The 275,123-nt window shown below is 39.3% G+C and overlaps 19 protein-coding genes, 4 long non-coding RNA genes and 2 pseudogenes across 32 annotated transcripts in view; 11 read left to right on the forward strand and 14 right to left on the reverse strand.

Annotated features, from left to right (window-relative positions):
- Positions 1–10,008: 10,008 nt before the first annotated feature.
- Positions 10,009–21,603, reverse strand: LOC144658563 (testin-like). The gene is given in 9 exon segments (XM_078519006.1): positions 10,009–11,354; positions 11,827–11,886; positions 12,823–12,971; positions 13,869–14,087; positions 15,829–16,059; positions 16,710–17,004; positions 21,246–21,331; positions 21,450–21,581; positions 21,583–21,603. Coding segments are annotated over 9 exon segments (1,920 nt in total). The 3' UTR covers positions 10,009–10,627.
- A 6,337-nt stretch (positions 21,604–27,940) lies between these two features.
- On the forward strand, positions 27,941–31,284 carry LOC144658607 (iodotyrosine deiodinase-like). Its single transcript, XM_078519065.1, has 3 exons — positions 27,941–28,422; positions 29,624–29,940; positions 30,489–31,284. The coding sequence occupies exons 1-3, from the start codon at positions 28,047–28,049 to the stop codon at positions 30,669–30,671; spliced, it is 876 nt and encodes a 291-aa protein (XP_078375191.1). The 5' UTR covers positions 27,941–28,046; the 3' UTR covers positions 30,672–31,284.
- Positions 31,285–48,938: 17,654 nt separating this feature from the next.
- LOC144658625 (uncharacterized) lies at positions 48,939–50,990 on the reverse strand. The gene is made up of 3 exons (XR_013571751.1): positions 50,598–50,990; positions 49,828–49,928; positions 48,939–49,014 (listed from the first exon to the last, which is right to left on the reverse strand). It is a non-coding gene; the product is annotated as an uncharacterized LOC144658625 (long non-coding RNA).
- Positions 50,991–52,571: 1,581 nt separating this feature from the next.
- LOC144658608 (iodotyrosine deiodinase-like) lies at positions 52,572–56,871 on the forward strand. 3 transcript variants are annotated; one of them, XM_078519067.1, is made up of 4 exons: positions 52,572–52,998; positions 53,999–54,315; positions 55,068–55,281; positions 55,363–56,871. In XM_078519067.1, the coding sequence occupies exons 1-3, from the start codon at positions 52,626–52,628 to the stop codon at positions 55,248–55,250; spliced, it is 873 nt and encodes a 290-aa protein (XP_078375193.1). In that variant the 5' UTR covers positions 52,572–52,625; the 3' UTR covers positions 55,251–55,281; positions 55,363–56,871. The 3 variants fall into 3 exon arrangements, with proteins under 3 accessions (XP_078375193.1, XP_078375194.1, XP_078375192.1); XM_078519068.1 differs by having other exon boundaries at positions 55,068–55,276; positions 55,358–56,871; XM_078519066.1 differs by having other exon boundaries at positions 55,068–56,871.
- A 744-nt stretch (positions 56,872–57,615) lies between these two features.
- LOC144658598 (G-protein coupled receptor 157-like) lies at positions 57,616–62,459 on the reverse strand. Its single transcript, XM_078519046.1, has 3 exons — positions 61,691–62,459; positions 59,867–60,049; positions 57,616–59,453 (listed from the first exon to the last, which is right to left on the reverse strand). Exons 1-3 carry the CDS (start codon positions 62,279–62,281, stop codon positions 59,175–59,177), a joined length of 1,053 nt encoding a protein of 350 aa, XP_078375172.1. The 5' UTR covers positions 62,282–62,459; the 3' UTR covers positions 57,616–59,174.
- Positions 62,460–63,466: 1,007 nt separating this feature from the next.
- LOC144658603 (transmembrane protein 53-A-like) lies at positions 63,467–67,880 on the reverse strand. Of its 4 annotated transcripts, none has more exons than XM_078519058.1 (2): positions 67,842–67,880; positions 63,467–64,903 (listed from the first exon to the last, which is right to left on the reverse strand). In XM_078519058.1, the coding sequence occupies exon 2, from the start codon at positions 64,849–64,851 to the stop codon at positions 63,940–63,942; it is 912 nt and encodes a 303-aa protein (XP_078375184.1). In that variant the 5' UTR covers positions 64,852–64,903; positions 67,842–67,880; the 3' UTR covers positions 63,467–63,939. The 4 variants fall into 4 exon arrangements, with proteins under 4 accessions (XP_078375184.1, XP_078375186.1, XP_078375185.1 ...); XM_078519060.1 differs by lacking the exon at positions 67,842–67,880 and adding an exon at positions 67,729–67,763; XM_078519059.1 differs by lacking the exon at positions 67,842–67,880 and adding an exon at positions 67,511–67,710.
- A 2,511-nt stretch (positions 67,881–70,391) lies between these two features.
- Positions 70,392–73,196, reverse strand: LOC144658591 (G-protein coupled receptor 157-like). Its single transcript, XM_078519036.1, has 3 exons — positions 72,555–73,196; positions 71,612–71,812; positions 70,392–71,169 (listed from the first exon to the last, which is right to left on the reverse strand). Exons 1-3 carry the CDS (start codon positions 73,194–73,196, stop codon positions 70,909–70,911), a joined length of 1,104 nt encoding a protein of 367 aa, XP_078375162.1. The 3' UTR covers positions 70,392–70,908.
- A 2,384-nt stretch (positions 73,197–75,580) lies between these two features.
- Positions 75,581–83,883, reverse strand: LOC144658595 (G-protein coupled receptor 157-like). The gene is made up of 3 exons (XM_078519044.1): positions 83,080–83,883; positions 78,382–78,576; positions 75,581–76,285 (listed from the first exon to the last, which is right to left on the reverse strand). Exons 1-3 carry the CDS (start codon positions 83,725–83,727, stop codon positions 76,070–76,072), a joined length of 1,059 nt encoding a protein of 352 aa, XP_078375170.1. The 5' UTR covers positions 83,728–83,883; the 3' UTR covers positions 75,581–76,069.
- Positions 83,884–84,369: 486 nt separating this feature from the next.
- On the reverse strand, positions 84,370–88,770 carry LOC144658580 (uncharacterized). Its single transcript, XM_078519023.1, has 2 exons — positions 88,529–88,770; positions 84,370–86,932 (listed from the first exon to the last, which is right to left on the reverse strand). Exons 1-2 carry the CDS (start codon positions 88,725–88,727, stop codon positions 85,722–85,724), a joined length of 1,410 nt encoding a protein of 469 aa, XP_078375149.1. The 5' UTR covers positions 88,728–88,770; the 3' UTR covers positions 84,370–85,721.
- A 61-nt stretch (positions 88,771–88,831) lies between these two features.
- Positions 88,832–96,283, forward strand: LOC144658599 (nuclear migration protein nudC-like). Of its 2 annotated transcripts, XM_078519047.1 has the most exons (12): positions 88,832–89,034; positions 89,964–90,086; positions 90,886–91,098; positions 91,358–91,465; positions 91,948–91,965; positions 93,032–93,100; positions 93,628–93,687; positions 93,813–93,878; positions 94,319–94,402; positions 94,897–94,965; positions 95,262–95,311; positions 95,843–96,283. In XM_078519047.1, exons 1-12 carry the CDS (start codon positions 88,957–88,959, stop codon positions 95,892–95,894), a joined length of 990 nt encoding a protein of 329 aa, XP_078375173.1. In that variant the 5' UTR covers positions 88,832–88,956; the 3' UTR covers positions 95,895–96,283. The 2 variants fall into 2 exon arrangements, with proteins under 2 accessions (XP_078375173.1, XP_078375174.1); XM_078519048.1 differs by lacking the exon at positions 91,948–91,965 and having other exon boundaries at positions 91,358–91,483.
- Positions 96,284–98,370: 2,087 nt separating this feature from the next.
- LOC144658621 (uncharacterized) lies at positions 98,371–115,751 on the forward strand. The gene is made up of 24 exons (XM_078519081.1): positions 98,371–98,956; positions 99,524–99,727; positions 101,382–101,511; positions 102,189–102,413; positions 103,151–103,194; positions 103,332–103,399; positions 103,503–103,574; positions 104,260–104,406; positions 104,837–105,002; positions 105,839–106,060; positions 106,337–106,476; positions 107,068–107,242; positions 107,549–107,815; positions 108,824–110,578; positions 110,963–111,115; positions 111,695–111,787; positions 111,825–111,930; positions 112,427–113,115; positions 113,631–113,732; positions 114,100–114,182; positions 114,280–114,376; positions 114,680–114,764; positions 114,974–115,116; positions 115,551–115,751. The coding sequence occupies exons 1-24, from the start codon at positions 98,486–98,488 to the stop codon at positions 115,635–115,637; spliced, it is 5,724 nt and encodes a 1,907-aa protein (XP_078375207.1). The 5' UTR covers positions 98,371–98,485; the 3' UTR covers positions 115,638–115,751.
- A 2,764-nt stretch (positions 115,752–118,515) lies between these two features.
- LOC144658553 (sterile alpha motif domain-containing protein 9-like) lies at positions 118,516–160,650 on the forward strand. 2 transcript variants are annotated; one of them, XM_078518989.1, is made up of 13 exons: positions 118,516–118,549; positions 119,331–119,425; positions 121,635–121,742; positions 122,121–122,173; positions 122,826–122,882; positions 130,723–131,046; positions 133,677–134,042; positions 134,232–134,449; positions 138,593–138,746; positions 139,797–139,887; positions 145,370–145,441; positions 146,175–152,023; positions 157,957–160,650. In XM_078518989.1, exons 3-13 carry the CDS (start codon positions 121,661–121,663, stop codon positions 158,056–158,058), a joined length of 7,368 nt encoding a protein of 2,455 aa, XP_078375115.1. In that variant the 5' UTR covers positions 118,516–118,549; positions 119,331–119,425; positions 121,635–121,660; the 3' UTR covers positions 158,059–160,650. The 2 variants fall into 2 exon arrangements, with proteins under 2 accessions (XP_078375115.1, XP_078375116.1); XM_078518990.1 differs by lacking the exon at positions 118,516–118,549 and having other exon boundaries at positions 118,560–119,437.
- On the reverse strand, positions 126,290–127,131 carry LOC144656613 (uncharacterized). Its single transcript, XR_013571330.1, has 2 exons — positions 126,992–127,131; positions 126,290–126,552 (listed from the first exon to the last, which is right to left on the reverse strand). It is a non-coding gene; the product is annotated as an uncharacterized LOC144656613 (long non-coding RNA).
- Positions 126,415–128,376, forward strand: LOC144656614 (uncharacterized). The gene is made up of 3 exons (XR_013571331.1): positions 126,415–126,533; positions 126,937–127,596; positions 128,046–128,376. It is a non-coding gene; the product is annotated as an uncharacterized LOC144656614 (long non-coding RNA).
- LOC144657228 (uncharacterized) lies at positions 132,565–133,054 on the forward strand. The gene is made up of 2 exons (XR_013571486.1): positions 132,565–132,693; positions 132,764–133,054. It is a non-coding gene; the product is annotated as an uncharacterized LOC144657228 (long non-coding RNA).
- Positions 160,651–163,063: 2,413 nt separating the features above from the next.
- LOC144656229 (uncharacterized) lies at positions 163,064–164,504 on the forward strand. Its single transcript, XM_078516467.1, has one exon. The coding sequence runs from the start codon at positions 163,178–163,180 to the stop codon at positions 164,090–164,092; it is 915 nt and encodes a 304-aa protein (XP_078372593.1). The 5' UTR covers positions 163,064–163,177; the 3' UTR covers positions 164,093–164,504.
- A 2,737-nt stretch (positions 164,505–167,241) lies between these two features.
- On the forward strand, positions 167,242–174,217 carry LOC144658619 (eukaryotic translation initiation factor 1A, Y-chromosomal-like). Its single transcript, XM_078519079.1, has 7 exons — positions 167,242–167,381; positions 167,454–167,537; positions 167,621–167,724; positions 168,518–168,568; positions 168,840–168,921; positions 170,522–170,625; positions 171,452–174,217. Exons 1-7 carry the CDS (start codon positions 167,366–167,368, stop codon positions 171,455–171,457), a joined length of 447 nt encoding a protein of 148 aa, XP_078375205.1. The 5' UTR covers positions 167,242–167,365; the 3' UTR covers positions 171,458–174,217.
- Positions 174,218–174,720: 503 nt separating this feature from the next.
- Positions 174,721–176,144, reverse strand: LOC144658581 (glycoprotein endo-alpha-1,2-mannosidase-like protein). The gene has a single exon (XM_078519024.1). The coding sequence runs from the start codon at positions 176,115–176,117 to the stop codon at positions 174,729–174,731; it is 1,389 nt and encodes a 462-aa protein (XP_078375150.1). The 5' UTR covers positions 176,118–176,144; the 3' UTR covers positions 174,721–174,728.
- A 187-nt stretch (positions 176,145–176,331) lies between these two features.
- On the forward strand, positions 176,332–195,425 carry LOC144658555 (trafficking protein particle complex subunit 10-like). The gene is made up of 24 exons (XM_078518991.1): positions 176,332–176,479; positions 177,506–177,587; positions 178,394–178,550; positions 180,121–180,323; positions 181,570–181,771; positions 182,163–182,274; positions 182,784–183,040; positions 184,033–184,176; positions 184,682–184,793; positions 185,422–185,501; positions 186,252–186,343; positions 187,055–187,195; positions 187,693–187,802; positions 188,271–188,401; positions 188,559–188,745; positions 189,246–189,436; positions 190,028–190,178; positions 191,111–191,466; positions 191,688–191,794; positions 192,550–192,673; positions 193,140–193,194; positions 193,376–193,434; positions 194,075–194,140; positions 194,611–195,425. Exons 1-24 carry the CDS (start codon positions 176,455–176,457, stop codon positions 195,100–195,102), a joined length of 3,636 nt encoding a protein of 1,211 aa, XP_078375117.1. The 5' UTR covers positions 176,332–176,454; the 3' UTR covers positions 195,103–195,425.
- A 572-nt stretch (positions 195,426–195,997) lies between these two features.
- Positions 195,998–203,136, reverse strand: LOC144658579 (collagen alpha-6(VI) chain-like; annotated as a pseudogene). Its single transcript, XR_013571746.1, has 9 exons — positions 203,070–203,136; positions 201,246–201,313; positions 200,117–200,533; positions 199,035–199,194; positions 197,991–198,418; positions 197,250–197,400; positions 196,915–197,091; positions 196,440–196,505; positions 195,998–196,134 (listed from the first exon to the last, which is right to left on the reverse strand). The product of XR_013571746.1 is annotated as a collagen alpha-6(VI) chain-like (transcript).
- A 3,427-nt stretch (positions 203,137–206,563) lies between these two features.
- On the reverse strand, positions 206,564–215,543 carry LOC144658577 (collagen alpha-6(VI) chain-like; annotated as a pseudogene). The gene is made up of 9 exons (XR_013571745.1): positions 215,439–215,543; positions 212,712–212,779; positions 211,473–211,885; positions 210,258–210,417; positions 209,375–209,801; positions 208,209–208,359; positions 207,848–208,027; positions 207,219–207,283; positions 206,564–206,712 (listed from the first exon to the last, which is right to left on the reverse strand). The product of XR_013571745.1 is annotated as a collagen alpha-6(VI) chain-like (transcript).
- Positions 215,544–224,866: 9,323 nt separating this feature from the next.
- Positions 224,867–250,650, reverse strand: LOC144658575 (matrilin-1-like). The gene is made up of 8 exons (XM_078519018.1): positions 250,595–250,650; positions 249,635–250,059; positions 248,225–248,384; positions 247,005–247,432; positions 246,487–246,637; positions 246,004–246,180; positions 225,824–225,953; positions 224,867–225,045 (listed from the first exon to the last, which is right to left on the reverse strand). The coding sequence occupies exons 1-7, from the start codon at positions 250,635–250,637 to the stop codon at positions 225,832–225,834; spliced, it is 1,506 nt and encodes a 501-aa protein (XP_078375144.1). The 5' UTR covers positions 250,638–250,650; the 3' UTR covers positions 224,867–225,045; positions 225,824–225,831.
- On the reverse strand, positions 229,782–234,298 carry LOC144656234 (uncharacterized). The gene is made up of 4 exons (XM_078516475.1): positions 234,177–234,298; positions 233,018–233,334; positions 231,476–232,553; positions 229,782–230,329 (listed from the first exon to the last, which is right to left on the reverse strand). Exons 1-4 carry the CDS (start codon positions 234,274–234,276, stop codon positions 229,782–229,784), a joined length of 2,043 nt encoding a protein of 680 aa, XP_078372601.1. The 5' UTR covers positions 234,277–234,298.
- On the forward strand, positions 239,451–244,607 carry LOC144658583 (uncharacterized). The gene is made up of 5 exons (XM_078519027.1): positions 239,451–240,552; positions 241,221–241,282; positions 241,527–241,618; positions 242,176–242,294; positions 243,280–244,607. The coding sequence occupies exons 1-5, from the start codon at positions 240,172–240,174 to the stop codon at positions 243,844–243,846; spliced, it is 1,221 nt and encodes a 406-aa protein (XP_078375153.1). The 5' UTR covers positions 239,451–240,171; the 3' UTR covers positions 243,847–244,607.
- A 17,519-nt stretch (positions 250,651–268,169) lies between the features above and the next one.
- LOC144658571 (matrilin-1-like) overlaps positions 268,170–275,123 on the reverse strand; it is a 15,179-nt gene continuing 8,225 nt past the window's right edge. The window contains exons 4-10 of the mRNA XM_078519016.1: positions 275,033–275,123; positions 272,959–273,386; positions 271,105–271,255; positions 270,625–270,801; positions 269,983–270,066; positions 269,383–269,508; positions 268,170–269,066 (exon numbers count right to left, since the gene is read on the reverse strand). The exon at positions 275,033–275,123 is cut by the window's right edge and continues 69 nt beyond it. Of these exons, the coding sequence (XP_078375142.1) occupies positions 269,399–269,508; positions 269,983–270,066; positions 270,625–270,801; positions 271,105–271,255; positions 272,959–273,386; positions 275,033–275,123 (1,041 nt within the window). The 3' untranslated portion in view covers positions 268,170–269,066; positions 269,383–269,398. The remainder of the gene's footprint in view (positions 269,067–269,382; positions 269,509–269,982; positions 270,067–270,624; positions 270,802–271,104; positions 271,256–272,958; positions 273,387–275,032) is intronic.

Raw genomic sequence — 275,123 nt, forward strand, 5'->3', positions numbered from 1 at the left:
AGCGTTCTCGGGGGAGTCGAAGGGATGTTTTGCTGTACACGGGCGAAAACGGAAACGATTCGAGTGTGGCTGTAATGTAAAACACAACAAAACAGTACTCAAATCATACGCAATTTTAAGGTGGGGCTGTTAATGGTACTCTTCGATGAACTGTATCCACCTGATTTAATTGTTCCACTAACACGGGATCACGCAAACGGGTAGAACAATGTAAATCAATTAATTATATTCGCTCTAAAATCATTACAACTCAAATGTATTAACACCTTGGATATCAAAACCTTTTCGTGCCTCACGACAGATTTTAGCACGACTCAAAGAAATTTTCTTCGTATTTCAAAGAGTTTCTGTCTGTTTAGCAGTATCTTTTTGTCTGTTGTCAATCATTTTTACCATTTCAAGAGCCATCTGTTGATAAGAAAAGGTAAGGAGTTGTGAAATGAAAATAAAATGGAAAATTTAGTCTTATTTTTCATCCCGGTGAATCTGAAATCGTGACGCAGGGAAGTGTGATTGTTGGTGGCGGTTCATACATGCTCCTCGCCAATTATCGAAAATGTGTAGTTGCGTGCAAGCTGTTGAATCATTTAGTTAACCATTAGTTAATCCACTTCTTTTGACAGAACACAAATTTGACGCAAGGACAACAAAACACGAAATAATTACAAGATAAGCTTCCGGGGCGCGAGCGGTATGAAACAAAATATGTATTGAAAATTAAAGGAGCTAGCCTAAATCGATATTTATTGCCGTAGCTTGATTTCTATTCGCAAATTAAGATATATCTTCCTTTAGATGTTCAAAGATAATGTTTTTTATGGGTTTAGTTGCTTACCACTAATTTCAGAACAGTTTTTAGACCAAAAATCTGCGAAATCCCTGTGACATTACTTTTTCAAGTTGCAATCCGTTTCCATCCGAGCCATCCGCAGCCAAAGACGCTCGTTAACAGTTTCAGTGCTCTAATATAGCAATTTTTTAATAAAAAGGGAATATTATTTTTAGGTTTCCTGCGACACAAATATAAATTTTGGCTGTTTAAAAATCTGGTAAAATCTGTAACATAGTCCCTTTAAGTACAAAATAACTCCTCCCTCGAAGTGACGTAACTGGCTTTTACATCAGACACATATATTCGCTTACCATTCAAGTAATCCAGGCAATAATTGCATGCTCTCTTTATATCTAATTTTTCCTCCAGGTGAAATGTTGTTTTGTAAACTTTTTTCCTTTTTTTGTCGGAGATATTCTTCAGTATTATAAATTAAATTAGTTAACAATCTATCGGAAACTGCACATTTTGTTAATTCTGCAAATTAGCCATGTCTCCTCTTTGTGATTTTTTATTTTATTATTACAGTATTTACTAAAATCGGGGGGAGGGGGGGGGGGGGGGGGGGGGAGGGAGGGGGGAGGGGTAAAGTATCCACTAAGACTGACAAAACCTGTCTACAAGGCATTGCTTGATCCTGTCTATGTTGTCTTTACAAAGCGGTTTATCTCGTTAATTACAGACTTAATTTGATTTATTTGCTTTTTGTGTTACGAAATCAACAGCCAGAATGATCAGAGGGTCAGGTAGTTTCAATGGTAGTTTGGCTATCGGCTAACATGAATTAACCGAGACGAGCAGATGAAAATACCACTTGGGTCGCTACTTGTAACAAGAGCTAGTTCGTTTTTTAAACAACTTGCGTGTCCGCTGAAAAAAATCCAACCGGAATCGCTCTATTTATAGTAAAGCTCAAAACGAAACGTTACTTTGCTTATTAGTTAAACGTAACTGAACATAATCTTCTTCACTTTATGCTCTTTCTTGAGTATATACTTCCACACTATGAACCGATGACCTCTCTCCCACAAAACTAATAAGTACTACCGACCCAAAATAGCTAAGCTCAGGCTTAGTCTATTTTGCACGTAGCCGCATTTTAAATCTCTAAACACACAGACATAAACATCAGCAATTAAAGAAATTGTATTTACTTACGGTTTGAATTGAGCGACTTCATTAAATGACGACATGCACAATCTGTATGGCAAATGAAATCAAGCGAACAGATTCGTAAAGGAGTGTACTAGAACTACGCCTTCTTACGCCAACTCTTTTCTGAAAAAATAAAAGAGGTCAAAAAGTTATATGCGTAACGTAAAGTGACGTGATTAAGCAGAACAGTGTAAACTAACTGAATACTATTGCTCGGTGTTAATTTTCGTGATCAAAAATCTTTTTTCGATCGTTAAAGACGTACTTTGCTACAATTAACACTTTCGTGTAGTTAATAAAAATTTTAGCGTTGACAACTGACTAAATTTTATATCCGCCCATTTAATTCGAATTTAATCAAACCCACGCAGCCGTTGAACTTTATTCAATGGGTTAAAATGCTTGCAACTTCTAGAATAAAAATTTTATGAAACCTAACAATAAGAAAACAATCAACGTAATCCGTCAACAAACCAAACTTTAAAACGTAATGTTTTATTTACTCCCTCGCAGCCGTTAGTCATCCTGTCATTTGCCACTTTAAAGTTATTGGGCCCTGAAATGGAGCATAAGTTTTCTATCAGGAAGTCAAGCATAAAGAAACCTTCCAGAGAGACTGGTCTAAGGCTTCCTGTCATTTGCCACTTTAAGGTTATTGGGCCCTGAAATGGAGCATAAGTTTCCTTTCAGGAAGTCAAGCATAAAGAAACCTTCCATTCCGACTGGTTTTACCATTTGTGTTAAAAATCAAAATTGGTCTCTATCCTTTTCGTGAGAAAAAGCTATTTACTACAATTCTCTATTTATAAACATCATTATCAAATTCAAATTGCAAAGGTCCTGAGGCAATGCGTCGGTAAAAAGCGGTGGACCATGAACTACTCGTTTGGTTAAACACAGCTGCTGTCAGGTAAAGTAAAAATGAACTAAATTTTTATGATGAAACAAACAAATCAAAACTCGAAATAAAAATCAAGAGTTGTTTCCATGGCAACCCAACCGTTAAAGACTGACAAAATGACAGGTACCTAATCGTTCCCTTTTGGTGCGCTTCGGCGGCATATCAGGCGTACCAAAAAGGTAGTTCGCCCTTCACTCCTTCTCAGGAGCATACGGGCCATCAACAGTCTCTCGCCATAGCTTCCTGTCCTGTGCATTCCTCCCTAGCTGGTACCAACTCTTGCCCATGGTACCAAAAAGGCACGATTAGGTATTTACCGTACCCAAATGCGACCAACAGTATGTCGACATCATCAGGTCAGCGACTTGGTATAGCAGGAAATCATAACAGTAGACAACTGAAGGCTTCTGAATGGCTGCAGTTGCGAATTTGGGTTAAAGTGTACCCTTAACCCTCTTTGTCCCAGAAGGTGTATAAAGCTGCTGAAACTTGCATAACGGTATATTAAAAAAGGCCCAGGCCCATAACCAGGATTTGTCACGGGGGGGTGCGTAGGAGTGCTTCCGGCGCGAACGCCTGAGCACCGCAGGCGCGAAAACGTAGGGGGGGTATGGTGGCATCCTCCCCCAGGAAAGTTTGAGAAGACAACATTTCGTACGATTTGAAGACAGTTTGTAAGGAAACAAGGCAGGTAAAAGTGATGGTAGCAACGACAATAATCTGGTACATTTTTTAAAATCAAAAACGTATTTTTTAGAAACTGAGAACCTTGTACGGGTATGGGGTGGGTGGGGTACGGACGCACCCATCGCACCCCCCTCCCCCTCCCTACGGGCCTGGTTATTTTTTTAAGGGCTTACAGTTGAAAGATCAATTTATTTTTCTAGCTTAGAAATAAAAGAGTCGTAAGCTCTTTTATTTCTTGGCAGAACTTTCGTAATGAATCAGAGTTTCTACAATTCGTTATTTGCATGATTGACGTCCGGTTTTAAGAATCGAAACTAGAAATATTTTTACAGAAGTGAGAATTAAAATGTTGGTTTAAGTTAAATTATTTTCAGCACTCTCGGTTAAAAATTGAGAAAAAACTACCATGCTAAAAAAAATATACTACAATGAAGCAACGTTACGGAAAAATTTTGTTGTCACTCCTGTGGCCAACCGTGTAGGAGACGGGGACAAAATTTTTGTGAACAAAACGGCGAAGTCACAAAAAACATATCACCTACTGCATCGAACCGTAAATGTTTTATTTCTTTTAGTTTGTTATATTTATTTCTATATTTTATACTTTTTATGTTTATAATAATGCCGTCAATATCCCCGATGCTCTATATTTTATATTTTTTATGTTTTATACATTTTATGTTTAAAATGTGACGGCCGTCACATTCCGCGAAGGATTTGGGTGCTGTAGTTGATGAACACTCAAGTTTTAACGAACATGTGACTGATGTAGTGTCCAAATGTACTGCTAGCTTGTGTCAAATAAACCGTGTAAAACATCTATTTGATAAACCAATGCTAATAACCACCATCAATTCTCTGGTTTTCAGCAAAATGTTTTATTGTTCATCAGTTTGGGCCAGTACACCAAAGAAAAACATTGCTCGACTTCAGAAAGTGCAAAACTTTGCGGCTAGGGTTGCCACCGGAACAAGGAAATTTGATCACATCACCCCTACGTTAAAGCAACTCCATTGGTTGCCGGTTGCTTGGCAGCTTGAAGTCAGAGACGCTGTAATGGCTTATAAATGTTTGCACGGACAAGCACCAGCATATCTGCGCAGCAAATGTATTGTTAGAGCTGACGTCCATTCTATCAATACAAGACACCGAAACAAGTTGGATGTCCCGCTATTCAAAACAGCTACAGGCCAGCAGTCATTTGTATTCAGAGCATTTTATTGAAACATAGAACCCTTTTAAACGTAACCCTTTTTTATATTTAGAATGATTTTATTTTTTAGCTGTACATTTTTAACATTTTATTGTAATTTGCCCTGAAAAACCATTTTTGGAGAGGTAAATAAAATCTTATCTTATCTTATCTAATGTATTATGTAATGGTCGCAATTTCGCACTGATTTTCCATCTATTGTTGTATACAATAAATAGACCACATTTATCCACGGTCTTCACTCTTATACTCTTACTTCTCCAGATCGAGGGAGCGAGTTCGACCACTTTTGTTCACGCTGTTTTTGAACAAACCTAGACACTATACCCTCCGGCAATGTATCCCTCTCCACCCAGGAATATAAATGGATACCGGCGAAATGTTCGGGCAACCGGGCAACGAGGCTGCATGGGGCAGGACGTGCGATTGACTATAGCATCTCATTCAGGGAGTGTAAGTAGCAATACGCCTTGTTGCCTCATGATACCAGGAAAACCTGGATAAACGCCGGCAGCGGTGCGACTTTACCTATAGTCGGCCGCACATTAATAATAGTAATAATAAATCTTCATTAAGGATACCTAATTCACTCGAAAGTGCTTTACAGAAGGGCCCCCCTACTTAGTTATATTCCCTCATACACTGATAGGTTCTCGATGCTCCCACTTTTTCAAGATCTAACCTAAAATGCAGAGGGGTTTGACTTATTGCAGGAGATAGTCCACTAGTGTTCTCACACATCATGTGATAAGCTCATGTTGACTATACATGACGAAAATGTCAGTGATAAATTCAAATTTCCGATTGTCTTAGTATACGTATTTGCTGGTACGAAACCATTTGGGATTGATACGAAACTGTTTATAAGATTTACGTTAATTTTTGTAAAAATGTTTAAAAAGAGTTCATGGCCACCTGGCACTATAAGAAAGCTGCAACTACACTTTCATCAAGAAAACAAAGCACTTTTAACCAGCTAGACATTTCTCAATTTGACTTACGCGATAAAAAGACATGAACTACTGCAATTACATCACTTTTTAATGAGAATCGAGTTTTATATTCTCTAGCTTCATAAGTTTTAAAAAAGTTGAAACTACACAGGGGAGTAGTGGGAGGCGCGGTCGAACGGCCCGGTTGGACCGGGCGGGGGCGCTGTTGTTTGGGGAAGCTTTCTCTCGCCCTCTCCCGGTATTGTCGTTTGTGGGGCGTACCGGGGGGGGGGATGGGGAGCGGGGGGGGGCGGGAAAATGTACATGTTTTTTTTTTCAAATTTACTTTTTTTATCAGAACTTATCCAATTTTTTGATTCCAACGAACGCCTAAGTCAAGGGAAAACTTCAGTAATTCAGTACGAAACTGCTTTTTAATCCGTTGATATATAATGTCTGGTTGAAACTGGCTTGAAACGAAACCACGTGTCAGAGTGTCTTAACGCGCGTTCCGGGTATTCTTGGAAATGTGAAGTGTTCTCCTCAGTTTGACTTCTGTAGGAAATAGTAACACGAAGTTTCGACCTTATTACTTCATGATTATTCAAAACATAATACACCAAGAACCCATAGATAATTGGCTGAGACCTTCAAATTTCACGTCGTATTCAGGCAAATGAAATGAATTTTGATAAAGTCTTTGCGCTACAGATATGAGAAACCGAAGAGACATACCATAGTTTCAGTGGTCCTTTAGTACTGAAAATATTTTTTCTTTTCGCTCAAGCAAATGCGACTAGGTTGCATGTGTAGGAACTGATAAGACGGAGTCGAAATCATGTCAGAATTCCTCTCCGTACCAGTAGAACTGTTATGCCAACTCTTCAATTCTCTCACAGAACACTTTGTCGGGCACGTCGCGGTGAAAACAACAGAAACTGAAGAAAATACATCGATGCCGCAACTACGCGATGATTTCACCGACAATGACCCGGAAGATACAACATTTGAAGAGTTTGAGAGTCCACAAAATTCCGCAGATCCGACGGCGTGGAAACGTAAAAGGCCATCCATGAAGATCTCTCTGAAGAAAAGTGCATGGTATGCGTTTTTGGTAACTGTTGTCGCTGGTGGATTTGTTGGGTTGGTACTCTCGTCATTATGTACTACATCATCAGCACTGTCTTCACCTGCGAATGGAAAACACTGAAGGATCCGTCTTATCCTCTAGAACTGAAGAGGCGACGTATAATAGGCGAATCGTACAACGAGTTTTCCTGTACTTTTGGCAGCCGGCGCTGTTGGGTATGGTTTTCACATGGCCTCTCCTCAAAGACGTCAATTTACTGACCTTGACGCTTGTTGGAGCTTCGATCGATCTGGGATATAGATTTTTCCTTGCAATTTATGACTTGTACTACCGTCCTTGGATCCCATATCCTCTGAACGTCGTCTACATGGCTACAGTTTTAATAACCAGTATTTCAGTTGCTCGAAACATTTTCAAAACCAATTTATTTTGCGCTTGTTTCTTGGGCATTAAGCTCTGCGCACAATTTATTATAGGCGCAGCTGTGTTGTATATATTCAGTTATGGCCTGTTTCCCTGGTTTGCACACCAAGAAGGGTTTGTAAAAGTTGCCATTCTTGCTTTAGCATTTTTGATCGCCATACTGCCGAAGGTGATCGCTCAGCAATGCGTTCTCAGGTTAAATGGCGTGAATCATCCGGGCACTTCATATGTTCTAGTCTCCACTGCGTACACGGGTTTTAACATAGTTTACCGCATTATGCAGGCAGAATTTAAAAGCCTGTTAGCGTTTGTTGCGTTAAGCATCGGTCACAGATTAATTCACTTGGTTTATGAGTTTATCACTATATTAAAAGAACGCTACAATGAGAAAATGATGTACTCAGAATTGGACCAAGACTTAGTAGGAGGGTCTACTGTAGGAGGGTCTACTGCCACACCCCGAGCTCAGAGGCTAGCCGCTGACCTGACAATACACGACATGATGTCCAATTCTGCCGCTATTGTGCTCTCTGTTGGAATAATCCAGATTTATGGGTTTATTCATCAAAACTTGAGCGTTCAGAAGTACGAGAAAATAATTGAAGAACTTGTAGCTAGAATTGTTTTAGCGCTACTAATTGAGTTTCTGTTCAATATCGTTTCTGTCATGATATTGACTCGCTGTAGAAATGTCCCTGTTCTTACAGTATGGAACTTGAAATGGAAGTCGCATTTGATAGTTTGTATAGTTAGTGTCGTTATGATTGTTATTTATTGTACTGACAAGCTGTTAGTGATAATTCGGGCGCGATATGTAGCCAAGGGAAAAATCATTCCGGAGTAAAAAGAATGTTAGTTAATTTATATGGAGTATTATAATTTTATCGTTGTTATAACCAATGGCGAAGTTCAGTTGTAGAATTATTATATAGCTGGAAGTTTTTTTCCTAACAGTGCGCGCTCTTATTAGCTACTGAATCTAACAATAAAATTGTCAACAAGATATTTATAAATATCTTAAAATAAATAAATAAATTATTTTGTAACGTATTTTGAAAAGGCTTTAATAAAATAGTAAAAAAAACATAAAAACTGTTTGCGCATACAAATCCAATTTTCTATGTTGATGTCTTATTGCATGAAGGGAAATGCTAGATAATTGGCTAACGCGAAAAGAGCAAAAAAAAACCGGAAACGCCTGCAAAACCCGGTGTCATGTCGCCTTTTGCCGTATAGTTGAAACCAAGGAAGTAAGAAGATATTCATTTTTAAACTATCCGACCGATTTACGCGCGAAGAGGGAAAGACAGTAGACTTTCATTAGTAATCTTGGGATGGCTGAAACGAAACCACGTGTCAGAGTGTCTTAACCGTTCGGGTATTCTTGGAACTCAATGCGAAGTGTTCTCCTCAGTTTGACTTCTGTAGGAAATAGTAACACGAATTCGACCTTATTCTTCATGTTTTCAAAACAAATACACCAAGAACCCATAGATAATTGGCTGAGACCTTCAAATTTCACGTCGTATTCAGGCAAATGAAAGAATTTTGATAAAGTCTTTGCGCTACAGATATAAGGAAGAGACATGCCATCAGTGGTCCTTAGTACTAAAATTTTCGCTCAAGAAATCACTAGGTTCATGTGTAGGAACTGATAAAACGGAGTCGAAATCATCAGAATTCCTCTCCGTACCAGTAGAACTGTTATGCCAACTCTTCATTCTCGCTGGGCCCGTGAAAACAAAGAAACTGAAGAAAAAACACGACCCGCAACTACGCGAATTACCGACAATGACCAGAAGAAAATATTGAATATGAAGTCAATCGCAGATCTTATCTTTACAGTATGAAAAGAGGTTGATGTAGTAGTATCGAGGAAGGCGAGCCGGAGGGGCCCAACATTACAGAACTAGTATTTTAAGAATGTTGAATAGAAAAACTAATGGGTAGAACACAATCACTCATAACTGCAAAACATTGCTTTTGATGCAAAGAAATGTTCAAGCTTGTTTTAGAGTTGCTTTGTATAGTGCCGTTTTAAGTTAAACGAAATTCTTCAAATAAGCGCCGCATCGGGGTAGCCTGTTCCAGGCTCTCGGTAGTTGAAGGGGAAAGCGAAAAACGCGGGCGAGCGAGAAAAAAACGAGGGGGAAGGCGAAGCCTTCGTCCCGCCTCATTTTTTCCTCGCTCACCCGCGCGCGTTATTCGCTCTCCCATAACTACCGAGAGACTGGAACAGGCTAATTCGGGGGCGGTGCTTTTTAACTTTTTTGTCCCACATGCGGCGGTTATTCGGGGGAGGCGCTATTTGAGTAAATACGGTATATTTTGTTGTTACAAACCAGTGGCGAAGTTCAGATATCTCTTACTGGCTACTTCGAGGTCACATTGCATCTAACAATAAAATTGTTTCCTGCCAAAAGTCTCAGATCGGGCCTCATTGCAATCTGTGACATCAGAGGGTAACATGACAGTGCACTGTTACCCGAGAATGTTGACCGACGGCCATAGTTGCCGTTTCATATTCTTATGTCTTCGTTGTGCTTTGTTTCAAATCAATATACTGTATATTCGTATTCTCCGTATTGGACTGGAACTAGCGTGCAATGAAGGCTATTGCGGGGAGTATCATTAAAAAGAGCTCATGTATCTGCATTTGAAAAGATTCCCCGCATTAGCCTCAATTGAAAGCTAGTTCATGCGCTTGACAGGGCAATGTTAGATAATTTCTTCAAATTCGTTCTTACTGATAAACAGACAGCAGTCTCGCGGGCGTTTGTCATTAAAAACATGGTTTTATTTATACACACTTTTATTATTGCTTGAGTTAGTTTAAAAAAATTAGACAGTTTCGACAAAGCTCGCTGCCATTAAGGGCGCGCGTGCTTTTTCGGTATAAAAAGCGATTTTACAATTAAATTTAGATTTACAAAGCATAATCCTTTTCAATATCTATAAGTGACGGAGATTGTGTTAATTACTTTATAATATATATTTTGAAAAAAATCCTTTTTCATAATTTGCATCTATTTCTGCACATATTCCCACATTGTGTGAGCGATGTCAGAAAATTAAAACCTCAAAAATTTTAAACTTAATAAAACAATTTAACAACACATAAGTTCTTTTCAGTTCATTCCTTTACGTTAATAAGCACGTTTGGCCTAAAAAATAAACTTATGAGCCACTTTTACGCTTTCTTCTTACCTGTCCAACATTATTTTTGTTGATTTCGAGTATTGACTTACAATCCTCGAACCCAAATTACTTAAAAGCGACTTAGCTGAGAAACCGCCGAGGAAAGAGTTTCTCCATAAACTATATATTTCTAAGAGTCGTGATTACTCGTCTCTGTGGAAACAACGCCTCTTTTTGTTCTCAAGTTGGCTTCCTTTCAGTCAGCACAGCTGGCACATAGAAGTTCAACTCCTTCCCTGGCAAAGCCTTCGTTGGCTAATGAACGCTGACATCGGCTACAGTTAAAGCACTCCTTGTGGAAATTCGCGTCTTCTAAAGTGAAGTATTCCCCTCCGATTATTGGCTTAAAGCACAGCTCGCACTGTTTGGCCAAGTATCTTCCGTAGCACTCGATGCAGTGGCGATGACCGCTGTGGACGGAGAAAGGGCGAGACGCCAGAGACTCGCGGCAGCTAAAACAGCTGAAGCACTCTTTGTGCCACGTTTGTTCGTTGTAGAGGACGCCGCCTTCAGAGAGCGGTTCCCCGCACTCGGCGCAGCGCTTGGCGTGCAGATTCTGATAGCAGTCGGGACAGTAGAACTCGTCATCTTTTGGAACGAATCCACTGGTTCCAATGGCCTCCTTGCACACAGCGCACTTGAAGCATTCCTCGTGCCAATATGTTCCATTGTATTCGAGGCGCGCGCTTCCTGATTCTATCGCATACTGGCATCCCTCGCATGTCTTCTGGAAGTTAGTGATGTAGCAATCATTGCAGAGGACTTGCTCCTTGTAGAAGGTAAATTTGCCGTCTGATCGCAGAGGTTTTCGGCACATGTCGCATAAGAAGCACATCTCATGCCAGTGACGGTCGTCAGCTGTTGACACGTCTTTAGCATCCGGGCCAATTTTACTGTGACAGTGGTCACACATGTTGGCAAATCTGCGTCACGAAAATTGTCAGTTAATATTAAAACATTGTCACGGGCTTAGCTACTTATCTTATCATAGTAAGCGTATATGATGTACCAATCAAATCGAAACTTCAACATCCCATCGCGCAGGTCCCCTGGCAATCCCCAGCCATTTGAGCTTTTGGTTATTCAAATTCCCATTCCCAAGGTCAAAAATGGTCTTTAAAAGCCACACATAATGATTACTGCTAGTTGAAAAGCGTTACTGCGCGTAATATGACCTATGTTGAAAATTACAGCTACAAGTTGCGCGCAGCAGAGGTGAGTTCAACTTTGTGTAGCCCGTGTAACAATGTTACGCGCAATAATGCGTTTCAGCTTATAAGGCAACATTGTTGTCCGACAAGTTACAAGAAAATGGTGCCTACAACACTTGGCCTTAAAGCATCAAAACGACAAAGGAAAACTATAAAAACACCAATAAAGACGAATCTCACTTACATTTGCGTTCGAGTAATGGCGATGTTAGGCGGAAAGATCTCATGTGCCAACTGGTCTGGCCTAAATGCATTAAATGATCATTGAGAGAGCGACAAAATGGTTAGAATGATCCGGTGTGACGTGTGAGTGAAAACAAGCAATCACGGTAGCGAGATGAATTCACTACTCCCACAGATGTTAGTGGTGCGTACCACAGGACAATAGTCAAATGTTAGTGGTGCGTACCACAGGAACACTAGTCAAATGTTAGTCGATGAGTACCACAAGAACACTACTAAAATGTTAATGGTGCGTTAGAAAGGTGCGCATGGAAGTGAGATTCGTTTTGGTTGGTTACCGTAACTAATAAGTTAATATGTAAAGCTAGAATATAGGACTTAATGTAATTCTTCTTAAATTTTTAGACATTATTTTTATTTTTTACTTTTTATTTTTTATTTTATTTATCTTCACATCTGTAATATTTGAGGAAAGTTGGTGTGATGTCTTACGACTTTACGACTAAATTAAATGTAGATGTAGAAGTAGAAAGTATGGCATTATTAGGGACTCTAAGAAAACACGACAACCACGTTAGCAACTGTAAACAAGGCATCGCCCATGGCGTTCAAATCCAAGATGGCGGCTCGAAGTAGCCTCCCACGCAGTCTTTTAACGGCCATCGTGGACGAGTAAAAACGAACGCGTCTAAAACGACTGCGTGGGAGGGTAGGCTGTCTGGGATATAAATGGTAACGCTTTAAAAATTGTTTATTTTGGAATGCTGAATAGGGAAATGTGATACTGTGATAAAGCAGATTTCTACCAAAATTCTCATCCTTCATGCTCAGTGGAAAGATTGTCTCGTCAACCGAGTTACAGTGAGGACTGAATTTGAAACAAGTGCACTTCTAGCTGTCCGCGCCATCGTAGCTTGCTTAGAGTCCCTGCACACAAGAAATGGAACACTACGTAGAAAGTACGGGCATTTGATTGACAGCTTATTTAGTGAAGCACCTTTGATCGAAGCAGTCAGTACATACGGGCTTTTCTTCTTTCACGATAAACTGCTTGCCAGTGATACTGATGTCGCATTCATTGCACCGGAAGTGGCCAAGGTGCCAGCTCTTATTCATTGCTATCGTGTACTCTCCAGTGAAAATCAACTGAGAAGAAAAATAGAGAAAACATGATAAGTTCATAAGCCGAAATTCACCAACATTGGATTACAGATCAAGACAATATCTACTACTTAAACATTTATAAAAAAAAAATTAAACATTTATTTCTTTTCGATACTCGTCTGTTTGATGACTTCAATTTGAATTTCGTCCTTCGCAATCCGTTTTAAATCTCCTCCAATCTTAGGCTACTTCCTCGCTCTGGATTAGTATAACGTCTTTGGTATATTTTTTCCTACCCTAGTAAAGTGTTATTTTTAAGTGACAACTGAAAGCAAGGGACCGCGGACGAAATTGCTGCTTGTACTGTGTACGTAGGAGCTGGCGACAGCTCTAATCAGCCAAAAATAAAAATACAAAGACAAGAACTGCAAGGCTGACACTACGCAGAAATGGAAAAGACTTAACGGGACAACGACATGATAGAGTCCAAACTGAAAGTCAAAAATGCAAACTCTAAAGTTGTTCAGTACTCTATCTACCACATTAACTTATTATTGTTGCTATTTTGCAAATATGTGTTACCCAAACAGCACTACCAATAGTGCTAATAGGCTCTCCTCTCTGTTAAGCCCCCTCCCCTACTTAAAAGGTCCTAAAAAGAAATACTCCCTCAGGAGCTATATAGAGCTATTAGGAACGGACCACCATTTTCTGGGAGGAGGGGGGGGGGTATGAAAAATTTTCCTTTTCAAACTTTTTTCTTTAGTTTTTGAACCTCTGCAAACATTTTTTTTTCGAAATGCAGACTATCTTTTTATACATATCGCCTTTGCAAACAATTTATTTTGACTTGCTAGGCCCTGCAAACAATTTTTTTCAATATTTTGATACCCCCCCCCCCCCCCCCCGCCCTCCCTGTAACATTACATAGTTCCTCACCTCATCGCATCCAAAGCAGCGTTGTCTGGACAGCTCAGCGTGATGTCGTCCACAGTACACTTTGTTTCCATATCGGTAATACGTCAGATCTACCAACAATTCCCAGCAGGTTGAACAGCAGAAGCACGCCGCATGATAACACGCCACTTTATTCTCATCAAACTCAGCAAGGACAACCACGTCACCTTTAGGGATGGTCTTGAAACACGACTGACAAGTCTAAAGAAAAGTAGTAAAGACATCCAGATGAAGTCATGAATAGCGCAGAATCGTACGATTCGTACCCAGCCATCTCTCGTACGCCAGAGGAGATTGCACAGTGATTGAATTTTAAGTGCCAAACATTTATTACTGAGAATACTGGAAAAAATGAGAAGCATTTATTTAGAAATACCACAAGGGTTTTACAATGGTTGCACTCAAAAGCATCAACATTTTAATCTTTTTTTTTTATTTGAGCCACAAGCTAGCATGAATGGTAGGGTAGCCGCTCTTCTCAAACGACCAAAAAAATATTTGGCAATTGAAATGCGACGCACTTTTTCACTTACCCTTGAAATGAAAATGAAATGAAATGAAATTTGAGCAAAACACTTGTGTCTTTAGAAATATCGTTTTAATTATGGAAAGCGGAGTGGCTTGGCGAACAAATCATGAGATACAAAGGCAGTAGTTTGATTCTAAATGGAAGATAGAGCGATTTTCCACTGAGTGCCGTAAAATTAAAGTTATCACTCTGACCAATAACAATGGACACAGACAATCCAGTGAACCAATCAAAATTTGAAGCAAATAAATGTAGCCGGCATGAAGAGCGGGAAAACGTGCGCGAGTGAATCACGATTGGTTTTGGTTTTACTTGGCGCGGGGTTTTAAAACCAATAACTAAGCGAAGAAATGCAAAACGAAAGCAAATGCGAATTACTTTCGACACTCGAGTGAAAACCGCTCTAAGGCAGTGAGACAAATCCTAAATTCGAGGGGAGTGTACATAGATGATTGAGCGTCTTTTTTAGTGCAACTGTTACCAAATGTTTCATAGCTTTTTCTACTTAGGGCCATTTCGGGCAACAGGAGATGGATGGCATTTTTGACTTTTCGCCACCTAAGGGCGTGCGAGATTATAGCAAAGCAGCTCTTTACTTTCCGTGTAAAATGGATTCAGTCCTGACTACGAGTGACAAAATGACCGGATAGGATCTACTGCCCAAAATTCCTGACCTTTTCAAACAACACCAAGTATGGTTACAGATTGTCTTAAGCCATGATATGCTGTATCACTTTCGCATGCTTCATATTATAAAATAACGTTTCATATTAGAAATTAACGTGAATGTTTTAGGTAACGGTCGTTTTCCTAAAAAACACTGTTACATAGCGACCGATATTACTGTATCCTTCTATTTTTCTTTTGGTATCCCTAGGAAGCCCAAAGCTTGCATTTCTGGAAAAGCCTTACAATTTGCAGAATACATAATACATAGCCCTTCCCCAAAGAAAGACAACCTAACTGGTTTCTGGCACTTTTTTTTAATGAATTGTCATTTTAGGGCAGGGGTTTAATCTGGACTAATTACAGCTAATCCATTATTAGCTACTATTTACAGAATTATTTTATAAAGGAAAGCGGATAGTCAGGATAAATCATCAGCTAAGTAGGATTAAAATGTTTTCGGATAATCCGGCTAGCTTATGCATCTAAAGTGTCGCAAGTCCTGATAACGCGACTGCTCAGCTCTCAAGGTAACGAGTCAGTTAAAGTATCAGAAGTATCCCTGATACGTTTCCAAGCCCTGTCATTCAATAAGAAACTAGTGCCAGCATTGTTTTAATGTTACCTCGTTAAGGACTTGTTCCAAACTGACTGATTATTAATTTCAAAACAACGTTGAACGATAACCAAAAATGCAAGTAAACGCTTATCATGTGACATTACGGTGACGTTTTTTACCATAATTACCTCTCGTCTTCCAAGTGGGACTTTAACTCGTCCCGTCCCGCGGGCATTATCCTCATTATTCCAGAACTGCACAAAAGCTTCTCTCTGAGGTTCAGGGATATTTGAGAAATGCACCGGTGCCTTATCTTGCGGCGGGTTTTGGTACATGCGTTGTTTGACATAATACGCCTCCCCTGGGGTATCCGGAATTGGAATTCTATCGTCCGGCAGGGACTTCATGTATGCCTCCACCTAAAAGAAAGTTGATGACGACATAAACATGATGCTGGTGTAGTCTTGATGATAATCGAGCAGTTTTCAATTGAGTGTCGTAAAACCAAAAGCAAAGTAATCACTCTGGCCAATCACAAAGCACACAGGCAATCCAGTAAGCCAATCAATTCGAACTTGACAAGTATTTCCTGGAATTAAAGTAAGGCGAGGCAAATACTTGTCACAGGCACGAAGCGCGGGAAAACGTGCGCAAGCGAGTCACGATTGGTTTTAGTTTTAGTTTTGATTGGTTAAGAAAGGGGCGCAAGATCGATTTTTAAACCAATCAAAGGCAGACGCAAATTACTTTAGACACTCAAGTGAAAACCGCTCTACTGTCTTGTGTGTTGTCCCAACTTAGTACTTGCTGCGCTGAGTGGATGGCACAGATGATAAAACAACATATCGATTCAACCTGCCGACATAGCGTTGCGTGACATCCCAAAAAACGTCTGCGAAGGAGCGAGACTAGCATATCGTTTGCTCTTCTCTAATGCTGCCCTAACTCAATGTGTACTCGTACACCGCACAAGTGAATGAATGAGCTAACGCAACAAAACGGTTAAATTTTCATTTGATGAAAAAAAAATCCTGTTATAAAAACACTACAATTTTTTTGTGTGTTTTACCTGTCCTGCAGTAAGTCCGGGTGGTGACCAAAGGTAATCTGTAGCCAGTGAGGGAGGGGGAGGGGGTGGTAAGAAGTCGTTATCCACAGGGTAGGACTGAGTAGTAGTAACCCTCACGGTTGGGTAATCATTGTTATTTGCTAACGGGGGAGGAGTGGGTAAGTCATCCTCGTTGTTCATATCTGAGTTGATCTTAAGTCCTTTGACTTTGAATTCCACTCCATCCAAATCGACTTCCACATCCACGGAAACGTCATGATTCTCGCGGGGACATTTGCAGTTGGCGCAGACCTTGCTGTTGAGAAAGACAGAAAATTAAGATGGTTTTCGCCAAACAATCGAGCAATACAGGCAAAAATAAAGTTACCAAAAGAGACCTCTTAGCATGGTAACATTTTTAGTACAGCTAACGAAAACCAGAACTTTAGCACTCAAGCTGACCCCGCGAGATTTGAAAAATGGGTTTGAAATTATCTATTTTCTGTTACAACGGACGTTTCACGCCAGTTCAAAACAAAATGGCGCGCGTTTTAAACATTTTTACGAGAATTTGAATTTTCTCAAACAAGTTTCTAGAATTTAATCACGGGGTCACTAAGACAAATGAATTTCAATATTAATAAGATCTTTTAAACAATATCCAAAATATAACGTTTCCGTGCTATGAGTAGATTTTTGGTACTTAATTTTTGCACTCATTGCTCGAACTATCAGCCGAATCCGTCTTAAACCTATCTCGTCCCCAGTCGTCTTGAGTCGCGCAGCTTTTCGCATTAGAGTCAACTGGGGACGAGTCAGGTCTTAAACAACTTGGCCATGGGGTAGGTTAGATTTGTTGATCGAGAGACATACGTTATTGGGCATTAGTTATTCATGTAAGAAATCTTCCTATGGTGGGCAGGTGTTTAAATAATCTACATTCTTGTCTCCAGAGTCTACGATCCTCTGGCTGCGCCAGGGACGAGACCCAGGCCGGCCCAACACCGAAGTCTGCGAACGGACTATGAAATGACAAATATGAGGCTGAAAGAACGAGAACGAGACCGCGCATGCCATAAATAGGGACGAACAGAGGCCGATCCCGGGCAGACCAGAAAGAAGGACGTGGACCTGGGGACGAGAATGAATAATCTAATGCAAGCCCTCAAATGTGCTTGGGAAACCTAGGCCAAGGGCCGTTTACTAGTTTAACTAGAATTTTAAGCAAGGTTTATTACACAACTGGCGGAAGTCTCCCAAGCTCATTCAGCATTATAATGTGACGTTATAACAATGCAGCCTTCCAATCAGGCCCGAAATCATGTGGAAGATACGAACGTCATGGGATATGCCTAAGCAAGTGTCAGACGGTGGCCTATATATGATTGACCCGAGAATAATGTTGTCTTGTAAGATGTCTTACTATCAGAAATGTTATGCGGCGTTTAAAATTTTCCAACTAAACTCTAATCTGCAAACGTTGCCGGCGTCACTGCCAGAACGAGCCAAAAACATGTGTTTCCTATAAACATCCTCAGTCATATCTTGATCGTTAAAGTTATGTAAATATTTACCCTACGAAAAGTCAACAACTTAAATACAGATGATTTTTCAAAAAAATCGATGTTAATGCCTAATTGTAATAAGATTGAACATAACTGAATAAAAATTCTCAAGTAAAACAAAGGTTATAGCTGGAAAGTCTTCCTGTTTTCGAGACGTTGTAATATACCAAGATCACTTTCGTGACGTTTTTAGAGTAAACACTCGAGTGTCGATCCAAAACATCTGTAAATTGGACTTTAGCGTGAGATTCTTGGCACCGGTAGTACATTCTAACCACAAAAAAGAGTTGAATACTCTATAACAGGAAATTTTAACAACAATTTCATAATTTCACGATTTTGAAAGGGCGATATTTCGCGACACAAACATTTCGCGATTTTCCATTTTCGAAACCAAGTCACTCAAATTTTCGTTTTTGGAAAGCAGAAATTTGATGTCGCAAAGTTTCTTCGAAACCAAGCAATGTAATTTACGTGATTTAAAATGTATGTATTTTAGTTACTGTCATGAAAGTTTTCTCTGTACTCTTTTGACAAGTACCATAAGATCATGTCATACGAATTCGAAGTTGTATTCCATCAGTTTATTCGACAATTTATCTTGCGGTCGAATAACAGCCACGTGGCTCTTTAGGCCACTCTCCCGGACTTTTAGCCACAACCATAGTTACACAACTAAGTGAATCTTTCGGCTATATTTCACAATTAACGGATGTCGTTAAGGTGTCAAATAGGACAGGCACTTCGCGGTTTTTTGCCACCATTTTAAAAAGCGTGAAAATATAAAAAAAAATACAACATCTGGAAAACTATTAAAAAAAAAAAAAAAAAAAAAATTTTTTGGGGTGTATTTTTTTTAAAAAAAGCGGCAGCGTCTTTTTTTTTTTTTTTTTTGTAGAAGAAAAAATATAAAAAAAAAAAAAAAAAAGAAAAACCATTTTCTTTTACCCAATAATTTTCCTAAAATATTTTATATTAAAATAATAAATAAAAAGTAACGGATTCTCACACAAAAACTCTATTCAGCCTTTTCAACATCGTGGGAAAACCGCAAACTAGTGTAATTTAAAACATTCCTTTGCAGCTGTATAGCTTCTTGAGAGAACACCGACAATTCAACAAAGCCCGGCGCGAAGGAAAATTGGTCACGCACTTTGTCCGGAAATGCGCGGAGATCAGGGGTAACCCCAACCATTGAGGAACTTGAAGTATGCGCCTTAAAAGGAATACTAAAACACAACTCCATTCAAAACTGATAGTTTACATATGGTGATTAGTCAGGCAGGCAGTTTTTATTCTGACAAAATTCTTTCTCTATGTATGGTTGAAAGCTGAAGCTAGGTAGTAAATAAACTGCTGAGCTTTAAAAATTGTTAGCAGGTTAAAATGTAGTTTGTAACTACATGATTTCTGACTGAGTTTGGTGTAAATTAAAACCAAATCGGCCTGTGTGACACGAAGAACTTTGCGGTGTTTAGTTACAAAACTACCACGATATTCATTTGATGACCGGTGCGGTGACTGATGTCGCGAAGTATTCAGTCACTTTTGTGTTAAAAAGCCTTTACAACGCGCCGCTTCTATGGCAAGGAAAAGGAAAGAGGTTTTTTTTGGTGTTCCATGAGGCTGTTTCGAAAGTTGTAGCCGTAAAACCTCTTAAAACTTTCTAGAATCAAGAGTTATTTTCGGCAATTGACACAACCCACGGAAAAGCCAGCATCCGGATTTTCTGTCCCATTCTATAAAGCGATTTAATTTATACGCAAATGTCTACTTGTCAGACAAAATAAATGAATTCAAAGGACTAGAAATGTCCAAAACATAATGGGACTGTTTTGCAACTACTTAAGACTGTCCGCTTAAAAATAGACGTTTAATCTCAAGCTATGAAACTCCGTTGTCTTGTAGATCCGTGTAGACATCGACCCACCTTCGACATGGTCGACAACTTTGCTAGCGATATATCTGTTCAGTGGTCACGAATTATATATAAACATATCAATTCAATATCACTAGATTGTTCTACGGCTAAGAATAGAATTGCGTCGTCTTGCATTTAAAACTGTTTGTATTCTTTGAATCTAAACTAAACTGGGGCCATGTTTTATTTTCTTTATACACTTGTTTAAGTGAAAAATTCTTATTGTTTTGTTGATATTTGAAAGCTGTGAGGGCAAGAATCAAGTCAGTCCAATTCTTTTATATTCTAGCAGTATTTTTCAAGTTTTGTTTCGATCTGTGTTCATTCATTCGCAAAATTGAAAGAAACTTACCTTATACTGGGTCTCGGTGGTTTTCTCGGAGGTTTTCTCCCCTGTTCTATTCTCGATGTCTCCATGACGAGTTAAGGGAACCTTCTCACGCAATCGAAATGTTCAGAATACGCCAACAAACCGGCAGGGGTTGAACAGAAAAAATATATTCTACGATTCACACTAGCGGTTTTCACATGGATGCAGCTTATGTGTTTAGCCACTGAAGCGATTAATGAATGAAAAGTGAAAGTTTTTTGCCCCGCGGCAGCTCAAACTTGACACATATACACAATGACAAGTCGCTATTGCGTGGCTTTACTGACATATTACTTTATAACCATCAGAGCGCAGATTTCCAATTTCATAATTCCTCTGCCAATACTGCTCAGTGATAAAATGGACAGCTGTAAATGGCAGATGCTTTGAAGACAAGACCTCGTTTACTGCTTATGCGCAAAAAATCATTTCGAACAATAAACTTAAATCTAATTCACGAGAGCAAATAATTTGCTGCATTAGAATTACTCCCGCGGGTGGGGAGTGAAACGGCGCGTGAGAAATTCGAAGTGTTTTATTGTACTTAATTAAGGGACACATAGAATAATTTTTAGTCTAAACAACAGGATTAAAATTTATATTTCATTAACCCGCGCCTTGCTGACAACGCGGCACGGTGTATACCTAAAATGGAGTCAAAAAGTAAACAATTTTAAGATACTTGAGTTTGTCGCCCTTACCGCCACACGTGTAAACTAAATCCAGGACATTTCTCTCCGCACTTTAAGCAAGGCTTTCCCTCATCTAGATTCTGCAATAAAATTCCCTGGGAGCGAAAAACAAGAAACGCGTCACAAATACGTCGGCCATTAACAATCTGCGCCGCATCGGCCAGCAGATTAAAAGTCGTGATTTTAATAATTCAAATTAGACCTCTCGCTTACCTTCTTCGACGCAGATGTACGCTCGGAAGTCAATTTGATCTCATCGTTGCTCAAGAACCGTTGAAAGTTGTCCATTTTATCGGGAGCGTGCGTTTTGGAGTGCCCTACGTTCATGGTCGCATGCACTGGTGAGGTTAAGCGAAGCGCGATGCATTCACGAAATTAAATCTCGTCTTGATATTTATCCAACAAGGTTTTCATATTTCACTCCCTGAGGGCGCGCCGGATGTCGTGATCAGACGCGCGGGCGGCGGACGGACACGCGAGAATCCAAGGAAATGCGCGCGTACTCTGAATGTACGTACGTGCGTGATGCTTGGCGACTCCGGATGTGCTTAAAGTTTATTGAAAGATAAATACCTCAAAGAAAAAGTGGAGATTGACGTTTGTGGATCTGATTTCATTATTTACGCTACAAAATTGTACAAAAACAAGACAACTGTATGGAATTTACATTAAGAAACAATAGAAGTACAATATGAAACAAACCGAAAGTTCTATAAAAACACTTCAAAAGTTTACACAGTGAAAAGCAGACGCTGGGGAGGGAAGAATTTTGTCGATATGATCTAAATCCGGAAACATGGAAGGCTTTTAATTTAATCCACCCTAAGTCACCTTTAGTCTGAATTCTTCAGCGTCTTATTCGATTTTCTCAAGTATTGGTTAAATTACATTGAAGATTGAAGGTAAAATAGCCAAAACTGCTGTTTAATCTCATTATAAGATGTCCTAAGTGATTCTCTTTCATCAAGAGAAAGTAATTGTTAAGCGAAGAAAATATCGACCTTGTATTGAATGTTCTATTGTTATCGTTTTAGATATTTAAAAGTTCAAGCACATGTCGAATTAGCCCTGCACGTTGGCCAGGGTCAAATCAGCGCGGATTTCCTTCACTGAAGACAAAAAAACATTTATATTTGTGATTATTTTTTATTTATGATGTACGCAAAAAGATATCAAAGGTTTAAAATCCCCCAAAAATGATCGACATGTAAAACTTTGTCCCTGTTTTACCGGCGCGACCCCTGTGAATACCAACCAGGTTGCTGCCTGCCTAAATAAAGTTTACCCTTAATTTTCTTAGGTGAATTAAACTGGGCTGGGATATGGTCGCGATGAACCACTAATTTCTCAGAACGAACATAGAAAGATATGGGTGGTACCCTGTAAGAAGAATTTTTGTCTTGAGAACCTCTGACTAATTGACTGGTCATTCGGTGTTTTCTTTCCCATTTAATCCAATTTATTTTACGTATTGTTGGTGTTTTATTATTGTTGTTTTTAGAAGAATTGATGTAACAGTTGTTATGCTAAGGTAAGGTCTTTTGCAAAGTAAATTTAACTAGTTTTGTTTCATTTTTTTTTCCATTGGCTCGGCTCTTGAACTGGGATAAATAAATTATTAAAAATAGTAATAAATAAATAAAAAATAAATTAAACGAATAACTGAATAAATGTCGTCAAAATATTTGCGAATATGTAATTTTTGCTGAATTTTTGAGCGCAAGTATCGGCGTTTTCCCCCCCTAAAAACCCGGGCCAAAAAAAAAAAAGTGTAGGGGTTTTTAAATGTCATCTAGGGTAAGGTAGGGTAAGGTATGTATAAAAACATAAAGTGGACTTCTTGACACATTTATAGAAAGTAAAAAAAATATAAAGTACAGTATTAAAAACTTAACACAATGGATGAGTAACAAAGCGCAGACCTGATGCGAACGAACACACAGAGAAGGGGGAAAGAAGAGAGAGGAGCAGGAAGGGGGCTTGCAGAAATGGACGTCGCGCTCTCCACGCGTGTGAGCGAGTGGAAACTCTCACGCTTGCTGCGGGCGCACCGTCAATAACTCACATCATATCAGTTGCCGACCGACTTATAAATAGCCACAAGGTTCGTTAAGTTTCTTATCAGCTTTTACAGATGATGTCAGGGAACCTAATTATTTTTGTGGACAGGAAAAACCCAAACTGCGACTTAAATAAGTTTTTAAGATTAAATGAACAATTGGATGATAATGATAACTTAAAAGTTTTCCGCTTAAAAATAAAAATAAAAACTATTAAACAATAGACAAGTGAAAAGGTTGATTAGAGGTCAGAATAGCAAAGATGTTACAGCACAGAAATTTCAATTTTAAAGGGCAACAACGATTAAAGGAATTTAAAGAAATTATTCATCAAGATATATTTTACGTGATCATTGGCACAGAGTTAAATTTAGATGCACTTAAGCCGGTGTTGTGTATCAGGTATATTGAATGGGTTAATTGAAAGGTTATCATACGTTCTGAACCACCGGGTAAAACCGATCAGCAATCGGCTCCTGTTCTGAAATATTCTGCATCTAATCAGCAATTAACAAAACGCAGAGCTAAAAACCTTTCAAAACAGAATTATTTTAAATATCTTAAGGCCTTGCTTTACGTTGAGTCAAATACGCAAGTATGCAAACGCCATGCTCATTAAATGAGAAGCATCCATTCCGGTGCTTTGGGGTTGGAAGAGGAGTGGGGTGGACTCATTGGAATCCTTCAGTTTAAGGAATGTCAATTATCAAGTATTTTAAATAGTAGTTAGTGCATTTTAAGTGAAGGAATGTGAATACCGAAGTGAAAAGGTAAATCACATTTGAGATTTGAGACCATCCGTCACAAAATTTAGCATACCGTATTTTCTCATGTAGGAGTCGTGCTTTTCTCTACGTATTAAACGCCGGGAGTGTTTGCATGAAACTCGGACCTGCAGATCTCACTATCTGGGGTCCAACGTTTAACCGAGAAAATGTCACACACTAGATGAAGAATGTCGATTAGTCAACAATGACTTGCTGACTTACGTCCTTGTCGCCCGGAGTGGGGAGGGGGGGAGGGGGAAGGGAAGGGGGTGGGGTTGAAAGGGCCGGGAGCAGCGAACATTGTCGATCACCAGCTCGAAAGGGTACTCGACTTCATTCATATATAAGAGTGTTTTGCCATTTTTTAAATTGTTCAAAAAGAGCGGAGGCTATGATGCACCCACTGATATGGGTCTGGAATGATAACCACTTACAGGAGACACACTGTATATTGGTCAGTGGTCGATAAGCAACGGTGATGGATGAATTCTCATTGCGCGGTAAATTGACGTGAAAACGTTTGAAATACTCGTGCTATTTATAATTGGATCTTATGAAACAGGAATGTCATGCATTGCAGTTTTACAGAAAGTTACCATAAATGGCACTTGTTTTAACATTTTCCTACTCTGGATGTTCTTGTTATTAAAATAATATAAATTTAAGTTATTTTAATGACATTATTTACAGCTACCCCATGCAGCCGGATGGTGGCGAATGGCTAGTGGTGTGAGGGGGGGGGGGGGGTCCGACCGTCTCTAGGGGCTGGTTCAAAATGCAAGGCTAACATTTAAAGGGAAATACTTTAGGTACAAACTTGCGTGTCTTTCACCATGAAAAACAATTACAGGCATTTCGACCAATAGAAAAAATATGTAATTTTATACAGTTTTAGTGCTAGCATTTCAGTTAGCCTAATTCTTTTCTGGTTGAAAGCGACCTGAGAAGAACGTCTAAAATTCAGGCTAGCATTTCAGTGACATTTACATGTAAATATTTCTGATATACTTATTTTTATTACCCCAACATTGCAGTTTCTTTCATTTTCGTGTATAAAGTCACGGTATACTGTTGTGTTTAGGGTTTCTACTTGGTTTGCAAAGTTCTGAAATTCTAAAACCTCTAATAACGACAACAGTTCTCGTGGCATCTTTAGAGAATTGCCGGGAAAAGTGTTGGACTGACCAAAGGAATTATAGGACTGAGTTGTAAGATGCGTATAGACTGGAGCCGACAGAACGTGGTACTGCAAACTTAAAGAACAACCGGGTCGTGCCTTACGGGTCTATGTAGGCTACAGCAGTACATTTAGTCTCCCTTGGATGTTGCGACCCTGAAGACGCGTACCACTAAATTTGAATAAATCGTGCCATACACTCTTTTTTATGTAAGAACGTCCATGACCTCTAATTTTCGGCCAAGGCTGAACGTTCTTACCTTCTTCGAAGATTTGAGCTTAAAATGTTCTTATTTTTCAAATTTCAAAAACAAGGTGGTATTGTAGTAAATTCATTCCTATCCTATTTTCTCATTTATTCACCGAGCTGCATATCTACCATCTTTCATTTATAACACATTTTATGCTTTCGACATTGCTGAGCTTGCGTGCAGTTGCAAGACGCGTGTCACATTATTGATATAAACCTTGTAAATGACCGACCTCACCACGAGTCTCTCAAGCTCACTTGGTTTGAGCGCCCAACCGGATTGGGAGACCATGGGTCGACCCGCGGGACCAATTTTTCTTTAATTGGCCCACGCTCGCGTTACATTTCATATTTTCTAAATGTACATGTTCATGTACATGGTCAAGATTTGAATAAAGATGTATTCATTTCGTTTCGTACGTTTATTTGCCAATCACAACAAATAGGGAAATAAAAATTGTTCTTAACCAAATTTCAGCCTTGGACACGTTCTTAGAATGTTCGTAAATTTTAGCATTTTTTCAGCCTCAACGTGCTAATAAAAAAGGTTCTTATAAAAAAGGGTTTATCTAAAAGAAGATCCGAGGAAAAAATAAAAAAGCCAACGTAGCATATATTTCTCTTCGTCAAGTTCAGTTAAGTGCTATCACTTCCCGTTATTTTGGTGTGGATCATAACTTTTATTGGCGTTGAACTGGAACAAATAAAACCAATGCACACTTTTGTTGACTGCCGATCTACCTATATTACTTTCAAAATAAATATAGGTTGTCAAGCTTAGATTCCGTTCTGTCCGATAGAGTTTTAGAAATTCGAAGAAATGTTTGTTTGTACCTTGTGATTAGGCTTCTGTTTTAGAGAATTAAAAATTCTCTGGCTTAAAACGTTTAAAAATTACGAGCCTTGTGCTGTTCGATCAACAGCCTTCGACGGGTAAAAGTCGTAAAAAAGGTGACCCTTATCGGCGGAATTAAGGAATGGCACCACCTTGATGCAGTGTTTCATTTTTATTGCAGTTTGCTTGCGGTTAGCTTTTATTTGCTTGTTAGGGAAATGTTGCTTAACCAGCAAATAAAAGTGACAGGTGACAGGTGCCTGGAGCAGCAATAAGTCGCGCCGTGTGTACTGCTTCAAAACAAATCGCGCCGTGTGTACAGGCGCGTAGCGGTGCGCAGTGCGTAAGTCGCCGCGAAAGTTGACACGAGGAAAAAGAGAAGACGTCTATTCAATTGTCTCAGCGACTTGTCGAGAGGGTGGGCTGCTTTCCTCATTTTCGCTGTGTAATCGCACGAATCAAAGTGATTGAATTCGCGAAGCCAGACGGATGCGAAAATCAACCTAGGAATGTTGCAGCGTGTCGCCTATGTTTCCAACTCAGTGTAAAACTCAAAAAAAAGGAATTGATTGGCGCAGAAAATTCTCCAAATTGAAAATGCACTTCTCGCACTGCAGAAGATGTGTAAAGAATAAATGACATTATGGGCAGCACATAAGCCAAAATTTGGACTTTTCCCTTGCTCCGTTCCTTTTCGTTTTTCTGTGCCTTCTTATTCTCGCTACCTTTTACTCTGTAAATCCTTTATTCTGGCCTAAACAGTTTTGATCTTTATCAATGGAAAACCCTGGAAAGCAGACCTTGATCAAGTACTGGTATATTGGCCTATTTTACCACCAATTTTGCACCAAAAACTGGTCACGTTTTCTTCGATTAGATCTCTCAGAATGCAGTTGATATTCAAAATGGACAATCGCGTGAAAAGATCTATCCCACCTGTATTATTTGCATTTCACAAGAATCTGCTGACGTGCAAACTGTGATGACGTCACAAGTGGTTGAATGACCATTCCTTCAGATCCCGGAAAAATCCGGGTTTAGCATGATAAGGGTCAAATGTTTAGATTGAAAAAATATTAGGTAAATTGGTTATGAATATTTATTAAAAAGAATGTGATATAGGCCATTTTCAAAAATACCATAATACTCTTTGTTGTCCCTCCAAAATTTTACATAAGCATTGTTTTCAATTTCTCTTGGGACAGCAAAACAATCCTTATGCAAAATTTTGGAGAGGCAGCAAAGAGTATTATGTTATTTTTGAAAATGGCCTATTGCGTCCGAGAAGTGGGCAGAAATTGTTGACCGCTAGGGTTGCCATATATAGTATGCCAAGATTCCAGGACCTTCTGTACTCGGAAACTGCCGTTGTCAGTCACTGAGGCGTTTTGAAAGCCAATGGCTTGGTCATGAGACCATGCATGATTTGCGATTCCTTGAGCCCTTGGCCGCTGTTTTAACATATCGAGTGTGTTCTTTTCTTAGCAAGTTTGTGGTATTTGCGGAAATTCTTACGGTCATGCGGTGGTCAGCGCCCCCAACGTCCCGCTCTGCAAGGCTTGTTTGCATAAAAACAAAACATTTTCACTTGAACGAAAATTTTACATAAATGACTTCCATTACTTGTTTCAAAGACTCGTGTCGAAGACCTACCAAACGAACAGTGTCACGACCCTGTAAACATGGTAAACTTTAGTTTTGGGTCAGTTTAGTCCAAGGTGATGATGGAATTCTCGGCACCTTTTCTCGTTACTTACTGGCCATACATTGCTTCGCTTTTGGCTGGAATCTCCATCGTCCAGCTTATTACAAGACTCCTTCAGGCCCAGACAAACAGTTATACGGTAGATGTGGATCCTTTGGAACAAAATGACATCGCTTCCACGCCACAGCCAGATCCGCTGGGATTTAGAATAACCGCAGAAAACAGTAGCCGAAAGATACCTTATCCCTGGTTCGATGAGCGCTTGACTGAGGACGAAATGGAGCGAGCGTCCGCCGAGTTTTTCGAGAAGATGAACAAACGGCGAAGTGTTCGGAAAATTAGCGACGAAGATATTCCTTTCAAGGTCGTGGAGAACATCATCAAAACTGCAGGTGAATACTAAAACACCCTTGTAGGAAAAGTAATATTCTGTAGTTGACAAATTGGAAATAAGGCAAGGCAGCCCGTTTGAAATAAATATTTGCACTGTGAGGCACGGCATGCCGGTGTCCGTAGTTCAGAAAGCGATTGGGAGCAAGGGCAGCAACCATCCAGATATCATAATTACCTTATTATAGGAATATAACGAAGCATTTTAACAACGCAAACAAAATGTACGCGCTATAAAATTGACGCGAATATTCGAAAAGTTATGTTTAGATACATTTAATTAACGCGAATGTGATGCTTAATGTAGTTCATTTCTATAGGTAACTGTACTTTTCACAAGACAAAACAACAACGTACAACAACAGGATACCGGTAAATGGGAAGACAGAAACACGAGATCTGGTCATGCTGTGCTCAACCGACCACGCAACTCCAACAATGTGCCGAAGAGCCAAGCCCAGTCGCGAACGCCGCCCGACATCACCTGCCCGAAAAACGACCACATCACCCGAAGAAAGAACACACGGCCCGCGACGCAAAGACGCACACCCAAAGCCCCACACACCCACACGACGAACGACACCACCCAAAACCCCCGATCCACACCCGCCAACCGCACACCAGCGGGGCGAGCGCGGTCGCGAACCGGAACAGCACCCCGCTGTGAAGAACAACCCACAACAACCAGCGACACAGACAGAAAGCAAACGAATAGAGAAGCGCCAGAGCAGACGGAAGGCGAAAAAGTATATTATTATTATTATTATTATTATAGAAACGCGATGAACATTTAGCACAAGTTAGACTGTTCACAGCCCTCTTTTGTGACCATTTGTTCGTATATTCTTTCGATCGCTGAGCGCGGGGAAAAACGCCGAGAGAACTAGACGCCAGCACAAAACGGGAGGCGCGAGGGGGTGGGGGGCGGACGGGGAGCGAAAAAAATATTTTTCCTTCGCTCGCTTCTCTCGCTCTCCCCCCCCCCCCCCGCGCCGCGCGACGCGCCGCCGACGACCCCGCGGCGGAAAAGAAGCTGTGGACGTCTAAGCACACCTTTGAAGATGTGAGTTGTTTCTCCTTTTACCCACTCCTACAGAGCTCCACGTAGTCTTTCTGATTGGCTCGGTTACTACAGCGCACGAAAATTCCAAACTATTAATCTTCTGGCCGCCCATTTGAAATCACATTTTTATTAATATTCAGGAACATCTCCAAGCGGAGCTCATACCGAGCCTTGGACCTATGTGGTAGTAAAAGAAAAATCCCTTAAAGCGGCCATTCGCAAAATCGTAGAAGAGGAGGAACAACTGAAGTACGCCAAGAGAAGAGGAGAAGAGTGGTTGAGAGATCTAGACTACATAAGGACCACGTGGTGCAAGTCGTACTTGCTAACTGCACCATATCTTATTCTCATTTTCAAACAAATGTATGGACACCGAGACGATGGCAGTAAGAAAGCGCATTACTACAATGAAATAAGCGTCTGCATCTCTGTTGGTTTTCTTTTGGCGGCTATTCAGGTAAGAATTTCCTCGAAGTAAGTTGTAGAAGAGGAACTTTTATTTGTAGATCTTTCGCCTACGTTTTGTTGTTTTGACATGCATTATTTTAACTGAGAGAAACTGAGAGGTGGGTCTCGCAAGATCTCACATGAATAGCTTGCTACACTTCGCGAGAATATTAAAAGAATCAACAGGAACAATGCGCCTAGCCCCAAAAACAAGGGCCAGTAGAATTACAAGCTTACGAGAGCTGTTGCACTTCTGGCCCCGGTTTTTCGAAAGGTGGGTAACGCTTTTTACCGGATAAATCGCTATCCGGTGGATAGCGTAGTATGTTTTGTCAACACTTATCCACTGGATAGCGATTTATCCGGCGGATAGCGCTATCCACTTTTGAACAATTGGGGCTGGAGAAAAGCCGTGTCCGCCATCTTGGATTCAAACACCGGAAAGAGCCTTGGGACGAGGTTGTAAAAGTATAACGGGATCTGGGGGGACCATTCTGATCAGATGATGAGATTTTACAGTGTCACAATGTGTGTTAGTTTCTTCTCTTGTTTCTACAGAATGCAGGTTTGGTAACAGTCACTTTAACTCCAATGAATACTGGGCCACGGTTGAGGGATTTACTTGGAATGACAGCAAATAAAAAGCTGATATTGCTGCTTCCTATTGGTTACCCGGCGAGTGACGCAATGGTACCTGACATCAAAAGGAAACCACTTGAAGACATAATGATTATGAAGTAGATATTCCGCAATCAATCAATCAAGGAGTTGACAGTTTTACATTAAAATTTGAAGCAATATCTTAGTTTCAATAGGTTCAATAAGACGAGGCTATTTTTATATTTTTGGTGTTTCGACGCTTTTCCCATGAAAAACAAACAAAGCCAAAAACAAAGATGAACAATGCTCTTTAGCATTATTACAGGATTACGTTCTGTTGTTTTAGTTCTTCAGTTTAAAGATAAGTTGCCCTCAATGCAGCCAACTATGTCGCTTAGGACGCGTTCGTTTGGGGATATTCTGGAATAAGAATATATTCCGGAATGGAAATCCACGTATTCCAGAATAGGAAAAGCAGCCAAACGAACGCTAACTCGCATTATTTTAATTATTCGTATTCCAGATTGATCCCAAACGAACGCGCCCTTAGTACAGTGTAACGTGTTTATGTTAAATTCTATTCGCATTACTAATGTAAGATATTTTTTCCTTACTTGATAACGCTGTACTTTACCAGAGTGCACAATACAACATAAAGACATAATGTAAGCCCTCTCCCTTAGTTATACAGTAGATTATAATTATCACAATCTACGAACAAGGAAAATTTTATGCTTTTAAAGTTAATAAATGAAACTACATTTACTTTTTAATAACAACATCGAGCCAGGAGAGAGCACGCAACAGGAGAGGAAGAGAGGAGAGGGAGAGGAAAGAGAAGGAAGGGAGCGCGCCACAGGGGCCGAGAGACGACGACGGGACGCCCGAGACACAGCGCCACGGGCCGCGGGAACCGGCGAACGCGAAATCATGTGATTACCTATACTTATCACTGTTTTTGAACATGTGTTACTAAACAATACTAAAGCATTAAAAAGTCCACCACTTTATTCCTTATTCCTTACCTCACCCCCTCTCTAATAAGCTTCCTTTCTTATAAGCCCTACCCACTCCACCCTCAAACGGTCTTAAAATGAAATAAGCCCCCGGGGGTTTATTAGAGCTTTCATGAAAGTAGGAGCATATAAATTACATAGCGGTAACTACGTACAAGTATTATTAAGGGAGAACGATGATCTTTTACAGTCAGACTTCTTGATCAATAGTCGAAAGAACAATGTCAATTCAAGCCACTTATATGGTAAACTCTCTCTTAACGGACACCTCTATAGCTCTGACAAGACTGCGGCCACCTGGTAAAGACGGACAACGGACGCTTTAAAACCGTCAACGGACACTCGAGAAGTGTCTTTCTTTTAGAAATAGTGAACAATACTTCCAGACTTTGTATTAGTTATATTACATAAGTTAATTAAAAGGTAAAAAAAAAATCAGTCGGCTCCTGTTCTGAAATATTCTGCATCTAATCAGCGTTTAACAATAAACAAAGCTGACATTAGTGAGCGCCTACTCCAAAAATTAAACGTCCCTCGGCGATGGCTGGAATGTGGGCTTTTTCCCGACATTGTTGAGCTTTAATTCTAAACACAAAAATGCTGAACATTTTGAAAAAGATATTAATGGTGCATTGTTTTGTGCAAACCATATTTGCCGTGGCATATTTGAATGAATATTAATTGCGTATAAGAGTTTAAGCGTCATGACACACCCATAATTTTAGTTTTGGTCATCGTTGTTCTGTGAAGCAAACGGCGAACATCTTCCTCCATGTGCTTCGTTCAGTTAAGTCCAGATTTTCTCTCTTCTTTGTTTAAATGTTATTTCTTTAGTTGTTATGTAGCTTTAGTTTTTAAAATTACGCTAGCCTTTAAGTTTCGTCTTTTTAACGGTCTAATACAGCCAAGCAGTGAAGTTTACTTCGAGTTACTCATCGGCCACGCCGCGGAAAACGTTGAAGTGCAATTGTTGAAATACTGAGTTTTCCAAATACGTCAATCATTTTTTCCCGTGAGTAGTTATTTATTATACTGTTAGGCCAAGTGCGGACTGTTTCTCAAGCCGATAACTTTTCGTTCGCAATTTATATAGTATCGTATTTGAGGATTGTTTTCGGTTTTCTAACTTGTCAGTAAGCTGGCGTCAAACCAAACTCCTTCGACGCCTCCTCCCCGTCCCAGACGACGGTAAATAAGCACTTTTGCCTGGTTTAGAATACCATGAATACCTAATACTTATTCTTTTCTTTTTTTCGTCAAATTTAGCAGCTGCAGAGCAGTAGATGTGCTTCCAAAAGAATTTGCAAACAGAGCGGCCATGTTCAGTGTTGACACCAAAAAAAATTATGAATCAGCAGCTAAGCAAGTGTGGAGTTGTTATTCCATCCTCGCGGCCGGCCTCTTTTCAGACTCTTCCGTTACAAACAGTTACAATTTCAGGTAAGGTGATTTTTTTGATGATTGCTGATCAGTTTTCACTTGTCATTCACGAGATCTCGTCTAATTTTCAGTCTGTTTGTAAGCCTAGATGGTGTACAGGGGCCGCACTGATTTGATCTGCTTAATTTCATAACAAGACTGCCCTGAATAATGATAAATTTCAAATTAACTTGATTTCTTTACGTTGAAGGGGGGGTAAATTTAGTGAAGCGAGCTTAAGGATAGCCTCGATTATTTTTAACACGCCTTTTTTACTATTATATTTGCTTTGAAATGCCGCGCAACCATTCTGGAACTTGATTATTACAGTAGCTCGGATTTTTTAATAGCTTCTCCATTCTGGACAGGCGATTTTCTAATATCCAACCATGCATGCTTTTACACTGTCAAATTTGTATTCGGCGCACTTGAATTTTAATTTTATTGTGAACAATGAATAGAGATAACGAGTGCTTTCAGAACAACTTCAGAGATTTTTGGCGGGAAAGTGTTTCATTGTTAGATGTCATGTGACCTCAAGGTAGCCAGTGAGAGCGCGCGCGGCTGGTAGAGTGATTCATTTAACCTGTGAAACAATATCTACCAGTTTGTGCGAACAGCAAAAGGAAACAAAAGAAAACAATGGAATAGTGTCAAAGTACAAAAGTGAAACATTCACGGGTACTGAAACACTCTAAAATATTCCTTATAATAAAAGCTAAATATATAAAAAAAAACTTCAAGGAACGAGAAAACACGCCCACTTTGCTATTAGCTCAGTTGTTATTGTATCTGATTGGCTACAAAGACAACATCTTCTCTAGATCGATAAGAGCATATTTGTACGAGTTACAACCAAAAACACTGCAAAATGTCTACTGATTTTCCTCGAAATTTCCGCAGGCTACCATGAACCGAAAAATATCCAGGAGCTCAACTTATGGATGAAAAAGCTTCTTTTTGTTCAAGTTACTAATTATTAATGTTCTACATCTACAATTATTGAGTTGATAAATCGTGTGCCACATCACATCAACTATAAAAATAGATACAAAATCATTACAAAATGTTCTTATGCATCTATTTTCTACAGCTGGTTGAACAGAGATCAATATTAAAGAAAATGCATCAACTGCAGCTATGGTTTTGGTCGAGGCCTGGTAGCTCTCCTCCTCTGGATCCTATTGACTATTGGATACATCTTATTTCAGATAAGTATTTTTCGTATTTACATTTTTTCGGTACAAAAACGTTTTCTATTACTATATGGTATTGTCCTGAATTACCACCAAGAGGAATTACTGAAAACCAGTAAGAAGAACGCAAGACAGCAGTGGATTATTTAGTGTCATTTCTAGTTTGTATACTGGAAGCAATGATGAGCAAACCAAATCAAACTTGTTCGAAATAGTAACGAGAAATGTGTTCTTAACTGAGGCTAAAAATAGGGATACACCAGACTAGTGTTTTGGGCGTCTTGTTAGCCGCAATGAAAAGTACCTTGAGTAGATTCATATCAAATTATCTTAGAAACGTTTACTAAATGCTTGGGTAATGAGAAAAAAATCATTAACTGAGGGATTGTCTTTCCCACCTTCCATATTATTAATTTTGAAAGGATTGACATAGTGCCGCGTTATTCCAAAACCTATTGAGGTTCTATTATCTCCCGCTTCGCTCAGCCGAATAGAAAACAGATCTATTATAAGTTACGACGCAAACAATTGAACAAACAACAAATTGTGGAGGGAGCCGCCAGCGATCGAGTTTATAATCGAAAACTGAAATGTACTACTACGTAACCTAAATATGTATATAAGCTACACTTGCGTACATAAAGAGTAAAGAAAAATTACACCGGAGTGGATGTCCGTGAGCGTCAGGTGAACACCAAAAGGGACCTGCCTGGGCGCCAGGGGACCCCGGTGATGCGCGGGACCTGTGGAGGGTGACCAGCGAGCACAACTATGTACCGACTCCACGTCGATGGCCGTGGTCCCCGAAAGGCCCGACTGTCCGAGGGGACGACCGAGGTGACGCCGCGGACCCACGCCGCGGAGAGGACAGGACGACCCAAGCCCACCATGGACGCCACCAGAGAGCCCACCCCTGTCCGCCCTCACGGGGGCGAAGTCGCCCACTCGACCCAGTGGACCGTCAACCAACAGAGCAGTGGCGGAACGATGGCATACCTGCATTGGAAAAATTAAATACCCAACAAAACTTGAACGGCGAACTAATTATGCAGGCAGATATATAAAAAAGATGCTCGGCAAAACAAAAGAAAACAAACTTAAATACAGTCATGTATGTTTTTAATAGAGCCTAATTGATAACATCTCTTTGATTAATAAAACATGGTCAGAGCACTGGTCAAGATCTATAAAAAAATACCCGATTCCCTCTATAGCGCGCGCCTGCAAGGAACATGGTAGTTGTATTCATGAAACCATGCGCGAGACTCAGCAACAATGCAGGGAATCGGGTATTGCAAGATTTAAACAACACGGCAAGCAAATATTCTCAATGAAAAAAGGGGTTTAAAGAAGCTTTGTAAAGGGGATTTTTTTGATTGTTGGCCTAAACTGCTCTGAAATTAGTAGTAGGCAACTAAACCCGTGAAAAACATTTATTTCTGAACATCGAAAGAAAGATGTAATCTACTGAGTTTAAACATTGGAGAGAGAAATCAAACCACGGCTATAATATACTTAACATGGATTTGTTGAAGTCGCGCAGAAAAAAAATGAAAACTGTTTAGGCTTCATTTTTCAACTGAGTTGTAATCCATTTTTCCATTTTAGCCATCTACAGCAAAGGACGCTTGTAAACAGTTTCATTGCTCTAATATGGCAATTTTTATTAAAAAATAAACTATTAATTTTAGGTTTTCAGCGACACAAATATATATTTGGCTGTTCAAAAAACTGTTAAAATTCATGACAAAGGCCCTTTTAGTAATACTGATGTTTTCTTTGTTTCTCCAGGTGGAGCAGATATAAAGAAAAAGAGAATGCAAGGGCTCCGGAGTGCAACCATAATTGAGTCAAAGTGACGATGGTGTAGTTGTTGGATTCTGAAGCAAGTTGACTGTTGGCAACTTTGTTTTCTGAAGGTAAGTCCATAGTTTTGTTCCTTCTTTTGTACAGTTTCGGTGGGGGATTATAAGAGTGTACTGTTTCTAATTGAATAGCAATAGTTGTAAAGTATTGCGTAAAGAATACAGTATCATTACTGGAGAGTACTGTCTAGATTATTACGAAATTACTGGCAAAACCAACCGACTAGGAGAATTGTAAGGCAACCTATAAAGTTTGAAATAGCTAAGATCCAGTTCATAATTTTCGGGGGTCACCATGAAATTGCTGAATATTATGTTCACTTTTCTTTGCGTTATGTTAATGTTAGTCGAATGACGTATTGATCGATTAAACGAACACGAAAAAACTGTTGAAACAAATTTCAACGAGAATTCAAACAAAAAACTCTCATGTCAACCCATTCCTAGCTTGCAGCTCAGAATGCATGAATTGAAACTGAAACAGTTCTTGAAACTAGGCCTTGGACTGTTTAGCTACATATCAACTCGTCACTTGAAGATTGCTGAAAATTTGTTTAACAGCAACTATGAAATAGTATAGACATCTCGATACTTTGACTTAAAGGGATCGTGTCACGGATTAGCAGACTAGGGGAATGACCAAAATTTGATGTAAAATAACCTCTCAAACAGTGAAGGAATTAAAAACATACTAATGCAAAAGAAGGACGGATGGCAAAAGTGTCGAAGAGAAAGGAGATGAGGGAAAATGGCGGCGGAACAGCAAGTATCTGTCTGCTGACATATGACGCCGGGAGACACATGAGCGCAAGGAAGCTATGGTTGTCATAGTATCAAATATTTTCTGCAACATAGCATAGCGAATATTGGCAAAATTAATAACATAAGATTAACTTAGCCGTGACATAGTCCCTTTAACAAGAATGTTAGAAACTCATCATTATGATCGTTCGTTTTTAAGAAGAATTTAGTTCAAATCCAAGAGATAGAGTTTTAAATCTAGAAATGAAAAATTATCGTTGTTTCTTATATCTTGTACAAAGAGTAGTGAGGTGATAAACACCAGGGTGAGGATATTATCTTGATGTACTAACAAAATCTCACAAATGTCATTGAAATAAATGTATAGCATCAGTAAGGAGAATAGATATATTGATCTAATATTTGAAAGGGTACATTCAGTTTTCTAAACTTTCTTTGTGGTCCGGAGGGTCATCCATGTGGCGTTTCTATAGTTATTAGTACGAACAAAACCAAGAGCAAATGAACTTGTGAAAACTACACTAAAGTATTTGTAAAGTGTTTGCAAAAACAAGGATTTGCGATTGATCTGAATTCAAATCAATAAAGGAAACATGCAGCCTAAAACATACTGTCTTACGTTTCTTTGTAAAGGATAACATTGATAACTTCCTTCAAAGATGACTGGTATTTTCTTGTAAGACAATCTGCGTATGAAATGAATGAACCTAAATTAATCATTTGTTTTGGAAGGCGTTTCTTTAGTTAATTGTTACTTATTATTAGAATAGAATTTGTACCGGTGATGTGATTTTAGAACCCTGAATTTTTAGGACTTTGGTGACAGAAAAATACAGAGTAGTTTGGTGCGGGTTAACCAACGCATACTTCAAACATTTGTAAACTTATACTCTTCAAAAACAGGGAACAACCAAATTTTATCAGTTTTGCTGATCAAATTTTCCATTTGTCAGTTAAAATAGGACCTTTGAAATCTTAAACACGCCTTCTTACTTATATCAATATTCCCCTCTATAAAGGAACGAAGAGATGAGAGAGATTTTGCAAGGAAATGAATACTGAAGCATCACAAACGTGTATAATGGAGCACGAAGAATGTGTCAAGATTAAACTTTCACGATTCTTGAAAAAAAGCATTGACTGCTATTTAACATCTTTGTTAAGTGTTTAATTTATTTACCAAGCCACTCTTAATGCCGGAATCTACGGAAGCCAACAACTATTCTATACAAAAAACTGGTTTACAGTTGGGTAATGCGACACAGAAATTTAAAGTATCATACGAAATTTAACATTTGTAAAGAAGGTCTACAGAGCAAAATAAAGGAAACCCGATATAACGCTCTTAAAAACCTTCTACAAAATAAAAATCGTAATTATCTATAGAATAAGAAAAAAAGTGGAGCATTATAAAAGAAATGCTCCATCAAAACATGTGTCCTTGTGTCCTACTTTACTTTCTTTAATGTTCCTCGATTAGTTAGAGACTTGAGGAAAAACAGGGTGGGAAGAAACGACTCCCACTCACCCTTCTCCCACTCCGCCAGGAGGAGGAGAGTGCGAGGGGGAGGTACTCCCACTCACCCTTCTCCCACCCGCCAGGAGGAGGAGAGGCGAGGGGGAGGTACCCCACTCACCCTCTCCCCGCCCGCCAGGAGAAGGAGAGTGCGAGGGGGAGGACTCCCACTCACCCTTCTCCCACTCCGCTAGGAGAAGGAGAGTGCGAGGGGGAGGTACTCCCACTCACCCTTCTCCCCCTCCGCTCAGGAGAAGGAGAGTGCGGGGGGAGGTACTCCCACTCACCCTTCTCCCGCTCCGCTCAGGAGAAGGAGAGTGCGAGGGGGAGGTACTCCCACTCACCCCTTCTCCCGCTCCGCTCAGGAGAAGGAGAGTGCGAGGGGGAGGTACTCCCACTCACCCTTCTCCCCGCTCCGCTCAGGAGAAGGAGAGTGCGAGGGGGAGGTACTCCCACTCACCCTTCTCCCGCTCCGCTCAGGAGAAGGAGAGTGCGAGGGGGAGGTACTCCCACTCACCCCCTTCTCCCGCTCCGCTCAGGAGAAGGAGAGTGCGAGGGGGAGGTACTCCCACTCACCCTTCTCCCGCTCCGCTCAGGAGAAGGAGAGTGCGAGGGGGAGGTACTCCCACTCACCCCTTCTCCCGCTCCGCTCAGGAGAAGGAGAGTGCGAGGGGGAGGTACTCCCACTCACCCTTCTCCCGCTCCGCTCAGGAGAAGGAGAGTGCGAGGGGGAGGTACTCCCACTCACCCTTCTCCCGCTCCGCTCAGGAGAAGGAGAGTGCGAGGGGGAGGTACTCCCACTCACCCTTCTCCCGCTCCGCTCAGGAGAAGGAGAGTGCGAGGGGGAGGTACTCCCCACTCACCCTTCTCCCCCCTCCGCTCAGGAGAAGGAGAGTGCGAGGGGGAGGTACTCCCACTCACCCTTCTCCCGCTCCGCTCAGGAGAAGGAGAGTGCGAGGGGGAGGTACTCCCACTCACCCTTCTCCCGCTCCGCTCAGGAGAAGGAGAGTGCGAGGGGGGAGGTACTCCCACTCACCCTTCTCCCGCTCCGCTCAGGAGAAGGAGAGTGCGAGGGGGAGGTACTCCCACTCACCCTTCTCCCGCTCCACTCAGGAGAAGGAGAGTGCGAGGGGGAGGTACTCCCACTCACCCTTCTCCCGCTCCGCTAGGAGAAGGAGAGTGCGAGGGGGAGGTACTCCCACTCACCCTTCTCCCGCTCCGCTCAGGAGAAGGAGAGTGCGAGGGGGAGGTACTCCCACTCACCCTTCTCCCGCTCCGCTCAGGAGAAGGAGAGTGCGAGGGGGAGGTACTCCCACTCACCCTTCTCCCGCTCCACTCAGGAGAAGGAGAGTGCGAGGGGGAGGTACTCCCACCCACCCTTCTCCCGCTCCGCTAGGAGAAGGAGAGTGCGAGGGGGAGGTACTCCCACTCACCCTTCTCCCACTCCGCTCAGGAGAAGGAGAGTGCGAGGGGGAGGTACTCCCACCCACCCTTCCTGGGTTAATTTATTCATATATTCTAGTAGCACTAATTCAAAATAAGGGTGTCTTCTGTAATGTTGGCGTTATCATCTTTGTTTGTTTTACATTTAAATTTTGTTTACTCCCTATCTCATCCGGATTCTTTCTAAAAAAGATTTAACCATAGATTTATATTTCCTTATTTCATCTAAAATTTTCAACCCTCGTTGAACCGGAAATTTAAGCTAGGAAGTTCGACTTTCATCGTCAACCCTTTAAACTCCCAAGGGAAACGATGACTGTAAATTAAAGTTTCTTCTGCCTTCGAATCATCTACTCTCCTGTAAGTTAAGATTTGTAGGGAGAATCGTTTCCTCCTATCCACAGTCGTTCACTATCCCATGTGAGAAAAGTGGTTGGGTGAGTTCTAAACTTCCAATCCAAAGTCCTTCATTCTCTTAGAAGTGAAGATGTTGGGAGGGAGTTGTACTCCAATCCAACGTCCTCCGCTGTCTCACAAGGAGATTAGTTAGATTGGGGAGACCCTCCACTGTCTATTCCTCTTGGAGAGTGGAGGATTATAGATGGGATTAAAAAGGTCCTCCTTATAATCTTCTTCTCTAGAAGATTGAAGATTGCTGATGGAAATTAAACTTCCTCCTAAAATCCTCCCTTCTGTCAAAGTATGAATTGTGGAAGGGAGTAAGACACCCCCTATAACCCTCACTTCTAGGTAACGTGGAGGATTGCGGGTGGGAGTTAAACTTTAATTCAAAATCGTCTCCTCCAGGAGGTTGGAGGATTATGGATCAGAGTTAAATTCCCTTTGGTAATTTTTCCCCCAAGGTAAGTGGATAATTTTTGATGGGATTGAAACTTTCTCCCACAGTGGGCGTATATATCTCTTCTGGTATCCCCTTCTTTTGGCAAGAGGTAATTGCTCATCGGAGTAAACTGAATTAAAATGTAAAAGTTATGGACAGCGACACAAGTTTTACCGCATTCACTTTTCAAGTGATGTGGCACATTTTATTTCCCTATTATTTTTGTGACTTAGTAATGTGACATTATGGAAAAGTTTTAAGAGCATTCGTTTAAAGCCTTTAATCTGCTCATAGTATCCTTTTATAGCCGTGAAGTTGACTTTATTTATATTGACTCATTTATTGTCGTGGTGATTACTGATATGAGTAAGGAATAAGGATGACTCAGTGTACATAAAACTATTTTCTCCGTAAGGTAGTGGGAGCAGACCCACAGTGGCAAACAACAGAAACGAAAAAGGAAACAAAAGAAGAGAGAAAGGAGAGAGGACAAGAGAACGCGCACCCAGAGAGAGCAGGACAGAGAAGGGGAGGCGCCCAGGACGGAAGCGCCACCAGCGGGGAACAAAAGGAACGACGTGAGAGGGAGCAGAGCAGAAGGTGGGACGCCCCGAACGCGAAAGCAGCACCAGGCGTAAAATTAGCAAAGCCATATTTATCAGTTGCCTACACGATAATGGGCGCTGTTTCGACAGTTTCCTAGCACTCTTTATCGAAAAACATTAATATCTAAAAGAACAAGAGAAAGAAGTTATGAAAACAACTTAACTAACATTTTTTTAATGTACCAATGACATTTGTTTACGATTTACCATTGGAGTATATTTGTTTTTTTCCCTGCTTCTTCTCATTGTTTTTTACATTTATTAAAATTTTTCTTTCGCTCGTAAACAATTAATAAAAATATATGTAAATTAAAGATTTTCTATAAGGTACATGCCAAAATTTGAAACGATCCTTTATTTGCACTCCGTGTTTATATCATTATTATTGCTGTAATTACAAAGTGTGGTGAAAAGTCCCTCCTGCCATGAGAAAAAACGTTTGCAAATGTTCTTCTTTTTCTCGCTGATTCACTCAGGCGCTGTGTTATTGTTCATTTTCTCGATTGTTCGCTCCCTGAGTACCTGCTGAGAGGATCAAACATTGACATTATGTTAGAACACATAACCTAGAATAAGGTTAGCAATGTAAGAATTAAGGAAATGAAGGATCATCGAGAAATGTACTCACTTAAGAGTTGAGAAAAGATAAAAAAAATGTTTTTTTTTTTTTTTTTTTTTTTTCTTTTTTTTTTTTTTTTTTTTTTTTTTAATATATATCCATAAATATATATATTTTTATATTTTTATTTAAATATAAAAAATAAAAAAAAAAAAAATCGTTGCTTAATTATGAAATAAGACTCTTTTTTTCGCAAAGAAGGAAACGTTCTTTTACTGACAAGTATATAATTTGTTTTCAAGGAAAACAATTAATTAATACACAAGTTAGAGTGATCAAAATCTAATTTCTCCTTTTTTAAGAGGCAAGAAACAAAATTTAGATAAACAGCTGTCGGAATATTACTAGAAATTGACTACAGAGTTTCAATTTGGACGTATTTAGTTGTTCTACCCACTCTATACCTTGCAAATTTAAACAAATTTCGACAAGTTTGATCACCTGACAGGCTAAACTCAGTACAAGTCTTACTTGTTTAGAGTGCGGAAAAAAAAAACGAAAAAAAAAAAAAAAAAAAACAAAAAAAAAGAGGAATTCTCCATAATAATTATGCATTCGCCATATTTTCCAAAATTTTTCCAAATGATAGAATGAATTTGTTCCTACATCATAACAATACTTCCCAGTTAATCACTTATTAAATACATTGTTCAGAAAGTACTTCATATTTGACAGCGTTATTTGCGATTTCAATATTTTTTTCAAATTTGACAGAATTGATTATTTTCTCATAATCTGTTTTGGAGTAATGTATATTGACACTGAAAGGGAAAAATAGACTATGCATCAAGCTAGGTTATCGAAAAGTGAGGATGTTAAAGGCGCTGTTATTATTGACATGCCACTGAAATCCCTATAAATGTTCTTGAAAGTCGGTGAATACTTTGTATGCATTTTACTATTAATATAAGATACTAGCACATTGTAATCAGAAAATCTAGTTGAGAAAAGCTGGAAGTTCTTTTGATGTTGTTTAAAGATTGTATTTCAGTCAGCATTGTTGTACAATTAGTAAACTGTAACACTATTTTTTTCAATATTGAGAAAAATAATTTGTAACTATGTTAATCTTTCATCAAGTTCGACTTCAGTTTAATGCAAATAATTGATTTCACAAATGAAGCATTAGCACGTTTGCTTTTTGTTTTTCCACGAATTGAAAATTTCTCCAAACGAATGACTAGTATTTTATAAAAAGAAATTTGTGTATTAAAAGTTGATTTAATATGAAAAGTGGAGGGAGGGGTTGGGTGGGAGAGATATGAAGACGTTGAGGGGTATATGCACAAATATGGGGGGGGGGGGGGCTAAGAAAAAATTATGTGGTCACAAGGGGGGTGTAGAGCATTTTTTCTTTTGATATTCACACCCACGTTTTTATGGTTTTTTTTCTTCTAAAATCTTAGCTTATAAATGTCCAGTCCATATCCTGAACACAAGGAGTATATCTAAAAGTTAAGCCTTGACGTTTTATTTTTTATCATTTCTAACAAAAGGTTCAATGACACCCTCCTCGTCTTTTGTCATTTACATCATTGGCTTCACCACTGTCATTTTCAGGAGTCTGACTCTTGATCAGTGATATCATCTGATTTGTCTTTTTTGCCATTTACCACGGTTTCCTTTGCTCATAGTAGGTCTGAGTATACTGTGGTTTGCTCTACGTCGTCCATCACATCTTCTTCGATGAGATATCCCACGGCCTTGATGTGAAACCTTGGGTGGAGCTTGATCCTTGCCAACTTAGCTTTTTGCCGCACAATTTCTGGTTAAGGTCTCCTGACAAGACTGCATTTGCGGGGACTTCACCATAGATTTGTAATTTGCATGCTTGCTTTTTCCCATATTTTTCTGCCGTTTGACGTTTTTCTTCATTACTCTTTGGTTTTTTTTTTCTCTCTCCATTCTTTTCCTTTCTTCAGCAGCAGCTATATCCCAACCAAAAAGACGCCTATATATGTATTTATAACTAAGGCAGCGATGTAAACACTTTATTTACCTATTCAGTTCATTATTTGCCCAATATTTAGGTGTAAGTGCTGAATTATTCAAGAAATTTTTCGGCCCTCCTGAACTATATATGGATATTGGTTGCTCTCAGCTGGAAAACATGTTTCAAGGTGCTGATGAGTACGTAACAAAAACAATTCTGTTTACTTATTAATATCATGGACAGTGTTTTTGTTTGGGGAAAGTTGCAAAGGTGGTGGAGTGGGGGGAGGGGAGGGCTTTTTTTTTTCTGGTTAATTATTCCGCATCTTCATGTCCCGCCCCTCTCCTCCCGTCCCCCTTTCATATTAAACGAATTTTCTTTTAGCCGACTTTTGACGAACAGGTTTGGTCCTAACTTATTGATCAGATACCGTCAGCAATACGATTAGTACTCTAAATTCGCAAAAGAAAAAACAATTACTGTAAATGCCAACCGCCCGAATCAAGACAATCTTCCCTAGTTAATGATTTTTTTAGAACATAATCGACCATGTATCGATGAGGTAAAAAGATTTAAGATTTGATCACTTTTGTACTTAACCTTAATTGCTTTAAATGGAATGTTCCCGTTTATTTTTTTTTAACTGCTTGCTCCCATGTTATTGGCCTATCACAGTGAACTTGTACCGAATGATGCAAGATTTGAAACTGCCGTTTTCTTAAAATAAATTGCAATCGACAAAGAATACTATAGAGTTTCAATTTGGTCTAATTGCGTTCATCTTCCTACTCTATGCCACTTATTGCCTATGGTCCCTTAAGAGACTAAACGCAATTGGTTCCTTTTCAGTAATGATCTTAAATATATCGAAATAAAAATTCTCCACACAATGTTAAATTGCGCCATATTATCAGATAAATTAGATCTCAGAATCTAGAGCTACATGAAGACAATATCTCCCAGTTGACAATTTTTTTTCTCATCACTCTTTTGAATAAATAATGTAGAATTATTTTTAATAGAAAATAGACTTTTCATCTTATCTCGATAGCTGGTTACCGAAAAACGAACATGCTATAGGCGCAGTTATTATTGACATGTCAGTGATTAAAAAAGAAATGGTTTATACTGAATTTTTACATTTTACTAGCTGCATATGTATAAAGCTACTCAGTAACAAACTGTAATCAGAAAATCCAGTCACACCTTAAAACTGATTTATTTTGAGGCCTCTTGTAAGGATTGTATAAATATAGTTAACTGGAATTGGTCGTCACCCTAAACTTAAAGATTTTAGTGTCACAAATTGCTTTCACGGTTTCACGAACACTATGTCATTTGTCATGTTTGTTGTAATCTTTTACTTCCTTTCAATGAACAATTTAAGCGTTAGCACATTTTTGTGATTTGTTGTAGATACTTCCATATTTCTTTCGACCATTTTCTTTGAAACATTTCTTGTTTTGTCGAATTTTTAAGAAAAAAATTGATTCTGGTATTCTAATTAAAACGTCATTCAAACAGTACTCCAATTTTGAACTTATATTTAGAAAGAATTTAACCAAATCGAAATATTCATTCTGCTTCCTTACTGATTACTTTGTATCTTTTTTGTTGCTGGTACATCAAGACAATAAGTCTTCTAGTTAACGATTTTCTTTCATCGGACGCCTGCTACGCAGGCTATAGCTACTTCATAAGTTAATTGACGCAATGTGGAAAGGAGATATTATATTTTGATCACTCTTGGACTGAAACTTTTTATGATAAACAACAGAACAAAAAAAAACAAGATAACTACATATATATGAACGTATCTTAAAAAGATGTTTCTGATGTCATCTTTGGCCAGTGTCAAAGAGCAAATCCCCGCAAAGGAAATTGGCGGCACGTTCTTTAAAAATATTTGCCTTCAACCTGGAGTAAAAAGAAAGCATTGTTAACTTTGGCTATCTTCCTTTGTTTTAATTTGTCGAAAAGTTTAGGAACGATTTTAATTCCCGTTGACTGATCAATACAACATAGGAATAGCACTCTAATATTTTACTGATTATGCGAATAATATTTGTCAGCTTCAAATAAACCAGCTCGAAATATCAATTCTCGAACCTACAATTGACTTCCTCCTAAAGTATCAAGGCTTCATAGCTCATGTGGTAGAGCAACGCACCGATGTCGCGTTAGTGGGTTGTTTTTGGGGCCAGGGTTCGAATCCCGTTGTTTCTTTTTTATGGTAAACGACAGAACAAAAAGACAGAATACGATGAACTTATCTTACATACCACATGTTTCCAATGTCATCTTGCACTTGTTCTTGCCCGAGTGCAAGAGCTAATGAATCACTGCAATTAAAATCACCTCATCCAAATGGCTGCACATTCTGCCGAAATATCTGCGTTCAACCAGGAGAAAAAAAGAAAACATTAACTTAGGCTATTTTTGTTGTTTCGACGACCGTTTAGGAACGATTTCAGGTTCCTTACTAATCAATACGACATACAAATAGCACTTATATTTTACTGATCATGCGTATAATACTGTCATTTTCAAATTTACCAACTTGAAATATCAATTCTTGAACCTACAATTGATTAGTGCTTCATAGCTCAGTTGGTAGAGCAATCAATGGTATCGCAGAGGTCATGGGTTCGAGTTCCGTTGTAGACTTGCATTTTTTTTTTTCAGACCAAACAAAGTACTTGTTTAAAATTGCTTGCTCACTACTAAGATCATTTCATTCATTTCACAATCTTACTAATAGCCCCGCTGATTACTTTCTAACTCTTTTTTTTTTTTTTGCTAGAAAATCAAGACAATATTTCCTAGTAAACAGCTAATAACGGGCGGCTTTTTACAAGATACTTGACAATATATCGATATGGTAAGGAGATACGAAAATTTGATCACTCTTGGACTGATATATTTTTTGGTAAATGACAGAACAAAAAAAAAGACAAGATATGATGAACTTCTTACATAAGATGTTTCCAGTGTCAGCTTGCGCCAGAGTCCAAGAGTTAATGAACCACTGCAATCCAAAGTGACTGTACTTTCTTTCAAAATGTCTGCGTTCAACCTGGAGAAAAAGAAAGTAACATTAACTTATTAGTCGAACGCTTAGAAGGGTATTGATCCTGTTTATGGATTAATACATAATACAATTGTTAGTTTCGCATTGACTCCCGAAAATAACGAAATTTATGTAAAGGTTACTCCATACCTTCGCGATAAATTTCACATAAGTGTGGAATCTAAGCTAATCTATATACCGTAAATTCCCGGTTATAAGACACAATTACCACCCCCCCCCCCCCCCCCAAAAAAAAAAAAAATATTACAAATGATAAAGAATATATTACTTTCCCTTGCTTTTCTTACAGATATTTGAGGAATTTGCAACAGACAATGTGTACAGAATAATAATAATACAAGTGCCGTTACTGGAAGCCCCTATGCACGTTTTATTCACTTCCACTCGTCATCAAAGGTGTTATCGGGTCAAATTCGTTTCGGCTTATAAGCACTGCGGATATCACTGAACCTTCCTCCGTCTATAATGACTCTATAATCCCAGCCAAAATCTCTTGCGAAATACTTTACGTTACGGTCAAAGTTGTTGTTTTCGTTATATTTTGTTTCCAATCGGTACGTTGGAAAGACCTTTTACATTTTTTTTGGAAAAAAAATCTTTAAGTGTGGTTCAGAGCTACGTATTTTTTTCATAAATTTTTAGGTGGCTCTGAACCCACCTACAGTTTGTTAAAATGGCTGTAGAAGTTATTTATATATATTTGTTTTTTAAATATATATTAAAAAACAAAATCTTTCACAGCATATTAGTTATGTTAATAACCTAAAACGCCAAAAATGGGGTATCTTTTACCCTTTTTTGACGTTGCCATGGCAACAAATTTTGACGTCATTTGGATTTGACTGATAAATGGTTTACTTGTTTACAGTAAACGATTTTCAGTGGCATCATTGGGCTAGCCATAGAATACATAGATTATACCATAGAGTGATCAACGGCCTTAAGTATTGTGAGCCAAAAAGTTAGACTTTCGTGAAAAATTTTATTGTTGTTCATGGTTGTAAGGCACAATAATAATAAGGCGTTATCGTTTGTCTAACGATGTAGCCACTTGGCATGCAGTACGCGAAGTTTCGATTGCTTATAATTGCTAGTGTTTATCAGGGGTAAGGGTGGACTGATAAGGCGTCACCATATTTAGCACAATGGTCGGCTGTGATTGGCTGATTTCGATCCTCACTGTCCTGAAAAGAGGCCTTTCCCGACAGCAGTCCACTGCCGTATTGGAGGGCGTCCATGCTTCTGGATCTCAATTAATTCCATTATGCCTGGCCTGTTGATGTTGCATTCACAGGGAATTCTGTAAACCACGCCATCTTGTTAAGTCGGGCCGACAGCGTCCCTTGCTCGCAGCAAGTGTGAGCAAAGTGTGGTGTTGGACTTGAAAACGGCGCTTATGCATTGTTGATGTGAGAGTTCTTCACTTCCATAAAAGATTTATGAACACTTCAGGACTCCTCTGAGAATAGTATCAACATAACGAGCCGCCAAACAAGGAAAATGAGTATTTAGTTAATATTTAGATCTGTATTTCTCAGAATAGTTAAAAATGTATCCTGATGTTTTTAGTGTATAAAGAAGTGTATAAATAAAAATAAATAATTTAATAAATTAAAATAAATAATATGAGCCCTTGCGATAACAGCAAACAGAGTAAGATATTTCGGGGGTGGGGGGTTCTGTTTAGCTTTTATGAGCGTTTTTGTTTGCTTGTTTGTTTAATGTTATTTTTTGCTTTTGTTTTTTTGTCCTTGTGCTCTCGTGTGCGTCTAAACTGAGATTTATTATTTTTGGGAATGTATGATCAAATAGTGAACTTAAATTTGATTGAATATGTTTCTTTTTCCTAAAGGAAACGCAACGAAGGTATGGAGTAACCGCACCTAAACCGTTTTTATTTCAGGCTCAAAACAAAACTTCTCCTTGCTCATTTGAGAGAATTGTTTTTTTTTTATTGTAAGACAAATGATAATAAATTGATATAGTAAGAATACATAACATTTAAACGACAAAACATTACAAACAACAACGAAAGCAGAAGAAACGAAAAACTTATCTGAAATGAGATATTTCCAATTGTGACCAATAGTCAACTTGCGCCAGAGTCCAAGAGCTACAGACTGCAACATAATCAGAAATGGCTGCACTATCCGCTTAACATGCCTGTCAACGTTCAACCTGGAGGAAAAAGGCGGAAAAATCATTAAATTAATGGCTAATTTCTGTGTATGGTTCTGTTCTTCTGATAAATGCCCCATTGAAATATAGGAATGAAATTCTTAAAACTATAGAAACAACAATGTTCGACACTTGTGATTGACATACATTTCTTTAAATTTAAATTTATCAACTTTATTGGTCTCATATAAGGATGTTATTACAAGATGCTATGAGGCATGAGTCTTGATCACTCTTATATTGAACTGAAACCGTACATAAGATAGTCTAAGAAATAAAACTATGACGTACTCAGTTATCTGAAATCAACTGCCATTAGAGTCTGAGAGCCACAGACTGCGATCCAAAATGGCTGCACTTTCTTTCAAAATATCTGTGTCCAAGAAAACAAGCGGGAATATCATTTACAATGTGTAATCATTCTATTTGTCTTTGTCAAGTCGAACGTTTCTGAACAAGTTTGGTTCTGATTTACCGACCATTGCATCATACGAATAGTTCTCTAATAATTAGTAATTAAAAATAACTAGTTGACAGTTTGGATGATGACGATGAGTGGATGCTAACCTTTTCAGTTTTACGGTCGAAATAGAAATTTTAATACCGATTGCCTTACTATTTCTAAATCTTGATTTCTGATATTTTGATTGTCAGTTAAACATCAGTAAATCCACCCTAAATCTAACTACTTTCCTTACAAGACAGTCGAAAATGTATCAGATTTTGATCACTCTTGGACTGAAACCGAACCGTTGACGGGTAAACGATAGAAAAAATAACAAAACAATGGTGTTACAGACTGTTAGTACTAACCTGGATTAAAATGTTTTAAATAGTGAACTGTCTTTGTGCACCAAAGTCCAAGAGCTTCACACTGCATTTCAAAATGGCTGTACTGTGCCTTGATTCAACGTCTGTGTTAAATCGGAGAAAAATAATTGAAGCCACAGCATCAATAAAACATTGTTTTAGCTATTTATTTTTTCTTGGCTAGTTTTCTTTCATTCAGCAAATTCTCAGTCGTGTAAATTTCATAATTTTGCAAGAAAACAATTACTGAAGCATCTTGTAGTGACTTCATAAAGGAAAATCCGATTATTCAATAATAGGCATGTTAGTTCTAAGAATTTGGACCGTTCGCTGGATGGAACATCAAGATATAGGCACCATTTCCGGCTTAGTGTAGTCAGAACGTAATTTATCAACCTCAAAACTGTGGAAACCGTGCATATGACAGAATTTCAAAGAAACCGACCGGACTTCCAAAGTATCATTTTTAAAAATTCAACAACAACAACAACAACAATTTTATTGGTATTCCCATATAAAATGGTATTACCTAAGATAACATTATACAATAGATTAAATAGGATTACAATTTTTTCTTTTACTTATTTCTTCTTAAATATATTAACTTATTTTCTTACAGATAAAAGGATCAAAATATTTTTTTCTATCTCTTTCAAAACTTTATCTAATAGATATTTTATTATAATATCTCTTTTTTTTTTTTTCCTAATATTTCTATATTTCTATAGCGATCTATATTCTAGACAAATCAATGGTAAACAGTTTTCTTTTACCTAAAATTCGACGAAACAAGATGTTGTAGGGACTTTAATGTGTCGTGAAGGCACGCCTACTTCAGTCAATTGCAGTACCTTGCTCGCTGTCAGAAAGTCTGCCGTATTCAGCCTGCGGAAAAAATTGATCAGGTTATGAGAATGAGTAACTGCCGTTATGTCAACAAATTCTCTTTCCAAACTGAGAATTTGAAACCGACCTTTCACGGGTAAAATATGTATACGGCAGTACTTTAAACCAACTGAAATGACGAATAAAAACACTCTAATTACACCAGTGGATTGCTCACGAAGAAAAGTTCTATCTCTGATTTAAAGAGTATTTTTACAACTAAACTAGCTGACGATTGAACAGCAATTTCTTTAAATAGCGTCACCGATAAACACGCCGAAAATTTCACAGCAGAAAGGTTACCAGTTTAACCGTTAAAACGCCAAAATTGAACCGAAAGCTAAACAAAACTAAAAGCTACAAAAACGATAAGAAAAACTGCACTAGACGAATAAATAAACCTGAAAGAGAAAATCGAAAAAGAAATGTTGGCTTACCAGAAGCGGGAGCACATGGAAAAAGATGAAGAACTCAGCTTCACAGCACACAACTCGGTGACACCAAAATGATCGGCGTGTCCTTTGAGACTTCTTTATATAGGCGATTAAAATTCATTGCAGCTTCGATAAATGTGTTTTGTTCAATCAGAATATTTCTTTTAGCCTTTGTGCATTGAATTAATCAGGTTTGGACAAATGTCGCGAGAAAAGCACGCACTTGAAATTTTTAATGAGGAATGTCTTGTTTATGTTAGAAATTTTTGGTACAAGTCACAAAATATGTCGCTTAATTGGCGGGATTTTAAACGGTTAACGAGAGGTGGATTTCCACTGTTGCGTAATTTTGCGTGAATACAAAAATGAGAGATTTTTTTACTTCACCTGCGGCTGACACCTTACCGTGGAGGTGAAGCTTGTGTGTCTCAATGACCCAGAGAGCTGTGCCGACGGGGACTTTGGTCCCGGCAGGTTAAAAGGACGCCTGATCGCAGGTTACTGGCAGGTCTATTAAACCATGCCGGGTTGGTCAGGGACGGGGGGAGAGGTGGGGGGGCGACAGTGACTAAGTGGGGGGGCGAGACCGACGGAAAAGGGGGGGGCAAAGCCCCCAGCCCCCCGGCTCCGCCGTCCCGTTGGTCGATATGTAGAGGCCAAACGAAGAACAGCCCCTGGACCTCCAGGTTGGGAGTTGGGCAGCAGGCTGATAACCCACTCCCGGAAATAAAAATATTTATACAGAAACGGAAACTAGAATTGCCACTGCGCCCTATTGGGAAGCAGGCGTACCAGAGCAACTTACGGAGCAAAGAATGACGCATAAACCGCCTATCAAGGAGATGCAGAGGTTAATAAACAAGAGATAAATTTCTTAACGTTATATCTTTTGAGTGGTAGATTTATTTCAAAAATTTTTTCAATTTTGAGATCCTTGTGAAAGGTCTTTCAAATAGTATTATTAACCAATTTTGTGACGTCATTTTCCCGTTAAAGACGCCAAAATCTTTCAAACTAAAAACGTAAGATTTTAGAGAATGACCAGTTGCAAAGCAGTCAGGATAATCAATTTAACCCTAAAACTCAGGACGTTTTTCGTACAGTGCACCCTTTGGCGTCCTCTGTGCCCACCGTGCCTAAACATCCCTCCTTGACGCTTTATATGGTTAAATCGCGGATTCTTCAAGACCTGTTAAAATGCAAAACTGACGCTGTCTAAAGCCTGTTTTTCACTAGCGACGCAAGCCCAAGTGCAAGCACGTGAAAAGGAGAAATTTTGAGAAATTTTGAAGCTTGGGCGATGCGTTTTCGAACGACTGGGGACCACCTGGGGACTGGATGCCAGATCGCGTGATCGCGTGACCTGAAGTGGAAGGCCGCTGACAAATTTCGGCTTGTGTTTTTACTGCTTCTGTGCGCTGCTTGTTTGTGAAAGCAGTGGGACGTGGTTGCAGCTCTGTTTACCTACCTTTCGCGGTGAAAATGGAATTATCCGCACCTTTTCTTACCACCTACTGGCCATACATTGCCTCGATTTTGGCTGGATTCGTCATTGCTCAGCTCATAAGAAGAGTTTTTCAGCCACAGGCACCGGGTTATACAGTGGATGTTGATCCCCTTCAGGATACTGATATAGCGGCCATTCCTCCTGCGGACCCTCTGGGATTCCGAACTAGTGGGGAGGGCGATGCCGTCCATATACCTTACCCCTGGTTCGACGATCGCTTGAGCGAGGAAGAGATGAAGCAAAAGTCGGCCGAGTTTTACGAGAAGATGAACAAACGGCGAACAGTTCGGAAAATCAGCGACGAAGATATTCCTTTGGAGGTCGTACAAAATCTCATCAGAACTGCAGGTAAACATGACATCAAGTAGAGGCTTCTTTTTTATCCCAGAGGGCATTATATGTAATCACTTTCCCTCGTTCTCCTACAACAAAAAATAGCCTTAAAGTTTTGGAGATGACCCTCTCCCATGATCCACCGCCTCCCCCATGTCGGATAATCCAGTCAAAAACCCCACGAGATGTACACTGTATATGACTCCGCTGCAAGATTTTTCCCACCTATTGCCAATTGAAGTTTACTTTCATCGACTAAAAAAGATCTGACAACTTGTCAGTCCTTTTGTTTTCAGAAGGGCTGACAACGAGACCATCTTTACACCATGGTAGTTTGGTCTGGCTGATGCCATCCCACTTTGCCGTTTTGAAGTCACTTTAATGTAGGTATGACCCCTGCCCAAGAAACAATCCAACCAGCCTTTCCCCGAGACTAACAAACTAACAGTGGCTGAAACATCGATGTAATCTTTGTCTTTTCTCTCTTCTTTCTAATTCTCTTGGGTAATAAAATATAACTTCTGTCCCACCCCTGCGAGCCCCCCATCTACACTGGAGTTAGAAACACTATTGAGAGATAGTTCTGAATCTTGATATACATAATCATCAATGAAAAATTAATATAATTAATAATTAATATAATATTAATTATTGGAGGTGCAGTGGCCCAATAGTTAGTGCGCTGGACTACAAATCAAGGGATTTAGTTTCGAGCACAGACCAGGCACTGCGTTGTGTTTTTGGGCAAGACACTTAGTGCCCCTCCCTACCCAGGTGTATAAATGGGTACCAGTGATGTTACTGGTCGGGGAACCTTGCAATGGACTAGCATCCCATCCAGGGGGGGGGGGGGGAAGAAATACTCCTAGTTCACTTCAGGCTAAAACTGAACCAAGATAAGCTGAGGCCAGCTGTTAGGCCACTAGGCTTGGAACACAGACTTTTTTTTTCTGGGCACAAAATGCATACTTCACGACAATTTGTGACATTTTTAATGGTCATCTCTATTTTTTAGGAACATCTCCCAGTGGGGCTCACACAGAACCTTGGACCTTTGTGGTAATAAAAGACAAAGAAATTAAAGCCAAGATCCGTCAGATTGTGGAAGAAGAAGAAAAACTAAATTACGCTAAAAGAATGGGAGAAAAGTGGTTGGAAGATTTAGAGTTTGTGAAGACAACTTGGTCCAAACCCTACCTGAACAATGCACCTTATCTTGTTCTCATTTTCAAACAAGTGTACGGATTTCGAGATGATGGCAGTAAGAAAACGCATTACTACAATGAGATGAGTGTGTCTATCTCTGTTGGTCTTCTCCTGGCAGCCATTCAGGTAAGATGCAAATATTGGGGGCCTTTCCTTACCCTTATAGGTAATAGGTATGTGCAATGGTTAGGGCACTCCAGCCAGCAGTAAAATTATTAGGTATAATTCTTGATAAATCTCTAGAGAACTGATTAAATTGATTATAAAAAATGAAACCCTTATCAATAATGTTAAAGCAAATTGAATTCTTTTTTTTTAATCTGAAATTTAGATTATCAACATTTGGATAAGGTCTAAAATAGGGTAAGGTATGGGGTAAAGCAAACCCCACCAAAGTTTTTGGGGAGTCCCCTCCCCCCATACTTCATGGGCATGGCTCACCATTTCTAAAATAAAACTTATTCCCTCTGCTATTTGCTTGGATGGATGGATGGATGGATGGATAATCTTTATTTAAAACACAGTCAAATTCATCAGCTTACAATACAACAATCTAATTATAATATATATACAAGAAACAGGGGAAATATAAAAATATATGTACAAAATAAAAAGCTGCTTTCCACGAATGCCGTGCCCTAGAGTACTCGTTCAATTAGTTTTTTAAATTGCCCAAGGGAGTCTGCTTGTTGTTACGTTAATAGGAAGACTGTTCCACAAGATGACGCCACTGTATGTAAAGCTGTTTTTGTAATAGTTAGTGCGCGGTTTCTGTTATCTGTGAGCAGTAACAGGCATTACTGGGCCCAGTAACTTTAAGATGGAAGAGTCTGGAAACATTACTCACAATTAAAATTCTTGATCTTATATTTTTGCAGAATGCAGGTCTGGTGACAGTGACTTCCACGCCCATGAATGCTGGACCACGGTTGCGTGATTTATTGGGAAGGAAAATCAATGAAAAGCTGGTATTGCTGCTTCCTATTGGTTACCCGGCAAGTGACGCAATGGTACCAGACATCAAAAGGAAACCAATTGAAGACATAATGGTTATGAAGTAGACATGATCCTTATTCAGGAGACACAAGTACTACTATCAATCAATCAACAACTTTATTAATGTGTCAGTACAATTCTAGCCTAGAGTGAAACAGCTCTCTACTAATAGGGGACACTATGTCAGTTCTAGTTTGTAGAGTGATAGAATTCTGAAGCCAAAACATTATCCAATAACAGGGGTGGATCTAGGGGGAGGGTGCAACCCCCCCCCCCCCCAAGATGACCTACTGCTTCACATTTGCTGTTAAAATTTGTCTACGTCACCAGTCAGTTACACCATTTCTTAGTGTTAGTGGTGCACCCCCTCCTAAGGAAAATCCCAGAACCACCCCTGGTTTAGAGTCAAGTATGCTAGCTGTAAGGTGCCTTTGATAAACGGTAGAAGAACTCAGAACATCTTTTTTATCTTCAATGTATAAAAGATCATCCATTATACCATTGAAGTGGGGTATTCCATCTTTGAATTCCCCCACAACTATAAAATACTGAGTCAAGCAGTTACCCATGGCTATAACATACATATAGACTCAAGACCTGGAGTCCAAGACTCAAACTGTTTTGCTATTAGTTCTGTGTTGTGTTCTTCAGCAAGACTGTGCCTCTCTCGATCTACACAGCAGTATAAATGGATGTGAGGTAACCTGACAAAATGCTATTGAGAAGTATTTCATCGAGAAGTATAAATGTAGCAATATACCTAATACATGCTTAGGAAAAGAGTAGAGTGCCTCCTGTTTGTTGAGCAATATCAAGACATTGCTCAATATCAAAGTGTACATGTATCAATATCAAAGTGCACATGTATCTGTTAAATAGGACTGACGCGTCCCCAGTCTTCTCTCTGTCACTATTAATATTACTTAGAGAAGCGTGGCCGAGGGGACAACTGGGGACGAGTCAGTAAATAGGATCAAATCAGTTTCTAATTTCTTTAAATACTTCTTTTAATGTAGTACTAGTGAAAGTACAAGTTGTAGTGTAATTAAGTGTAAATTACACTTAATAATAGGTTTAATATATAGCATATAGAAGATCAAAAACATACATTTTAATTTTTTTTTAATTATTACTTTATTGACACTCAAAATAATAAAATTCGAATCAACAAGTTTTTGGAAGTTGATTTTATAATAAAATTGAACACTAAAAAATTAGAACGACGTTTCGACCGTTCAACCTGACGGTCATTTTCAAGTAAGGCGTTAGAATAAAATTACATGTGTTAAAATATAGTAAAAGCGCTAAAATATGTACATACAAACAATAGACAATGTTAGAGAACGCGTGATTTTCCCATACATTTCTCTATATACACAAGCTGTGGCATACACCACGTATGTAGAGTCGGCCGCCCGAAGGGCTCTCAAAAACACATCAAAAAGACGACTTTTGAGCTTGGGAAGCCTGTGCTCAGACAAACTCGCACGAAACATGAATATTCTTGTTGGAAGGATGTTTTGTGTAATTTTATACTGGAACATTAATTTTGTAATTTAACTTCTCGCGTTGTTAAGAAAGGCATCATATAGACATTTTTCAGGCTTTCTTTAGTAAAGCCATAATGTAAAAATTTTAGTCTCAGCTGTAGGTGGTTGGAAGAAATGGCCTAGGATGGCTGCGTAAGTAGAGGAGAGTGATATTTGGGTGGGGGGCAAGCGTCAATGATTATGGTTGGGGGGATCTGTCAATTTAAGAGGCTGTATCTGTATAGTGTCTGCCCGACTGCTGTGATCGCCTAGTAGACTTCATGTACTAACTAAAACACACATGACCGGATCAATCGAGAGATTCGACACCCGACAGCATTGTAACGACCACGTCAAGCAAATACCAAATTTAAAATAATAAAAAAGAACTAACAACTTCTTACCAAACAAACAATACAGCCTGATTTCATCACACCAACTTCACGACATGAGCCGAAAGCAGCAGAGATGACACCCCTATCCACACCGAGAAACAGAACGACCAGATCAACATGAAAGTAGGCACCACAAACAACGCAGCCGAAAGAGAGAAAAAATGCACGCTGACCAACAGCACCCCCTCAGGAGAGAGCCCGCAGACAACCCACACCAAAAAAACAAAACTAAAAGAAGCGCAGACACGGACGAAGAAACGACTACTGACAGCAGGGACTGCCCCGACAGAGAACGACGGAAAGGCGAGAGGTAGTCACCGGTACAACGGTACAGAGACATTGCTATACGGAGGAGTCGCAAGTAGAAATTAAGGGACCGGGCTTCGGGAGGAGGGAGAGCCCAAAAATAAGTGAGTGAGGAAGGGTGATAGTAAGGTAAAAAAGAAAAGTTGAGTAAACATAAAAAAGAGACAGGCAGCGGGAAAAGTGGGGGAAAGAAAGTAAAGAATGGATAAAAACATACATTTAATTAGTCTGGAAACTTTTCCAGTTACTTGATTTCAACTTGATGCTTGCTGACCTTTCAGCAATCCTGTAACGTTGATAGAAAATGCTAATAAACTGAAAAATATTTTCTGCTGTGTTGGTATAAATAATACTTTGGTACGATTCTCAAAACTATATCTGCTATATAAAATTATATAAGTTAAACACTACAAAAAAATGAGTTTTCAAAAGACTATAGCTAATATTTCTTATCTGTTACTTTTCTCTGTTTTCTCTTTTTGTATCATTTTCTAGTTAAACATTTACATCTGATACACAACAATATAAAATTGCAACCATTATATATATTAAATAACTTAGGGGTTTAGTGATGTATTTTGTCAACTGCTGAAATATGCTGACATATTCAGTCTAAATTTAATATAACAGACTTACAGATAACTAAACTAAACTTATTAACCTTCAGGTATAACATATCTTGTGGAACTGGCTATTGTTTGTTCAGTATTGACACTAATTTCAAGGGCTTTGCTACAATAATATAAAACAAACATCAAATTTTATGAACCACATTTTTTTGACACTCATGTTCAAGGCATGCAAGCCTTTAACTAGCATATACCCTAAATCAGTGTATACAAACAGAAAACTAACCCTTGCCACATCCTGACATTTGCTCATTTTACCACTACAAAAATGGGCTAACAGATTTCTACCACCAAGAGAAAATTGTACTGACAGCCTATCAGAAACAATGAAATTTCCCTCCTTCTCCCAATTCCTCAAAACTTGCACTCCAACCCTATCTTTGAAAGGACATGCAAGTCACATATTTTCAGTAAGTACTGTCCAGTACTTTCAGCTTTAGCTGATCACATTCAAGCTTGGTGCATGACAGCTGTCAGGCTACACAGTCATGTATATGCAGTTTTTACTGTGCAGTGATAATGCAGTGTTTGTCCCAAAACTCAACAAAAGAAATTGCACTGCAAATGTATACTTAACTATATGCATTTTGCTCAGGGAAGTACTAAAGGGTATCTTAGTCCGGGGGGAGGGGCACTCCCATATATGAGCTATATATAGTATACCTGCCAACTCTCACAGACACTTCGGACGTCTTCAGAAAACTTCGGACATGGTCGTATCGTCTTCAGAAATCATGGCACTCTCAGGATAAAAATCTCACGCCTTTGACCCAGATAAAGTTGGCAGGTATAAGGTATGTGCCGCTGTGAAGGGTATGGTTTTCAAGGAGTTTAGTCTGGAATAGGGTATAGAAATCAGAGAGTTTTGGTCTAGAATAGGGTGTTGTTTGCTGGGAAACCAATCAGTGGTATGACAAATTAAGTTTAGAATAGGAATAGAAACTCGGAAGAGAAAGAGGCTTTCCTATTAAAATGTAAATAAAGTCTGGGTTAAGGTAGGGATTTTTGGTGTCAAGTCTAGTATAGGGTTGCAAAATTCGGTGAACATGGTCTGGTTTAGGGTAAGGGTTTTAAAGTCCCAGCGGCACACCCCCACCCAAAAATATACAGAGTGACCCCCAGGATATCAGTTAACAATGAATTGAAGAATAATCAGGATTTACATGGCCCTTAATTATAAGACAATCGGTCTCCCTCTTTGTGTTATCTTCATTGATAATTGGTTCTTGTATTGTCACGTCGTCACCATATGTTGCCAGTGAGCTGGATCGGTATATGCTTTGTCCAGTCTTTGGTGCAAAATAGGTTGAACAAGATTGAAGACACCAACGGAAGCGCCCAAGAAACTTCTCAGTGAAAAAGCAGAAAAGAAGAAAGTTTGCAAACCCTGGGGCGTTGTCTCCAATACCCTATTAAAAAACAAATATAAATCAATCAAGACTTGATGTCCAACAGTCTAGTTACGACTTTTAACAAGTGGGCATTTTCATGCTGTACTTTAGTACCAGTAACACTGGCCCTCTAAGGGCTTCTTTGAAGAGAAATCATTGCAGCCAGCTTCAGGGGCTAAATTATAAATTATTGCTACCTCAAGTACATTTGGCACTTCAGACACTAAAAAGAGATGATTTCTTTAATTCTTGTCTTTTTTTCAACCTCCTGGTAACTTGAGACAAAAGTAGTTTCCTGACACTCAACCAAACACTCTAATTTAACCCCCCAATTTCTTGAGCTCCCAATTTTTTTCCCCTGGAAGTTCAAAAATAAGGATATGACTATTTGTTAATATTTTAATACTTAACTCAGTAGTTCTCACACTGACCTGCAAAATAAGTAAGACCTCATATGACTTAGAATCTGGTCCATTGGCAATCATCAGGAAAAATCGTATTGTCCCCCAAATGCGCAGGAAAACAAATATCAAGGGAACAAATATCAACTTCCTTTCAGCCTTCTGAGCCTGTACAACAGTGCTTTGGGTTAGAACTCTGCCCTGGTGATGAAGCTAGGGAGCAAACATACCATGAAAAGTTGACTTACTGTAGCTCAGAGACATGCCAACCCTTGTTCTTGGTTGGCTCACACAGTGAACACAAACACGGCAGTGTACAGTAAAAAATACATTACTCATTGTAACAGTTCCATTTGACCCCCAGCTTTGCCCTAAGAACCACTGGGGGGGGGGGGGGGTGTCCAGTGAGTCCAGTGACCATCCAGCACCACACCACCCTCCTCCTCAACTCAAAAGGCCTTAAAAAGATAGGGGGTACAGGGATCATTAATGTGGCATTTTCCCAGGGGGAAGATTAGTGGTTTCAGAGAGAGGGTAAAAGTTTTGGAGATGTATATATTTTAGAGGGTCTTAAGTTTGGCATCAATAATATAAAAGAGGGTAAATTTTTACATGTCATGGACTATAATGGCAAAAAGGGGAGCAGGTTTGACGCAGTGGTGAGAGCACTTGCCTCCTACCAATGTGGCCCGGGTTTGATTCCAACCTATTACCATACATGGGTTGAGTTTCTTGCTCCAAGGGTTTTTCTCCAGGTTCTCTGGTTTTCCTCCCTCCTGAAAACCCAACATTTCCAAATTTCAATTTGACCTGGATAGAGGATCTGCATGGAAACCAGCTAGCACTGATGTGGCATCCTCTCTAAATATAGCCATTTACCGGTATTTTGTTTATTTACTAGACATCACTGCTGTTGCCAAAAGGATAGGTTGGAGCTGAGACTGGGATAATTGGTCTCCAGGGACCATGCAAAGTTGAGTGAGACCAAATATTTAACATCACTTATACAGTCGAAGCTCTCATAAGCGAACACCCTCAGGACGCGAAAAAAGTGTCCGCAACTGGAGCTGGCATGGCCGCTTACGAGAATGGTTCTTGTTAGCGGCCACTAGAGGTGTAGGGGATAGATGGCCACTTACGGGAGCTTGCCCAGCTAACATAATGGTAATAAGCATGTTGGTGGTGTTTCGAAATGTAACCGGACGTGGATGACGACAAAACAAACACTGAAATATGGTACTGTACGTAATTACAGTAAAATCATTGTGACGAACGGCGATGTGAAGTTGATTAATTAATACAAGATACAGAGGTTTTTTATATGATTTTCTTTGCGGTGTCCGCTTACGGGAGCTTAAAAACAAAGAAAAAGTCTAAGTCGTAATCTCGGAAAGTGTCTGTGGCCGCTTACGGGAATGTCCGCTTAAGAGAATGTAAAAATACAGAGTTTGTATGGGAGTAAAACAGGGTTTCTAACAAGGTGGCCGTAAGTAGAGCTGTCCGCTTACGAGAGTGTCCGTTAAGAGAGCTTTGACTGTATAAGCTTTCATTAAAAACTAGCAATGGTATATTGCCATTCCTGTGTTTTGATCTGGTTGACAGCCAATGGTATGTGAGCTTATATACCATCGACCACAAAAATGGTAGTTCTTAGCATCAACGAAAAACAGCTGGGGAGCTAAAATATTGCAATTCTTCGGGTGTTTTTAATAAAACAATTATTCCACTCAGACTTGTTCAGTTGGATATGAGATCGTTATAGCCAACTCAGCGCTACGGGCCTCATTGGCTATCTACCATCTCATATCCAACACGCGCTTGTGGAATCATTGTTAATTAAACATTGCATTTTACCTCTTTTCTCATATTCCGTTTGAGTAAACCATAGAGTACAGCTATTACAAAATATGCCATTATTTCCCACAATTTTCCAGCTAACAGCATCCAGAGTACTTGGTCATTCCAGTTCAAGTTTTTATTGACCCAGCACCATCCTGCAGAAACTTTGTTCCCATTATCTCCTAGCTTTTTCATGGATGCAGCTAAAATGACAATTAACAAAGGAATTCCCCAAGCACACGCATGAAAAACGTACATTAACCTCTCTGCTAAACTCGAATTCTTCTTGCAAACAGAGATGTAAAGGTACACAGCCATGAACACTGTCCAGTAGAAAGAACACAGCACAGAAAGGGTTCCTATTATGCTTTGCACAAGACAAACTTGTTTGTTTTCACTTCCAGATAACCAAAAATTTGTGATGGCAGCAAGAGTTGCGACACATGTCAAGAAGTCTGCAAAGGAAATGTAAACCAGAATTCGCCTCGACGTAGTTCGAATGTCCTTCCACACGAAGAAAGACACAATAATGAAAAGTGTCCCAAGAAGAGAGAGAACAGAAGTTATTGTCGTCAGGATCTCGTTGGCCATGTTGCGGTTCGCCATTTTTTTGCGTAAACCGGCGCAAATTAGTTTGCCGAATTTAGATAAACAGTAAACGTATGGTTCTAAACGCGGTAATTGCGTAAATTACGCAAACAGAAATATGATCACTGTTGAGAAATCGCGAGCGTAAACAAGCTCGTCTCAGCGCGCTGAACTTGATTTTCCGTCACGTACAACATCACGAGGTGTCATGTTCCGCTTTATACCCTCGAGGAGCGGTACTGTAAGTACGTCCATATGGGGTTGGGTGGGGCAGGGTTTGTCGTAACAAAAGTTTTTACTGGTGATAGAACAGAACACTCTCTTCGATCTCTGTTTTAGCTTTCGGACGACATCTTTTCTTCGCATCCACCTTTATTTGCAACGTCAATAAGTGGACCTTTGCTAGTACAGTACATGCAATTTCTTTATAGATTTTTTTTGTGGAAAATGAAAATGGATAGGTTTTTAGTTCAATTTCATTTTTTCCAGTTTTCATATTTCTAAATTTATTTTTGTAAGTTTATCACTTTCCAAAGAAAAGAATAATGCATTTTTAGAATTCATGAGGAAACGTTTCAAAAATGGATTTGCAAGAAAAATGACTGTCCTTGAACAACTAACACAAAGCTTTCCAAGAAAGCTATAGAAGTGCCGTTATGTTGCTTTCTGGGACAGACTGAGGGTAGGAATGTACTTCAAAATGGGATGGGGTGGAGAAGGATTTGTTACAGTGGAACCCCGATATAACGATATTCCCGATATAACGATGAATATGTTATGTCCCGGCAATAGTAAAATGTATGGGACGGAACCCCGATACAGTGGAACCCCCATATAACGGTATAATTTTACTGCCCCCTTGGCATATCGTTATATCGGGGTTCCACTGTATAAAGAAAAATTTCATCTTTGTACTCATACAAGGTAAAGTCTGTGTCTGAGCCAAGTGGCCCATACAGCTGGAGCCTATCCCAGTTTCTGTATCATTTATAAGTGACTAGGAGTGCTACTCCGCCACCTGGTTGAGATGCTAGTCCATCGCAGGATTACCTCCAGCAGTAAATTTGCCATTACCCATTTATACACCTGGGTGGAGAGAGGCAACAAAATGGAAAATGAAAAAGGATAGTTTCAGTTCAATTTCATTTTTCAAAACTTATTTTAGAAAGTTTTATGTTTTCCAAAGAAAGAAAAGAAAAATGATATGTTCAGAATTCACACCATGCTGGTGCCTTTATCAAGTTTTAATGTAAAGATTGGGTACAAACTTACAATACTGACTACAGAGTAAGATATAGACTGTTCACAGCCCTCTATTTTCACAGTAGAATAGTAGAATCACAGTAGAATCTTGATTTCTTACACTTCCAAGGATAGCAAAACTTTGGTATGAGAAATCAGGAAGTTCTAGAAATCTGAGATCAATTGCAGTTCTCGACAGAGGGAAGGCTGACAACATTTTGTTTGAATTATCAGGAGCTTCAAGAAATCTAGGGTTTGAGAAATTGGGATTCAACTGTACTTTTTTTCCGAACATGGAGAAAGGGTTTGTGAGAACTGGATGCCAGTGTAAGTGGGACAGGCTGTGAACAGTCTAAGTACCAAGAGCTCTACAATATCTGCTAAGAAATAAGAAAGTTAGCCTTCTGTCTTTAAATCTTTGGCAAATTGCACAATTATAACTTAGACGCTCTTGAAGTCCAATGCTGTTTCAAGCAATAGTCCGTAAAAGTGTTAATTGCTCTCAGATATTCTTCAGGGTGATTTTTATAATGTTGTACATGACTGGATACCTCCCAACACTTTGAGAACACTTGGATGTTTCTATTCCTGTGTGAATCAATTAACACCTGAATATTCTCTGCTGGGAACATGGGGTCGTTTTTACAGAACAGGAATAACTCTGGACATCCCAGTGGCGAGGCCATAGACTCTGGTATGATTTTCTTTAAAGCGGAATCAAACAACAGCACTGGTGTACAGACCACAGCCAACCCAATCCACACAGGAACCCTAATCAGAGGATTCGGGATGTTTTCTAGTACTACTGACTGAATGTCTTTCAGATTGTGTATACCAGGAAAAAGAGGACAACTGTCAAATACACAGCCTATGACATGAATTGAATTGAAATACAGCTGCCCTGGGGTGGATAGTGCTTGATTGATAAAGTAATACATGTTAAACCCTCCCATGCTCATCACATAAAAGATAAATGGTCTGTTTTGCTGTGATTTCATTTCTACAAGCACATCCAAAAGTCCCAAGCTAATCTCCTTGACTTTGTTCAATCGTATCAATGTGTTAAATGGGTCTGAAGGTATTCTCACAGTATCAAATCCCTTCTGTTCAAATATTTCACTGTATTTAGCCAGATGTTTATCGGGTGCACTACTCCAGCCCAGGAGAGCAACAACTGGGCTTGTACTTGAACTCTTCGTCCCCACTCTAGTGACAACAGCGCTGATCTTTTTGCACTTGGCTTGAAAATGTGTTGATTCACTCATCTTTCTTCTATGATGAGCTGGCACGAATTGACGAAACATTAGGCACAGAGTAAAGCTGCACTTCTTTGTTCTCAGTGTCATTGTTGCAACGAGTTGAAGACATTGCCATGCCAATTTAGTGTTTTTCAATTATCTAAGGAATAAAAAAGACAGTTTACCCTGTTAGCAAGTTTTCAGTTTCTAATTACTGTTTTCCCCTCAAAACACCCATCTGAATCCACCAGGCTTCTCTTTACCATCAGTTTCAGGATGTGAAATAAACATGCCACCAACACACCCTAGCAGGCTGGATATGTTATACCAGTAATTTCAGAACTAAGGGCTTATATCATGATTTTTCATTAGAAAATCAAAGACATTCTGCTTCTTAAGGTTGCGGGGGATACCTAAAGCATGAATAAATTCATGACGGGAAATTTTGCTTGACCTGCATCTTTTAAAACGCTTATTTCTCAGCTGTTGTAGGTGCGATTAAGCTCAAATTTTACAGAGACATAACGAAATGATGAAAGATTGTGAATGACATCTTTTATTTGGTAGATTGCATTTAATGGCGATGTTATAGCCTCGTTAGTGCCAAATTGGGAAAAACATGATTTTGTGGCAGAGTTTGCAGAACGAGTAGGAGACAGCACACTGTGATCTTGTCAAAACCTAATCATTCAATACCTCTAGAGTGTCATAACAGAAGCGGATTTTTTTAATTTAAAGTTTGCCAGCAAGTTATGGCGGTTTAAGTGCGCAAATTTGAATTTAATGTCTTCTACCTCTTTCTAAAAGCGCTCTTTTAAAATTCCGCGTCTGTTATGACACACTACAGTATTCATAGTTTACCTATCTGCAGTGGCAAGTCATGAAGTTCTGTATCCGTGCTGTATTCTCTGCCACAAAATTGTCGAAAAAGTCCAAACTTTGAGATTTCCGAAGGTGTCCCGACCTAAATACGATCATTTTGCCAAGGAGAGATGTAATTATGGTAATTATATTCCACTCTTTTATGGTGAGAACAATGCGTTTTTAAAAAGGACACGATTGTTTATGTGATTAATCTGAGTTGCAGAAATATTTAAATTTAAATGAAAATAAGCTCAAGACTTCCTACAATCTATATGAACGTATACATCGCTAAGTGTTGGTTTAAATTGGTTAAAATATCAAATAAACAGGGATTTTTTACAAATCACGCGCACGCGCCCATATTTTTGTCCAGTCATAAATATCTCGTAAAGTTGTCGATGTCAGTCGTTGTACTTCGTGCATACCTTTAAATAAATGCATAATGATGAGCCTAAGGTGTCCCCCGCGACCTTAAGAAGTGAAAACTGATTTGTTTGTACTGATCACTATTTTACGTAATAAAAAAATTAATAATACACCCTAGCCTGCGAATACAGCCGCCTCTCATTCGCATCCCGCAACGAAGAGCGAAACACGAAGAGAGACGTCTGCGATTCACGGCCAGAAATTCCATACTGATGACGTTAACCGCTAATTAGATTTCCCACACCACACGCAGTTGGTCTTGCATAATTATATTTTTTGTTTTCAGCCGCACATTACCTGCTTGATCACAAATACTTTCAAGGCAGTGAAGGACACATTTAGGGGTCATTTACACGGGACAACTTCATCGCGAAAATTAGAAATCCCTAAACGAGTTGCACATTAGTAAAATTTGGAAAAATAAGCTGCGAAATCACTAGATGACATTGTTTTGGAACTTGAGCGCAACTCTCGGAGGTGTTGGGCCGTAAATACCGATACCGCAACGATCATAACAATTCTTCTGAGTTAGTTTCTTCTTTCCCCGCTGTTTGTCAAATTAAAATTCTGTTTTTCTGTAGCATTTATTCTTTGGTTGTGGATGGTTCAGGTCGTTCATGTTATCTGTATTTCACATTTTTGTTGCTTGTTTGTTTTGCCGGCTGCCTTTATGTAAAAAATAAAAGTCAGGTGACAAAATTGATCTATTTTTAACGGCCGCTGTGGCGCGTCCTTTCTGTACATCTTTGAGGTCGTTCATCTTGTTATAAAGCAGTTTCTTTTTGTTTCCCAATTACATATGAATTATAGATATTATAGAAATTCTAAGGTATAGCTTTGGTGCAGTTTCACGATCCTTCCCCCGGTCAACTTTTAGTCCGCAATAACATCCGGTTTTTTACCGTTCGTGTAATGAAGTGTTATATTTCGCATACATTATGTAAATTAACTAGCTGACCAATCAGCGCTCCTGTCCGGATTCTGGACAGATTTACGTCATCAGTATGGAATTTCTGGCCGTGAATCGCAGATGTCTTTCTTCGCGTTTCGCTCTTCGTTGCGGGACGCGAATAAGAGGCGGCTGTATTCGCAGGCTAAATACACCCTTATCAAACTTGGGCAGGAGGCACAATGGCCTGCTGTAGCATGCAGAACCTACTCCACATAGTGCGCTCATGGAGTTGTGTCCTTGGGCAAGTCCCTTTACTCTCATAGTGCCTCTCTCCACCCAAGCCCCGGTTGTTCAAAGGATGCATAACACTATTCACTGGATAGATCACTATCCAATGGATTGCAGTGTCTGTGATTTATCCAATGCAATTAGCATTATTCAGTTTTTGAACTCAGATCCCAGTTGCTCAAAGAGTGGATAACGCTACAGTATAATAAAACAGTATGGACTGCAGACTATGGAATTTCGCACAGACCATGGTATAAAATGGGGAATAAGGATTATAAACCGTGTATAAACATAGACCTGCCAACTCTCCTGGTTTGGCTGGGAGACACCAAACTTTTGTCTTTTCTTACTGTGTACTGTTGCATGGTCAGCGGGTCTGGGTAGGACTACAGGATTGGCTGGCCTCGCTTTCATGCCAACATGCTTTTGTGCACATCAGACAAAAGCAAGGTGGCGCATGAATCAGAAATAGTAGTTGATAAGATTTGGCTGGTTCGCATGAATGAGCAAAGTACCTTGCACTCAAAACTTGACTTCGCATTCATTCGTTACACAAACGTCCAAATCAATCGATAGAATTTTAAAATAACGGTTTAGGCTGTAAGAAAAACAACAACAAGAAGTTTACCTCACTTTACGACATCGGCACCATCTAGTTCCTCTTTTGAGCCTGCGATTCTTTTGTACATTTACGTAGCAGCCTCGATCCCAGGCTCTCTCTGTTTCCACCGTCACAGAACCCAAAGGTCTTTTGGGTAGGCATGAATAGATTGTGCTAGTAAATTCAGGAAAAGTTGCTACACAATATACCCAAAAGTTGCTCTAAAGTTGCTCAAATATCAAAAAGTTGCCACCAAAATTTAGAAAAGTTGCTTGCACTCCAGAGACGTTTTGTTTTAGATAAATACTCAAAACGTGTTTGTTTGTTTGTTGCCATTTACGGTAAACATTTTATTAAATATTCTTACAATCATTAAAAGAGGCCAAAAAGCCATTGTTATATGAGATTTTGTTATATGGATTTAAGCGCCCGTTAGATAGATAGCCGCTGTCCATATTTCGTGGGCGTAAAGCAAGTGTTATTTTATTGTCATTTTATTGTATATCCTTATTTTTAATAAAATCAGTTTAACACCAGTTTTAATAAAATCCTTCGAAATGAAACGACTTTTTATGGTTTGGATCGGTTTTACATCAATTTGTTGCTTAAAAGTTGCCAAGGAAGGCAAGAGTTGCCCTAGGTTGCTGGTACTACAAAAAGTTGCTTAAAACGCTAAAAGTTGCTCAAAAGTTGCCGAGCACAATCTATTTATGCCTACTTTTGGGGGTTGAAGGAAACAGTTTTTGAAAGTGAAAATGGACAGTGAAGAATATTATTCTACATGACACGAGCGTGGGACAAAGAAAAAAATCTGAGTCCCCGACGGGAATCGAACCCATGGCCTCCCAGATACCGGTTGGGCGCTCTAACCAACTGAGCTACGTGAGACTCGCTGTGAGCTAGGCCATTTACTAGGTTGATAAGTGACACGCGTCCTGCATACTGCTAGGATAAGCAATGTAGAAATCATCAAATTTGTAGTAAATAATAAAGATGGTAGATTTTAAGCTCGGTGATAAATAGTGAAGAAATTATTCTACATGACACGAGCGTGGGACAAAGAAAAAAATCTGAGTCCCTGACGGGAATCGAACCGATGGTCACCGATGGCCTCCCAGATACCGGTTGGGCGCTCTAGTGTCATGTAGAATAATTTCTTCACTATTTATCACCAAGCTTAAAATCTACCATCTTTATTATTTACTACAAATTTGATGATTTCGACATTGCTGATCCTAGCAGTATGCAGGACGCGTGTCACATATCAACCTAGTAAATGGCCTAGCTTACAGCGAGTCTCACGTAGCTCAGTTGGTCAGAGCGCCCAACCGGTATTCTGGGAGGCCATGGGTTCGATTCCCGTCGGGGACTCAGATTTTTTCTTTGTCCCACGCTCGTGTCATGTAGAATAATATTCTTTACTATTTATCACCAAGCTTAAAATCTACATCTTTATTATTTACTACAAATTTGATGATTTCGACATTGCTGATCCTAGCAGTATGCAGGGCGCGTGTCACATATCAACCTAGTAAATGGCCTAGCTCACAGCGAGTCTCACGTAGCTCAGTTGGTTAGAGCGCCCAACCGGTATTCTGGGAGGCCATGGGTTCGATTACCGTCGGGGACTCAGATTTTTTCTTTGTCCCACGCTCGTGTCATGTAGAATAATAATCTTCACTATTTATCACCGAGCTTAAAATCTACCATCTTTATTATTTATATTTACTGAAAATGGACAGTTTTACATTTTCGATAAAATAAAAATTATAAAATTTCATTTTCCGAAAAAAAAAAAGACGTTTCCAGAATTCATTCAGATTCTCCTATCAGTTACTCATGCGCAAAATGCACGAAGCAGTCTTGGCCCAGATCCATTTTTAATCATTGGATATTATATATAGGGAAACAGTTGCCGTTTCGGTGGATTCTTACCATTTGCCAGCAACCAACCGAAAGGGATTGCGCTTACCATTTCATTTATAATCCGGTTTACAGATGGGAGATTTAAAGTGAAAAAAGGATCCTTGCAGTGAATTGCAATTAAAAAAAGTGAAAAGAAAGAAGCCAGAGAAAGTTCTGGCTTCAACGGGATTCGATCCCATGACCTCCGTGATACCGGTGCAATGCTTCACCAACTGAGCAATGAACATTGGGAGCTAGGACAATTGTGAGTTCTTATTTTCTCGTGATGGGAATAGAATGCGGGCGTGATGGGAATAGAATGCGGACGTATAACCCTTATGGGTTTCTGACAGAAGTGAATAGTGCTTTTCGCGGGCTGATTGGTTAACTCGGATCGGAGGTGATTAGCAAAGTACTATTCACCTCCACTTCACTTAATTATTTCATTACTTTACGTCATCGGATGGGAGATTGGAAATGAGAGAAATGATCAAATAGTGCAGAATTGCATCTGCCAGCGATTGGTGCTGGTCATCAAACGTTCCGCAAAGAGCGTATTATATACCCTGAGACCATTTTGTTTGTTTTTTCTTTTCTTTAATTTATTGTAATCAATTATCAAATTACATAATTGCATACCTCAAAATTTATGATTTACTAGACTGCAAATAGTTGGTCTTTATTCTTTAAATCGTCCGAGGGAAGAGGAAAACCGCTGAGAAGGAGATGTCGCTTCGTATTCGTGTATTCGCACCGCACGCTAGGGGAAAAATACTGTTCGCAGTATAGATTCATCAATGCGTGTTGCAAGAAGTATGTATAAAATATTTACAGTTTTCTTGTAATGTCCAACCCAGTGACCTAACTTTGGCTACTGTATATCATATCATAAGCAATCAGTACAAAAGAAGACTTAGGGAAACGCATATATCAGTTAAGAAAGCTAATTTCAACACATTAGGATCACAGGAAATCGCCACCGTTTTCTTTGACGAGTTTCATCTTATTTCATTTCACCCAACTTATTAAAAGCAAAAGTTGACTCTTTCATTGTTTTCAAGTATTAAAGATTAGTATGTTCAACACAGAACGTGTCACATAAGAAACACACGCACAGGCCGTTTAGGACGATAAGCACTCGGGAACACCATTCAAACGTAGCAGCGTTTACGTTTTCTTAAGCCCTATGTTAGTAACTTGTAGTTTGATAATTTGCCTTGAAGTCAGATGTGCGAAATAAGGAAGACGTTTCATTCATTTCTGAACACTCTCCACTGACAGTACTGTCCCCTGAGGAGGAATGATATGAGCGCTCGCCAGGAATGTTGGTCCGGCTGTCAACACATGGAAAGTGACGATGTATAACTCTCCGTAGGTTCTCTTGAAATTTCTCCGTAAACAAGCAAAACAAAAGGAAATTGGCAAACCCTTGTGCACTTTCGAATACTCCCTGCAAAAAAAGAGAGGCAAATTACTTGCAATTAAGCTTGAGAAGTGACAAACCAGATGTAAACTGTAGAAAAGGTTTTATTACTGGCTCCTGGCTCCTCTAGCCCCTGCGCATATAAACTGCGACCAGGCGCTCTTTTCTTCTCCCTTCTCCGCCCATCTGGAAAAAAGTGGCGCAGGATCATAGGTCACCCTTATATACTTATTCCGGGGTAGCTAGTACTCTATTTAATTTTTATTTCTTTTTTTCTTGCAAATGTAAACTGTGACTTATTTTACTTGAGTACAAATAAAGATTTGTGCGTTAACGGCGAAAAACTACTTTTGGGATTTCGATATCTAACTGACGAAGAAACAGCAGTTGCGACTGGATACGAGCATCAAGACCTAACATGCCCTGTTCCATACCACGCGATGTACAAGTAAATAAAAATGAAACGTACCTGAAAATAAAGCAAAATGTGTTGAGCCTTTCTTGTGGACTCTGATTCATCCATCGATGAGGTCAGATAAATACAAAAACGAAGCATTCCCCAGAATCGAAGAAAGAGTAAAACGAGAGGAACAAATGTTAGCTTTTTGTCGGCTTTCTTTGCTGCCTCTAGGGACGGACTCGTTATCTTCTGTCTTTCGTTGCGATATACCTAAAAAATAAATAAACTCAGGATAAAAAAAAATTCTATGAATAAATCAAGTGAATCTGGACTCCGACATGCTGACCATACCCTGCCATACCTTATAGTTTATTGAAGTTAATTGAGGGAAGTTAACCGCCTAGCGAAGTGACTTCACCGGTCTCACCGGGTTATACGGTGTTATGGGGTGTTATAATCCCCGACCCTCCGATCCTAGAGCAGCCGCCGGATTTGTTTCACCCATTAGCATTGCTTCACACCCTGAAGCAACGGATAAAATCTGGCTGCCAGCCAAGGCTACCCAGCTGGAGAAGAGGGAGGGGAGGTATTTCTCGAAGTTTTGGCGCAGTCTACACCTTGATGCATGAGATCAAACAAAATTATTGCGTTTTTATCATAATTATGGCCAGCTTCGTATTCGTGAGCAGGCAAGGTACGCTGTTATTGGCTGCCTGAGCGTCGCTTAGGATTGGTCCCTGTGTCCAGCAAGAAAAATGATGCTCTTTTGGGACGGACCATTAGAAATAACCAGAGGGGGGGGGGGGGGGGGGGAGGGAATTCCCGTGCATGATTTTTTTAAGACCTACTTGTCTGCAGGATTTTTTTCTTCTGTTGCGTGAATGTTTAAGTTTAGGCATAACCGCTCGCAGTAATTTTTTTAGACAAGTTTCCCTTGCAGGAGTTTTGTTTTGGGAAAAGTCACCCCCTCCGATAATTTCTCAACGGCACTGCTAACAAAGCCATTGTTTACCTCTTGACGGATGTGAAGCTTGAGCAGCCCGTAGAATATTAAAACAAGTACAAAAACCACTACTTCCCAAGCTTTTCCTGTAATCAGCATCCACATAATGTTTTTCTGAACGTTTTTGCCGCGATCCTGCACCTTTATCCAACACCAGCCTGAGCTATAAATATTCCGGTCATTCCCAAGAACATCTTCTTTCAGTGCCATTCCAACGATTACGACAGGAACTCCCCACCCGATGACATGAAAAGCCCAGAACATTTTCTCTGCTGTGCGAGGTTTTTGCCTCGCCACCGTCGTGTACAAGAAAATAGCCATGAATGTCGTCCAGAAAAAAGACCAAAGGTTAGCGGTAGTTGAAAGAAAACTCTGAGCGATGCACGCGGCAGAATCTGTGTTCGGTGGCAGAAACGTGCCAAACAGATAACTCCCGACTACGACGCAGTCAGCAATTGAGATATAGACCAGGATTTTTCTCGAGGTCGTTCTAATGTCCTTCCAAGTGATGTACGTAACAACGATCACCAACGCTCCGAAAAGGGAAAAAGCGGAGGTGATAGTCATCAGAGTGCGATTCAAAGTTGTATTTCCAACGGGACCAAAACCCAATGTGGTTGGTGTTTGCGTCGGTGTTGAGGTGATCGCCATGTTCGAAGGTGTTTGTTGTCTGCAGCTACAAGTATCAGACTGTCTAGGTGCACGACAGTTCCAGAATTTATTGATCTTTGACACGAAGTTTAAAATCTGTTAATATGTGATTTTCAGGGGCGTAGCTAGCCTATATAGCGGCTATAGATCGCTATAGGGCCGGGCGAAGAAATTTTTCTGCGTACTCGTATTTCTAAAGTGTTCAATGCACTTTCAAGATGAATAGAAAGCAGGTTTTAGCATCTTTTAGCATTATATTTTTCGCAACTCCCCATTCCTGATGAGATCATGATCTATCAAGTACAGTCTGTGAAGCCTTCTGGGCTAGCCAGGTGATGGGCAACCACATAACGACATGTGCTAAAACTGGCGTAGTTCCTTGTTCATCCTTGTTATGAAATGTTAGAATTTAGGAGCTATGAGTATCGAAATACACACAGAATCACCAAAAAGTCGGAAAGAAAAAGTATTTCCTAGGGTCTTGATCTTAAAACCTTCCCCGGTAGACCTCCTCCTCCAGTCCTCCATCTCCCCCGCTACCACCCCTCAAAAAGCGGCTGGCCGGGTCTACCACTCTTCGTTAAGCTGGCTACGCCCCTGATATCCACCATACGCTACTGGCATAACACGAGAGGAATATGTCATCTGTTAACAATAATAATAATAATAATAATAATAATAATAAAGATATTTTAGAGGGGGGAAAAAAGGTGTTTGGGGGGGCGGAAAAAAAAAAAAAAAAAATATGATAAAAATGGTTAAAAAGAAAATAAAAAAAAAAAAAGAAAAAAAAAAAAAATTTTAAAAAAAAAATATAAAAAATAAAAAATTTTTTTTTTTTTTCCGGTTTTAAAAAAAAGTTTAACTCTATTATTAATAAAAAAAAAAAAATATATTTCTTTTTCCTAATAACTCAGTTTTAACCCACTCGGCTCCTGTACGGTCCAAGTGATTTGAAAAAAAAACGAGAACTTATTATCTTCAAACGATCGAAAAAAGTTAGTTTTACATTTTCCCTAAAAGCAGAACTGACAGAACATGTTCTGTTCAATGCTCTTCAGCCAGTTTTCGGTTTTCCATTGTTTTCGCTCGCTCGCTTTCTTCACAAATATGAGAGGTTGAAATAGGCTAAGAACATCGAGTTTAACAAGATTGCTGCAAACCACAGCATAAACTGCACATAGAAAAACTGAAAGCAACACAATAGTGAACAATGCACACGCCCACTCACGGAAGTCCCCAGCACCGTTGCGTTAGCGCCTACCCTGGCAACCAGGATATCGTTCAGTGGAAAGAAATCAAGTAACTCTCTCCTATGCAAAGGCCGGGGATTCGGAAAGGCGAAAAAACACGAAAATGAAAAATAAGGAAGCGGAGTGGATGACCCCAAGCGCTTTCGTTGCTATTCTCTCCAGGCTCCGCACGCTTACTTTTCACCTCTCCCAGGGGTATCAAATAGTCTTTGCGAGCATGCGAGCACAGCGTTTTTCGTTGCAAGCACGAGCATTGACAAAAGTTAGTCTTGCAAGCAACAAGCACTTTTCAAAAAGCTACCTCCACTAAAAACCGAGCATGCGAGCTCTTGTAAAAACATGCGAGCACGAGCAAACGAGCACCCACTAAACTTTTGCGAGCATTCCGAGCAAAAGCGTTATTTTGCAAGCACTGCAAAATTTTGATGGACCATTCATGATGACCCCTTCTCCCCCCAGCTCGTACGAAAAAAAAAAAAGGTTGCGGAGGATAGAGTTCAAGAACAATAAGTTTTTTTTTTTATTTCGAACGTAAGTTTAATTGTTGATTGCCAGTAAAAAATATAAGCTTACTAACAATTTAATACAGGTACGTATTGACTTTCTAATGCACTGTAATCCTACTAAAAAGAACAGAAAAACGAATCAAAATTTCGTTTGTTATCTCTGATTATATGTAAAGTAGCTGTTGGCCAAGATTATTGGTATGTAGGATAGTATCCCTACTGGGATGACTGTCTACTGGGATATACAAACCTGTCACGCAGTGGAACTCAAATATAATGAATGTCTTAACATTGAAGTAATCGGTATAACGAACAAATTAGTAAACAGTCCCCTTAAGAAGAGGCTGGCATATTGGAGGATTCCGGAGGCTAAAAAAAGATTGTTTGCAAAATAAACAGTGGTCGTGAAGCAAAGCTTCGAGGACAACTGTGAAGTATTTAATTACCCTCTGATTAATTTCTTCAACATGCTTTACCAATGGTAAAAAGAAAAAAATTAGCGAGCAGAGTGGGGCGACTGTCTTTTTGCAGGAGATTTTCCTCATGAGACCAACCTTGCAATGGGCTCAGATTTTGGGAAACCTGCTCACAGGCTATATTATTCAAAACAACAGCAGTAATTGAAGTGTAAAACTTGTAAAATGTAAAAGGCCCATTTACTTTTCCCGCCCAAGATCTGGGTGGGGGGATGGAGGGAGGGGGTGGTGACAGGATCATGGGTTTTCATTTTAGGGGTGATTGTTTCTGGGCAAATACTAATTAAAAGTTACCTCATTTAATGTGCCCCTGAACTATTTTCTGTTTTCTCTAAAAAACTTTTTTCTGCCTTTTTTTCTGGTTTTCATTTTAGGGGTGTTTGTTTCTGGGCAAATACTAATTTACCTAATTTAATGTGCCCCTGAACCATTTTCTGTTTTCTCTAAAAAACGTTTTTCTGCCTAATTACCATTATATTGGCATGTATTATGCTGAATTAAATTAAATTCATTTGTTTAGGTATCCTTTATGTTATAGAATAGAAATTCTACAGTCAGCTTTAAGCGACCATTACCCTAATTCAGTGATATCATAATTAATGAGAAGCCGGGGTGTGTATCAGACAGTAAGTTTCTGTTCACACACTTCCTAGAAGGTTTGTACTTTCATTTGTCAACGTTGGTTGATGACTTGTTTCATCAGTTTTCTTCCCCCTTGATGGCAGACGGCTTGGTTGTTTCTGGCAGTTCAGAAGGAGTGCATGGGCAGCAATGCGCAGCCGAGTTTGGAATTTTTCAGTGAAAACACAAAACAGCAAGAAGTTGAAAAAGCCTTGGCTGCTGTCACCAATTCCCTAGAGAGCAAATACAATAAAAGCTGTCAGACATCACTGAGCAATTTGTAAGATTAAAAACAGCAGTTGTGGGCAATTACATGCCGTAATTACATCAAACTGCTATGACGACCCTTTACCACTTGGCAATGATATTACAGTAGAACCCCTATTAAGCGGCCACACTCGGGGAAATGGCAACTGGCTGCTTAATAGAGGTTGGCCGCTTAATAGGGGTTTGTCAGAAAATATTAGCATAAGGTCTTTTAAGAAGGTTACATTTTTCCATACAAAATAAGGTGAAACGGAATAACGAAATCACATGAAGACGACAATAAACCTGTGTTTGAATGATTTTATCGGCCGTCACGATCTGAGCTTGTTGGAAATTTATTTAGATATCGTATGGAGAAGCCACGAGCCAAGCAGCTCACACTGCCGGAGCTTATCCCGGTTTCCGTAGCATTAAGCGGCTAGGAATATTTCTACTCCCCCCTGAATGGGATGCTAGTCCATTGCAGGGTTCCCCCCCCAGCATTATGTCGCCGGTACCCATTTATACACCTGGGTGGAGAGAGGCACTATGAGAGTAAAGTGTCTTGCCCAAGAACACAACACAAGTGACCCCGGCCAGGGCTCGAACTCGGACCGCTCGATCCGGAGTCCGGCGCACTAACTATTAGGCCACCGTGCCTCCCATAGATATCGTATATTACATTCTTATTTGCCATTAAATAGAGGTAAAAACGCTCATCGGGACGGAAGACAGGTGGCCGTGGCCGCTTAATAGGGGTGGCCGCTAAAAAGGGGTTTTATTTACAGTATTATACTGACAATATTTTCGGGACTTTAGTAACTGGCCGCTTAATAGGGGGAGGCCACTTAATGGGTGGCCGCATAGGGGTTCGACTGTATGGCAATTCCAAATTAAATAACTTATCTTTTTACTCTTTTTGTCATAAATTTCAGAAGTAGTTCACATTAAGGACTCTAGGATCTGCACGATTACAACCAAATTATTCAAAAGCTAGACAATTGTAGAAAAATTTTGACCGACAGTGTCAAGAATTTCGGTGGCAGGGTGGGTGCCTGGTTGTAGTTACGTACAGTTTGTACCAGCTAGAGAAGCATAGTCAATCACAGATTAAAATGTCTGGCATATACACAAGTCTTAGTTTGCCTTATGCATACATGTATATGTTGCAGTTAACTTTTGATCTCAGTTAATTTCTTATTTTAACTATTGTAATTAGTTTTTTTCTAACTACTTGATTTTTTATACTGGTGGGTAAATAATACCCTAATAATACCCTACCCATACCCTAATCAGGGTTAGGGTATGGGTTGGAGTCATTATTCTTTTAAAAATAGTGGTTCAGCCAACGTTTCTTACATGCAGGGATGCCACTAAGCATTAAGGGTCGGCTGCCAGCTAATTTGACCGGCTGAAAAAGAACTTAAATTGGGCTGAAATTTCACATGAATACAAAAACTTGGGTAAACTTTTGGAGGTACCAAAGCCAGAAAAGCCAGCTGGCCTTGCCAATGAGCCAACTTAGTGTTTCCTTAGCTGACTCTGTACATCACTGTGTACGTGGCAAAGTGGAATAATTTAAAGGGTTATGGACAGCAAATCCAGAAGTTGAGAGTTCAAATCCAGTGCAAGTTAGGAAAAAGAAAAAAAAAATAGATGATAGTACTCAAGGGAGGGGGATAATAGCAGATAGTAGAGGAGGGTAAGTATGGATGGTGGGAGAGGGGAGGTTAAGAGATAGCCAGGGAGGGGAGGTGTTAAATTTTCCACTTATTAACCTAGTATAAAAAAATCAACTACTAAGAAAAAAAAAAACTAACTACCGGTAGTTGAAATAAAAAAATTAACAGAGATCAAAAATTAACTGCAACACACACATATATGTGCAGAAGAAAGAAGTAACTGGATCTCGGGCCAAATCATTAAAGGGGGTCTGGTTTGAAGATTTTAGAAGTAAACAGTAGCCTAACTATTATAAACTCTGAATACATTGTGAAGAATGTCTTTTTTGAGCACGGTACTTTAATTATCAGTTTTTCAATGAAGTCAGATAATACTGCAATTGTCATAGAACTTAACATACGTGAAGGTAAAGAAGGATTTTCTCCCAAACTTTATCTGTACTTTGGATGTCAGCAGAAATGTAAATGATGAAGCGAAGTGTACCCCATATGCGAACCAGAACAAATATGACTGGAACCAATGTCAGCCTTTTATTTGCTTTTAGAGCAGATTCCTTTGATTGTGGAGATGGAAACTGCTTTTGGTGACGATAAACCTGAAAAAGAGGGTGAGAGGGGCAGATTGGAGTTTTTAAAATAATATAATAGAGGTTTGACTGATAGTTTATGTCTTTTACTGTAGAAAAATCTCTCTCTCTCTAAAAATCTTTCACCCACACTTCTTAAACTCATTAATAATACAAATTAAAACAAAGGAAATATGAAGGTTTGGATGCCCGGTAGATCAACTTTTTGTCCGCATTAACATCTGGCTTTTTTCTGTTCCTGTAATTGGTTATTCCAGAAAAAATCCACACACCCCCGACGGATGGGGTCGTTTTTTAACCCCCCTCTCACCTGGATTTCCTGAAGAACAAGACCCCCCCCTTGTCTGGATTTCCAAGACCAAAGCCCCCCCCCCATCCCACCTGGATTTCCGGAAAAAATTATTATGCTTAAATCGAATTAAATTTTAATAGAAAATATGCACAATCACATCTAGAAGATGTTCTTGTTTAATTTCTAAAGCATCAGCTAATATTAAGCTAAAAATTCTATCGCGTGGAACTAAAAGAAGAAAGGAGCAAAAATACGAAAAAGTGAACGAGTGTTTACATTCTTAGCTCATTAAAATCAGTTGCCCTTTATTCTACTCTGCGCTAGATATGGTCCTAAAGTAATACGATTAGTAAAAAATATGATTAAAAGAGTCAAATAGTCATTCCTCTTCGCCTGCTTTTCGAGACATACTGTAAGGTCAGTCCCGTCCACTGAAGATCGAGAACTTCTAAATCAAAATCTTTCGAATAACAAAAGTCTAAACTTCTTTATCGCGCTGGCTCTGGGCACTAGTAGAAATGTGTCAGGCGAGTAGAAATGTGTCAGGCGTTTCACGATCTTTGTTGCAACAACGTTGTGAGATCTTGTAACGGGTTCTCTTTAATTTTGTATCTTGTTTTAATGTTTTCTGTTATAAAAGGACCTGTGAAGGAACTTAGATTATCATTTATGTCAGGTGAGAAATATATGAACAAAAACTTTTTCAGGATCCGAGGGCGCTGAAATGTCACCGAACTGAACGTTCGAAGCGCTTGAATTATCGGTTGAAATGACCCCTGCAGAGGACTTTTTGAAGTTCAACCCCCCCCCCTCCCGCCTGGATTTCCAGAGCCTTTTACCCCCCCTCCCGCGAGAATTTCCAGAATCCCATCAGTCGGGGGTGTGTGGATTTTTTCTGGAACAACCCAATGAAGTGTTATATTTCACATTACGTAAATTAACTAGCTGACCAATCAGTGCTTCTGTTTGGTTTTTGACAGATTTACATCATCATTATGGATTTTCTGGCCGCAAATCGCAGACGTGTCTCTTCGAAGTTTGCACATAGTAGCGGGAGCAGCTGCTGTTTTCACAGGCTATGTAGTTGTCCAACGTTTCGATGTACATGTGTAACTAACATCATTATCAAGGTAAAATGTTGTATCGTGGTGTGAATATAAATTAGTTTGTGGAAAATAATAGACATTTGCTGCATGGTTATGTAAATAGTTTCATGCGGATGGAGTCAGTTTGCACGTTTTAAGTCGGCTTTAGGTCTTGAATAATTAGCATTTTGTTGATGAGACAATCGAATTTGCTGCGACATTTCTTTAAAACTGAGAAGTTGTTAATTAGCTCCGGTTTTGAGATCCCGTGCACGTTCAACATGTGCTTTCCAATTGACGAATTCTGAGAACTGTGTTCGGCAACACGTTAGTGCAGGTGTCGGTTGGTATAACTGACATAGTCCATATCGCATAGCTAGACCACATTTGAAATAGTACACCATGCATTGTTCGCTCACGATTTTAGGTTTCTCTTCCCTGAGTTTTAGAAGGTCTCCTATTTTCCGGCTTGTAAAAACTGGTTGTAGGCCCCTGCCGATTTTGCTGCCCAGTGATTGGAGTTGTTTTCTTGTGTTGTCAGCTGATTTCTGGTCTATGAACGGGATGGGGATCCTGATGGGTTCTTCTTTTGAGTTTTCATTAGACATGCTGGACCTGTTTCTGATGGTTTGGTCGTCGTAAACTTCTACTGAAGTTTTTCAGTAAACCGTTGATTATGTACATGTAGTAATGACTTTACTTTATTTACAGAGGGTAGCACTAACATAATGTCAAAGGATAAGCATCCCTGTCCACCGCACCCCTACTTGGAATTCCTGGAGCCCCCCTTCTTATACACACATAGCCTGTTCCAGGCTCATGGTAGTTGGGGGAAAGCGAAAAATGAGGGTGAGTGAGGAATAAATGAGCGGGATGAAGGTGAGCAAAGGAAAGAGACTCAGAGCCTGTAAGAATTTCTTTAAGACCCTCTTCCACCCACTTTTCAGATAATGGGGTGCTGAATTAAGTAACAATGACATTCTGTCAATAAGCTAGAAACATTCTCCATTTCTTGCACGAGGCCATAGGTCGGCGCCGCATGGTTTCCTGTTTGTAGAGTTTGACACCTCTAACTCAGTAATGAATTTGCTACTAACATGTTTTTCTGTTTGCTAGTGCGGTTTGTTTTGGCTCATTGCTATTTGCAGGATATGCTTTAAGCTCTCAAAATGTTTGCTTTAGAAGGACAGGGTCTGAAATTTATCTGTGAAAATGATGACTACTTAGTACATTTAATAATTCTAAAGCCGGGCCTAGCTGTTTAATTAATATTGTTGCAAGATGCAATGTATCTTATCAAGGATGACAAATTTATTTTTGTCCGGCTTCTCCAGAGACTGTTGTGGCTTTACTTCAAGAAATCTAAAAGTTGGTTTTAGAGAGACACTCTGTGTTGTAAAGGTTATGCTTCTTGCATGAATTTGATTGAGCGCTTTGTTTCTTGAGATCAATGTGGTTAAGGTTTTACCTCCCATGTTTGTTGCGTTACATTCTGGCACTACCGCATGATTCAAATGTAGATTTTATATCTCACACGCACAAGCCTGTTGCCTGTTTAATTTACGTGTTGCATTTGCCACTATACATGTATGGTTCAGTTCCGCCGAGAAATCCAAGCTGTTTCAGCTGCTCAACTAGGTCCCGCAACTCTAAAACCAAAGGACAAAGTAACACATTTCCAATTTCACCGCAGTCGTTGTGGAAAGGGCTGAAAGATTGAACTTTTCCCAAATTCAGTTGGCAAAATAGAGACAACGTCTTTTCCACAAGCTTGGTTTACAAGGCACATTTCTTCCTCCTTTTCCGCGAAAATCTCAAAGACAACCTTGTAAAATGGAACACAATTTGGCTTCCCCGAAATCATGCACGCAGATCATGCCCGCTATCCTTCTGACTGACGCTTGTTCTGACGTTGACATTACTTGTCAAAATCAGCCTATAGCTATCAGAGGGTATAACAGCTGCTGCTATACCAGAAGAAGGTCGTTAAAGAAATTCTTACAGGCTCTCTTTCTTGCGCCTTCTTCCCCTCTAGTTTTGTCTTCAACCCCCTTTAACTACAGAGAGCCTGGAACAGGCTCATATAACGGTGGTGGACAAAACACTGACCCCCAGTCCATGGACTACCCCCCATGGACTACCCAAATGGACTACCTAAAATGGACTACCCCTAAAAAATGGACTACCCTTAAAGTACTATTCCGAGTGTGTGTCACTTACTGAGCTGTTGTTATACACACATAATTTGCACTTACGTCTTACCTTGTTTATTTTCAAGCCGTACGTATCCCTCTTTTTTCGCAGAGTCCGTCGAGCTTGAAGCGAATTTTTTTTAAAGTTTGCGCGGCTTTTAGAAAAAACGCCGCCATTTTGAATATATTATACTAAATGAACATCCGCTGATCACGAAAGTGTAGACTCAAATCAAGCAATCAATCTTTGGACTCATAGAGACAGACAAAACAGGCACTGCACTGCACTACAGAAAATCCAAACTGTTATAAATAGTATCAGATAGTTGCTTGAGACGCATCTTAAACATTTGGTGGCCAGAGAAAATTTTTGAATGAATAACTTTGGCAGCGCAGCGAGGAGAACAGAACCGGTAGGCAGACAGATCCTGAGGAAAAAATAGTGCCGAGTCTGGGCATGAGTCTTTGCTTTTTGAGGTCAGCAGATGTATAGTGTAATTCATTCAAAATGGCGGCTAGAGTTGTCGAAAGTAACCGAAGTAAGTGCAAATTATGTGCGTATAACAACAGCTCAGTAAGTATTACACACTCGTAATAGTACTTTAAGGGGTAGTCCATTTTTTAGGGGTAGTCCATTTTAGGTAGTCCATTTGAGTAGTCCATGGGGTAGTCCATGGGGGTAGTCCATGGACTGGGGGTCAGTGTTTTGTCCACCACCTCATATAACATGCACACACACACAACTACTGACTGATGAGAGCTTGTCCTACATTTTCAAATGTAGGAAGCATCAGTTAAATTATTGTTGTAATACTATGATAACTATTTATGTAAAGCGCATTAGATCATATATGCATGGATTTTGCGCTATACAAATAATAAAGTTAATTATGTTTGGTGGGTTGTTTTTGGTTTATGTTATGTTATGTTAAATCTAGCTTACCTCTTTGCGAATGTGGCACTTCAACATTAGATAAAATGTTGCACTGAGAATATAAGCAGCGATTTCCCAAGCTTTTCCTGTAACCCACATCCACAAATGCTTATCATGGCTTGGCAGTTTTGAGTCAATCCAACACCAACCTGCACTGAACAAGTCCTTGTCGTTACCTAACTTCCCCAATCCAAGAGCAGTGCCTGTTACAGCTAATGGAACCCCCCATCCGATTATATGGTAAAATTTGAGCATTGTTTCAGCTTTCTTAGACTGCTTCATCGCCACAACAGTGTACATAAATATCGCAAGGAACGTTGTCCAGAAAAACGACCAAAGCGAAGCACAAGTTGTGACAAAGCTTTGGGATTTGCACACAGTGGAGTCGTCTCTTGATTGCCAGATGCCAAATAAATTACCGCCAGCAATGAAGAAATCACCGATAGAAATGTAAACAAGTATTCTTCTGGACATCGATCTAAAATCCTTCCATGCGATGAACGTAGCAATGATAACAAAAGTCCCCAATAACGAAAGACTTGCAGAGATAGTGGTCAGAACTCTGTTGACTACAGCGTTGGCTTCGTCTTCGAATCCGTGAGTCGTTGTCGTTGGTGAAGTGGTGGTTAAATTAACGGCGGTCGACTCTTGAAACATACTGCAGGTTGCCGATTAAGAATAGATCAGATTCAATCAAATACGATAATCGACAAGATACTGTTTCGGGGAAAAGTGGCTTTCATAAAAGCCTTTCAATTCGTGCATCAGCTCGTATCAGTTTTCCTGCGTTTCCGTGAACTCATCTGAGCCTGCGATAGTCACTTCTTGTCACGCTGCCGTAACGTGACAGGCATCGTGACAAGTGTCACAACCACTCCTGGTTTTTCAAGTTTGAAGTTAGCACCGACATTAATTTTGTCACCGTATGCCAGAAGTTGTGAGATTTCATTTGGCAAGATTTCCGCACAGCCCCCTACATTAATTATGCATACAATATTCTGACTGATTCGTTCTTTTCATGTTTGCTGTTTATGTATAGTGATAGTATGAAATAGTTGCATACATAATTAATGTAGGGGGCTGTGCGGAAATCTTTCCCTTCATTTTAATTGCCTTATTACAAAGTAATTAATATAAGTTTACAGCCTCCAGTAGTGTTTTCATGTGATGTCAGAGCTGCCATGTTGTGGGAGGGTAACTTCAAAGTTCTGACATTTAACAGAGGAAAAAAATATATGGAAATCATTTAAAATACGGGGATTAAACATTCAACAGAGGAATTATTATGCAATGGGTCTATAAGGTACGTGAGTAGGCAATAAATGTATTGAAGAAATAAACTACTTTATAGCAGTAATGGACAGACCAAAAAAACCATAAACCATAGGAACACTTTGAATTGCCCCCTTCCATCTATCTATCCCTAGCCTGTAGCCAGAAATGCATAAGGGTTCGCAGGCTAATCTATCCCCAACCATATGAATGTTTATTTATGAAAACTGAAATATGCAAATTGAAGTTGAAAACTCTTGAAGTTAGGTGCCAGCTCAGAGAAACATACTTTATATTTCAACCTATTTCATATAACTTTACTATCAATATTATTCTTATAATGTAGCACTTAGTGAGATGACGTAGCAGGTAGCTGGCTTTTTTTTCTATAAACCCAAAAAAAAACCCTATTTAAATCAAGTCACCCAAAAAAATACCTGCCAAATTCTCCTGCCCAAAAAAATCCCGGAATCGAAAATTTCGACCCCAAAAAAATCCTTCGCACATCCCTGTCACTTGGATCCTGGAATACCACCCCTGGGCCTACCTAACCCTACTTTATGAACCTTTCATTTTTATTGTAAACTGAAAATGAACAACAACATCATACTTTATTCTTATGTTATTTTAAAATTCTCTCTATATTATTCCACAATGATACTATTATAAAAGATTTAAAATATTGCTTTCTAGCTTGAGGGTAAAAAATATTAAATATCTCTATCTAATTCACTTAGTTATAATTTCAAAATTTTTTATTAACAACTTGTTTGCAATGCAAGTTTATCTTGCCCTAATGTTTTTGGCTTGATGGAATTTCCAGTTTGTTCATGACGCCTTCCATAAGGTTTGTCTTCATACTAAGTTTAGTCATTGTGGAAGAGCCCTCACAAATTAATCTATTTTCTTAATTCCCACAATCATTATTCAAGAGCACACCGGGGAGAACTTGAACTCAAGTGGCTCTCCTCTGGTGGGCTAATAAGACTGTTGAACATCATTAATATTTTAATGCCACCTTTTTCCTTACTCATATCTTTGGGCCTTCTCTTTTTAAGATTTTACTAATCTGGCCCCATGAATGATGATTGACAAGCAGGGCCATAACTAGAAGAGGCAAGACGAGGCACTTGCCTTGTCTAGATATTTTACCCAAAATTAAAAATAAAATACATATACAGTAGTTGGGAAAACAACTCCCTATGGCCCTGTCAAGCCTGTGCTTATGTTGCTACAGTTATATACCAGTCCTACAAAACAGCAATAAATTTGGACAGAACTTTTGAAATGTACAATGTTTGACATTTAAACTGCACAGCCTTTTTTCTAGTCTTCTCTGATGGATGAACCCACCATTCTCCTCTCCTCCAACTTTCTTGTTATACTTGAAATGAGTATGCCTTCAAAACATCATTAGCCATTCCAATGCAAGTAGAGTAATCACAAACTACTTTTTCAAATCCATTTCCTGCCCTTTGCAGGGAACCACCAAGCAAGGTGTATTTGCTATCTAGAGCTCTTGTGTTTTCAGGCTGACTTGACGATGACCTCATGGCCTTGGACCAGCAGTATGTCCTGATAGAATAATCCCTTGAGCAAGACATCACACGATATGCATCAACATGTAGGCCAGTTACTGGTCCCACGTGATCAGTGTGGGTTTGTAATGCCTTCAGTGAATTTAAATCCCACAGACGTACAGTGTGGTCATGGCCGGCAGACACCAGAGTTGAACCTAAGACACTGACACATGACACTTCACCACGGTGTCCCTGAAAACAGTGAATTTGCTGCCCACTGTCGACATTCCACAGTATGATATCACCGTTGTTGAACCCTGCAATAAGTCGATTCTGTTTACCTGGCACCCAACATAAGCACATCACTATGGCGTCTGAAGGATGCTGTAATGTGTGTAGCTCGGGGCGTTTCCAACACTCTGGGGTCAAGTGTCTGATGTCGAATATCTTGATGGTGCTTTCAAACTTGGATGCAGTGGCCAAGAGATGGTCATTTCGAAGCTTCAGGTAATTCAAACCAAACGGACCTGTTAGCTCATATTGAGAACTTGTTGTTATTCTGTTGTCCCACATCTTTACATAACCATCTCTAAATCCAACAATAAGGAGAGGGTTGCCTGTGTCTTGTCCAATGATATTCTTTCCACACAACATGGAAGTTATAACTGCCTGATGGCTGCCTTGTAATGCAGTGTCCTGCCCTGTGTTCACATCCCATAACTTGATATTTCCTTCGACATCTCCACTTGCCATTAGAGTATCATGGGACACCATTGTTACACAAGCCACTGACGATTCAGAGCACTGCTTCCTCCACAGACTCTTTCCTTCTCGCACATTCCACAAGCACACAGTTTTGTCTTGACTGGAACTAGCAACAATGGGATATGCATTCTTTTCAATTATTTCCTCATTATAGATATCATTGGTTGTGACAAAAACCATATCTGTTACTTGGTTCTTGTGCCCACGTAAGGTTTTGCATACATAATCCTGGCCTGGTCTTCCTGTGGCTACACCAGTTTCAATCTTATTCCGAGCAATAAAGTACTTTTGCCATGTCCTCTCTCCTACAATAGAAAATACAGAAAATAATATTAACATACCACTGTATGGCCCACTGACGCAAACCTACACAAAACTATACTGCAAGCTGATCTATATTAAGCAGAGTGGTTGACCTGAGCGGGTCACCAGTGCAAGGAGGGAAGCAAAGGGAGGGTCATGAACGTGTTTCACACTTTCATGCACAAATTTTAACCAAATTCATGATACATGTATACTTGAAACAGCAAAATTCAGGGAATCAAGAGTCTAGCTATTTTAATGCGTCACAGTCTACTATCTGCCCTATTTTCACGAACTACGGTCTAATTTTTGCCCTTTTCATGTGTCACGCATAAACATTTTGCTACCCTCACCAAGACCACCCAGCCCTTCACACATCAGCAATTCAAAAGGCATTATTATTTACCAGATCCGAACCAAAGTAAATGTTCTATCAGTTGCAATGTACTTGGGGCCTCTTCATATGATCCCGGTTGACCGGGCTGGCCCAGTTACCGAGATCTCGGCTCACTCCTATTTTCTTGTAAAATTTTGGATGTGTTCATATGAGAAGGTGGGCCAGCCCGGTTACCGATATCTTGGTTTCTGCAACCGAGATCTCGGAAACCGAGAAGAATATTTTCCCATATGAACACTCCAGCCCGGTCGCCGGGACGCAACTTTTTTGGAGAAAATAGCTTCCCTTTCGTAACTGGGTGGTCAAAATGGCTTAATTTTGCCTTGTATCTACTTCCACTTCAGAAATATGCGAATTAGCTGTATTAATAAAGTTACAAGGGTCAATAAAGCTACGATAGTCGGGAAAGATGCAACTTTATGTGTCGCCATTTTGGCTTTGTTTCTTGAATTTTATTCCCGTCAACCAGGCTAAAATTTTCCATATGAACAGACGTCAAAATTCGCCCTGGTAACTGAGACACTGAGCCCGTAAACTGGGCTCATGTGAAGAGACCCTTAAACTACTTTGACAAGTACCCCAAAGACTTACATGACCCATCACCCCTCCACCCCTATACCTGCCAACTTTTTCTGGGTCGAAGATACAAGATTTTTATCCTGAGAATGCCAGGATTTCCGAAGAGGATTCAACAATGTCTGAAACCTCCCGAAGACGTCCAAGGTATTCCGAAGACATTCCGAACATATCCCAATCCTAGTGCATGGACGTGTTTTGCTAAACACGACCCTGTTCCTAATGCTTTTCTCGTCAAAACTCTCATATTTCGGGAAAGTATCGTCATTTACTCATTTTACATGGAGTTCTTGTTTCTCACATTGGTTTGAGTTTACATTTTTTTGCAAAGTGTGTCCGTTTTGGTTGTAAAAACTCACATTTTTCGACCAGGCGTGAGAAATTGATTCGTAAGCGTGAGTTGGCGTGAGATCGAAGTTTTCAACTCGCAGCAGCTGTACACCCCATGCCCCACCCCCACCAAAATGATACAAAACAAATGCCCCACAAAATTAATATTGGGTGAAAAAGGCAAGAATTGGGTGATGTTTGATAAGCTTTAAAAGTTAAGCGTTTTTCTACATTTTTTGTTCAAATCAGCAAAAAGAACAACTTGCACGTTTTAAAACTAGCTCACATTCCCTACCAGGTTTTAGTCTCCCCAAGTGACAAAAGTTCCATCGTTGGAAGCAATGCCTTTTCCACAACGAACCAACTTGGGACGCTTCATGCCAATCTCTGCAAACTTGAGCGCATTTGGAGAGGTTTTCTGGCGAAAGATAGCCGAAAATGCTAACAAGTTCGTCGAACGAAAATAAATTCCCTTTCACTTCCTCTGCCATCATTAATTTTTCCTCCTTGACGAAACTGCTTCGCAGTGTTGAGCCGATAGTTTTACAGCGGTTATTGGTGTGAGTAACAAAAGTCGTCCCATACATGAAGTACCTTCCGAAAGCACGAGTTTTTCATGCCAGGAGATTTCACTTGACACTCTATTTCCAGCAGTTTAAACAGTTTTGTACCGCAAATTGGGACTTTATTTTGGAAGAAGGCGTTTTCCTTGTCGAAAAGAACATGGCTGACGCACATTCAGAGCGTTTTGATGGAATGTTGCTCGCGATTGCACAGCAGTGCGAAGGAGGGATTGCTGAGGTACAAAAAGCAGACTAGCTTCAACCAACCCTTATGGGTTTCTGCTTCAACTGATTTCACTTTCAGTTTGCAAGTAGACAAAGTTTCAGTTCTAGGGCAAATTTTGAGATTTAAATTTACCTTAAAGCTCTTATTTTACAATTTTGTAGAATTTGCTAATGCAATTTCTCCAGTAACAGACAGTTCTGCTTTGTCAAGCTAGCTTGGCAAAGAAAATGTTTGCACAAACTTGCCGTTTTCAAGTTAAGGAATTCAGTTTGTTAAGGAAGCTTAGGTGCTTTTTATTTTGCTGTAAGTGTTTTATTACAGGAATTAGATTCATAAAGTGTGCTTTTCCATAAGACGCCAGATTTATAATAGTGCTTCTGTGTCGCTCCAAAAAGTATGATTTAACTTTTACATGCCAAAGTGTGAATACTTTGATTTGACTTTGACATACAGTATATGCTATATAAACTGTTCCCTGACTGGCCAATCAGATGGTAGATAAAACAATACTTTAAGGGTTTGTAGTTTATTTATCTTATAGTTGATTCAAGTTTTTTGTTCCAGCACAATAACTTTACATTTGTAATTATATACAAGTTATATAGAACACACTTTTTTAACTTGTACTGTAACCAACAGTGGGAGGCGCAGTGGCCTAATGGTTAGTGTGCTGGACGCTGGATCGAGCAGTCCAGGTTCAAGACCTGGCCGGGGCACTGCATTTTTTTCTTCAGCAAGACACTTTACTCTCACAGTGCCTCTCTCCACCCAAATTTTCTGCTGGGGGTAACCCCTGCGATAGACTGGCATCCCATCCAGGGGGGAGTAGCAACACTCCTAGTCGCTTAATGCTACAGAAACAGAGATAAGCTCCGACTGGGATAAGCTCGGACACAGACTTATCTTACCTTACTGTAACTAACAGCGAATTTTCTTGGCAGTTGTTGGATGTATTCTTTGGATTTCTGGAAAGGAAGACAGACTTTTTTATTGGAGCAGGGAAAGCAGATGCTGAGAAAATAGTGTTAAGCAAGTTTAGAGAACATCAGAAAAAAATTGAAGAGGTTTGTTGGAATTGGAATTTTAGACCATCAATTGCATCAGAAGAAGTGTGAACACAACTTGAAAAAACATAATTTGTGCGAGTGTCAAAAATTACATGATTAGTCATCAAACATTTGAGGTTTGGCAGATGATGATGCGAACTTTCATCCACAAAATGTACAACACAGTCAGATGGTATTGTCTTATTGAATAATTTGTCAAAATATTTGCAATAAAATATTATAAGTATGCATGAAAATTCAAGCAAGGAGTTTCTTTGTCTAGGAAATTTGATCCTGGTTTGAAAGTTTGTCATACTTATTGAAAACATTTTGATAACTTAATAAAATGTTACCAACTCTGTTGTACAAGCTTGTACAAACTTCAAATGTCTGGTGATGAATCATGCAATTTTTTATAAATACTCAGATATATTTTTTCATGATATGTTCATGCTTTATGCAACTGATGGTAATAATAGCATACAAACTTGAAAAATAGTATTGTTACTGACTTTTTCAAAGAGTCTGAAACAAAATCACCAAACCTGTACAAACTGATAAAGAATTTATTAATTTTCTTTAAGAAACGGAGAGGATCCCTATTGAAACCTAAAGATCACTGTATAGACTGTACACTTTGTACAGAAGCTGACATCAAATGCTGGCATCAATATATCATCTTGCTTCTGAGAGTGCGCCAGGATTGGAAAGGACTTAAACTACCTGCTGAATGTTTTTATCCATTATGGTATTAGATTTTATATGCCAGGATATACAGCTCAAAACTGTTTGATTTGCAATTTTGTCTTTTTTTCAGAAAAAAGAAAAAGAAAGAAAAGAAGCAGAGGCTTTGAAAGCAGCAAAAGCTAAAAAGGAAGCTAAAGAAAAACCAGAAGCCAAGATCCAAGAAGTGACAGATGAAGAGGCTGAGAGAATAAAGAAAGAAGAGGCGAAAAAGAAAGAGAAGGAAAAAAAAGAAACAGAAGTAAAAAATACAGATAATGATGATAAAAAGACTGATAATGGTGAGGTGAGTACAACTTCTCATCTGAGCTGTTAATTGCTTTGTCTTTCATATATGTAGCCTGAAAAAAAATCCATATCTCTTTGGATTTCAATTTATCACTGGAAATTTTATCGCAGTTACCGGTATTTGCATTTATAAAACTAGTTTGTCAAAAAATATAAAACAGCATCACAGTGTGACCGTGACCCTGTTGTGACCAACCCAAAAAAATAATTCAAATAAATATTTAATTAAAATTAACTTTTTTCTGTTGTTCTGTTAGCCTGCCAAAGATGATGCCTCAGATGAAGAAGAAGACGAAGACGCAAAAGGAAAAATGAAACCAAACTCTGGCAATGGAGCTGATCTTCCAAACTATAAATGGATACAAGTGAGTTTTGAAAAAGTTGTAGGATTCACTCACTTGATTTAGTGCACATGTAGTTACCTGACTAATGATTTGCCAAATTCTAAATGAAATGAGATCATTTTTATCTTGATTGTACTACTAGTATTGACAGGGCAAAGGGTGCAAATTCTAACAACTGCTTAAGGCAAATAAAAACCTGAAAAGTGGACAAATCTACAATGAATACATGTAATACTTTCTTTAAAGGGGTTGGTCATGTACATGTATAATGTGTTGTTCCAGAAAATATCCATACTCCCCCCACAGAAGAAATTGGAAATTTCCTGGGGGGTGTGGGGTCTCAACGACCAAACATTTTAAAGAAATGTAATAAAATTTAACTGGAATTTCCAGAGGGGTGGGGGGTTCTTTTAAAAAATCCCTTTCATGGGGGAGGTATGGATATTTTATGGAACTACACAATGTTAGTTGAAATGTGACTTGCCATTTTTTTTTTATTTCAGACATTACAGGAAGTGGAGGTGAGATGTTTGATATTTTGGTAGTAATAAATTAATCAATGCTGGAATGTTACTTGGTTAAAAGGTTTAGGGGAATACCGTAAATTCCGGTTATAAGCCCCCCTGCTTATAAGGCGTCCCGATTATAGGCCCAACTACCTGGAAACAAAAAAATACATCCGATTATAAGCCTCCCTCTGCCAGATGGCAGTACTGAACAGGGCTAAATGTTGCTTTATTATGTGTTTTTAACTTAAAAACGTATTTCGATCAACACTCCCGTAGCTTATTTGAAATGTTTTTTTGTTCCGCTTATAAGCGCTCTTGGATAAAAGCCCCCCATTTATAAGCCCACACAAAACCCCTTACAAAGTTGTATAAGCCCAGGGCTTATAACCGGAATTTTACGGTATTAATGTATTGCTGGAGGATGTTATGTAATGTTTAAATTATTAATGAGCAGCAGTGTTTTATCAAATGTAAAACACGAGGTGCAGCCGAGCGTTTTAGACTTGATAAAACACGAACTGCGAATTTATTAAACGGCTTAAAAATTTTCTGATGTAGATCAACTCATTCTTGCACTAATATTTAGATTTGGGTTTATTTTGGCCAAGACAATTGGACGTAAAGTTTAGCCGTGTCTTTATCAGATATAAAGACACTCATTAAACATTAATTTCTTTTGTATTTTCTTTATGAATTGTTAATGAGTTTTTTAAAGAGTGCTTATTTTAGTAATTTTTGTACATCTTAAGAAAACCATGTACTGCTGTCAGGGCACATGTACAAAAAGGTGAACGTGCAAATTCAAAAAAAGAGAGAGAGAGCTCACATGTACAATACAAGTGTTCATGTGAAACATATATAACTGGTATTTAATTTTGATAGGAGTTTCAGTCAGTGTAGAATGATGTAAACAGTGTAATCATTGAGCTTCTTCAACTATTTCATGTACTAGAAGAAGTGATGATCGTCAAGCTGATAAGATCTGACAATGCTGACTGATTAAAGCTTCCAATTAACAGACATTAATTTCTTCAGATGTGTCATTTAGCATTGTTTTTCTTTTCTGTTTAAATATTAGGTCAGGATTCCTTTGAATGTCAGTTTTAAAGTAAAAGGAAGAGATGTAGTTGTGGATATACAGCAAAATGTAAGTGTGTTTAGCGTTCTTGTCCAGGGCTCGAAAAAGGTGCGGTCCAGTCATCAGCGACAACTAGATTTTTGTTTAGGGCGAGTTACTTCTCCTTCTTACTTGCCCAAGGGGCAAGGGGGGGGGGGGGGGGTGGTCAAGCTGTTTGCCAACTAAATCATACTGAAAAGTAAGCTAAAAGAAGCATGAAATTGCCCTAAGCAAGCTAAATTTGAGAGGTACCTTCCAGAGGGCAAGCTATAATTCAAGTTTTTTTTCAAGCCCTGTTGTCATACATATACAGTACATCTCTTGTTTAATATTCGTCTGTACTAGTGGGAGAAATTTTATTTTATTTCCTGAAATGGTGATCAACTTCTTAACTCTCCATGTGTATTGCTGTCCCAAGGGAAAATTTGCTGATCAATGTTTCGGTTAAGAGGATTGCTAGACTTGTGCTTGAGGTAATCCTTGCCAAATGATCCTTTCATTTTTTTGTAAAAAAGTTTTTTGTCAGTAATGCTAGTTTCCTCTTTTATTCTTTGCAGCATTTAAAGGTTGGCTTGAAAGGACATCCTCCCATTGTCGACGGAGAGCTTCCAAAGAAGGTAACTAAACTCAATTTGCATTTGTTTTAATTTACTTTTGAATTTCTTTTGATCTCAAGAGCGTTCTGGGGGAAATAATTTTTGGCAAACTCATTTACATTGACTTTTTATTATTTTTCCATCAGGTTAAAATTGAAGAGTGTTCATGGGTGTTGCAGGATCAAAAAGATGTTGTTGTCTCACTAGAAAAGGTATGTCTTGATATATTTGAGTAACATTTATAAACCAAGGTAAAGCTTAGCAAAGAGAATGATTACAAGTCAGCAATGGTGGGGTTTATATGGGGGAGACAGGAACCTACTTATCAGTATTTTGGACTCTAAGAGATTTAAGTCTGAGTACTGACCAAGGTCACTGAACTGTATTCTTGGGCAAGATGTTTATCTTACAGTGTTTGAATAAATGGATGACTGCGAACAATTAGTATAACCTGACAAAAATGCCAGGTGTGACCGGCAATGGAGCTAGCATTATTATTCAGTCCATGTGCAGAAGAAGCACTCCTTATCATTGAACTTGCTATACAATAGACACCAAATCTCTGACAGAGCAGGTGACTTCAGTTGGCATGGCTGAAACCTGGCTAATTGTCATTAAATTGACCTTATATATATTGTGTTTTTCATGTCAGGTTAATAAGATGGAGTGGTGGTCGAAATTAATAACAACAGATCCAGAGATTAACACTAAAAAGGTTCAGCCAGAGAATTCAAAGGTGAGAAATATTGCTGCCAGGGCACTGTACTCTGTTCACACATACCACAGTTAATGAACTCCTGTACCCCAGGTAGTGGATGTGTTGTGCCCCTATATAATGATAAGTGTGCTGGACTGAATCAAGAACAAAGTTGTTAGTTTCTAAAGAAACTGTTGTGCTTGGTCAGTGCAAGGGATTTGGCAAAACTGATGTTTTAAGTGTAAGCCTTTCATCAGAGCCCTTGCCTTGTGTTTTTGGCAAGACATTTTTTCCCTCAATGCTTCTCTTTATCCAGGAATTCCCAGGAGTATAAATGCTGAGAAACCCATCTAGCATGGGAGGGGTGGGGGGGGGGGGAGCAGGAGTAGAAACAGTATACTGCTAAATGCTTCATGCTACTAAATCACTAAATGCAGACTTTGCTTTTCTGTTAACCCTGTATATTAACAAAACAGCAACAACACATACAGTATTTTCCATACAGTATGACACACTTTTGGTTTTTCTTTAAGCTTGGTGATTTAGACGAGGAGACAAGAGGGATGGTAGAAAAAATGATGTTCGACCAAAGACAAAAAGCAGTGAGTATCTTGGTGTAAGGGTTGAGTAATTTTTTTTCTCGCACATTGATTTTGACAATGCTTTCATGAGCATGGCAAAACGTTGTTCTCTGCTTCTTTCGCTAGCTTTATTTTAAAATGATCAACAAAAATGATCTATAATTCAAATTTTTGTTGTTGTAATCATGGAATTATCAAGTAAAATAAGTACGGAGTTCATTGAAAAATTCGATTGAAAAACATGACGACTAGTATTTAAGAAAAACTTGTATTTAATCTTGCTTGGACAATAATAACATACTCTTTTTCTCTTGTAGATGGGATTACCCACCTCTGAAGAACAGAAAAAGCAAGATGTCCTTAAAAAGTGAGTACATTTCTTACAGATATGCCAGTGTACAACCATGCTGAAGTGTTTTAAGCCTTATGCAGTTGAGAAAATAGAACCCTGTGAGCAGATTATTCACCCAGAAAATATTTAGAGGGTTTCAAGTCTTTTCCCACCTCTCCATGTCTTATCTTTAAGGAAGTACAATTATTATTATAGCTTGTTAATTATTCTAATGCTTCTAATTATTATTATTATAGCTTGTAGATAGGTAGTCACAGGTTCAGCACACCAGAAATAATAAAGTGTTTACTTTAGTCCGTCCACAGACCCTTGATTTTTCTTGAAAGTTTGTCGAGAGTGCACAAGCAAAATACAAATTGCAGGGGATTTGAACGAGGGCGATTGCAACTGGGTGTTGGTTATGGGTGTGTGTGTGTAGGGGGGGGGGGGGGCAGGGGGTCGCTCATGCTTTGTGCTTCAGTCTTGTTCACTTGATAGCTTGAAAAAAAAAAGAAACGTCTTTGGAGTGAGAGTGTTTACTGTAGTACATTTGTTTCTTTTCATCAGGTTTATGGAGCAACATCCAGAGATGGACTTTTCTAAAGCCAAGTTTTCTTGAATGGAATTGAGCTCGACAAACTCGAAATCGAGTCAAGTTACGAGTACAGTGCTTCAAATTAAATATCAAGCGAGGACTCTAAAGATTGTATTCACAATTAGAACATTATAGTGTGGTTTTCTCCTCTTATTTTATGGAAGACTTAGTGCTTGAAAGAACCGCCTGTTATCTAAAGGACTTTGCACGGTCAGTATTTTTGTGTTTTTAGCGCAAATTTCTAATTGGCTCTCTTTTTCTTTTCAAGGATAAGCCTTTAGATGGCCTAAATAGGTAAATGGCCTAAGTGGTATAAATAGCACTGGAGTACAAAGAAATTAAGTTGAAAATATGTGGATTTGAAACCATTCATACTGACCAATCTAAGGAATTAAAGTCACTTCAATAGATCAGCCTTGAAGTCCGCTTTTCTGTTATATGTCCTTCGCATGCAAAGAAGCTTTCCTTATGCGACTTATGCCTGCTGCACCCAATAAAATCTGGAAAAAGGCCGTGAGAGCCATACCCAGTTCCACCCAACAAGCAAACGTTTGCTCTCCCAGAACTACAGTCAAACCTCTGTTTAGGGACACGTGTATTATACGAACACCTCCTCAGCAGTTCTCTTAGCCCAGAAAAGACCAAAATCCACACTGGTGAACGGAAGTCTATCTCTTTAATATAGTACAGACACCTCCATAATACTTTTTAAACACTTTTCACCTCCGTAATACACCAAGCCCTTTGATTGTATTACATTTGTTAAACGGGTCGAAAACAAAGAAACAAGGATGGTAGAACCCGGTTTCTAGAAGCCTCGATTTCTCTCAACCTCCCAATAAACTCCAACCAAAAGTTGTTTCCCTTGGATTTGCTTCACGAAGTCGATGCTGTAATTTTACCCCTGATTTCTCGTTTCCCTTGGAGGATTAGCCTGCGTGGCCGGCGTTCAAAGGGGAAGGTGAAGGCCGAGAAGGGGAGTTCGAGCGCGATGCGCTTCACCTTCGAACTGCCCTTCTTCTTCCCCTTTGAACGCCGGCCACGCAGGCTATTGGAGGATAAAAAAATACGTTTGTGACAACTTAAAGCAAGATGAAGTCGGGGAAAAATAATGCTCTTGTCCTGTGTGCGGTTGATCTTGTATAAAACTACTTGCGGTTGTCTTGCTCACTGAACCTGGTGTAAGAACCTGTGAAACTCACCAGTGACGTAAAACAAAGAACTACCAAGATAACGAACCCGGGATAACAAAGAACCGTATAACCTGCGATCAGGCGTTATTTTTCTCGCGGCGGTGTAGTAAAACAAGAAAGCCTGATCCCCGGGGGGGGCACTCCCCTATATGGCCTATACGGGGACGTGCCGCTGGATAGGGTATGGTTTTTTACTCCTCCGGTCCTGAACAGGGTATATAATTTCAAGCTCCTCTGTCCTAAACAGGGCCTGAAGCTGTCCTAGACAGGGTATGGCTGCAAGACTGTCGTCCATGTATTTACATTGTTTTCGCTTTTGCTTCAATAAAAAGCATTATTTTATTCGGCCGGATAGGCGTTTTTGTATTTCAATGCTTCAAACATCGCGTATGGGACGCAATCACCATAAAGCGTAAATGATTGTTGATGTTGTCCTTTGTCCTAAATAGGGTCTTAGAATAGGGGGTGTTGTCCTACACAGGGTAGGCATTTTAAGTTTTTATTGTCCTAAACAGGGTCAGGGTTTCAAACCTCCAGCGGCACCCCTATACCTAAACTTAGGTCAAGTACCCCCCCCGGGGCCTGATCGCAGGTTAAGAACCGTAAAGAATATGAAGCAGAAAAACAATAGCTCCAAATCAAAGATAAAATTTCACAGTTTCTTTCTCCTAGATAAACCCACTGAAGCGAGTGTTCTTTATACTGGTACTTTTGAAGAAATATTATATATATCATGTGATAGAGAAACGGAAGAGAACACCCTGTACGCCACCTTGCAGGGTTACTAATGTAGTAGATTCTGGTCCTTTTCTCTGAGTTTCGAAACTACAGAGAAAAAGTCAGATTCCAACCCTTGTTTTGAAGATACCGATAGAAGAACTGACAGACAATATTCACGAGTCATTCGTATAAACAAGAAGCTCTCTCCGCAATTAACCCGTTCAGTTTTCAAGTTCAGTTTAGTTCCAATCAATCAATCAATCAATCAATCAATCAACTCCACTCGCTTCGCTCGCGGAAACCCCACCCGGGAGCCTGTTCCCAGGTTATGCTAATATGCCAAGTTCACTTTCTCTCTTTTTAAGTAACGAATATTTCCAAAATGGATTTTTGCTCCTCTCTGTCCTCTAAAAGATATTTCTTATATTTTTGTTCAAGGAAAAGAAGAAAAGGTAAGAATTTATTTTCCCCGCCAAAACCGAGCAAGATCAAACTTGCCCGCCGATCACGCGCCAGCGGTTCAGTCTGACCAGCGGCGCTTCCTAATGAACCAATCAGAAGGAAGTGAAATCAACGGAGTGGCAATTTCGAAAGTGTGCCTTCATTTCTGTTGATGTCGAGATTGTTAGTACAAATTTCTTTGCTAAAGATTGTCGCATTTATCCATCGTATTCGTTAGGATTTGTTGTGAGCTGGAAAGCAATGTCTGAACAGCAACATAACTGTGTTTCGGACGGCGAAGAAGACCTAGACGAGAGTCAAATCGACCATCCAATCCACAACGATGCCGACATTCGCAAAAATCTCTTCGACGAATTTGACGCTCCCGCAAAGAAGACATCCTCGGAAAGTTCTGGGCGAGAATACATGAAAGCTTATTTGCGAGTCCGCCCTTTTAGTAACGAAGAAATTGAGGCAAATGAAAATCAACAATGTGTTGAAAAAGAGAGCCGTACAAGCGTTTTGATGAACGCTCCGAAGGAATCATTTGCATTCAAAAACAGCACTCGAGCTGGCGGCGAGATTTCGCATCGATTTTCGTTCACCAATGTGTTCGACGAAGAAACAACGCAAAAAGCGTTCTTTGATGAAACAACACTGCCCTTGGTGACTGATTTTATTCACGGGCAAAATTGTTTGGTCTTCACGTACGGAGTAACGAACTCAGGAAAGGTGAGCGATAACGAGTACATGTGAGCTTTGATGTGTGTAAGCTTTACTGAAATTAACCAGAGATCAAGGATAAAATGTCGCTTTAAAACACTTAATATTCAAGCTTATATAAAAAACTATAGTAACAGAGTTTAAACTGGGTGATTTTATGCCCCGAGTGTAAGTGTTAACGTTACCTTTCGCCGAAAGGTAATCGCTCACACTCGGGGCATAAAATTCCGAAAAACGTTCTGAATTAACGAGCTCGCGGCTCAATCAGGCGAATCTTGATTCAGTAATTTCAGTTCGCGTTGTTTATTACTTTTACAATGTTGTGGATGTAGAAAAAGTATAAAGGGCACAGTTTTCAAAATCAGAAATACTCAAGCTTTGAAATCAAAATTGAATCAAAACCACATACACCCCAAATCATTTTTTTTTGCACATCTTTGAATGAACCCAAGCCTAATTCGCTGCAAATTGTTTAAAACTGAACTGAATCAAGTAAAGCAATAGTTTTACAGAACAGTAACTACTGCAATACAATGATAAAATAATTGTGTAATTTGTCCTGATTGTGCATTTCAGACATACACAATACAGGGGACCCCTAAGGATGGTGGAGTACTCCCAAGAAGTCTTGACGTGTTGTTTAACAGTATTGAGGGAAAGCATTATAATAGGATGAATCTTAAGCCAAGATTCTGCACAGATGTAACAAGACTCACAGATGACGAGGAACACAGAGAGAATGAATACAAAAATGCTTTGCTTTCATCTCTCGATAAAGAGGTTTGCTTTATCTTGCATTGTTTATAGATTTTCTCATAGTGATCATGTCTTGAAATGAGAGGGGTATTTAGCTTTATCAAAAGTTTCTTCTCCCAAGAAGGGAATGAAATGACTCTCATAAAAATTCTTGGAGGACCAGGGGCTGTATTTTATTGAGAGTGTTGCCCATGGCTAATCTAAGGGAGTGGTCATTATTTATGGGGAGTGGGGGGTTGGAGAATGGGAGGGGGGGGGGAAGTTTGATCGCCTGTAAATGGAGGACAAAAAAGTTTTCGCATCCCTTATGGGGGGGTCAAAAAAGTTTGGTTGACAACCACCTGATGTCCATTTCTAGTAATGCAAAGGGAAACCTCTCTGTAAATAAAACTCTGGCTAAGGTATAAACACATTGACAAATGACTGGTCAAATTGCTACTATTGGCTTATTTACAATGTCCTATCAACGTTTTTCTATCAATCTCTATCTAGTTAATCTGATATGGGTTGATGACACTCCCATTTAGAGGGTCACCTCACACCCGCTTCTTTAAGTCACCATTTCACAATTGGTATCTGGGAGGCCATGGGTTCAATTCTCAGATTTTTTCTTTGTCTCACACTTGTGACAGATTATCATTTTACCTATTGTTTTTGTTGTTGTCAGGTTTAACTAAGGGTTTGGCTACCCTCTATGGATCTAGATTATCAATAAAATATCAGTAACAGTTTAGCTACATGTAGTCGAATGAGGTGTCCAAAAAAATCTTACAAAGTATTTCTATTTCTTTGATGAATCAGTAAATCATTTACATGATGTCTTTTTGATGCTGAGCAGGTTTTTAATTTAAGTATTCAAGTAGCTCAGTCAGCGGCAAAGTGACCATTTGTTGGTCACTTAGTTTTTGATCCTCTGTTGATTGCGGGTGGGGGGGGGGGCTAAAAAAGTTTGCTTGATCCTAAAGGGGGTGGGGGCATAAAAAGTTTCTGATGTTGCCTCCCATTCACCAACCCCTCCCCTCCCCATAAATAATGACCACTCCTTAACATGTTTGGATCTTCTTAGGGTGTACGCCTCTGCCAAAAAAATTGTGCTGTTTTAGAAAAATTAATATCAATACCCACACCATGGAAGGTTTCTTGGGTTTAACCCTCCCCCCCCCCCCCCCCCACCCCACCGCTTTGGAATTTCCATTTCAGCTTTGTACTTTCTTTTTAAAATATTTCACTTTTGAGATTCCCCTCTCCCTTTACATTTCCAGTGACCTTCCATGTGGTAGTGTGGGTATGGAAAATATCTGGAACCTGCACATACTTCCCTCAACTTATGCCGATACAGTTGTATGAGGTGATGTGTTTACCATTTCCCTGCAAAAAACGGTTGGAATGCCCATTGGATAGTGCTAATTGTCTTTCAAAAATCAGCAAACCAACCAAAAGATTGAAATAGTGTTCAAAGTGTTTATAATTTGGTTTCCAGATACTGTTTTTCTTTTTGAATTTCTAGTTTTGAATTTTTTATTGGTTTGTACCAACAAGGACAAAAGGGTTCTTTAAAACCTTAAATGTAGCCGTTAAATTACCAACCAAAATTACTAGAAAAAAACTGTTCATTCGTTTTCCACCAAACTTCAGCAGGGATAATTTATTGTTGACAGCAATCTTTTGTGCCTTTTAGACTTTTGACATCAATGCTCTTCTGAAACTGGACCAAGATTCCACTGCTGAATTGTCAAAGGCCAGCTGCGCTGATGAATCAGCTCTACATAACACAATCAACTGCAAGAGTCAGGAGGGAGAACATGAAGGTAACTGAAATTTCTATTTGGGTGTCCATAATTAGTTTTATTAATAACTTTTGATTTTGAAATTTTCATAAAAAGATAAGTGGGGGCCCATATTCTGAAGGAAGTTCTGCAAGTAGTTCACATAATAGGTGTTCTTTTTATGTTTGGAAACAAAACTTGCCATAAAAGTTCTATTGATCCCCCCCCCCCCCCCATTTTCCCCTCAGGTGGAGAGAGCCATCTAAAGACCTTTACAGGTGGGGAGGGTGGAGGACTTAATAGAGACAAAGGCTTATTAGAGAAAGGGGCTTATTTCCAACTAGACTAATTTACATGCAAGTAACACATTTTCACAAAACAGTAACAAAGTTTATGCTGTGGACGGGTAACTTTATACATGTTGTGAAAGGAACTTGACTGTTTTCTTATTCATAATTAATATGACCATCTCTCCATCTAGAGAAGAAGGAGGGGTGGGTAGGGGTATAGAAAACATTGAACTCCCAGCAGAATATTGCTCTTGCTGTCATAATGCTGTCCATCCTCGGAGACCCAGGGGCAGTTAGTAGTTTTTGTTGCTACAATTTCTGCCTAATTTATTCCTTCGTTTCGCCCCACTAACTGACCAACGTGTTGTTTGACAGTCGTCAGGATGTCCTAATAGAATAAAATTAATTTTAGTTTAACTGTGATTGCAGATCACCCATCGATGGATATTGATGAAAATATCTCCAGAGTAGCAGATGACACCACGATCAATGTGGATGCCCAAGGACCAGTGAAATTTTCAGTTTGGGTTTCTTTTGCTGAAATCTACAATGAAACAATCTATGACTTGTTGGAACCATGTCCAACAGGTAAGGGCAAAAAGAGGACTACACTCAGACTTGGTGATGATACAAATGGAAACCCCTACATTAAAGGTGAGTTTATTCCTCAACAGCGGTTCTTTTGATTAACAGATTGATACAAATGTAGTTCTATTCTAAAGGCCTGGCCCAACGGAAACTCAAGTGGACGCAAGTTGAAAACTTGCATCTACTCGCATCCACTTGGCACTAGCATTGACTTGCACTCACTTTGGTCAAGATCAAATTTACATGCAAGACAATGCAAGTTTTTCACCGTTTGGCATCCGCAACACAAGTCTTGCTGTTAAATTCAAGTGCAGCACGCACAGTAGCATTGAAATGGCTTTTTGACAACTTGCATGCACTTGGGAGTAAACTTTTTTTGAGTCTGTTGGGCCAGCCAATGTAAGTCTGTACACAAGTTCAACTTGCCTTGCCGTTTGGCCAGGGCTTAAGAGTTTGGAGTGCATCAAAAAGACATTAAAGTGTACCCCGTGCATCCTTCACTGCTTGGAAAAGACAAACTCTTGCTTTCTCATGCTTGCTGAGTTCTGTCTCTGAAGATGGTTATAAAGTGGAGTCGCTTTCTCTTAGTCTAACAACATTTTACAGACTGAGTGTAAAGCAGTTGGGTTTGCTGAAATGTTCTGTTCTGGCTGGTACTGTACAGTTCCTCCCGTTGCTTTTTCAATTAATTTGTACAAGTTTGAAATAAGGCACACACGTAAAGCATTTTTCAGAATTGATGAATAAAAACCAGGTTTGACAAATATTACACATAAGTTCTAATAAATCTGTTTTATTTTCAGGATTGAGAGACATTTATGTTTCTAATGCTGATGAAGCATACAAGGTAAGAAACACCATTTTGTAATTCTTGCTTCCTTCAGTCCATTTCCTATCCTTCCATTTCTTCTTCATTCAATATTTAATTTAATAATAATCTTAATGCAAAAAAATATAATTATAGTAAATGATTTTTTTTTTCAGATTCTTAAGATTGGGCAAAAGAATCAAAGAATAGCATCAACAAAGTTGAACCAGTGCTCAAGTCGAAGGTAAATACTAGTACAGTTAAAATTTGGTTTAACATGTTAATAGTGTATTATTAAACTGTTATTCTGTCTGGAGACTTGACAATATATTTGCTTTACTCTTCAGCCACTGTATCTTCAGCGTGAAGGTTCTGCGAGTTGTGGATGTTGAAGATCCTCATGTTGCACGAGTCAGTAGGTAGGTAATTTACCTGTAGGGAAAAACCTTTTGTCACAGTTTTTCACATAATTGTTTCTACATCCATGTGACTGACCGAATCTTTTATAGAAGCCTTATGTGTTAACTGTATAGACATGTAGCTACAGTGTATCAAGCCATGTGATGTAATAAAAGGTCCATTCTTTGGGATGACCTGGACCAGGATCAATGATCCAAGATCACTCGGATCATGGTGCATCAAAGGAACTGATAAATCCATAAGCCAGTGTGGATCTATCGGTTGCAAAGGAACACACCCAAAATCATGTGTACATGTAATGAGCCATTCCTATGCTATAAGTGGACACAAGGGAGACAGCGTGGCCGAAAAGGGCGCTGTTGTTGTAACCCAGAGGTCCAGGGTTCGAAACCTCCACCCTGCCACTAGCTGGATTTGTTTTCGGTCGTCCCGAGTTCAAATTCACGGTCACTCTTTGTATATAGCAAACTGGTCTGCCTCCTGCCAGTTGGGATTTTTAGTCATGTTATGTTCATTAAGAATATTTGTTTCCTCTGCTATTACCGGTACTCTGTTAGCTAAATTTTCCTCGCAGTATCCCTATGCTCTGCAAATAAGAAATGAAATAATGATAAATCTCCTTTCCCATCACTTACAGAACACTCAGAGAAACACTAAACTAATATATCTTCATTTATTTTGCAGACTTTCGTTTGTGGATCTTGCGGGCTCTGAGCGTTATTCCAAAACGCAGAGCAAGGGAGACAGACTTAAAGAAGCTGGAAACATCAATACTTCATTGATGACTCTTGGAAAATGCCTTGAATATCTGCGATATAATCAGAGAAACCCGTAAGTGATGTATAAGACACTAAGGGCATGATTAACATGATTACATGGCAAATTCCAGCCCAGTTTGGCGGTGGAATTTTGTTTTCGAATTTCAGCCCGGCTTAAACACTTTGAAAACTGAAAAATTATCATGGCGGATTGGCCGCCCTCATTCTCTTTCGTTGAAAACCATCACTGCGCATCCCTAAGCTCACTTTTTAGCCGGGGCTGAAATTTGAATGCGATTACAGGAGGTTTTTTCAGCCCGTTAGCCCGGGCCTAAAGTTGCCTTTTACGAAAGTCACGAAAGAATCCCGTATCCAAATCTTCTCAACCCTCGAGAAGTGAGTAACGTCTGGGTACGTTGTTAGTCACAAAAAAAACCCGGTTCAGCTCGGACGTTTGTCAAGTTGCTATAATATACAGCCTAAACATGATTTTGTTCTTGTAGGACTCAACCCCTCATCATTCCATTCCGTGAGAGTAAACTGACGCGCTTGTTCCAGGGATTTTTCTGCGGTAAAGGCCGCGCGTCCATGATAGTAAATGTCAACATGTGTGCTTCCATGTTTGACGAGACCTTCCATGTCATGAAGTTCTCAGCTATCGCCAAAAAGGTGAGGAATTTGCGGTATTAAATTAATAATCTCGAAATTTAATATCAACGCTAAAAGTATTTTTTTGGGACGAATGTCACCATTATTAAATAAAAATTTTATATGGTACACTATACAGAACAATATTTATAAAAAAAAAAATAAAAAAAAAAATTAAAAAAAAATAAAGGAGGAAAAAAAAAAAAATATAAAAATAAAATAAATTTTATTTTCATTATTTAGATTCCGAATATTTTTTTTTTTTGTATTTATTTTTAAAAAAATTTAAAATTTCCTCGAAATTTAATACGCGCGAAAAAATCATTGCGCGAAATTTAAACACGCGAAAATTAATACAATATTATATACCAAAACAATTGATATTTTAAATGTTTAAAACTGCAACTATCTACCCTTGAAAATATCTTTCGGTCTTGTTTTCGACTAACAAACCCTTCCTTTGATTATTGTTTTCTTCAGCTTGTAAATTGGCCAAAACCTCTTTAGTACACTCACCAAAGTTTCCGTTTGCACAGGCTTCTTATAGGTTACATTGAGCCACACCTTTGTATATTTCCAGTAGATCCTCAGTCTTTGACGACTGATCCATAAAACACTGACAAAATTTCGAAATTTAATACAGTTTTGCTGTAATTTTTCTTGCAATCGCGAAAATTAATACTCGCGAAATTCGGCTCCCGAATTTTCACGAAATTAAGTACGCGGGAAAATTAGTAAGAATAAGGTACTTCGTATGCATGTTAACCGAGGAGTTTTTTTTTTTTTTTTGTTTCCGTTTTATAAAAAAAAAAAAAGAAAAAAAAAAAAAAAATATTCCCCCCTTTCTTTATTTTCAGGTTACCACTAGGGTTTCAAAACCAGTTGATTTACCTCCACCGTCCAAGAAACCCCGCGCTTTGGCACCAACACCACGCTCCAAACCAACAAGGATGTCTGTACCATGGGCCAATGGAGCGCTCTGCACGCCAGCCCCTCCAGATGACGCTCCACTGGTGGAGGAGGACGAAGAGAATGAAGAAGGTGAAATAGGAACTGGAGAGCCTGGTGCCTATCAGCAGGTGTGTAAAATGTGCTGCCGCGGCGGGGAGGGGTAAGGGCTTTTATCTGATTGGTTCAGTCGGATCAATTCGCTCTCGCAACTTGGAGACTTGTATGTACGGCTGTTTCCCCAACAATAAACTTTCTTTTCGTGCATTTAGTTATAGTTTCATGAGATTACTGCTTCTGAAGAGTTCGAAAGTCGCGTAGTTTAAATTAACACCTTTTTTAGCAAAACTGCGCATTCCCCGCGTTGTCGCCGTAATCTAACTTTCCTCCTCTTTCGGTACTTGCAGCAACTTATGGACTTAGTAAAAGCTCTACAAGAAAAGTTAATCGAAGAGAAACGCAAGATGCAGACATTAGAAGTAAAGATACGAGAAGAAGTGTGTCTGGAGATGGCTGAACAGCTTGTCTCAATTGAGAAAGCCTACAGGTAAAACGAGGCACGCCAGACCCTAACCCTAATGGTTGAATGTTATAAGCGAACATAACGAAAGAAGAGCGTTTTAAGAGCCCAGAACCGCCGACGGGTTAGCTCAGTTGGTAGAGCGCCGGACTGTTGTGCAGGAGGTCTCGGGTTCGACTCCGAGACCGGACCAAAACTCAGGGTCTTATAAGAGCTAAGGAGAACAAATTCTGCCTTTGCAATGACATCTGCAAATGGATAGATATTCTAGTCTTCTCGGATAAGGACGATAAATCGTACGCCCCGTTCCCTGTATCTTCAGTCAGTGTTTCACTGTTATACGGTCAGCAAGGGACGGAAAAGAACCCACACTCTTATCGAAAAGAGTAGGGCACGGAGTTCCCGGTGTTGTGGTCTGGTCTTGTTTGACGGGTTCGTACTTCACATAGGGTTAACCTCTTTGGGTTTTTCCCACTTGGACAGAATTGTCCAAGAAAAATTGCAATAGCTATGACTTTGATTAGAGAAAAAAGTTTGTTCGGTGAGCGATACATCTTTAAGCGTAAGGTCAAGGCCATCATCAAAAACTAAGTTTGCAAATGCACGTAAATTTTGCAGTGAACGCGTTAAAATGGAGGTCACCGCTGTCGAGGAAAAGTGTGATCGCAGGATCGAATTGCTGACGCAGTCAGTCAAAAAGACCAGGAAAAGAGCCCGGATTGAACGAGTTGTGGAGGACGACGAGGAATGGGTACCAAGTGTGTTTTTACACGCAGAGCAGACCAAAGTTCGAGTGAGTAAATTGGGCCATCCTCGGAGACCCAGTGGCAGTAAGCGGGGCCGGGCGAGGGAAAGTCAAAGAGCGGGGTAACAGTCAGAGAGCTGTTTGGAACTAACGTGGTATGACTCTTTTCCGAGGGGCTCCTCGCCTTCGTTACAATTTTTCTTCGCCGATTTTCTTCCCCTGCAATTTCGACTTTACCTCGCCTTGCCAACTGCCCCTGGGTCTCTGAGGATGACAAAGAACGAATTCTACTCTCATGATAATAAACATCATGATAAGCTATGCACGAAGAACAATTTCATTCTCTATTTTCAGGAGAAACAACAACTTATAAGTGAACTGAACGCAAAGATCGCCGAGCTCCGACAAGAAGTGAAACAGTTGAAAGAAAGCAGAACAGAGGAGACTGCTCAATCCGAGGCCGTGCTTGAGCTGCAGACTCACTTAAATGACGCTAATGAGGAAGTCACGGTGCTCAAACAGATGCTTGAAGAAGCTGGAGAGGCGTTTACCGAGAAGGAAGCTGAGATTAGTAAACTGAAAGCAGCTCTTGACGAAGAGGAAGCTTGCATTAAGAAACAGGTGGGTTTGACGAGAAACTATGAACGTGCAGCTACGCAACTACTTCAGTGAGTGAGTCCCATAGTCGAATACGAGATCATTCATCAGCTTGACATAAATCCAACCTGCAAAAAAAATTTCACCATGTAACTGACAAATTATGCACGAGACAAAACACATGAAAAATTGTGTCGTGTAACAGGGTCGACCTTTGGCTATTTCTCAGTCCCGTGCAGGTTCTCCTGGGTAACCACAAACAACACGCCTTGTTTGGGTTGTTTTTTGTTTCTTTGTTTGCTTGCTTGCTTTCTTGTTTGTTTCTTTGTTCAGTTTGTATGGAGATTCCATTCCGCTAGGAAGGGAGAAGTAACAAAAAAGTGCGCGAAAGTTCGTATGATTACAAACTAAGCATTGATTGGCTGAATTGACGGGGACACTGTTCTGATTGGTTACAGCGTAAACCAATCAAGACCTAACACACGTTAAATTTAAGCTATAGACTTTTCTCAGCCATTTGTTAATTCTCTTGTGTTCGTGCTAATCTGTCCCCCTAAGCCTCGCTTCAGATTGAAATTTGTTTTGTTTTTTGCACATGCTAACGAGGCATGGCGGTCAGATTAGCATGAATACAACAGAATAACAAGTGGCTCAGAAAGGTCTTTAGACTACAGCATTTGTAATAAACATAACTTTCTCTTTCTTCGCGGGCTTAATTTTTCCTCCACTCCACTTCTGAGATTCGTCCTGAAAATTCCATAGTGATGACGAAGCTTCACAGAGCTCGGTGTCGTGTCTCTGATTGGTTATTACTCGGTTTCGAGTTTTCGCGCGCAAATAACAACCAATCCGAAACAATACACATATTTCTTAACAGCTACCTCATCTGTTGGATTTTTTGCGAATCTCAGACGTGGAGGGATTGAGCGCGCGATAATAAATTTGATGGCAAATTACCCAGGATAAACGTCAACCAGCACCGACATTTTATTCTTTATGTGGTTTTTATGCTGTTTTGTCTTTCCAATGCAGGATGCAGCCTTGAAGCACCTTACTGCTGAACTAGAAAAGGCGAAAGCAGCGCCCAAAGTGATGACAGATCACGATGAGATGTCACGGACGAAAGGAGCTCTTGAAGTCACCATGGCGAAACTGGCCGACACGGAGAAGAAGTTGGAAACAAAAGACTCCATGATGAAAGAGTTGGTGAGGACTTTGGAGGCAACGCGAGAGGAACTGGCACGAGAACGAAGTTTTGTCGCCCAAGCGTTTGATAACGATGAAGAAATGATAAGAATCAAAGATGAGCTGCAGAAAGCCGAGGCACAGACTAAGGAATTGGAGAAAAACCTGGCCACCAAAGACGAAGCTATTTCGTCCCTTAAGAAAGTGATAGAAGAAACAGAGGCACGGAGTTTAGAGAGAAATTCGCAGGCTGAAGAGACGGAGAAAGCTGTTGCTGAAAAGGCTGCCGAGATAACCGCTTTAGCTAAGCAGCTTGAAGCAGCTAAAGAGGAGATGCACGGCACAAAAACTGAATTGGAGAAGATCACAGTTGAGGGCAAAGGAAAAGATTCCCAGATTCAGTTGCTGACGAAAGAGTTTAACGAAAAGGTGTCGGAATTGGAAGATGCCACGAGAGAAATGTCCGATAAAGTGCCTGCGTTAGAAGATATGAAAAGGCAGGTTTTAGAAAAGGAGACTGAACTGAACAAGGTTAAAGAAGAGAATTCAAAGACGACAGCCGAGCTGGAAAGTACAAAGAAAGCGTTGGAAGAAAAGGTCGAAGCCTCGGCGAGGATTCAATGTGAAGTTTACCAAACACAAGCCTCCGAAGCGTTGGAGAAAGGAAATGCCGAAGAAATTACAAAGCAAGCAGCTAGAATAAAAGAAATGGAAGAAGAAATTAAAGAAAAAGCCGTTGAATTGGAAAATGCCAAGAGTGAAAGTGCAAGAAAGATTAGCGAGTTGGAAGCAGAATTGACAGAGTGTAAAAAGGAGATGAAAAAGCTTCAGAGTGGAGATGCTTTGGCGGAACTAGAGCAGCAATTAGAAGAGTCCACGAAAGCTTTGGACAAGAAAAACAGTCAGGTTATTGCAAGAAATAACAACATTAAAAGACTGGAGATGTCGTTAGCTGAGAAAGAGAGGCTTCTGGCCGAAATGGAAAAACTGCCCAAAGAACCGAACTTGAGAGCTAAGGAAGAATTGAAGACTTTGCGACGTCGTCTTGTCCAGACGGATAAAGAAAAAGACGAAAGCAGAGAACTCTTGGGTAAAAAAGACGAAAAACTTGAAGAAGCTAAACAAGAACTCGAGAAGCTAAAAAAAGACGGTGACGAGAAATCCGCCAAGTTCTTGAGAGAGCTTCAGGAATCAAGGACGGAACTTGACGAGGTTAAAGAAGACACAAAGAAGAAACAGGAGCAAATAAAATCATTGAAAGAAAAATTGGATACCCAAAATCTGAAAAACGCCTGTCTGCAGACACAGCTTGAGAATGAGAAGAGAGGATTGCTAGAAAAAGAAAAAGCTGTCCAAGAAGCTAAGACAGAATTAAGCGTCGCAAAGAGTTCATCCGCAACTGAGCTCGATGAGGCGAGAAAGCGGCTAGCTTCCACTGAAGAAAAAGTTCAAGAGTTAGAAGACGAGGCTTTCACTGCTAACGAAACAACCTCTCGAATTCAAGATGAAGTGAAAAGATATGAAAAAGAAATAGTGCCTGGTCTGGAAAACAAAGTGAAAACTTTGGAGGAAGAACTTCTTCACAGCGGCGAAAGAGCCAAGGTATCATTTTGTCTAGTCTAGTGTATTAAAGAGCTGAATTGGCTTATGTGGGAGCAGATGGGAGTGGTGAGGTTCCCCCTTTTTTTTTATTTACTTGACAAAATATGTTGTAAAATACACACTAGGTGACTCGCTAAAATGTTTTGAGTAATTTCATAAAAGAGAGCCGTTTACATCAAAACCAAAGTTATGACAATGGCCAATTACAATAGTCTGAATTGTCAGCCGAGGAGTGGCGCGGGCGACAAGGGTTAGAACGAGACTCAAGCCGTCTGACAATTCAGACTTCGATTACAATAAGAAAACCGGCGGAAAATGTACCAAGCGCGGGACAAAGCTGCGGTTGAGTTTGGGCTAGGGTTACTTTATAAATATTTTTTTTAGGAGGCTGAGGAGAAGCTTGAACAGGAGTTAAATGAAGCTCTATCACGATTGGAGAAAAGGAACGAAGAAATTGAACAAAAGGTCATGGAAATCAACGAGCTGAGAGAAGCTATAAAGACCTCAGATCAAGAAAAGTTCCAGGAATTGGATAAGGTGTGCTTTTGTAGAATTATTATAATTGTCAAACTCCGGGTTTAATATAAAACATTTTTGAGTTTTTTTTACGAATTTACATTCATTTATAGATTTTCTAGTTAAACAAGTTTGTGTAGCTACTTTGTTTTTAAAAGTTTTTTCAGAAAGGTTGTAGTTGAAGGCGTTGAAAACTAAGGTCTCCAGATCGATGTGCTTTACAGTTTTAAGGAATTCCTTCGCACTGTCACCGAAAGTTTGTTGAAACAGAAGGAATGTAACCTGCCATCAGGCGTTCTAAAGAAGGGGGGGAGGGGAGATCTAGGTAGAAGGAATGTCGCTCAATTCTATGGCATAAGACCTTTACGAGTTCTAGATTTAGTTCTAGTAACATTATTTTAAAAAATTCGGAAGCTTTTTTTATTGCACTTTATTAAATTCACCTCGCATCGTATCAATAGTTAGTGACCTCGTCATCTCAATGGGTTCCTGGCATTTTGTTGAGTTTCAGGTGACCTCTATATTTAACGTTCATGTACTTCTAACGCAGGCAAACATTGCGTAGCTTATTTAGTTTTATTTTCTCTTTTATCTTTCCAGGTCTATCAGGACATGATGTTCATGCAGAAAACTATCGAGGAAAGAAACAAAACTATTGACAAACATGAAGAAAACCTTCGTGAAGCAAACTTAAAACAAGGAATCAAAAACTTAACCAGAAATTAGAGGTCAACAAGAGAAGTCGAAGGAGCAGATTAAGACACTTACAGAACAGCTCAAGGCACTTAATGAAGAAAAATGTTCCTTGGAGGAAAGGCTTCGCTTTGTTGAGTCAGGTATTTTTTGAGTCGTCTACGCTATATTGTATTAAAGGCATGCATACACTTACATGAATATAGGCCGGGGGGGGGGGGGTGGGGGAGAGTGGAGTTGTAACAATGGGATAACCATTTTTCTGTGCAAGATTAAATACCATAAGTAGATTCCAAATAATAAGACCCGGATTATCGAGAAAAATTTCAACTAAATTATATCCACGGTTTTCCACTCGCTTAATTAAATAAAAAATTGCCCCAAACAAGATGCTGTCAGATCATGTCATCACTCCCGGAACAAAATAACTGGTTACTTGGTTTCCAACGTTTGTAAATTCGTGGGGGCGGTGACACGTTTTCGCGCACTTTGCACCGCGTACATATGTTTGCGTTGAGTAGCTCTGTGATAACTTTGATTTTGATTTAAAGGCAGTTGTTTAAAAGCCGCAAACAATTTAGTTGAACGAACGGCACAAACGTACCTATTGAATCACAATCTTGTTTTCTTTAGAATTAGATGCTGGAAAAGACAAAGAACTCATTGCCGACCTGAAAAAGGCTTTAGAGGAGCAAGATGGCACGCTAGAAGAGCAAGGCCAGGCCCTTGATGAGCGGCAGAACGAGATAGAAATAGTCATTACGGAGATGCAAGCCTGGCAAGAAAAGTGCGCTCTAACAACCAAAGAACTGGAGATGAAGAAAGAGGAGATCAGTTGTTTAAAAAAGCAAGCTTTGGTCGCAAGCAATGAAAACAACCGTCTGGAAACTCAGATGAAAGATTTATCGAGCAAACAAGAATTAACCGAGTTGAACGTTAACGTGCGCTTGGAGAAAATGGAGGAGGAAATACGACAGTTAAAGCAGGATCGTTTGTCTCTTGAAGCGCAGCTGGAAAAGAAAGATGAGGAGATAAGAAAGGCCCATGATTCAAGAGACACGACCATGAAAACAATGCGTGAAGCGTTTGAAGTGGCCAAGGCTAAAAAGGCAGAGTACGAAGTGAAACTTGCCACAGTGAGAGAGCAGTGTCGACAGGAGTTGAAGAGAGAGATGGATGAGGAGCTACGGAGAACGAAACGGGACTACCAGAGGATGATTGATGACAGGGACAAGAGTCTGGAAGAAGTAAAGAGCGAGAAAGAGTCTGTGGAAAAGGCGCTGGCTGCTGAGAGGGCTGAAACATCAAAGACTGACTCGTCTGCTTCGGTAAGGATATTTAAACTGAATTTCTCCGCTTGGAAAGGTGTCTTGGTGTTTTTTCGACAACTGGCGCCTCCCCCACCCCACCATGCTTCAGTGAAGACATATTTCAGACCCAAAAGAGTGTCCACTTAGAGGACCCTAGTAAGCCCCGCCTTAAATCCGTCTTTTTCCATGCCATTAAATAATGAAAATTGAGAGGTGAAGTGAAAATCGGCGACAGTTGTGCTTGCAGTTTCACGGCGATCTCTTTCGTGTAGACACGCTCTGCGTGAAATATAATACCGAAAGTTCCGTTTGTATGTGGTTACGATTGTGTTTTCGTGTATGCCTAGGGGTGTTGCCCTTTTATTAAATAGAGGAGGCTGACTGTGTAGCATCGCACGTATCATGTGAACATTCGCTAACGCACACCTCTCGAAAGTGGACAGTTTTCTGGGCCCAAGTGTATGCTTTTGCTTTCAATCATTCAGGAGGGTTTTTTTAATATTAAACTTATAAACTCTCTTTATTGTGTTTAGGACCCTGACACTAAAGACAGCACGGATGAGAAGCCATCTACTACACGATCGAGTCAAAAGAAAACCTTAAAGAGAAACAGTAGCGAGATCACACTGGCTGAGGTAACTACTGCTGGAGAATTTGAAAGTCTTTTTTACACGCACTCTGTGTTGCTTACGGAAATACTTTATGCTAATTTGTTTTTGGTCCTTTGATTCGCAAACCAAAGGGGGAAGGGGAGGGGGGGGGGGGAGGGTTAAAAAAATGATACCAGTAGTACTCTCAAGTTGCTGATTGGCTAAGGAAGGGCCGCTTGATTTTCCCGAATGGTGATTTTGCGCGGGAAGATTTACAGGTGAGATTTAGTAAAGGCGGGTAAAATGGAATGGCACGCTCAACCGCTACTAAAAGACAGGGTCGTCACGGCCATAGAAATACAGGGAAACTAAATTTTTTTACTAATTTTTACTTTCCTGTACTCTGTTTCAGCTCAAGAATCAATTATCAGCCTCAAAAGCGCGAAAGACTGGAGACAGCGACGAAGAGTTTACGCCAGGATCAGTTCGAAAAACGTGAGTGGTTTGTAGTTTGATTTAAAATGGATGTGAAAAAAAAAAACATTGTCTGCCTTTACAGAGTAATTCCTATAAATTTTGTTTTTCTTTGCAGGCGAAGTCGGGCGTCGACCAAAAAAGCTGGCCGATCCAGTTCGTGCAGATCTAAACGGACGACTCCTGCGGCTAAAGTTGACATTTTGCCAACGATGGTAATAATGCTTGTTTTAATCCTTAGTTTCAATTTACTTACTGGAGTAACGTATGCCGGTTAAAACTTACGCCAGGTCATTTGCAGGACTCAAGAGCCGATCGCCTGGAGTGGGTGCAGCAATTGTACAGTACGGACAGTCTATTTCCACGATTTCGCACCATACTGCTGTAGTTTTAATCAAAGATGATCATAAATGGGACTTCCAAGAAATGTTCATCTTACTTGGCGATGCACTACACATATCTATTCGGTGTCCTTTAGAGCAATGCATGTCAATATTTTTTTTGTATTTTCTTTGCAGGACGAGACGAAACCATCTAAAGCTGGAGGTGTAGCGGAAAAGAAAAAGTTGTTTAAAGACTTACAAGAAAATATAAGCAGTGCAGGTATAAAGTCATACTCAGAACATTTGTAATTTTGTGACTGTGTTATAAGTCTAATCTTTGGTAAGATGTCCACTTGAGCCAGGTAACCTAATGCCGCAGCATACTTCGTGTTCTCCTATGCGAAGTGTCCCCCACTTGTGGGTAGTGCAACTACGCACACTGATTGCAGTAAGCTTAATGGAATTTTTCTTCTTGTTTTGTTGTATCAGGTGAAGAAAACGACAAAGACTCGGCTCAGTCAATGGAAGAAACAGAAAACATTCCTCCAAAGGCGAGTCAATCCACGACGAAAAAGCGGAGGAAGCTATTCCAGAAACCTTCTGCAGTAGCAGCTTTGTTGTCTCCGGCGACAGTCACAGTGAGTTATTTGTTATTTACGAGGTGAAGTTACTTCCCGGTTCAGGCGTTGAAAATCTTGGATTCGAATTTCGTCTTTCTGTCAAGGGTGGTAACCCCATTAACGCTTTTGCGGGACTTAAACAGTTTTCACCCACACCAAGATCAGGCAATTGCTTTTGAGCTTGATGTATTTTCGCGCAATTAAAAATACTTGTTAAGTCGAACATTTTGACCGGGAATAACCTGCAGTTCGCTAACTCCCAAAGAGCGATTAAGAACAGGGAAAAGTGGAGTGAGCTGGTCACAAAATTGATAGTGATGACCTAACGACTATCCCTCCTCTCCAAACCCCCAGGGTATGGAACAAGTGAAAGTGATTTGTTATTATTGTTGTTTGCTATAAACATTTAACGATGTAGCTAATCGTGTTATTTTGAATGTTTACAGGGAAGCCGGGATGTGAAAACCGAGCAAGATTCCACAAGGAACATAGTGGCCAGACAACTGCGTCCACGGGCTATCAAATATAACTGAGTTTCAATAGCTAGTAATGCCAAGATGAACACGGGAATAAGCATATTTTAATTTCACATCATCAAATTTGTGTTTGTGTAAATAAGCAAATTAAAATGTAGATAGAAGTCATAACCGCTGCCTCTCGTTTAATTTTATCCGTGTTGTAAATAATTACAGTGGAACCCCGATATAACGATATGCCAAGGGGGCAGTAAAATTATATCTTTATATCGAGGAATCGTTATATCGGGGTTCCGTCCCATACATTTTACTTTTGCCGGGACATAACATATTCATCGTTATATCGGGAATATCGTTATATCGGGGTTCCACTGTACAACGTTCCAGCAAGGTACAAGAAATACTTCACAGTTCAAAATGTGCTTCGCCAACTCTCGGAGCATTATGTGGCGTCGTACACCAAGAGTAAAATCTACGGAAGCCTTTAAGGGACATTTGAGATGCGACTTAATTCAAGAAGAAAAAAATTCTACAGGTTAATGCGAGTTAAAAAAAAATGCGAGATGCGAGATAAAAAAAGTGCGAGATGCGAGATAAAAAAAATGCGAGATGGGAGATAAAAAATGCGAGATACGACATGTGCGAGATAAAAATGCGAGATGGAGATAAAAACGGAGATGCGACAAAAAAAATGGAGATGCGAGAAAAAATGCGAGATGCGAGATAAAAAAATGCGAGAGGAGAAAAAAATGCGAGAGGAGAAAAAAACGAGATGGAGATAAAAAATGCGAGATGTGAGATAAAAAATGCGAGATGGGAGATAAAAAAAAATGCGAGATGCGAAATAAAAAAATACGACATGCGAGATAAAAATGCGAGATGCGAGATAAAAAATGCGACATAACAGGACAGGGGCACGTGCCAGTTCTCTAGACACGTCAGGCATGATGGATATTTGTTAATCATCCACTCCTCTCAGTGATTTTTAGCACTGGTTGGGGTATTTTTCCAGCCGACTGCTTATGGTGCAGTTTACAAGTAATGAAAGAATAAGTAATGATGCCAGTGTAAAACTGAGATAGACTACTACTCCGGGGACTAAGTCCCCTACTCTTTACGAAGAACAGGGATGCAGGGGACCCGCCGAGCGGCCCGCGCCGGATCCTGCAGAAACCGACCAGACGTCACCAAGTGCAAACGAGGGGGGCAGAATGAACACAGCAGAGCACCCAGGGCCAGACAAAGTACTGCCAGCCGGACGCCGATGCCACGCCCCCGCCACCAGCTGCAATCAATTGGCTTTACGAAGAGTGTGTGAGTTTTTAACGTCACACAGAATTTATTTCATATGCAAGGCTTGTAAGACTAGACTGACGGTTTATCGTCCTTAACCGAGAAGACTATAGAATATCTTACCAGAACCCGAGACCTTAAGCACAGTAGAACTTGTTCTGAGCTATAAGGGACCGGTCAATATTTATCAGGGGGGAGGGCCACTAAATCTTCGAAAAAGTGGGCTAAAAAATTGTGACCCTCCCCAAATTGGAGTCTAAAAAATTGTGACCCTCCCCTTTGAATGTACACATTCTTGATGTTGTAAAAACCATTGGTTTACAGTTCATTTTATTTTGCTGCGTTCTTTTGTCTGTTTTCTATGTTTTTGCTGTTGTTGATCCCAACCCAAATCTTTCTAATTAAAATTGGCGTTGAGGGTGAGCTTTGGAATTAGCGAAGCTGCGTGCCCTCTAGGGTGGCTTTGTATTCTCCCCCCAAAAAACTTTCGGAATATCAATTCCTCCTAGATCTGTTTTCCGCGATTATGAGCAACAATATTGCCCTTCCAGAACGGCATTTAGATCACTGTTGTTTCTAGCAATTAAAAGTAGGTTACAAAATGAAACTAAAAAGGAGCGATATACCTTATTACATGAAATTTTGGGCATTTATTTAGGTTTAGGTTTTTAAAAAATGTAATTTAAAAAAATTATTAATAATAATACTTTTTTTTTTCAAAAATAAAATATTTTAAATAAAAGCACCACAAAATTTACTTTGTTTGGGCGTTCATTGATCAGGTGTACTTTAACTTCCTGGGTTCAAAATGAACTGTTTCATTAAAAATTATTTCATGCTGAGAATAATTCCTTCACTGTAGAATGCATCTGATTGCATAAGACTCAAGCTTAATGCGTGAGGTCCAAGCAGCCTTGACTCAAACAGCTGTTCACATTACACAAACAAGCTTAGGGGGTCTGGGGGCATGCTCCTTCGTGAAAACTTTTTCATTTTATGTCTTCTAAAATCACAAGAAAATTTACTCAAAGCTGTCAAAAAAAATGAAAAGTTATTAAATTATCCCAGTAAAAAACACCTGTTATCAAAGGTCCAAACTAAGTATTAAGCAATAGTCACTATTGAAAAAATTTTTCTTATAAAAATCACTTGAGGCACTTTTAGAGTTTTTCCCTAAAAAAAGAGAGCCCTTCCCTAAATACAGTTTATAAAGTAGTGGCCCTCCCCAAATTGGCGCTTAAAAAGTAGTGACCCTACGCCCAAATATAGTGGCCCTCCCCCCTAACCGGTCGGCGGGAAAAAATGGGGACGAGGTTCGCGAATTTTTCTATCTCGCATTTTTATCTCGCATTTTATCTCGCATCTCGCATTTTTTATCTCGTATCTCGCATTTTTTTTTTTATCTCGCATCTCGCATTTTTTTTAACTCGCATTAACCTGTAGAATTTTTTTCTTCTTGAATAAAGTCGCATCTCGAATGTCCCTTACAGGCTTCCGTAAAAATCTATATCTACACAAATGCTAAACGTTCAGGACACATTATGCGGGGTCTTACACCAAGTACTTCTTCGAAGTGACTGGAACCCAGCACCTTACCCATAATGCACGGCCATTGCAAGCTTGGGAAGAGAGTTTCATCAGGCGAACCCCATGGGAGCAGCAGTTTACGGCGCGGAAGTACTACGATTTCCAGTTGAGTGCGACGCGAACAAAGTTTGGTGACGAGGTTTCAACATAACAACGGCATTGTTGTCAAGGGCAAACTTTTCTGTTACCATTGGTAACAAATTTGTTTTTGTAACTGTCTTGCTCGACAATCTCGATGCTTAAATAAATACAAACACTACAAATATCGTCAGCAACACTTTATTACGCTTTCAAATAAAAAATATATACACAGAGACAACGATAAAAGAAACAAATAACGAAATATATTATGCCTTAGCTGTTTTATATCGACGGTAACAGATCTGTGTTGAGAGTTGACGTTATGTTCAACGTTCGTCACTTTACCTTCATCGTTAGAGTTACTGTTCAACTGAAATTAATTCGTTGTCCACCTCCAGGGATTTTCTAGCAGCTTTAAGAATTCCTTCAGCTTTAAATAATATATCTTTCTCAAGTGCAAAATGAATAATTCGCGCACTGAAATGAGGAACATTTGGCGCTTCGTAAAGCTGACAAAAGTTAACACCATTTCGGATCGAAATTTCAAAAAATTAGCCAATCACAAAATTGCTCAATTAAAACTGACGCCATCTTGGATCGAAATTAGCCAATCAAAAAATTGCTCTGTTTCCCGAGAGGTCCTCCTTGTATAAAAGAACAATGGCGGTCAGTACCTGTTTACGACAGTTACCAATGGAAACAGAGAAGTTTGCCCTTGACAACAATGCCGTTGTTATGTTGAAACCTCGTCACCAAACTTTGCTCGCGTCGCACTCAACTGGAAATCGTAGTATTGTTTTTCTGCCAGAGAAGTTACTTGGGATGTAAATCAAAAACCTTTACTTGATCACTAAAAGTACAGACCTCCTAGAAACTTCTGACAGGTACGTTAGGAAGTGAGTTTAATGTTAGGGTCGATAAAAAGGGATCGAATTTGAACTGTCTCAAATGCGGCCAGACTTGTTTGTACGTTCGATCGACTCTCAAATATTTAAAAAGTTGTCTACATAGCTCACCCATTTATGAACCAGCTGTTTTACTGACTTCTTTGCATGTAAAGAATGAATAGTACTATTTGTTAGCCACATTTCTATGATAAAGGGAAAAACCTCTGCTCCGGGTAAGAGTTGAATAATGGCGCGAAATTTTCATTGAGTTTGAAATTACTTCTGAGCTAGAGGGCAGTTCCTTTCCTCTGTTATCCCGAGCGCTTAGATACCAAATATAGAGTTCACTTTACTTAGGGAAATACAGGGTTTCCCTAGAAAAAGTGGGTTTTTAACGTATAACCGATTTTACCACTGGAAATTTCTCAGAAGTGTAGCAGCTCTTGTAAGCTTGTATTTCCACCGGTCCTCGAGTGTAGCAGTTGCTATTGTTTTGGGGGCTGGGGGCATTACTTGGCTTCACACTAGAGCTTAAAGTATAGTCTAAGTGCACTTGGAACCTACTTTGAGTGTGAATGGGTAAAACGTACTTACTTGAACTTTTCTTGGTGACAATGGAAACTTTCGTAGTTCAAAGAAGCCGAAGTACGTCGCCAAGTATGGTCTACACCACACTTGAGAACGCACTTGACCAATAGGAAATGGAAGCCAACTGAAAGCGCGCGCGTGCAGCGTTGTCACGATTCTGAAAAACAACTTGCCAGCTGAAATCAGAAGAAATTCAAAATGGACGGCTGGTGTTCGGAGGAGCAAGAGTCTTTTATGTAAGTTAACAAAGAAAGAAAAGAAAAGTCGATGCATATGGTTAAACTTATAATAAACTTATAATCCAAGCCCAAGCCCTGCGGCGATTTCTTTGCCGAAAACCACGTTGTCGAACCATTCTTGAGAAAAGCAGAAGATGTCGCTTGTTCCTTTGCGTTGCTGCCACGTACTCGTTAATAACAAAGTACCTGTGCATTTCTTGTATTGTTGAAATTCTTTGGGTCAAAAGTAACGACAAAATAAATAGGAAATTACAAAAAACTATTCTCTTTTGCAAAAGCGTGCAATCGTGTTTGTGATAATTATGCGTGACTGATTTTACCCCGCGAAAGATGATTGACAGCTTGTACCTCAAGTAATATACTTAGTCATCAAGTGTGAAGCCAGATTTTGTAAAATACGACTTAAGATTTTTAAGTGCACTTGATTCAATTGCTGACTTGAAACTAACTTAGCTTCTAGTGTGAAGCCAAGTATTGTTCCTGTTGTTTGTTCTTTTGTTCTCTCTAAGGGCAGGGAGCCATTCAAGTGAGATAGACCTTGCAAAAGCTGTTACCCAACCCAAATTTTTCCCAGGTAATTTACCAGGGCCCAGGGTAACAGTTATTTTCCTCTTGCAAAATTTAGCGAAGGAATTTTCCTGTTAAGTAAGTCTCACAGGGATTAATAAACATGAATGGCCGAGAGATGTTTGTGCTGTGCTCCCTTTTCAACTGCTTTTGTGGCGATGCCTTACTTTCACACAAGTAATGATTCTTGGATAAATTAAATGGAACTCGATAAATGAGAAGTTAAAAACTCTGTATTGACATAAAGCAAAGTAAGTCAGTGTCTCAAGGATACCAAACTTACTCACCAAAAACAATAAGTATTTGGGCACCAAGGAAGACATATTCTACTTACAGTATTACAGTTTGTAGACGCTCTCAACTTTTGCTTCAACAAGCGAATGCGTTTTTTGTTGTTGTTTTAGTCTTGTTTTAGTTTGCAAAGTGTACAGTACTTCTTGGACTAGAAGCTCTGGATGTTAGTACTCTGCTTGAACAAGTGAATATATAATCATAGACTTGTTACAGGTTGCAACACGTTTGTACTGCTCACTTTTCAGAAGCAGCAAACTATCGATTTGTAATGAACAGACAAGTTGATTTTCTTATATCATTTTTGTCCCAGTTTGTAGTTTTCCCTAAACTAAGCGACTTTACAGACATGTCACGTTACCTCAACTTTCCATAAGGCAAACACCTCTCTAAGACGGACAGTTAGGACCGGTCCCGAAGGTGTCTGTCGTGGAGAGAGTTGACTCTATTTAGGTTCTTCCTCCTGTAGGTTGTTTTTTTTAATATGTGCATGTTTAGTGATGTCATAACTTTTTCCTTAGGCTGAGGCCCGACAGACAGCAGAAATATGATTGCTGATGACTTAAAGCTATTCCTTCACGGCCTTCCTCCAGACTGCCAGGAAAATGATTTGAAGGATTTTCTTGAAGGTACATACAGATCATGGAAAGATAGACAAATTCACCTAGTTACAGTCCTGTAAAAGTTATATATTTATAATATATTAGCAATAAGGGGGGTTCTGCATACTGATTGAGAATGTTGGCAACAAGGTAAATAAAAAAAAATATACTTAATGTTTCCCTGAAGTATAGAACTGACTCTATAATTTATACAGTTGAGGCTAATCAGATGTTAATAAGAAAGTAAAGTCTGTCTCAATCAAAATAATGTGTTTCAAACCAAATGAGAATGTGACTCTCCTGAAAAGTGGCCTATATACACCTTTTATGCTGGGCCATCAGTTCAGTTTAATTAAAAACATATTACTCACTGGTACATATAATTAATTTTGCTTATATTTTCAGGTGTTTGTGGTTTTCCAGGTGCAGTGACTAAAGTTAGCATTCCCACTTCAAAGGTATTAACTACTAACAACTTCAGATATTGTGATTTACATGGACTTCTTAATATTTTTAGTTAGCATTTCTTCTTCAAAGGTGCAACGGGTAGCATTAAAATATTGTGACTTGTGTATACTGTACATGGAAATCTTTATTAAGAATTATTATTTTGCTACCCATGCCCTGCCTTGCAATGTAAGACAGTGTTAGAACCATGAGAACCATGAAAAAAGGAGAACAGAAATATAATTTGTTAGCAGGAAATACATGACCCTAACCACCTAGGACAATTGAATAAATAAATCTTTTTTTATATATTAAATAAAGGAAACCATTGATAAGGTCAATTTTGTAAACTTTACAGTGTAGATATTTTCTGTAATTGCAAAATGTACATTTACTTTGCACCCTTTACAAATTAATTTTTAAGTGAAGTCTTGCATACGCTACATTTTTGTTGTTTTCACTATATATATTTGTTTAATATTTTTAGTGTAGAGTTTAATAGTTTTAGTTAAGTATAATTAGTATAAAAATGTTGTAATCCATTTTTACATGTTTTTTTTTGTAATATTACATAAAATACAACCATCGTTACCAGAGGAGGTAAATCTTCAAGTTCCCCTGTTAGATCATTTTGTTGACATCTTCTCAATTTTTTTCATCCAGACATTTGCTTTTGTGACACTGATTGATACAGAGGTAGCAAACTTTTTGCTCAGAAATGTAAGTAATGCTTCAGGGAATTAATTGCTTACCTGTAGTAAGTTTATTTTATAGTATCATTATACTCAAATGCACTAGTTATAATATAGTTATAATACAAGGAAATTGAAGAACCTCCCAACCTTTGGGTTTGTTTTAACTCTTTCACTGCCAAAGTCGACTTTTGTCAACATTTGGAGGAGCAGACAATGAAACACTTGCAATTGTGACGTCATCAATTTGATAGTCAGCAGATTTTGGTGATAAGCATCTGATAGAGCTAGGTTTGACATTTTCACAGAACTATCCATTTTGCGTATCGGTCGCATCTTGACAGAGCTAATCGAGAAAAAGTCAATCACTTTTTGGTGCAAAATTGGTGCTTAAACAGGCCAAAACAACTGTAATAGATCGAAGTCCTCTTTTCAGGGTTTACCAATGTTTTAATCAAAACGTTTTTGGTCTAAAGGAAGGACGGATACAGTAGAAAGGAGTGGAAATAACTAAGCCGAGAAAAACGAAAAGAAAAGGAGCAAGAAAAATAATGGAAACGATTTCGCCATCCTCTTCCCCAGGGCCACGCGTATTTTTTAAATGACATGACGTAGTGGCCCTGGTAACGGTAAAAAGTATGATTTTTTTGATTGGCTGATAAAAACTGCATGCGTAATTAGGTAAAAAAACGAAACGCTTCTACGCAATTTTGGTTATACTTCCGGTCATCGAAACAATTGAAGATACAGCGGAAAGTTTGAAAATGTTACCGGAAAAAGACCGAATAACACTGGGAGTTTGTTGGAATAACGTATTCATGAAGCAGACCTTCGTGTATGAACGAATGACAAGTACATCTCTTGCAAGGTGTAACTCGGTTGTACTTTTTATTGCATTAAAAATATTGCAAACATTTGCACCATCAACTTAGCTTATACAAGATATACACACTAAATGGAGTTCATGAATACATGAAGACTTTGAAATTCAATGTGATATTTCTTACCGCTGCTCAATAGAATGATACCTCGTCGATCAGCGGCTTTTTTGGTTCTGAATTTTCTACAATACCTCCGCATGGCCATAAATAAATTTCACAGTATCATCAACCATCGGAATGTTATCAGCTGATGATACCCGTACGAAACTAACAGCGCTGTTGCAGCGCTGCAGAATGGCTTCAAGAAGCGCTGCAAAAGAGCTGTGAAATGGCTGGCTGCAGCAGTCGCAAATTTTGGCTGTTCGCGGCAGCCACGAGAAGCGCTTTGACAGCGATAAACAGCGGTTTGGCAGCGGCACGGAAACGCTATCAGCGCTGCAGAATGGCTGCACATGGGCTTCAAAAATTTGAAAAATGTTTATTTAGATAATGTTAATTTACGGCTACTGGAATTGTATCTTAAACTTAAAACAAATCAAGCTCCGCATTGCGGAATAAAATGAAGTAACTACACAGTGCATTGTAGACTACATCGATACGACATAAGTAAGATAAGAATATAAGTTAAAACATTCCTCAGTCAAATAGCATGATCTAGCGATGCAGCAGACAGTGAATCAACAAACCAACTTTGATAGTAGTAAGTCTTTATTTTCATATAACACTGCTTTCATTGAAAATTGTATCACTGTACGCGAGCAGTCAAAATTGCAGCTGCAACGTCTTATTTTTGTTACGAAATGAATTACAAAATCATCAGACAATTCACTATTCAATATAAGGTTAATTTAGAAGGTGCAAAATAAAGATTGAGAGGAAATATTGTACGAAAGTTCCGTTTACGTGTACTCGAACGGTAATCTCTGTAATCTGTAATCGCCTTGTGTATAATTTTGCAATATTTACATTTATATTTTACGCGCGTGCCAACTGCTGCGTTCGGTGAAAGGAAAATGCTACATGGTACCTTGTTGCAAAACTTGGTAATAATTGCAAATCCATTTCAAAAACTAAGTTAATCTTTTTCCCAGATTATACCTCGAAAAATTAAAACATTGTACTCTTCACCACAGAATTTCCCGCTTTGTAAAGATCAACCGTTGAAATCGTTTCATTGCTCTGTAACATGAGCAGGCGGCAAACCGTAAACAATGTACACACTGTCACAAGTAACCAATTACATCGCGTATTTGTCTCCAGGGAATTTGAGATATAACATTCCACAATGCATTATCGTCACGTACACTGTCTCGCGAACTAGAAATTATTTCTTTTATATAGCAGATTTTTGCAGAAAACATTTTATTTATCACCGGAGAACACAAGAAATAGGATAAAAATCCATGTTGCAAATTTTTTGATGCGACTGTTAGTGTAGTGTTAAATATTATTCGAGCAACAATCGAGGAACATCTTTCAAAGATCGCACAGAATTTATCAGGGATTTACTAGCCGTTTTACTGTGAATTTAAGCATAGTTAGCATGCTTTTTCTCAGTCTTTCTGCAGTGGTGAGTACAAAAGTGATAGATTTGCTGTTTTTAGAAAACCACTTTTCTAGCTGCTTTCCAAAACGGTCGTTTATGCGAGGTCATCCTGCCACAACAAATTGGCGATGTGTTGATAGCAGCGCCTTACAGCCGAGAGCAGCTATTTTACAGCCATTTGATAGGCTGCAAAACAGCTGCTTAACGCTGCCAAGCGCTTCAAAGGGCTGCACAGCGTTTCTGCAGCCCGCTTCAGCTGCAGGAAGGCTTCCAAATTGCTGCATCTCGGCTGCAAAAGAGCTGTACAGCTCTTTTGTGGCGCTGTACAGCGCTGCTCGTTTCGTACGGGTATCCACAACTCCATGTACACTATATATAACTCCAATTCCTCTGGATTCTAACTTTTCTATCTGCCATCAGATAATATTGCGTGTAGAGACGACACAACAATGAGACCATGCAATTCAATGAGTTCCAAACGAATCGAATTGCGTAAGTTAAAATATCAACGACTTGAATCCCCGGTATCAGGACCATGGATAGACCATGGTCAACCATGTTTTGAACATGGTTATTCATGGTTGGTGACCATGGTAAACCATGGTCTGTCAATGGTCTGACCATGGTTTGACCATGGTCGACCATGAACGTTAAATTGCACAAGGCTGACCATGGTCAACCATGGTCAAATTGACTGTGAAAAGAACAAGGTCAAACATGTTTGACCATGGTCTAAAAACATGTTTGACCATGGCCAACCATGGTAGCAAAATGACACACCATAACATGAAATAACATGGTACACCATGAAAAAACATGGTCAACCATGTCCATTCTTTCATGCAGACCATGAAAAAACATGGTCAGCTGTGTTCTCTGTTTAGATTCCCTTGCATCATTTTACAAACGTTCTGTTGCTAATTATTATAACAGATGAATATATATATATATAATGCATATAAGGAGCCCAATTAGTTTACATTTGTAGACATAAAAACATAACAGCCATTAAGAACAGCATGAAACAAAGTTTTATTGGGCTAACACTACTTTCTTGTATACACTTTCATTAAATACCTATGTGCATTCAGAAACAATGTCTTAACTCAGATGCCTTTCTTTCACTTCAAAACTTGAGGCTTATGGTTTCTGACTCAGACAAGAAAAAAAAAGACAGACTTAGCTGGTGGCTGTCTTCTGATAAGATGCATGATAAAGTTCAGTTCTTTCTAGTTTGTCCAGTTTGGGAGTTGTCCTTGCTCTACTTTAGCCTGTAAAAATAAATCAAATGCATGCCCCAATTAACTCTTAATTTGTATTTAAGTAGCTATAATGATTTGGTATTCTCATTACTAGAGCACACGAACTTTGTTAGAGCTTGCAAACCTTTAAGATCAGATAGCACTAATGCCTTGGGAAATTTACAGTGTAAAATCCACAATCCACAACAGTGTAAAAATTTACATCGTGATGAAATAAGCTAGTTGGAAAATTTTAATTCGGTATTCAAATTACTCCTTAACGAAATTATAAGCGGGAATTTTTGTAACGGACGTCACACGCACAGCCGAAAAATTTCACCAAGCATATCCAACGGCTACAATGCATTTCGTGCAAATAAAGTGTTATGATTCTTTAAATGAAAGCCTCGGCAGTTCTGTGAAAGCCCAGCTGGTTTTATCAGGGAAATACAAGGTTATTTGTACTCACCGAACCGCTCAAGTTGTACGCGACTGCCCAACTGCCATAGTGTTATGACACCACAGAAACAAGGCCTTTGATCAGCTCTAAGAATCACCAGCTAAGTACACTATTCGCCTTTCGTTTGACAAAGCACAATCTGTCCTTTATAATATCTGTACAAAGCGAAACACATACTGACTGTACAGTTTAGAATAAAAAACGTTCTCACATGAGACGAACGATCACAAGACTATTCAAAACCACGGCGCCAAAAGGAGAATGAAATAACGATGAACATGACATCACGTGGGATGGTTTGCGTAACGTGATTGGTTTCTCAACAGCATTCCGCTGGAAAGTTGAACTGCGGTCTCAACAATAATGGCGGCACGGCTGAAAGCTGTTCGAATCGACCGTTCGAATCTTGCTCTTTGCGATCTCATTGTGGTAAAATTGTCAAGGTTTATAAAGGAATAAACGGTGAGAATGAAACACATATCAGGTCGTCAGTTTATTTGCCAAGGTTTTCGACAATTTTAAGGGTGGAAAATCTTTCTTCATCCACGATGCAGGAGACATTGATGTGAACGGAAAGTGGACTCTGGCGGCTTAAAATTCTTTATCTAAGCTCGGTATGCAATGCTTTTGTTGTTAAGTAATGCTCATTTTTTTAATTTTTAGTATTTGAGGTTGGATTTAACAAAAATTGACAGAAATTCAAGGCCTATAATTGAACTCCAGTATTCATATGAAAATACGTCAAGTTTATAATTGACACATAAGCTTATTAAAATCCTAGAAAACCCATTAATTCCTTAGAATTTCCAGAAAGCTAAAAATTTATTTTGCATTCAAGGGAATTGGTAGAAAAATAGTTCACAGTCAGCCAAATGTGAGACATTGAAATGCATTATAATTATTATTTTTAATTACCTTGGCCATGGACAAACATGGTATTCCATGGTCTTTAAAAAGAAATTAAGAAGTCGCTCCTATAAGTAATGTAATAATTCTTTTAGCAAGTCGAAGCCAGAGAATTCTTGGACCTGTATCTGATGAAATCGTACATTAATTTTGTTAGGTAAAATGATTTGTCTTGTGGACTTTCTAGGACATGGTTTTCCATGGTAGTCCATGGTGTGTAGGCATTCTTCGTCCAGTGCTTTATAAAAGTTAACAGTTACAAGCTAAAAGTTATGAATATGAGTTTTAATCATTTATAAAACACCTTAGGCACCCTTATCAAAACAAGGATTTTTAATATTAACAATTATATTACCTGACCATGGTTGACCGTGAACCATGGTCAGTGGCCAAAGTGGACCATGGCCAGACACCACGGTCATAGCATTGTCAACCATGGTCAACCATGGTTGACAATGAAAAACCATGGTACCATGGTCAACCTGACGCCGGGGATTGCCAAAACCAGCTTTCAAAATTTGCTTTCTTCTCGTCTCAGTAAGCCGCAGGCGCAGCAGTGAGCAGGCGCAGACGAACATTTATGCAGAGGGCATGCGCTACCGGATGTCGTGGATTTTATGACATCCGGTAGTCAGTGTTACCAGAGCCCTTCGTTTCGCCGACCACGTGACCAAAAGAAACGGAGGCTCTGGGAACGAGAATGCGATTTCGCAAAAAAAAAAAAAGAGGTCCAAATTTTGGCTTATGCGCATGTGGGAAAGAGATTTTTAAGCAAAGTTAAGGGAAATTCAGGATCGTAGCACCAAAAATTCAGTTTAACGGTAACCCCCCTCCCCCCTGTTTTTCGAGAAATTTGGCCATGAAAGGGTTAACAAGGTAATAAATAATTAAGAATACTCTTATCCATATAAATTAAATGCATTTTTATTAAAGAAAAACTACATTGACATGTCAGTAGGTTTTAATGTCACAATTATAGTACTTTGTATAACAAGTGAGCACTATACAACCAGACACAGTATAATAATATTGCCTTTTAAATTTTATGGGAGGGGCCTAGAATACTAAATTTCATTTTATTAATAATTTTAAAAAAATTAATATGTATGTTAGATGAAGAGAGTCTTTACCTTAAAAAAGGCCTGTATAGTCCTTCTCCCAGGTAATTTTTGGAAGAAATGAAACTAATTTTAATGAATGATGGCCGATTAACCCATTGACGCCTGAAGGTTTTACGCACGCAACCACCCCTAAATACCTGGCTATTTTACGGCATTGAACGCAAACGTACGAGTGGAAAAAATAAACCATATGCGCAGTAAATTCAGACAAACCATTAGTTTCTGAAGTAAACTTTTATTCAAACTAGACATGTTGAAATACCAATTTATGACTAAAAGAGATTCCCAGCATTGATAAATTGATCCCAAACGAAATTACAAGACAGCGATAAAATTTAATTCACCTCCGCGCGTAATTTTGGAGCTCGCAAAAACACGTAGAATTTGTACAAATTCTTAAGAAAATCGTAAAATAGTCGGGTAAAAGATAGGTTTTCAATCTGTTCAACTGACACTGTTGTTAATCAATAACACTGAGCTTTTTTATCGGTGCAGAAAAGCGGTAATTCGAAATGATAAAATTATCTTCAAATCACGGCGGCGTGAAAAAGCATAAATTGTAAGCTTAAGCTTAAACAACGCTTACAAAATTACAGAATTTCGACCACTAACTTAACACTAGCACCGCTTTCTACGCGTTCCTTTTATTTTAATGTTAATAAACATACTCCTTTGTGTATTCTGAAGCACTGTTGTAATTTTCTAAAGCGATAGAAATAATTCAAAACAAAGCAGAGCTAAACAATGAAGAAGCAAGTCTCCCAAAAAATAGGTGTCAGATAACTGACACGTGCACAACAAATCTGTTCGCCTTCAAAAGCCTAAAATTTCGCACTCAAAATTAATAAATGACAAAAACTTGAAAGAAACTTTGTTTAGAATTTGTTTTCAGTTAGGATAAAGCCAAGAAATTTGTTCACAAGCGTCGAAATATCGAAATTTTTCAAGCCGTGCTGTACTGCACGGCAGAATTAATTATCCACATGTTCATGTCGAAGGCAAAGTTTTAATTTTAGCAGACGGCTTTTGGAGTCAATTGTACACTTAATGCATCTACCGATCCTTCAAAAAATTACATTCAAATTCGAAGCAATAAGAGTACATTACCATTTCGTTCTCAGAAGTCTTGAGAAGCTGCATTTAGGCCGTGTTCAAGCCCGTGATTTGAATTCAAAACACACTTGTAAGTGCCATTAAGTCTCAAAGATGGTATCTTTTGTGTTCAGAATCAAAAACAAGGCCTTGAAAGTTTATAAATACGTGCCGCCCGGTGCCATGATTTTCATGTACATTTTCAACGCACGGAATAAGACAAAAAACCTTCTTTCTAGGACCCCAAGAGTTCCCTAAAAATATGCACAGAAAGCAGATTCTGATTGGTTTATTTGCCCTAATTATCTATAGAACAATAGGAGAACCAAAAAGTCTCCAGGGAGGGAGGGAAAGGGCATTTGTCACGATGCGGTTTTTACGGGCGGTTACAGGCGGCACAGGCATTTTAGGGGTGGTTTTTGCACGGGCGGTTACAGGCGGCACAGGCGCCAATGGGTTAATCAAGGAAAGCATTTATTCAAGGATAAGGACAGTTTGTCTCTATCAAAGCTCAAACAGGGGAATGAAATTGCAGTGTGGAAACACAAACAATTTTTTATAGTCCAATCTTTTATGTATTAAGTAATGCTGGCATTATCCCTGATTTGTTATTTCCTTCAGACACTTCTGTACTGTGATGGTGATGGGCAGTTTTACCTTGTGAAGGCCTGTCCTTATGTCAAACAGCATTTCAGAAAAAAGCCACTGAATCAGCAGTTACCAGAGACAAAAGGGAAAATACATACAACAGAAATTACTCATCCCAAACCAGTAAAGTATTCACCTCCAGAACATGTTCATCAGATTAAGCCTGACTACAGCATGCTCTTGTTCTCAAAACAAAAGAGAAAGAGGAGGAAGGGAGATGATTTAACAGTTTGGTTTGGTGGTGTTGGCTCAACATCATGCATGAAGAGACCCAAGCGAAAAAAGAAGAAAAAACAGGTTTGTTTTTAGTGCTTTTTAAGTCCTGTTTGCTAGCATATGGACACAAAATTTAGAATACAAACATGATTTTGCTAGGAATTATAATAATTGTTAATTATGTAGCCTAACTTGCTTTTACATGTGAGCAGGTTGGGTCAGCAGTACGTACTAATGGTTACAGTGTAGCTTTTTCTGATAAATGAGCAGAAGGCACAGTGACCTAATGGATAGTGTGTTAGAAGTCATAGACTTTGAGTTCCCAGACTTAAGTTGTGTTCTTGGGCAAGACATGTTACTCCCACAGTGCATCTTTCCACCAAAGCATACAAAATATGGGAAATGGTCAGAGCTATTGTACTCAGACAGGACCCACCACTCTGCAAAAAGACAGGTGGTCCCTTCATGTACCCCCCCCCCCCTCAAAAGATGGTGTCTTGTTTGTATAACCCCCACTCTACCAGGAGTAGAAACTAAGAAAAAGATTCAAACATCCTTGTGCCATTTCTCCAGCAATACAAGCTTCATCCCTTGTAAAAATTTTACCGCGATCGCGCCGCGATAGTTGCGATCGCGCCGCGAATGTCGCGATCGCGGCGTGATGAGTGCGATCGCGGCGCGATTGATTACCACCGCACCGCGATTTGGGGGGCTGGAATAAATCTCGGGAAGTGTTCCCGGCGAGAACTCACTTCTCGATCACCGGGAGAAAGTCAATATGCTTTGAAACTCTCACAAATCATGCTGTGGTCGTAACGCAAATCATGACTTGTATTGATGAAATAAACTTTAAGTACTAATCAAAGTAGTTATAAAACTAGTTTGATTTAAAATGTCGAAAAACATTTTATTACGTGACGGTGAGCCGTGAGGACGTGATTCCCACGAGAAAAGTTTTATTTAGTTTTAGTCTAGACGAACTGGCGCGACAAAGCGGCACGTGATAATGAGTAAAGATAAGAATTTTTATTTCTTAACAGTCCGTTTTTTAATCTTTTCAAACACTTTGTTTCTTTCTTTTCTTATCTTTGAGGAACCTTAATACCTTTGAGCAATCCAATGACAAATTTCTGTCGGCCATTTTCTTCAAATGCAAATACAATCAGGAATTCGCTGCAATTGCGTTTTTTGCATTGAAAAATCCTCTATATGGCATTTAATTTAATTGTGGCTCCGAAGAGGCTGTCAGAATGAGCTTTTTTTAGAGCTTTATATTTACCTTCCCGTAGACCACGATCGTAGACCACACACATCGAAGTCCTTTCCCGCCTTTTGCCGCAAGGTGTCGTGAACTGAGCGTTACGATTGGCTGAGTTAGGTCACGTAGTGCATAGTACACGCAATCACTACGCCATCCCAAGCAGAAAAGAAATTTTATTTCGAGAAAGTTGGTATGTTTTCTCTTCACAATCAGGACTGGAAAAATGTGTTCTTTTTTAGCTGCTTCTGTTAATAACAAGAGTTTAGAAGCGACCTAACTTGAGGGAAAAGCGTCTCTGTGAAAACTGTTAGAATTTGTTTTGTTAATTCGAGCGACAGCTTGTTTATAATTTCAACAGCTAGCGCTTCGTCGCTTCGTCATGGACTTTGTTGACTGAACTACAGCTAAACTGTGAATATAAAAAAAATGCAAAACTCGAACAGTGGAAAGAGGAAAACATTTTGACGGTAAGGACCATTCAATGCAAAGTTGTACCTGTTGATGCTTGGGACTTAAATGTTGTATTATTTAAAAAAGCTTCGGGGGAAAAGAAAGCGCATCTTCGACGGTTCGGCTTCTTCGCAGATGCAAGAGATAGTTCGCTCGTTTGGTAGATCACATCATTGCATCTTCTTTCGCTTGAGCACGAGTAAAAGGTTAGTTGCCGTTATGTATGTGTTGTTCACATTTTACAGAAGAACTGTTCACTTATTTGCTTGTAAACTAAAGACTCAATCACGCTCTCCGGCTTTGCGAAATTTAATTGTGCTCGGCAGCGAAACTGGCCGTCTTTTTCTGTAAGCTTCTGTAAATAAATGATGTTGTTTCGATACAGTCTGTGTGTTTGTTTTGTCGGTATGCAAAACGCCAAGATAATATTGTTTTTAAATTTATAGATTTAGGCGCGATCGCGGCGCGATTCAAGCCAAATCGCGGCGCGATTCCCGACCCATCGCGCCACGATGCGAGAATCGCGGCGCGAATCGCGGCACGAATCGCGGCGCGATCCAAGCTCAATCGCGGCGCGATCGCGCCAATCGCGGCGGCCAAAAACGCGCCGTGATTCGCGGCGCGATCGCGGTAAAATTTTTACAAGGGATGCACACCTAATATGAAAGTCTTAACTCAAATTGTGAAGCCAATAAATTTTGTTCATTTGGCTAATCAGACAGGTGGTATCTTGCATAACCCCCCGCCCTACCCCTACACAAGGTGGGTCCCCGTCAAGTACTCTTGTTATGACCATTTCCCTAATGGGTCTCTGCATTGATAGTATCAATGATCGAATTATTTTGGGCAATCTGACAAAAGTTACATGCTGGCTGGGGTACAATACTGGTCAAAGTACTCATCAATCAATCATCAGTGAAATGCATTTTTATTTATTTAATATTTTGCAGTCTGTGTGTTAATGTGTATGTACTAGCTAGTGTTTATTTATCTTCTTTAGGCATCAAAGCTGGAGGTTCACAAAAATGAGTCATTTCAGTTTGGTAGTTTGCATCCAGAAAATTCTACAGACAGTACAGGAGTAGTTGACCCAGTGATACCTGTACATGTAAGTGGCTCAGAATCAGGAACACAAGAAGGAAATGTTCCTGCAGTAGAAGTTGTGCGTTTAAACGAGCAGAAGGAGTCATTTCAGTTTGGTAACCAGTATCCAGAGAGCGAATGCTGCATTGCCAATGTAACACATGCTACACACAGTACAGCCCTGGTAGTTGAACCAGTGTTACATGTACATGGAACTGGCCCAGAATCAGGAAAACAAAAAGAACATGTTCCTGCAGTGCATGTGGAAGCTGCTCATGTACAGGTAGAAGATCAGCATGAGTCATTTCAGTTTCGTAACTCACGTCCAGAGACCAAATGCAGCATTGCCAATGTTCCGCATGCCACAGACAGTACAGGAGCAGTTGAACCAGTGGTACCTGTTCATGGAACTGACCCAGAATCAGGCAAACACGAAGAACATGTTCCTCCAATGGAAGTTGTACATGTAGAGGATCAGAATGAGTCATTTCAGTTTGGTAACTCATGTCCAGAGAGCAAATGCAGCAATGTCAATGTGGCACATGGTACAGACAGTACAAGGGCAGTTGAACCACTGGTACTTGTACATGGAACTGACACAGAATCAGGCAAACACGAAGAACATGTTCCTCCAATGGAAGTTGTACATGTAGAGGATCAGAATGCCACTAAACCTTCAAGCACCAACAGGTGAGATAAAATAAATAAAATAAATAAATATATGTTTAAAGTGGTCATGCACTTAGCTTCATATCTCAACGAGATAGCTAGTTTACAGGCATGCCACTGAAACAGAGGAAACAAATAATTTTAAATGAACATAACAAGGTGAGATATATTTAAAAATGTGTTTACTTACTTACTTACTTGATTGTTCTTTGACTAATAGGTACATGGTCTGTATCTGTTGCAGTTAACTTTTGATCTCAATTAAGTTCATCTTCATTCTTGCACCATACATGTTTGTAGTCATGGCAACTTAATTTGCATTCTTGTCAGAACACCATCTTCTAATTATCCTGTTAGCGGGCTCGCTGTTGGGTCATGTGTGTGTGAGAGGCAAAGTTATGCAAACAGGTCAGTGACCTAAGAGACATTCTGTGCCTCCCCAGCTGGCTTTGCTTGCAGACTTGTTGTTCTTGCTGCTTTGCTGCTTGTGGGTGTGACTCAAAAGTGAGCTAGCATGCAGGCTATCATCTAATGAGAAGAAGATATATCTGTCACTGTTTTAATCATTTTTTAAATCATTTAATTTGAGTGCTATACAGCAAAATCATATATTTTTTACTGAATTATTTTTACTGTTATCTCCCATATGTAACTATTATAGTATATTTACAAGTTGACCTGTTTGTAGAACATGTCACATAGCCACCCTGTCCTCGGAGACCCAGGGGCACTTAGTGGGGGTGAGGGAATTACGAAACTACGGGAAAAAAGTTCGGCATAGAACAGTTGGAACAATTGAAAGGTGCCCCAGGGAAAAGAGTCTTACAAGGCCAGTTCCAAACAGCTGTCTGAATGCTGCCTCCTGATTGGGCAGAAATGTTCTTTGTATTCCGTTTGTATTATTCGGTTCAATCCCTTTTTGTGTGTTCCAATACGAAGTACATACACAGAACCAGTTCGCTCGTATCTTGCCTGTTTGCCAAGAATTTGCTTGAGAAGGAAAAGTTTTGGCTTGTGCCTTCCATGGTTGAGAAAGTAGGAAAATTGATGGCCATTCCTGCGGTGAAATGTCGGATGACAGGATGTCCGCCTGGCCCCATACACTAATTATGTATGCTTTAAGCAGTTCTTTGTTCAGGACCTTTGGACTGCAACGCTTTTGTTCAAGTAATTTCTTTGGTTTGTAACTTTCTAAAAGAGCTTTAGACTAAGAAAAAGTTACAGTGAAACGAACTCAACCGGGGCCACCCAACGTTTTTTAGCCAATCACAAGACAAGTTCAAAACTAAAGAATTAGAGTTCCTTGGTCAGGCGACCAATCACAGTGAAGGGCAATTTTAACTCTTCGCTTGACTGGGTAAGATGCGAAGGCACGCTAAAGTGTTGTTTTTACGCCAAAAAATATAACTTTTGTTTATTTCGTTTATGGTTAAGGCGAAATTCTGCCGGTAATTTTGAACACTGGACGGAATCAATGTAAATAAGTTAACCGAATCACGGCCGAGAATTTTGAAGACTGAAAGGACTCACCATATCACCAAATTTATTATACGGCGGACAATTTTGAAGACTTCGAAAGACTGAATGGACTGAACGTAGCGAAATAAATTTATTGGCCGGTTCATGGCCGGCTCAACATTTTTTGAAAGACGGCTTGGAATGTCGAAGATGAAAGCTTCGATAATTTACCGAATATTGCGGCGAGAGTTTTGAAGACTGAACGGACTCAACGTAAAGTTTAATATGAAATTTACCGAATCACAATCGGCTATAAAACTTACACGACACATTTTCCGAAACACAGCTGGGAATGTCGAAGACGAAAGCTTATGTCAGTTTTCCTAGAATTGGGGCCGACAATTTTGAACACGAAGCGGGCTCAACGTAAATAAATTTACCAAATTACAGCCGCTAACTAGTATGCGTGAAGCTGTCACATGTTTACACTGCACGTTTTGTTGAGTTTTATCTGGCGATGAATATTTATGGTTCGAAATGTTCGCTGTGTAATTTGTTCATTATGGTAGGTACATTTTTCTATATATCACTGTTTTGATGTAATACACCGAGTTTATCTCTTTGTTGACCGGTGTAGATTCACTTGTTGTTTACTGAAAAATGTATGATGTATCAGCCTCGAATATTTCAGATGCTTTGCATTGTGTTACGTAGTATTTATTTTATTTAGAGTCCTTTTTACTTCAAATGTCTGAGCCGTCTTCATTTATTCGAGTTTGGTCGATTTAGTCTTCAAAATACCCAGACGTAGGTTTTATAAATTCGGCAAATACCCGTAGTTATTCGGTGATAAGGCGCACTCGGTTATAAGACGCACCCCAAACTTGGCAACATTGTTATGCTAAGTTTACAAACTGAAAATTCTCCAGAAACACTCGGTTATAAGACGCACCATGAGTTGGAGGGTTGAAAAGATGTAGTGATCAATTTAAGGACAGTTTTTCTTACAAAATTTGAATGCTTGAATGCTGTTCATAAAGTCATTTTCCACTTTCCACGCTTAGAAAGGTTTGTTTCAAATGAGTATGCATGATTTTCTTTGTCTAATTTCAACAAAATGCTGGCATATACAGGTGTTACTAAAACTCATTTTATATAGGCGATAATAAACTTTGCGTTTAAACTTAATGTTTCTTATATCTTTAATACTGTAAAAGTCGATAACCAACATTAAGTGTTTTCATTTCTCTTGTTTTAACTGTAAGTTTCGGTAAAATGGTGGTGATAAGATTTTGTTGGGTGAAAATACTCAGCTATAAGACGCACCCCAATTTCGGCATGAACTTCCCACTGAAAAACAGATTTTTCTCGAAAAAACCGTGCGCCTTATAATTGAATAACTACGGTATACTGGTTTGAGGAAAAGCCGCTTCGTCTTCACAGTTTCAGGCCATGTCAATACCCGATTCCCTCTATAACGCGCGCCTGTAGGGAATCACGGTAGTTGTATTCATCAATAATTATTCATGCGCGAGACGCACGTTGCTGAGTCTCACGCAAGTTTTGATGAATTCAACTACCATGATTCCCTGCAGGCGCGCGCTATAGAGGGAATTGGGTATTCGGTAAATAAATTTGTGACGAGTCTGTTTTGTCTTCATTCCAGGCCATGAGTCGGTAAACTTATTTACGTTGATTCTGTCCAGTGTTCCAAGTTACTGGCAGACTTTCTCCTTAACTGTAAACGAAATGAACAAAATTATATTTTTGCCGTATAAAAAAAAACAACACTTTAGCGTGCCTTCGCATCGTATCTAGTCAAGCGAAGATTTAAAATTGCCCTTTACTGTGATTGGTCCCCTGACCAAGGAACTCTAATTCTTTCGTTTGGAACTTGTCTTGTGATTGGCTAAAAAACGTTGGGTTGAGTTCGTTTCACTGTAACAATTTTTTGGTGACTCATTGTGACTAAAAAAGTTAAATTAATTCAAGAGTTGAGAAAAAATAAAGTATTGTTTTAAGTATTTCTATTTTAAAGTATTGTTTGCAACTGGCCTTGTAAGACTCTTTCCCCAGGGGCACCTTTCAATCGCTTCAACTTTTATATGCCGAACTTTTTTCCCCGCAGTTTCGCGTTTCCCCACCCCCACTAACTGCCTCTGGGTCTCAAAGGATGTTAACCACCCAAAATATTGCTGAGTAATCCCCCCCCCCCCCCCCCAGGGGGAAGAGGGAGGCAGCCGACTTGTTGATCTGTGCTGAAATACTGAAATACTGGTACTTTTACTGCTGCCTCATGTCAAAAAGAAATTTTTTTCTCCCAATCAACTACATACTAGTTATGCAACGCTTTCGAGTGGTATATTATGGAATATCCCACTTGTCACTTGTATTTTCTTCGTATACACACTCGCCTAAAGGCTCGTGTGTATACCGAGAAAATGCAAGTGACTCGTGGGATATTCCATAGTATACCACGAGAAAGTGTTGTGTAACTATTTTATACCATACCATAGAAAATACGCTTACTAAATTTCATCTGGAATAAGATCGCAGAGCACGATGGGAAGGTTGGGTTGAATACCGTCGAATATACAACGGCTATCCTGTATTCTGATTGGCTGTATTTTCTATGGCATGGTATAAATGTAAATATCAAGGCACAATCAAAAGTAACACTGACATTATTATTTTTCCTTTATACAGCACACAAACTCAACTCATTATTGACCATAGCTACCTTGGTCCACTGTGCTTGCGGTTTACTAACCCCCCATCAGTTCTCGATGTAAAACATGAGATTTTAGAGAGGACTGGGCTTTCAGTTAAAAATCAAGATCTTTACTGTAATGGAAAGAAGGTGAGTAATAAAAAAGAACGATAAAAGTAATATATAAGTTGAATTTTAATGAGTTTCAGATAAAAATGATTTTAAACTACACTGAAGTTTGATTAATTTGTATTTTCTTTGTTTAAGGACTTTGGTAAAAAAAAGTGGAACAAAGAAAAATACAAATCAAACTAGTTTGAAATCATTTTGACCTGAAATTAAATTTATAGTACTACTCATAGTGATACCTTATGCAGTTAAGAACTTGGATGAGGTTTTTCAAATCTGGCAAAACGTTTCAATAAAGTAAACAAAAACAGGCTTGTTAATAGCCAGCGTAGCTTGGCATTCTAGTCAGTCGGGGAGAGCAAGAAATCGCGCGCGCGAGCAAAGCGACGGCGGAAGGCAGAAGGAAAGAAAGAACGCCAGCCGCCAGACGCCTCTTAAACGGGAGAAATCTTTCGAATTAGCGGCCTCCAGAGGCCGCTAATTCCCATTGGCTAAAATTGCTTATCTGTCCTGTGATTGGTTTGTTGGCTTTAATTTATTCCAAATGACTTATTCGCATGCACGCAACATTCAGGCCGCTCAATTAGCATTTGACAAGTGACGAATGAAGCAAAGCAGTGTGAATTACACATGAATGCTATTGCAGGCAAACATACTCGGCAGTGATCATTAGAAACTTTAACTGGTTTTCTTCCCCCGCTTCGACTCGCAGATGATTTTTTCTTTGGACCTCCCAAATTTGCAGACATTTTGCAAAAACGAATATTAGCCTGATAACTTTCCCGGGGTTTATTTATTTTGTACATCCTGTACCACGCATGAGTTTGACAGAACACGTCACCTTTTTATTTCCGGTCTTCACAAATTACGCGTATCATTTACATAATTACGTGAAAAGATTTCTCCCGTTTAAGAGGCGGCTGGCGTTCTTTCTTTCCTTCTGCCTTCCGCCGTCGCTTTGCTCGCGCGCGCGATTTTTCGCTCTCCCCGACTGACTAGAACGCCAAGCTACGCTGGCTAGCTTGTTAATGTCTTTAAAGCCTCTAATGTTTGTTTCATTCCTTCTTATAGCTATGTGACAGTTTAAGTTTAATACCTCTCCTTGATGACAATCAAGACAGTTTAACACTTACACTTTGTACAGGATCTCTTAAAGGTGGAGGTAAGATTGCAGTCATTAAACACGATTCTAATCTCAAACTATGTTAGACGATATAAGCCTTGAAATAAGGTTGCAGTCAAAACTGGCCTAGTGTTCCTACCAATAATGGAGTACAACCATACATGAACTATACAAAATTAACACGTTGCTAATAATATGTTACAAGAGTAATGACTGCGAAGTAATGAAGTACAGTTACCCAATAAAAGGATGAAGACAGTTTCTGTAGTTGGCCAGTACTGAGTTCCAGGATTTAACTGAAAGATTTTTATTATGATTATTGCTATCATACACAAAATACAATTACATTCATTTGTAGCACGCCTTTTATGTTACAATATTATTTGATACTAATTGCAATAACGCTGGAGTAGGTTACAAAATATTACACTAGAGACACTAGATACACTAGAGACACTAATTACACTAGAGACAATTACAATAAATTAGATGCACTATAAAGCAGAATAAAAGGTAAAGGAACATCTTATCATACACATAATTCAATTACATTCATTTGTAGCACGCCTTTTATGTTACAATATTATTTGGTACTAATTGCAATAACACTGGAGTAGGTTTCAAAATATTATAAATTACAATTACGCTAACTACACTAGAGACAATTACAACAAATTGGATGCACTATAAAGCAAAAAAAAGGGTAAAGGAACAACTTAAACAATAAGGCAATTAATGGACAAAGGATAATAATTTAATCTATCTTCTCTATAGTATATTTTATATTTAATTTATTAACAAAATCGGAGAGAGTAATTGGTCTGTTGTGCAGTTTGTTGGTGTAAATGTAGTAACGCATATATAGCAAGGTATAATTAAGTTTCCTTATCAAAGTTTTGTTTTCAAGTGAATAGGCGGGAGCTAAACCAAATAACATTTCTTTAACAGATGGATGGTGATTGGTGTAGTTAACGCTATTAAACCATTGAATAACTCTCCTTTGAAACGCTTTTGAAAACTGGCAGTGAATGAAAGTATGCTCAATGGAGTCTTCATTTCCACAATATAAACAATCTCCGTCATCTTTGATACCAAAAAGGTGTAGTTCCTTCTTAGTAACTATAATTCTATGTAAGAACTTGCAGTGGAATTCTTTCAATTTATTTTCTTTACAAACTCGTTTTGTCAACTTAAAAAAGTGCCCCCAATCAGTGGAATTTAGATTCAGCTAGTTGGATCTTGGATTGATTTCCCAAATAACTTTCTTTTGAAAGTTCAAAATTACGTGCCCTAGTCAGAAGCGTTTTAGAAATGGCATTTATAACTTGATAAAATTTTAAATGTTGGTTTTACAGTCATATTTCCTTTTAAACTGTTGAAATGAAATTAGCTGTCCGTTTTCATTTAAAAGGCCCTGAATAGATATGATTCTTTTGGAAAACCATTCTCGAAGAAAGAAGGGTATTCCTCCTATAAGGATAGCTTTGTTGTTAAAAAGAATTGTTTCCTGTCCTTGTTGGTAGTTGTATTGAGACTTTAGTTCCGAAAAAAAGATAAAATGTCTTTGTAAAAGATTGGCAATTTAGGATCTAAGTATTTTGCATCGTAATTACACCTAAGGAAAAAATTTAATCCTCCAAGTTTTGTAAAGAAATAGTTTGGTACTGATTTCCAATTGCGGATTTCAGGGTTAAGTAGTCTTGAGATCCAGGCCAGTCTTAACCCCTTTATCATAAGATCGATATCCGTCATACGGATACCACCTCGATCATAATCCTGATAAATGCTTTCTCTTTTAATTTTGTCCTTTTTGTTATTCCATAAAAAACTGAAAAGCTTACTTTTGATGATACATTTGAATTCAGTTGGAAAGTTTAAATTAGATGATGCATAGACTATTTGGGATAGCCCAAGAGACTTAATAATCAAAGCTTTTCCAAACAAGGTCAGGTTTCTTGCTTTCCATACGTCCAGTTTTGTTTGTAATTTCTTAACTTTTAAATCGAAATTAAAATGTTTGTTCTTATTATCGTCATATGAGAAATATAACCCTAGAATTTTAACAGGTTTGTTTACCCACTGAAATTGTAACGGTGTAGTTTTGTTCTTTGACCACTTTCCCAACCATATCGCCTTAGTCTTTTTTACATTTAGTTTTAAGCCTGAGATGACTCCAAAGTTGTTGACTATGTTAAGAGCGTTTTCTACCGAAATAATATCAGCACAAAACAAGTTAGTATCGTCAGCAAATTGGCTTATTTTAACTTCATTTCCAAATAAATTGATCTCTTTAATTTCAGGTGTCTGGCGAAGTTTGTTTGATAATATTTCTGTGCTCAATATGAAAAGATACGGTGAGAGCGGGCAGCCTTGCCTAACCCCTCTTGTTGGTTTAATCCAGTTCGTAGTAAAGCCGTTATTCAATACTGTACTTTCGATATTTGTATAAAAGATTCTAATACATCTTTTAACATTTTCACCGAAATTGAACCGATCTAATACCTTCATCATGAATTGCCATTCCAGAGTGTCAAAGGCTTTCTTAAAGTCTAATGACACCAGAATGCCCCCTTTATTTTTCGACATGGTGTACTCCATTACATCGCTTATCAGGCGTATATTCTCTCCAATATAACGACCTTTCATGAATCCGGTTTGATCAAAGCGAACTAATTTTGGGAGTACTGATTCTATTCGTTTGGCTAATGCTTTAGATGCAATCTTGTAATCGATGTTGAGTAATGTTATAGGTCTCCAATTCTGAATGTCTAGTAGGTCGGAATCTTCTTTAGGTATCAATGTAATCACACCTCTTCGCTGTGAAATGGAGAGTTCTCCATCTTCAAAGGCTTGATTAAGACTTTGAACCAGATCAAATCCTATTAAATCAAAGAAGTGTTTATAGAACTCAGCGGTGAATCCGTCTTCGCCCGGAGATTTATTGTCTTCAAAAGATTCTAATATCTTCTTACATTCCTCCAAGGTAAAAATCCCTTCCATTGTTTCCTGTTCTTCGTTATTAAGTTCGGGGATTTCGATTTCCCGGATAAATTCGTCAAAAGCTTCTTGGGTCACAGTTATTTTAGAGCTGTAAAGGTCCTCATAAAATTCCTCTATTTGTTGTAAAATTTGGACCTCTTCTTTTATTGTTACGTTATCGCTAGTTTGAAGTTCGGTTATTGTCTTCCTATTGTAGTTTTGCTTTTCTAAATTAAAAAAATATTTAGTCGGCCGCTCTCCTTTCTCTACCCACTTGCATTTCGATCGAAAAATTGCAGCACGTCCTTTTTCTTCGTATATTGATTGATACTCTGATTTTAGCTTGTCGTACTCGGTTAGCGAATTATCTTTATCTGCTAAATTATCACTGTTGCATATTTCATGGTCCAGCTCTTCCAGACGCTTAGAGATTTGTAATTCCCGTTTTAAAGCAGCCCTCGCTTGCCTTTCCGTTTAGCGAAAGAAATGGTGTTGTCACGAATTTCCATTTTGATTAATTCCCATACTAGTCTTTTGTCGAAAGCTGAAAGATATTGAAGGCCACACATGTTAAAAGCTTTAACCCTTTAACCGGCAATCGTACATATGTGTACGAAAATCACCAGCAGTGATTGAAAAAACTCTGGCTTTTACATATCTGGGCACATGATAGTAATGACTGCTTTTTATGGCAAAGTGATAATTTTCATAGCTTTAAAAGCCAACTAACTGACTACAACTCTTGATTTATGTTGCGTATGGTTGTTTGTTCAGCAGCAAATCTGAAAATGCCCGTTTTCTACGTAACAGGACAACAACAAAAAAACACACATCTTTGCCTCCATTTTTTTAATGAAAAAATAATTCTGACTTCAAAAATATACATTTGCAGCAAACTTCAACCCTATTCCCTTCCGTTCACCAAGGAAATTTCCCATCAATCATTCAGCAGACTCAGCAATTACTATTCGATTAGAGCTATGCTTGCAAACCTGTAATTTCCTCGTTGGTGACCGAAAGGGATGCTTGGGAAAACAGTCATGGCGGCGGCATGAAAGGCTTCCTACCTTTATTCCATATATTTTTTATAAGTGTCGAGCCACCCAATCCTGCCGGCAAAATGTTGCACCGATTGCATTCTTTGGAAGTCAGAACTCGTCCAAAATGCCTTGGCAGGTCTTGGAATCCACCCACAGAACGGCCAGAGAGACAACTTTACCCATGAACCGCCATCTTTCGATTCGAAAATTTCTGGCGTTCCAATCAAGACAAAATCATCTCTCACCTCTGGTTTCTTTCAGATGCTGGCCTCTACCCACCATTCTAGCTTAATGATGCCAGCCTGGGGGCTTCTGCAGTGAAAAATGACTCGAAAAATCACTTATAAACACAAAACGAGCCAAATCCAAGCCCAACAGCTCGCCTACGAAAGAAGCAACTGCCGACTACTGACGTCACAATAAAAATTTGAGCCCTCGGTGTTTCGAAACAGCACACATTTTTACTTGAACTTCTTATATGCAATCACGAAGTTCTACAGAATGTCTAAGCCCAGAAAAAACGTTTAGAAAGTCACAGAAATCTGCCGGTTAAAGGGTTAAATGGTAATGAATCTGCAAATAGCAATTTGGTTTCATTCTTTTTTTCCCTGAACCCTCTGATCTTTTATTAAGGAGTCCATTATTCAAATTACTGTGACGACTCAATCCAAAACACAAATGTTGATTGGATTATAATTGGCTGGATGTGTCAGGCATGTGTGAATTTGCTACAAATATCAGCAGTCAACTATCACATGTGGTATTTTGGCATTTTCTCTTCTTTTCAAAAGCAAGGAATTTTGATATTACTGTAGGTTTATGCAAATATCGTTTATCCAATCAAAATTCAACTCCTCCAAACTGGCTCACAAACCCCAGTAATTTGTTGTTAACTGGAGTTTGCGAGTCAATCAGAAAACTGGAAATGCAATAACTGAGGTTGAGAATAAACTAAATTATGTTATCATAGGGTCTGTACGACCTATATATAGAAAGTATTCATTCATTGGGTGGCATGACCAGGGTCTGGGGGCTTTTTCATACAAGCTTTAGTCGCATTTGGTCGCACGGCTGATTTTGTACCATGAGACCAGGTCGGAAACAACTTAAAAACGTTAACCTAACTTTTTCAAGTTGCAATCTGTTTCCATCTGAGCCATTCGCAGCCAAAGATGTTCGTCAGTATTCTAATATAGCAATTTTCAGTAAAAATGGACAATTATTTTTAGGTTTCCTGCGTCACAAATATAAATTTTGGCTGTTAAAAAATCTGGTAAAATCTGTGTACATATAGTCCCTTTAAGAACCAACCGTTTTCATATGAGCTTAAACTCTTAAAAGGTCCTACTAGCTGACATGAATTGGACCAGAGAGATTGGTGTGATCTGCTCGAGAAAAGTGGTCATGTTCTTACAAACATCTGCTATGGTTGTGCCATTTTTCTTGTGTCTTGATATTTATATTGGTCTCAATGTTATGATTTTCTACATCTTAATTTGTAGTACGTCCAAACGAAACTACTGAGGAAGGTGCCATCGGAGGAGAAAAAGATCCCTCAACCTCACAAGAAGGAAGTAAGCAATTCTTTGATTATCTATATAAAAAAAGAATCATACATTTGACCCTTGCAATACCGCTATAAAGTAGTTTAGTTCAAGAGATAGATTTCAAGATTTGATAGTAGCAATTCTGCGTATGAAGCTACAGTGACAGGAATTTTGTTTCAAATCAGTAGAGTGAAAAAACTGTAAAAATCCACACCCGAAAACAGTATAAGCTAGTTAAGCTGGTTGGAAAATAAGGAAAGAACGACAAAGAAAGAAAAAAACAGTTGGTCGGCAGGGAAGTTTTAACTAAAAAAACTACAAGATTTGAAATTGAGTCCCATAACACTGTTAATTAAAGGATATTAACTTGAGGATTTTTGCTATACAATAGAAAAGTAACAGGGCCCATCACTTTCAAAACCCAGTACCCGATGACAGTTTCAGGACATAAAGGACGAAGGATAATCCGAATAAATTCATTGTGTCCAACAATTCAGACAACAAATGAGGATCTTGATAAATAGATTGTTATATTTCGGTATAAGCTATACCATCATCAGACTAATAAAATTAACATACAAGCTAGATCTTAAATACTGTGAGTGAGGAGACGGAAACAATAAGTTTTCTTCACTTTCACAGTGCTGTACCTTACTGGACCAACTAGCTGTTTGAAAACTAAACAGACGCGGTGGAATTAATTGTAGGCTTAGGCTTCCACAAATTTTGCAGATATAGTATTTGTAATTGTTTTTTGCAGCCATGCAGTCGATGGAAACCTGGGATGTTAAGAAAACAGCTTCATGGCTCTGTAAAATCAGACTAGATGAGAAGTATGCCGCCATATGTGAGAAGGAAGACATAAATGGAAGGGCTCTGCTGTTGTTAGCACGTGACGTCAATCAACTATTGTCAGTTTTTCAGCTGAAAAAGGGGCCCAAGACAGTTCTGATGAAGCGCCTTAAACCACATTCAGAGACGTTTGATCTAGACAAACCTCAGATAACAAGCAAACCTACAAAGACGATGAATGAATGGACTGTTAAGGACTTGTGTAGTTGGCTTAGAGAAATAGGTATCCCAGAAGAATGTTTAAAAGAAGCAGACGAAGAGGAAATTGACGGTCCAGCCTTTCTGTTGTTGAGGGAGTCTGGCGAACTGCAAACATCCTTAAAGCTAAAATTTGGCCCGTGGATTGTTCTTCAGCACGAGCTGTCATTACACGAGAAGGAGCCAAACAACAGTAAAGGTAACGTAAGCAGAGAAATTTCAACAAATATACCCAGCTTCTCAATGCCAACCGACCAAATGGTTAAATCAAAAGAGCCACTGCCCGCAGCCGATGATCCTACAAGCAAGAGCGTAACGGACACACCACCCAAACCTGTTGTATCCAAAGAAGAAGAAAAGATGTTGTTGCTGAAAAATGCACTAAAGCTAGGCATTGAGCCTTCAACTGGTTCTCAAGACAGAAATGAATGTTCGGTACGATCAATTTTCTTTCAGCGTGGTGGGGGCGCAAACAAACTAGAGCAGTTGTTCAATTTTATTGTAATCACAAAAAAAGAGCTGACAGGCGATAACCCCCGAAAATTGTGGAGAAAAATAATAGAAAATACGGCAACCTGGATGAAATTGTTGCCTGAGAAAGATTCCAAGGCATTCCACAGGTATGAGGAACCCGAACGCTTCGTATATGGGCCAAGTGGTGAAGAGGTGTCTTTACGGGATGGGAAAGTGGGTCAGATATTTCTCGAAAAACTATCCGATAACGAGTACAAGAAATGTTACTTTGTTATATTTATTGACAAACAATTGCTGCAGGACAAAAAAACCTACAGCTTTTCTTTTGACAGAAAGGATAAGCGATCATATGACATAAAATTGAATCTGAACAGTAAGTACCATGCCTCCTTTGATGCAAACAATCCTAGTCTGGACCTGAAATGGAGTAAATATTTCAATACACTTCCAGTGACGCACCACAAGATCACTACCAGTGACTCAAGTAAGGCTGTTTCGACTTCATCTCAAAGTGACGACAAACCACATTATCCTCAAACTCCAAGACCCTTTAATAGTGAATATGGAAAAAAGTATTACAACGAAGGTTTTGTGTTAGACTGCTGGGAAACTGGCCCAAAAGACATGATAACACCAGTCCATGAGTTTAAAATTTTTCGAGTTGGTGTTAACTCTGGGGAAGGTGACAGCGTGAAGAAATTTGTGTACGAAACTTTACGATTTGCCTGTGGTTGTCTAAATGAAAGGACAAATGGAACCATACACTTTGGAGTGGCAGATGAGAAGGAAGGTCAAACTTGTGGTTACAAACCAAGAGAAATTGTCGGCTCTTCAGTTACCAACAAGCCCTTATACAACGAAAAGCTAACAGAGTTCATTGACAAATGCTTTGATGGCCCAAGTAGAAGCAATGTTCATCACTGTATTCGCCCTCCTGTTTTTATTCCTGTAAAGAGCTCGATTACTGAACTACTGCCCAGTGATAAAGTGGTCATCGAAGTCGACATTGAGCCGAGCTATTCTCTCTGTGAAGGTGAGGTCTTTAAAGCTGGATTTAAAGGCCTTGACCGTGGAAATAAAGTACCCACAGCTTTCGTGAGACGTGGATCAGAGACAAAGCAAATTGTTGAAGTAGCAGATATGGAGGAATATTTGAAAAATCACCTTCCAAGGCTAGATAAAGAAAGGAAGATGCGTGAAGGAGATGTTAAAAAGCAGGGCATGGAAATGCAGGAATCTTGTCGAAATCTATTTGTCAAACTTCGGAGACTTCTGTGTGCTAACAAGAAGACTTTGGACTCCTCAGTTTACCCGATTTTAGTTTTAAGTAAACCAGATGCCAGTATGAATCAGGAAATTCTTGACAAAACGTTCCGTTTTATACAAAAAATCAATTGGCTTACTATCTTTGATTTTGATGATCAAGGTTCAGATAGTAATGGTCTCTGTCAAGTATTCAAGTCTGGCCCTGCTACACCTCAGTTTGACATACACGAAGCAGAGGATTACGAAAAAGATGACAAGGCCATTGAAAGCATATACTACAAGACTCACTGGATATTTGGAAATGGCTATGCAAAGCTCGGTAAAGAAGCAGCAGAATTTAAAGAATGGAACAAATCAAAACGGAAAAGGGGACTTAGTAAAGTAATACAATCAATTGCTGAGACGATTCCCGAAACAAGAGCAGTGGTCTTGTTTCTGCTTTTATCAAAGGAGTATCAGTCAATGGCGGATACTTTTAAAGAATTTGTTACTTATCTTGGTGGTTCTAATCAGATGCTTTATGTGGCTGAAACTTCCGAGACTGTTACGGATTGGGAAAAAACTCTTTCAATTTCTTGTTTAGAAGAACACGAACTTCGCGAGAGAGGCGTCGTTGGAATGTCGTGGAATGAATTTCAAGAGTGTATGCAGCAAATGGTTTGGGGAACTGACCAAGACCAACGTTATGTCACCATGGCAACAGGAAGTCCCTATCCTTTAGGAAATGTTTCTTTTAATGGAATTGAGATCGTAAGTGCTAAGGAATGTGAAGAATTAAATAACTTTAGTTCTGAAGAGCTTCAAGAGCTGTCATCAAAGGAGGAGGAGGTTTTTTACAAAGGGTATTCTGTAACGTGGATGAATTTTTGGTTCACAGATGCTGGAAAGAACCATGTTCTTAGACGGGACAACTACTCTGAGCTAAGGAACTTGATAGAAAAGCCGTACTTTCCAGGAACTGAGGGAAGGGTACAAACAATTACAATATATCATCATATAGGAGCAGGAGCTAGCACTATGACTCGACAAGCTCTGTGGGATTTTCGTTGCAATCCACAGTTTCCCTACCGTTGTGCGGTAGTTACAAAGATCGATGACAGTACTTGTAAAGAACTTTTACAGCTAAGGAAAATAGGCTATGGAGAGGGGAGTGAAGCGCGATTGCCACCCGTCTTAGCGTTAGTGGAGGATACAGATGACTTTTTGTTCCGAGAATTACGATCGCAAGTCGTGGAGCATGCCAGCAAAATTCCCAAAACAGATGTACCTGTATGCGTATTTCTTTATTGCAAGCCCACACAAAAGCCCCTGGATTGTCATATGAAAGAACAGGCAGCAAGTGTTTTCCTTGAGCAACACCTCAGCCAGAAAGAAGTAGACTGGTTTAAACACAAGTATACAGAAATGAAAAAAAAGGCTGAATCTCACAGGAAAGATCCAAAGCAGGATTTTGAAAACTATGCAAACGAAAATTTAATTTCTTTCATGATAATGAAAGAGAACTACAATCCGAAATACGCCTCGAGAATTGTTGAGAGGAATTTAGACCTTGTGACACGTGATGAATTAACTTTGTTAGAGTATACATCTCTTCTCAGCATATACAACCGCTACCCTGTGTTCGTCTCTTGCTTTGATACATTAATGTTATCTTCTAGCCTTCTCCGAAAGAGGATCTTTAGGGACTGGGTGGAAGATCTCACTCACTCAGCTCGTATTTTCTTGCGAGAAGTGGACTGCAGTACACATTTTGGGACAGGCAAGGCCATCGCTATAGTTCATCCAATAATTGCTGGTGAGCTACTCGACCAGATAGCAGAGAGAAAACAAACAACTGTGAGTCAAATCACCTTGGACTTTTTGAAATCGCCGTTATTGCAAAGTCAAGGAAAATCGTTTACGTCAACCTACCTACTTGATGGTGCAAACAGAATGCTCAAGCACCGAAAGAAATATGAATATGGAGATGACGTGCAGACGAAGTTCTCGCCCCTAATTGAGAAGATTTTGTATGTAAAGGATACAGGTGAAGGGAAAAAAGAACCTACGGAACAGAGCATACATGAAGCTGCAGATGTTCTAAGGGAAGGACTGGACAAATTTAAGGATCCTATGCTCGCACAACAAATGGCTAGAGTTTTTTACGTCAATGCTGCGGCCTTTTGCGAGTCAAGAATAGACGAGTGCTTTGACAACGCGTTTGCGTTTTGTAATCAGGCAATTCAAATGAATCCAAACAATTCATTTCTTTTTGATACCATGGGCCGTATTCATGAGGGTAAAATGAAAGTTTTATATGGATCCATCCGCGAGGAAAACCGCATGATAGAAATAGAAAAAGTCACTCCGATTCTTCCGCTCGCATTTAGCGGAATGAAGTGGTTTCAAAAATCGCTGGAAGCATCAGTGGATTATGAAAACAAGTATGGTTTCCATGGGGAGCTTTCTGTGATGTTCTACCTGTTAGATGTTCTTCACTGTATAGAAATCTTCAGGGGCCAAGAAGGATTGAAGCTGTTACAAGGGTACTTGGCTTATTGTCAAGAAATCCCGCCAAAAGTTCAATCACCCTGGAGCGAGTTTCATGAGTCAATTAGAGACCTAAGAAACCGTTACAGTCACTGTATGGAAGGACTTGCAGAAGACTTCACGATCTGCAAGGGTAAAGGTGTAGAAGCAAAAGTGCTCCCTAAACAACTTGCTCGGTTTAAGGCTCAATACTTCAGTTACTTTGGTGGAGATAATGAGAAATGGAAGGCGGAAAGCCCCGAGGAGCGCTGGGAGTACAGGTGGCAAAAAATCAATCAATATCTTGCTGGAGATATATTTTTTAGTGTGTTTAGAATTGATCGTATTAATACTGCAAAGGAGACCTCGAACGCGAAGGAAACACTTGAGCTACTTAGAAAGTTAGCTCATGAAAATTACTGTGAGCCCATACATGCGGACCGTTATAAAGACTTGCTACTCTTTGTTACAACTAGCATGGCTCTTCACTCTCCATATGCAAAAAGTTCAATAAAATCTGCCCAGCTGGTTCAGGAGTATAGAGAAATCTACCAATTTGTAGAAAAGTTATTTGCATTAGAAGAATGTGATGAAGGTTATAAGAGACTTTATGCACATCTGCTTAAAGTGATGTTTCTTTGGCCACGTAAAGATTTAGAGTTAAGCGACTATCCTGTGCAAGATTTTTATGATGCGTTAAAAAAGCTCAAAACAAGATGGGAAATAAAACGTAAAGGGCACATCGACGCAGATAAAATACTGAAACAAAACGTGTACAAGTACATGTCTTTCAAGAAAGCGCCAAGACAGTTCACCACACTTTTCTATTTGGGGAAAGGTACCGGGCTAGATGTTTTTGTTCATATAAATGAACTTGTCCAGTCTCGAGGATCTCTGGATTGGGAAGATCGTAGTACAAAAAGTAGACTCAAACGCCTTACAGGAGTAGTAGAAAGTAAGAATGTTATAAGGGTGAAGAATCCTCTCGACCAGAGTCGAATGATCGATATTTATTATTCTCCGTTTCGCGAAGGAGGATTTTCTAAGGAAGAAGTGTCATGCTACGTAGGATTCAGCTGGCAAGGGCCTATCGCGTTGGATGTTAAATATACCAATGCAGATCATGTCAAACATTCTTTGGAATCCAGTGATCCAGTTTCAGATGATCAAATTCAGTTCAGTCTACCCAAATATGGTGTTGTGACTTATGAAGAATATACTTCCAGGATGGAAAAACTGATGAAAAAGCTTAGTGAAATCGATACCTTGAAAGAAAAGAAGCGCAGAGGCGTAGAACTGGATGAAAATCAGGTAACCAACATAGATAACAGTTGTCTGTCCATATTTTTTTCCATTTTCTAGCTGAGACTGTTCACACCCACTATTTGCTTACGTCTTTGAACACGACAAGAAAACATAGGCACACTAAGCGTGCAGGAGTTATTTTTTCAATTTATGGAGTGGCTTGGGGTGAGACTGGCTGATTGTCCTGTGGGATGGTTTATGTCATGGCTTGAGCTTTTTGTGTATGGCGGCCCACGGAGTCACTTTTCTGCACAAAATTTGCTTGCAAACAAAATATTTTTTTACGTGCACTTTGACACATCAGAACTAATTTATTCAATACATAAATCTTCATCATTTAATTGAAAAACAAGTTAGAACTAATTTTATTATCAAAATGTCACGAAATGGCACGTTCTTATTCTGCTTAAAGCGGTTATTTTGTTGCTAGCTTTTTAGCAACGGTAACGTGATACTTTGTTTGATACAGTATACTTTTGGCTTTTTGCCAAACACTGTAACATGATACTATTGTTTTTCTCACTTTTGTAACATGATGCCTTTGTTTTTTTCGAAAAAGCCATGTCTCCATTTAACACGCTCAATAGTCATTGAACGAAAAGTAATAAACGAATCAAATTAAAAACCACTCTCTTCGGGAAAATTATTTAAAGCGCAGTACTCCTGCAGTATTTGTTTCTTGCCAGAACTGTTCAACAAAGATTTTGGTTCATTCACAACGTAAATTTTATTCAACAAACAAGAACTAATGAATGATTTGCCACTAATCGGATCCTGTGTTTTGCGTGGAGGATTCTGGGATCGCTAGGGGGCAAACATTGCAAGTCGCTAGAAGAAAATGTATGGCGAAAAGTTGTTTTGACGCTCAAAAATACGATTTTGGAGGGAGATCAAGGCTTTTTCACCAGTATTTTATCAGAAATGGATTTGGGCAATGTTGGTACGTTGAAAGTGTTAGGTTTTGTTTGAATAACCGTAAGATATGCGATAAAATCTACCGCTTTTATGAAGGTTTACATGTATTGTGAAATAGACATCGCGTATTTTTCGAGACCCCAGTTTTTAAACTGGGGTCTCGAAATATTATAAAATTGGAAATAGCTCAATAAAGCCCTTTCAGTAGTTGAATAATATTAAACGTTTGCACAAGCTGTAAATTTATTAGTCACGTCTTTAATAAACAAATAATTATTATGGCTTCGTAATATTAAAGGTGACAGACATTCACAGACTCGGCCTACGATCGTGACTTTTACAAATTTCCCAATCGCCTTTGGATTTGGTCGTTTATTAAATCTATTTTGTTTATTACTAGTTTATAACGGGAACTATATCCTGTCAGCCGTATTATTAAGAAGTGTTTTAAGTTGAGTAGAGCCCTATCAATGCCGCAAGCAAATGTGTAGAGGTCGAAGGTCTGCGTTAAGTTCCACGGTAGTACATTTTTACACCTCTGCACTGTATTTATTGTTATATGAACTTTATGTATTGGCTATTGGAACTGTTGTGATTTATCTTGGCTCTTTTATATTTGCAAGATGTGCTTTAAATTCGTTCTGGAAGGACAAGATCTTAAATTTTCTGTGAAGATGTTGATTAGTACAGTGTTGCGTGAATGTGTTGCTTCGTATCGCGGATGACATGTTTATTTTTGTTTAGCCAGAAGCTGCTTAGCTTTACTTCGAGAAAGATATAACCTTGTTTAAGAGCCGGCCATGCTCATGACAAATCATCTTTCTTATTCTTGGGCGGGTAGAGTCTTAATATTCCATCGCGAGCGAGGAAGAATCGTTTGCCTCTCTGGGCACCTTTGATAGTTATCACATACCGCACAATGATGACAGTGATCGCTACCGGCCGGGTATATTACTAAAATTATTTGTATAACTTAGCATAGAAATAATCCTGTACACACGTGAATACAACCCAAAAGGCTTTATTAAGTAATTTCCTCCCGATATATACCTAAGGCCCGTTCCAAACGCCACTCCGCTCATGTGCCGAACCTAACTCAGTAAGGTTCGACCTTGGAGCGACTTTGGAACGACAGCTGATTCAAACGGCGTATTTGTGTCGAACTTAATTCGCGGAAACAAGCCGTTAACAATAATAATATTGACTGAATGTCTGCGTTGAGGATGATAAAAGGTTTTTGCAGTCGAAATCAGCAAACTATTACGCAAGTTTTGCTATAATAATAATATTTCCGGAAAAGCAAATTCATTACGCGAGATTTATATTATTTAAACTGGTTTTCTCTCGAGAATTAGTTTGTAAATGCTAATCTACAAATTTGATCTCACAAAGTGGGGAAACAGCAAAAAGGAATTACCACCAAAACAATTTTCCCACGAAGTTCCGCTTCTCTTGAGCTGAAACATATTAAAAAAGATAAACAAAATGCGAGCCCGGTGAGCGAAGTTATTTTCCCGGAATTTTGTGCCGTCGTGCTTCATGCATGACTGGTCAGACCTAGTCACGCCACTCCACTTTAGACCAATCATGAGCGCTGTTATATCAAAAATACATTACAGTAATTCATGCATTAGGTTCGGCACATGAGAAGAACGCCGTATGAATCAGCCGCCGCTCCAATGTCGCATAGTGCGGCAGACCCTGCCGAACTTAACGTTGTTTGCCGAACCTAATTAAAAGTGCCGGACCAAACTGATTCAAACGCCGCTCTTCTGCCGTACTTTATTCACCAGTTAGGTTCGGCACATGAGTGGAGCGGCGTTTGGAACGGGCCTAACTTGTAATATTTCGAGACCATTTTGAGATGTCCATTTCAAAATAAACCTTACGAAAGCAAGGAGGTTTATCGGTAAACTTCTTCATATATTTCACTGTTATTCAAACAAAAACTTACACTTTCGAGTATCAACAATGCCCAAATCCATTCCTGATAAAATAATCGCGAAAAAGCGTTGATCTCTCTCCAAAATCGTATTTTTAAACGTCAAAACAACTTTTCGCCATACATTTTCTTCTAGCGACTTGCAATGTTTGCCCCCTAGCGATCCCAGAATCCTCCACGCAAAACACAGGATCCGATTTGTGGCAAATCATTCATTGAGTTATACACTTGTCACGGAATGGCACGCTCTTATTCTGTTTTTGCTATCGATCGTAGTTGCTTTTTACAGCAAAGTTAATACCTGTACCGGTTCATTTAATGTTTGAACGAGATGTTTTAAAGGTATAAACACAAACGCCACTTCTGAATTGGTGAATTGAACAAGAAGCTCAAATAACCGAGTTGGAATTAGCGCGGTCCCGCCGAAAAAAATGGACAAACATGAAGCACGTGTGAAGTGTCATGTTTAACGATCGTTTGTGTCATGATTTAAAATGCGTGTGTTAAATCTTAAAGTTTGCTCTGTCCTTTAGTTTGCCTTTGAAAAACGCAGTTACATGTGTATGAAAGAATCTCAATCGGATACTTGTGCGAAAGGTTTCAAATTACTTTTGACATATGCAAATTTTCACCAGTTTTATAAACGGCGCCGGTTTTAACAAGAACTAATTGAGTTATCTAATTGTCACGGAATGGCACGCTCTTATTCTGTTTTTGCTATCGATCGTAGTTGCTTTTAATATTTATGCCAAATAGAACGAGAGATATCATTATTTTAGCTCCTTGCCGTGACGCTACGTAGACAATCAATTAGCAAACAAGTCTGGTCCGCGCGTGCCGAAAGATCTCGCAAAAAAAAATTAATATTAAAATGTTCACGGCACATCATATAAACTTTCATAACACATCATTTCTAGGTATAACGAAGATTTGACCGTTTCAATCACCGATTTATGCCAGAGATATCATTATTTTAGCTACTTGCTGTTGTGTTACCTGTCACGGTGATTTGTCAATCGTATGCAAATTTCGTCAAGAACTCACAAGGTCATGCTTCACTGAGCAGAAGGGAGTTCGCTTGCAGATCAGCTCTTTTGTTTTGCTTTTTGCTGCAAGTCCGTGATCTGTTTTCAGGTCTAAATTATAATTGAATATCAGTATAGAATATCCAAAATAAGGGATTGTCCGGAGAAAGAAACTCGCAAGTACAATTGAAAGAAAGCGACGAAATGTCGCATGTAATCTGATGTAATTAAAATTTGACCTTTTGCGTCTCGATGTTTGCTTGTTCGCTTGATCAATTAAAATTGATTATACTTTTTGGCCACTCTGGGTTCTAGCCGAAGAGATTTAAATTATCAGTGGATTTTCGAAACATTTGGTTGTCAGTTCAAAGTTATTCTTGTTGTTTTGAGCTTGAAATTTACCGCCGCTAGTGTAGTTATTTCCGTCTGCATACACCATCACGAATTAATAATTCTGTCTTTCCGCGTTCGGGCATTTACAGCTATCCGTTTAACACTTTAGGTTTACCGGTCGGCCTTTCACAGCTGACGGTTCAAAATCTTCATTAGCCGTTCGGCCTGTAATTTTTACCACGGCCAGGAAAGCTAGCCTCTTCAAAACGAACGCTCGAATAAGACAAATAACAATTTTGTGTTGGGCCTTTTGCTGACGGCGTGTGCGTTGTAAGCAGGCGAGCGTTACGAAAAACACGTTTTTTGATCCAGGGTTAAATCACAACTCACCAATTCCGCCTCCTACAAATTTAAAATCTTCAAACGAAATCGCCCACAACAACTGTGTCAGATTGCTTCGCCTTTATAAACTACAATTTGATTGGTTCTGATAGTACCTGAAATCTGATTGGTGTGACAAACAAACATACTTCACTGACCCACTGACTCACGGCCCATCATGCCGACTAAGAGGTTATTTTTGAAAAAATAACTCAAAAAGAAGTGAACGCCAGTGCGAGGAGTGGGTGGGGTGGGGTTGGGGTGAGTAGGGAAGGAGAAAAATAGAGCCAATCTATATGTATTTCTTCTTTCGCCCGGCCCGCCGGCCCCGACAACCCCTCGGTTTGCTCTCGCGTTTCGAGGCTGTGAACAGTCCATATTTGTACGATGGGGAAGTCAAAACTCTTAGGGTGCATTTCTTTGGGAGAATCCAAGATTGGAGTTTTAATCTTAGATCACACAGATACTTCGCTCCCAAAGAAACGAAGAATCTAAAAGTGTATGTTTTGGCATGACAACCCCGTAAACAATGTTCGCGCCGAACATTTTGAAAGTAGCGGGTTATTTAACAATTATTCCATGAGCCCGCGTTGGATACGAGGTGGTAAACAGCCAACGAGGCGCGAAGCCAGTGCACTTTTTATGAAACATTTCCCTGAAAGAAACGGACGGATCATGAATCCTTCAGATCCGGATTTAGATTCGACCTATTGAATCCACTCGGAGTGTAGGTTCTTCAAAGTCATAATCCATTTTCGGATTTTAGTAAAGGAACGCAAAATCCGTTTCTGGATACAAGGATCTAAATTTTAGATTTTTCCAAAGAAACGCACCATTAGGTTCATTGTTTTATCAATGTGCACTGATCGCGCATTGTAAAATTATGGTTAACGGATCCTCCGAGTGAATGGCTGTGGGTTTTGTATGGGGCTATGTAAACACAGACAAGTAAGTTTATTTTTTAAATTTGCTTCGTTATACTTATTTGAACAAGTAAAAGTCTGGGACACACAATTTATGCCCGCTTCTTTTAAAAATCTATACTATTGCAACGTTTTTTTTTCGGTGTTTATGCTAAATATATAACCCTTGCACCTTTCTTTTTGTTAAAGTCAGCTTTTGCGCTATGCACCTGGGAATAATTTTTTTTATGCAAGCTAAAAAATCTATTGCTAATGCTGTACATTGCATTTAAGCAACACAGTTAGAATGTGGTAAAAATGTGCGATTGATGGCTTCATATTGTCGTCATTTTTCAAGTGTTTTTGCAGTGTATATGCATACCCAAATGGTCTTTAGTAAACTCGTTTCTGAATGTATTCTCGTGTTTATTCTTTTTACAGAAAAAGAAAATAAGTAAAGAAGTAGGCTTCAAGCGGCAGCTTCAAGAGTTGAAACAAAGCCTTGATGCCCTGGGTGTCCTTGAAGAAGAAATATTTGACTAGGCTGGATTGTATATGAAGTGCAGGGACGAAATCAGATCACGATCTCGTAAAGCGGTATTTTCAAGTGGAGAGTTCGCCGCCCGTTAACAGTCCGAAAACTGCATCTCATTGGTCAGCGGTAAGGGGTATTGTCAAACTGTTTTTCCCCTTACTCCAGGATGAACGTCAGAAGTTCCTTTGATGAGATTCCATTTACGGACCGTATAGGACCAGCTACTGTTTCCATTGTCTTTGCGGATCCCGTATACATCGTAAGGCTGTTTTGGTAGACCATATCTGGTCGTCCATATTGGACAGCCCTCTGTGTAGAAGGCGCGAACAAGTCCCGGAGTTGGGGAGCTTTTTTCTTCTCGCGCCAGCTTCGCAGACTAAAGGAATTAAGTAACTTAAAAGTAGACTGTGAACAGTTCCTCTGTTTTTCTCTGTTCGATCGTTGATAAGCGAAAAAAAAGTAAATAAATAGTAGAGGGACTGTTCACATTGAACTTACAGTTGTTAATATATTACCGTCCTACTTGAGCCCAACTTCGTTGCTAAATTGGTTACCAGGTTATAAAATAGCCAGTTACGTTGCAAATTACACCATGAAATGGCAAACTTCGAAACGTAGGATACACCTTCGCTGTTTATAGTTGAGTTGCGATATGCGAACAAAGTGTGAAAAGTGTGAACAAAATGGCTTTAAAACCCAATGAGGACTGCCAGGGACTGACCCGCATATTTAGTTGCGGTTTTTAGAATTCACAAAGAAAGAGAAGATGCTTCGACTACTGCAAGAAAACCGATAGTCGACACTGACTGTCTTTTGAAAAGTTTAGGATTGTATTTACAGTGTGATAAGCCAGAAGAGCTACCATAAATCGATTTGTAAAATACATTATGAAATGGCTGTTTCTTGCATGAAAGGATGGAGATGGGAAAGATTTTCGATTGACTTGTACGTCTGAGATGTATTATACGTCTAGATAAATATGGAAAATGGCCATATTTTATATCTAGGAAGACAAATAATACATCGTCTTATCCAACTCTACTTGGTAGAGTACAAATAACTTCTTAAACGAGTACGATTGTAGCTCCCTTAGTTCTCCAAAACGAAAAACCATTCACAGTTTCGTTTTTCAGACATTTTAAAATTACTCACTCGAGGCCTGTTTATACAGAGCACGACCACGAGCGCGAACACGGCGTTCGCACTGGATTACGTATAAACAATTTGTATGAATCCGTTTATACCAACGGCGATCACGAACGGGGCTGGCAATTGGTTCGTGCGGAAAGTCGCAGGATTGCTTCTAGAGCGAATTTTTAGGCGATGGTGCCGCGAACTATTTCTTGTGAACCAATCAGTTCTTTTGTTTTCGTGTAACTCGTCCCAGGTTTCACGCGGTATGCTTAAAACATTGACTGTTGGGCAGTGAACATGTCCGAAAAAAACTGAAATGCTAATTGTTGAAGTTGAAAAACACCCAATTTTGTATGACAAAGGCCGTTAAGATTTTAAAGACGCAGAAAAAAAATGCGTGGAAAAAAAGCAGTCACAGTGCTAGTTCTCGGTCCCATCGAGACCTTTTTAATGCATGCGACAATCTTTTTTCCACTTGAAGCAAAATTGGAAACTCTTTTCTACTCAGTTGGTTTTATTTTTACTAACGCTCTACACTTCTGATTACGACTCCGAATCCGACCCGTCTTGCTGTTCTCTATCAAAGTTTTAAATTCTTAAACTGGATTATGCATGCGCGCTAAATGAATAAAAACTAAAAAAACCCCATTTACACTGCAGTAAAAAAATGGCTAGGTAAGAATGATATATTGACAAAAGTAATTTTCAATTCAGTTGGAAAGGCAAGGATGAATTGTATCGAGTTTATTGTTTTGGTTTGCCTTACCTCATCCGTCTTACCAAATGCTTTGTTTTAGAACCATGTCCTTTTTTAAAAAAAATGGCGAGGCAAGAATGAAAAGCGGCAGCTTTTTGCGCGGATTTTGTAAATGGGGTTTTTAAACTTTTAAAATAGGTAGAGTAAAGAAGACAAAAACACTGTTTTGTATCGCGCACGGAAAATCCTGCCTTGTATATTTTCAAAAAGAAGATACCGTATTTTCTCAAATAAACGCCCCCGGCGTTTATTTCAAACTTGGCTTCGTGAACGCGGCGTTTATTAACGGACTGCAATTTTCTGCCAATTTTTCAGACTGATTTATTGTTACCGATCTTCGAGACCAAGGGGCAGTTTGTCAAGGCGGGACGATTTTTCTCTTCGTTCTGCCCCAAAAAAGTGTTCCTGGGTATCCAAAGGTAATTGTTTCGCAAAGGTGCACTATTACGGATTGGATAGTTTATGTTGCAATCGAGATTTGTGACAAACAGAATATATTTACTTGTTAGCTTGACCTCAAATAAACGCCGGGACCTCGAACAAACGCCCCCGGCGTTTATTTAAAAACTAGCATTTTGACCCGGCGTTTATACGAGGCCGGCGTTTAATCGGGGTCCGGCGTTTAATCGAGAAAATACGGTAGCTTTGCAATTTTTATAATGCATTCTTAAGAGAGGACTCGTAGAATAAAAAAATATTTTTCGAATAAGTTTGTGATATTTTTACTCTGTTTTAATAAAAACAAAACATTGCACTTGTGATCCTTACGATGTACCAGAAGCATGTAACCCCGAACGGGGGTAGATGCTTCTGAATGCACACATAAACCCTCCTTTACAACCCGCACTGAGGCATGATTAAGAATCGCTTGTGCTTACATTTCTCGTCCTTTTAGTTTTTGCTTGAGCCTGCGCCATCGTGAAATGGGCTTCCATTCCTTTTTGCCCTTTCCCCGTTTTTTAAAAACCCTCGAGAAAGGACAAGGAAATAGCACATTAGCTGCAGACCTTGAAAACTAGCCTGTTCTAGGCGTTTGGTTAGTGGGGAATGGCGCGAAAAGAAAACGGCGAGCGTAAAAATAGGGACAACAGGGGCTCGACATTTTCATCTGTCACTCACTATTCTACCCACTAACCGAACGCCTGGAACAGGCTACTGGAAGACAGGACGTTCCCCGTAACTCGAAATCACTATTGTTTCCCTACAAGTGAAAGAGGCCATTTCCAAGTTAATCTTTGCCTCTGTTTCAAAACGAGTCTAAGTGCAAAACCATTCAAATGACAATGAGTTTGATTTGCATTAAAATGGACCTGTAGGTAAAACTCATTTTCATATGAATGGTTTCGCACGTAGACTCGTTTTGGAACAGAGGCAAAGGGTAACTCTGAAGTGGCCTATTTTATGCTGCTACGATCTCGGATTGATATTCTTACAACTGTCATGACTGAAACGTCCTCTGCAGCATTCTAGTCTGATAGACTTTAACACCTAGTGTCCCATTTAGTGACTTAGCACTTGAGGAGGATCCCTTCGTTCCCTGCCACCTCCAGTCGCCTATTATGCCAAAAGTTCATTCTACTCAAAGTTTGAGAGCGTCGTCGTCAAAAGAAACAACAGTATTGTAGAGTCCTGCAACAAACCTACCTCAATTTGCCCTTGTAGCACACCCCGTACAATTCGGAGAAGTTCGTCTCAGGAGATAGAGGAATTCTGGACCACACCCGTTTTGTTTCATCATCCCAAATATTTGGCTTAAGCCTCTCAGCACTAGTCGGCACCAGGTTTTGTTTTCTTGTACCATTTTACCACGCGGGACCACAAATCTGAGGAGCTCGCCACGGATGCTGTCGATGTTCCTTAGAGCAATTGAATACCGAAACACAAACGGCAAAACGAAGCAAAGAATGACTGAAAACAAGCTTTGTAATAACTTTTTGTTGGGGTTCGTACGAAAGCTGGGAGCCTAATAATCTCGGTACAGAAGTCAAAAGCACTACTTTGTAACACAGGAACACGTCAAACTGTTTTAAGCTTGTTTTGTTATAAATTATGGTTTTGTTCAGTGTCATTGGAAACAATTGCTGTGGAAAATTAAAATCAGTTGTGTCAATTTTGAGATTTAATGTTTGTTCATGTAGACCAGTATTTTAGCAATTTTCGCGAAATTTAGTTCCTTTTATCGAACTTTTTTTGTCCAAATCGCAAAATTTAAGTCCCGCGAAATATGCCCGTTCCATTTTCACGAAATTAAGTTCCCGCGAAAATAAGTAACAATAAGGTACCATGGCTAATTTTTAATAAAAAAATAAAATACCGAAAAAAAAGAATTTGAACCATGGCAACGAAAGCACTTCTTTTATGAATATCTGACAAAGGAATATATTCCAAATAACAGGTTTAAAGGAGTTACGACATGGACAACCCATCTTGAAAAAACTGGCAATTGTTTTCAAGTTTGTCGTTCGTAATCCGTCTTAATCTTCCTCAGTCGAAACCATTCTTGGTTATTTTCGCGTTTTTATTACTCTTTTTTTTGTTTTTCTTCATTACACAACTATTATTTTGAGGTTTTCGTCACTTTGGAAGTAATCACTGTTCACATTTCGGGTCGATCTTTTTTTACCTTCCCGAGCTAAACGTGTTAAAACAGATCAATCATTTACAAAAAAGTGTGCCTTTTTTCTGACATCAGATCTCAGTCAATTGATGCAAAAGAAAAACGCACACACGACATAATACAATCGAACCTCTCCTTAATACGGACCCTCGCTAATTCGGACAACGGACACTCAATCTCGGTTTCAGGAGGCAAATTCATTTTAATTCGCCCCCTATGCCTTTAGTTGGGTGTTTTAACAATTAGCAACTTATTTGAAGTTATCCTTTATTAAAATATCATTTTATGCCATGTGTACAGAAGGAATACCGAAAGAAAAGAGTTAAAACCATAGCAACTTTGTTTTATAAATATTTAGCCAAGTGCTTGACCATTGGGCAGCTGGCATCGGCGCAAAACGACCTTTTTAAAGGGATATATCCCAAGTTATCGCCCCTTAACGCTTTCCTTGAATTCCTTCCTTTTTTGACGCAAACTACGAGTCAACTACTGGTTAGGTATTTATAAATACAAGGCACGTGGGCAGTGTCACGCAACGCTCATTCCCGCAAATGTGTTACAGCAGCTAGAAGACTGTTCAAGAGAAAAGAAACTCTTTGGCACAAATGGTTCGGCAGCCATGAAGAAAGCTGCCGCATTACTCTTGTTTAGTTCAGTGGTGACCGCGGCAATTTTTCTGGTGACTATTGTCTTCCAAATCGACTCAGCATCACTCTTGAAGTCGAAACATTTGCCAACCACAGCGGTGACTACTGTGACCACCAGCCCGAAGCATGATTATGTTAATCCAAAACGTACGTATAAACACTGCAATGTTACACTCCCATGGGGTAAAATGTGCCCCAAGCTATATATAGAACTTGGAGGAAGTTGCGACTTAATCAAGGGAAAATTCAACTGCCCGGACATTCGTAACAGCGCACGAACAACTATTCGACGGGCACAGCTCGTGTTGACACGAATGCTACGCATCTTCGACCTTCTCGCTCAGAAACACAAGATCAACTATTGGCTTGCCCGTGGGACTCTTCTCGGCGCTGCGAGACATCATGGATTTATTCCCTGGGACGGGGATGCTGATATTGAAATGCCTTTAGACGACTACGTGAAATTTTTCCAAGTTGCAGCCAAGGAGTTTCCAGAAGATATTTTCTTTCAGAACTCGAAAAGTGACCCCGCGTTGAAACCGAATGACGCGAGTGGTTTCGACAACCATAAAATAGTTGGCATATACCAAGCAACGTGGAACCCAAGACTCAGAGATAGAAATAGCTGTTATAGATATTGTATTTATTATGGTTGTAAATGGCACGACGGTCTGATGATAGATATCTTCGTTTTGCCTGATGTAGGAAGTTCAGTATACCCTTTGAAGCGAATGACATTCGAAGGGTTTCCGTTTAATGTCCAGAACAATTGGAAAGCGGAGTTGGTGTCGCTTTATGGGGAAAATTGGTTTGAATTTCCCACAGACAGATCACCAGAAGAAAACCCAGACGTATTTAATGGTTGCGAGAAACTTAAGAACAACTGAATTTAATCTTCTGCTTCCGCTTCGAAGCTGTCAGAAAGAATTCAGTATTAAATTACGAGTGATGTCACCAAAACAAATGAACAAAGAGGGTCACAAGAGAGAACGCAGAATTATTCCTTCAATTTATACTTTCGACAGAACGCAAATCTGATATTTTTATCGTTTTCTGAATAGAAGCGGCTACGCACTCATCTAATTCAGATCTTATCATGAAAATTTGCGGGTAAATTGAGAAACTGTTTAAACATGACCCTGGTTACATATTTGCCAAGTCGCCTTTTGTTCATTTCCAAACTAAGAAAATTTACATGAAAATGAACATGTGAGCAAATAAAACTAATTTCCATATTATAATGCAAAATAAAAATGTTTTGCAACTCCGTTGAGTGGCCTGAGAAAACAGAAGTGTTTGTAGAGGTCGCCCACACTTTTTACATAGCTGTGACAAATACCTGAACCTGAGTTTTGGTGTGTTTTGAGGCGTTTAGAGCGATTTAAAACATCAGGGAGGCCGTTCCGTCAGATGAAATTCATTCTCAAACGTTAAAGAGCGAAGAAACAAATAAGACGCCGAAATGTCTACTGTTCCAGCTATAACATTTGCTTTGCGTCTGAAGGAGTGACCCCCGCTTGCGATGGCGCAAATCGCTCAACTTTTAAGCGCTTCATATCGTGTAACTTAATCGCGCTCCTTTTTGGGCTTTTTGCAGCTGTAAATGCTCTTTTACAAACGTAGACACTTTGATTTGACCATATTTAGTAGTCTTAGTAGAGGGAGACTGGTTGGGAAAACCGGCAAACTTCAAAGGACAAGGTCTCCCTCTACTAACTGATTTGACAGTACTGCTTAATTCAGTTTGTTTTTCGAACCTTTCTGTTTTGTTCCCTTTTGTTTTTATTTTGACTATTTAAGAAACTGAGTAAATGTAATCGCATTCTGATCAGGATGACTAACGTCCCAAGTAACGACTGAAAAAGCCGTTTTCTTGCTATGCCTTACTGGTACTGAGCTCGGTCGTCTTTTTTTATCGCGTCTGCGTAGTATTCCGACGCTCGTTTGAAAACTACTCTTGTACTCAGGGTAGCTGTGCCCCCTTGATAGATACAATTGCTAGTTTTAAGCGTATTTTCTGTAAAGTTGCTCTTACACTGAGTATTTTTTTTTTTTTGTTGCCCTCGTCACGCAATCCAACGTAGGTAAGATTGAAGGATGAAGCAAGTTAAAATCGATGCAAGCTGATGATCGGAACTCCGGTCGGTCAGAAGGAACGAATTGTACCAAGAAAAATCCGTCTCCAGCCAGGCACAAAGTAGTGTACTTCATACAGCCAAAATTAAACTGGAGCCTTATTTAAGCATGAACAGGAGCCCATTAGTAATTAACAATTGGACACGAGTCAGTCTTTTCTAGGGAAATCCACGAAGAGTTAAGAGCCGTAGCTCGTTAAAACGCTCTCGTGAAATAAAAATGTTTAAAATTACAAACAAAAACGTTTTATGAGCGAATACCTTATTGTTACTTATTTTCGCAAGACTTCATTTTTCCCATTTTCTTGAAAATCGCGAAATTAAAAGGTTCTCGCGAAAAATAACGACGCGAACTTTAATACCCTTAATACCCGAATTCATTATAATTAATCAACGTTGCCGTCAGTTTACTACATTATTATCTTGGTACAGTCGTCAAACTAGCTCTACTTTCAGTTTGTTACAAAAGAACATGTCGAACTGTTTTAAGTCTTGTTTTTTTTGTTATCAGTGGTTTTGTTCAGTGCCATTGCAATTGGAAACTATTGCTGTGGAAAATTAAAATCAGTTGTGTCAATTTTGAAACTTACTGTTTGTTTATGCAGACCAGTATTTTGACAATTTTCGCGGAATTTAGTTCCTTTAAATGTTTTTTTTTTGGCCAAATCGCGAAATTTAAGTTCCGCGAAATATGCCCGTTTCATTTTCGCGAAATTAAGTTCCCGCGAAAATAAGACAACAAAGCACCAAAAAGACCTGACATAGAATTCATGATATGACAGTCATATGGGAGGAGGCGAGGCCCAATACTGGTATACTTAATTCAGCGGACTGAAGCGCAGGATTTCTTTTCATGAATAATAAATCAAGTTGCTGGAAACGACAAGCCAAGCCCGAGGAGCCAAGGCCTCGCCAGACTCACTGGTATCCTTAAGAACTATCTAACGCAGTTTCTGATCCAAAGCAATAACAGAATTTGACTCGTCTTGCTGTGCGAAGACCGCCATATTAATTTGTTACTAGACTGCAAAACAGTCGTATCTTTCGCGAACGCGCACGCTCTTCGAACGAGAGCGAGAGGTCTGGAGCCAAAGTCAAAAGAGTTCCAATGACTCACCGAGTCTAATTCTTATAAAACCAAATTGATTGCAAGGCTGGTACAACGGCAGGAGGGCAAGATTTATTGGCCAATATTTCAACTAGCAGAGCTAGTCTTCTTCAGGGCCAGTACTATAATATAAGGAAAATAACGGCTCTAAAATTTGAATTTGGATAATACAGTGTTGGTTAATGTTTAACTAATACAGGCTATATAAAGATATACGGTGACAAGATATATAATAATAATAATAAAATTGAAAAAACCAAAAATGATGAAATTGTCAATGTTAATACCATTAGGCGCAAGTGTTTGGCCTCTGTGTATCAGGTAGGCCTCTCTAGCCTCAGGTAGATTAAAATGCGTAGGTACTGCTGCTGAAGCGTTAGCGTGTCTGGCCCCGACCTATCTTGTTCAGCCTGCAAGTTGTCGTAAGCGATAAAGCGCTTGAAAAAGCTCAAACGTTAAAAAATTCATCAAGTCAGCTTTTTTATAATATATCCCCACTTCAGATCTCTACTAACCAGGCCTGGCCGGCCGGCCCGCCGTCAAGGCCGTCAACTAAGAAGAGACAACTAGGAACAAACCGCCCTACAACTTCTAGGTTTGTAATTTTTGCAAACGTTACAAGTTAATTCTCAAAATAACGATGAGTATGTTTACGTTGAGAGCTTTTGGCCATTTTGATTGCACGTGCGTGTATTAACGCGCCTTTCCGGATCATCCACGAAAAACTTCCGACTATGATACGAAGCCTGACGAATACCTGGCGAAGGATGGAAACGATTGCACAACGAAGATGTATATTTTCGTCATAAGTTACCGCTGACTCGAAGAACAGCAGATTCAGTCGACGCCATTTTATCGCTGCGACGAGAACGCGGGATAGTTTTCGTGAAGAAAAAAAACTTTAACTCAATTTCAGAATGCCGAAGAACAAAGGTTTGAAGCGAAATAGATTATTATGTTGTTAATTATCATGTAAAAACCAATTTTCGCTTTATTTTTCTTCAGGAAAGGGAGGTAAAAATCGACGAAGAGGAAAGAACGAAAACGAGTCGGAGAAACGAGAACTCGTGTTCAAAGAAGACGGACAAGGTTTTTAGCTTTTTTTTCTTCCTTCCACAATTTTGAAATCTTTACAATTCTAACTGTTGTCTTCTCTCGATTCTTCTTTAAAGAATATGCTCAAGTCACCAAGATGTTGGGAAACGGAAGATTAGAAGCACTGTGTTTCGACGGCGCCAAACGACTTTGTCATATTCGCGGAAAACTTCGGAAAAAGGTTTGTCATTTATGCTCAAATGTTCGTTATGGCGTTTAACTAACTTCTCAGTTTGTTTATTTGATGTTGTTTTGATATCAGTTAGCAGTAAAACTTATTTAGGTGTATAAAAGTTTCTATTGTATTTTAAGAATATTTTAATACATTCACTTAAGCTTAATTTCATGATTCTGTGCTGTGCACGTATATAATATTATTTCTTTGAATATCTAAGCTTAAATCATCCAACTTTTATTTATTCACAGGGTTCTTGATAAGTAGAAGTGTTGATTTTGACTCTTCAAGATACCGTTCTTAGCACCAATAAAAGTATTTGATAATTGATTTTTTTCCACTGTTCAACAGATGTACATGCATATGTGCACACAGTACACATTATTTTTTTATACTAACTGGTTATACCTGTATTAATAATTATCAGACTGCAAACTTTAATTTTTTCACTGCAAGCTTCAAACTTGAGCTACTGCAATGAAAGCTCCGCAATGAAAGCTGATTTTTTTTTGTAATTTGAAAGCTGATTGAAAGTGTGAGCGATCAGTCTAATTCTTTTAAGCATAATCCAGGGGCTGAAGTATTAAATATGGAATAATGTAAAATTCCGGTTATAGGCCTTCCCGCTTATAAGCCCCCCGGTTATAGGCCCATCTACCCGGAAACCAAAAAAATACATCCAATTATAAGCTCCCACGGATTTTAGCCCCCATCTACTGTCATCATCATCTGGCTTTTTGACCTCTGATTACAACAGTGCTTAGTACTGATTTTTGACGAGTATAATGTTATCTTACAGGTCTGGATCAATGCTGGTGATATCATCCTCCTGGGACTTCGTGACTACCAGGTATTGGTGTTCTTCCTTTTTCATACACATGTAATTTCAATTGATTCATTTGATATCTTTGCAAACATGAAACCTCTAACCTTATGAACCTGAAATCTCTATTTTTTATCACAGATTAAGTATAGTGGATAATCAAAGTTGATTTTCAAAGCTTAAAATAAAAACAAATAACTAGCAGCACATCAAGTTAGCAAGATTACCAACATTACCAGGAACAATCAGTGCAGTTATCAATATTTTATATTATTTACCTACTGGTTATCATCCAAAGGACAACAAGGCAGATGTCATTTTGCGTTACAATCCTGATGAAGCAAGGAGCTTGAAAGCTTATGGCGAGCTACCAGAAAACGGTATTAGCTTAGTCATTCAATGTTTTCTAACTATGTTAAAGAAAAATTAAGTTTGATTGTCTGATTTCTCACTGATTCTGATTTCTCAAACTGTCGATTACTCAAACCTCCCAAAAACTAAACCAAAAGTTGTTTCCCTTGGAATTGCTTCATTCAGTCAAACACTACAATGCCCACGATAAAGTTCTTGAACCAATTTTTGTTTCCCTTGGGGGTTTGAGAAATCGAGATCCTACTTTGATTATCAAAAGGGGGAAACTGTGTCAATAACTTGTTTCTCATTTACTGGCCAGTTCTTATATCATGAAATTTTTCCTGCCTGTGCTACATGTAATACAAATGTATGGAAAATATTTAAAAATGTCTTAATTCCCAAATATATGAGGTACAGCCCTGAATTGTAGCTTTACATGTTGCTCTCACCAGAGGGAAAAAATACAAATGATGTAAGGGAGGTTAATCAAACCACACATTGGTGAGGGGTACTATTTGCTGCGAAGCCTTAGCGTAGCAGCAGAACTATTTTTGACTGTCCGCGCGGGGCCTGGGCGCTTTATATAGGCGACACACTCGATTTGACTTTTTCGCTGGCGATGATTTTGAGTACATGCAGTACGTATGATCAGCGGCATGTAAAATGTGGAAGCTGCGTTTGCGATGTCCTTTTTGCTAAAGAGCAAGAAGTTAAATTTTAAAGCGCTGCCGCTTGCGCTTCTGTTCAGTACCTTTTTCCCTGACATTTTCAGGGCTAAATTTATAACAAATAGGAAGCAAAAACTTGGGCCGCACTGCACTTTAAAAAACTTCTCGATTCGATCTGTGCAATACTCTTCGAGAAACGACTTCCGAGCGTGTTTAATCCCAACATGTCGCTTTCTCTTGTTATAGTCAGTCAAAGTGCAGAAAAAGCTATAAATATGCAAGATCAAGTAAAGCCAAGTTGTTGTCAAACACGAAAGCGAAACTTACTCAATTTATACCGGTAATTTAAAGGTCAAATGAGCCGAAATTTCGAAATTCTTTTTGCAACCAAACACTAAAATTATTCATTACTAAGTTAATTTAAGAAAAAAATTTACTTTTTGAGCCTTAAGCGCGAAATATATACAGCAAAAACTACGAAGATTTGCAAAGGCTCCACGAAAACATTTTCATAATGACCGCGCGCTGGAATGGAACGAGCTTTGAGCTTTTTGACGTCATAAATTGGTGTTTCTGATGGCTTTGCGATCGAATTGCACGTGCACCTGCACGCTTGTAGGCTAATTAACATTTGGTGAGAATACTTATAGATATAAAGTAAGTGAATTACCAGCATTTCACTCGCTGAGAAAAATCATATCTTTCACATCTGAAAATCCGAAACATTCCTATGACCTTCCGTTCCGTTCCTACTATTATAATTATTATTCTTATAACTCACTTCGCAGCACTTTACTTGCTATCAGCAACTCCTAAATAATAGTTTTTCCTTTTCAAAGCACAGAATAATCTTTTATAGAATAAGAGCAAGCTGTGCTGACATAGTCAGTTTAAGAAAGCATCTGAAGCAACAGTTATGTTATTGTAATCTATGTTTTTCTTTTGTTTCCTTTTACAGCCAAGATCAATGATAATGTTATGATGACGGGTGAAGGAGAAGAAGAGGACATCGAGTTTAATGATATTGATGACGGTGGAGAAGAGGATGCTGATATTGATGCAGTAAGTTTCTTGAAAATCAGATTCAAACCCTGTTTTTTCTTCTGTGATTGCAAGATTTTATCATACGCTCTCCTCGCCCACCCTCACCCGCCCGCCCACTCTTGATGCCGCTTTGGGCCGGCTGCACGGCCAAATTTAAATGGCTAAAATAATACTTAAATCCAGCTGAAATTTCACATGAAAACAAAGAAAACAAGGCCAGAAAAGCCAGCTGGGCTTGTTGATGAGCCGGCTTAGTGATTTCTTAGCTACATCCCTACATAGTTCATATTAATATAGGTGGACTGAACAAACATATTTAGCAAATTTTTTAAGTTGCAAGACAAATATTTGCCACAATGAGGTCTTATTTATGTAATTTCTTGTTTTCAACGATCTTACAATAAGTTGGAAGAGAAATTTGGTATATGGAGCAGGACCTAAGAAATGTATGCTAATCATTAAAAGGGGTATCACTACAATCATGTATTTCAGGTGTGAGATTGAAACTAAAGCCTGGGCCAAATGAGGATGAGAGTTGATGATAGTTTTCGTTAACTCTCATCGACTATCATCAACTTGGGTCAAACAAGAGAAAACTCTCTGGGACTCTTATAAAACATTTGAACACATCCAAAGTCGATGAGAGTGCACAAGAGCCGATGAGCATGCAGAGAGTTTCAGGCCAAACAAGAGCAAGAATTTGAACTCTTTCTTATCCTCATTTGGCCTGGCTTAAGGGATAGTTACAACCATTACTGCAGACCTAATGGAGCCAATAATTAATTATTTTTTTTGATTGCGATTATGAATGTTTGACTAACTGCTTTTGATTTCTGTTTTACAGATATAAAGAGACAATGACACAATACAGAAGGAGTGACCCAGACTAAAGAAAAGAAATTTGCTTTGATAGCATTTCTCTGCAAAGAAACACTTGTTAAACCCTATTGTATCATATTTTATAGATGTGCTGTGTTGCAAAGAGCAACTCTTTACATAAAGCATGTTTTCAAAAAAAACAATAGATCTTTAATATTTTTCAGTGTTATTAGCAGCTAACGACATAATGTTGAGTTAGTAAAGACAGTTCTCACAAATTATAATTATCAAATGCATGCCAGCATAAAGAAAGAGTAATGGGAATCTTTACTAAAAGATATCAACAACTTTTCACAGCAGATTACTTAAAAAGAAAATGTTTACCTAAATATTATAAGCATGAAAGCATTAGTGTTAATAATATTTTTGTCTTAAGCCACATGGCAGGTCCAGAACTATAAGTAAATGTAGATTCTTTGTTTTTTGTGACAGTTTGTAGTCTCACATAATTTACGGTGTTTATAATGTGACCTGTGACCTTGCATATGAACAAAGTCTGATCCGTGTCCCGCTTAGTGTTGGTTTTATAATATTCTGACTGGAAATAATTAACCTTTGACTTTAAGAACAGTTTTGTTAGTGACCTACTATTGTCCCTGGTTTACAAGAAAACCCAAGGCAAAGGGAGTGTGTCAAGGATTTCTCAATTTTGTCAATCGAGCAAAATATAAATGGTATTCCTTGACCATAGTGTCTTACATGATGGAATACCATGCATGTCATATTGATTTTTGATCTCCATGTTAAATTAATTCTTGAAATTATAATAAGATTGATTTCTGTTGCTAAAAACCCACACATTTAAATTAAAAAGTGTGCCAAATCAGAGTTCTGTATTGGGTATTATTTTGGTAAATCAGTTGCTACAGCAGCTGTATAGGCGATTAGTATATACTCAAACAGTGAATAGCGTTTTTGGGGCGCGCTGATTGTCTACTCAAACTCGGAATATCCTTTGCTATTCACCTCTGAGCAACTCGCATGCGAAAACTGTACACTTTAACAGAATAAACTAGTCAAAAATCATCCTTTTGGGCTGTTTTAACTCACTGTTTGATATACAGTGTTTGAGTATATCCATGACTAGCCACCTCCACTTTGGTGAATAGTTGTTAATTATTCAAAGATGCTGTTACAGCAATTTATTCTTTAACTAGCTAATTAAAACAAATCAGTAACATCAGTACAGATACTTGTTATTTTTAAGTGATGATTTGGCTTCAGAATGTATACTTTGCAGAAAATATGTGATGAAAAAAATGCTCCAAACAAATGCTAAAAGAACATACTAGGTGTTGATGAATGCCAACAATTGAACACACTGCAATGTTTTTGTCACATTGGAAGAAACTGTTTACAGATAAATTCAACTAACCCTTGGGTAAGAGGATAAGTATATAGCAAATGAACAGGTTTTCTGTAAAAAAAGCAAAGAAAATAGCAAGCTCTTTAATTTGCATAATTTTTAACCTCTCCTGTGTATGGTCACCCATGGGCATTTTCATGACCTGATGAAAAGCAAGATCAAGGATATTTGGAGCCCTGGGCCAATTAATGTTAAATCTGTGATTAATAGTTAACTTATATCAACATACATATTTTGTAAGAACTGACAACAGTATTCACATGAACTCATAAAATTGAATTCAGAGTTTGTGGTAATCCTGGATTAGTCTAGATCTGAGACAGTATCCATGAGGAAATCCAGTAATACTTATTTTAGTTGGACAAAAATCGAGTACCAGAATTATTTAAATCCTATTGCGTTATTTTCTACCCTTTTAAAAGCTAAAGATATTAATTATCTGTGATAACACCAACAACAAGTTCTTATCAGAGCCTGAGAAAATGAATTTCAAAGTTTGCAAGAACCATGTAAACTATCTGTAAAATTTTGCATGTAGCTATTTTGTAGTTGAATTGAGTGGAACTTTGAAATTTGTTTTAGATGTTTAGTGTTGTTACAATTGATTTCTTTTGATCAGATAATTGAAACAGTAACACAGAAATTTGTAATAAGATGTAAATATTTTTGGTACATAATTTTGTCCAATTAAGGTCATTGCCCTGAAATAGAACTGAACACAATTTTTTAACCAAACTTTGCCTATTGGTTTACTACTTTAAGGGAACTTATATTTTGAAATAAAAAAGGGGGGTCACCAGATTCGTTTAGGAGCAGGAAGACCTTGTATATTCGGAATTCCATATAAATTCTTTAAAATTCCTCTACGAGTACTAGCAAAGTACACGTTTTTAGCGATAATTTATTTTTCGAACACAAGAATTTATCTGTTTTCATTTTACAGAAAGAATTTGATCGCTACACCCAAAATATGAGAAAAAATTGATAGGTCACCAGACTCGTTTACGAGAAAGCGACAATTTACTTCTCTCGCGGACTAAGACACATAGAAAAAAGCCGCCATTTTGTTTATGTGCGCGCTCGCACGTGCTTATTACGCATAAAATTCTGTGCAGTAAGGATGCGCAATGCAATACAGGGCAATGACCTTAATACTCGAAGGCCTGGTGGATTCCATCTTATCTGGCCTTGGGGTCAACAGAAGTGGTGATGGCACAGTGACCCATTTTCTTGAATTAAAGCTTGAAAGTAGCTATGGATTGGAAATGCCAGTTATTGTTAATGCTCCCTCCCAGTCCAATAGTTTCATCAAGTGTACAATAGTTTACTTGCTTTAAAAATAAAATAAAAATGTTTGCACCATCAGTTTGCCCTGAAAAGCTGTGATATCTTTGCAGGGAGTTGTATGGTTTTGTTTCTTTGTGTCCCTTACAACTGAGTAATAATACGCTGACATTTTTGTAAAGGTTGTCCAAAATATGAACAGTTGGCTAAGAGGCGAAGCTTCCAGGGCAACTGAAATTTTGAGCACAATGTTTTGGCAAGGACGTTGTCTTCAATATAATTAGCAAATTTAATTTACCCTGATTAAAAATTACTTGTCTGGCATGGACAAAGTTTGTCCTATTTGCCTATGTCACAGTCTTGTCACAGAAAAGTCCTTAGTTGTAAATCACCTTGGGTAAGCCTACTACGCAGACATTCTTTGGGCTCATCACATGTTTCTTCTAACGCGTGATGAGCCCAAAGATCGTCTGCATAGGAGGCTGACCTTTAGTAAGCTCCACGTTGAATTAAATGTTAAATAACTGTCAGACGTCTGCGATTTGAGCCAGTCAAGTAACTACAGAAAACAACACTTATTATACTAAAAACTTCATTTGTGTATTGCAGCGAACTTTTCTACATATTCTTTAGTCAATTTGAGATAAAAGTCAGGTGGATTGGGACTGTAATCTTTATATAACAGTCCTGTGGAAGATTTTGGAATAGCTTTTTCTATTTGTGTTCCTTCATGCCATTCATTAAATGAAGTTATTGATATAATATGGGGACTGGTTTGTAAGGCTGCTTTCCAGCTATTTCTGTAGTAATTTCCATTGTCTCTTAAACGTGTGTTAGCGCCATTCCATGGCCGCACTCCAGTGTCAATATACCCTGGTCCAACACTTGGAATAAATAAACTGTTGGTTTGCTCAGCTATAGATTTGAGTTGTGGCCAAAATCTCCATGTTGAACCATAAGTAAACTTATCAGTGGCAAAGTATGTGTAGAAACCATCAAACCCACCAACGTCGATGTACCTTCTGTGGTTCATTTCTACCATCAGAGCAATAAATATGCAGTCATATGGCGTGTTACGCACTGAGTGTGACCCACCAGTTGTCATCAACTGTGCCCAAGCTTCCGCTGGGGTCTGGTAAGAGTCGTAAATATACAACATAGGTAAGGTTCTGCCGTCAGCTGTCTTGTACTTATAAAATGCCTCGTGTTTGCCATAAGTGTCTATAATATATTTGACATCATCGTGAAGTGTTTGGTCATCTCTTCCCTTGTAAGGTTCAACATGCAATGTTATTTTAAGCCTGTATTTAGCTGCGGCATTTAAGAGGGTGGGTACCAAACTATCACTGGGAATCCCCTCATTATCTGCCTTCCCTGGGGGGTACCATGAGAGAACAACCACCCCCACCCCTGCAGTTCTCATTTCCCTCATGTGTTCATCGATGACCTCAGGATCCTTGGAGCTATAGGGGCCTAGTGCAGGGTAAAAATTAGCTCCAATGTCATCTGGAGGAGAGTGGGATCCTTTCTTATAGTTTTTAGCCACATTTGGGTCCCAATGAGAAAGGAATTGGTGATTCCAGTGAACGTATTTTCCATCGTGCTCTGGATTTCCGTACCATGCATAGTAAAAAATGTGGATGTTGTAGTTTGGTTCTGGTAATGAAGAATCTTCTTCGTTTGGAGAAGTGAGTGCAGGCTTTGTTTCTTCGTGTATCTCGTTATAATCAATCTGCTTGTTCTGTCTGATTTCCTTGTGTTCAACTTCTTCGGCATCGTGATCGGCTTCCAAAGACAATGCATCATCATTTCCTTTTACTCTCACGTCGCGTTCAAGTTGATTCAATAACTTGGGCTTTGACTTTGTTTCTTCCTCTGAAGACGAAAGCACTTTCAAGGTAGCTAAACAACCTAGGACGAAGAGGCACAATACAGCAACATGCAGAACTCGGCGCTTTCTTAGGAAGCGAAGCGGAGACATTTTTTTCTAGATTTACGACCAAATTTTGGAAGCTAATGTTTCTGGTATGAATCCACGTTCAAAAGCCGTATCAGATGCTTAAGAAACATGGAAAGGCATCCTGGCCATGTGGCCATGACGTGTTCGTGCTCGTTTGTTTTGAAAAAGCTGGAAAAAGAACCTCGTTTCTAGTCAGCGGACTCTAATCGAAGCGCAAGAGCAGTAGACCGCGAACTCGGGATTCAAAATGGCGGCTCACGGACAGTAGAAAAATACTTTCCTTTCTATATTTGCAGTAGGAAATTGACCTCCTCTTTTCTCGCAGACATGGGCTGGTTTAAGATCTAATCGAGTCACCATGGACTTAAAACCAAAAGTAACCTGTAAGTGTTTTCTTTTGTTTACAAATGTAGATTACTTTACACACCACAGACTTCCCGCGCGTTAGCCCCCTGCCAGGGGTCGATCCCCCCTGGCCGAATCTATGACTGAAACAATGTTTAGATTTTACATTTTCCCTCAGAGGTAATTCCCCTATAATTCTCTGATTACAATCTTTCAAATTCTCCTTTTACCCATGCTGAATAAACTTCTAATGTCATCTGCCATCCACTGGCCTATCTGGGGACGAAAATTCCATCTGATCGATCCCCAACAAATATCCCTGTGGGAAGCCCTGGGGTCACTCCCAGAAGAAAGCTAGTGATATGTGTATTATTGATCAAATTAAAGAAACATCCCACCTATTTATTTTTTTTATTTTACCTGGCCAGTCTGTCAGGCAAAAAAAGTCATTCAAATCCCCATTACAGGTAATTCAGTTCTGTGTATGTCATCTATCCCAACTCTCCCGGATTATCCAGTCAGATAAAGACCGATCCACCTGGACTCCTGATTGGGTCACCAAATTTCCTGGGTGCAAAGGAAAGTGCTTAAAATATGTGTTTCACACTTATTTGGCTGGCATTTTTGTGGATAACTTGATGGAGCTCTTTTTTACGCCATTTTGGGGGTTGAGAAGAAGTATGTATCTTAACGCAAAATTGGTGGTCTCCCAGATTTCAATTTTTTTATGTATGATGACTAGTCTGTAAAGCACAGCAGGCCAAACTCAACAAGATTAGAATATACACACTGTAGACATTCTTGCTAGTGAGCATTTTACAGTATGACCCTCTGGAAGCTACATGAATGTTCCATCCACCATGAGGAGATGATGTTTATCTCAGCTCTTGGGTACCTATGATAATGACTTTCATTTGGTGTGTAACAAAGAGATTCTGGCATATACAGAAAAATTGACAAGAATTAAAATTACCAGCTTTTGAGTCATGCAGATAACATGGGAATATATCAAGTTACAGTTATGTGTAGCAGATATAATATATTTAATATATTTGGTTTTACAGGTTATGGTGATAAAGAAGTTTATAATAAACTCAATCCAGAACTTGAGAAGAGACTGCCCAGGGAATTCACAGAATGGAGAAGGTGAGAAAGACACATGTACATGACTGTACACAATGGCCACCGTCTTCATCATCATCGTCATCATCATCACTGTTGGCAACTGCTTGGATTTTGAGTGAAAAAGATTTTAGAAAGAAATATTTCAAGCACTAGATTGTCAAATAGTCTCCTTTTTTCCTTAAAATATTGGTATCTACAGGTTGTGCCAGATCCTTTTACAGATGCTGCATTTAACTTATTAAACTCATGCTAAAACAGTGACTCGTGATTGCATGTACATTTAGTGCATTTTGTATACCAAGTAAAATAAAAACAGAGTAACAATTAAGTGAGACACATATCAAGAATAAGGACATAAAAATTTTCTTAAATCTGTTTAAAAAATCAAATCTTTATTGGAAGAAAAACCCATTAGGTAAACACACAGTTTTTAGGACATCCTCAGTCCTCAGTCATGAAGGTGGCTTGTTATGGTTTAGACATTCCCGCCTTTGGCATAAGCACAGCTAAAAATATTGAGGTAAAACTTTTAGTACAAACTTTTTTTTATAGAAACCAAACATCAGGGTTGCTGTGAAATCAAAATTTGTAACCATGATATATCAATGTGGTCAAAGGTGCCCTATTTTTGACCTAATGAGGCTAAAATTACTCGGTGAAAGTTTTGTTTTTGATAGATTTTTGTCTAACTGACAAAAAAAACATTGTCACAAAATAATAAAAAAATGTAGGTGGGGTTCAGAGACGCCTACTGTTTTTTTTTATAAGGAATTTTGGATGACTGTACTTACTTTTGCAGTGATATGGAGTGCTTTTTTTCATTGTAGGTCTTATGGAAGGCCCCCTAAGACTGTCAAACTGAAAGCAAATTTTGTACGGCTATCAGAGGGCATGCTTGTGGATGTCAGCAGTATTGAAACATACACAACTGCGTCAAGTCTTCACAAACAACCATTCTTTCATATTTACTGGACTGACTGCCAAGTAAGGAATACTAAATAATTACTAGTGGTAACCACAGGTTAGAAAGTGCGGGCCTTGACACACTTAGAAAAGCTACTGATACGAGAGTGCGCAATTTTAGATGGCAGTGTCGATAAATAAATGATAAAATGGACAAAAGACAATTATTCCGAGTAACGCATCAAGTAAGGAATGCATATTTTCATCGTTTTGGGAAGTGTAATCGAGCACGCGGTGTGAATTGGGATGTGATTTTTCTCAGTCGGTAAACTCGCAATGTTGTGCTTGCCTTTTATGAACGTGTAGACTTGCCAAAAGTCGACCTCATGAGCTCTTTATTGAAAGTCTAATTAACGTGACGCGATCAATGATAAATCACTGGACAAAAGACAATTATTCCGAGTAACGCATCATGCTTAACCGGACTCGAGGAGGCGGCGGAAATCGAGCCTAGCCGCGAACCAGTCGGAGTTGTTTTTTGATTGACAGTTTTTTTTTTTTTGAAGTGTAGACGAGCATAAACTCGCTATGTTATCAGTGTTATAACGAATTTCTCGAGAATAACCGTTGTTGGAATCATTCGCTTTGCCGTGGTTTATATGTGATACAATCAGAGCAAATTTTCGCAAAAGCAACACCCGTAAAACAAGTCTGCAATATGTGACAGTTGTTCTTGGAGAACAGATTTTCTCTTCCGGTGTTACGACAAACTGTCGTGATTGACACATTTTTCGCATTCCGATCGTTCTTAGTGGAAGAACAAAATTTTCAACTTCCGTTTTCTCTTCGCTTTTTAATAACGTGGCGCGCACGCGTAAAACACAATCCGCTGGTCACTGTCAAGATTAGGGTTGCGGGCCTCTCTTGGGCCCGCAATTATTAGGTCAATAATTTGTAAATATTTCACAGAGAAAAAATATAAAGTATTTTAATTCATTGCCAGTAGTAATTTTTGAGTGCTTGTTACACATGTACATGTAAGCTTTGATAACCTTTTATTTGATACCATAAGAAAGGAAGAAAAGGAATTCTCTTATGCAGTCATACATCTGTATGCAGCTGGCTATGCACTGTGAGAGGCTGGTGGAGGGGGTAATTGAGGAATAAAGAGATTGTGAAGTAATCATGAATCCTTAATTTACTGCAACACCCTCATAATACTTACACAAACCTTTAGAATGATAGCATCCCACATGAAATATGTTGTATCATGGCAGGTTCATGTTTAAACTAGTCTCATACCCATACATGTAATGTGGTTAAATAAAGTACTCTTTTACTATTGTCTTATTAATCTTAAACTTATTTCCTCCACCACCCCCCCCCCCCCGCCAAAAAAAAAAAAAGCTACCTCATTCTTGCTTTGAACAATATCAAAATACTAGAACTTCCAGAAGAAATCTATGGGCAACCTTCTCGATACCAAAATTTCTCCTTTTTGTCTTTGTTACCCTTATTTGAAGTATGGGGAAAAAATTCCTTTCTGATTTGTTATTTGAAAGTCTCACCCCAAAACTCAAAACTAACAAGTCTCCTTAAAATGTAACTGTCATTAGTATCATTAGTGAAGGAATATTTTATTTTTGGAAAGGATGCAGATGAGTTTAAAAGCACAGTGAAAGACAGCATCACGGAATGGATGAAAAAGTTGCGTGAAAGGAATATAGTTGACTGGATGATTATTCAAGTTATATCACAGGATTCATTGAAGGGAAACAAGCCAAAGATACAGCTTCCCCGCAGCACGGTATTTGATAAGATCAAGAGCGACTTTGGTGGCAAAAATAGTGATAGGTAATTTTTGTGGCAGATAATAAAGCATTGTCATTTCATAAGTAGGCACATGCATATGGTTGCTTGTTCCCCCTCCTGAGGTGTAAAGTTTGTACAAGATGCCCCCCATAATAAATGCCCCATGTCTAATAGATGACCCCCATCAAGGAATTGCCTTTTTATTGTGTCCTACATAAAAAACAAAACAAAAAAAAAAAAACAATAGTATTTTAAATGATTAATACACATGTACTCTGGCTAATCTCAAAGGACAAAAACAATCCTGCGTGTGAACCAATCAAAACTCTAAGTTAATACATGTAGCTGGTGTGAAGCACAGGAAAACGTGTGAGCAAATCACGATTGGATTTGGTTTTACTTTTGATTGGTCAAGAAAGTGGCACAAATTGTTTTAACCAATCACTAAGTGTTGTTATGCAAAGCAAAAGCAAACGCAGGCTACTTTAGACACTCAAGTGAAAACCACGGCTCTATCTATAAAGCAAAACATTAGCTGTTGAGGGTAAATATTTCATTTACTATCTATTGAGGAAAGCTATGTCAACAGGAATGTCTTAAGTTATTAGTCTACTTATAACATTACCAAATAAATTCAGCAACATGAAGAGTGGCTTAAGGACGTTCGGGCTAATTGTTTATGTGCATCCCTACTGCGCACGTAATTTATGTCGCAACGCCATGCCACGCCATACATTGAGCACGCGCGCTGAGTAAAATCTCTAAGAACATATAGGGTGAGTTGTGGTTCCGCTAGCTTCGCTTGCAATTTGCTCTCTTAAATGGTCGGTGACCCCTACTTTTTTCTTAATGGATCACTTTTGTTAATTAATATCTATGTTTTGCGAGAAAATGAAAAAAATCTATCGAGTGGAAGTTTGATTTTTTTGTCACACTGACGGTTTGAATTCCACTTTTTGGGCTTTCCTTTTTGCCGTACGACAGTTTCAAATGTGTTTTACCAGGGTTAAGTTTTCCAAAAAAGATGGCAAAACTAGGAATAATTTACGCAACAGACGCACTTCTACAAAATGTGACTAATATCGTTATCCTCTGTTTACTCATCTTCGATTTTTTTAACTGTAAACCCTGTAAACCATGCTGAATTACGTGCGCCAATTTTTTGAAATCAGGGTAGTTTTCCACACGCTTTTTCTCTGAAACGAAGTCGGTGACCCCAACTTTTTTTTGCATTTCTGGGGGGAAAATTTTCGCGCAAACGTCCTTAAAGGTATTGTGTCCATTGCAGGATAATCCAGTTATGGGAACCCTTCAAAGAGAATCAGTTAACCCGATCTGTGGAATCATGGCAGAACTTGGTCACTAAACTGCGGCAGTTGCTGTTAGTCTCCTTCAATCGTCACTTGGGGAAATTTGAAGACCAAGTCAGGTCACTGAGGGAGAAACGAACTGAACCAAGATGGAGTTTCACCACATATTTCTTGCTGCATGTAAGTTGAAACAATGACATGTGGTAAGTTTACATGTATAGTCTAAGTTAACATCAAAATGATAACTATTTTTACAAGTAAACTGTAAAAGCCCTATTTAGCTATCTGTCTTAAGTCCCCTTCAGGAAGTGCTTTCTTTTTATTAGCCATCCTGTCCATAAAGCCCTCCCACTTTCTAACATGTAAATGGTAGGTCATGACAACTTATTCATGATGGATGGACTAGCATTCCTGGATGGGTTATGCTAGTCCATCACACTTCCCATCTTTAGCTGACTACTTATTAATAAATTAGTAAATACCGTAAATAAACAAATCGATTATAATAATGAATTATTTATTTATTTCGGCCAGATTGAACAGTGTAGTAATACTTGTTTCTACTTTTCAGGAAGAATTGTCATTTGTGTTTGAAATGCTTGGTTTGTTTGAAGAAGCTCTTATTCAATATGATGAAATTGATGCTCTACTCACTCAACTGGTCATCAACTCCAAATTTGGAGGTAAATGTCCATGATTGTAGAAACACTGTAACAGTTATACGGAAGCCGTGGCTGCTGACAAAAAACAATATCTGCTCATTCTGGTTGCGTCAGCTACTTGGTGGCCATAAACTGTAGTGGTCTTTTCTGAGTGACTTAGTGCTTGCTACTAAGACTCTTTAAAATGGCTCAAAAAATAAAATTAGATCAGAATATATAATATGACTTGTAATGCAAAATTTAAGACAAAATTGAATAAATAAATTGCCATTACCACATGGTGATACACCAAAATGCACCTTGTACAACCCACAATTTCCCATAGGATCAACCAAGTCTGCTTGGCAATTTCCTCCTTCTAATACAAAAAAATTAATTTATCTGGAGAACCCTGTTTACAGTCATTTGCTAGCTTCTGTAACCAAACTTCTGATGTGAGCAACATTTTTTACGCTTAAAATTCCTAAGTACTGTTCTTTATTCTTTCCATGTTATTTGCCTTCAATCATTATTGCCTTCTTTCCTATTAGAGTCCTTAGACTGCATCAATGTCTTTATGCGAGACTGTAAATGCTGTGATGGAGTTTCACTAGCCAAGAGTTCTCAAGATTTCTTACGGCAGCTGATCAAGACACAAGAAGCAAGCTACCTTGACCTGAGAAATTACCTTTTTTCCCGGCAATGCAACCTTTTATTGAAGTTGGACCGCCGTGCGTGGGAAATTGCTCAACGAACACTGGACTTTCTTCATAATATTATTCATGAGTTGGCAATGGATAAGCTTGAGGTATATGATCAGTGGTTTTGCCTTAATAAGGCATTTACAGTGGGTGTCTTTCAATGATGTCTTGTAAAAAACTGTATATATTTGTCCTGGGAGGAAATGGGTTATGCAAGAACACAGTCAAATAAATTCGGTTAAAGAAAACATTTTCTCACACACCACTGGTAGCCATGCCAGGCCGACCGCCACCTGACCTTTATTTTAAACTCAACAAAACCATACATGTACATCCTGTATCACAGGGAAAAATTGCACAATGGCAAAGCTAACAAAAAATACTGCACAAACTAAAAATCTTAGGGCGGGTGGGTGGGAAAAGGTCAGCAATGGCGGACGCAACAAAAACAACTGCCCGCCAAAAGTCACATGACCCTTTCCCAGGTCTCAGCGGTGTGTGAGAAAAACATTTTCCACCTATTTCGTTTCACTCAGCCAGTGGAAAATAACACTTAAAAGAAAAATTAACACTAGAACATGCATGTTTTGGTCCCATTCTGTTGCCATTATCAAATGCAAACTATAAAGTTGTAAGCTTAGAATATAATTATAGCAGTTTGGGTGCCAAAACATGAAAATGAATAATATAAGTTAATGAGAACAATGTCAGCTAATTTAAAAGTTTTGCACTTATCGAGTCCGCTTGCGATTTAGGTCTGGTCTGATTTCCTTGATAAATAGAACTATAAAGTGAAAGGGAGGTGCAAAAAGAGTTCTTGGAGATGTGGAACTGGCTTTTTTTCCTCAATCTCTTTTGTTCAGTCAACTGAGTCAAGTGGAAGGGGCATTTTTAAAGGGTTATCAATTTGATAAAGTACATTGTTTTATTAATCAGCTGTCCCATATGAGCTTTGTGTTTTTCTTTTTTTTTTTTTGGGGGGGGGGGGGTGGTGGGGAGAATGTAAAAACAGTAGCTTTGCGATCTCTTTTTTTATTACCTTTCCCAACCACCTAGAAAGTTAATAGCTGGGTTAACTTGCCTTACTCGTTTGTTGTAGATGTCAATGCTGACTGGTGGAGCATCATGCTGTATCATCTTAACAAGCCTGGAAGTGTTTAAGGCCTGCAAGGAGGAATGCTATGAGGAGGATATAGTGTACAGTCTACACTTTGCTCTCCTCTACCAGTATGCTCGGCAAAAGGTATCAATATTATCTCACTAGCTACAGACTCTGCAAAAACATACATTAATAAAATAGAGCGGTTTACTCACGGAAGAGGGGGGCATCACATATGAAAGGGGCGGGGATGCGCGTTGTCTTGCTTAGGGTGTTCTAGGAAAAACGCCGATATTTTTAGCCATAATGGTCTTGTTTAGGACTACACACGAAGAAATATACAAATATAAATTCTACTCTTAGTTTTTTGGTATCTTTTAGGGGTCAAGAAAAGCTTGAGTCAAATCGAGATTGGTCTCTTTTAGAAAAATTTCGACAAGCATCCCTGCCCCTTTCATGTAGGAGTCCCCCCCCCCCCCCCCCCCGGAGGGTTTACTAGAGTGTCTAAAAAAAATTCAAATTTGCTCTGGCTTTGAAGCACTTTCCTTAATGACTGGTTAAAGAACTCAAGTAAAAAAGAGCTTAACAGATTTCTAAGGCTTTGTTGAGCCCCTTTTTGTCAAGCTTTTACTGTTTGCCTGTTTTTCAGTTGGATGACTTGGGTGCCCTGTGTGCCCTGATGCCTGATATGACGCAGACTGAAACTGATCTACAGATCATCAAGACGCTGATATCTGGGATTGGACAAACACAAGGCAATGGTAGGCTGGACTAGGTTACTCTTTCTATAGTGTATCTAAACATCTGTTTCTCACGATAAAAAAGTAGAGGTCACTGTTTAAAACTATGCAAAAAAACAAAAACTGCTTTTGCAACTAAGTTGAGGTCTGCATTTGAGCCAAGTAGCCCACCGGGCTGGAGCTTATCCCAGATTCCATAACTTGAAGCAACTTTCTACTCCCCCTGGTTGGGATGCTAGTCCATTGCAAGGTTACCCCCAGAAATAAGCATAATTTAGCCGGTACCCATTTAACCCATTTATACACCTGGGTGGAAAGAGGCACTGTGAGAGTAAAGTGTCTTGCTGAAGAACACAACACAATGGCCTGGGCCAGGGTTTGAGCCCTGACCACTCAATCTGGAGTCAAGTGCACTAACCATCAGGCCATACCTCCTTGAACAGTGTCCAATGAATCAAGATTTTGTAGCTTGAAGCAGCTAAAAGTTTTGTTATCACCCCTGGATGGGCTGCTTCTGCCAATCTGAATTTATAGTCAGTGGCAAAAGTTATTGATTTCCACAACTTTGTTACTTCGCCCCAGTTTTGTTGAAATTGATGGTTTTATGTTAGGGAATTTTAGATTCTTTTTACTCTTTATTGTTTTGCAGAGGATCTTGAGCCCAGCAGCCCATCAGAGAGACTCAAGGAAGCTCTCTCAAGTAGAGATAAATTTCAATCATTGTATTTGGTAAGTCATTATAAAAGTATGTATGTATAAGTTGTTGTAAATAATGATACAGTTAATTCACATCTCAGCAGACACTTAATCATATAGCCACATACAAACATTATTAGCCTCACATGAGAAGACAACTCTCTTAAAGGGACTATGTCAGGGATTTTATTATCAGATTTTTGAACAGCCAAAATTTATATTTGTGTCACATGAAACCTAGAAATAATAGTCCATTTTTATTAGAAATTGCTATATTAGAGCACTGAAACTGTTAACTAGCATTATTGGCTGCGGATGGCGCAGATGGAAACAGATTGCAATTTGAAAACGTCAGGCAAACATTTTCAAATTGTTTCCGCGCGTCTTCAAAAACTCGATATTTGTAGCCTTAGCTTGATTTCCATCTGCAAATTAAGATTGTAGCTTCGTTTAGATGTTCAAAGATATTGTTTTTTATGGGTTTAGTTGCCTTCCACTAATTTCAGAACAGCTTAGACCAAAAATCTGCAAAATCTCCGTGACTTAGTCCCTTTAAGTGGTCATGTTTCTGGTCTTAAGTGTGTCTGCTTACCGTAGATTCTTCTGGAATACATTGGGTTTGGGCAGGGACCAGTTGTCTAAATGATGGTTACCTACAGCCATTAAAAAGTGTCTAAGGTCTTGCAGTAAACCTCACTGTGGTTTAAACTTGTAACTCTTCTGCCATACTAGTGTGATGCTCTGGCAATGATTTTTGGTGAAAATGGTAATTTCCCCCTGCAGGAATTAACAGACTCAGCAATTAAAATCTTCAAGAACATTGGACGAGCCAGAGCTGCCAAAGTGCTTGGAGTGGATCTTGCTCAGTTTTACTTGTAAGTGCCAACATGTGCATGTCCCTTATCTGTCTGTTGAAGTTTGTAACACTGTTTGGAATTATGTACGTATGTAATTCTTACCTCACTCAAGAGACGTTCGAGATTTGACTAAAAGCATTTTGTACTGATGACATAGCTCTACGGAGATCAATGTTGAGTCCCTGATTGGCTGGTTCTGATGCCTTATGAGCCCCGGAGGGTACTCAAAAAAGTTTTATACGGGGAGGCTCCACCCCGAGCTCTAACCCCTTACCCTTTTATATACCATTTTGACAGAAATTGTACCCCTTTCGTATATCTTTTAGTGAAAAAAGGAACCCTTTTCATATAACTAAAAGACATGGCATTGTCTTAGAACACGACGTTTTCTTGCCATTTTCATGTAGCGCTTACTAAATTAAAATAATACAGCCATAAATTGCGTCTGTTCAAAGTATTTTAATTAAAGGCCCTTTTAAATACCTAAATGACAGATTTCCATACCCTTTCATATACCTTAACTTGTAAAATCCCTACCCTTTTATATACCTGAAGCCTGAAAAAGGTACCCCTTTCTGGCGGGCCTCCTCGTATAGGCCATTATAGGGAGTACCTCCCCCCTTATGGGCTTATGAGCGGGGAAAAATTAGGTTTGCAAATCTCTTTAATTAGGCTAAGTTGTTTCTAGCAGAACTCTGTTGTATCGCTAACAGTAACTTCTTGTTTTAGCTCCCGTGGAGAATTTGATCAGGCCGAGCCGCTGCTAGTAGATGCATATAAGATGTACAAACACGAGAGGTGGAGTCTTCTAGCGACACAGTGTTTAGTTAAGCTGGCACAGTGTCAAAAGCAAGTCAAACACATGGACAAGTATCTTTTTCAAACTTGACTTTTCCACTGATGAGGGGCTAAGCCCAAAACGTTTGGATGCGAGAACTTTAATTTATTTTTCAACTGCTATGTAGAATTTTTCCGTTAATCAACTACCCTTTTCATTGCTGATCAGAAGTGTTTTTTGCAAAGAAACTTAACTTTTGAAGTTACCACTGATTACTTTTCGCGTGGCGATGCTAAGTTAGTAGAATTGTATCTTTCTCCCTAAACAGAAGTTCTTGACTTTCAAAAGATAAAATTGGAAAGCTGTGACTCTCAAAGTTTAATTAGAATTAGAAGTGATTGGCTTTCCATAACTTTTTCAAAGAATCTTAAATAATTGAGCTTTCTCATTTTAGATTTGCATGCAAAAGAAATTTTTTGCAAAATAACAAACAGTAAGAAGGTGTGATATGTGCAACGTACAATATTAATTTAGCACCGGGATGGTTTATAGAAACAAGTAAGAAAGCTGTTATTCTTAACCCACTAAGATATGCTGCTTCCTGCTCAATTTTAGCTTGCGAGCAGAGTTTGTCCCCTGAAAAGAGATCTCACTACACTCAAGAGTTGCTACAAGTCATGCGAGAGACAATGGATTCAGGTGTGGATAGTACAAGAAAAGTAGTCCGTATTTGTTCTATCTGATAATGTTATGTAGGGGAATAACAGTAGCCCGCTGGCCAGCTCCAGGAAATCTAAACAAGAAATATCACAGAAAATACCACAACGAGTCAGAAAGAAATTCACTTAGAGCCTGAATGGTGTAATTCCTGATAAAATTGTAGCACAAATATTCTTTCCTTGGCCAAGAGAGGTGAGCTTCATCCCGAAGATTCCATACTGATGACGTAGCCCTACCGCAATCCGTGTAGTGTCTTCTGATTGGTTGTTACTGTCGCGCCAAAAATTCAAAACCAAACAACCAATCAGAGGTACTACACGAATCTCTGTAGAGTAACGTAATCAGTGTGGATTTTTTCGGACTTTTCTTGAGCTGGGGTAGAGTTGAGTGCGTGAGAAGAGGCCTATGATGACAAAAATTTGACCATTATAGTTTCTTTTTTTTTAGCTCGAGCTATCATTGTACGTGCTGAACCACTTCTGCGAGTGAAAGATGTACAGATTGAGCTGATGAAGGGCATTGGAAGTGTTGGAGAGTGTATCAATGTTAAACTAAAGCTGTTTAGCGCTTTGGAGGAGGTAAAGCTCAGCTTCTTTTTGAGAAATGGCTGTATTCACAGTGCAAAGCTTCTTGTTTGTGTGCTGTTTCAGTGGTCATAAACAAAGCGATTTGTAAAAAGTCACAATATACCACAGCATTGTGCTAAACTTGATGCATTGACCTTTTCTCTCATAGGAAGTGACTTGTGGACGAGTCAGTTTCAGTATCCAGACAAATGAGCTAAATCGTGGGGCGAGCATTCGTTCAAGTAAACGACACCGAGCTGCATCTCCGCCAGATGTTGTGGACAGCGGTCTCTCATCAGCTGCACTCTCTGAAGAAGACCTGTCAGATAAACCTGTCTCAGAGGGCCAAGCGGCAGGTACAGCATGGATTACTTTCCTGTTCCTTGTCACGCAATTATCGAGTGTCATGCAAATAATTAAAATTTAATTACCAATGTGAACAAAGTCAATGTTCTCCATTGCCTGTAAAAAGTAATCAATATCAAATTGCTGCGGTGTTACTTTAAGTGTTGAATCCGATTACACAACAAAAAAGAGCAAAGGGGATATTTCAATGGGCATCCGTGGCGAGTTGCAAGAACCAGAATTGGAGTTATTGGGGTACATTTTAATCAAGGGAAGCGAAATTTAGTTCGAGTTAGCAGGGTTTTTTGAGTTATCTGAGCTCGAGTTTTAAAACCGAGTAAAAATGACTGAAAAGTCAAATCCAAGGGAAATGGGACTTAAATCGAGTTAGCGGGGAAGTTCGAGTTATCCAAGTTCAAGTAACCGGGGTTCTACTGTAGATGTTATTTTCACAGCCAGTTGATGACGTATCACTCTATGCCACAGTAAAAGTTAATCTTTCTTTTCTCAGAGGAGGAGAGTGCACCTAACGGCGATAGAGTCGAAAGACCTCGCCCTCCTCTCGTCAAACCGCAGCCATTACCAGTGGTGAAAAGTGTAGAAGAGTTAAATGTGTTAGATGAAGATGATTCGGACTGCTGTCTGCAGTGCTTTAACGTTCCACTGAGACACGGCATCAATGAGTACAACCTCACTACACAGGTTGGTTTATATGTAGCTATTATTGATAATTACATATAGCAATGATTTTGGTGTAATCCCTTCACTCTCACGAGCGCCAAAGTCAAAATTGCCAAAAAATGCCTGACACTTAATTCCAGCAGCAACACATCAATTTCCTTAAATTTCTTTAAAAGTTCTGATGCTGACTTGTGTTGAACGTAACACTACGCTCATAATAAACTTTTACAAGACGTCATCAATTTCCTGTTCAAGAGCTTCCTTTTGAATAGTCACACACTAGGTTTTCAGCCATAGACCTTAAGGTACTGTATGATAGACAATACCACATGGAAGGTCTGCTAAATAGCTCTCATTTGAATGGTCACACGATAGGGTCAGTTTCTCCCAGACTGAAAAGTTAGGTTTCTGGGAGTGCAGTCTTAGTAAAATAAATAAAAAATTAAAGAAATAGAGAGAATTTAATTACTAGGCGTTTCGAAGCAGTTCTTTCATTACGTTTTTGAAGTTCAAAACTCCCATTCAGTTTCTCAAACAATCACCAAATCACACCCAAAATGACCACCTTTATACTAAATTGTGTACCGTTTGTTATCTAAATCCTTTCTGTAGCTATCGGAACCAGGGCATTATTATCTGAAACAGCTGTGTGTTGAGATTGGTCGACTGGACTTTGTGTGGCCACAGCTGTCCTTATCAAGACAATCCAGAGGATTTGCGATTGTTAATGATCCTCCACAAATTAACTGGAACAACTCAGAAGGTTTGTCAGTGCTGTATTCACTTGCAGATTGTTATTATCTGTTGAAAATATGGCACAAAGATGCGCTTAAAATCTACAGCTGAGCTGATTTGCCTGTATGGCATTAATGGCGCTATGTCACGCATTTTAAGGCAATTTTGGCACTGACAAGAAGGCCAAAAAGGGCCATAGATGGGCGAAATCGAGAAGATTAAAACGGATTGCGTTTGGGTAAACTAAACTTTGGCCCAACTGTTTCTGTTTTCCATGAATAAAAGTGTCATTTACAATCATATTTGCTTGTTTTTGTGTTGCACATGATATATCGTAAATCACTCCCTGACAAGGCCATTTCTTGGATCATCTTGTCTATAAAGCGATTATTGTTCATGTAGTTAAAAAATAAAGATTAAACGGGGTTCCTATGGCTGTTAGAGTTGTTCATCGAGATTTCATTGACATAATGTGATTTGCGCGATGCAGTCGTTGTGTCACCCACAATGACCACTGCTCACCATTAGAGTTCTCAGTAGCTCAGTGGTTAGAGCGTCGACTAGTGCACGGGGAAGGTCGTGGGTTCGAGTCCCATCTTGAACTCAGATTTTTCTGAGTTCTTTCTCTCCACGCATCAATCCATTATTGTGATCGAGATTTGTTAGCTTTATAGTTCATCATTTTTGCTACTTTCACTTCGAACCTGATTTGTTAGAGGGTCCCCCCCGAAAATCGCTAGCTAAGTAAGTGTAGTTTATTTCCTCCTTTATGATTCCTGTGGGGACTTTAAAATCAATGATGCACATTTTTAGAGAGTTTTATTTAAGAAAATACGTTGTAGCTTAAAAAAAAAAACTACTAAAAACTCATTTAGTTAAGGTGCAAAGGAAGACCAAGGAACTTTTCAAGTTCTGTCCTACAAACTGTAAATTTTTGTCTCTGTATACCTTGTTCTCCAGATCTCCATCTGTTATCAGGCCTGCCACAGCAAGTCACTCTTAGCATTTCAGTGGAGTCTGGATCAATTGCAGACGGCTCAGTGCTGGAAATCACTTCACAGAACACAGGTCTCACATTTGAACCCATTCAGTCAGGCCAAGCAGTCGTGCAGTCCTCAATAGGCAAAGATGAGAGCAAGACTTTACCCTACAAGGTTCAAGTACTAACAATGCACGGGCATGATGACGTCACCGACACCTCTGTTGCTATGGTAACCCTTCCAGCCGTTGGACCGTATGCTAAGATCGATTTCGAGTTGATTCTTCATGCTTCTTTGGAGAAGCAGAGTATTCAAGAGGAAGTTACGGAATATAAGGTGTGGGCTTGCAAGTAAATGTTATACAAATCAAAATTATCAATTTTAGGAATAACAAGTAAACCAACAAATCATATTTCGATACTTTTTTGGGGGGAAAAAAAAAAAAAAATAAAAATCCTCTACAAAAGGGTGGTTTTGATTTCGACCACACAAAATTTCTTCCCCCAAAATCTATTCTTAAACGTTGTTTTAATTTATTTCATTTTGTCGTTTTCCAGGTCATGTTTAGCTGTAAGTGGTTGTCTCCAGTGGTTACCGCTGACCTGTCTTGTTCATTTCACCGTCCGTTTTCCGTTCGTCACGTGTTTCACTCGTCTGAAACCAAGTGAGTCAAGTAATGAGTCTTAGCTTGTGTTATTTTCTGTGTTTGTTTCGCCATCCTCTGTTTTGTTAATGACAATATAAACTAAAAAACTTTTAGACGGAAGTGTTAAACTTCTCGCAATAAGAGGGACGAGAGAGTAAAATGCTTTTGTGAGCTTGAGCTCATTTTGAGTCGCTTACTCTATTTGGAACCATTTGTCTTCCGCACACAGAAATGTGTTGTTAACTATGTCCTGCCAATAACAAGTTCAACAATGTTGAATTCTACGTGCATCTATTGTATACGGCAGAAGACCTTTGGGTGAAGATGACTTATTCCAAGACACCTTCCCCTTGATGGCATGCTAGACCTTCGCAGGGTACCCCACTTAGCAGCGGTTTGTCAGATTTCCCACTACTTTTTACAATTTGCTCAGTACTCATGTAAAATACCCCCCCCCCCCCCCCCTTCTTGGTAGAGAGAGGCATTGTGAGAGTGAAGCAGGTCTTGTCCCAAAAAGCAATCATTATCCCCAGGGGAGCAGGGGTGGCGAAGTGGTGAGAGCGCTCGCCTCTTAAATAAGTTGGTTCTAAAACGTCCTTGCTCCGAGGGTTTTTCACCGAGTTCTCCGAGGTAAAGTTTCCTCCCTCCACAAAAACCAACACTCCAAATTCCAATTCGATCTTGGATGCACGTACACGGCTACCACTTAACACACTGATCATTAACCCACCGCTTCACACAGAGTTACCCTGACTTGTTTGTTTGATTTGTAGCCGTTTTATTCAGGCAATTGTGAGTGGAATCAATCCAATCGATTTGATAATTTCGTCTCCTGAGTTGATCGTCACAAACTGCTCTTCAGTGAAGCTCGTACAGATGCACAGCACTGCAGAATACGTGAGTAGTTTTTACCTCCCTTGAATAATCATTATCTAGCGGACGTTTTGGAGCTACGTCCCGGGGATTTCGCAGATTTTTGGTCTAACCTGTTCTGAAATTAGTGTTAGGCAACTTAACCAGTGAAAAACATCATCTTTAAACATCTTAAGGAAGATATAACCTTAATTTGTGGATAGAAATCAAGCTACAGCTGTAAGAATCAATTTTTTTTAAGACGCGCGGAATCAACTTGAAAAGTTGAGCCTTACTTTTTTAAGTTGTAATCCAGTTCCATCCGAGCCATCCGCAGCCAAAGACACTCGTTAACAGTTTCAGGACGCTAATATAGCAATTGTTAATAAAATGGACCATTATTTTATGTTTTCCAGCGACACGAATATAAATTTTGGCTGCTCAAAAATCTTTTAAAATCCGCGACATGCTTCTTTAAACACCTTCTAACATTCTGTTTGGCTACTTGCAGCAAATCAGTAATCACCAAGACGTATCCTTCCTTTGGAAAATTGAGAGTGAACAAGGTAACCTGTTTATTTCATGTCTTGTTTAACCCGGCTTTTCACTCGATTGCTATTAAGTTGTGGTGCTGTGGTGTTGGTCAAAGTATACTTTGTCCCTATAAGCAGGCAGGTTTGACAATAAGTAAACTTTTTTGCAACCTTGTTTGGTTTCAATTGTCGTCCATTCTTGCGTGATTTGCAGGTTCACCCTCGGAACTGAATTGCGAGTTTAGGACTTCATTTTTACCTAAACACAGTGAGGTAAGAATCCATGTTTGTATTCAGGGTAATCGATCGTCCTGACGTTTAAAACGAAGAACAAACTCAATTTTTTACTATCAATGAGTTCATTACTTCATTATTGTAAGGGAACGCTTGACAGATTAGATCCCCGCTCCTCCCTGGTGGACCCCCCTCCCTTCTATAAAATTGATGGAGATGCTCGTCAAGAGAACCCCTAAAAGGTATCAGAATCTTTCTTGTGGGCATGGCTCAAATCAGTTTCAATCCCTTGAGACATACCAATTCTAAAACAACAAATAAACTGACAATGTCGATTTTTCGGCTCGTCATCCAGCAGCTCGATAGCTCTTGGACAAATTTTACCACCTAAAAGGTTCGACGAGCTGGCGTTTCCCCCTGGGACTTGGACTGTAAACTGTCATGCTCTCCTCTATCTTACTTCGCGTGTTCGTTTGGCTCATCCTTCCGTTTCATTTGGAAAATCGTCCATCTAATTCATTAATTTATTGTTCTAGACTTATGGCACCATTGGGCTGTCTTTATTCAAACTGGTTTTTTTACTTTTTTCCTCTTAAGACTTTTTTCTCGAGTGAAGTTGATCTATCATGTTTTAAATTTTTCAAGTGTTTTATTAATCGTTTTACCTTTTAAACCGCAGGGTGGTTCACTTTGCTCATCTGAGAGGAGTAGTTACCTGTACGACTTTAGTGTGGTTAATACCCAGGTAAATACCAGCTGCTTGTAGACTTGTTGGGAAGACCGTATGGGAAAATAATTGAATGTGAGACCTCGAGATGTATTATCAGCCTGGAAATGAAACTTATTAACGCAGTAATCAATATTGGATCACCTTCTAAAGAAATTCTCGTATTGTGCTGGCGGACAATTAAATACATGTACCTCCATTTATCATCAACTTGATTTGAACGTTATTTTTCCAGTTTAATGATAGATTTGAAATATCCTATTTTTTATCCTGCCTTGATGAAAAAAAAAACGAAAGTAAAAAACTCGTGTGGACCATTTCAGTGCCCTTATATTGACTTGGAAACTTACGCCATCAATGCGAAACGGATTTTTTGAAATTGCTTTCAAAGCGTCCGCACAAAAACGTGTTAATAGAAGTTGGTTAATTAAGATATTCTAAATTCTTTTTTGCCATCTTTTGATACATATTTCTTTCTTCCATTCCAGACATTGTACACCATAAGTTCAAGAGTCGATCCTTCAGAAGAATCCGGGCAACTGTACGCTGGTTCGATTTGCAAGTGGCACATAACCTTCACAAGTTTATCTCAAGAAGGAACGCCCGACACTTCACAACTGTTATACGACGTTGATTCGGATACAAACACGTGGGCAGTAAATGGTCGTAAACGTGGTGTCGTGACGATACCACAGGGTGCTATGGCAACAAGTGACGTTATTCTTAATGTGATACCGCAAACTGGCGGGAACCTAGCAATGCCGGGAATAAAGTTGATGAAGTACGTCGAAAAAGACGAGAAATCACCGAAGCCGCCCTCCAATGAGGACGAGGGCGCGGAGGTGAACGCGTCTGAGTCGCGGTCAAGTCAACAGTCCCCTCTGGTTTTACCGTTTGCGTGCGGTCAGGTTTATAACAAGACAGTCGCGGTCCGTGTTTGCGTTTTGCCAAGCAATAACCCTGACCTTGCTTGGATATGAGAATTAAATTTAATACGGGTAGGGATTGAACTTTTATCCTGAGAAAATCGTGAAAGCTAGCAAGTAAAATCCCAACCGCACTACACAATATTAAAGCTTGAGGAGTTCTTGTTTTCGATGAAGTCCTAACCGCCTTGGAATCAAGTTTGGATTGCGCAAAACCTGAGATCATTAAAAAAAAAAACGCCTGATAGCAGGTTAGATTGCGCGCGTGTCAGGTCCCACTCTTGACGCGTATTTGCACGCTAAATTGTAATAAATGTAACTAAAATTTATTATAATGAAATATAAATAACCAAATAAAGGAAATAATTCGATCAGATAATTTAAAAATTTTATACTTGAATTTTGTAGCTACCAGAGATGATTCCACCATATCTTATACCGCCTGTCAATAACACGCAAACCCGGATGTTCAAAACCATGAAAACCTAACTAGCGATTTTTTTTGTTGCTGGTTGTTTGTTTGCTTGTTTTTTTTTGCCTAAAAGGAGTTTGTGTGTGTGTGTGTGTGTGTGTGGGGGGGGGGGGGGGGGAGGGGGAACGGCCCTTTCTTGCTCGAAAAAAGGGGCAAAGTGAATATTGGTTCTTTTTGCTTCAAAAAGTGTTAGAAGAAATCAAATTTGCGTTCTTTGGGGTAAATTTTTTCAAGGAGGGGGCTCCCTCCATGGTATGACCCTTGTACGGTCTACCCGTCGCTATTTGCGTACTTTTCTAATATTCCAACGTCTCACTGAATGTGACTTTGCTGATTCGACACAGCTTTGACATCAATCATACGGAACATTTCCACTTGTACTAGTAAACTATTTATATAGGTCATCCACTGCGGGAGTTCTCCAGTTCGAGTCAATCTTTCGCGGTCTTAGCGTGGCCAAAAATCAAAAGGCGTGCGTTTTGTTCCCATATTTTTATTTTACTACAAATTTAAGACTAATTTAACACATTTTAAATTGCAAAACTCTGCATATGAATTCCTTGTGTCTTGTTTGCCCAGCTCCAAACCCAGTGCGATCACTGCATGACTAGCACCTATCGGGATAAGAAATAAATAAAAAAAACACCTGAATTGTATTTAGAAAAATCTGTAGGCCCTTATGGTTACAGTTCTTGAGTTACAGTATCTGTTGTTGCTGTTCTGATGTTTAATAAGACATGCCTTAAAAAGAAGTAATTGGGCCTGTTGTTAAGTGATCTTGATCCATGGTTGCAGAAAGTGAAAAATAAAGGTGCAGACATCCCTTCTCTGTCTGCTTGAGGAGCGCCAAGAGGGAACAAGAAAAACATTAAGAAGAGGTTTAGTTTGTATTTCGCGTTACTAACTGACAAGTGGTTACCTTATTCGTTTCGTTTCTCCGCGTTCAACGTTGCTTGAAGCTAGGTTCCGATCCTGCCCTCGTCAGCTAAAAATAAAATTTTGACAATGGTGAAAAATGCAATAAAATAAAACCGAGTGAAACAAGGAATAAATGACCATAACCCAAGGTCCAAGGAAGTTTCTTTGATATAAATAAGTTCCTATAATACCACACAGGTTTGAAGTAACGAAAGGCTTGTTCGTTACCACTGTGTGGAAACAACCAAGTGGAAATGAGATGGCAAAACCGCAAGTGCAGTAGCTTTTCATGTTTTCGTGATATTTCGAGAACTCCGCAGATTTTTCATAGAATTCGAGAGTTAAGCAAGTCTTCTATCTGAGATACACATCCATAGATTTAACCCCCCCCCCCCGGGGGGGGGGGAGTAGAATTTTAATTACCATGAAAGGACCAAGATTCCAAACAAAACATGATAAAGTTAAACAGTTCTCACCATCTGCACAGGGTGTTTCATTACACACCCTGGTCTCCAGGCGGGGGCCTTGACAATCTTCTCCATGCCCCTGGGGAGGGGGGTAAGTACAGGTTCTGGTTCTTTTTTGGTTTCCGCCACCACAAGTTACACTGCATTCAGACCAGAAACTCCAGCGAGAAAAGCCACCATCCACACCTGAAAACATCGGGAATATTTTCGGGTTAACGATAAGTTACGATAATTCATACCCAAGCTGTCTACAGGTATAACCTAAAATACAATAACACGCAATCGAAAGGGTGAAGCTTGCGCTGAAAGAAATGTTAAATCGTAAAAGCACTGAGTTTACTTACTACAAGTTTCAGCCAGAATATCGTCAAACAAATCTGACAGCTCATCAAAGTTGCTTGCATTGTGAACATTTTTTCCTGCAATTTCTTCCAGCTGACCTTGAAAATCCTCATACTGGCCAATTCCAACAGCAATAATGCGAACATTTTTGGCCTTTGGACGAAAAACGGAAAAGAAAGGAATCAGTTTATTTCGTTTGCCATAAGACTTGCAGGTTTAAGGTGGCTCATAATACTCTAGACCTCCCGTGTCTGGTACCGCGCGTGACAGGGTGTGAATACAGGAAATTCAGAAACAAGCGGCCGGGAAAACATGTGGCTGAGCGGGGCCTGCCCGGAAAATTTAAACATCTAGGCTCCCTGAGATGGTATTTCCTGCATTCGAAAAACAGATATGGCGAAGAAGTTAAGGCTTCGAATTTAAATGTTCCATGCCCCAGACGAAAGGGGAGACGGCGTCCTTGACCCCATTCAAGTTAATTTTTAGGTCATAAGGTCTCGAAGAGTTTAAATTTGGTTAACTTTTACTTTACCTGACGTCGACATCATTTTGACGCACACGCATTTAATTCTTGTACACTGATAAATGATCTACAGTATTCGAACTTGCCGGGTATACGACCTTTTACAACACTGAGTATATGCAACCATGCACGTGTTAGATACCGATGGGTCACTGATCGCTGGCAATAATATTGTAAAATGTATTGTAAAATACATTTAAGAAAAACCAATAAGTCTAACCTTCAACAGCGGTGTAATTTCAGAGAAAGGTTTTGATTTAGGATTGGTTCTTCCATCCGTTAAAAGAATCAGAACATTTGGAAACTTCGGCCGGTCCCCTCCTTCTTCTGTAAAGAGCTTATTGTCGGCGGCCATCAAAGCTTTGTCAGTGAAGGTGCGGTCACCAAGAACGACGGACATTTTAGCAATAAACTCGTGAACAGCTTGATTGCTGTGCATCTTCACGTCTGCAAAGGTGCTTAGAACTTTGGGTTTCCTATTGAACGTGATTATGCCGGTGTGTGTAGCATCTGGGCCAATGTGCATCGCGGCAATGAGTTCAAGAAGGAAACCTTTGAGCAGCAAGAAGTTCACCACCCCCAGACTACTGGTCTTGTCTATCACAAATGACACGTCCATTCCTTTGGAGTTTTCACAAGGATCCGGTGCTGGAGGAATAAATATAAATATTAAATGTTTACGGAGCTTTGCAGCTCAAGAGGCCGGCGTTTAATTCACGTTGCTGTGTTTTGAAGCGGCTAGGAGGCTTGCTCCTTCCAAGGATGGAATGCTACACAAAGCACACACCCATAGCAATTTGTTAGGTTGCCCTTACAGCTAGCTCGCCGGTACTAATTAAAAACTACTGGGTGGAGAGAGGTATATAAAAAAGAAAGATTTCCCGGACCCGGACCTAATGACTTCCAACGCAGTGACCATTTCCTCCCCCCCCCCCCCCCCCCCCCCTCGCCAGTGAAGGCCCACGTCCCCGTTAGGATTACAGTCAACTCTCTCTTAAGGGACACCTCTATAAGATGGACACTTCTTTAAAACGGACACCTCGTGTTGCTCCTGTCCCTGCCGTTTTTCAGTCATTTTACTGTAACAAAGCTCCCTATAAGACAGGCAACTCTCTAAAACGGACAGTTGCAGCCGTTTCCGACGGTGTCCGTTTTAGAGAGAGTTGACTGTACATGGATACTGTCTGGGCACTGCTTCATTTGAGATAGGATGAATAAAGTTAAAAAAGTTAAAAAGTAATCAGATGTACGAGTTTCAACTTACGACAGATCAAATTTTTGATGTCCTGTGTTGCAGCGTCAAGGCTAGCATAGTCGTCCACAAAAAATAAGTTTTTGCCACCGATAAATTCTAGCACTTGGCGGTACTTTGGTTTACGGGCGTCTGGACCGATGCCAACGACGATAATGCGGACACCTCTCATCTAAAAATCAAAATAAAATCAACCAACTACTTTAAATCTCGTTGATGCAAAAGTGGCTATCACCTTGTACTCAGATAAATCCTCCCAGTCTTTCAACCGCCTTTGATGTATAAAAAACACGTCAACCTAAATATATACAGTATATACTCCAGCTGACAACTTGGAAAAAACGAAGGGAAAAAACGCCCAGTGAGAGTGCAGAGAATATTATGTTGCAAGACATTTAGTTAAACCTTCAAACTACGCTCACGGCGTCATTTTTCCTGTGAGACTTCCCAATAAGGGACATAAGGGACCTTCGTTTCTATCTTGACAGGTTAATTCTGCTTGAAGATCCTGGCCTTTATTTTGGAGAATACAAATTGCTAGCGCTATTAAAGGGACTGTGTCACGGCTGAGTTAAGATTATTTCATTAAGTTTTGCCAAATACTCGCCATGAAACTTACCCGGTAATCGTAATGCAAAGAAATTACTGCTATGAATCTTAATGACAAAACCATAGCTTCATTGCAACCAAATGTGTCTCTCGGGTAAGATTAACTTTTAAAACTGTTCAGCCCAACAATATTTCAAAAACCCATATCGCAATCGTTTTAATCTTCGTCACTTTTGGCCATCCGTACCGTCTTTCGTATTTGCTGTACATGTGTTATTAAAATGTTCCTCCAATATTTTAAGAGGTTACTTTTATATATTTGACCAAATTTGATGGTCATTTCCCGTGCCTAAATTTGGCTAAAATCCGTGACACAGTCCCTTTAAGTTAAACCTCATCAGTTGCGACTGATGTACATAATTATCTTCCAATCGAAGAAAATATCAAAATAACAGGTAGGACGAAATACGAAAGGTAAACCTAGGCACGAGTTTTCAAGCTGCATTATTTGTAATCCCTATAACTGTTCTGCTTCATATACTTGCCTTAATCCCTACAACTTCCAGGAAAAAGTCTTCTGTATCAGGGTGTGATCTTCCATCAGTGTAGAGAACCATGGCACCCCGTTCACCAGGCCTTTGTCCACTCTCATCTGTGAACATGGAATCCTTAGCACATTTCCAATGCTAGGTCGAGGCGTGTAGGTTGGCTCAGTTCATTAATACCGTTGGTTATCAAATCATCGATGGCTTTGTTGCTGTGATAAAGGGCGTCGTTAAACTTGTTGTGGAGCGTGCTCGTCTTGTCGAACGTTTGAAGCGATACGTGAGTTCCGTCGGTTGAGACATCAAACTGGTTGACAAGATGCCGGAGCGCTGCCTTCAGCTTTGGAAGGTTGTCATACTTGATACTTTTTGTCGTGTCAACCAACAAACCTAGATCAAGTTTACATTTGGATTTTTCTGAAGGAAAAAAAAAGAAGAGAAAAAAGATATCACAAAAAAGTTTATGAAAAATTGTTAAGTTTTTAGGTTCCTCGTTCAGGAGTCTTTATTATGCAAATGGTTTAAGACACATAATTCAAGATGGGTATAGTACCAGTTGAGATCAGAAAGTGCAGATGGAACACCTTTCAAAAAAATGTCATCGAGGAACCCCTGCTGTACTCTGGTAACGAAGATGAAAAAGATGCAAATCTTCAACAAGTTTACATTGAACAAGTTTACGTTGAAGGGCAAGACTGTCCTTTATTGGTCAGTGCTATATCACCAACCAATTCTGCCGACACAGGACAGAAAGACACTGTTATGATAAGTTGGTTGTCCTGTGTAGTTGTTGTTATCACGTGATCTTCAGTTCACATGTTCTGTAAAAGTATTTGAGAATAAACTTTTGAGATGTACGGACGTGTACTTTTTTACTAAGACACCTTCTACGAGACAGCCCCAAGTTTTAGTTCAGAATTCAACAAGAAGGTACATCCAGATTGTTATGCCGCGTGACCTAAATGGATCGATCAAATGGCCATTGCCTTAAAATATAAAACTGAGAAAGTGCTTCTAGATCCTAGTGTCAGAATTAATAGAGAGGCAGGCATCGAAACAGGATACTAATGCCAGTTAAAGACAAGCAGGGTAGCCTTCCTGTGTACACTGCAATCTCTGTGTTACTTACCCCCAGCAGATATCGAGGAAAATCCGAGCAAAAGAACCACAAAGCTTAGAATTGGCATGTTGCTTTACCTAAAAACAAAATGAAACAATTGGCTAGAGTTAAGACATTGTTTTGCGCTCCGGCTCTCTTACCGTTAATACCACGGTAAGAGGAAAGTGAAAAGAGTTCTGTTTAAATATTCGGGTTTATTTATGAAAATATATTTGTAATGAAACGTCGAAGACAATGCTAAGGTAAAAGATTCAACATAACAAAAGCAGCATAAGAACGGAATTGCAAATTATTGGAAGACTTTTGATTCAGGGAATGAAAATTAATACACAAGGCATTGTTAAGCTCCCAGCTCCGCCGCCGAAAACATAGCAACCGGCGCAAAACACAGCCCGCCTACCCGCAGGTTCTGTCCCAGGCCAGCAGATCAGTCATCGCTGCTTAGCGCTAGCTGACCGTTTTTGTTGTGCAATGACAAAATGATAGCAACGAAGTCGCAAGAAGAATTGGGAGGATAATGTAAAAGCGACGAAGGCGCGCTAGACTGTCACCCTTCTTCACTTTCCCCCTCCCCATTCTTACAGTTACGCCGCTTTTTAACTACAGATAAGCTTCGTTTCTGGTCTCTTTAGAGACCTCCACTGGAGCTTAGTAAACTTTCCTCTAGGTCCTTACATTGATTAATGTTTATTGGGTAAACATTTTAGGGTTTTGACGAGTCGCGAGAGGTTATTAGTAGCATGTCGGAGACTTCAAAGGGTTCAAATCGAGATCTCAACACTGTATTTGGACATCTTCATTACTGCCTCATCAAAATGTTTTCATGGGTTTTGACAAGTAGCTTCAAGGGTCTCGATTTGAGATCTAAATTGTGTCAAGTAATAAAGCTGAAAGCTCAATGTTTCTGTTGGTATACAACTATATAACCAGAAGGCAATTTGTTTAACAGAGAGTTCAGTTTCTGTTCTTTCGATAACTTCGTGTTGTAGTACCAAATAATTAGTTTCTACTAATTTCCATGGCGTTAAACTTGCTTAAGAAAAATGTGTAATATGAAAGCAGAAAGATACTTCTATTTTCTCAGTGGGTATCTTTAAGAGGAAATAAAATACATTTTATAATTTCACGCAATATATTGCCTTTTGTTTTGGGAGAGATGAAAATATCGTTATGGGTATGAAAAAAGGCCAGCAATGATTTTTGAAAAAGGCCACAGGAGCTGGCAAGTTCAGGACACAGATTTTCTGCTCTTCATTTTTCTGTTGCCTCTTTTTTATTCAGGAAAAGAATTCGAGCAGATTTAATTGTGTTAGTTCACAAACATTTCTCTTTAAAAGACCCTTCACACAATATGGGAAAGTAGAAAAGTCCTTTGCTTTATTTTCTCGTTTGGTCCCACTGACACTTTAATTTTAAAAAACCTTTACAGTTCTTTTGCGTGTAAATAAGCAATTTTTGACAAAATTAAAAAATTTGTTTGTGGGGAACAACTTAATGAAATGAGCGAATTTAGTTTCCAAATTGTGTATTTGGTTCACGGATTTGTAAAGTACTTCTGCCGGTTCAACGTTGAAAGGGTTTTTAAACTGTTGATCAGTTGTTTGCATTAAACGTTTCAAAATGGGTCTTGTGTTCTCTTCTCTAGAACTAGAAACCATGCAAATCTTTCTTTAACAAACAAAATCAGTTCGCACTGAGGCAAGGAAAGCGTGATCTTAGTGCGTAGCTGCTGTATCAATGGTACTTGACACTTCTTACAAACCTAACATTTTAAGTCCAACATGGGTAATATGACACCTATACCAAGGAACTATCCCGAAATCAAGAACTTACCTTTATTTAGCCGACAAGTGATGATACTTCTTGCCGCGGCGAACTTGAAATATTAAAAAACTCATCGAGTCGAGCCAAACTGGAACATTACATTTTAATTAAATTTACAAACAATAAACACTGCGCTGTGATTGGAGGTAGGTTATTAGTGCCCCACCGTCCGTTTTACCCCCTAGCCCGCTGACAGTTTAACGCACACTTGCAAAACCCTGTTATATTGACTCGTTTTTTACTGTTTCCTTTTGGTTGTAATAAGAATTTTAACACATCACTCACTGTACTTACTCTCTAACTCAGCCTTTCCGTGCCCAAGTGGCACAAAGGGTATCACACTGTCTCGCTCGTGTTTTTAGTATAATTGGGCAATAAGCCAGTATTATGAAACTACAAGTTCTCTTAGCAGCTTTCGATGTTTAAAGTTTAATAAACATATTTAGCGAAAATGTAACAATCATAAAAAATAACTATTAGCGACATTTTAATTTATAATTTTTTAACTCCAGAGTTCAACGTAATCATGTGACATGAAGAGTCACCAGGAAATGCCTATCTATACTTAAAAATCAAAAACATTAACGTATGGAAAATAAATCCCACCATAGAACTTCGACATGAAATGAAACAGTTAAAAAACTTTACACACTTTTCATTTGTAAGAGAACGTAATATTATTAGTTTTAATTCTGTCTACATACAATATGAATGAATTTTTCATGTTTCATACTTCGCCGCCTCCGTTGCGCGTGCTTGTAAAAATGATCACCGTTGCCAATGCTACAAAATACTTTTTGTAACCGCAATACGTTAGCATGAGATGTCCCAAAAGGCGCACTTAAAGGAGGCTATCTTTAAAACAGGGAATGGGGAATTGGGGAATGGGAAATGAGGAATGGGGAATGGGCTAGGGAATCTTTAAAACGGGGAATCTTTAAAAGCGGGAATCTTTAAAATGGGGAATCTTTAAAAGCGGGAATCTTTAAAACGGGGAATCTTTAAAAGCGGGAATCTTTAAAACGGGGAATCTTTAAAAGCGGGAATCTTTAACATGGGGAATCTTTAAAAGCGGGAATCTTTAAAACGGGGAATCTTTAAAAGCGGGAATCTTTAAAACGGGGAATCTTTAAAACGGGGAGTCTTTAATGCGGGAATCTTTAAAATGGCGAAACTTTAAAACGGGGAATCTTTAAAACGGGAAATCTTTAAAACGGGGAATCTTTAAAACGGGGAATCTTTAAAATGGGGAATCTTTAAAACGGGGAGTCTTTAAATGCGGGAATCTTTAAAATGGCGAAACTTTAAAACGGGGAGTCTTTAAATGCGGGTATCTTTAAAATGGCAAATCTTTAAAAGCCGCTATTTTGCGAATCGAAAGCTCGCACTGTAAAGCTTTTTAGCTATAGGAATTTTTTCTTTGTGTCTATATATATATCTTTCACATTTATCTCGTTTCCTCCCCTCCCCCTCTCGGTTGTTTTTAGCTCAGTCGTTCTTGGGCTGTCAATAAACAGAAAAGCAGTTTCGTTTCGTTATTACAGGGTGACACGGCATCTAGTGACGTTGTTCTTAATGTGATACTGCAACAAACTGCTGGGAATTAGGTTGACAAAGTACGTTGAAAAGGACGAGAAATCATTGAAGACCCACTCCAAGAAGGATAAGGGCGTGGATGTAAACGCATCTGAGTCGCAGTCACAAGTTCCCTTTCCGTTCCACAATGTTTTCACTGAATGAATATTTTTTATCACTGTGTCTAAATCCGGACTGCTAACTTTTAATAAAAACAGAGATAGCCTGGGGCCAAAAATGTCCACGAGAGCCCTTACGAAATTATTTGAGAGAACAGCACAATAATGCCCAAACACAAGGATTGCCATATACCTTTGTGTACGAATAATTTACGTAACTCGGTGTCGGATGTTACCCTTTCAGAAACCAAGAGAGAAACCTATTCGCAAGTGATATGTGCGTTTGATACGCAACTATAAATTTTAAAATTACTCGTATATAAAGCTCTGCTGACGTGCTCGCTGTTGTTTTCTTCCAGTTTCTAACTCCAGCTTGACTTAATTAATTACCAAATCACGTATCACATTCACAATCAGTGCTCGCGCAGCCGCTTAGGCTCCAGATCATCACTCTGTTTTAAACCGTGCTTTTACAACCTTTCAATCGAGCTTGTGTTGTCGCGCGGTCAGGAGGACTAAGACTTGCTTAGTACACTCGCATATTCGTTGCTAATACCACAGGGCACAGAGGAGTCAAGTCCGCAATTCAAAATCTCTACCGTGCAAAACGACCTTCAAAAGCTTTTTAAAGCGATCGTGTGAGCCGTACGTGATACAACGCCGTCATGCGATACTTGTTTACAGATCGTCTGGTTTGGTGATCGTATTCATACCCTCATGCGACATCCGCAGACATCAATGTTTGTGGGCGTTTCCAGGGCGTTCCAAAAAGAAATTCGTCGCCCTTCGGGCGACGATTTTTTCGCCCCAGGCGACCATTGTCAGAATACGATATCACCAGACGATCTGCAAACAAGTATCGCATGACGGCGTTGATGTATCACGTACGGCTCACACGATCGCTTTGAAAAGCTTTTGAGGTCGTTTTGCACGGTAGAGATTTTGAATTGCGGACAAACTTGACTCCTCTGTGCCCTGTGCTGATACACTCGCATATTCGTTGCTATATCGTGTAATTACGGGGCTCGGAAAAATACGAGCAATGCATAAACAAAATGTGTATTTCAAAAGTTATCGTCAGCTGGATGTTGCGGCATGTTGATTGGATGTGGTTGAAAATAGCCTGAAAATGCTCGTTCAAGGAAAAGAAGGAAAGTAGAGTGTGCGTACTTTACGGATTTCTAATTTCTAGCGACGAATCAATATGTGCTCAGGGAGTGCGGGAGGAGGCGAATCGAAGAGGTGTTATTTCTTGCTCGTCAATGGGCCTAGAATGGGGTTAGAGTGGAGGTGTTCCCTTCTTGCTTCAAAGAGGGACGGGGAAAAACGTATCGGACCCGAGCCTGTCTCTTGGATCCACCTTTGCTTAATTGTCTTTTCAAATGAACTGTTTATTCCATCGTCTACTTAAGTATCATGATTCTATCTGTTTTGACTCAGCTTTCAAGTTAGAGCGGTCACTGAGTGTCGAAGTAAATTGCGTTTGCTTTGGTTTGCATTACTACGCTAGTGATTGGCTAAAATCTCGCGCCACTTCCAGCCAATCAGGAGTAAAACCAACCAATCGTGAAGCTCGCGCACGTTTTCCCGCGCTCGTGCCAGCTACATGTATTTGCTTCGAGTTTTGATTAGTTCACTGGATTGTCTGTGTCGTGATTGGCCAGAGTAATTACTTTGGTTTGGTTTACGACACTCGATTGAAAACGGCTCTAGCTCCTTAAGGTTTTTCATACGGGTCACTTGCTGCATGAGTTAGTTCTTCAAATCATTCTCTCTCGTTCCCAGACAATAGCATGCAAACAGAGGAGATTCGTTTAAACATGCGTGTTTTATTCCCACAAATCTATCACACCGCAGAAAACTTAAGACTAATTTTACACCTTTTCAAATTGCTAAACTATGCATGTGAGTCCCTTCTTCTTGGTTTCCCTGTATTTTGATCACCGCATGAGCATCACCTATCGGGATGAAAAAGTGTGTGTTAGGTTTCGTTTAATCACCTTCTTGTAACTGAGATTTTGAGGCAGCGTCGTATAAGCCATAAGTTTAGGATTCAAGCTTTTCATTCTTCCCCTAGCTGCATTTGTTCTAGGTCGTGTCGAGTTTAACCAGAATTCATTTTTGGGACGTGGCTCCATTTCATTTTATTCCCTAACATGTACCGCTGTAGTCCCTTATATTAATCAATGATAAGAAACGCAAGCCACACAAGAGTCAAAGAAATTTCTTAAGTAACTTTTTTTGGGTGGCAAGTCCTTCTAGGTCTTCTAGACACTCTTTACGCCCCAGGAAGAATCATAATATGTAGCAACTGTAAAAATTTGAAAAGGACAACCTAAATGGCCCCACAACACGTTTTTTGCAGCCCCTTATAGGTGAGAGGAGTCATCAGTGCCATATAGAGAATGCCCCCGGGGGGGGGGGGGAGGGCAACAAACATAAAGTTGAATTTTTAATTGCTTACTGTTAAGTGATAGTGCCTTGTTCCATTCATTCGTCCTCAGATAAGGGGCATTTGACCTCCGTCAACTAGAAAGATTTCAGTGATAATAATGTTAGAATCAATAAGATACAAGAATAATAACCCAGGGCCTCAGGCCGGGCCTAGGTATCTTTATTACCGTGGTTTGGGGGAACAAAGTCTCGTTCTTTGGCGGTGAAAGTACTGAACATCGAAATGGGAAATAAAAATATCAAATTAATGGGTCCATACCCTCGTCTGGTAAAGCTTGAGGATAACGCTAGATACACTCTTTTTTATATATAAGAACGTCTCATTTTCGGCCGAGGCTGAACGTTCGTAATTTTTTTTTTAAAAAATTTGGGCCTAATGGAAGGTAGGTGAAATGTTCTTATGTACACGTTCACATAACTGATGGGTGAAGAAAACGTTTGTTACAGGTTGGATTTGAATAAAAATTTATTCATTTAGTACACATCTTTGTCACTCACAACAAATAGGAAATAATACAATTTGTTATATCATTTGCCTTGGTCGTTCTTTTTTTTTTTTTTTCCTTTAAAATTTAAAAAAAAAAAACGAGCATAGATTCCCCAGTCCCCGGACAATACGTGATAAAATTGAACTATTACCTTCTGGCGGACACGGTTTTTCATAACACAACCTGGTCTCATAGTCGGGACCATGACAATCTTCTCCATACCCCTGGGGAGTGGGGTATGTGCAGGTTCTGGTTCTTATTTGGTATCCGTCACCACAAGTCACATGGCAGTCAGTCCAGAAACTCCAGCGAGAAAAGCCACCATCCACACCTGAAAACAACAGCATTAAACGTATATAAAATGATAGTTTACACTTTGGTGACTGTCTTAAGAATTATAACAAAAATAGATGTCCGTTCATTTGTATAATTGTCTCTTGACAACTAAACCGGTTAAAGTTTGCGCTCAAACAAATTAAGCTTTCTGAAATATAAACACTGAGTTTACTTACTACAAGTTTCAGCCAGAATATCGTCAAACAAATCTGACAGCTCATCAAAGTTGCTTGGATTGTGAACATTTTTTCCTGCAATTTCTTCCAGCTGCCCTTGAAAATCCTCATACTGGCCAATTCCAACAACAATGATGCGGACAGCTTTGGCCTTTTGATGAAAAAAGTAAGATAAGTTAGGCATGAATAGCTTAAAATTTAGTCTGCTGAATTGCCTTTTGGCTGAAACAGTAAAAACGCGTCAATATCCATTTGATTTGAGAAAACATTTGCCGAAACGAGAGAGTGGATTTGGGACTAACTTTGTATTCTTTTATCTAAGTCTAGTTGACAGTTCACCAGAAGTTTAGAATTTCGGTTCAAAATAAGGCAAGTCTTGAAATTTTGACCAGTTTTTAATCATTTTCGGGAACTTATTTTAAACTGCAATTTAAAACGTCGAAAAATGGTTGAAATGTATGTGTTAGTTTTATTGAAGGGAGTCTATTACTTGTGCTATTGCTTTCTTTAAGTAAGGAACTGGATCAATTTACCCGCATAAAGAAATATGCTGTTATACGGAAATTTTGTTAAATAAACACTGGGCTTTCGCTCAGAATTTTAAGCGAAAGTCCCAGTCTTTGCATTTATTTAGCACCACTATTTTTGCTTTGGACTACGGAGTATGGGTTGTAATAAAAAGCCAAATTCTGGTAATTTTAATAGCGTTTCCAAAAGCTTTTGGTGTTTGATGTGCAGCGAAGACTCTTGGGTCAAGAATGCTACATTATTGAAAAAACTATAACATGCACTTACTTAATAACCATATTTAAATTTACGAGTTTCATTTACAAATTGGTATTTGACCATGTACATTTAAGCCCCCGATAAAAGGTGATAAAAATCGAAAATTGCATAAAAAGAACCAATAGATTATGTGTTTAAATGTAAAGTGAAATGGCAACTTGGATAAAGTGAAGTAAATGAAGACATGTGTCACTCATATGAACCTAGAATATGACCTCGCTCACCACGAGTCTCCCATAGCTCAGTGGTTAGAGCGTCCAACCGGTAATCTTGGAAGGTCATGGGTTCGACTCCCGTTGGGGGAACTCGGAAAATCTTTTTTCCGAGAATTCAACTTGAGAACGCTTCTTCATTTACTTCAGATTATGTGTTAGTCTAACCTTTAACAGAGGGGTGATCTCAGAGAAAGGTTTGGACCTTGGGTTGGTCCTTCCATCCGTAAAAAGAATCAAAACATTTGGGAACTTCGGCCGATCCCCTCCCCCTCGGTAAAAAGCCTGTTGTTGGCAGCCAGCAAAGCTTTGTCAATAAAGGTACGATCGCCAAGGTCGAAGGGCATTTTGGTAACAACCTCGTGAACAGCCTGGTTGCTGTGCATCTTCACGTCTGCGAAGGTGCTTAGAACTTTGGGTTTCCTGTTGAACGTGATTATGCCGGTGTGTGTAGCATTTGGGCCAATGTGCATCGCGTCAATGAGTTGAAGAAGGAAACCTTTGAGCAGCAAGAAGTTCGTCACTCCCAGACTTTTGGTTTTGTCTATCAAAAATGACACGTCCATTCCCTTGGAGTTTTCACAAGGATCCGGTGCTGGGGGAATAAATAGTAAATCTGGTAAATGTTAAACGTTTTCAGAGGCCTTGTAGCTCAAGAGAACGGTGCTTAATTCGGGTTGCCCTGGTATGAAGCGGCAAGAAGGCTTGCTATCTCCCAAAGGATGGGATTCTAGTCCATGGCAGGTAGTTAACCCCCAGTATTTTGTCAGATTACTCTTACAGCTCGCGGGAACCAATTAATACTCTTGGGTAGATAGAAAAACTTCCTGCCAAAGAACAAAATAGAATGACCCTAACCCGTTTTCGACCCAGACCTGACGATTCGGATTCCAACGCACTGACCATTAGGCCCTCCAGTTGTTCTTAGTAGGCCCACGTTCCCGTAAGAAATACATAGTTACCTTAAATTGCATCCGAGTACTTATATTTCATTTGAGACTGAATGATAGAACCCGAAAGAACGAAATTAAAACCACGAGTTTCAACTAACGACAAATCAATTTTGTGATGTCCTTGGTTGCATCGTCAAGGCTAGCATAGTCGTCCACAAAGATTAAGTTTTTTCCGCCGATAAATTCAAGGACTTTGCGATACTTTGGTTTTTTGGCTTCTGGACCAATTCCAACGACGACAATGTGGACACCTCTTATCTGAAAATTAAAATAAAAACAAACAACTGCTGTAATTTCGTTGATTTAATCTTTGCTTCACTAGCCAGGACTTGGATAAATGCCCCTTGTCACCCATCTGCAGCCTCATAAAAAGCACGTCAAATTAATTTGGAACAAAAATACAAAGTCTGGTGGGAGCACAGAGAATATAATTTTCAAAGTTGTTTAGTTTAACGATCAGGACCTCATTTTACTGTGAGAGCTTCGTTTCTATCTTGGAAGGGAAAGCCTGATTGAAACACAAAGGGATGTTCAGTCAGCTCTTATTTTAACCCTTTCACTCCCAAATTCCCCCCTCCCCGTTAAACTGAATTTTTGGTGCTATGATCTTGAATTTACCTCAACTATGTTAAAAAGCACTATTTCACACTGCAGCAACATTTTGATAAAGATTCCATGTAAAAATGTACAATATTTCACTTTGGTACATGCGCATAAGCCAAAATTTGGACTTGCTGAACCGTTCCAATTTTTTTCTGGATCCTTTTCCTTCGGTTTTTTTTATATTCTCGTTACTTTCTACTCTTCATATTCTTCTGGCTGAAAAAGTTTTGACGTTATCATTGGAAAACCCTGAAAAAGGGACCTTGATCAGGTGTATTGTCCTCTGTAAGCACCGATTTTGCACAAAAAACGGATCGTGTTTTTCTTTGATTAGCTCTGTCAGAATGCAACCGATATTCAAAATGAACAGTCCTGTAGAAAGGTAAATCCAAAGACTATCAGCTGGTTATCACAAAAGTCCACTGACGTGCTAATTGATGACGTCACAAGTGGTTCAATGACGGCGCTTCCAAAAAGAAGGGTTAAAGAGTACCATTTTGTGAGCGCAGTTAAATTAAACCTTTACTTTTCTATCTATTTAGAGTAACTTAAGAGCTATAACCGAGTTATAAAGTCACAAGCTGCGACTGATGTACAAAATTTTCTCTCAATCAAAGAAAATCTCAAAAGAACAGGTAAGACAAATTACAAAAGGCAAATCTAGGCTTGAGTTTTCAAGCTGCGCTATTTGTTCTGCTTCATGGACTTACCTTCAGCCCTACAACTTCCAGGAAAAAGTTCTCTGTGGCAGGGTGTGATCTTCCATCAGTGTACACAACCATGGCACCCCGTACACCACGCCTTTTTCCACTCTTACCTGCGTACAGGGAATCCGCAGTCTTCAGGGCTATGTCGAGGCGGGTGGGTTGAAGCAACTTAGTAAAACTTTTGTTTATCAAACCTTCCATGGCTTCGTTGTTGTGATAACGGACGTCTTTAAACTTGTTGTGGATCTTGCTTTTCTTGTGGAACGTTAGAAGCGATACGTGAGTTCCGTTGGTTGAGATGTTAAACTTGTTCACTAGATGCCGGAGCGCTTCCTTTACTTTTGGAATGTTTTCTTTCTTGATACTTTTTGTCGTGTCAACCACCAAACCAAGATCAAGTTTACATTTGGACATTTCTGAAAGAAACGAACAAGGAAAAACCGTCACACAACAGTTTCTTTAAGAATGTTCATTGGTGGGATCTAAAACCTAATTTGGGGAGCAGGGATGGCGTAGTGGTGAGAGCGCTCGCCTCCCACCAATGTGGCCCGGGTTCGATTTCCGGATCCGGCGTCATATGTGGGTTGAGTTTGTTGTTGGTTCTCGTCCTCGCTCCGAGGGTTTTTCTCCGGGTTCTCCGGTTTTCCTCCCTCCACAAAAATCAACACTGCTAAATTCCATTTCGATCGGGAACAGTGGACGAAGAGCCACCCTGTGTAAGTGCCACTGAAAATTCCCATTTATATTTTTTATATTTGCGTCTTCTGTTTTTCCCAGGCCAAGTGTACAGACGGGACGAACTCTCTGCCCTATCCCAGGCAGAATAGGGATTGAACTGGTAGGGGGACGATTCCAAAAACTGTTCACAATAAAAACCTGCAAAGTGACAAGAATAAAGGACTTTCCATTTTTCAAGTCTAGCTCCCTGAACACTCCATGACGTAATCTCCTATTCACCCCATCCCCGGATGGCATCTCATGTGGAATAGCAACATCCTTGCAGTTGTCAACCATATCTATCAAGAAAAACTCCAGACAAATTTTTTAACCAAAAAAGTTTCGTCTGAAATGGTCCATACCACTAGAGGCTAAAACTACGGATTTTGAGGTATTGAAGTTAAAGTATTGGAGGGGTCTTTTTTCTCCTGCCTAACCCTCGTCCAGCGACTTGCTTTTTGTCGGTAAAAACCCACTGTATAAAGGAATGATCTCTTAGTATTAAGTCATGTTTATTTCGCTTACCCCCAGCAGTTATCAGGGAAACTCCGAGCAAAAGACACACCAAGCTCAGAACTGTCATCTTGCTTCACCTGCAAGCAAACGTGGAAAATGAGCCTGAGTCAACAGACGTCGTTTTATCAATATTTGTGCTCACATCTTGCCGAAATTAAAGCGGCGACCGATAAGCAGAACGTGCATCGCCAACGTCTGTTACTCGAGCTATGGAAATATTCCTTTTCTTAAGAAGGAGCTATTCCAATTTCCCTAAAACTTCATTTTTCTGTTCTGTAAGAATTCTTAGGGGGTCTGCTATCTTTTATCCATCTTTATTTATAAGCTCTTTTTGTTGCCGAGAAGCCCCAAGTACACTTCTTTGATTTGGACGACGTTTTTAGATCGAAAGTACACATTGGGGTTTAACTGAGCTACGACAAAGTTAGGAAAATCGATTGTATATCGACATGTGATAAAATCGCGATCCTCTTACAGTGTTGCTTACGAGGGAGACGTCAATATAACGCGCTTTTGTCTTCTCACTCCACCGCCCTGTGATAAGTTACAAACTGAAATCGGCATAGCAGCATTGAATTGGACGTAGATTGTGTTATTAGAATACTAGGACTACTACTAAGAATACCAATAGGTGTACTGTACAAAATAATGAAATCCCGCGTTTCGAGTGAACCTTAATTTGTTTTGTACAGAAACAAATTGGCGAGGAACTGCCGCTGTTGAGAACTAGAGGCCTTGACCGTATTGTTGTATTCAGTTGTAGAGGATCTTGCTGGTTCTGTCAGTCTGTCAAACATTTCCTTCTGTGATTTTAATGGCGGTAGGACTGGATGGAACTGGCATTAGCATGGCCATGCAATGAGCTCCGAGATTTTCAGGGGATTGATCCCTTAGGCTTTGGATGCCTGATTTTTCAACAGGAGGAGTTGGTCGGCGTCCGATGTTTCCAGAGCTGTCCCTCTTCAGGAGGAACTTCTTATTCCGGATGTTTTCATTCGGGCGGTCGGTGGGCTGCAAATTAAGTTCGTCAATACCCTCGGGCCTGTGCCTAAGATACTTTTTCAGCGTGGAGTGCGGATATCTCTCACTACTGTTTCTTTGAAATATCTTGTTGTTGTAAATACATCGTGCTTTTTGTCATCGGCCGGATTGGGAAATTATGCCCCGAACCATTTCGGTAAGTGTTCAGTGTTGGATAGTTCGCATCCCTTCACAAAGCTATCTTTTCTCGTGGCTCGTATTTCACGGCAAAAGTGCTATATAATATAGTAGGTCGCTTGCATTAGTTTTGTTGATGCTTGTCAACACCAGCCATTTACCCGATATCGATCATGACGGCGGGGGGGGGGTTTTTAATAATTTTTTAATTGTAACAGGCTTGAAGGCGACGAACAGCATACTCAGTCCTTTGAAAGTATTTTTACTGATCTCAGTGCTCTGAAGCTCTTCAATTTCCTCGTCGTCTAGGATTGCAATGCTTCTTTTTCTCTTACTCGGCTCATTTTTGTTACTTTTTGGCACACTATTTTCACTCGAGTCGGCTAGTTTAGTTTTTGCACCAATGCCCTTAAAGAACCTTAAAACATTTAAATTTGGCAACTCATTGCGGAGTTATTATAAGTTTTTGGACTTCAAGAACTCCATTTCAGTGAAATCTATCAACAATTTTCTATTTCAATTAACCCATTTATGATTACAAATACCACAAAATATGGAAGAATTTCAAAGAAACCCGCGCCAAAGTTGTCCACACTGCTCAAGTTGATTTCAATCAGGCACAAATTGGACTTGGACACCGAATATGTTTTCTCCCAGGTAGCTTTTGTAAGCCGTCTTTAAGAATAATCCCCAGATGTAATGATATCTCAATTAAAAATGTATTTCGGAAAGCATTCAATAATTCCTACATGCACATCTAAGAGTAGTTGATGGTAGACTGATTTCTTTAGCATATAACAAGGTTTCATGCTGAGTACGCGTACGTGATACTCTGCCGCATTCATTAACTCATTCTGTGTACGTGGCACACCAGTTCTGACTCTTCTATTTGGAGCAAGTGAGTGCCGTTTTAACCGCAACCGGGTCTGAATGAATTGGTTTAAGTGTTCTAATAGGACCTAATAGAACACTTTTACAGTCGTTTTTCCGGGTTAAAGCGGGTGTTAAAGGTTTGGCGGTGTTCTATGAGGAACAGCTGTTTTCGGTTTCATGGTTGGACTGGTCGAGGTTTGTTAGGTTTTGTTGGGAAAAACTGTTTTCGGTTGATTTGGCTGAAAGAATCGTTGAATGATGAACATCAGTCATCACTTAAATCGCTTCCAAGCGGCTTTCAGCGGATTTCCATTCTTATTATAGTTCCGAAGAACAGCAACGGAGTATGGTCTCGAATAATAAACTTTTAGTTCCATTTTCCATGAAATTGTAAACTACGTGTGGGTAAGAGCCACGTAAAGCTGCCTTATGCGTCACTCTTCTCGAAACATAATCCCTTTAAAAGGGCCTAAGCCTATACGAGAAAATAGAAAAACGAAACTCTAAGTCGTTTGCCAACATGTCACAAATGAGTGATTCCGAAAATACGGCATGTTAAACAGCCATTTTACGAAGCAAAATCAAGGAACGGGTTTCATAAAGGAACTAATCTCTCTCGTTCGCTTGGCGTTGGTGCATGGAATAACGCGCAACTTTATCACTTAGCTGTTAATGTTGTAAAATAGTTATGAAAATATTCCTTACCTTAGTGGAGGTTTCTCGTTGAAGTCAGCTTTCCGTGATAAGCTATGAAGCTCCTGTTGGAGGTTAGGTCTCTGTGGAGATCAGGATGTGTTGTATGGCTTTTTGTCCCTCAAGAGCTCCTTATTCAATAACGATAGAATATGAAATTGACAGCTGAAAACTGAAACTAAGTGCTGTTTATTCACTCAGCTACACCCGTGCCTAGTTGTATTTACCTAGGACGGTCTTCTCAATATTTACTTAATGAAAATTTTAGTCAAACTTAAGAGAGATAAATTTTGCTCATGATTAAATTTCAACAAGAAAGGAACGTTAGACCAGCAAGAAAGAGTGTGAAGACCAGCTATCACTTTAAGTTAAGTTTGTGTAGAAAAAAATAAAGATCAAAGCTCGCTATTTAAAAGACGACAAAGCTTCCACAGGACGAAATAACGGATTTAATTGCTTTTAAAGGTAGATTAAAGTTGTACATTTGAAGTATTTAAACCACATTTAATTTCATTAGGAAAGACTTTAAATGTACCTTTAATGAACTTTTATTTATGAAATAAAGGTATACTAATGAACCATTTCATACAAATTGCATTTTAAGATAAAAGCTAACTCAAAGAATCATTTCATAGGCTTTAAAAGGCTTTCATAAATGGTCAATAAAGATACAATTAGTTTACCTTTAACTTTTTGGAAAGGTCTCCAAAAACCATCTTTAGTTTACCTTTAATTCTCATTAAAATGTACAACAAAAGCTTCACAGTCATCTTTAATGTGTGTTTAATTCTCATTAATGTCCAACAAAAGTTTCACATCCATCTTTTATGTGTTTAATTCTCATTAATGTCCAACAAAAGTTTCACATCCATCTTTTATTTGTGTTTTATTCTCATTAATGTCCAACAAAAGTTTCACATCCATCTTTTATTTGTGTTTTATTCCCATTAAAGTCCAACAAAAGTTTCACATCCATCTTTTATTTGTGTTTTATTCCCATTAAAGTCCAACAAAAGTTTCACAATCACTTAGCCTTGCTTCACCTTTTGATGCATTCTAAATGATACAAATTGCTAAAAAAGGGTGGGGCCGGGGGGGGGGGGGGGGGACCAGAAGCATGCTGTGGACAAACATGTACAGTGAAACCAATATTTATATATATTTGTTTATTTCTTTATTTTGTCTTACTTCCCTACATAAATTACAAAGAGTCACATAAAGTGTTTCAAACAGTCGTTTATAAATACGTACAATAAAAATGAATATAGTAAAATTTTTTGCTGTCAGATGAGACTGGCTAATTTTTTTTTATTAAATTAAATAGCGGATTTATTTGATTAAGCGCCCAACCTCAAATTAGCGCCCACCTTAAATAAGCACCCACTCCCAAGGTCCGAAAATTCAATAAGCGACCAGGGCGCTTAATCGAATAAATACAGTATTTTAGGTGAAGTCTGTGTCCAAGCCATAAGGCCCATACAGCCAGAGCTTATCCCGGTTTCCGTAGCATTAAGCGACTAGGAGTATTGCTACTCCCCCCTGGATGGGATGCTAGTCCATCGCAGGGTTACCCCCAGCAGTAAATTCGCCGGTACCCATTTATACACCGGGTGGAGAGAGGCACTGTGAGAGCAAAGTGTCTTGCCAAAGAACACAACGTAGCGCCCCAGCCAGGCCTCGAACCCAGGCTGTTCGACTCGGTGTCGAGCGCGCTAACCATTAGGCCACCGCACCTCCCACGTAGTAGTTATAAAAATTTTTTGAATGTTTTGGGACAAGTCTTAAATAAATGATTTAATCACTGGATCTGCGAAGCCAGCTGTGAAGCATTCAGGCCTGATTCCATTAGTGGAAACAGGCCTGTGTTTACACACCCTTATATATAGTGCACAGAAGCAATATACTCTTAAACTATTGGTGGTTAGAATGATGGGGTAGTCAAATTCTAAATAGGTGCAGAACCCTTCCTTAGTACCACCAAAAACAGATTGTTTACTTATTTTTTCTTATTTTTTATCTTGTTGATTCTGGTTCAAATTAGCAACATAACAACAACAATTTGGCAAGGTCACTGAGCAAACTATCTAATCCATTGATTGTTTTCTGTACATTTTGTAAAAATGCAATGTGCATGGCACAGTTTATGATATAAAACAAACATAATGACATCACTTCATAATATAACAATAAATTAAGAGTGGTTTTCCTAATCACCCTGTGAAACAACACTAAATGATGGACACAATGAAACACAAAATTCAATGTTTCAATTGTTGATTCACAATAGTCAACAAAATAATGGAATCAGTGTCTTATGATGCCTTACTTCTATTTCATGAAATCTGAGTTGAATTACTCTATCCATGTGTTCAGTACTGAGGCCAACAGTTCTGGCACAGCATACTCACAGAACAAGTTGCAATTACTGGTATGTTTCTAGGCGCAATGCCTCAAAAATTAAAATTTCTGCAGCCCTTCCCTTTTCATGATTGGCACCTCATTTTCAGTCAGCTTTTAAGAGCAGCTCTTTGTCTTGTTAGTTCCTAAAAAAACATTTAATATACATGTAAGATATTACTTACATTAGCAGTTGTAAAGTTCTAAAAGAAGCTGCAGTAAATATCTGTTCAAAAGCATAAAGATCTCACACTCATAATAGTTGAAACTCCAAATCCCCTTATGAATACAATGTAGTAACTCGCAATAGTACAGAAGCTTAAAAAGCTCTGAGAATAAATTCACCACTTGCAAACTGACAGATCTCATGCTCATAATGGTCAAAAATTCAAACCCTATCTCGGGCCAACACAATTGCCTATATAACATAAACATGTAGGACAGAACCTCCCCTCCTCAGGGAAAATTCACATTGACTGATGTAGATTATATTTCACTCTACTTTGAGTAAATGTCACCTGAAATTATTTTTTATGTGCCTCAAAAGCATAAAGATCTTGCATTCATAACTGTTAAAAATCCAAACCTTAATTATCTTGGGCCAACACAATTGCCTACATGTATATAACATAAACATGTACATGTAGGAGAAAACCTTTCTCAGTCTCATCAGGAAAATTCACATTGACTGACATATTATATTTTACTCTACTTTGAGGAAATGTCATCTTAATTTTTATTTTATGTGCCTCAGGTTAACTCTTAGAAGCAATCAGTGATCTTTATGAATGCGGTCACTCACAATAGTACAGAAGCATAAAGATCTGACAATAAAGTCGCCACTCGCAACTGTACAAAAGCATAAAGATCTTACATTCATAGCTGTTAAAAATCAAAAATCCTTTCTTAGGGCAACACAATTGCCTATATAACATAAAAATGTAGGAAAGAACCTTTCTCAGTCTCATCAGGAAAATTCACATTGACTGACATATTATATTTTACTCTACTTTGAGGAAATGTCATCTTAATTTTTATTTTATGTGCCTCAGGTTTACTCTTAGAAGCAATTAGTGATCTTTATGAATGCGGTCACTCACAATAGTACAGAAGCATAAAGATCTGACAATAAAGTCGCCACTCGCAACTGTACAAAAGCATAAAGATCTTACATTCATAACTGTTAAAAATCAAAAATCTTTTCTTAGGGCAACACAATTTTGCCTATATAACATAAAAATGTAGGAAAGAACCTTTCTCAGTCTCATCAGGAAAATTCACATTGACTGACATATTATATTTTACTCTACTTTGAGAAAATGTCATCTAATTTTTATTTTATTTTATGTGCCTCAGGTTTACTCTAAGAAGCAATCAACGATCTGTATGAATGCGGTCACTCGCAATGTAGTACAGAAGCATTAAGATCTGACAATAAAGTCGCCACTCGCAACTGTACACAAGCATTAAGATTTCACATTCATAACTGATAAAAATTCAAATCCTATCTTGGGCCAACACAATTGCCTATATAACATAAGCATGTAAGAGGGAACCTCTCTCAGTCTCATCAGGAAAATTCACATTGACTGACATTATATTTTACTTTACTACTATTTATGTGCCTCTGAGGTTTACTCTTAGAAGCAATCAATGATCTCTATGAATGCAGTCACTCACAATAGAACAGAAGTTGCCACTCGCAACTGTACAAAAGCCTAAAGATCTCACATTCTTGACTGTTAAAAATCCAAACCCTATCTCAGGCCAACACAATTGCCTATTTTAAATTAGCATTAACATGTAGGAGAGAACCTTTCTCAGTCTCATCAAGAAAATTCACATTGACTGGCATAAATTATTTTATTTTACTCTACTTGGAATAAATGTCACCTAAATTGTTTATTTTGTGTCTCAGGTTTACTCTTAGAAGCAAATCAATCATATGTATGAATGTGGTCACTCGCAATAGTACAGAAGCATAAAGATCTGACAATAAAGTTATCACTGGTAACTGTACAAAAGCATAAAAATCCCACATTCACAGCTGTTAATATTATCCAAACCCTATCTTGGGCCAACACAATGTCTACATGAATAACATAAACATGTAGAAGAGAAATTCACTTTTCAAAAAAAAAAATTCACATTGAATGATATATTATATTTCACTTGACTTTGAGAAAATGTCACCTGAGTTTACAGTTTAAAATATATTTTTGTGGCACTGTAGGGGTAATTATGCAGGGTTAATGATTCAAGCTGAGAAATAATTACAGCCTTTCAAATCAATATTTTTCAAAAAATGACAAATAAACTACTTTTCAACTCAAATTAAAAATATAGCACGATTTCTGTCAAGCCGTACCGCCGTTAGCAAATACGTCGGTCTGCGTTCGCAGGCTATACCGCCGTTGAGAATGTCATAATTATCAATTAATAATTAATTTATGCATAATTTTAAATGCGCGCCAAAACACATTACCGTTACTTCGAATTATAACGAATTTCTCTTTGAACCACTGGGTCATTTCTAAGGAAATATTAAGCATATTCTATAAATGTATAAGCTAATGTGAGTTTTTAAAGTAGAATTCTCTTACTTACTCTTGAAGCGACGATAACTGCAATTTCCTCAGCGGAGTTCGAGAACGACGAAACGGTCCGCCGACCAGCGCGGACTTTGGTATTTTCCTTGTGATCCTGCAGACGGCGCTCTACCCGTTGGAGTACTTCAGGTTGTGTCTTGGTGCTGCCTTCATTTTCTTCCTGTAGCTGTTCGAACTTTGCTGCGAGGGTGCTACTGCTCTCGATATAAGCTTAATCTCAGCTTAGCTGATTTAAGCTTATATTGTCGTCCGAAAACTTGGCTCTAATATGTTTATGCCGCTGATCTTGCTCCTCCGCCATACTTCAACCGTGAAAACTGTACAATATTAAACGCTTGACGTCGGACAGAATCGAACTGTACGAACTGACAAAATAGAACTGTACAAAATTGTCTCACAAGACACGGTACGAACGGTGAAATAGCGCGCCATTTTCTGTCTCAACCTCCTTCAGCTTGCCGCTGATCGTTGTTACCAAGGCTCAAGATTCTCAAAATAGCATTTCGCCGGTGTTTACTATTGAAAATTGAGCCTGTATTTTAAAGCGAATCGATCTGTTTTCTTCCATTAATTTTGAAATTAAAGTCGTCTTTTGCCTTTATGTTTCAATAAAGCTCAGAAAGACCGTTTACTGACTAATGCATGGTGTTTTTTGGTGAGATCACTTTTCAGACTATACCATATTATACGTACGGCGACTTGTCATTACTGAGTTTGACATGACATATAAAACTTCATTAAAGGTTAATTTTTGTCAGTTGCAACTTATGAGACTTTAATTTCGCAATTTTAAGCCAACTAAAGATCATGACTCACGTTTAGTAACTTTAATATTCTCGATTAAAGTTTACAAAAGAAAAATTACAACTATAATGTTCCTTTACGATAAAATTAAAGGTACCAAAGTTCAAGTGGTAATTTATGGTGAAATTAAAGATTGCTGAAAGGAGGTTAAAAGACCTGTGTTTTTAAAGATTAACTAAAGGTCAATTAAACGTATATTAAAGGTCAAATGTACCTTGCAAAACTTTAATCTAGCAACTAAAGACAACAAAAGATCAGGCGATGCTTTTATTTAACTTTAATTTTTTCCAAAAGGCACCAAAAGTTGAGCATTCGTCCTGTGTTCAGACAAAAGTGCATAGCGTGATCGTTCAAACCACTAAGTAAACGACAAGAACAAAAATAGCAGTTGTGACAAATAAAACTGACGTTTCAAGAAAACACTTTTTTGTTTAAAAGTTACTTTCTCTTATGGACAAATACAGAAATGGTATTCCATTACTGAACACGCAACAATAAAGGATCAATATGAGTTACTTGAAATAAACATTTTTTAAGTAGTAATAAATTGCTTATTTGAAAAAGCAATTTTTGAAAACTGGAGAGAAATTGGTTATTGGAAATAACCACTTTTCATGCACTGCCCATTACTGTTCAAACGAAGTATTAAACGAATTGGGAAATTTGTAATAAATATGTTTATGACAAATAGGCACATATTGTCATGGTCTGACATTAAATTTAAAAGTTCCCATTTACTTGAGTAAAAAGGCGTCTAGCTGATCTGTGGCTTTCCGTGCAATGTTAGGACTCCCAATTGTGTTACCATAGCATTATGTGACTCGACAACTTTTACTGCACGTGATACTTCCTTTATATGTTCAGATAAATTGTGTTTTGTCTTGATACGTAAGTTTCTTAAGTTACACTAGGGTGGCCGTTTTTTTTTTTGGGGGTTTTGGGGGGGGTTATAGACAGCCGCTATGATGATACAGAAAATTGGGACCCGTACCCAAGGCCTGCTGCGAATTGCAAAACTACACGAAACTCGTCATAACGAAATGCGTGATCACTTTTGTATTTCATGTTAATAATATTCTTTCTTGAAGCTGATCAAACATTTGCGCAAGAGATGTGTGGCCAAAATCTTGGTTACCATGTGACATGTTGAAAGTTCTTTATCCTAATAAATCATGAACAAAAATTCAGAGTTCTGCGTGGCACTTGCATAAAAGGATGAATAAAATACCAAACGTTTCGGGCTTAGCCCTTCATCAGTGGTGAATAACGTTGCCATAAACAACACGATAGAACTAATATTTAAAAAAAAAAACTTCAAAGCCCAACGCGCGCAAAGAGCTGCACGTGCAGTTTGAATGAATGAAAAGTTAATGTTTAACTCGCAAGGTCATGCAGTTCGCAGGTTAAAAATAAGCCGCATTTCTAGTCGCATTTCTCGGGCACGCTTGCGGAGGCAAGCGTGACCGAGTGGTTTAGGGCGCTTGTGTTGTAATCTGGAGGTCCCCGGTTCAAGACCTGCCCTTGCCACTAGCTGGATTTGTTTCTCGGTTGTCCCGAGCTCAAATCCTCGATCACGCTTTGTACATAGCCAACTGTTCTGCCTCCTGCCAGTTGGGATTTTTAACCTTGTTATTTTCATTTAAAATATTTGTTTCCTCTGTTTCAATGGCATGCCTGTAAACTAGCTATCTCGTTGAGATATGAAGCTAAGTGCATGACCACTATAAACAACATTTACATTTTTTTTACATTTACATTTTCGGTAGAAATCGGTGTTATTGTCCGAGCAGAGCTTGATGCCACAAATTGGAGTCCGGGAGAAATGTTTCTCGATTCTCCGGAGGTGTTCTCCAAAACGTTCTTGGAGGGTGCGGCCGATCTTACCGATATAGAGAGCTGGGCACTTACAGCACGGTATGCAGTAAATCAAGTTGCTGGAATGACAACTGAAATGTTCTTTGATGTTAATAGAATAATTTGGACCGTTAACAGTGAAGGGCTATCATATTGATAAGTACGGCATTTTGGGTGAACTGTACTAGCGAGATCGGGGGATTGATTTTCAACATAAGTACGTACCGACAACATTATATTTCTGATGTTGCGGTCTCGACGATATGCTGGGGGGGGGGGGGGGAGGGGGACGTCAGTAAAGATCCGCCCAGTTTCTGGGTCGTTGTTTAAAATGCTGAAGTTGCGAAGCAGGATTTTCGTAATTTGCTCATCGAGAGAGTGGTAAGTAAGAACCAGTGGTATCCGCCCAGCTTGGCTATTGTTATCGTGATGGCTATAGGGTGTACATTTTTTTGATATTGCGTATTTTCCACAGATCCTCACGGAGTGAATCAGAGGGATAACCCCGCTCTCAGAAGAAACCACACATCTCTTGTGCTTTTTGCTTTGATTCTTAAACTTATACTACTGATGCTAATCTGAGCTGTTCTCAATTCCAGCGTGAAACATTGATTTCGGCGGAGAAAAATGTCAGCCCACCAACTTACTTAACTTGTTTTGCTTCACAGAAAACCTTTTATAACGAACTGCTTTTGAGACCACTCGTTTTTTTTTATCTTTTACAATAGAGTTTGGCAGGGAAACTTAACTCGGACCGAGACGTCTTTCGAAATATTTCCAGCGTTAAACACTCCGATTTCGGCTGCCAAAAACTTCGACGCACCAATTAACCCCCAGCGACAGCTTTTGCCTCGCAGTGAAACACAAGAGTGGCTGTGTGCCTTTGTACAAGAATACTTTGCGAAACTCGGCTTCAAATGCAACACGTTTAGACTAAGAGAGAAAACTCTTGCAAGGAATATGTACGTTTTAGTTTAGTAGGCAACGGTAATTTAACCTTAAATTCCACAATTTACTCGTATTAAGCTCTGCTCAGATGTTCACTGTTGTTTCCTTTCAGTTATATAACTCTGAGTCGAATTATATATATTCCTATCACATATCACAGTTACATTTAGTGTTTCTATCAGCGTTTATTTTCGCACTATTTGTTTGTGTCCCCACAAAAATCCGCGCAAGCGCGGCCGCTAAGATTTCAGCTCATCGCTCTTTTTCACATGTTTTTTCAAACCAAGCTTTCTTTTCCCTTGAATCAAGTTTGTGTTGGCGTGCGGCCAGGAGGACTTAGACTAGTGTAATACTTAAGAATTATTCCACGAGCGTGCGTTGAAAATGAGATGGCAGATAGTGAACGAGGTGCGTAGCTCCAAGTCGGCTTTAACTATCTCATATTCAACAAGCGCGAGTGGAATTTTTGTTTTATTATAAACACCCAAAGAAACCCAGCTGTTCTCGCTAACGCGTACAACTACCGTATTTGTGATCCATAGTATATGAGTCATAGACCATGACATTTAAACCAATCAAAACGCAGAAATTGCAATATACCGCAGTCAAGTTTTTTTTCTCTTCGGCGTATTCGAGGACAAAATGTACCAAAACGCATAACATACGCGCAGAGCCAGTGCTTACAAAACGCATGGTTTCGCTGCCGTTGAATAAAATTATAAAATCAAGATGACTGTTTTCTGCATGATTTATTACAAAACACTAAAAAACAAACAAATAAACAAACAAACAAACAAAATCTCAGCACACTTCCTAAATGCAGCTGTAAGTTTTGTTTTCTTTCGGGCTTCAATATTTCCTTCCTCCGGCGGAACACTGAGAGGTCTCGGGGAAACAAATGGCCTGTTTCCAATGGGGACAGTAATTTTAAAAGTGTGCATTCAATTCTATTCATTCCAGTGTTAATGAAAATAGCTTGGTGACGAAAGGCTATACATCGGAGCTTCCTAGAAGAGAAAAAAGAGCAGAAAATCAAACTATAATAGAGGCAATCAAATAAAAATTTTCTGAAGGTGTAACGATAACTAGTTTTCTCAGATGGAATGGTGCAATCGTCACTCCAAACCATCAAACATCGTATCATATCAAACGAAACAGATGCAGCAGTGTAAATCAAATGTCTTTCAAAGCGCGCCCAGGGTCTCTCTTCTTCCCGCGCGAAGAAGAGAGACAGTCACTCTGGGAATAAGATTGGCTTAATAATAACGAATCAGAGACACTACATCAACCTCCGCAGTGCTTCCTTGTATGGAACTGTTTTGCATGGGTGCAAATCAAAAACGACTCTCGGGTCACATGATTGAGTTTCTTTAGGTTTGACCGTGATTCGGAGTTAATAGAAAATATTGAACAATAAATTAATGTTTTGCCTTTATTGATAATTCTTGTAATAATACAGCAAATATTTCGCTGATGCACTAGAAAGGTAAAATAATACAAATCATCCCATGGTAAATAATACACGTTATATTATAAATACGCGAGAGATGAGTAAAACGTCCGCAACTTTTATCTGTAAAACCGTCAAGTAAGGGATTACATTTTTCTTGTCATATAAATCCAAAATGGGGCATAACAATGTAAATGCCAAATACTACAGGGTATTACGTTGGGGGGGGGGGGGCGGGGGGGTATTAACGTGTCATATTTTGCGTTCTCTTCTGCCCTTGCATGATCAAATGGCGTAATAGTGAAATATTAAAGGTGATAGTTGGCGGTACGTACCTTGGTACTCAATCAGTTAGTGTACGTAGCTTGCGGGGGAACTTGGGATAGCGGCGCTTGAAGTTACCATAGTCCCAGTCCCTCTCTAGGTTAGGGTATCGTCGCTTATTCTCAAACAATCCTGGGTCACCTGGAAAAAGAAAGGAAAAATTAAACACACGTTTCAGCCTGTTTCTTCAAGCACAGGTCACAAAATGTTTCTGCGATTGCAAGATCAGACGCCATGTTGTTTTCCATGAGATCGAAGCCATCTGTGCCAGATCGTCCAAAATGGCGTCGAAACGCTGAAATGAGACAGCATTGAAAACCCGCAGGCCAGGACTGATTTCGGACAAACGACACGATTAGTAATCGTTCTCCTTCCACTGCGCAAAAGCTTAAATATTCTGAAGTATTCTTGACTAGAATACCTCATCGTGACGCCATAGAATCCTAGAGTATTCAAAGCGCGCGCGATACTTGACGTACACCTAGAATATACGAGTCGAATATGACCGAATACGCTCTATACATAATCGTTCGTGAATTTTCTTAAAAGTATACCACAAGTCTATCGTACTGCTGGAGTATGATGAAGAATTCTTTGATCGAAGAGTTTGATTAAAAAAGACATACTTCAGGCAAATCGCATTCTCCTAAAAGTAAAATTTTACGCAACGAATTCATACTGCGTAAAATCTGCTCGCAAATACGCTTCGGTTTGAATACCTGATCATGACGCCGAACGGCATAGCATTCTAGAGTATTCCTGAGTATTCATGGCGTGCTAATTGACGTGGCATAGCCCTGAAAAATTCCCATCGAAAACGGGACCGTAATCATATAGCGCGTCGACCGTGAGTTAGGTTCGTTTATACAATATAAAACAAAGGTTGTTCGTTCAGGTGATGCTTGCGACGAAGAATGTAGACGTCAGGGAGTCATCAACTGACGCATTTGGCACAACTTAACCAGTTGCATCAATTGACTCATTTGGCACAACTTATTATACACTCTTTTTTTATATAAGAATACAGTTTTTCCGACCCAGGATGAATATTCTTATTTTTCTGGCGATTTTAGGCTAAAATATAATATTCTTATGACCATTCTTAGAAAATACCGTTTCACATTTCCGTTCTAGCAAGTATTGGGTAATCAATTACAAGTGTTTGGTGTCCAGATCTGTATTGTGTTACATTGTGCACATGAACGATTGCTTTTCGTTGCAGCCTGGCCGTTTTGGCTTTAAACATAGCATTCCTCACAGAGACAAAGTGACGGAAACGATAATACCTGATTTTGTTTCAACTTAAAACTATATTCTTTTCAAAGTCTCAGCCTCGGGTTTATTCTTAAAATATTCTTAAAAATTCGCAAATTTCAGCCTCGATATTCTTATAAACTAGATTCTTATAAAATAAAAAGAGTGTATAATTGGTTGCATGAACTGACTCATTTGGCACAACTTAACCAGTTGCATCAATTGACTCATTTGGCACAACTTAACCGGTTGCATCAACTGACTCATTTGGCAACACTTAACCGGTTGTATCAACTGACTCATTTGGCACAACTTAACCGGTTGCATTAACTGACTCATTTGGCACAACTTAGGTAACCGGTTGCATCAACTGACTCATTTGGCACAACTTAACCGGTTGTATCAACTGACTCATTTGGCACAACTTAACCGGTTGCATCAACTGACTCATTTGGCACAACTTAGGTAACCGGTTGCATCAACTGACTCATTTGGCACAACTTAACCGGTTGCATCGAATGACTCATTTGGCACAACTTAACCGGTTGTATCAACTGACTCATTTGGCACAACTTAACCGGTTGCATCAACTGACTCATTTGGCACAACTTAGGTAACCGGTTGCATCAACTGACTCATTTGGTACAACTTAATTAACCGGTTGCATCAAATGACTCATTTGGCACAACTTAATTAACCGGTTGCATCAACTGACTCATTGGCACAACTTAACCGGTTGCATTAATTGACTCATTTGGCACAACTTAATTAACCGGTTGCATCAATTGACTCATTTGGCACAACTTAATTAACCGGTTGCATCAACTGACTCATTTGGCACAACTTAACCGGTTGCATCAACTGACTCATTTGGCACAACTTAATTAACCGGTTGCATCAATTGACTCATTTGGCACAACTTAATTAACCGGTTGCATCAACTGACTCATTTGGCACAACTTAACCGGTTGCATCAACTGACTCATTTGGCACAACTTAGGTAACCGGTTGCATCAACTGACTCATTTGGCACAACTTAACCGGTTGCATCAACTGACTCATTTGGCACAACTTAACCGGTTGCATCAACTGACTCATTTGGCACAACTTAACCGGTTGCATCAACTGACTCATTTGGCACAACTTAACCGGTTGCATCAACTGACTCATTTGGCACAACTTAACCGGTTGCATCAACTGACTCATTTGGCACAACTTAACCGGTTGCATCAACTGACTCATTTGGCACAACTTAACCGGTTGCATCAACTGACTCATTTGGCACAACTTAACCGGTTGCATCAACTGACTCATTTGGCACAACTTAACCGGTTGCATCAACTGACTCATTTGGCACAACTTAACCAGTTGCATCAATTGACTCATTTGGCACAACTTAACTGGTTGTATTGACTCATTTGACACAATTTAATAGAATGACCCGTTTGGTTCAAAATAATTTGCACAGTTCAAACAAACCATTTATCTGTTTAAAATAGGGGTCACTTTGGAAACTGATCATGTATTCATTTTTCTTATTATTTTTGAAGGTCATCCTTCTCTAATTTGACAAAATGTAGTAATCCTTTTTATTTCATTTACAATAATGAGCCTGGGTTAATTGGAAGGACATTGATGTTAAAGTTAACCACAATCAAATCACTGAAAAGCATTTAAAAGTTTTATTGTTATGGCCATTTTATGAGTTATTTTATACTTTGCAAAGCAGTGGTATCATTAAATTTATTATAAACAACTGTTTCTTTTTAACTAAGCATTAGCATAAGGTCTGTTTTTTAGAGAACATTGTTCCAAATCTTTCTGTTAAGGACTGAGGAAATGAAGTTCTATACTGCTACAAGTAAGACCAGTGGCCAAATTTTCCAATATTGTCTAGAGAGTAAATTAAATTTTATAGCTGACTTTAACTTAAATACATTGTTTACCGATGCTGTTTGTCCACACTTTTGCCAGCCAAACATTAACATTGCTTACATATTGCTTATTACGTCGAGGGCATTAGTGCCCTAGTTAGTTAGTCGCAACTTATATTACACTGATTACACACTGTATGTCTTGTCTAATGCAGACAAAGACCTTATTCAAAAATGGTTGCCATTGAATTCTGCTGTTTGGACAGGTTTTTTTAAACACTTATGGCCACACCTGAAAATTTATGGATTAATATGCTACACTGTACAGTTTTTGTATCGGCATGCTTAATTCATAAAGCAAATCTTCCAACAACAACCCTTTCCCCTCCATAATTTAATTTACATGTAAGCTTGTATTGAACTGTCAAACACTGGCTGTGAAATTTTAGAACTGGAATGAATAATCTTGTTAAGTCTTGACATCATGTTAACATGGCATGGCAACACGGTTAGAAATTACAGTGTTTGTATGGGAGGCTGACGGCAAATTTAGTTTGAAGGATATTGCCGGGCTAGAAAGCATTTAGTTAAATTTCTAATTTTCGATTAATTTCTTCAAAACTTTTTCCCGCGTACTGTTTCAATTTGCAGTGGTGAATAAAAGCTTTTGCCCAGTATCTTAACTTTAGGATTCATAAGCTCTCCAGAAATCTTTTTTGAAAAAACATTTTCTGTCGCATTCCCATACAAACACTGTGATTTCTAGCTTTGTTACCTACCCATCAAAATGGCGGTGAAAACCATGATAAGACCTACTAGTACAATACACTCTATATTGAACCTATGTTAAATTTATAAAATGAATCTTCCAATTAATGGAATGGTTACAGCAACCCTTTCCCTTCCAAGCTAAAATCCCCTTTAACGCAAATGCTGAATAGTAGCAGACCCAGTTCTTCCACTGGTCTGCTGTGAAGCCACTGAATCCTGTGGCAATTTTGGAAGGGATCCTTCCAATTTCTGGGGGCGGCACAACAGCATCAACTCTCCTCTGGATTGATTCGAAGTCCTTCTCAGTAATTAACTCATTTTCTTTCCACACTTTTAGTGTTGTTTTAGCTAGTCCAAGAAAGAGGTTATGCATGGGATCAATTACCACAAAACGCACAGCATCATAGTAAGGCAGCTGAAACAGGACAGAGTATTTTGTTCCAGTGTTCCGAACAATAGTATTAATTTCCGACTGACTCCTTGCAAATCGTACAGATTCTGCATGTACCCTGTGTAGGTCATTGTTCCTTTCTTCCCATGTTTCTGTGTCAAAGCCAGAGAAATCAGGTTTCGCTCCAAAAGAGGCTCTTGGAAAGGATTTAAAGCACTTGTTGCATCCTGAAAAACAAAATAATATTTGTTTGTTGGCTTACTCTTTAAAGCCTTAAGTTGTAGTTTAAATTACTAATCATTAGTTTAAAAATTTGCAGTTAGTTTGATCTTTAATTCTCACTTGTTTCAGATAATAACTAGAAATAATAATGGATAAGCCGAGTGCTTTCAAGTCAGTTTTGTGATTCACTTTGCGTGTGTCAAAATCACACATGATGGCATGGCGAATAGCTACATGTACCAAGACTGAAAACAATTTGATAGATTTACAGTGTGGCACACTTGCCGCCGAGCTACATGTAAGTAACACAGTACATTTCTTTTGTGGCACAATTACTGCAGAAATAAACAACTTGGTAGATTTATTTTGTAACACAATTCCAGTCAAGTTAAACAACTCGGTAGATAGAAGGGACAATTTAGTGAATCTTTAGTTCATCACAATTCACCAAGTGGCTGATTGGTCGGTTGTAAAAGAGATTGCGTGGAAATTGTCTAAAACATACAGAATTTCGAACGCTCTCAACAGTTCAGAAAACAAGCGTATTCCAGAACACGACAATGGACCAGTTCTAATCTTTAAATAGCAAAGAACAGATGAATAAAAACTTCTTTCCTAACATTGCATCACTTAACCAAATGGCTTTTTAGGAGCCACCACTTAAATAAAAGGTACACAACTGTAATGACCAAGAATAAATTACAAAGCTTGTTCATTTTCGTTTGTTGATGATCGCTCGGCTTATAGATGAATATTTCTTTCGTCTGGATACCGGAGCTTTCTTGATATAAGTCCGAGGTTTAAAATCGTTGGCGACCCACCGTATTTCAAGCCATGTGAAACCCAGGGTTTTGCTTACAACCCGAAACAAAATAACATTATTTGGCCGCGAACTTATTTCGAACTCGGTAATTTCGAAATCAACCTAGAAAACGAGCTAATACCCCCATATAACGGAGGAGAGCTTCAAAACTCCTGTAATTTTCACTTTTCCCCTTGTAACACGAAAGTTGTTTATCCTAAAACGCCTCGTTTTCATGCTTCAGTACCAGTTCTTTTCCGCGCGTCCGCCATTTGTGAAATCGGTGTATAGCAATTTCTTTTTAGTCTTAGTCATAATAATCATATTTTTATGCACATGTAACACATACCTTTAAAAGCTGAATGGCCTGCAAATCCTCCACATTTCCTGGTGGCTGGCACATCGCAACACAGTGCCAAGAGTGCAACCCGAAGCTTTAACATTCCTCCTGGAAGGCACGTATCTTCAAAGATCACTCCATCCCAAAAGTCTATAAGTTCATCAACAAGAGGTTTAAGAAAGGTATTGATATCTCCCTTTGGCTCTTTGGGACCTGGTATTACCCCGACAATAATCACATTTTCTGGCTTAAACCTCTCCTCTCGAGGAAGATTCATCAACACTAAATACATCACGCCACAGCTGTGATTGGTGTGCTTGTAAGGCTGAAACCAGTCCACGTTAAGCATAACTCCCAGGTTTCCCGCTGTCGAGAAATAGGCATCTCCATCCGAATCCAAGAACTCCTTCCAAATTCTTCCTTCAAATACGTCACCCATAGAATTTCCTGTGCATTCTCTTTTCCTCCACGATTCACACCTCTCAAGAAAGCCAGGTCTTTTTATCAGAGCCCTCAAAGAATCTGACAATTTCTTAAAACAATACAACCTTTTAGGATACAGAAAAGTGGAGCCATTCTTAGCTCGCATTTTTTTCATTAAAAAGGCACCACATTGCTTCCTTCGGTTTCTCTGGGGATGGTTTGGAAACCGAATGCTGTCACATTTCTTTGAAACAATCCGGCCATTGGTTTTCCTTACAGTACATTCCTCAGTTTTGTACAAAGTACAGCACTTTGGACAGGCAACAAAGCGTTCAAATTCATCTTGTCCAAGTCCAATGTATGATTTAGCCATATAAAGTGTCTGTGGTAAGCTTTGTGCAAATTTCACAAGTGACGCAACCTTTGCAACATTTCCAATCATTGTCATAAAAAGCTGTAAGAATTTCAACAGAATCAGCATTCCATGATCAGACACTTTATAAAGTGTTTGCCAAAGAAACAGGAACAAAACGAGGACTTTTGATTCTGACGACACTCTACACTCAGCAGCTGAGCCACTTGTTTCATCACATTGATCGTCTTCACCATATTCAAATCCTTCATCTCCGTGTTGGTCATCATCACTTCCATTTCCATTTTCAACCTATTAATTATTAATCAACAGTAAAAACAGTTATACATGTATTTGCTTGATTCTTACCAGTTCAAAACACAGTATTATCTTTCTTTACATCTAATGAGCAAAATAAGCAAATTTCTGTGAGCATTGTTGATTTGATCAGGCTTTCCAGGCTTTCTTTTGTGAAAAAATAATTAAAGGAACTTTCAAGACTTTAAAAACTTTGGCAGAGGCATATCTTGTGATTGAAATTTTTCTTTTGTCAAAAAATTTTCAGACCAGTTTGATTTTTCATTGTCCCATGTCTGATACCATAATCTGAGACAAAAGGAAATAAATATCCATTTGGCTTGAAAAACTTTAAACCAAAGATAAAATTAAACCACAACATTAGCATGTACAACTTGTAAGTGTATGCTTATTACAGGCTCTTCACTTTGATAAACATAAGTACATGACTGTGATAATTATATGACACATGTACTTACGTCACTTGTATTGACATCATCATTAGAACCAGGAACTGCAGGTGCTGGCTCATCATCAGACTCATCACTGAAAAACAATTGGTCCTCATCATCAAAGCCAAGCTGCTCTTCATCCCCTTGATCATCACTGCTGCTGTTTTCATCAACAATGTCTCCCACCGCCAATTCTGTAACATCTCCAGTATCCAAATGGGTTGACCCGGAACCAGCGGCACAAGGATCTTTTTCAGCAGAAATGGGAGTCTGCAGACTCCTGTGCTCGTAAAAGGTCTTCTTCGCCACACGTATTTGACAGTGATCACAAAACACATAGTTTCCTAAAATGTTTAAGTGAACACAGCTTTAGTACTAAAATTATAGTAAGCATACATGTATATACAAATGTACTATGAACAGAGAAAGACCAAAGGACCAGGACCAAAAGATAATGTCGCAGGAAATTATATTCAAGGCATCAACATTGTATGGTGCTGCATGTACAGTAGTTGGCTTCTTGTTATTGTTTAACTTTGATGCCTTCTCAGAGTCTTGACTCCTTTTGCAAGGCTAAAAAGTTCTCAGCTCGCACAAAAGGTATAAGTCTCGCAGTCTCCCAAAGTCTTGCATTTACCATTCAACAACCCATCAAAGTAAAATAATTTGCTGTAGATCCACTTGCATGTCGCTCATGGATCTACAACACTTTGACAATGTTATGATAAAATTCATCACCGATAAAAGAACAAACCCATGTCAACTTGTTAAATACACACTATTTGTCAAGGCAAACAATGAAATCAAAGCAAGAAAGAATTTTCAAAGTTTTATCAAAAAGTCAATGTTGCCAATTGATGCAATATTTCAAACAAAAATTGCAAAGTAAAGGGATGCATGGTTATGAAAGCATAAAGGTGTTTCAGCCCTTTTTATAGGATGGGAACAGGTCTACTGGGAGAAATAATGATTATCCCCAACTGAGAAATTTCCTAGTAAAAACTAAAGCGTTTGACCAAGCAAGAAGCAAGCAAGTTCGTACGCTCGTTGTTGAAACAAGCACATATCAAGTCACCAAACATACAGATTTAAGACTCAAGGCCTTGGCCTTGCATTCTGTAGTTGTATAAAAAGTCCCCCGAAAAATTTACTCAAATAAATCCCATCTACTGTCTAACGTACTTACCCAACTGTGAATGGTGTTCATTTTGACAAGGCAAGTGATCATAGTAAGACGATTTTCCAAAGTTTTTTCCACAACTCTTACAAGTCTTCCGGGCCGACATTTTCTTTTCAGATTTTCATTAAGCTCCTGCTTTCGACGTCGGTCTCTCCCACAGACGAAGTGCTTGGCTTAGCAGCCAAGCAGCTATCAAAACGATTTCTTGGCTTCTCATTGGCTTATCACACAATGGATTCCTTGTCTGGGCTTGTCTGGGCCAATCACAAGGTGATATATTAACTTCGATCGTGTCGCCGCGTCATTTTAAATCACAAACTATCGCGCGGGAAGAAAGTGTGCACTTCGTGAAGATCAAGAAGAAGATTTGTTTCGTGTATATCTAAACTTACTGCAAGATTCCCCATCTGGCTTGAGCTTCCAGAAGCGTTTATCGTCATTGTAAAAGGTACGTGTGGTTTAGTTTTTTTTATTTATTTCTAATACCGCCGTCTTTTCATCTCGATCGTCGTTCATTCCTTTCTGAGTTCGCACCTTTCTTCGCGTATCATTGCTGACATTTTAGATCGTTCATCGTGCTACCGTGCAGTCGATTATAGTTTGTTTGTCGTGTCTATGGTTTTACCTTGTTTGTTGGGAAAGTGATCAGGGTATGGTAAAAGCACAGTCCTTGAACTCAAACATTTTTTAGTTGGTTTGACGCGTAGGGAAAAAATATCACACCTTTTATGTCGTCAAACATTACAAGAAATTTGTAAGCTGTTTCTTTCGTAAAAGATCCTTCCACGCAGTGTTTTCAAATAAAATATTCAGCATCCCCTAACTTCTCCGTGTCACGAGAAATTAGCATATAGCCAATGCGCATGCGCGCATGTAATTTTACGGACCTCGTGCTTTCGTGTGTGCCGTTGCTCGAGTTTGATGTTGTTGTAGTTTCGCTAAAGCAGAAACGAATTGGAAGATTAAAGTTGTGTTTATTACCTTGACATGGTGGCAGCGGTAAAAACGACAGCTAAACGATGTTGAAGCTTGATCCACCGGAGAAGCTCGACTTTTCAAAGCCGCAAGAGTGGCCAAACTGGAAGCAGCGTTTCGATCGGTTCAGATGTGCGACGAAACTGAACAAAGAAAGCGAGGAGCTTCAAATCAACGCTCTGATCTACACAATGGGCAAGGAGGCCGAACATGTATTTAATGCATTTACGTTCGAAGAAGGCGATGAGAAGAAGTACAATGTGGTGTTAAACAAATTCGAGGAACATTTCGTGCCGAAGCGAAATATTATTCACGAGCGAGCATGTTTTCATCGGCGAGTACAGAAAGATGGAGAAACTGTCGAAGCCTTTATTCGAAACCTCTACGAATTAGCAGAACATTGCGAATTTGGTCTACAGAGGGACGAACAAATTCGAGACAGGATAGTGATTGGACTTTTGGACAAATCACTCTCGCAAAAGCTGCAGATGAAATCCGATTTGAACCTTGACACGGCTATACAAATAGCGCGTCAAACAGAGCAGGTGAAAGTTCAAGTCGCAGGCCAAGCAGACGACAAACACCTCGGAGAAGTGAAACGAAAGAATTGGAGGCCGAATGCAAACAGAAGACAAGGTCCTACTCAGCGTGGCAAGAATTTTCGACGACCTGGCGTTCCTTCGCTTCAGCCATGTTCAAGATGCAACCGTGCTCACAGACCTGACGAAACATGCCCGGCGACAGGAGCCAAATGTTCTAAATGCAAGAAAAAGGGACACTTCGCTGTAGTTTGCCGTACGGTAGTGGGAGAAGTAACACGTGCTCCCGATCAAACCAGCCAGCATTTCTTTCTTGGAGCTATTCAATCTGGTGATGGCGAAGAACCGTGGAGTGTCATGTTACACATCAACAAGAAGCCTGTGCAGTTCAAAATTGACACTGGAGCTGATATCTCCGTGATGTCAGAGTCAACATATCAAGCTCTTCCACAGTGCCCTCAGCTTCAAACTTCGAATGCAGTCTTATCGAGCCCAGGAGGAAAGCTTAACTGTAAAGGCCTGTTCACTGCCAACATCACTTTAAAAGAAAACACCTACAGTGAAGATATGTACATAATTGAAGGTCCATGTGTGAACAATCTTCTTAGTCGACAAGCAGCATGTCGCATGGGTTTAGTCCAACGTGTCAATGAAACAACCGCAGATGTCTACGGAGACATTGGCCTTATGGACTGTGATGTAGCAAAAATTGAACTATCAGATGATGCACAGCCCTATTGTATTAATGCGGCAAGGAAAATTCCTTTTCCACTTCTTCCCAAAGTAAAAGAGGAACTTACACGTATGCTTGAAGCTGGAATCATTGAAGAAGTCACAGAACCAACCGATTGGTGTGCTCCTATGGTTCCAGTTGTAAAACCCAATGGAAAAATCAGAATCTGTGTTGACCTAAGGAAACTAAATGAAGCTGTGAAGCGAGAGAGATACATTCTCCCTACCTTGGAAGATGTAGCACCAAAACTAGCTGGTGCAAAAGTATTCTCTAAATTGGATGCATCAAGTGGTTATTGGCAAATACCCTTGCACCCTGACAGCACAAAGCTCACAACGTTCATCACTCCAATGGGTCGCTTCTGTTTCCGCCGCCTGCCATTCGGGATAACCTCAGCACCTGAAATATTCCAGCACAGAATGACAAGTCTACTTAAAGACCAAGAAGGCACAGCAGCTATCCAAGATGATATCATAGTCTATGGGAGAAGTGTAGCAGAACATGACAAGAGACTGCAGGAAGTATTCGAGATCATTGCCAAGTCGGGATTGAAGCTCAATGAAAAGAAATGTGAAATCCGCAAGCCCAAAATCTGCTACTTTGGAAGTGTTATTAGCGAGCAAGGAGTCAGCCCAGATCCAGATAAAGTACGAGCAATTCAGGAACTTCCGCCACCACAGAATGTATCCCAATTGCGACAAGTACTGGGCATGATCAATTACCTTGGCAGGTTCCTTCCAAACTTGTCAACAGTGATAAGTCCTATGAGTGAGTTACTGAAATTAGATACTGCATGGACTTGGTCCCATAGGCAGCAACAAGCCTTTGAGAAAGTTAAGGCCATGGTGACCACTACACCAGTATTAGCCTTCTATGATGTCAACAAACCAACCGTAGTCAGTGCAGATGCCAGCAGCTATGGCCTGGGTGGTGTCCTTCTCCAGAAACATGGTGATCAACTACGCCCTGTAGCATTTGCCTCACGCACCATGACAGATGCTGAAAAGAGATACGCACAAATTGAGAAGGAGTGCTTGGCGTCAGTATGGGCCTGTGAAAAGTTCTCGCGTTATCTTTGTGGTCTGGAGTCGTTCAGGCTGTTGACGGATCACAAGCCGCTAGTACCCCTGTTCAACCGCCAAGACCTGGATAAAGTACCTTTACGATGCCAACGTCTTCTCATGCGAATGATGAGATTCAAACCTAAAGCAGAACACGTGCCAGGAAAGGAGCTTGTAGTTGCTGATACGTTGTCCAGAAATCCGCTTGTAAATGTCACAGAGGCATCAGACTCGGAAGAGGATGTCAAAGCTTATGTCAATGCAGTCATGACATTACAACCAGCGTCACTTGAGAAACTTGAGCAGATCAAGCAAGCTACACTGTCTGACCCACAACTCAGCCTTGTACTGAATTACACAATTAATGGATGGCCAAAGTATGCAAAGGATGTTCCAGAACAGATTCGTCAGTACTACACAGTTCGTGGTGACTTGTCTGTAGTAAATGGCAAAATCATCTATTGCAACCGAATTGTTGTACCTTCAGCTCTACGATCAGAAGTCTTGGACCGTATCCATGATGGTCACCAGGGTGTGACTAAGTCCCGTGAAAGAGCCAACATGGCTGTATGGTGGCCAGGCATTAGCCGTGACATTCAGAACAAAGTGTCCACATGCGAATTCTGTCAAGAGAATCTACCAAGCCAGAGGAAAGAGCCGTTAGTCACAACACCTCTCCCTGAAAGAGCATGGAAGAAGATTGGTGCAGATCTCTGTGAACACAAAGGAAAACAATTTCTAGTCGTCATTGACTATTACTCAAGATTTCCCGAAATTGCCTATATGTCCAGTACCACAAGTGATCATGTGATCAACAAACTGAAAGACTTTTTTGCCCGATGGGGAATACCTGAAGAAATTGTGAGTGACAATGGGCCACAATTTTCTTCTGAACTGTTCCACAAATTCAGCCAAGACTATGACTTCAAACATACCACCTCAAGCCCATATCACCCACAAGCAAATGGTGAAGCCGAAAGTGGTGTCCGTATCGCCAAGAAGATCCTCAAGCAGAGTGATCCATTTGTTGCTTTGATGAGCTATAGAGCTACACCCCACACAGCCACTGGTGTAAGCCCCAGTCAGCTAATGATGGGAAGAGAAATCCGTACTCTCCTTCCTACATTGGAGTCTAACCTGAAGCCAATCTCAGTAAGTTACGAAGCCGTTGCTGAAAGAGATGAGAAAAGCAAGACAGCTTACCGACAGTCCTTTGACAAGCAACATGGTGTGCGAACGCTGCCAGAACTGCAACCTGGAGATGCTGTCCACATGAAACTAGATCAGCAGAAGGGATGGAAAACCCCAGGTGTAGTCATCGCCAAAAGTTCTACGCCCAGATCCTATGTTATTGAAACACCCCAAAGTATTGTGCGTCGAAACAGGAAGCACCTGCGTCCGACGACAAACCCTATTGAAGTTGAGAAGTTCGCCGAACTTGAACCAGACATAGAACCAGAACAAGGTCTTAGTCCTAAGTCTGCAACCGCTGATGTACAAGAGTTACCTCCAACTGTGACTCAGTGCAAAGTGCCACTAGTTACACAGCCACACCCTGGTCTGAAGAGTTCTCATGGAACACTTACTAAGCCGTCTGGAACAGGAGTCAGAACCTCGAGCGGTCGAGTTGTGAGGAAACCAATCCGCTTTCGTGAGGACACTTGATTTGACATTTGACTTATTGATTAACATTTGATTCATTAGAGACATTGACAGTTTCACACAAGTGTTGTAATCGTTCAGTTTATTTCCATAAGTTGATACATCAGTTTTATTATCTTTTTTTTGTAAAGAGCTCATAGAGGGAGATGTCACGAGAAATTAGCATATAGCCAATGCGCATGCGCGCATGTAATTTTACGGACCTCGTGCTTTCGTGTGTGCCGTTGCTCGAGTTTGATGTTGTTGTAGTTTCGCTAAAGCAGAAACGAATTGGAAGATTAAAGTTGTGTTTATTACCTTGACACTCCGTGTGATATTCGTCGAGTAAAGCTGACAGCCCTCGAAATCAATGATGGGTGTGAGAATTTAGAAATAAGCCTTAGCTTACATGTATCAAGTAACCCAAACTCCATGGGAACCGTAGACCTTGCATAACAACACAACCTTTGTAATATTTGTATGGAAATGCAACGATCGCACACAACAGTTCGAAATTTAGAATATATATCCAACAAAAATGACTCTCTTTTCCTCCTCTTTGTGTTGCTTGTGTTTCCATGGCATTTTTGAAGCTGCAAAACTAAAACTTGCTTCAAAATTGTCCCAAAATACCATGAAAATACACAGAAAAGACCAATTTAGTCATTTTCATTGAATATCTTGCCTATATTTCAAACTGTTGTACATGTTTTTTATAATGTTTGAGGAATTGCATGTGCTATGATTGGTCATTTGGACTGTATTATAGCTCCATAAAGCACATGGCTAATGTCACACGCTGCTTTATGGCTAGTACTAAAAACCGGAACGCCGGAATACAAAAACCCAGAATGTCGGAATACCGAAACCCGGAATGTTTACAATATATTGTGTTACCCTTAGAAATAATAACAAGCTAACTTACTGTATGCACTGCGGTTAGCCTAATATTCACTCGGTTTAGCCTACTATTACTATTAATTTCAAGTTCTATGAGTTACATTGTTGATTGCTATTGGTAATGCCGGTACTTATTATTCACGCAGTTAAAGATGCATGATACTGGATCATTTTTTGGATCGGGAAGAAGTAGAAGCTCTGGTAGTGCAATTTCAAGAGCAAGTAGTGTAGACTCAAGGAGAAGTCTTTCATCTAGCAGTTCAAGTCATCTTTCTGATGAGACTCCAGTGCGGAGACGTGACACAGTGACCATTACTACTGCCGAAATTGGAAAGGTTTTTGATGCCTTCAACTCAGTATCAGCTCAGCTTAAGTTGCAAGGTCAAGTTTTGGAGAATGTCAAGACCTCATTGGAAGACCTTAGTGCGGAACTACAGGAGCTAAAAGAGGACAGAAGAGTTCTTATGGAAAAAATTGAAAATTCACAACAAGAGAATGCTGCTGATGATGGAAAAATTCCACCAGAAATATCAGTAAGTTTAAATTGTGTTATTTTAGAGAATGTAAATTCCTTCACACAGGAGGATTTTTGGTCTGAATCCCTTCCCTTCTCACCCCTCCAAAAGTTCCACTTTAATTAGCCTCACACAGTACATTTCTTTCAAAATTGTGGCTTCCCCCTCTTCCTCCCCTTCACAATTTCCAGTGACCTTTAATTTATGGGATGGATATTTCCTGTTACCAAAAAATTGTTTTTCTGTTTTGCTGAAATGATAACCGCTACATTTTCTTTAGTTGCTTCTCTCAAAGTATTTTGAAAGGTCAGATGTAAAAAGCAGTGACAACCCTGGTTAAAATCTACTGTGGATACATTAATTAATTAACTGTGAGGAAAGAATAAAGGCACTCATCTACACTGCATGAAAATAATACAGAAGAAATAAAATTCTGACCAATTTTTAGCAATCATTCACAAATGCTGTTGTTGAAAATCTAAAAGATACATAAAAATTATATCCGATTGGGTGGTCTTGATTTAAACAGTTGCAATGCAAATCTTACAACCTGCAAAGCAAGAGATACAATTTGTATCTTGCAAATGAAGGGTTTTCTGCTAATAGGCTAGTTAATTAGAGTTTGTCAATTGGATATTATTTCCTCTTGATAATAAGTAAAACTTTTTCTTGCTTTTTCCATTCAGTCAGATGTTCACCTCCTGCACAATAGTTTGTCACTGGATCGACAATACAAACCTGAGCAAAGGTAACAAAATTTATTTGTTAATGTATACTGGACATGACTTCTGGTACATGAAGTTTATTTATATTTCACTCAATTTTTGTTTTGTATCAATAGAGAATTTTTATACTTATTTCAGAGCTATGGCATACTCCCTATACCAGTGTACAAATGATGTAAAATTTCCTCAAAATGAGCCCCTCTGAAGACTAAAAGCTCTCAAATTATTTGAAATTTTCAGTATTAAGTTTTTTACTTCATTTTGCAGTGTCCTTTCATTACACAACGCATCAGTGCGACGTGAATTGGAGGAACAGATGATGAATGAAGATAAAGGATATCCCTTAAGGCTGATCAAACGTAAGACATCTAAATAAATAATAATAATAAAATAAAAATAATGGGAATTTACAGTGGGATCTTTCACTAAGTGGCTCTTTTTGATCCCACTGATTCCAGATCGAATTGGAATTTAGAAGTGTTGGTTTTTATGGAGGCAGGAAAACCAGAGAACCCGAAGAAAAACCCTCGGAGCAAGGACGAGAACCAACAACAAACTCAACCCACATACGTATGGTACCAGGCCGGAATCGAACCCAGGCCCATTGCGCTCTCACCACTGCACCACCCTTACTCCCCCAAAAATAGTAGTTCCCTTTTAAACTGCATTGGAAAGCCTGGTGGCCTAATGGTTAGCATGCTACAGTAGAATCAGAAATGAGTGTTCCAGGCCAGGCCAGGGTCTTGAGGAGACAATAGGCCCCATGCAAACATGTTCACGTGACCTTTACAATGTTAAAAAAATGCAAAAGGGTAAAATGGTTTCCAGAAATGGAAAGAGCATGTTGAAATTAGTAGGGTCGCCACCTTTGAGACTGAGAGATTTATAATGTTTTGAATTTGACCACTGATTGCAGGTGCTGTTGTGAGATACTATGAAACAAAGAGAAAGATTTACCTTCAGAAACTTCCTGAAAATAGAGACAAAGCTGACCGCCAAAAAGAAGAGAACAAGTTGCGTTCTAGAAGAAAAAGGGTAAATTATTTCTCTTGTTGCTGTGTGTATGTTTAACATGCTAGTTTGACAGTTATTGTTGTGCAGAGCGAAAAACCATTCTCAGAGATACTTAATGTACATCATTTTCTAGTGAGACTATGAAGTTGAGGTCCTCTTTGTTTACCAAGAACAAATTACTACTAACTGCATTTTTGAACGACTGTGAACGGCCAACTTTTTTCACAGGTAAAACATTCAACTTCGTCTAGACAAACTATCGCGTTTTTCAACTGAACCAATTAATGTTTGGAGCGTCAACATGTCAAGTTTGACAGCTCCACCTGTGTGTTTCTGCACATGAAACAATGGTTTTGAAAACTTTTGCGTCGACTTTTTATATTTCTTCAATGAATGTCGACAGCAAAGGGCAGCTTTACATTTCTGGCAATTGCTGCAACAGCGATCTTCGATTGTTTATTTATTTTTTATATTTTTTTTTTCCGTTAAACTACCTTAAATGGTTTACTTGTAAAACGCGACAGTTTGTCTAGACAAACTTGAATGTCTTACACATGTGAAAACTCAGAAAAAGGTTAGCCGTTCACGGTCGCTCGAAAATGGTTGTATTATTACTGACAGCTGTGTATGTGGCTGTGTGTTCACTGTCTGATGGTCACGAGAACTGCACAAAAAACAGTTGCGTGTTACTCTCAAAGCGGTTCCAATATCTGCAGTAAGGCCACTACCCGGGGGGCTACTCCCTATAATGGCCTTTATGGGGAGGGGGGGGGGCACTACTTCTCCAGCTAACATGGAGATGGTTGGCTGGGTCTACCAACAGTTTTCCCATTTGTTGTCAGACTACCGAAACCTAATGTAGAGTCAGGAAGGTGAACATGAAGATAGACATGAACAGTGTGATTTCCACACAGATAGGTTCTAGTTGTCTGTTATTTTAAAATGGCTTAAAGATAATAAAAACCACTGCCATAGCTAACATGTATTTTATTTTTCTAACTTCCAGCTGTTTAGTGCACGGGTAAAGGCTTGTAACGACGACGAAAAGGAAAACCTACAGAGATTGACTTATGATTATGTGAGTGACGAAGAGGATGGAAATGGACCTAACAGGGGGAGTTGGGTGGTCAGACGCCCAGTATGGCGATCAGAAAGAGTAAATAACCTAATGAAGCGACTACAAGGCAGAATCAATAACTGCCAGCACGAAGATTTAAGGCCACGAGTGCCAAGGGTGGAGGGGCCACCATCAGAAAGGCAGGTGCCCCGACGTCGTGTGGACTGGGCATTGTTAGCCAACCCTTTGCCTGCAACAGAAGCCCATGTGCACCGAACAGAAGACCCTGCCCACCGAACAGAAGACCCTGTGCGTGTGACAGATGAACATGAGTCTGCGGAGGAGGAGGAGGATGAGGAGCCAAGGAGGAACCAACCCCCAATGGTCACCCCAACCCAAGATCGTGACATCCCAAGAAGGGAAAGTCAAACGCAACAAAAGCGTAGAAAACATAATAGCAAAACAACAAACTCTAGAAAGGCACCACGCCGTATAGTGGAATGTGAAGATGACTAATAACATTAATTATTAGAGCCATTTCAATTTGACCGATCGTTCAATGTGTTGTTCCAGAAAATATCCATTTTTAATTGTGTCTACAGAAAAAATAATCAATTTTAGTCACACAACTTTTTATCATTCAATTTCACAATCAACACAACTTTTTTATCAGTATATTTTTGGGTACCGGTAGTTTTTTTTTCTGGTTTTGATATGATAGTTAAGTTATGATAAAGTATAAAAATTAATATGGTCATTGTAGCCTTGATGCAATGAAAGGTTTGAAGTGTTAGGGTTTAGGTTTTGTTTCTTCTCAGGTAGCTTCGCAAACAAAAAGTTCAGTTATAAATTTAAAAAAAATATATATATAAGGTTTTTTACTTGTAATAAATATTGCTCACAACGTACATATTGTCTTATTCATGTCGGTTTTCTTATGGGTGGGTTAAGTGAAGTAACATGTTTTTTAATATCCTGATGAGAGTTTCGTGTTCTAGTTGAACGCGTGAAGTATTAACGCGTGTTCAACCTATAACACGCGAGTATCGTTTATAATACCCCTTACACCTCACGTATGCGTTAGTATTCCGCATGAACATGTCTAAGTATTAACGCGTGTTCAACCTATAACACGCGAGTGTCGTTTATAATACCCCTTACACCTCACGTATGCGTCAATATTCAGCATGAACATGTCTCATACTTCCTGTAAGTCTCGTGTTCTAGTTGTACACCACTAAACGCTCTAAGCATTAACACGTGTTCGACCTTGAACACGCGAGTGCTATTTGCTGATACCCTAAACACCTCGCGTATGCGTTAGCATTCCACAATGAACACGTTTCCTCCTTCACATTAGTCTCGTGTTCTAGTTGTACACCACTGAACGATTGAAGTATTCTCACGTTTTCGACCTTGAACACCCTCGCCACTTCACGTACGCGTCCGTTTTCGACTTTGAACACGTTTCATACTTCGCGCGTGTCTCGTGTTCAGAAAGGAAGCTTTAACACGCGATGTGTTCTTTGATCGAACTTATCGTTTGTTATATATATTATTTGCTGTTACTGGTTGGATAAAATTGTGGGGAAATGTTATTCACAGTATACGATTCACGAAAATTAGGAATATGTGACGTATTCGTTCGTATTCGAAGATGTTCACGGCGTCGTGTGTCTCGTTTTCCAGTCGCATACTCTCGAACAACTGCGAGTTTTCGAAAATGTTCGAGTAACTAGGAATCATTAAATGTTCGAGGGAAACCTTTACTAACCTTAATGTAACAAAACATCGACCGTATGCTTTCTGGAACACTTCGGGTCATTCAAGAATATTCAATTTGAATTCGGAAAAACAGTCCGGATTCCTATAGGATATTCCAGGCATACTTCGAGTCAGGCGTCATGGAATACGTCGGAACATTACAGTATACAGGACGTCTTGCGTTCCATTTGCAGGCGAATTCGGGCCCGAATACTTAGCTTTTCGAGCAGTGTTCGTCGTACGCAAACAGGGCATGGTAGCCTGGTAGCTTCAGCGTGTAAAGTCATGTTTTCTAAAACAGTGGCTGGGTATCTCCGAAAGCCGTCTTTTCATTGGGAGCGAAGTGCACGTGTCTGCGCGATCTGAGTTAAAATTCCAATCTTGGATTCCTTTCTCGTAGGAATTGTCGGTAAAAGACTTGCCTAAACTGACTGGAAAAAGTAGACGTGCCCGGGGGGGGGGGGGTACTCCCTATAATGGCCTATACGGGGAGGCTCCGCCCGAAAGGGGTACCTTTTTGAGGCTTCAGGTATATAAAAGGGTAGGGATTTCACGAGTTTAAGTATATGAAAGGGTATGGAAATCTGTCATTTGGCTATTTAAAAGGGTCTTTAATTAAAATATTTCGAACAGACGCAATTTATGGCTGTATTATTTTAATTTATTAAGCGCTACATAAAAATGACAAGAAAACGTCCTATTTTAAGTCCAGCCATGTCTCTTAGGTATATGAAAGGGGTACCTTTTTTCAGTTAAAGGTATACGAAAGGGGTACAATTTCTGTCAAAAATGGTATATAAAAGGGTAAGGGGTTAGAACTTGGGGCGGAGCCTCCCCGTATAAAACTTTTTTGAGTACCCCCCGGGGTAGACGTGTAGACCAGACAATTTAACGCATGACATCACTCACGTGCTGGGCAGGCCCCGTCGTTGCATTGTCTACTCTCCTCGCGGTCACCGTCACAGTCTTTTCCATTTCCCTGGGGAGGGGGGCTAGTACAGGTTCTGGTTCTTCTTTGGTATCCATCGCCACAAGTAACACTGCAGCCAGACCAGTAACTCCAGCGAGTTAAGCCACCATCGACACCTATGAGTTAAAAACGTCACAGCTTAGAAAGGAAACTAAGATCTAATGAAAGTTTAAATAAAGACTATTCGAGGACATTGCTCAGTGCAAACTGTACGGCAGATTATTGTATTGTATCTGTGCTTGTGTTGCCTTATTATTACTGGTTTTTATAACAGTTCTCCGATTAAGGGAAATGAAAGAGTACTTAGCTTTCACTTCGAAAACCTTGTATTCAAAATCAGTTTTTAGACAGGGTTAGTTTAAAGAGAATTCAGATAAGGATCGTCTTCTCATTAATGAATTAAATATATGTTGACGACTTACTGCAGGTCTCCTCTAAGATTTGATTGAATTTATCTGATAGCTGGTTGAAGTTTTCTGCGTTGAAAACATTGGTTCCTGCAATTTCTTCTAGTTGGCCCATAAAGTCCTCATATCGCCCAACACCGATAGCAATGATTTTAACGTCCTTAGCCTAAAAAAAGAAAATATAACAATAACAGATGCAGTGGCAGTGGCAGTGGTAGTGGTAGTGGTAGTGGCAGTGGCAGTGGCAGTGGCAGTGGCAGTGGCAGTGGCAGTGTCAGTGGCAGGTGTTGTGACAGTGACAGTGGCAGTGGCAGTGGCAGTGGCAGTGGCAGTGGCAGTGGCAGTGGCAGTGGCAGTGGCAGTGGCAGTGGCAGTGGCAGTGGCAGTGGCAGTGGCAGTGGCAGTGGCAGTGGCAGTGGCAGTGGCAGTGGCAGTGGCAGAGTGGCAGTGGCAGTGGCATGGCAGTAAGACTGTAGCAAGTAATGAATGATTCGATGTCACAAGTAAGAGATTCTTAGCGTATCTTAGCTTACCTTAAGCGAAGGAATTATACTCGAGAAGGGTTCAGAATTTTCATGTGTCTTTCCATCCGTCAATAGAATCAGGACGTTTGGAAATTCCGGCCTGTCCCCTCCCTCCTCAGTGAACAGTTTATTATTTGCTTTTTTCAGTGCTCTGTCAATGTACGTTCTGTCGCCCAAATGGTTCGGTATGCTTTTTATAAGATCGTGCACTTTCTCGCCACTGTAAAATTCGCTGTCTGCAAAACTGTTTAACACCTGTGAGGTCTCGTCAAACAAAATGATCCCAGTGTGGGTTGCGTTGGGGCCGATTTTCAGAGCGTCTGCCAGTTGAAGTAGGAAGCCTTTAAGTAGCTTAAAGTTCTTTAATCCAATGCTTTCTGTTCGGTCCACCACAAAAGCCACGTCCAGTCCCGGAGAGTTTTCACAGGGATTTGGTGCTGTGGAGAAGATTTAAACAAGTACTTTGAATTTTACTCATTTGTGCCATTTATCTACAGCTTGGGAGCAAAAAGATCGTCATCGTATATGCTTGGGTTGGTGTCAACCTTGAAACCCCCCTCTCCCGGCCCCTGTACACGTTTCTGCTTACATAAAGCAAAGCGGAAACAAATAAAAAATGAGGCCTAGAAGGCTACAACCGCCAGAAAAAGCATTCGAATTAAATATGAAAAAAATTCGCCTGCTTTGCTGCATCATTTCACTGTAACCATATACAGTTGAATCCCGTTATTTCGAACCGTCAGGGGAAACAAAAAATAGTTCGAAATAGCGGCAGTTCGAAATAGCCGATAGTAAATGACTGAAGGGCAAATCCAAGGGAAACGGGTTTTAGTTCGAATTAACGGAGAATTCGAAATAACCGAGTTCGAATTAGCGAGGTTCAACTGTATATTTACTCGATAATGTGCCTCCCTCGTAAAAGCGCTGATTAAATTTTAGCTCCGTCCTTGGATAATTAGTGCATATAAGAGAAAGAATACTTTTAAGTGCCGCCCTCGAAAAACGCGGCACCCCCTATTGACGTCACGGCGGTTCTTATTTGAATGAGCTTACGTCCAGATTTAGCTACATGATTGCAATCGGCAAGGAGACAGTTAAATTGGCATTTTCAGCTAAGTTTCTATTTATGTTTTTTTCTTTTTGTTGTATTTTATTTCAAAATGTTATCTAATTACTTTCAAATTCGTGACTGGTGAAATAAAGTGCAAGTAATCTTAATTAATACTTACGGCAGATCACCTTCGCGATGTCGCTAAATACGTCATTAAGTGTTTCGTAGTCATCAACATAGAGCACGTTCTCTCCTCCAATATCATGCAACACTTTTCGATATTTTGGCTTCTTAGCGTCTGGCCCAATTGCCACAACAACCAAACGGACACCTTCACTCTGAATAATAAAAACGTCATTCGTCTAAATTTGGGGAAAAAGATGATTTAATTTTTGCGGGCCCAAGAGAGGCCCGCAACCCTAATCTTGACAGTGGCCAGCAGATTGCGTATTACGCGTGCGCGCCACGTTTATAAAGGCTATCTGCAAACCGGAAGTTGAAAATTTTGTTCTTCCACTAAGAACGATCGGAATGCAAAAAATGTGTCAATCACGACAGTTTGTCGTAACACCGGAAGAAAAAAATCTTGTCTCCAAGAGCGATAAGAATGCGAAAAATCAACAGTTTGTCACATTAGATCGAGGCTTCTGTCTGGCAGACATTACGTTTTGCAGACGTTGTTTTATAGGTGTTGCTTTTGAGAAGTCCTGCTGTGATTGTATCACAGATGAACTACGGCAAAGCGAATGATTCTAACAACGGTTATTCTCGATAAATTCCTTATAACACTGACAACAAAGCGAGTTTGCCGACGGAGAAAAATCGCATCTCAATTCACACCGCGTGCTCGACTACACTTCGCAAAACTGTCAATCAAAAAAACCAACTCTGATTAGTTCTTTTGTCCAGTGATTTAAAAACACTTCCCTCCCAGTACCTTCTCTTAACTGCATCGAGGCCCGCACTTTCTAACCTGTGGTTACCACTAGTTAATTAAATGAACTGTCCAAGCCGCACATTTGATTCACAGCTTAATTATAAAACCTATTGATAACTGAGGTGGCGTCGCCTTTAAGCCTGGTGGCTTCCTGAAGGTCTCCCCGCCCTACTATACTGTTTCATTTGTATTAAAAAATTCTTCTGAAGTGCCAAAAAATAATTATAATGATGATGATGATGATCTGTCTTGTTAAATATCTCATCTCACTTCGTTATTTCTGAACAAATCTATCATTTCCGAGACTTCCGGAGTTTGCGTATGAATGTCATCTTTACTTTAAGAGGATTGTTCCCTTTAGAACTTTACGCTGTCACAATTACTTGCTAGTCTATTATTTGAGAAAGGAAAGCTCATTTCATTTTTACCAATTTTTCGGCTATTCAGATTAAGTACAAGATATATAATTTACTTCTGTGGCTAGTCGAAAATCTTTACTGTTCTCTCTTAATTAGTTACGGTAATTCTGTGCAGTAATTTTCAGAAAGCTTTCCAGTTAATTATCCTTAGTTTTACAAAAGAATAATTAGCGTTTTTCTACTGTTAATCTCTGTTAAAAATTGTAACAGAACAGCAGACCAGCTATCTTACCTTCATATTAAATGTTGTGGTTATATATTTCTGCACATCAGTTTGTCTGGGGTGTGACCTTCCATCTGTAAACAGCACTATCACGCTCCGCACGCCAGGCCTATCACCATTCTCATGTGCAAACATTTCTTCATCAGCCATCTGCAATGCCTTGTCCAGTCGAGTTGGTTGGGTCAGCTTGCGGTTTAGGGCGTTGTCTATCAGAGCCAGGACGGTATCTTCACTGAAATAATCAGTGTCTTTGAAGTAGTTGTGTATGATGCTTTCTTTGGCGAAAGTCTCAAGCGACACGCGCGTTTCGCCCTCAGAAACATCAAACTCCCGAACAAGATTTTTCAGAGCTTCTTTTAAATAAGCAATATTCTCCTTTTTGATACTTCGAGTTGTATCAACGACCAAACCGAGGTCAAGTTTACATTTGTTATCTGGAAGAGAAAGAAAGAAAGGACTGTTATTGCGAACGTTTGCTTAAATTATACTCTGGACTTGTTTTGTTCACTGGGTTAAACCAACTCAAATCCATACTAACAGGTATTCTCCAGCATTACTGGTGTAGCTGCAACAGAATGCAGAATGGAAATATCGCGGAAACCATGCGTTACTTAATGCAGTCTGGTCAAAGGCATGAAAACGCGCTAAATAAATGCCACATCATCGTCATCAACTGATCATTACAAACCACTGGAGCTACGTCACGGACAACACATTCTGAAAAATATGGCAAAGGTTTTCAAGATTGTCTTTCAAAATTTGTCTTAATCTTTATCAGTCGGAACCATTCCTAATTATTTTCGCCTTTTTATTACTCCTTTGTTGTTTTTCTGTGTTAGAAAATTGTTATTTGAGGTTTCCTTCAATTTGTAAGGAATCGCAAAAAATGACTTAATGTACCGTGACACTGTTCCTTTAAAAAAAAGACCTCCGCAGAATTAAATACCAGTAATAATAAAGAGTTCTCACCTGCAGCAGTCAGCGACAGCAGACCAAGAATACAGACGAACATGCACGGCAGTACAGTCATCTTGTTTGAAAACTGGAATAAAAAGTAAGGTAACCGGCAAATTATAAAATTCCTGTTATCACTGCCATTTAACGAATTTTAGTGGACTGCAAGAGGCCAAAGATGATACCCCTTTTGGGCGGACCTCTCATTAGTACCCCTCGGGTGTGACGCATTCCTTTGACACACGAACAAGTGGTCAAAACGGATTTGAACAAAAATATTATGTCCGAAAAGTAAACATCGATCTTGATTATCATATTGCCAGCGGTTTCTCGAGTTGCAACTTTCCTTTTGTTACTCTTTTGAAAGTACTAACAAGATTTTACTGCAATGGGAGTTTATTAAACTGGAGATATTTATATACACGACGGAATTGGCACATCCTTGTTTTAATTAATTTACTTGTTAAAAGCAAGTTACTGAACCAATTTCAAGGTAATTACCTGAACTATTCTGACATATTCTGAGATAGGTAAAATATGATCTTATATATCCGCTGGCACTTCCATATGCATCGAGAAAATATATTGATGACATTAAAATATCTAGGCGTTTTTCTGTTTCTGTAGATTGAATTTCCTTTGACTAAAGATTACTTGTGCCGTTGAGAATGAGACTCCTTACAACTAATGCATAGATTACTTGCGGCGAACAAGTCAGGAGTAATTTAAAGTGCTGTCTCCTTTTTCCTGTTGAAAATTTTAAATGGACACTTTGGTATTTGGTTGGCTTTTAAAATGAAAAGTGTTTATCACAGGTTGTAAAATTTGGGAGGACCGATAGTACAACGACATTTTATAAACGTGAAGCTTAACAATGGCCCCGCATATTTCTAAAAAGTCGGTATATTAATTGGGCCCAACACTTACACAGGCCAAAAATAATCGTCACACGCTAGTGTAAACTATTAAACACTTTCTTGTTCAATTCAATAGTTCAATAATTATATCAAAATTAAAACAGTTTCGCATGTCCGAAATTAACTTGCCGGTAACGTTAGGACATGGCGTTGTTTATGGATGTCAAATAAATCCGAAGCATCCGTGGGAAATCCACAGAAACTATTTGGGAACATTACTTTTTGTTTTTTACCGAGAAAACTGACTTATAGCAGCATGTAAGCTGTGGCTGATCAGAAATTCATTTTTTCACTTACATAAGCATTAGCTATCTCCACTTGAATCAAATACTGTTGAACTTACTCCTCTGAACTGAACTGTCCGTGAAAGTCAATTAAAGTTAAGTAAAGTAAGGATTTTTAAAAAGTTTTCTCTCAGACTCGCATTAAGCTCCTCTTTTTTACTAGAACAATAAAGCTGCATCGAGGTGGAACTGAGCAGAAGCAGTTAAAACTAATTACTGATGTCTGGCTGTGATATTGTTGCAGTGATGCTCAAAACTCAGCATTTAAACTGAATAGGTGTATCGTAAAAACCAAGGTTCCGCAGGTACCGATGTCTTTAGTTGATAAATTTTGCAAAACAACGCAATCTAATAATCTCAGCCGGCTGATCTTGACTGAAATATTCACAATTACTGCTCAAGATAGTTAAAAAGAATTTAAATAGACTGTTAGTAAAATATGCACCCTTTGTTTTGAGGATCAAGCTGAAAGCAATAGAAGGAAAAAAGAATATTTAATCACTGAAATCTTTCTGAACTGAGCTGTTTTTTTTTTCTATCAAAAAATTGGCGATTTGTACGGTTTCTCTTGTTGCCAACCTTTTCCAACTCTTGTGAAAGTACTTACGAGATCTTACTGATAGTCCGGGTGCCCGTGAACTATTATGGGCGTTCCGTTTACTTGGAAAGCTGGCAAATTTTAACTGCACTAGAATTATTCCTTGGACCTTGGTAGTCAATGCTAGGGTGGCAGTGGAAACTATGGCGTGGGCTGTTTGTAGTGGGAGGGTTCGCAAGTCACTCCATTTAGGTGCAACAATTTGCAACGTTAATGTGCGTTTCAAGGGTAACACTATAGCATCAGCTGTATTGGAGGTAAGCTAAGAATAAAAAAATCTTGCAAATTAATGTGTTGAATGGAATTTGTTTTAATTAAGGCTTTATCTAAGTGGTGTGATAGGTATAAAATTTCAAATTGCATATGAAAAATAATTAAAGTTAATTAAAGAAGGCCTCCCCCCCTCAACTTTTTCTCGCCCTAAAATTCCACTTCATAACACAGCTAAGAATGTTGTTGTTCTTTTGTAGTGTAGTTGAGTGAAGTTTTTTCCAAACATCGTCAGATTAACTTAGTTTTGAAACTGATATCTTCTCTTTACTCTTTGATGTAAGGGCATCCCCTTGGTAACCATGGTTACCATTTCAGGAAACATTCTGTTTCCGTAATGACATGCAGACATTGTGTAACTTACTTTGTATTAAATTGTTTTCGAGTTCACACCGATTGGAAAACATTATTAAATTGAACATTAAAAAATATTAGATGACTTTCATTCGACTTTTGTTCACCTGACAATCTGCTTATGTCACAAAATTTAGTTCCCATAATACCTTACGGTTACATGTTTTCCCAGAATACATTTAGTACTTGTAGATTGTTTGATTGTGGGAAAGATGGAGTTTCCAGTTCCTACAAGGTAAGTTCGTAAAACTAAAGATAGATAACTGTGGTTTATAGCTAACCGGTAAATTTGCCCCAAGTCGTTTAAATGGTGCAATGCATTCAAAACTGAGTTACAAAGGTGCAAAATTGAAGTAAGTTGAAGTTGAAACGATGTAACGAAGACACCTCTGCCGCGCGAAGAACACCGCGATACTTAATTAATCAATTCTGTTAACGGTATACCATGACACCACGCAATAAGTACATTCAAGAGCACATAATATAGAATGCAATACAAATAGCGTAATGTGGAGGAAAGAATTGCAATGAAAGACGATTTCTTAAACCGGCGGCAAACTACCGCTTGAAGAATAACGTTAACTGTAACGCTAATACACACTTTTAGACAATCCGAAATTTTCAAAAAAGCATCTGCAGTGAAGCAGTAAAAAAGAAACAATCATTTGCTTTTCAAAAAGGGCTTACAAATTATTCTTTGTCGAGTTATAAAAGAACTAAATACTAATCTGAAATAAATGAACGGCCGTAAATAAGTTTTTGTCGATTTCACTTGCGAAAAAAATGTAAAGTGCTACCCAAAGCACTCATGAATGAAAGGCGGGAAAAGACTTTTGATCTTTAAATGGCGAGCTTTTCAAATTGAAACTCGCTAACACAAGAAGACAATTTATCAATTGAAAAGGGGTTTTAACAAATTAGAAATAAATGAACGGCCTTAAAAAAGCTCGACATTTTCACTTGCAAGAAAATTAAAAGAGATCAGTACAAATAAGTCTTGGTGTTACAAACTGCTTCCCAGAAAATCGTGAGCTTTTTTGAACAATTTGTCAAGTAAAAGAAGCCTTTACAGATAGAAATTAGTGAACGGCCATAGACAAAATAACTTGACAATTTCACTAGCAACAAAAGAAAAAAACAGTTATAAACAGATAAGACACGGTGTTATAAACTTAAAACCAAAATATCCTGAATGATACAAGACCCTTTTATCGCGTGTAGAATCCCCCTTGAAAAAAGAAAAACTCTTGCCCGGCTTAATCACAATTGGATTTTAATTCCCCGTGCCCCCAAAATCATTGTATTCAAGAGAAGCGTTGAAAAGTTGGACCTGAACAATTATCTGTTTCCTGTAGCAAATAAGAGATGGCATCCAATCAGCAGGGTAGTCCAGGAATCAGGCTAAGCTCCAAGAGACCAAGACTAAGTACCAACTATGACAAATGCATCAAATGTCAAACAGTCAAGAAACACGAAAAACTTCAAAATGGGATGAAGTCGTCTGTAAACAAATTCATTGAATGTGCTAAACTGAGGAATGATGAAATTTTTAGACGCATTTCTCCCGACCTTAAAAACAGCACATTCGTAGTTCGTAAAGTAAAGTGGCATAAATCTTGTTACAGCACCTACACCAGTAATGAGAATGTTAAACACCAGCGGGCCAGCACACAACATAGTGCCTTGTTATCAGAGCCATCGACATCTGTTCAGCTCCGAAGTTCAGCAACGGCTATCAATTGGGACCTGTGTTTGGTATGCCAACAGGTCAAATGCAAAGGGGAAAGAGAACTAGCGCAGGTTACAATTTCGCAAGTTTATGAAAAATTAATGCATGCTGCCGAGTGCCGCAATGACGAAAAAATGCAGACGAGAATTCGTGGCGAAGATCTAATTGCTTCCAACGCAAAATACCACAGAGGCTGTTATAAGAGATATACAGCTGCCACATCATCGTCTAGATCTTCTCAAGGCGACATCAGCATACAGGAGAATTACGACAGCGCGTTTTTGAAGCTGGTCGACGATATTGGACATAAGCTGATTGAAGAGGGAAGAGCATACGACATGGCGACGTTATTGAATATGTACAAACGCCACCTTACTGATGCTGGAATGGAGAAAGCTGTCGCTGAGATGTATAAAGTTCAAAACTTAAAGAGGCGATTGGTCCATCAATATGGCGAGAAAATAACATTCCATCCACAGTATGAGCGAAATAAATCTGAACTTGTTTGCAGTTCTTCCCTGAATCTTGGAGAAATAATTAATCTTGTTGCAGAGCTGAACGAAATTACAAAAGATTCAAGAAAATCTCCAGAAGTGACCGACACTTGTTCCCAGGTACTGTATCATGCAGCCATTATCCTTCGAAGTGAAACAAAAGATGCCAGTGGAATCGAGACACAACCACTGAACGTATCCGACTTAAGTTTAGAAAAGGCGAAAGAATGTGTACCAGCCAGACTACAGCAATTTTTGAGATGGCTTTTGCAATCTCAGAGAGCATTTGAAGGAGAAGGAGTGCCTATCGAGGAACAGCCAGATTTAGATGAATGTACTCTAAAGGAGACTGAGACAAGAAGCATTTTAGCCATTGGACAAGATATCGTAACGTGCAATTCAGGAGGTAAGAAGAAAATGCCCAAAAACGTAGGCCTTGGGCTAGCTGTAAAAACCCTGGTACGAGGAAAAGAGATTATTACCATGTTAAACCATCATGGCCACAGTATCAACTACTGGGAATGCGAACAGATCGAAACAACATGGGCGGAAATTAGTTTAAGTCAGTTTGAAGACGGAGGGGGCTATTATCAAGCAATTCTGCCTTCCAACATTGACAGTGGTTCTTTAGTTCAATGCGCTGCAGACAATGCAGATTACATGCAGGATACGGTTGATGGAAAAGAAAGTGTGCATGTGATGAGCATGGCATTTTACCAAAAGGGATTCCCAATCGATCCGAAGGACTTGATACCTCGTGTTGAGAAAATTAGCAAGGTCAGGCGACGAGCGTTGAAATGTGCCGAAACAAAATTGTACGAGCTTGAGTTCACCAGTAAGACACCAGTACCAACCTTTGTTAAACAAGTCAAGGAAGATTTCTTTGCACAGTGTGAAGTTGAGAGAGAGAAGCTTCAAGGCTTAAACAGAGCCTGGGTGTTTACCAGAAACACTCCAACAAAGCTGGTAACTGTTGAAGTAAGTCCAACACAAGCAAAGCAGAACGTTCCCGGATGGAGTGGCTTTCACGCCATTATCACCGTGAACAACTCACAGCCAACCCGTATAGGTTTTCCCCCAATGATACCTGCGCCCGTTAAAGATGCAAACACAGTATACACATGCCTGAAAAGTCTTCACAAGACTTTCCGCGAGAGCCTACATCAAGAAAACGTAGTGGTCACCTTTGACGAAGGAATTTATTGTGAGGCCAAGCGCATTCAATGGGCTGTGTCACCAGAACTGGACAATGTAATTGTTCGACTGGGAGGCTTTCATCGAGCTAAGAATTTTCTCGGTGTTATTGGAAAGCGAATGTCAGAGTCAGGTGTTGAGGATCTTTGGATAGAAAGTGAAATATGCGGTAGCAGTGTTGCAGCAAAGATAATCAGCGGGACGCACTATAACAGAGCAATAAGAGCTCATAAACTAACTCTTGAAGCATTGGAGAGGTTACAGTGGGACTCGTTTTTGGAATGGCTAGAAAAAAATGGCGAAGTGAATGAGACAGCTATAAACTGCATCAAAGAAAAGAAACAGAACCTTCTCAGTCTTTTTCAAAAAGGGCAAAGCTTTTTACCGCAACAACGGAGTGAAATCCGACAGCAAGCACTTGAGCTGGGAACATTGTTACTTGAGAAGATTAATCCACTGTTCACCCAGTACAAAGAGTATGGTCGTAAGTGTTCAGCCTTGTTCGCATTCTGGAATGAATACATGGAAATGGTTTGGCTGCTGTTGGACTTCATCCATGGTGACAGAGATGCCAACTGGCTTTTGCATCTCGAAACATTCAATGCAATGCTGCCTTATGACCGAGCATTCGACCATCTAAACTACTTCCGTTGGGGAGCAGTCTACATAACCGATATGAAGTTGATGGAAGAGGTCGCCCCGTCAGTACACAAAGAATTCCCGGAAATTGGGTCCCACGCTGTTTCCACAGCATCTTCAGAGTCATCTTTCAATTCGGTCGCACCAGACATGGCTCTAGAGCAAACAGTCAACCGAGATTCGAAAACAAAAGGAGGAATCGTCGGGGTCACAGGCATGGAGGAAACACGAGACAGATGGGCACTCACAGCTCATATGATGGCAGCTGCAACAACGTCTTTCAAAGCCATGAGTGGTATGTTACCAACCTCAAACTGTCACAAAGAACTTGGATCACAAAGAATGGAAAGAGATGAAAACGACGTGCAAAATATCATTCAGTGCATTGAAACAAAATTGGTTAATCCATTTGATATCAGTCAGTATGAGGGAGAACAGATGCCACTAGTAAATATCGCTACTGGGATAGTTGCTCCATCTGAAGTTGCCGAATCTTTACTCACAGCTAAAAAGCAAGGCGAGAAGGCAATGGCAGAGTTTGTTCAAGACAGGCTGATATCCGACAAGGAAAATTTTTGGGATCCTTTGAAAAAGATGAACATTAAAACTTTTCAAACGCTGAACAAGCCCATTAAAACAAGCAAAGACAAACAGGTTCTGAAGGCAATTAACCTTGACAGGCAGGTGTATAGTAGACTTCTTGTTGTATCCAAAGACCGTGACATTGATCTGCGAGAAGTGCAATCGTATGAACTTGCATCTGTCCCTCTTTCGTTAGCCAACATGGATGGGTCACTGAGGAAACCAACTAAGAGTACTTTACTAAAGGAACTAGACATGGACAGTCTTGCCCAGGGCACACTCCCTGCTGGTAATCTGCATCAAACAGCGTACATAGTTGACCTTTTGGCAGTAATTCAGATGTTGTCAAAAGGAAAGATGAAAACGTTCGGAGAGCTATCTGACACAATTGCAGCAACTATTATTGCTAAATTCCAGTTCGCTAGCCATGTTCATGTTGTTCCAGACCGATATGACGTGAAAGACTCGATAAAGTCTGGGGAAAGATCCAGACGATCTCAGTTTGGAGTCACAGAAATAAAGATTCAGAGCAGACAAACGAAGTTACCTGCCAGTCTGAAACGATACTTGTCCAGTGGAAAAAACAAGTCTGATTTGCTCACATTTCTCCATTCTGATTGGTGTAAGAATCTTTCATCACAGCTCAGTGATAGGCAAACGCTGATTCTAGCATCACAAGATGGGTCAGCAGTAAAGATCACGAACACGCTGCACGGGGAGGATATAATTCCCCTCCATTCCGACCACGAAGAAGCAGACAGTAGAATGTTTGTGCATTGCGAATATATCGCAAACCAACCACTAGACGCCAGAAATTCTTTCAAGAGGATTGTCATCTTCTCCCCAGACACAGACGTAGCGGTTTTATGCTGGTATCACTTCAGCCAACTGTCTATTCAAGAGCTTTGGTTCCACACCGGTACTGGAAGAAACAGAAGATTCGTTCCTGTTCATGACGCTGTTGAAAAAGTAGGTCCAGATGTGTGCAATCTTTTACCTGCTATGCATGCTTTAACAGGATGCGATTCAACTAGTAACCTCCACGGCATAGGCAAAAAAGGAGCGTTCACATCACTGAAGAAATGTAAAGATGACTTTGATGGACTAAAGAACCTTGGTAGAGACTGTGCAGCTATTAGCGATGAGACTGTGACTGTTTGTTTCAAATTCATCGGACTTCTTTACGGAGAAGCCACTTCAAACTTGAATCATCTTCGGTATAAGCTTTTTACCAAGAAACACCTGGACAGCAGCAAACTTCCGCCTACTGAAGATAGTGCATTGTACCATGTCAAACGAGCAAACTATCAGTGCTTCATTTGGAAACATGCCCGGGAGAGAAGTCTTTCACTAACATCACCAGATGGGAATGGATGGGTCAAGGATGAGAATGGTGATCTAATTCCCAAATTGATGGAGAAGGAGCCAGCGCCGGAAAGCCTTTTGGAACTCATTGTATGCCGGTGCAAGAAAGGATGCACTGCGAGATGTTCCTGCCGGAAAATTGGGCTCTCCTGTACGGCGGCTTGCACTTGTGAAAAAGAATGCAGCAACGTCCGTCAAGATGAAGAAGAGGAGGATCTTTAACCCTAATTAGCCAGGGGGAGACGGAGGGAGGGGTTTAAAATTGCTGAGCAACGTTTTTGTGGCAGCGTCAATCATTTGGTCAAGTAAGTTGACTTTTGTATAGTAACCATGTTTTAAATGGGTATTTTGTTGAAATTCAACTTTCAGTGTTTTGAATCTATATTTATTTTTCCGTTTTCAATTAATTTTAAAGCAATTCGCACAGTTTTGACATTTTTGAAGGATCCAATTTGTCGACCATTTTGAATTGTGACGTCACTAATGCGTAAAATGACGTCATGAATGACACGTGACGTTCACTTAAGTAAACATTTGGAACTTTGAATACTATTGAGCGAATGCTTTTGACGATATATGACCATGTGGACGTGGGATGGAATATTGGGGGTTGCGGGGGGACAGCACAAAGAGAGAACGTTAGAGCCCCCGTAAAAATTACACTCGGGCTTAAGAGTGTGAAAGACAAGACGAATGAAGTGATTACCATGCAAGAAGAGTAATATTTTCTTAATGCCTTAGATTTAAGCTCAATATATAGCTTACGTGCTTGTCTTAAGTTAAAAGTGTTATTTTCCAATTTTTCAGTTTACTTCAATTCCCATTATTTTACTTTTAAATTATCTTATTTTAGATGTAAAATGTCTTGTTTTTGAAGAGAAAATTGTCGTATTTACCTCAATAGTTATTAACTGATAAATGAAAGACATTTTGTACAAAAATAGAAACAAACGTAAAATGCTAAGACGTTTGTGATTGCGGGTATGCATAAAACCGGGGCAGCCATATTGAATTTCTCAGTTATTAAAAAGTTTGTGACGTCACATGCTGATCACGTGACGTATTATAACAAATTCAAGTTATACAATGCATCAACTACGTCTTGTGAAAATTTCATGTTATGGGACAAAAAAGGTTAATAGTTAAAGCTCATAAACTATTTCTCATCTTATCCCAGATTGTTGTGAAAATTTAGTTTAACAGAATTGAGTAACTCAAGGGGGTGTACTTTAAAGTGCTGTCAATTGCAATGGCCCATCTAGCCCGCTCCACTGCCACCCCAGCTTTATTCTCCAAGGCCTAAGGAACATTGCTGGGTAACTCAAAGTTTGCCAGCTCGTCGAGTAAACGGAACCATTTTTTAACCCCCTTTCCCAGCACGGGCACCCGGACTATGAGGTGGAAACTTATTAAATTGAAGATCTTTATAACTGTGGAATTGGTACATCTTTGATTATTATTTTTTGTTTGCTTGCTAAAAGAAAGTTAACTATACCAAAACCAATTTCAAGTTAATTACCTGTACTATTCTGAGATTGATATATAAGATATGATCTTAAACATAGCTGCCACTGCCATATGCATGCAGTAAAAATATCTGGGCGGTGTTTTGTTTCTGTAGATTGATTCAAGGTATTTAAAAAGAATTTAAATGGACTCGAAATAAAATATAATCCCTGCCCTATGTTTTGAGGATCAAGCTGAAAGCAATAGAAGGAACAAAAACTTCCAAACACTCAGACAATTTCAAGCCAATAAATAACCTGTACTATTCTGAGATAGAGAAACCCGGAGCTTAACAAAGGCCTCACACATTTCTAAACAGTTGGTATCAAATGCTTAACACTTCAATAGTTAAAAATACTTGAAATGAAAAGTGCCCATTAGTTTGAAACGGAACAGTGTAAACTTTGGGAGGACCGATAGTACATGAGTGTTTTTTAACAATGGCATCACACATAACTGAACAGTCGGTATAATTGCCTAACACCTAAACAGGCCAAAAATCTTTGTCGACAGGCAAGCAGAATTAAACATCTTAAAGCTCAGAGCAATGAAAGCGGCGCTACTATAAACTAAAACTTTTTGGTTGTTCCAGCATAACCACTCAGCTCGTAATTATATGAGGTCTGTAATTTGCCATATCGAAAGTTAACTTGTAAAATAAAGACATGGTGTTGCATATTGACGTAAATAAAAATAAAGAAAAGTAAACTTAAGGTGGCTCGATCGGATTTTTGAGTGACGATACCTTTTAACTTTGAGCAACTTGTACGCCACCGTAAACAATCCGACTGAAAATCGATCAGTACAGCTGTACTAAAGAAAGTTGAAAGTTTCGAATGAGATAAGTTTCATCGAAATCGGAGTAACTATAGCAACATAATGACGTCACCACCCATTTTACACGAGACCGATTTTCTTGTAATAGACGGATAATTTTGAAAAAAGGCTTCTAGATCTTGGACTTGACATAGTTTTCTCACGGTCTGCGAAATTTGAAGAATTTCTATGAGAGCGTTTTCGAGAAAATTTTGGATGAAGTTTTCAGGTGCTAAAGTACAACAAAAACAAAGCAGTCTTGAAACATTATTGAGAAAACGTTCACAAGGCCCGATCAAGTAACATTTTGGCCTTAAGTGAATCTTGTACTATCTAATTACCTTGGGAGAAAATCTCAGAGAAATCGTTTTATTTGATTTCTTGAAACATCGGCTTGAATATGAACTGGTATGAAATGTTATTTCGCTCTTTTATCGAAAAAGGGCCTTCGCTTACTAAAATGACCGCAAAATAAAAAGCGCTCGATAGAATTTTTTTAAACTTGGCAGTCAAAAAGAAGAATAAGTATGTAATGAAATGTCCGATTTTCAAAATAATTGAAACATTCTAAGGCAGTCAATTTAAAGCCGTAATGCAGGTAAACATTGCGCTGTTTTTCACCCTACATCGGATCGCTGCCTCATTATCTGTCTCCATTGTCTCAAGCCGCGTGCATTTGTAAATTCCAGTAGAACATGAATCACTAATTATTTATTTCTGGATATTGTTGTGATAATTCTGCCTTGGCCTTGAAACTGTTAGGACACTGAATATAATACAAGTGCTTTACTAGCCTTTTCCTCCTTGTTATTGTATTTTGGTTTGTTAAATTAGCTTGTTTCTGTATAGTTTTCGGAAAAAAAGCAGCTATACATATTCAAGATGTGCTGAAATTTACAAATGCACGGGGCTCGACACAATAGAGACTTATAATGAGGCAGCGATCCGATGTAGGGTGAAAAACAGCGCAATGTTTACCTGAGTTAAGGCTTTAAATTGACTGCCTTAGAATGTTTCAATTATTTTGAAAATCAGACATTTCATTACATACTTATTCTTCTTTTTGACTGCCAAGTTTAAAAAAATTCTATCGAGCGCTTTTTATTTTGCGATCATTTTAGTAAGCGAAGGCCCTTTTTCGATTAAAGAGCGAAATAACATTTCATACCAGTTCATATTCAAGCCGATATTTCAAAAAATCAAATGAAACGATTTCTCTGAGATTTTCTCCCAAGGTAATTAGATAGTACAAGATTCACTGAAGGCCAAAATGTTACTTGATCAGACCTTGTGAACGTTTTCTCAATAATGTTTTAAGATTGCTTTGTTTTTGTTGTACTTTAGCACCTGAAAACTTCATCCAAAATTTTCTCGAAAACGCTCTCATAGAAATTCTTCAAATTTCGCAGACCGTGAGAAAACTATGTTAAGTCCAAGATCTAGAAGCCTTTTTTCAAAATTATCCGTCTATTACAAGATAATCGGTCTCGTGTAAAATGGGTGGTGACGTCATTATGTTGCTATGGTTACTCCGATTTCGATGAAACTTATCTCATTCGAAACTTTCAACTTTCTTTAGTACAGCTGTACTGATCGATTTTCAGTCGGATTGTTTGCGGTGGCGTACAAGTTGCTCAAAGTTGCAAGGTATCGTCACTCAAAAATCCGATCGAGCCACCTTAAGGATCCGCGAAGAATCTGCAAACACGATTTGGGGACATATTTTTTTGTTTATTAATAAAGAGAGATCCTTTAAACTTTTTCATGAACTGATTAAGGAGCATGTAAGGTGTGGCTGATCAGAAATTCATTCCTTCGCAAACATCCAACAATAGCTATCTCCATTTAAATCGAATACTATCGTGTTTACTTCAGAACCATTACTTGTTGTGATTTTAACCCTGAATTTCCACGATGTTGTTTTTCTTTGTGATCTTCAGGCGTGTTTTAGAAGCGATAAAATCTCAGTTATTTATTTGCATTGCGAAAGCCCTAGCATTGTTTTGCAGTCTTAGTTATGCGGTGTTTACGTGAGGTTTACTTCTAAACGCTGATTTCGCATTATAGCTTTAATTGCTCTAAAAATACGGCGTACATGTATTCGGGCGAGGCTGATTATTCGGCGAATATTGGAAAGCAATGAATACATAGAGGGTAAGACTAACCTTAACTTTGCAAGTCTCCGACAACTTGATTGAACTGTTCACGCAATTTAAATGCACTGTTCAAGGTATTTAAAAAGAATTTAAAGGGACTCTCAGTAAATATAATCCTCGCCCTAGAGGATTTAATTCAAAACAATAGAAGGGACAAAGAAATTCAACCACTCAAACTAATTTATTGAAAAGTTTCTGAACTTTGATGTCAAGTTAAATTGGCCGTTTTTTATTTCAACGAAAGACTTAAAAGCGAATACTGGCTATGCCTATTATCAGTTCTAAATATGTTGAGGTTGAATTTGCTAAGTATTTAATGCTTTTAATTTACATTCCAATGAATGTCGCTAATGGATTAGTCCACAGCATCAACAAAGCTTTCACAAAAGCGCCATCTATCTCGTATACTTATTATTGCCTTTATAGTGTGATGGTGGCAAAATTTTTTGTCAATGCGCCACTTGTATACACTTGTCCTCGGACGAGCACATGTACAGTGAGCGTGACATGCATCTGAAAGACACCTCATTGAAATAGAGGCATAAGTGCGTCAAGAAAATTTGGAACCAAATTCATCTGAGGAAAGTAAAAAATGTCTCTCTCGATTATGTTGAATGTCCAGTGCAAGTTTCATTCGAATAATTCGCCGTCCAAGATATGACACAACAACAATAGTTTGTTTTTAAAATCAAAAATGAGTCTACTTTACCTTCGAAAACGCACTTATGAATTGCTCAGACAGCAAGATGATTTTGTTCTTAAAGCGGGATCAGCTGGGAATCATTTTACGAATCGAGTCTCGGCGATATTATATTATATCAGTGTTTGTGCTGAGATGTTTTAAATAATGTTTTAGCTTAACTTACACATTTAGATGATCTAAAGGACTTCAACTTACCTCGCTTGTGACTCTGTCAGTCTCAGGTAAAGAATAAGTCTGTTTAAGGTTAGTGTGTTTGCTGCGGCGGCCATCCAATAATGAAACATAATCAGTTTACACGGGTATTTCGATACCGGCAGAATCATCAACTGAAGTTGCCAATTAAACGTACCACACATGAACTTTTTGTGTGAGAGCATGGTTTCTAATAGTTTCATCCATATCTTCACTTATTCTGCCCTTAGTCCTCAATTAAATGCCGGGATGTCGTTATTGTGTGAGGGCATGGTTTCCAATAGTTTCTTGCAATAAATCCTCAATTTAAACTATGACCGGACGTCGTTTTTGTGTGAGAGCATGGTTCCTAATAGTTTCGTCCACATCTTCGCTCATTCTGCCATTAGTCCTCAATTAAATGCCCGGACGTCGTTATTGAGTGAAAGCATGGTTTCCAATATAAAACCTTACGTACATAAACCTAGCTTATAATAATGGTTGCTTTGATTTAACATTTTCTTTTCAAGACATGTGATTTCTGTTATTAACCGTTATTGATTATTTTTAGCTATTATTTACTATGGCCCCCATGAAATTCATATTTCCTGCCCCAGGCTTTTAATTATAACATAAATTACCTTTCCCCTGCCCTCAAAACCTAATTAACTTAAGCTTAAAGGGAATTCTCTACTTCTACCTAACTGCCCCAAACCGAAAATTTAATCACATACAACCGTTTACTTATTTACTCACTTATTACCCTACCCTTTAAGTGCACCTAACCCCCAATTGTTTCCCCCTGAAATAAAAGTACTTGTTATTCGAAGTAAGTCAGCGAAAAAATTTTGGATTTGATTGAATCACCTATTCATATTTTCTATAACATGCTGAATGTCGCACGACCGCGTTTTAGGGAGTCTGGGACGAAAGCGGATATGACGCGTACGTCTACCCAGGAACCAAACGTAATAGCGGCTTGGTAAGTTCTCCTTTTTTGTCTGGGCCGACAGAACAAAAAAGGGAATGTTTTTGTATCTTTTGAGACTAACGCCTCCAAATTTTGTTTCAAAATCGTTTCTTCTACATCATCTGAGTCAAAGCTAAGTCTCGATTCGGATGACTCCAAAATATAGTGTTATTTTATAAGAACGCGTAAAATTTGGCTGAGCCTGAGGATGTTCTTATTTTAGCCCATACATTTTCTTAATTTTTTTTTGGCAAATGTCAGCTTCAACGTTCTTGTGAAGTTGAAATCGAAGAGGATCGACAACGCGCGATGATCGGAATATTCCCGGGAATACTCGACTGATCGAGAGCAATACTTAAAGCGCAACGAGGAGGACCTCTTTGCGGATGAGCCGCTTGTAGACCAGGACTGAAAGGCTAGATACGAGGAGAAGGTGAAAGCGAACGAAGATTTTGAAGGAAAGCTCCGGGGAAGCTAATTAAAAGGGCTGCTTGAATAGCATCGAAGCGGTCAGTCATGGTATTAAGCTATTCTTCACCTACGCGACTCCCACGCGCGTAGCTATTTACGTATTTCTTAAAGAAACGAATGGGTGTGGATTTCACTAGTGGAAGTGAAGGAGAGGTTAGAGGAACAAGTCATTTATGTATTTAAGAGGCTCCGACGGAGAATATGGAGAATCGTTGGACAGGCTGGGAAAATCGAAAATCGAAACTTTGCCCGAAGAACACCTTTGGGGAACTATGTTCGAAAATTATTCTCATCTTCTGGGAATTATGGTTTTCGAGAAATAAGAAAAAACGAAAATACGGTTTTTAGCTCATAAATATGCAAAAAATATGCGTAAAAATGGCAAAGTTCCGATATTCCTATAAGAGCAATTTCAATGCTTGAATCGAAATAACGTAGAAAATAGCTATCTTTCTTCTTCAAGCAACAGGCACTTATTTTTCTAGCTATCTAAGATTTTCATCGCCTAAAATATTCCTATCAAGCACTTCGGGAAACGGCAAAAATGAGAAACTTAGAGGCGAAGCACCTTGATATGTCCGAGCGAGTCACTACACGTGCAAAGCCGACTCACTAATATCAAAAAAAATCTGGTACGAGACCACCGAAGAAACGAAAGTTCACGACGTATTCGTGCGTAATTGCAATCTTTCGAAAGACGTCCCCCGCTAAGAGATCTGCCGCATCATGGAAGAAATGATTGCACAAAAAGCAGTACTCGCTTATTTGTTTTCGTCTATGCCTAACTAGGAAGAGGCAGAAAGAAGAGAAATATCGACTGAGTTCCTCATGCGTGACCTGGTCACGTGATGTGTGCAAGACGGAGGAAGAAAGTGAGACTGCACCAAGAAGCGTCATCATCACTACCTGAAATGGGATGAATAAATTATTACTCACGTACAGTCAAAGAAGAGAGAGAACTGAGGTACTGTACACACTTCATTCAATCGCCGTTCTCCGGTAGAATGCGCCCCCCGCAGCCGAGAGACCCGCCGCGACAGGACCCCCCGTCCCGGGCCGGTGGGGTGGAGGGAGACGGACCGGACAGCCCACGGACAGGCGTGCCCGGGGTTGATCACCACTCACACGCTGACCTCCGAACCTAGGCGTAGGGCAGGCGACGACGAGCCCAGCCAGACGCTCGCGCGCGAAGGACTGCAGGGGTCACAGTCCTCCACCCGGGGGACGAGGAAGAGGCGTAGAACGGGCTCGTCCGCGGTGCATCCGACCCGAGCCTCCGCAGCGAGGCGACAGCCAGCCGCATGGACGCCGCGACACCCGCCCGAGGCCCGACCCCAGAGACAGAGACGACCCGACGGACCCGCCCCGAGCCCGGTCACCGGGAAGGCGGCGCCGGCGGGGCAGCGGACGGACCCCCAGTGAAGTCATCACGCTGCGCGGAGCCCACCTGCCGGCGCCGAAGCCCAACACGCACCGCCTCCGCTCCGCGCTGAGCCCCGGGACGCCCCGCGTGCCGTCCGCCCCGCGCACCCCGGGTCTCAGTGTCAGCAGTGGAGCTCGTAGGAGAGTGAGAAGGAGGATTAGCTAGCGATGGAGGGGAGAGAAGGAAAGAGCAAGGAGTGGAGGATGACACGAAAGAGGAGAGGAAGGAGGGAGAGGAGAGAGCTCAGAGAAAGGAGGGATAGTGATAGAAAGCCTAAAAGGGAGAGAAGGAGGGAAAAAAAAGGTGAGGGGTCACGTAATGGGACACCTACTTGAAGGATGAAGAATGTAGGAAAGAGGAGAAGGAGGGAGGGAGAAGAAAGAAGGAGGAGAAAGAGGAGGGGAGGCGGGGAAGAGAAGAGAAGAGAGACGAGTGAAGTGGGACGATCGGACTCAAGGTGTGGAGTTCAACTTGCGCGAGTGGAAGAGAAAGGGAAAGAGTGTGGGAGAAGCATCTACGCGAAAAGCAGAGCAGGACGAGAATTGCAGAGAGAGAAGGCGAACAAGAAGAGAGGAACAAGTCCCCAAAGGTGTTCAGGAAAGTTAAGATTTCGATTTCCAGCCTGTCAACGATTCTCCAATTCTCCGTCGGAGCCTCTAAAATGATCTTGAAGAGATGCACCAAACGGATATTTCATCTAAGTATTCTATTCAAGTAAAACGTTTAGGAAAGAGATGCAGTGTTTCTACTGTGGGTATGTGAATGGGGTACCACCTTCTATGGAAGTTATACGAAAGCGCTACCTTTTCTGTCAAAAAATGGTATTTAGAAGGGTAAAGGCTTGGACCTCGGGGCGGAGCATAAACCTTTGAGTGCTTCCCCGGGGTTTGCTGTAGATCGTGGTACTTGATTAACTCAATTTCCTTCAGTATTTACGTGACACAACAATTGCATAATGACTTTTAATGTAATACTCATTACCAGTCCAACACCAGTATCGTACAAATAGTACTTGAAACTTTTTTTTCCTTACAGCGTGTAAATCAGAAGCTAAGCCCCATCCTTCCCCAGCTATTCGAACTGAACTGAGTAAAAAATCTAAGTATAAAGTGAAATATTATGCTGTGGACAAAAGGCTCTAAAATTATAATAGTTTATTTGCACATTTCGGGTTAATTGTAGCCTCGTTTCAACTACGATGAAATACAAACATGCCAAATTATGACGTCATATTTGAAGCGGTCGTACGCAAAAACATGTATTACAAAGATTCACATTACATTCCACCAAATATATCATGCGAAAGAAAATGACCAGGGGACCATTTGATCGAAAACCGTTCCTCACTATAAAGTTCCTTCCTTCCTTCCATTTTGATTTTTAGTTTTATGATTTTATTGATTGAATAACTGATGACGTCACATATGTTTTGTGGTGCTAACAACGGTTGGTAAAACCGAGTCTGCTCATCAATTCAAACAACTTTAATTTTAAAATTCTAAAAACTGTTTTAATTAAGGGTACGATTTGACGTCATCAACTGTGATGCCATAATTTGATATTTGCTGTCAACTATGCTGTCCAAAATTATTGGACTTTTGTCCTCTGTTCACTTGTCAAGTTTGGTGACGACATAATTACTAAAAAATGCAATAGTAAATGGTATGGTATAGTAAAAAGTAAATGGTAAAAAGTAATAGTAAAGACAGTAAATGGTATAGTAAAACATGCTACGCTGACTTATGCTAAAATGTCACATCCTGTTGATGTGTCTGTTAACTACTGTATTTATTCTGTTGCAATTGGAAAAACTTGGTGAGTGCAGAATTACTTCTGAGCTGGTACCTAGGAGAAACCAAAGAACAGCAATCAAAAGGCAGTTTTGAGATGGTGCTTAGATACTGACGCTTTTTTGCATGCAAGATGGTCCCATGAAGTTTCAACCTCGTTCCCAGGGCAGTGTTTCCCTTGTATGGATTTTTAAGCTTAAATCTAAAATGTCTCTTTTCCTTGGAGGGGTGGGGTAGGGATATAGAAATGTGCGCGACGAGATAAATCTGGTTACTTAAGTTAAGAGCTGCCTGGCGTACTGGGCGGGTGAAGCCGAATTTTTGCGAGATTCTGAGTTTATAAAAATATGAACATTATCTTTGTGACTTACCTTGATACTCAATCAGTTAGTACAGCTTGCGGGGGAACTTGGGATAGCGGCGCTTGAAGTTACCATAGTCCCAGTCCCTCTCTAGTTTAGGGTACCGTCGCTTATACTTAAAAAATTCCGGATCACCTGAAAAACGAATCATGACCTGAGTGCTTACACAGAGTTAACCATGAATGCTAAGAAAAATAGTTTTCTTGCACATGCTGGAGATTTCGATATGAACTTAGCTCATAAAGTAACAAATAAAGGAAGTGATTGCTTAATAAGCAACTGTAAGTCATCAGAATTTATTAACCAACTTATAAGGAAATCCAGAAATAAGTCATACTAGTTTATTTTGCACATGTAGATCGCAGTCTTAGAAGGGTCAGATCCAATACCTTTTACTAGATACTAGCACCCAATCTTTGACAATATCATGCTATATATAAGACAATAGGGCTTTGGATTCTGGATTGAGGATTCCCATGAATAGATGGTGGATCCGTATTGGAAAGTTTTAATCCCAAAGCTTTTAGATGGGTAAAATCAGCGCGTTCCATCTCTTCACCCACGTGACTTGAACTAGAAGACAGGGTGTGGACAGGGTTATACTCTTACTTGGTTCACGCCGTTCGATGTGATTATCGTCCCAGTCTCTAACCGGTTTAGGAAGCCTCTTGTATTCAAACAGTCCAAGGTCCCCTAAGAAAAAAGGTAACATTTTTTTTGAAATAAAAATTATTCATTGATTAAACCTCAATCAGTTCTTTTTGAAAGAAGAAATAAATTACGGGGCGATAAAGCAGAGGGTGACAGCAAATGAAAGTCTCCAGCTTGCAAATTGCCATTTGTCGCCAATCCGAGTAGATATTTTTTCCCATAATTTGTGTCTCTCAACTTTTCGGGCAACAAAACGGTAGGGTCACCTAACTTTAGCTTTGTTGTACGCTTAAACAAGCATAATCTCAACAGAAAAAAGTATAGGGATATGCAGAAAGTATATCTTTAAAGGATCAGATTGTTATGTTTCTCATCCCACTTTTTATATTTGAATGTTTTTTCTATTTTTATTTAATCTATACGTTTTGTTTCCAATATAAATTGTATTTTAGCAGATGAAGAGCCACCTGCTAGAAATCTTGAAATAAAGCCATTATTTATTATTTCACGAACATCATCATCATCATCATCATCATCATTATTTTTAATGACGGAAGCCAATCCGCGACTAGAGTATTTAACGTATGACTTATCACTCACGTGCTGGGCAGGGTCCGTCGTTACATTGTCTACTCTCCTCGCCGTGACCTTCACAGTCTTTTCCATTCCCCTGGGGAGGGGGGTTAGTACATGTTCTGGTTCTTGTTTGGTATCCGTCGCCACAAGCTTCACTGCAGTCAGACCAGGAACTCCAGATAGAAAAGCCGCCATCCACACCTGTACATTAAAAGTTTGGCAGTCACACTAGCAACAGAGTTTTGGTAAAGATGTACAGTTCAAGGAACATGTAACAATATTATAATATATGAAAGGGACGAAAATGCTCGTCGTTTTGCTTAGGGGTGTAAGTTACAGATTTTTGTCTCATTAGGGTGTACATGACAGAAAGGCAATATTTGTAGCTGTCAGGGTCTCGGGTAGGGTAGCACGTGAAAAAACAAACAGACAAACGCTGTCATAGTGTTTTGGCGGTTTAGACCTATCATGCATGAAAAAATGTTATCATTAATGATGGCTTACTGCAGGTTTCTGCTAAAATCTGATCAAACAAATCCGACAGCTCGTCGAAATTGGTTGCGTTGTAAACATTATCTCCTGCAATTTCTTCCAGTTCACCCTCGAAATCCTCATATTTCCCAACACCGATTGCAACTATTCTTACATCCTTAGCCTGCAAAACAAATTAAGTAATAAATAATAATGTAAACTCCTGCGGATAATGATAATTGTTTTATTATTCATTCACAATATTTCCGGAGCTCCAAATGCACAAAATGAATTTAATAGGGTTTTGACAGTAGGCAAAGTACAGTCGAACCTCGATTATCCGGACTCGTTGGGACTAGGCTCAATAGTCCGGATAATCGTGAGTCCGGATAATCGGAAGTATGAATATTAATGAGCCAAAAAGATACGCTTTTAAATTTGATTTAAATTTCAAAAACTCGGTTACCTTCATTAAATTTCCTGTCCTTTATAATGTCGATATTTAGCACTTGCTTGAAGTGTCTATTAAAGCTAAATCTGATGACACAAAGCGATGTTTTCGAGTACAGATTTCCATCGTTCTTGCTTACTTCGACGTAGAATTTTCGTAAAACCGCTCCAAGTCCTCCGCTGTGGCTGGATAAGGGATCTTTTCCTCTTGAAGATACGCTTTCAAAATCGATCGACTCCCCTTCGTTGCTTTTTCCGTGTTTTGAATTTCCTTGTCTTCTAATAACTTTAAAATTTTACCTCTCCGTAATGCTCAAATCTAGCGGCCATCTTCGCGCTTTCAAACTGCTCGGCAGCAAAGCCGTTTAGTCGCGTGACGTCAGCGGTTCTTGGGAACGAGGTTGCGATCGGATAATCATCCTTGGGAACGAGGTTGCGATCCAATAATTTTTGATATTGGACGATAATCGTCCAATAATTGGAATTTCTTCCAAATTTGGTCGGCGCTAGCCGAATAGCTGGAATTAGCCGGGGATCGAAAGCCAATCAGAAACACAGAAATATTTTGAATGAATAATAATGCAAGTTATAGTCTTGAATATGATCAAAAGACATTTTACATTACCTACTAAATCATGATGTTTGAATTATACACTGAATTCTGCTTTTTTTATCGTTATGTAGCTATTAATTTTTTTTTGCTCTGAGTTAAACACAAAATTTTATATAATTACTCCTGGTCTTACCTGCTTGACCTCTACTCTACAGAGAAATTAATTTCTTTTCACTCTTAGAGCTTAAAATTTCATCAAAAGACAAGTTGCTCGTTTAATTTTTTTTTCAAAACTTCGTTGGCCTGTATCTAGCCTATAAAATAAGCTACCGGTTTTGCCTTGTAGCTAATAACGATGCAATGTTCTGAGTTGTCTCACAAGAGAATCGGTGTCATATGATTTAGCTGTATGGTTTTTGCAAATCTAAATGTAATCGACCACCAAATGGTAGTAACAGATAGACTCGCTCATTTTAATTTTAAGTGGAAAGATTTTTTGCATTGTTAAAAAATTATCTCATCATCGGTAGTGTGACAGCATAGTGTGACAGCCTGTAGTTTGTAGTATGTAAGTAAGTAACGTAGCGTGAATAGTGTTTTGTATTGCAAGCTATTAGTATTAATGTAATTAGCATAATTCAGTGTTGTATTGTGAGTAAGAATTGTAGTTTAGAAGTAGTCTTAATTAGTTAACCTTATAGTTGACAATTTTTTTTTCCTTTTGAAAGTGTTGTTTGAAAAGTATGTATTTATGTAAATTATCTGTAGTACCTATGTAATTAACATTGTGTGTAATAATAAAGTGGCATTAAAAATTAAAAAAAAAATCGTAGTAACAGTAACGAATCGTTGCCACATGTAAACGACTGTTCATCTTATCTTACCTCAAGCGAAGGAATTATACTCGAGAATGGTTCAGAATTTTTATTTGTCCTTCCATCCGTCAAAAGAATCAGCACATTTGGAAATTCCGGCCTGTCCCCTCCCTGCACAGTAAACAGTGCATCATCGGCTTTCTTCAGTGCTCTGTCGATGTACGTTCTGTCGCCCAGTTCTTCAGGTATGTTTGTTATAAGTTGGTGCACGCTCGCCCCACTGTAATATTGAGTGTCTGCAAAGGTGTTCAACAGGTTTGGTTTCCTAGCGAACAGAATGTATCCGGTATGGGTTGCATTAGGGCCGATTGTCAAAGCGTCACACAGTTCAAGTAGGAAGCCCTTAACCAGCCTGAAGTTCTCTAATCCAATGCTTTCTGTTCTATCCACCACAAAAGCCACATCCAGCCCCGGAGAGTTTTCACATGGATTTGGTGCTGTAAAGAAGAATTAAACGAGTAGTACAAATTTACTTATTTACTGTTTTTGTCAATCAATCAATCAATCAATCAATCAATCAATCAATCAATCAATCAATCAATCAATCAATCAATCAATCAATCAATCAAGTCATAACTCGGAATGAAATTTCCCTCCATATCCGAGCCAGATGCTTACGTATAGAGTAAGGGCCGATTCGCACTAGCGGACAAGTTTGAAATGTCATGACATTTTTGACAAAAACAAAATTGTCGCGACAAGTCAGAAACATCTTGAAGAGAACAAAAGGTGAAATTATTAGTACAATAGCTTTGCATGTGCTTCTGGCATCCCTGTACATTTCTCAGCACGGCCGTCTTGGGCAAACATCAAATATGCAGTACCACGCGGTAAAAAAATTCTAAAACAATTTGAATTTAAAGTACGCGTGTTCTCATGCAGTGGAATAATGAGAACTTTTTCTTTTCTCATTCTTACATTGGGCAAACACTTCGCTAATAAACATGCCTTGCCTATCGCGGAAAGATTTTGCGGCTGAATTATGACAGTGAGAACCACATCACGGTGCATACTACCGCAACAATTTTTGAGTGCGCGTTGTTTTTAGGTGCAATTTGGGCCAAACACAATAGCCAATCAACAACGTATTGTTATCTGGCATTACGAGGGGCATGGGAATGCGATTTGTCATGAATTGTCCTTCCTTGAGGCAGGACAAAAGGCCCGTTTAAAGATTTGTCCGTTTTGACAAAATTTGCCCTTGTCCAACAAGTCGTTCGCACTTGTTTTTGCGATTGTTTGACAAAAATGTATCGCGCGTGCAACGCGGACCAATCATAAGACAGCTGTTTCTTTGTTTTCCTGAATTGTTGGACAAGTTCTAGGTCTCAAAAAAAACGTATTCGCACTTGTTTTCTGTAAAAAGTGACACATTAATGATGAAATCTACCATTTGTTACAAAATTTGTCCGCTAGTGCGAATTGGCCCTAACAGTAATATGACTAAAATTAAGTATAAAAAAACAAGGCGAACTAATATAATTAATAATTAATTTTATAACAATAAGTGACTTTTATGATAAGTACAAACAAACAACTTACAGAAGTTGCAGGCTGCGTAAAGACATTTTAACAGGGCAACTTTTACATACTGCCCAAACCAAGACTTATTATAACATAATAATCTTTAGTTTATATCTTTATCATTGATGTTAAGCGGCTGACGAAAGAAAACTGTTCATAATCTTAGCTTATCCTTACTCACTCGTTTGGTGGTAGCCATAAATGAAAGAAAGTTTTTTTTACTGTTTTTTTTTTTTTGGCTTCCCCTCAGAACCTACAATTTTCCCTTTTACCCTTGTTAATAATATTTCCCCTCATTAAATTTGCTGTTAGAAGTTGGTACAAAGAATAAAGTAAAGTTAAGTAGAGAAAAGCAGGACAAAGCCATGATTACGGAAGGCAAGGAAAGGCAATGCGAAGCAGGGCAAGGCAGGGCAGGGCGGGGTAAGGCAAGATATGGCAAAACAAGGTATGAAAAGGCAAGTCTGGAGAAGGGAAGGGAAGGGAAAGAAAGCAAAGCAAAACAAAGCGAAGAAAAGCAGGGCAAGGCAAGGCAAGGTAATGTAAAGAATCAACTTACGACAGATAATATTTGTGATGTTGCTGATCATTTTATCAAGCTCGCTGTAATCCCGAACAAAAAACACATTCTTCCCACCAATTTCATACAA

The sequence above is a fragment of the Oculina patagonica genome, chromosome 6, assembly GCF_052425735.1.
Source record: "Oculina patagonica isolate OP01 chromosome 6, crgOcupat, whole genome shotgun sequence".
Classification (NCBI taxonomy): domain Eukaryota; kingdom Metazoa; phylum Cnidaria; class Anthozoa; order Scleractinia; family Oculinidae; genus Oculina; species Oculina patagonica.

Excerpts from the sequence above, each read along its gene's own strand:
- LOC144658607 (XM_078519065.1), top strand. The coding sequence starts at position 28,047 with ATGATGGAATTCTCGGCACCTTTTCTCGTTACTTACTGGCCATACATT. Across the intron at positions 28,423-29,623 it reads GAACATCATCAAAACTGCAG|GAACATCTCCAAGCGGAGCT; the intron begins GTGAATACTAAA and ends ATTAATATTCAG. Across the intron at positions 29,941-30,488 it reads TTCTTTTGGCGGCTATTCAG|AATGCAGGTTTGGTAACAGT; the intron begins GTAAGAATTTCC and ends TTGTTTCTACAG.
- LOC144658608 (XM_078519066.1), top strand. The coding sequence starts at position 52,626 with ATGGAATTATCCGCACCTTTTCTTACCACCTACTGGCCATACATTGCC. Across the intron at positions 52,999-53,998 it reads AAATCTCATCAGAACTGCAG|GAACATCTCCCAGTGGGGCT; the intron begins GTAAACATGACA and ends TCTATTTTTTAG. Across the intron at positions 54,316-55,067 it reads TTCTCCTGGCAGCCATTCAG|AATGCAGGTCTGGTGACAGT; the intron begins GTAAGATGCAAA and ends ATATTTTTGCAG.
- LOC144658598 (XM_078519046.1), bottom strand. The coding sequence starts at position 62,281 with ATGGCGAACCGCAACATGGCCAACGAGATCCTGACGACAATAACTTCT. Across the intron at positions 60,050-61,690 it reads AACGGAATATGAGAAAAGAG|CTTCATCACCAGGGCAGAGT; the intron begins GTAAAATGCAAT and ends TTTGCTCCCTAG. Across the intron at positions 59,454-59,866 it reads AGGTCTTACTTATTTTGCAG|GGTATTGGAGACAACGCCCC; the intron begins GTCAGTGTGAGA and ends GTTTTTTAATAG.
- LOC144658603 (XM_078519058.1), bottom strand. The coding sequence starts at position 64,851 with ATGACACTGAGAACAAAGAAGTGCAGCTTTACTCTGTGCCTAATGTTT.
- LOC144658591 (XM_078519036.1), bottom strand. The coding sequence starts at position 73,196 with ATGGCGATCACCTCAACACCGACGCAAACACCAACCACATTGGGTTTT. Across the intron at positions 71,813-72,554 it reads AGCTTCACATCCGTCAAGAG|GTATATCGCAACGAAAGACA; the intron begins GTAAACAATGGC and ends TTTATTTTTTAG. Across the intron at positions 71,170-71,611 it reads ACATTTTGCTTTATTTTCAG|GGAGTATTCGAAAGTGCACA; the intron begins GTACGTTTCATT and ends CTTTTTTTGCAG.
- LOC144658595 (XM_078519044.1), bottom strand. The coding sequence starts at position 83,727 with ATGTTTCAAGAGTCGACCGCCGTTAATTTAACCACCACTTCACCAACG. Across the intron at positions 78,577-83,079 it reads AGTGCCACATTCGCAAAGAG|GTTTATCGTCACCAAAAGCA; the intron begins GTAAGCTAGATT and ends CCTCTTTTTCAG. Across the intron at positions 76,286-78,381 it reads AAATCCTTCTTTACCTTCAC|GGAATTGGTGACAGCAGCCA; the intron begins GTATGTTAAGTT and ends TTTGCTCTCTAG.
- LOC144658580 (XM_078519023.1), bottom strand. The coding sequence starts at position 88,727 with ATGATGGCAGAGGAAGTGAAAGGGAATTTATTTTCGTTCGACGAACTT. Across the intron at positions 86,933-88,528 it reads CTTGGGGAGACTAAAACCTG|GAGAGAGGACATGGCAAAAG; the intron begins GTAGGGAATGTG and ends TTTCTATTGTAG.
- LOC144658599 (XM_078519048.1), top strand. The coding sequence starts at position 88,957 with ATGGCTGACGCACATTCAGAGCGTTTTGATGGAATGTTGCTCGCGATT. Across the intron at positions 89,035-89,963 it reads GCGAAGGAGGGATTGCTGAG|TTGTTGGATGTATTCTTTGG; the intron begins GTACAAAAAGCA and ends TTTTCTTGGCAG. Across the intron at positions 90,087-90,885 it reads ATCAGAAAAAAATTGAAGAG|AAAAAAGAAAAAGAAAGAAA; the intron begins GTTTGTTGGAAT and ends TCTTTTTTTCAG.
- LOC144658621 (XM_078519081.1), top strand. The coding sequence starts at position 98,486 with ATGTCTGAACAGCAACATAACTGTGTTTCGGACGGCGAAGAAGACCTA. Across the intron at positions 105,003-105,838 it reads TCTCAGCTATCGCCAAAAAG|GTTACCACTAGGGTTTCAAA; the intron begins GTGAGGAATTTG and ends CTTTATTTTCAG. Across the intron at positions 114,377-114,679 it reads TTGACATTTTGCCAACGATG|GACGAGACGAAACCATCTAA; the intron begins GTAATAATGCTT and ends TTTTCTTTGCAG.
- LOC144658553 (XM_078518989.1), top strand. The coding sequence starts at position 121,661 with ATGATTGCTGATGACTTAAAGCTATTCCTTCACGGCCTTCCTCCAGAC. Across the intron at positions 139,888-145,369 it reads AGGATCTCTTAAAGGTGGAG|TACGTCCAAACGAAACTACT; the intron begins GTAAGATTGCAG and ends CTTAATTTGTAG. Across the intron at positions 145,442-146,174 it reads CTCAACCTCACAAGAAGGAA|CCATGCAGTCGATGGAAACC; the intron begins GTAAGCAATTCT and ends TGTTTTTTGCAG.
- LOC144656229 (XM_078516467.1), top strand. The coding sequence starts at position 163,178 with ATGAAGAAAGCTGCCGCATTACTCTTGTTTAGTTCAGTGGTGACCGCG.
- LOC144658619 (XM_078519079.1), top strand. Across the intron at positions 167,538-167,620 it reads GTTCAAAGAAGACGGACAAG|AATATGCTCAAGTCACCAAG; the intron begins GTTTTTAGCTTT and ends TCTTCTTTAAAG. Across the intron at positions 168,922-170,521 it reads TGGCGAGCTACCAGAAAACG|CCAAGATCAATGATAATGTT; the intron begins GTATTAGCTTAG and ends TTCCTTTTACAG.
- LOC144658581 (XM_078519024.1), bottom strand. The coding sequence starts at position 176,117 with ATGTCTCCGCTTCGCTTCCTAAGAAAGCGCCGAGTTCTGCATGTTGCT.
- LOC144658555 (XM_078518991.1), top strand. The coding sequence starts at position 176,455 with ATGGACTTAAAACCAAAAGTAACCT. Across the intron at positions 183,041-184,032 it reads TGGCAATGGATAAGCTTGAG|ATGTCAATGCTGACTGGTGG; the intron begins GTATATGATCAG and ends CGTTTGTTGTAG. Across the intron at positions 185,502-186,251 it reads AATTTCAATCATTGTATTTG|GAATTAACAGACTCAGCAAT; the intron begins GTAAGTCATTAT and ends TTCCCCCTGCAG.
- LOC144656234 (XM_078516475.1), bottom strand. The coding sequence starts at position 234,276 with ATGTCGGCCCGGAAGACTTGTAAGAGTTGTGGAAAAAACTTTGGAAAA. Across the intron at positions 233,335-234,176 it reads TGAACACCATTCACAGTTGG|GAAACTATGTGTTTTGTGAT; the intron begins GTAAGTACGTTA and ends TAAACATTTTAG. Across the intron at positions 232,554-233,017 it reads ATGATGTCAATACAAGTGAC|GTTGAAAATGGAAATGGAAG; the intron begins GTAAGTACATGT and ends AATAATTAATAG.
- LOC144658583 (XM_078519027.1), top strand. The coding sequence starts at position 240,172 with ATGCATGATACTGGATCATTTTTTGGATCGGGAAGAAGTAGAAGCTCT. Across the intron at positions 241,283-241,526 it reads CAATACAAACCTGAGCAAAG|TGTCCTTTCATTACACAACG; the intron begins GTAACAAAATTT and ends TTCATTTTGCAG. Across the intron at positions 241,619-242,175 it reads TCCCTTAAGGCTGATCAAAC|GTGCTGTTGTGAGATACTAT; the intron begins GTAAGACATCTA and ends CACTGATTGCAG.
- LOC144658575 (XM_078519018.1), bottom strand. The coding sequence starts at position 250,637 with ATGTTCGTCTGTATTCTTGGTCTGCTGTCGCTGACTGCTGCAG. Across the intron at positions 248,385-249,634 it reads CCACAACATTTAATATGAAG|AGTGAAGGTGTCCGTTTGGT; the intron begins GTAAGATAGCTG and ends TTTATTATTCAG. Across the intron at positions 225,954-246,003 it reads CGACGGGGCCTGCCCAGCAC|GTGACCCAGGATTGTTTGAG; the intron begins GTGAGTGATGTC and ends TTCTTTTTCCAG.